Source organism: Panthera pardus, unplaced genomic scaffold, assembly GCF_024362965.1.
Source record: "Panthera pardus isolate Hobbes unplaced genomic scaffold, ASM2436296v1 HiC_scaffold_22, whole genome shotgun sequence".
Classification (NCBI taxonomy): Eukaryota; Metazoa; Chordata; class Mammalia; order Carnivora; family Felidae; genus Panthera; species Panthera pardus.
Genome location: NW_026526788.1, coordinates 6,422,110 through 6,676,114, shown reverse-complemented (window position 1 = coordinate 6,676,114; position 254,005 = coordinate 6,422,110). Strand labels below are relative to the sequence as shown.

The following is a 254,005-nucleotide window of genomic DNA, read 5'->3' as shown; positions in this document are numbered from 1 at the left end:
ATTCCACCCCCCCCCCCCCCCCCCCCCCCCCGCACGTAGCCCTGGGGGGTTCCTCCCAAAGCCTTATCTGCCTCAAACATTTACAGATGACTGTGGTACCCAGTCAGGGCCATGCACTCAGCGTTGTGAAGTAGAATTTATCTACCCATTGCGCAAGTCAGGAAACTGAGGCCCAAAGTGAGGTAACTTGGCAAAGGTCAGTCAGCCACCAAATATCACAGCAGAACCCACGTCCGGATCTAGTTTGCTCTATAGGCCACACTGTACACATCCTTCCCACCAGCCTTTTTACATAATACTTTAAACAAACTTATTTTTACTGTATCTTACTTTTACGTCTTTGTGTTCAACACATTTTACATTTAGAAAATTAGAAAGTCAAGGTAAGGCACAAGAAAAAGAAATCACCAGAAAGCTTACCATTTAGCAATCACCCCATTCTTACATTGATCTCTTATCCCAGAAATGAAAACTCACTCACACACACAAAACCTTGTTGTATGTATTTTGTAAAATGTATGTAACAAAAAATGGGACCCTGCTAAATATACTTTTTGGGATTTTTGTTTTCTATTTAAATAAATGTGCATATGAACATCACTTTTAATGTCCGCATAGTATTATATTCTGTGAAAGGACCATCAACTCTCACAAACCCTCTTATTGAAAAACATTTAGGATGTTTCATTGTTTTTCTCTTTCTTTCTTTCTTTCTTTCTTTCTTTCTTTCTTTCTTTCTTTCTTTCTTTCTTTCTTTCTTTCTTTCCCTTCCATTTTCCCTTCCTTCCTTCCTTCCTTCCTTTGGTAAATAACAATTAACACCCTTGTACTTAAAGTGTCCTTACTCATTTCTCTAGAATAAGACTTGCTATTATTAAAATGTTAAGGTGCACCTGGGAGGCTCAGTCCATTAAGCGTCTAACTTCGGCTCGGGTCATGATCTCATGGTCCATGGGTTCGAGCCCCATGTCAGGCTCTGTGCTGACAGCCCAGAGCCTGGAGCCCGCTTCGGATTCTGTGTCTCCCTCTCTCTCCACCCCTCCCCAACTCACACTCTGAGTCTCTATCAAAAATAAATAAACATTAAAAAAAAAATAAAGCTAACTAGCCTTTTGTCATATATATGACAAATACTGTTAAAAGAAGATTTTAATCTGTATGTAGTCAATTCCTGCCTGTTCTACTGCACCATGTGCTTGTGAACTAGAATGAAAGCACTGGCCTACAAGTCATGAGCCGAATGTGTCCAAACTCCGCCCTGTGGCAGATGGTATTTTTTCAAGACGGCTGTGACACTGTCTCCCATCCCACGTATTCTTACGATTTTGTGTTGATAAGATGTTGGCGTTCCTCCCGAGAAGTAGGGGCCTATGCTCCCTCTATCTGAATCGAAGGAAGCCCGTGGACTACGAGGGCCTGCCGTGTGAAATCTGACGGTAATCTAGCAAAGTAAAAACAGCTTCTCCTGGTCCCTTTGGACTCTGTCCTCTAGGAGCCCAGCATCCGTGATGTGAGGAAGGCCAGGCCATATGGGGAGGTCATGTATACGTGTCTGGCCTGGTAGTCCCTGCTGAGGCCCCAGCCTACAGCAAGCATCAGCCGCCAGATATTCAGGTGAGGAGACCTCCCAGGTGACTCCAGACCGAGCCATTGTCTAACAGCAACCCCATGGCAGAGCCCGGTGGTCCTAGTCAACCCTCCGTTCGCAGTGTCAGCCCCGTTTTAAGTCAGAGCCTCTGAGTCTGGGATGAGGCATCAGTATTCTCTCTCTCTTTTTTTTTTAAACGCTTATTTACTTTTGAGAGACAGAGATAGAGCATGAATAGGGGAGGAGCAGAGAGAGAGGGAGACACAGAATCCGAAGCAGGCTCCAGGCTCCGAGCTGTCAGCACAGAGCCCGATGCGGGGCTCAAACCCACAAACCATGAGATCATGACCTGAGCTGAAGTCAGACGCTTAACCGACTGAGCCACTCAGGCGGCCCATATCCTCTACTGTCTCTAGAATGCTTTACTGTATGGGGCTCCTGGGTGGCGTATTCGGTTAAGCGTCCAGCTCTTGGTTTTCGGCTCAGGTCATGATCTCATGGTTTGTGGGTTTCGAGCCCTGCATTGGGCTCTGTGCCGACAGCAAGAATCCTGCTTGGGATCTCTCTCTCCCTCTCTCTCTGCCCCTCCCCTGTGCCCTCTCTCTTTGTCTCTCTCTGCCCCTTTGTCTCTCTCATAAATAAATAAACATTTTCCAAAAAAGTGCTTTATTGTAAGCAAGCATTGTCTTTACAATGAAAAGAATTTCTAGCTGAGAGAGATGGGGAAAGATTTTTCCCCCGTGTTGCCAATTGCAGAACCTTGAAAATGGGAAGCTCCTTGGTTCTGCTTCACAGCTTTAGTGCCCGTGAGTCCATCCTCCTGGGGTCACTGGTACGTGCTGTGCCCGGCGGGGATGGGGGGTGGGGGTGAGGGTGGGGAAGGTGCACACCCCAGGGAATGGGCCGTACCCCTTTAGTCTGCGGGTGGCCTCTGAGGCACACACGAGCCACGTCCCCCGATCTCCGGAGCCCACTTCACCCGTGGCTGATGCGGGTCTTGCAGTAGTTCCTGTCTATGATCGAAGGTAGCACGTGAAAGTGACAAAGAGGAAGATGCGGCTGTGACAGCGAGAGAAGGGGGTCTGGGGCAGGGCCACCTGCTCTGCCCTCTGGGGAGGAAGTGCTCCTGCAAAGTCTGGCCAGGGACAGGGGATGCACTCTAGTGCTGCCCTCAGGGTCCCTGCAGACCCGGGGTAGGTGAGCCCGGCACTCTGCCTCTCCCTCTCCCTTCTGTCATCGCCCCCAGCCAACAGCCTTCCCCACCGCCGCTGTCCCCAACTTTCCGTCACCGGGGCATTTCTCACCAGGCACTGAAATGACCCACTTCTGGATCCACTTCCAAGACTGGCCTGCGAGTTTTGTGAAGACAAGAACTCTGTCTCTCTCTCTTTTTTTTAAGTTTATTTATTTATTTTGAGACACAGAGAAAGTGAGCAGGGGAGGGGCAGAGACAGAGGGAGAGAGAATCCCAAGCAGGCTCCGTGCTGTCAGTGTAGAGCCCGATGTGGGACTCAAACCCATGACCCGTGAGATCATGACCTGAGCTGAAACCAAGAGTTGGGCGCTTAACCGACAGAGCCACCCGGGCGCCCCTAGGAGGCAGCTTTAATAAGCAAAGGGAACTTGCATACGAGGCTCATCTTGGGTGGCTGCAAGACAAATGGATCCCCACCCTTGCCGCCACATCTTAAGTTTATCTATAGAGAGGCCGTAACTGGGTTAAGTATACCTTGCAGGTGTTCTCAACGACGCATCATTATCTCAAGGCTGTATCCTTGGAGGAGACTGTAGGAGCAGGAAACGCAAGCTAGACCCACATTCCAAGGACAGGAGAGGGCGAGAAGCCTCTGATGGCCTGGGGCCAGCTCTTGGGTCAACTGGCGGTCACAACTTTTTGATGACTTTCGCCAGCAGGCAGGCACCATGGCCCTAAGTATAAGCAGATGGGTGTGCTCGTGGGCAGATGAGACTTCCTGCCCAGAGGTAAGCTGACATGTTATTTTAGGACAAATGACTCTATTTAATGAATATAAATATTTTATACGTCACCTCTTGCCAAAAAGAAATGGAGACAGCTGCCCATTTCTTAAGGGAAATTGGGTTTTGTATGTTAGGGAGCTCTGTGTTCCGGAAGTTTTGTAACCATTTGCTTATTAGGTTCCCTTGACCCTGGCCTGAAAGGGAAAGTGGGAAATGAAACAGAATAGCCTTAGGCGAAGCAGACTGTCTCAGGAAGGCCTGAGGTGCCTGAGGGTTGGGGAAGAAAGGGCTGCTATGGGCTCTCCTCGGACCCCCCACCCCCGTCCTGGGGGAAGGTCAGATCACTGAACTGTCCCCTTCAGAGCCCAGAAGCCGGCCACCCTGTGGAGAGTCCATCTTCTATGGCCACATTTTCACCTGGGTTTTGTGATCATCCCAGCCAGGAGCTTAATGACTCCTTTCCTATTTTTATTTCCTTACCTCTTCCTGCCATTGACCTACCCTGGCGATATAATTGAGGAATAATTCCTCTATTTCAAAAAGTTAGAATTTGTTGGTCACCCATTTGGTTTTTATAGTATTTACTTGCACATCTGGAGTTCAAGCAAAGATAAAACCTCCTTTCCCTGGGGCAATGTGTCATTAGCTCAGTTTTTATTTTTCTTAAATTTTATTTATATATTTTGAGAGAGAGTGTGCAAGCTGGGGAGAGGCAGAGAGAGAGAGAGAGAGAGAGAGAGAGAGAGAGAGAATCCCAAGCAGGCTCCATGCTGTCAGAGCAGAGCCTGATGCAGGGCTGGAACCCATGAAACTATGAGATCATGACCTGAGCCTAAATCAAGAATCAGATGCTGAACTGACTGAGCCACCCAGGCACCTCTCATTAGCTCATTATTCACAAGTTCTTTGAATATATAGAAGAATCAGGAATTTTAGCCTGGGTTTAGTTAGTGATTAGATTCCTTTTGCTGTATTATTTTCACATTATTCGTTTACTAGTCAAAGATCCACTCTGTGCCTAGAGATGGCTGACAAAACTTCACGGCTATTTTTAAGAATTCTTTTTATTGAGGGGCACCTGGGTGGTTCAGTCGGTTAAGCGTTCAACTTTGGCTCAGGTCATGATCTCACGGTTCATGGCTTCAAGCCCTGTGTTGGGCTCTGTGCTGACAGCTTGGAGCCTGGAGTCTACTTCAGATTCTCTGTCTCCCGCTCTCGTGGCCCCTCCCCTCCTTGCACTCTGTCTCTCCCTCAAAAATAAACACTAAAAATTTTTTTCAAATAAAATTTTAAAATTGCCTTATATTGAGATATAATTGACATACAGCATTATATTAGTTTCAGGTGTACAACATAATGATTTGATATCTGTATATATTGCAAAATGATCACCACAATAAAGTCTAGAAAACATCCATCACCACATATAGACCACATACAGTTACACACTTTTTCCCTTGTGATGAGAACTTTTGAGATCTATTCTCTTAGCAACTTTCAAACATGCAATACAGTATTGTTACCTATGTAGTCACATTGCTGTGCATTACAAGGCCCACACTTATTTATTTTATAAGTGGAAGTTTGTGCCTTTGACCCCCTTCATCGCTTCACGGTTATTTTTGCCTGTTTATTGCAGGGGAGCTAGGGGCAGAGAGAGAGGGAGAGAAGGAATCCTAAGCAGGCTTCCCACTGACTGTGGAGCCCTACACGGGGCTCAGTCCCGCAAACTGTGAGATCATGACCTGAGCCGAAATCAAGAGCTGGATGGACACTTAACTGGCTGAGCCACCTAGCTCCCCACCCACCCCACCCCTGCCGCCTTCAGTTATTAATTCCTAATAAAATGACTTTTACAGGAACTTCAGAAGGCATCACACGCCTGGCTGCGCTGAGCAGGAGGAACGTAATGCCTACAACTTTCCTCTCCATAGGTGTCCCCGGTGCACGTAGTGGAGAGCCTCTGTTGACATCGAACACACCCCCTAAGCCGGGAGAACAACTGAATAGAAAGGCTGTTCACGAAGCTGGATCATCCTGGTCACGCGGCTTCGCCAGGACTGAGTAAATCCATCCCTGGGATAACTCCACTCCTCCCTGATTGACTTCTGGTGAGGCAGTTTGTCTAGCAACCATGTGTCTTCACTTACAACCGACGGCCCTTCCCACGGGAAGGCAGCTGGCAGGGCGCGCCCGCAACGAGTGTGAACTTAACCTCACACACCAGGTTATCGCTGCAAAGGAGCGGACAGATCGCTGCTGTTTTCCGCCGCCTCCCTTGCCTGGAGTTTGGTTCACCACACCCCTCGGTTCCGGAGCTGATCTCTGTAACCACTGCCTGCGTCTAGAGGGCAGTAGCGACAGCCCTGTTCCAGACCTGTTCTACACCGCGGGCGGCGTAGGAACCGAAGGTGAGCCGCGCCCTTCTGCTGACGGCTGGGGCCCGGGTCGCGGAATTACCGGGAATGACCAGAGGACCCATTAAAACGGAGGGGCCGGGCCCCGGGGGAAGAGGAGGGGCTTGAGGTGGGAGGACTGAATTTTAACCTGGTCACAGACGGCTTGGAGTCTCCAGCCTGGTCACGCTGCCATGAAATCTGGCGCAGGGCACCCTGTGTACCGCATTATGCGCAGTGCTTCCCCCAAAGGACAAGTGATGCAGGAATTCTCTGCAGACAGAAAACAGAACTAAACCTAGCATCACTTAGGGTGAAAGTCCAGCCCACAAAAACCCCCGTGGTGCACCTCTGCATGTTACCAAATTAGCCCTGCCCACGAGGCATCCCCACGAGCTGATCTGAACTCAGACTGAATTGGAGGTTCACAGGCTGGCGACCATCAGTGACCGTTGTGCACTCGGCACAACAAATAATAATTTGTCTGTGAGCAGACCTCCTCCATAATCTGAAAAACATCCTTATCAGGTCTTGGGACTGATTTCCGGTTTATGATACTTTTCCTTCGCCCTCAGCTGGGCTTCATTTTCAGTCCCAACTGTGCAAAGACCCGTTCCCGGCTCCCCCTCGGCCCCTTGTGCTTTGCTCTTGCCCCATCATCACCCTCCCTCTGTTAGGGCTCCCGTGTCCTACCTCCTTGCCCTAACTTGGCCTCTCCTCCACCGGCCCTGAGGCACGTGCATGCATGTGTGTGAAGCTCTCCCGTGAGGCAGAAACCGGTAGACGGGACAGCAGTCATTCACTCGATCAACAGATATTGATGAGACACTTCTATGTGTGTGGACTAGGGCTACAGCAGGGACAAGACAAAATCCCTGTCTTCCCGGTAGGGGACGCACCGCTAAGCAGGCCCTACTGAGAATAGCAGGATGTTTGTTGCTGGGAGAGAACCAGGTGGGGCGGGGTGAGCCTCTCTGAAATGGGAAAGAAGCGAAGTATGCCTCAGGGTGGTCCAGCCGCCCCCAAATACCTGTACTGGGAGAGGGCTCACCTTCCGCTCAATGCCCACATGCCTCAGGCTTCGTCCATGGGAACGTTACGCAAGCATCGTTTTCCCCCACAGGTGTTGGGGTTTTGTGAGGATCAGATCTTTGATGGTCTCAACAGCCACCCGCAGGAGGAGGTTCTCTTCGTAAGGAGAGACGGTGAGGAGAGAGGGTGCATTTTTCCAGGCCATCACGGTCCGGAACTTAGGACAGTGGCTTTCCTCCAGTAGCCAAGCTGACTCCGAGGGTTGTGGGATCCGGGGAGTGCTGGGGTGCCTCGGCACTCGCCACTCGCCACTGTGAAAACCAAAGGAAGGCAGAACTGGGGGAGGGGATGGAGGGGAGCTGGAAGGCACTTCACATAGGCAGTGGTAGACACTAGAAATGCTGGTCAAGGTGTGAAGGGCAGGTACCTGAGGGTCATAGGACCACCAGAAAATGACATTCCCTGGGTGCTGATAGGGGGTCAGGCCCTCGTCACTGTGGCAGGAGAGAGCGTGGTGGGACAGCCCCAGTTCAAATCCTCCTCCTGCTCATCTCCAGCTGTGTGTCCCCTCGTGAGTTACTTAGCCTCTCTGTGCCTCGTGTCACTCATCCGGAAAACACTTTCAAAAATCGTTTTTTAAAGTTTATTTATTTATTTATTTAGAGAGAGAGAGAAAGAGAGCGAGAATGAGCTGGGAGGGGCAGAGAGAGAGAGAGCGAGCAGGACAGAGCGAGATCAGAAGCAGGCTCTGTGCTGACAGCCGAGCGCCTGATGCAGGGCTCGAACTCACGAACCGTGAGATCATGACCTGAGCCGAAGTTGGATGCCACCAGGCGACTCCGGAAAACACTTTTTCGTGACGCCTACTCTAGGGGATTGTAGAGATGATGTTTGGAAGGGAATGGACGCATTGAAGGCATTTCATAAATAACCCAATACACACAGCAAGTCTGGGAGGTTTATTACCGAACAGAAATTTTAGAGATATTGCAGTTCAGTGATTCTCAAACTTTAGCCTGGGTCAGAACTTCCCAAAGGACATGTTAAAACACAGATTTCTGGGCTCTACCCCCTCAGAGGTTCTGATTCAGTATATGTGGGTGGAGCCTGAGAATGTGCATGTCTTTTTTTTACTTTTTTAGAGAGAGAGAGAGAGAGTGTGTGCATGAGTGGGGGGGAGAGACAGAGAATCTTAAGCAGGTGCCATGCTAAATGCAGAGCCCAACATGGGGTCCGATCCCATGACCCTGGGATCACAACCTGACCTGAAATCAAGAGTCTGACGCTCAACCAACGGAGCGATCCGGGTGCCCTGAGAATGTGCATTTCTAATGAGTCCCAGGTGACCTTGATGCTATTGGTCTGGGGACCACACTTTGAGAACCACTGTGCTAGTTTAGATTACTGATTTTAGGGATAAGAATCTTGAGACTCAGAGTGTGTGTGCCCTGCCTGCGGTCAATAGCATCTCGGCCACTCTGCTCCCGTCCAGGCCAAAGTTGGAGACAGAAAAGCAAAGTGCCAGGCACGCAGGGAGTGCCGGAATGCCAGAAGTCAGACTCCAGGCAGAAGGCCCCGGATGGATCGAAGGTTCTAGCAAGAGGAATGAGGTTGAGAGAGACCAAAGGAAGGGAACTGGCCTCCGTGCAGGCCCGAGCCACAACAGCCCAAGTCTCGGGGCTCAGGAAGTGTGGGTGAGGGTGAAGTGTGGCATGTGTGGGTGTGTGAGAGTATGTATCTGTGTGGGTGAGTGTGCGTTTGAGTGCGAGTCTGTGCAAGAACGGGTACGAGTGTTTGTGTTTGAGATAAGTGCGAGCATGTCTGCGTGGGTGAGTATGTGAGAGTGTGATTTTTGTGTGTGTGTGTGTCTATGTGTGTGGGGGGGAGTGTATAAGGATATATGTGTGAGTGAGCGTGTTTGATGTGTGTCTGTGTAGATGGTGTATGAGTATATGAGTCTGTGTGTGTGTGTGTGCGAGGCTGAGTGTGTGAAAGTGTTTCTACATGAGCGTGAGAGCGTGTGAATGTGTGGGAGTGGGTGCGTTAGTCTGCCTGAGCTTCCGCAAAGTACCACGGACTAGGCAGCTTACACAATACGAGTTAATTTTCTCACGGATCTGGAGGCTACAGGTCAGAGACCAAGGTGTTGGCCATGTAGGGGAGGAAATAATTTCCTTCTACCTTTCTAGGTTCTTTGCTCCGATAATTAAATTGACATAAGATAGATCGACAGGGGGAAAATCTATTTTAATTTTGTACATGCAGGAGCCCCATGAAAACATGGGACCCAAAGGCAGTCGGGCACCTGAGGCTTTCGTGCCATCCTATGGGGCTTCAAAGGGGAGGGGGTGATTCACAGCACAGGACCATGAGAAAGAGCGGATGTTTGGCAGTCAGACGTTTGTCCTGCCACGCAGGTAAGTCTTTCAGATAAGAAAGTTACCTCCGGCCGTTGTTCTTGTTCTAGCTCAGGCCCCTTTTTCACTTCTTCCAGGCAGTTCAGGGAGAGAGAAAATTTTTCCTCTGAATGTGCTACGTCTTCATTGCCTTCAGCTCAACATAATCAAGAAGTAGCACATCTGGGGTGGCATATTCTGGTCCCCTTCGTCAAGTTTGGCGTCTCCCGAGGCCAATCTCCGTGGCTTAATGGTGGCTGTGTTCCCGCTGTGTCTCCACGTGGTCGTCCCACTGTGTGTCTGTGTCCCAACCTCCCTTTATCGTAAGGACGCCAGTCAGAGGGATTAATGCCCACTCTGATGACCTCATTGAACCTTAAGTACCTCTCGAAAGGCCCTGTGTCCAACCACAGTCACATTCTGAGGTCCCGGGAGTTAAGACTTCAACGTATGAATATCAGGGGGATAAAGTTCAGCCCGTGACAACGTGTGAGTGCACACACACACACACACACACACACACACGTGCGCCTTACGGAAAGTTCCAGCTGCCTGTCCGGCAAGAGCGCCGGCGTGCCCGAAATCTGACTTTCTTTCCTGCCTCATCCTCGTGAGTTTACGGGGAGGCTGAAGAGTGCTGAGCTGCCACGGGTGAGCGCGGTTCTTGTCGGGATGTGGGATGAGCTCCTCCCAAGCTCACATGGTGTTTCGCCTGCGTGGAGGTGATGCCCTCGTCCAAGCGCCGTCCTGTGACGGCGTCGCCCTCCAAAAGCCCACCCTTGCTGATGCTCCCTGCACGGAAGAAAAGCAGCGCGGGCAGCAGCGTGGCAGCTCGGCCCACGCCAGCCGCCCCTGGCTCGCCTCTCTTCACAGGAGCTCCCCTCATGCACTGTCATCCTCTGCTTGTCTCTGCGGCCAGATCCCATGATTTTTAGAGCTAGAAAAGACGTTTTCAAGACTCTTTCTAGTTAGTCAGGCTTGTTCTTTCGTAGTGAAAGAACTGTTTGTGGGCCTGGAGGGGGATGTGGCAATCATTAATTTCAGGCCTTACGAAAGGCGTCTTTTCCATTTGGAACGGATTATTACCTAATAGACAGTCCTTTATAGGAACTGAACAAAGACTCGCTGACACAATCCCAACTGTTGGCTGTTCTCAGGACAGCTGGACAATTATTTTGCTTCTGGGTGCAGCACAGACAAAAGAAGGAACTTGAGTACACATGGACTTTTGGTTTAACTGGATAAGCGCTGAGCGGTGAGCCACCAATAAAGGGTCTCGAGGAGGCTCTGGGCAGGATTGTCACGAGGGTGGAGGCACAGGCTTGCAGGTCAGCAAAGCCACAGGGCAGGAAGCATGGGGACTGTAGCCCAGGACCCACTCTACAACCGGCACTCGCTAAATGTTTGTTGACCGAATGGCGTGTTGAGTAATGAAAAATACAACACGAAGGGAGGAAAGTGGTGTTCCAGGCAGGAAAGAGAAGGCTGGAGGTACTGGAGAGATGTTATCACAGGCTTCCTTCTGGAAGGGTTGCTAGGGTGGTGACATCACCTTTCACAAAATCTTTTGGTCAGGATACAGGCCAGTCTGCCTAAAATTACCTATTGAGCGCCCATTGTATGCAGAACACTGGAAGGCATATAAAAGACATGTTCTCAAGAATTTTGATTTCCTGCTTATCTGCTCTACTTAAAAAACCATAATTGCAACTATAGACATGAAGTAGGGTTCTCCAGAGAAAGAGAGCCAGTAGGAGATTTATGGGTACATAGAAAGAGATTGTTTTTTTTTTTTTTTACAGCTTTGCTGATAGACAGTTTGATGTGGAGAACAAAGGCAAAAGAAATATAGAAGAAGATTTCATTTCCTTTGCAGCCATTGACAAGTACTTGAGAGAGGCAGAGTGACCTTCCTCCAGGAGCTCAACTGCCTTGATGTGAATACTTTGCTAGAGGCAAAAGGCAACCATAGCTTGACATTAGCCTGACCTCTCCAGGATCCTGTAGGTCCTCTTTAACATATAAAAATCCCTTTGGAAACTTCCTTTATGTCTACTCCCCCCAAAGATAAATGTTAGCAGTCATCTTCCAAACACGTGGCTCCACTGATATACATCTAAAGGGTCTCATGACTAATGGTTTACTAGACGGTAGTAAATAGCTCCTAAGGTCCTAGAAGCCTTGCTTCCAAATGCCTTGGAGACTCCACTACGGCTAACCCCCTCCCGACTTGAAAGTGTAGAATCAGCCACCCCTCACAGCCCCAAGGCAGCTCGTTCTGCCCACACGTCCTATCCCCATGCTTTAATAAAACCATCTTTTTTTGCACCGAAGGCGTCTCAAGAATCCTTTCTTGAACGTTCACTTCCCGACCCCAACATTTCACATCCCAAAGGACATATAACACTGTAAGTTTAAGGTGTACAGCGTGTTGATTTCAGAAGGAGATTCATTATGAGGGACTGGCTCGGAATTGTGGAGGCTGAGAAGCCCTACAGTCTGCTGTCTGCAAGCTGGAGAGGTCCAGAAAAGCCCATGGTGCCATCCCAGTCCAAACCCAAAGGCCTGAGAAACAGGGGAGCCAATGGTGTAAGTACCGGTCCAAGTGTGAAGACCTAAGAACCAGGAGAACTGATGGCCAAGGTCAGGAGAAGATGAGCACCCCACCTCGAGAGGAGAGAGACCATTCATCCGTCCTCTGCCTTTGTGCCCTACATCAAGACTGAATGATGCCCACATGCCTTGGTGAGGCAATCTTTACTCAGTCTTCTGATTTACATGCTAATCTCTTTTGGAAACATCCTCAGAGACACCCCAAGAACGATGTTTCACCAGCCCTCTGTTCATCCCTTAGCCTATAAGGCTAACACGAAATTAACCATCACAAGACCTAAGGAAAAAGACTGGACTGGACATCAAAAAACAATAGTAATTGATCGTATTGAGGTCATGGGATCGTCGCTAACTTTCTTTTTTCGTCCTGACTTCCTGTGTTATTTTTTGGCTTTTACCATCAAAATAGGTTTTTAAAAATGTGTGAAAGTTCTGCTGTTGTGACCTCTGCAGTCACTCTGCAGCCCTAATCTCAGTCTTGGAGGGTGGAGTGCTCAGTAACAGAGGGGGACGACTGCAGGAGGGGCAAACCCCAACCTTTCTTGGGGCAGAGTTGGCCTCTCCATGGGGCCACATCTGCACAGTGTCCTCTCCTGATTTTGCCCCAGTGACCTGAAAATCTGGCTTCGTTTTTTATTCCTCTCTATCATACTTTTCCACTCCTTCATTCACTCCTTCATTCAGCAGATCTTTATTAAGAACACTGTATGGGTGCACCTGGGTGGCTCAATCGGTTGAGCGTCCAACTTCGGCTCAGGTCATGATCTCACGGTTCATGGGTTAGAGCCCTGCGTCCGGCTCTGTGCTGGCAGCTCAGAGCCAGGAGCCTGCTCCAGATTCTGTGTCTCCCTCTCTTTCTGGCCCTTCTCTGCTCGTGCTCTGTCTCTCAAAAATAAATAAACATTAAAAAAATTAAAAAAAAAAAAAGAACACTCTATGAACAATAAGCTATAGCAAGCCCTGGGCATAACAGAATGAGAATCAGGCCCTGGGTGCCCAGCTTACAGAAGAGGTAGATATTTAAACAAATAGGGAACAGGAACAACAATGTGATATCAGAGCTCAGGGCCAGGAACCTGAGCAGCAAGAAAGGGAGGCTTCATGGAGGAGGTGATGCATTCGAGGTGAGCCTCAATAGAAAAGTCAGGAGGCAAATAGTCATAGAGACTTTCTTGGCTGAAGGAACTATGCCAGAAAGTCATGGAAGATTCAGCTCTCATTACCCTCACGGAGAGTAATGCCTGTTGTTTGTAGGAAGGGGCTATGAGGACATGAGCCTGGGTCCAAGGATGCAGGGGCGGGGGGGGGGGGGGAGGGGAGAAAGTAGGTGTGGTCAGCCCTTGAAGGGCCTGGTCTCCCCTGCAAAGGAGCAGGGACTTATCCTACAGGCAGTGGGTTGGTTGGATCTAAAAGCAGAGCGAGGACATAGCAACATTGGCTCTTTAGCAAGAGAATTCTGGTGGCCGTGAGAAGGGTAGGGAAGCCAGATCAAGGGCTAGAAGAGCCAAGGAGAAGGCCGGTGGGGGAGGGGTAATGAAGGATCCAGAAGGGGGTGTTGGCAAGCAACTGCATCACCGTGATTCGCCCATCAGTCAGGCGGGAGGGGAAGGGGGGCAGCCAGTAGGTCCAGGCGATCGGGAGCGGCCATCTCTCCTAGTGTGACCATACCCCCGTGCCAGGAGACCCCCTCAGGTCCTCACAGACCCCTCAGTTTCTGCTGCTGACACTGTCCCTGCAGGGGCCTGGGCTGCCCTCCTGCCCTTGTGTCTGGAAGGCATCCTCCAGGCTCAGCGCTGGGCTCACCTCTGCAAATCCCACCAGGGAGGTTCCTTGAAGAGGGTTCTCCCTCCTCTCATTGCCGTGACATTGATCTCCACACTCCCCCGCCCTGGTTTTGCACTGTCTTTCACACGTTTTGAATATGTGTCACGTCTCAAAGTACAGATCAAGCTCTTTGTGGGAAAGATGGCATGAGTTGAAGCCTTTCTGCACCTTCCAGGCACCATCTGGCGGCCTGATAAGACATCAATAGCTGATTGATGAGTGATGGATGGTCAATCAGCCATCAGGAGGTTTATCAGCAGCACCTGTCACTCTGCCGTCCGCAGTGTTATATTGGGGGCGGGAAGCGGGTCAGTAGTGAGAACAGGCCCTGGGCAGGAAGCCAGAAGTCTCGGCCACTTACCGTAAACTCACAACCTTGGGCCACTTAACCTCTCTGGATTTATTTCCTCATCAGTGAAAAAGCAAAAACAGATCTGAGATTGTTAACTCCTTTCCCCCTTTTATTGACAAGGGAACCGCCTTTCACATGTGTGCCTGTGATAGATGGGTGATAGATGGAGGTGACTCTGCTTTGCACCAAGCCCTCGTCGCCCCTCCTCCTCTCTCCTCCCCTCACTCCTTCTCTTGGATCCGCAGCAGACTCAGAAAAACAACGGCAAACCCCCAGACTGGGTGGGTCCTTCAAAGGCAAACTCGCAAGACTCCAAGGCGTCCAGGCTCCAGGACGGAACAGACGACTGGTGGGACGGCTCCGAGGTCTGTGCGTGGCTAGTGTCTATCATCCGATGGCTGGGTCTAAGCTGAAGGCCTTGGTCAAGCCCATGCTAACTAATTATAGAGAAGCAGTTACTGCAAAATTTCCCGAGGAAACCAAAGCTAGGGTTTGGTTTCCACTTACATTGAGCAACTTCCTTCCAGGGCACTCAGCCTCCTCAACAAAGCATTCTCTTTCAACAGAGGCGAGTCCGATAACACACAAGGGTTGTGATTGTACGTTTGACATAAATATATACACGCACTTTCAGGAGGAAGCTGGGCCCATGGCTACTCTCTCTCTCTCTGGTGGGGATGTTTACCTAAGTTTGATTGCTCACCTTAAAAATCTTAAGAACGTGGGCTAGGTTGAGGTCATAGTTCATGGGCAATGTGGAGGCAAGGGACGGTGAAAGATACAATGTCGGTTTAAACTAACGGGTGTTACATCGAGCCCCAGAGGACATTTGACATTTCACTGCGGCCACCTACAAATAGTTTAAACCCACACTAAAGCGGTCTGAGGCTTTCATTACCTATAGGCTTTTTCTCAAAGTTGTGTCTCCTTTGCGGGATACCTGAGCCCCTGGTACCCACCCCCCCCAGCCCAGCCCATCCACTAGCCCCCCACCCTGCCCCCAGCACACTGGGCTCGACGCTCAACCAGCCTAGCCTGGCCCTGAGAAGAACAGGAAACACTTAGCTAAAGTGGTTGCCCCCAAAAGGCCCATATTCCTGGGTTCGCTTTCTTCTGACCTGTTCCTAGCTCTGTTTGGACTGGTTTTCGTTGATGGGCTACACGAACGATTTTCAGGTTTTCCAAGTCTTTTCCCTTTCTGTGGATACTTTGGTCTAAATTTCCCAACCACCGCTCCCTGTTGGTTATCATTTTTGCCAAACCTTGACCTCCAGGTTGCTAATTCATTCTCCGTCTCTGTCTCCCTGTCTTTGTCTCTCTCTATATATACAGTCTCCACAAATAACTTCTAACTTTAACTTTTTCTATCCCTAAAGGAACAACTGTAGTCAAAAATAGCCCATTGAACGTAGCCATCTTTACTTAAAAATTTTTTTTGAATGTTTATTTATTTTTGAGAGAGAGAGTGAGACAGAGTGCAAGCGGGGGAGGGGCAGAGACACAGAATCTGACACAGGCTCCAGGCTCTGAGCTTCGAGCACAGAGACCCGATATGGGGCTTGAACTCATGAACCATGAGGTCATGACCTGAACCAAAGTCGAACGCTTAACCGACCGAGCCACCCAGGCGCCCCAAACCTATCTGTCTTTAAACAGCAGAGTTCTCTGGGGTGATTGTCGTGGGGACTCCTGGGACCCGTATCATCCCCAACAGAAATGCTCTGCAGAGTAGTGGCCGTCAGTGTGGCCAGGCTGAGTTTTGGGCTACTAGACACGAATCCATGGGGATTCCGACCAAAACTACCCTGGGTGGTGTGATGGTGTGTGTCAGGGGAGTGGGGGAGGGACAGATAGACACAGCGAGAGACAGAGTCAAGAACTCTTACCGAGGGGCTTCTGTCAGTATAGACAGGACCCAAAAGTGAATGAGCTGTTTGTTTTATCGCGTAGACAAAATATTCTCTCCCTTTGGGAGTCCGTGTAGATGACGGTTCTGGCCATGGATATTTACTTGCACAATCCAGGAAGGACCTAGGAACTGACAGGGTCGAAATTCCAACCTCCACAGTTGTCTGTAGTGGTTTCTAGTCATCCCGTGGAACATTCACCCTGCTAAATGTGAATTTTGCACATAACAACTTCCCTGACTCAAACCTGCCTTCGCCTCTGTGGTCGCTGCTTTCTGTCTAATTACTCCCTGTCACCCATACACTTGGGGGGATTTAGGAGCCACCGCTCTACGGGCCCCAGGTTCCAGAAGGTTACGCGTGATGATACATTTGTTATGCACCGAGCACTTTTTTTGAGCCCTTAACAATGCTCTACCTCAGGTAACGCCAGAACAACCCTATAAGGTAAGTGCTTTTATAGCCCTCATTTTTTAAAGGAAAACTCTACACCCGGTGTGGGGCTTAAACTCATGACTCCAAGATCAGGGGTTGCACACTCTACCAACCGAGCCAGCCAGGCACCCTATATAACCCTCATTAAAAAAAAATATTTTAGGGGCGCCTGGGTGGCGCAGTCGGTTAAGCGTCCGACTTCAGCCAGGTCACGATCTCGCGGTCCGTGAGTTCGAGCCCCGCGTCGGGCTCTGGGCTGACAGCTCGGAGCCTGGAGCCTCTTTCCGATTCTGTGTCTCCTTCTCTCTCTGCCCCTCCCCCGTTCATGCTCTGTCTCTCTCTGTCCCAAAAATAAATAAAAAAAGTTGAAAAAAAAAATATTTTAGGCAACTGAGGCTAGTAGCTTGTTCATGGACCCCCAGTCAGGAACATGATGAATGTGGGATTTGAAGCCAGATGGTCTGATTGGCATCTCAGCTTTTTTTTTTTTTCTTCACGTTAGTTCACATACAGTGTAGTCTTGGCTTCAGGAATAGAACCCAGTGATTGATCACTTACATTTAACACCCAGTGCTCATCCCGAAAGGTGCCCCCCTTAATGCCTGTCACCCATTTAGCCCATCCCCCCACCCAACGCCTCTCCAGCAACCCTCAGCTTGTTCTCTGCATTTAAGAGTCTCTTATGGTTTGTCTCCCATCTTTGTTTTTATCTTATTTTTCCTTGTCTTCCCTTATGTTTGAAACTCTGTTGAATTTCTCAAATTCCACATATGAGTGAAATCGTAAGATATGTTTGTCTCTGATCTCAGGTTTTTTTCATGTTTATTTTTTTTTGAGGAGGGGAGGGGCAGAGAGAGAGAGAGAGGAAGAGAAAGGGAGACAGAGAATCCCAAGCAGGCTCCTCATTGTCAGCTCAGAGCCTGACATGGGGCTTGAACTCACAAAACCACGAGATTGTGAACTGAGTTGAAACCAAGAGTCAGAGGCTTAACTGACCGAGCCACCCAGGTGCCCCCATACCTCGGTTTTAATTCTGACACAGCAGCAGTAAAGAGCACATTCTTGGAGGCAACGTTCCCAGGCTCAGAACCCAGCTCTTCAACATACTATCTGTGAGATCTTGAGTGAGTGTCCCCACCTGTAAAATGGGGCAGTAATAGGGGCGCCTGGGTGGCTCAGTCGGTTAAGCGGCCGACTTCGGCTCAGGTCATGATCTCGCGGTCCGTGAGTTCGAGCCCCTCGTCGGGCTCTGTGCTGACAGCTCGGAGCCTGGAGCCTGTTTCAGATTCTGTGTCTCCCTCTCTCTGCCCCTCCCCCATTCATGCTCTGTCTCTCTCTGTCTCAAAAATAAATAAACATTAAAAAAAATTAAAAAAAAAAATGGGGCAGTAATAATAACACCTCCTGCAGCTGACTGAGACGATTAGATCACTGAGAGGTAAAACGTGCCCGGCACATCGCAAGGATCGTACGGGCTCATCTCTATTTTTCTTACGCTACACCTGCCTCCATGTTTCAACCCCTGCCTTTAACACTAGGACAGCTTTTTAAACGTTTCATTTTTAAAAAATATCAACTGAAAGAAAAAATAAAAAAATAAAAATAAGAATCTCACCTTTACCGAAAATTTGCAAGAAACGTACAATGAAATGTTCAGGTCCACTGATTACTAATATTCTGTCCCATTTGTTTCACCTCTTTTTCCTCTGTACACTTGCTATCATTACTGATGGTTTTGCTAAACCACCTAAGAGTTGGGTGAATGGCAGTATTTGGCCCTAGCCTGTGGGAACTGGGCGTGTGTGTGTGTGTGTGTGTGTGTGCACACATATGTATGTATATAAAACTACCATACAGGGAGCCTGGGTGGCTCAGTCGATCAAATGTCCGACTCCTGATTTGGGCTCAGGTCATGATCCCAGGGTGGTGGGATCGAGTCCTGCGTCAGGCTCTGTGCTGAGTGTGGAGCCTGCTGAAGGTTCTCTCTCCTTCTCTCTCTCTCTGTCTCCTTTTCCCCCTCTCCCCTGCTCGCACTCTCTCTCTCTCTCTATCTAAACTTTAAAAAAAAGAAACACGAAAACCGCTACACAATTGTCATCTTCAGGAAGTTTAGCACTGATACAATATATGACCTAACATGCAGCCCGTATTCAAATTTCACCAATCGACCCAATAACGTCCTTTAGAGAAACTGCTTTTCCCTGTTCCGGGAACCAACCCAGAATCACATGTTGCTTTCAGTTACCATGGCGCACTCGTCTCCTTTAATCTGGGATGGCTCGCTCTTCAGCCTTGTTTTGTCGCTCATGTGGAACCACACAGTTTTTAGAATGCCTCTCGTTTGGGCCTGATTTGTTCCTTGTGATTAGGTTCAGATTATGAGCTTTTGGCAGAAATGCTACAAAAATGTTATCTTCTTACTGTATCGTGCCAAGAGGCACATGATGTTACTTTTAATTTGTGGGGGAGATACCAGGAGACTATAAATATCCTGTTCCTCTCAAACTTGTAGCCCGTGGTTTCTAGAACAGACCAGAAGGCCCCACACTCTATGACACAGGCACTCAGTCTGCACCTGGCCGCCCACGCCCTCCCTCATGCTATGTGTTCCTCCCTGCATGCCCCCCTTCTCCCCTACTTTGGGGATCTGCTCCTCATGCCCCTCCCTGCCTGTCGCAGAGGTTTGCACAGAGGAGGGATTCCATATATACTTGTCAAATCCAAATAAATTTTTAAAAATATGTGATCTGAGGTCCTGTGTATCTGCTCAGGAATAGCAGATACTTTTAGAAAGATTTCATTTATAGCTAATTGAAGTGAGACCTCCAAGAACACAAATATTCTTCTGCCTCCATGGGACTCAGACAAAGAACTTTGAGTGGTGTGTATTGAGTGGCATATATATATATATATATATATATATATGTATATATATATATATATATATATATATACATATATGAAAAAGAAAGGAGAGAAGGAGAGACGGGGCGGGGGGAGAGGGCATGAGGGGGGAAGGGAGGGTTCAACATGAATACACCTCCTAACCCAGTGACTCTCCTCCATTCCGTGTTTGTGGTAAAAAAGAGTAAGAGGCCCGCTAGGTATTCCTCACTGGGGAGAAAAGAAATTGTGGTGGAGTTGCGTTCATTCATTTACTCAACAAATATTAACTGAGAACCTGTTGTGCCTGGCACTGTTCTATTTGCTGAGGATGTAGCTGTGATTAAAACCAAGTCCCTGGGGCACCTGGGTAGCTCAGTCGGTTGAGCGTCCGGCTTCAGCTCAGGTCACGATCTCACAGCTGGTGAGTTCGAGCCCCTCGTCGGGCTCTGTGCTGACAGCTCGGAGCCTGGAGCCTGTTTCGGATTCTGTGTCTCCCTCTCTCTCTCTGCCCTCCTCCGTTCATGCTCTGTCTCTGTCTGTCTCAAAAACAAATAAGCATTGAAAAAAAAAAACAAGTCCCTGCTCTCAATGCTAACAAACAACGGACAGCTGTTACCCGCATGCGCAAACACACACGTGCACACACTCACACGCTCGCACATGCATATCAGGGCTACAGGGAGAAGGGCAGGGAGAGAATACTTTGCATCACCGGAAGTAACGAACTAGGTTTACAAACGCTAATGTAAATAAAACTTAAAAACATGGTCACTGGGAAGAAGACATAGAATAAAATCGATGGCACGGGGCCATCTGTAGGGCTTAAGGACGTATACGCAAAGTGATGCTGTATGTGCATATGCGTGTATACATATATGTGTATATCTGTGTACACATTCGGGTATACGCCTGTATCTAAGGACGTGGACGTCGATGTGTGCGTTCAGGTGTCCATGTATATCTAGAGACATATATTTACACGGGTTAGTGTGTAAACCAGATGTCAGTGAGAATGGATGTTGGCGAGGGAATAAAGGGGAGACAACGTAAAATGAAGCAGATAAGCTTCGCCTGAATGGATAAGAGGAGGCCAGGAGCCAAGGTGTCTCAATTGAATGGACCTGAGGTCCAAAAAGAGAGGGGAAGGGGGACTTTGCTGCCGAGTACAAAGAAATGAATGACTTTCCTTCCTCCCTACATCCTGGGACTAGGGCCGTCTGGACTCTCTCCACTTCTCCCCTCTGTACCTTCCCCCCCCCCGGCCCCCAGAGCCGAGCGGCAGGGGCGAGCCGGTAACAGGAGGAAGGTGGGGGACTACAAGGCAGGGAGCCCTCCCAGGCTGTGACTACTGTCACTTTGTCACACAGGCCCGGTTCATGTTCCAGCTCCATCACTTACTGGACACGCGATCTTTGGGCAGATTGGTTAACTTTTCCCATCTGTGAACTGAGAATGATAATAATCCTTTCAGGGGATGGTGGTGAGGACCCCGTGGGCCAATGCCCTTAAATCCCTCATCGCCAGACCCGGACCACAGCGCATTCTTGGAAATTCTTAGTTTTCAGCATTCTTATCTTTTGCTGCCATAAGAAGATTGCCAAACTAGCTCCAGAACAGCTCTCGGAATGCTTGGAACACGGCTGGTAGGCTCTGCGCAGGGTACTGGTGACTTTTGCCAAATGACGCCTGCGGCTTTCACTTTCTAAACATGGCAGACTTGACCCTCCTCCAGCATCAGGGTCTGAAGATCATTCCAGTACACACACTCGGGCTGGGCGTGTTCCCATGACTGAACCGGAGGAAAGCCCGCACTGCCCTGCTGATATTCTTTCCGGGAAGCTACTGAAGTGCTCGTGTTTAGTTTTCAACACACGGTGCTCAGGACAGATTCTTCTTTCTGGACATTTGGGATGGGGTCACATGAGTGATTGGGTCCAAGCAGCGGGAAGGAGGCACGTGTGGGCACCCGGGACCGTGAGCAGGCGTGTGTCCCCTCCTTCTAGGTGGCGGCTGAGTTCCCACCTCTGATTTTCCTTTTAACGGCAGGGCACTCAACCCTCAGCCCACGCCAGTGTAGATGCCTGACGTCGGCACGATAGCTTTGGCAGGAATTATGAGCCCTGTTTTGAAATCTGTGCTTCTCAGAGGCAGCGTGGCAATAATGACAGGAGGGCCCAGAGTTTCACCGGGACGAAAGTGAAGCAGCTCTTTGTGGGTGGGACTACAGAACCCTCAGATCTGCCTCACCCTCTGTGTGGTGGACAGGAGGACAGGAGGGCCCCCTGGGAGGAGTGGGGACATGCATCTGTGAGCCCCCACCAGATGCGTTTCTGCCCTCAAAAGCACAAGTCAACAATCCCAAGCGCGGCCCTTGGGATTGACTTCTCAGAGGTCTGCAGAAGGTGCTAGACTTTGCACTCCTTGTGGTCGGGGGCTGTGCCTAATTGATCTTGTTGTCCCAGAGGCTGGCACAGGGCCGGGCTCAAAGCAGCTGTTCTGTAAGGGTTTGCAAAATAGAACCAAGCGTTGAGGGAAATTGATTAAAGCTTAAAACCAAAGGTGGCTGTCACATCTTTTTGCCGTGCGGCCAGCTAAAATGAACGCCGACTCTTACAGACAGAAGGGCACACACCCACCACCTATTGGCTTCTGAGATTTTTTTTTTCCCTTTAGAAATGCAAACTGCAGGGTCTCCCAGGATGCTGTTCGCAAGAACATTCTCGCCAGCGTGATAGTACATTCCTGTTTGCATTGGTGCAGTAGAATCCATGCACCTGAAAAATGCCTCTGATTCATCCTTTCCCTCACTCTCCAAAGCAAGGTCACTGGGGCATCTCCAGTCTACACTGCAGGCTCCCGCTGGGAGCAAAGCTGTGGGGAGCAAGCACAGTCGGTGAAGGAGGAGAGAGAGAGGGGTTGGTCTCTTTCCTGCCACCTGGGGTCCAGTCTTTCCTTAAGCCTGCTGAGTCAGAACCCTTACGCTTAAAGAAACAAGAAACAAAGGTTCCTTTTGCTCTTTGGTGTCCTGAATCTGGCCTTCCAAATGGTCTCAAAGTATTTTGTTCTTCCAAGTAGCTGCTGACAAGCTGCAATCCATTTTAGGCAGAGAGGAGTCGCATGAACACGGAGTGTTGAGCTCATGTCCCTGGCACACTCTGAGTCCGTTGCGGACTCCCTTACGCCGTTTACTGTGAACGCCTTTTTTTTAGAACGAGCTACCTGAATCACAGATTATTACGAATATATTATTACACATGGAAAATTTCCCTCAGAGATTCCCCAGCCTCCCTAGCCAGTGTAGAGTCAAAAGAACTTCTCTCTCTCTCTCTCTCTAGATCAACTAAATCTATCAGGAAAGAATTTCGCCTTCTTAGTCATTGCCTTATATACAATGGTAGCTGAGTTGATATTCTCCTTTTTCTCCTCCAGCAAATCCATCTCAGTTCTGAAAAGAGCGAGCCGAAAAGCCACTTTTCCAACTCGGATCCCGAAGGTCAGTTTCATCACAAAGAGGACAGCTTTTCACTTTACCGCCAATCAAATTCTTCTTAGAGAAGGAGACAAAGACAGCTGTCCTCGATGCTGGGTATCAGAAGACATTGAGAGATCTAGTGGTTTCTTGACTAATGGACATTTTCTGGTGGCCCATGTCCCAGAACCAGAGCCTACGAGGAAGATCAGGTAAGGAACAGTGTGGGGAACACACAAGTGGAAGCAGGGTAAGTTTGGTCTGAAATGCCGCTCTGCCGTTACCACCTGTGTTTCCTTGAGTGAGATCCAGAACTTCTCTGCTGCTTGCGGTGGAAGACAGTCTAGCTGAGCACCTGGGTTCAAATCCTGGCTCTGTGTTTTGTTTTTGAGCAACTTACTGAATATACCTCGGCCTCAACGATCTCAGTTGTAAAATGAGAGTGATAATTGTACCTACTTATAGAGTTGTCCTGAGGATTAAATGATTTAACGTGTGTAAAGGTTATGGAAGAAGGCCAGGGACTATGGCAATCACTCAGAAAAAGAAAGGAAATGTAGCTAGTAACATTTATAAAGCGGGGTTAATAATGCCTACCTTATGGGAGAGTCTTAGAGAAGAAGTGAAGAGCCAACATTTAAATATCGGGCATCCGTTAGGTCCTTCAGCAATGCTTCCATCCCTCCCCTTCTGTCTTTTTTTTTAAGTTTATTTACTGAGAGAGAGAGAGAGAGACAGCGTGCGCGCGCGCATGAGCAGGGTAGGGACAGAGAGAGAGTGAGAGAGAGAATCCCAAGCAGGCTCCATGCGGTCAGCTCAGAGCCCGACGCGGAGCTCGATCCCAGGAACAGTGAGATCATGACCTCAGTCGGATGCTTAACCAACTGAGCCACCCAGGCGCCCCACCCCCATCCCTCCCCTACTAACATTGGTATACCTAAAATATTTACATATCATGAGCACACGCAGAAGCTTTGAAAGGAGAAAAAGCAGGAAGCAGATTCTGGGGTGAGGGTGTGTTAAAGCACACAGAAGGTGGGAGTGTTGTTACCCACAGCAGCCTAGGTCCCAGGACATCCCCCGTGCTCTCTGGCATTGCTGTGCCTCCGGCCTTGGAGCTCAGCAGAGCGGGACCCTCTGAGGCTCTGGACTGGACTCTCTCTCTTTGATGAACCTCTGTCTGCACGCTGACTTTATCAAGGCTCCAGGACGGTCTACCCTCATCTGAAAGTCCTGTCCACCCTCCAGAGCAAGGGTTGGCAACCTTCTTCTTAAAGAGCCACATAAGAAATATTTTCTGCCTTGTAGACCATATGATCTACATCACAGCTATTAGATTCTGCCATTATAGTTCTAAAGCACCAGGGACTGTACCTAAATGAATGGACCTCTTCCAGTAAAAGTTTGTTTGGGAAAACTGAAATTTCAATTTCATTTCATTTCCACCAGTCACGAAATGGTTTTCTTCTCTTGGTTTTTTCTCAACTATTTGTAAATATGCAAACCATTCTTAGTTCACAGACCGCACAAAAACAGGCATGGGGCTGAACTTGACAAGAGGGCCCTAGTTTGCCGATCTCTGCGAACCCCTTTTCTGGTTTAGAGTATTTCCTTTGGATAATGTCTAGTCACCGTTATTTATTTTTTTCTTCTAATGTGACACTAGCCTTATGGGCTTGCCACAATGTATGTGGGATATGTTCTTGGGTGGACGTGCCTTTTAAAAAAATTTTTTTTATTTACTTATTTGAGACAGAAAGATAGAGCTTGAGTGGAGGAGGGACAGAGAGAGAGGGAGAGAGAATCCCAAGCAGGCCCTGAGCCATCAGCACAGAGCCCCAGTTCAGGGCTTGAACTCACAAACCATGAGATCATGACCTGAGCAGAAGCCAAGAGTTGGATGCTTAACTGACTGAGCCACCCAGGCACCCCTTGAGTGGACGTGCTTTTGAGTATAACATTTGGGTATCTATGAACTATGTTATGGGGCTCCTATGAAAATGGACTTGGGAAGCCTCGAGCTTTTTATTCTCCATTTCCATTTCTGAATCAATGCCTGGTAGGCACCCATTAATTAATTGTTTTATTATGATAAAATACATGAAAGATAAAAACTACCATTGTAACCATCGTAAAGTACGCACCTCGGTGGCATGACAGATGTTCGCGGTGTCGGGCGATCACCACTCTCCCCGGTCCCCAAGCTTTCTCTTCATGCCGCTGTTAATTCATTCTTCCACCCTCTGAACGTTACGTGTGTCGAATGCAAGCTTGGAGACGTCAGGGTCCATCTTGCAAGCAACAGCCTGCACTTCAGAAACATGGGAACAGCCCTGCCTTTGTTGAGTTCAGAGTCAGAGAGGGAAATTAAAACAGCCAGTCTGATTTTCAGGAAAAAAACAGCAGTTGCGTTTAATGGATCTTAATATTTTGTCTTGCTTTCTCTCTTATTTTATTTTCATGTTAGACATGCAGTGATACCGACCATGATTTTGTAGGTTTTGGTTTTCGAGGCTTCTCCAAAAAATGAGTTCTTTTCTCCTAAAATGGCCAGAACTTCAGTCTCTCTTTCTTGCTGAAGAGCTGGTACCCCTAGACGATTCTCCAAAAAATGAGTTATTTTCTCCTAAAATGGCCAGAACTTCAGTCTCTCTTTCTTGCTGAAGTGTTGGTACCCCTAGACGACACAAGGACCAAACCCAATGATGGCCGGTTGACATGAAGTAAAATAAATGGGCATACGGTTTCCTCATACTTTTTCAGGATGCATCTTTGACATGTTGGTAAAGTAAAATAGTAAACAGCCTGAGATACTACTGACTCTATATCTGTGTGAGGCCTTGGTGTGGCTCTATGTCAGGCAACCCTCTATTTAACACAAGGAAAGACCTACAAGTGTCTTTCACGCTCTTGAGCTATTTGTCTCAATATATGGTTCCTCTGAATCAGGCATCATCAGCCTCATGCAGAAAGTAGACAGAGAACGAGCCGGGAAGGGGCAGAGACAGAAGGAGACACAGAATCCGAAGCAGGCTCCAGGTGCTGAGCTGTCAGCACAGACCCACATGCAGGGCTCGAACTTGCTAACTGTGAGATCATAGCTGAGCTGGGGTCAGATGCTTAACCCACAGGGCCACCCAGACGCCCGTCCCTATTTCTTTGCATGAGGGAGAAATATGCTTTATGAACCTTGTGACTTGGCAAATATGTAGGGGGGGAGGCAGGGGAGGGAAAGGGAGGTTGAGGTCCGTACAGAGGTGATTTAAGTCCCGCATCATAAGCAGACATGGAGGAAACCAGTTTTCCCCATACAAGGTGATAGTTTTCTCCGAACTGAGTTGATAGCCTCTCTAATACATTATTTTCCCCCCAAATAAATATTGACTGACTAAAGTTGCCTTCATAGTCACCATAACTCTTGTTAGTTTTATGGATACAATGTACCTAAATACGTATACACATATGCGTATATATTTATATATACACACATATACATATATTGCACATACACATATACCTACACACGTGCACACACACGTATACAGACATGCACATGCATTCATACACCTTTTCATACATACATACATTCATACATACATGCACATATGCATTCAACATTTATATCATCTTTTTTCCCCCCTCCGGAAGGAGAAGGGATAACAAATTGCTTAGGCTATTTGAGTTCAGTGGAAGAATGTGTTTTCCCCGTGACCTGCTCTCAGGCAGGAGTTGTTACAACATCAGAGTGTGAATCCAATTACCGAGTTGCCATTCTTGTGCTCACCTGTCAGCGTTGCTGCACGCGACAGAAAGGAAATAGACCCTTCGGAATAGTCAGGGGCCCGTGATCTCTGGCACCAAGAGTATGTTGGAAACGTGACAAAAGTAATGAATGTGGTGAGCAGCACCCTGCCCGCTCGGGACTATTTGCACAATTGCTACTGTACTTGTGTGTCTGTCTGAATTATAGCAGGATGGAAACCCGTGGGACTGGCTGCAGAATTTGACATGGGGGAAGGCCCTGTAATTGGATCGTTGGACATGAGCCTTGAGGGTCCTTGGCTTTGTCTTTTAGGCTGACTTGTCTGGACCATGCTACACCATCTCCAAAATCCCAAGGTGCTTTTAGCCAATAAAACGAAAGACTCCGCATCAGACTGGCTTTAGCGGGCATCCTCTGAGCTGTTTTTCCCCCAATGCGGGCATCACCACTGAGGCCTCCAGCAGCTTCTGCTCTAACTCAGCACAGGAACTGCACTCAGAAGAATCTGTGCTGAGTTGAATGCTCTGGTGTTGCTGTCTTACAATCCTCAATTTTTGAGCAAGGAGCCCCTGAATTTTCATTTTTCCCTGGGCCTGACAAAGTATGTGTCTGGTTGTGCCAGCACACGTGAGCTCCCTGAACCCACGACCCACAACAGCACATTTGCCTGGGTGTTCGGCAATTATCTAGAACCTTCTCCCTGGCAGCCCGTGACAGTCCCTTGGAGAGTGTTTTCCCATGCACTCCATGGCAGCACCTCAGGCCACTGAATCAGAGGCTCTGGGAGAGGCAACCTGGAATCTGTAGATTTCAACAACTCGCCGGACTGAACCAAGTTTGGAAACCGCTACCTAAAGGCAAGCCACCCTTTCCCACATATAAACCGTATAAATGGACCATAAATGGACGTCTGGTCCATTACCACGCACTGGGGTTGGTAGGTTTACTATATATTATCCCCATTTTACAGGAGTAACTAAGGACCTGGGAGACTATGTGACTTGTCCTAGAGCTAGAATGGGGCTTGGACTCAGTGTATTTGCCTTTTGGGGGGGGGGGGGGGGGCTTCTCTTTCCGCTGTCCATGGTACTGTTCGTGTGTGTGTGTGTGTGTGTGTGTGTGTGTGTGTGCACATGCGCACGGGTGTGCGTATCTGTGTGTGTCTTGAGATCTATGCTTGCTGTACTGTGTTTAGACCATGACCTTGGAACCAACTTGAGCACACAGGCCACGTCCAGGCACCACCCGCTTGAAACCACCTCTAACCATTCCCAGCCACTCCCTACGCTGTGCTCTCATGATCTTTGCGTAGAGCTGTGTGGAACAGTCAGGTGCTCATCTGCTCACATCTTTCCCCCATTACACTCTGGGCTCTTTGAAGTGGTCGCAGTGCAGTGACGGGTGCACTTTAATTAGGTGTGGACAGGCCCAGGTTTGCCTCTCAGTTTGGCCAGTGTAGGGCTGCCGTGCAAAGTCCCACACTGTGTGGCTTTAAACCACAGAAATGTACTGTGTCACAGCTCTGAGGCTCCGAAGTCTGAAATCGATTCTTGGCAGGGTGGTCCCTTAGGAGGGCTGGCAGGAGAGAGTCTGTTCTATGTCTCTCCCGTAGCTTCTTGCTGTTTGCCAGCCATCTTTGGCAATCCTTGGCTTGTAGAAGCATCTTCCCAATTTCTGCCTCCGTCTTCGCATGGAGGTCTTCCCGTGTGCACGTCTGGATCCAAATTTCTCTTTTTTATAAGGACCACCAGTCATGTTAGATTAGGGTCCACCCTAATGATTTTATTTCAACTCGACTGCTTCTGGAAAAAGCCTGTCTCCAAATAAGGTCACACTGTGTGGTACTGGGGGGTTAGGACACCAGTATAATCTTTTAAGGGGGACACAGTTCAGCCCATAACAGCCAGTGAGTGACTAGATTCATGACTTTGAGCAAGTATCTGAGACTCACAGAATCTCAGTTTCTTTATCTGTGAAATCAGGATTTTAAAAATATCTACTACAGTCTTTAAAATATTTTTTGATGTTTTATTTATTTTTGAGATACAGACTGAGTGCAAGTTGGAGAGGGGCAGAGAGAGAGGGAGGCTCCAGGCTCCGAGTTGTCAGCACAGAGCCCAACGTGGGGCTTGAACTCATTAGCTGTGAGATCATGTCCTGAACCGAAGTTGGGTGCTTACCCGACGGAGCCACCCAGGCACCCCTACGGGCTTTTTTTTTCTTAATTTTCATCAGATTAGACACCACACTTAATTTTTTTTTTCTTTTGGGGCACCTGGGTGGCTCCGTCAGGTAAGCGTCCGACTCTGGCTCAGATCATGATCTCACGGTTCGCGACTTCAAGTCCTGCGTCAGGCTCTGTGCTGACAGCTCAGAGCCTGGAGCCTGCTTCACATTCTGTGTCTTCCTCTCTCTCTGCCCCTCCCCACTTTCACTCTGTCCCTCTCTCAAAAAATAAGAAATCTTTAAAGAAAATATTTTTTTCTTTTCTATTTATCTGTTTAGTATTTATTTATTTTTGAGAGAGGCAGCGTGCACATGGGGGAGGGGCAGAAGTAGTCTCCAGGTTCTGAGCTGTCAGCACAGAGCCCAACACGGGGCTTGAAGTCGTGAACTGTAAGATCATGACCTGAGCCAAAGTCAGACACTTGACCAACTGAGCCACCCAGGCACCCTCTTTTTTTTTCCTTTTTAAAAGCAAGGTGCAGAACAGTGAGGTTAGTTGCTATAATCTGGCTTAAAGGAGATGGGCAACTCGCCATCCATTCTGTGCGTGCGTGTGCGTGCACGCAGGTGTGCGTCCCATAGGCTGGGACTATCTAAATCATGGGACCATCAGAACCTAAGGCAGACTAACAGAAACCACATAGCATACAAACATGATGACTTCACATTTTCACTCCAATGCAAGGGGATATCAGCAATGAAATCAAGAACTAGGCAACTTTGCTGCTGCTAAATCAGCTTTATCATTTTCTTCACAATGAGTGGCATCTTCCCCAAGTTTCCTGATCAGACCCACTAAAAGCACAGCCTCTGTCCCCTGATAGTCAGGTCTGGTTGGCCTGGCCAGGGGATCTGCATTTTACCAGCTCCCCAGGTGAGCCTTATAGGACGAGCCTGGGAACACAGACGTAGCAGGACCCGATTTCTTGCCTTGGCTTCCCCGAACCGGAGTGACCTTCGTTTCTTCAACTTTGACCTCGTGCCTGACTTGGAGTTGAGATCACAAAGTCCTTTCCAGCCCTAAAATGCCACCCCTTTTCGCGCTGCTCCAGGCTTGTCCACATCGCAGCATGCTCCTTGAATTGCACCTGACCTCTTTCCTCTTCCACGCGTCCTCCCACCAGCTGGGGAGGCACGTGGTCCATGCTCAGTGGGGGGCTGGCCAAGCTGACCTGCTGATGGACCCGTTCGAATGGGGGCAAAGAGCAGCTGACCGTGGTGGGGGGTGGGGGTTGCACAGGAGCAGAACAACTTCAGTAGAGTCTCTTCCCCTGAAGCGGCGGACAGACCAGCTTCTTCCGCCTTTGCGGGCAGCTTGTGGACCAGCTGGGTGTGTTCGTTTTAGGCTCACCTTTTACCAGAGCTGCTTTGTGAATCATTGTTAGGAAACGCACTTGGTTCTGGAGAGGCCGTTGGCAGCCACCGTGTTTTAGGATAAGCAGATTGTTTTGCTGGTTTTGTTTTGTTTCACTGGATAAGAGGGCGAGGGACCCTCCCACTGTACTGGTGGACGTGCCCAATGATGCAGCAGCTTTGGAAAACAGTTTTGCAATTGATTAAAATGCTAAACACAGAGTTACCATATGGCCCTAGAGCAGTGCGAGCATACATCTACCCAGAAATGTGTGCATGAATGTTTGTAGCAGCATTAATCATAGTAGCCAAAAGGTGGAAACGACCCAAATGCCCATCAACGGATGACTGCCTGAGTTCTGCTACACCCACAAAGTGGAATACTCTTTGGTCATAAAGAATGAAGTACTGGGGGTGTCTGGATGGCTCAGTGGGCTAAGCGTCCGACTCTTGATTTCAGCTCAGCTCACGACCTCACGGTTGTGGGATCAAGCCCCGCGTCGGGCTCCACGCTGAGCACGGAGCCTGTTTGAGATTCTCTCTCTCCCTCTGTCTCTGCCCCTCCCCCCCTCAAAATAAATAAATATTTTTAAAAAGAATGAAGTACTGTTATTTGCTACAACTTGGATGATCTTCAAAAGCATAACATGAAGTGACAGATACGAGACACAAGAAGTTACATATTGCACGTTTCCATTTATATGAAATGTCCAGAGGAGGCACATCCCTAGAGACAGAAAGCAGATGAGTGGTTCCTGCCATGCCTTGACAGGGAGGGGAAGCCACAGAGGCCACTTCATGCCTTCAGGGATGTTCTGGGGTGATGAAAAAGTTTTGAAACTAGACGGAGGTGATGGTTGCACAACACTGATGCACGAAATGCCACTGAGTCATATGCTTTAAAAACGGTTCATTGTTTGTTCTATAAATTTCACATCAATAAAAATAGAGCAAAGAGTAGGGGAGGGTGCGGTGAAGGGCAGGAAGGAAGAATGGGACAGAACGCGAGGGAAGCAGTATTATTACGCCCCAAGTGCATTTTCTTCGTTTTAAGGATAATGTGACCATTGTGTCACTAAAATAGAACAGAGCATTCCACTGAGTGCCTCTGAGCCATGGAAGCTCCAGCCCTTCCTTTCAGCGGGAGAAATCTTTGATACCGGAAGTCACAAGATGCGCTGGCCAACATCAAGTCTACGGGTTGACTGGCTGAGGCCCCTCTGGCTTTCCTCGCTCTCAATACCTCCAGCTCAGAGGACTCGGCTCTGAGACAGGCACATAAGGTTCTCCCAGTTCTGGGAGCTGATTGAGCACCTCGGGACTCGGGGGGCATGGGGTCTCAGGGGGAGAGCGAGCCCTTCTGGGCTACAGGATCACCAAGCCCCCGTGTAGGGACCCCCTTTTTGTCAGCTCTTGGCTGCATAAGTCCTATGTGTCCTAGTGCTCAGCAAGGTAAAGACTCAGATTAAACACCACCACCAAAAGCCTGGGGGGGATTCGAGCTGAACGACGGAGAAGACGTGCTGGTTGGCCAGTCCAGAGAGAGCACGTGGGAGAGCTTCCGGACAGTCCTTCACCGCTGGCTTTGCCACTCTTCTGTCCCGGTCCCTTCCAGACAGGTCTGGATGAAGGTCACAGGCAGACCTGACCAGTTCAGGATGCAGACAGAGTTCTGCAGAATTCACTCACCAGTCAGGCCCACGCGGGCTGTCTGAATGGTGGATCTTGGCTGCTTACCCGGACTCGCTCCTCCAGGACCACTCTGCTAAGGGTTTGGTGTCTACCGTCAGGCTTCACCGCCACCGCCAACATCACCCTAAACCGGGTCTCTGATTAAATCTCTGTCCCGTCATGCGCGCTCAGCACTAACTATGAACATTCCTGGATTCGGGGTCTAGATTGACAGTCGCTGCAGAATCTTCAACTGAGAAGCTATTTGAAAAGAGGCAGGTGTAACCCCTAAACACAGGTCTTGCCACAGTCAGAGGGAGGGGCTTGGGGCGCGTGCCCAGCTGCTCCCATGTGCACGTTTTTCCCCAGAGCTGAGCGGTTGGCTGCCCCCAGTATACCGGGACCCTGAGATCTCCAGAACAGCCGGGCAGCCCCTTCTAGCAGTTCAAGAAGTGCTTTGGGGTTCAAGGTCAACCCTCCATAAATGACCTTCTTTGCTTTATAGCTACCTGGTGGATCCCTGCTGGAATCCCCTCATCAAAGGGAGAGAAGGGGGTGGTCCTTGAAGGAAGGAGTCTATCAAACCCTCTTTAGAAGTCCTCACTGCACTGAGTCTGTTCTGATGCAAAACTCACCGTTCCCTTAGATTCCTGTTATGGTTGCTATTTTCTCCTTATTTGAGTATTTTGACACATGACTTCGTTGTTCTCCAGCCTAAGACTTTCAGTAACGCACACGGTTTTTTAATCAAATAATTAAAACTAAATGACAAATTTTAATTTCCATTAAAAATTTAGATGTCATTTAAAGTTCACTGAAAACCGAGTTATATTTGCTTTAAAAAAAGATGCAGCATAGCTGTGAGACTGGAGGCCTGAAAGTCCCCATCCCTCCCTCCCACATCACCTCACCGTTCCCCAGCCCCACAAATGTAATCCTGCCTGAATACCATCCTCCTACGCCGAAGGCAGAAATCTGTGCCCGATCTTGTCTCCTGGGCTGGAGCGCACAGATCACATCACAGATCACATGGGGTGGCCACTCATGCTTCTTAATCAGAGCATCAGATGATTTAGTTGATGTGGCTGTGCTTTTGTTTTGATAAAGCTTCTCTCTGGCGAGGCGCTCTCTGAGCTTATGGGCCTTTCCTTGGCTCAACTTCAATAGCTCGATTAACTTCCTGTGCTGAGGGCCCTTGAGCCAAGACTTCTTCTCATGTGAGTCACCGTCAGAGCCTGAACCTCCTTCAGAGTGTAGGTTCAGGCAGGAGGGCCGATCCACAGGTGGCTTGGGTGCTGTGAAAAAAGAGCCCCGGAATGGGAGACTGAAGTCTGGCTTGAATTCTGGCTTTGCCCCTTAGTAGCTGTGTGACTTTGTACAAGTTTGCTAACGTCTCTGGGCTTCCATTTCTGCATCCGTCCAAGAGGGCTTACAAACAGGAAGTGAAGAGAGAAAGGAGGTCAGGTCAGGCTGGGACTTTCTTGTTTGGCTATCTTGACTGTCCTCTGTCCTCCCAGAGCCTCAGGGGTGAGCTCTGGTGAAGGGGAGAGACTCAGCCTGTCTCTGGGAGCTCCTGCAGAAATTAGAAGAGCAAATGTATGTACTGTGCCTGGCACGTGAAGAAATGTTTTCATTGACTATAAAACAAAGATAAAATATACCATCTGTATCTACCTGCACAGACTTCTGAAAGGATCCAATTAACAATATATGTGAAAATACACCGTAGACTATAAAGCCCAGTAGGAGCATCGTCATCATGATTAGAATCTGTATTTTCTCTCAGACCTTTCAAACCTTCAAAAAGTTGAAAAAAAGCATTACAACAAACATCTGACCATCCTTTCCCCGGATTCACCAATTATTAACACTTGCTCACTCTCTGTATCTCTGTCTGCTTGCTCTCTGTCTATTTATGGTCTATCTGTGATTTGTGAAGCCATTTGAAAGTAAGTTACAGACATCAGACCTTACACCCAAGCAATTTAGCATATACCTCCTAAGCATGACACTATTCTCCTACGCAACTGAGTATAGTTATTACTCAAGGACTTTAATGTATATATACTAATATTAAAAACACACAGTCTATACCACATGCAGTCTATAAATTGCCCCGGTTACCCCCACAATCTCCCTTAGAGCTATTTTTGTGGTTGTTCCAAAACAGGTTCCCACATTTCATCTGGTTATTACATCTCTTTAATCCTCTGTAATCTAGAACTGAGCCATCCAATATGGAAGCCCCTGGCCATGTGGCTATTGAGTGCTCGACATGTGGCTTGAAATGTACATTGTACTAAAGACTCAACACACACACAAACTAACGCAAGCTATCTCACTGGTAATCCTGTATACTGATTGCATGTTGAAGTGTTAATACATTGAATATATTGGACTAAAAATATAAAATTAAAATTATTTGTTGAACTTATTAATTAATAATTACCATTTTAAATGACTAAGATTAATTTTACCTGTTTCTTTTATTTTTAATGTGGCAATGTAAATTTTTTAAATTGCATATATGGCTCTCGTATTTCTATTGGACGGTGGTGTTCCAGAATATTCTTTCCTGCCTTATTTTTTTCTTTTGTGACAGAGTTTTTTAAGAGTCAAAGCCCATTGTCTTGTAGAATGGCCTATAATCTGAACTTGTGTAGATCGACTAGATTCTGGTTAAATCTTCCTGATAAGAATATGACCTAAGTGGGGTTGGTACTTTACAGCGCATCACATCGTGGGGTTCGTTTGTCTCTGTTGGGATTACAAAGTCTCATCACTTGGTTAAGTAGCATCTGCCAGATCTCTTCAATATAGTGGTGACTTCCCCCCGTTGTAATCAATAAAGAACCTCAAGGGAGATCCTTGGAGACCAAGTGACAACCTCCTCCTACAACCTTTTACCCAATGGTTTTAGCATCTAGTGATGATCTTTGACTCTATCAATTATGCATCAGTGGTTGCAAAAAACACACACATCTTAACTTTTCATTGAAACTCAATGGCTTGACTAATTTCCTGTTCATGTCTTTTATGCTGAGACAGGATGTGAACAATTCACTGCTTTCTAAATCCCATCATGTTGCTGATTGCATAGTGTTTTGTTGCATAGACTCTGGAATACAACATAGTTTATGTATAATCTTTCTTGCTGATTATTTAGGTCGTTTCTTTCTTTTTTACTCTTAAAAATATTGATTGCATGAACATCCTTTTACCCTGCCCATACAGCCGTTTCCTTCTTTGAGATATATTCCTAGAAGTGATATTACTGAGTAAGTTTAGTTGGATTTTGACACATATAGTCAGATTGCCCTCCAGAAGTATTGCACACTTTTAAAAGTTCACACTTTTAGTGAGTCACCCAGGAGCTTTCAGCTGTGAAGGAACAACAATCCCAACACAGATTAGCTTAAATAATAAAGATATTTCTTTTTCTCGCATAAACCAGTACTCCAGATGAAAAGTATAATAGTATTTTTACTCGATTTCATGTTTTGGAAAGACACGGGCTATGACTGGCCAAACAAAGTTCATGTTATAGTGTGAAAGCAGTGGCCTTACATACTCAGATTCCATTCTAGAGCTGGAGACGGGTGGCTACCTGAACACCTCTGACTCCTGCTTGGAAAGGAAGAATGGATACCCAACACTTTGTCTACACGGGGTAGCCAAGCACACTTTTCCCCAAGCCCTCCTCACCTTGGACATCGTTCAGCCTCCCAGTCTTTGCCAATCTAATAAGTGAATAAACTATCTTTCTAAAATTTCATCCATACAACAGTGATATTTCATGGGCAAGTAATATTTTATAGTGCAAGCTCTTGTCAGAAATTTGCTGGGTTCACTCTGGAACCATCACTTATCTGCTGTGCAACACTGAGCAAGTTACTTAACCTCTCTGTTGAGGGGCCTCTGGCTCCTCATATCTAAAATGGGGATAATCATAGCTATAATATATAAAATCTCAGTGTTATACAAATAACAGGTAACACCAGTTATTGTAGGATAATGGTGACATTGAAATTTCCAGTAACCCTAAAAAAAAATACTTGGGGTTTGAGGGAGCCATTTCTTCAACCTTCCCCGTGGGAAGTAATCAAATCTAAGTCATCTCCACTCTGTGACTAATAACCTTTCCCAGGGCTGTTGCATTATGCTACTGTCACTTCTGTAATGACTAAGCCATCAAGATAGGTTTTTTTTCCTAATGACATATACCGCATAGGGCCAGATTCTATTAAGGCAGCCTTTGAGTCTGGACCTGGAGGGGTGATTGTATCTCTGTCTTTCAAAATTGGGCTAAAGGGGGTGGTATCTATTTACATAATGGGGCCTGGGTTCCCTTCTTTGGGGACGCCTGACCCCTCCCGCTCATTCCCAACTCTTGCCAAGTGAAGCTGCTTTGGGTTCATTGTGGAGAGCTCACCAGAGCCTCATTTCCCTGAGAAGCGGGGTGTCAGGCCGGGCCGGGCCTACAGGCCTCCTCAATGTCCCCCTCTAGGCATTATGCCTCCGCCTCGGGGTTAGCCACAGAGGCCAGGCAGAGCTAAATTAAGGCAGCCACCCAGAAAAAAAAAAGAAGGATCCATCATTCTGTCCACCCGTGCTTTTATTTTCAAGCAGGTCCTTTCTGACCCTGACAGCCCATAATTATGACCCTAATAAACATTTATTTAGACAACAGCACATAAATCGGTTGATGACTACTTTTGTTACTTATGAACCGCAAGGGTCAGAGGTAAAGAACCGAGTCCAATGAAACGTCCTGAAGTTGAAATCGTTGCTGAAACAGAACCACTGAAATTAATCTGACATTCTTTGAGTTCTAATTATTGATGTACGGAGCCTCTTCCCAACTAAACTCCTGGCTCTTTTCTCGGCTTCTGAGAATAAAGAAAGTCTGATGAGACGCTTCCCTGGTCAGAAGCTCCCCTTCACCGCCAGGATAAACTCCAACCCTTTTATGATGGTGAAGACAGTTCCTCCTAGTTCACCCTCCGCTTACCCCTTATCTCTCAACACCCCTCACCTCTGCCCCCAGCGAAGCCTCAGCCCTACAGCAGCAGGGTCTGTCTGTGTCTCGGTGGGCCCAGGGGATCCCCTCACCGTGAAACACCCCCTCCCCACCCTGCCCCTTTACCCTCACCTGGCCGACTGAGTCTTCATGCCTCTGTCTCAACTCAGATGTCATTTCCTCCTAAGACGGTTCCCCCACCCCGCCAACCCCCACATGCACGGGTGGCATCCTTCTGTATTCCCACCAAAGAGCTCAGTGGGGTTCACACTGTGTTCCAATGGCCGTCGACTTACCCGTCTGTCTCTCTGATCTTAAATCCTTGAGAGCAAAGACTGTATCACTTACGTTCACCACATCCCCAACACCCAGCCATAGGATCTGGCACTTTAGAAAATGCTTGATAAATTGTGATTGAATGTTATTCATGCCCGTGTGACTTTTGGTATTTTTTGCTATTTAGCACGGAGTTACCCATTCTCTTTATATACTCTCTGCTGCTTACTGAGAACGAGCAGGTGACTCACATTTTCTCCCACCCTGAGCTGACGCGTTATCATGCCATCCGGAGGGCCGCCCTCTCCCCACCCCCTCACACAGTCTGAGCCAAGCCTCAACCCTACCGTGTAGGAACCTGAATGTTACTTTGAGGAATTGCCTTGTATTGAGCAAGAAGCGTGAGTCAGTGGAAGTTTGTTTGGGACCAGTGAAGTGTGTAATTACAGCTAGGTGCCAAGGTGAACATTTCCACAGGTCTAGGATGGGTTGGCAGTAAGAAAAACATGAGAGTGAGAAAGATTGGTTAGGGAACCAGACAATAATCAATGCAAATCAGGCTATTAGGGATAGATATGGAGAGGAAGGGCCAGATTTGAACTGAGGGGTGGGGCTTGGTGATTCATGAGATATAGGGGCAAAAGAGAAAAGAGGCTCAAAGTTGACCTCAGAGTCTGGAGTCTAGAACATGGGAAGGCAGGTGATACCACTAAGAGACATAGGAATCATTAGAGGGGTTGTGCTGTTGTTGCAAAAACAGGAGAAGTGTGCTAATAGAGTATACAAGCTAAAACGCTCAATCATTCGAATAAAAGTTACAGAGAACACAGATCAAGTGATTACCATGTGCCAATCACTTTGCAAAACTAACTTCTTTAATGCTTTTTGCAACGCCATGAGGTGCATTCAATTCTCCCCATTGTATAGATAAGGAAGCTGAAGCTCAACTCACTAGTCCACATTCACACAGCTGTTCTGCGGGGCAGGGGTGGGATTCATCCTGGTTTGAATCCAGAATTTGCGAACCGAGAATGGACATGGGAGACTGAGAGTGGACAGGCAGAAGGAAGAAGAGGGGCCAGAGGTAGAGACTAAGCAGGAGCCCCTGAGGAGAGGACTGGATAGAAGAAAGCACCACAGAATCGGGTGGAAACACATTCTAGAAGAGAATGACGAGGGTGTTAAGTGCTGGATAGGGAGGTCAAGAAAGGAAAGTACTTGAAGGCCACGCGATGGTTTATTAATTGTTGGTTGGTCGGGTGAATAATCGGTATGTTTTCCTGAGTGTTTCAGGGCATCCACAGTGCAGAAAGCAGAGAAGTGTCAAGGAACAGCATGCACAGAATTGTATGTAGGACCAGCCCAGAAAGGTAGAGGAAATTTGTGCTGTGGCTTCCATGCTTCGAAGATGCAAAGCTGTGGCATGGCAGGTATTATCATTAGGTTGCTTGAAACCCACAGGGTATCTCCCCAGCATAGATAAAGCCTCAGGATCACTCTGTGTCAGCAAATTGGTGTTTAGGTTGAATACATAATCTGAGACGGCCTTGACTCCAGTGTTCCTGGGGCCTCTAAGATCACTTGCCAAAGATCCAGATCTTATTTCAAGCTCTTCTTTCAGGCTCCGGCACTGGATGGCATGGAATACGGCCATTTCCAGAATTAGCTACAACTATTGTTTATCTGGAACTATTCAAGTAATACTTTATACACGTTGACAGAACTTCCACACTAAGATCATTCCCTTCAACTTTGCTAGCTGCTAAGTAATCTTTCAGCTTGCTCTGCAGAGTTTTGAAACTCAGGGAATTTAAGACGATCTCTGCTAACACTGGCCCCTTTGGAAGAGGAGAAGTTTCTTTCCTTTTCCTTGGTTAAATAATAAATGAACTGACATCCAAGTTACTATGACTGAACTCCCATTGGGGGCTTAATGGCTTCAGGGCGTGTGTGCAGGAGACGATGGATAGGGCATATCGGTGGTCTTGAGGCATTGGAGGATGTTAAGACTAAAGGAACGTCAAAAACCATTCTGCTCAAGCCCCTGTTTTGCATATGTGGCCCAGAAATGTGAAAGGTTTGTTCAAGCCTCGGAGCTAGTGATTAAGGGTACCAAGACTGGAGATTTAGTCTCTTAGCTTTAAATCCAGCTCTCTTTCCACCACGCTCCTCAAGAAACAACTCATTGGCCCATGGATGATCTAGCATTCTAGCATGTTAGCATCTGATAACTTTTGCTGTCTCTAGAAGTGTACGTTGTGCCTTAGGCAAGAGAGCAGGGAAGGAGCCTGGTAGACTAGCTCCTCAAAACATGTTGAGCAAATAGCCAAGGAATTTCTTAAAAGGTGACATAAGCTTTCTGGAAGGACTGCCCATGCTTTGGAGTATTCACTCTTGGGTTTTGGGGGGTTCCTAACCCCCCCCCCAGTTTTATTGAGATATAATGGATACCACTCTCGGTTTTAAAAATGGCTTCATCCTATCTAGTTTGTGACATTGGGCAAATTTCCTATTGCTGCTGTAATAAATTGCCACAAACCTAGCGGCTTAAAATAACACAGATTTATTCTATTACAGTTTTAGAAAAGTCCATTTCTTTCTTTTCCTTCCTTCCTTCCTTCCTTCCTTCCTTCCTTCCTTTCTTTTGAAAGAGACAGTACAAGTAGCGGGGAGGGGCAGAAGGGGAGGGAGAAAGAGAATCCTAAGCAAGCTCCATGCCCAGCTTGGAGGCCAACGTGGGACTCCATCTCACAACTGTGAGATCATGACCTGAGCGGGAATCAAGAATCAGAAGCTCAACTCACCAGTCACCCAGGAGCCCCAAGAACAAGTCCAAAATGAGTCTTGCAGATTAAAAACAAGTGTTGGCAGGTGGGTTCCTTCAGGCGACTCTGGAGGGGAACCCATTTTCTTGTTTGTTTGGGTTTTTTCCAGCTTCTAGAAGCTGCCCACATTCCATGGCCCCTTCCTGCCACCGCTCCAACCTCCCGCTTCTACATCTCCCACTATTGGCTTTGACCTTCTTGCTTCCTCTCAGAGGGGATTACATGTGATTTCATTGGGCCCACCCAGATAGCTCAAGATAATCTCCCCATCTCAAGAGTTTTTGCTTAATCACATCAGCAAAGGCTCTTCTGCAATATAAGGTAACCTATTCACAAGTTCTGGGGATTAGGATGTGGGCATCTTTGGGGGCCAGTATTCTGTCTTCCCTAAACTCTATTAGGCTGAAAGATAATTCTGGAAATAATAATTTTTCTTTTTTTATATATAATTTTTTGTTTTCTGTTTTTGTTTTTTTTTTTCTTGAGAGTGAAAGAGAGAGAACAGAAGCCGGGGAAGGGCAGAGAGAGAGGGAGAAAGAATCCCAAGGAGCCCCATGTCATCAGCACAGAGCCCAACACTGGGCTCGGACCCATGAACATTGAGATCATGATTGAGCCAAAACCAAGAATAGGACACTCCACGACTGACTCCAGGCATCCCTGGAGATAATAATTTCCATCAAATAGTGCTTAGAAATCACTTCCTCCAAGAAGACATCCAACACTGGTTTAGGGTCTCCTCCTATGTGTTCCCAGAGCAACCTAGGCTCACCACTTTGCTCTTATAATACTGTATTATAATATTGATCTTGATTATATCTTCCACCCTAGACTATACAATTCTGGAGAGCCGGACTGGGCCCAATTTATTTTTTGTATCTTTTGTCTTCAACGCAGTGTCTGGCACATGGGAGTTGCTCAATAAATATTTGTTGTCATGAGGATTAAATGAGACCGTACAAAAGACCCAGTGGTATCTGCTTCAAATTGATGTTCAGATTATGATGGATGCTTTTGTTAACACCCGTTATACCCAAGAAAGTGGGAGAATTTGTATGGCTGACAAGTAAAATGTCTCCATTCCTAGTAGGAAAATATAAGATTGCATACCTTGTAGCTTAGAGAAAAAGACCCTCGGGGGCAATTAGAGCCAATGTCATGGTTCGCCTTTTCTGTTTTTATTATAATTTTGTTTTGCCCAGAACCCACCACACATTTGCTGTAGAACGAGTGCTGGCTGACTTCCAGAGGCCAACTGGGACATGAGCAGGCAAAAAGGAAGAGCCCCATTAACTGTAGTTCTTCACCCCAAATGGGGAGAACAGAAATGCAACCAGGGCCTATCTCTTCCCCCCTCAATGGGCCACCGTTGTTTTCCTCTGCTAATATTTATGCCTGGTACAGTGTAGGGGCAAGAAGGCGGGCAGCGGGCCCAGTAATTCTGGGCAGTCTCGTGGCACAGGATTCACTGTATTCTTGGAGTTGCTCTTCTGCCTTATGTAAGTCATTCCTCCGTCAATTTCTGTATCTGTAAAAACACATGACTCACCTCACAGAGGCCAAGAAACTCAAAGACTTTGTGTTCTTGTCATTAAAGGGGAAGAGTTAAATCAAAAAGGCTGCCATAGACATACCTATCAGACCATTATTAGACCAAAGCTAAAGTCAAGACCAAAGCAAGCTTTGATTTCATTTCAAAGCATGGAGCGGGGGACCGAGTGCCAGAACTTTAAAGGTGCATGCTTTAAAGTGAGGCTGCCCACCTCTATGACTTGGATTCAGATTCAAACATGTCCTGCCATAGGGACCCTGACTCCCCTACAAGTACATTCGGTAGGACTTGAACCTGCAACCTTGCCTCTCAATCCCCATGATTGAGCCAAGCGGTAGCATATACTGATCGTGCTGACAGCCAGAGCGGGATTGGTATACCCACCATTTTGCTGACAAAATGGGGTCACGTGGTCTGGAGAAGAAACTTTTTGATGATTTGTGAATGTATTTCCATGAAAAGGATAACAAAGTATAACAAAACAAATATATATATTTTTTCAAGTTTATTTACTTATTTTGAGAGAGAGAGAGAGGGAGAGAAAGCGGGGGAGGGGCAGAGAGCGAGCGAGAGAGAGGGAGAGAGAGAATCCCAAGCAGGCTCAACACTGTCAGTGAAGAATCCCACGTGGGGCTGGAACTCATGAACCGTGACATCATGACTTAAGCTAAAATCAAGAGTCGGATGCTTAACCAACTGAGCCACTGAAAACAAATATTAAACAGAACAAATATTAAACCAAACTTAGTTTTGCATTCAACAAGACTCTCTTTAAGAACAAATAATCAGGCTGCCATGAGCTTCTTGAAGACTGCTGTGTTTCATTTATTTTTAAATCTCTGTCTTTAAAGTATCCTTAAAATAGTTTGTACTTGAATACATGTTGACTGATTAATTAAGTATTCAAAATTGAGTATTCAATCAAACACTAGTTCTATTGTCTTTGCAGGGATGAAAGGGGACTAGAAGACATAGTCTTTGCCATCCGTGGAGGCAAGAGAGCAAACAAATTAAAAAAGCAAAGGGACATTGTATGAGTGAAAACAAATTTGCATCCACATAAAACTTATGCACTCTGGTAACATGAATCATTCATTTACTCTCTCATTTTTATCTCCCAACAAACATTTTGTAAGTACCTTCCTTTTTGAGACAACAAGGGAGCAGGCCATGTTAGCCTGAACTATGTTCAGAGTTCTTGAGTCTTCTCGGGCTTATGAAGCAATAAATGGACAATGACGTGAACATTGGGTATGGCAAGTGTTGCTTTAGGGAAGCAAAGGAGACCACAGAGACCAAGGAGGACACTCACCCAGCCTGGGGGTGACAAAGGGTCAATTTCAACCACCAAAGAACACCTGCCTTTAGTCACAATATTTTCAAATATGAAGAGCAGAGGAGGGGGGTGGGGCAGCACAGTATTCTGGAAAAGGAACCTGCCCGCGGCCTCGAGGACCTCGATAGTCACCAGGCGGGAAGTTTGATGGAAGGTTCAGATTCAGAGATTTAGGACAAAATTAATAATCATAACAAAGGCATTTTGTTACTCTGGAGAAAGGCAGTCTTGCTGTCATCAGTATCACCATAGCCTCTGTGCAGAGGAATAGAATTCTTCTTCAGTGCCTCCTTTACTTTTGTGGATTCCTGAAACCATAGCCAACCAGCTCCCTCCCAATTGCCCAAGCGCTCCCGTGTCACCCCTTCTATCACAGGTAGGGTTCCCAAGAAGCAGGGGGCTTCTTGGGCAAGTGATTCATCGCGGAAGTATTCTTAGGAGAAGGGCAGTGGGGGGAGACAGATAGGACAAGCGGAAACCCAACCAGGGATGGGTCTTGTCTGGAGGCTGGCTTCAAGTTCACCCCTCCAGGCAGCTCTGGAAACTGGAACTGCACCATAGAGTGAGTCCCCCTTGGTGCGATGGGGCTGAGCCTTTGCATCTCAGGCCAGACAGCATGGTGAGGGTGACAGAGCCCCGGGGAAGCCTGGGCAAGGCATGGCTAGCATCTACTATGGGGGACACTACTAACCGCTGAGTTGAATCTTCAACAGGAGTATGTGATTCTGGAGTCGTGGTTCTGGAAACCAGCCTGCACCAGATGTTTCTGGAGGGCTTGTTAAAAACAGATTGCTGGGCCCCACCTCCCAGAATTTCTGATTCAACCGGTGAGGTGTGAGGCCTGAAAATATGCATTTTTGACATGTTCCCAGATGATGTTGATGCCCCTGGTTGGGGTCTACACTATGAGAAGAACGTGTTTAGAGTCCCAGGAGTGGGTTGGGGCAGATGTAGAATTGGGGGCATTCTTTGGGTATGTCTTACAACATTTTTAAGAGGGATTTTTGGTATTTTAGTTTACTACTAATGGGTGAAATGTTTTCTCTCTCTCTCTTTTTTTTTTTTTTTTGCCTTATTGTGAGACTTATTTGGAAAGAGTATCTAAGTTTCCATAGCTCTCCATTACTGTCAAAAGAGAGTAAGAAATTTTGTGTTTATTTTTCTTGAGAACATATACTTGACATGTAATATTATATTAGTTTCAGGTGTATAACACAATGGTGCAATATTTGAATATATTACAAAATGATCACCACAATAGGTGTAGTCAGCATCTATTCTCACACAGTTACAAATTCTGTCTTCTTGTGATGAGAACTCCTCAGATCTGTTCTTTTAGCAACTTTCAAATGTACAATATGGTCTTATTAACTATAGCTACCATGTTATACATTATATCCCCATGACTTATTTATTTCATAACTGGACATTTGTACCTTTATTTTTTCAATGTTTTTAATTTTGAGAGAGAGAGAGAGAGAGAGCATGCACGTGAGGGTGCGAGCAGAGGAGGGGCAGAGAGAAGGGGGACAGAGGATCCCAAGCAGGCTCCGTGCTGACAGCACAGAGGTGGGTGTGGGGCTCAAAGTCATGAACTGTGAGATCATGACCTGAGCCAAAGTCCCTCACTTAACCAACTGAGCCACCCAGGCGCCCCTGGGAATTTGAACCTTTAGACCACCTTCACCCACTTTATCTGTTCCTCACCCCTGGCCTTTGGCAACCACCTATCTGTCTCTATATCAAAGAATTTGGTTTTTGTTTTGTCAGGTTTTTTATTTTTCAGATTCTACATGTAAGTAAAGTCATATTGAATTTGCCTTTCTCCATCTGACTTGTTTCACTTAGCATGATGCCCTCAAGGATCATATATGCAGGAAATAGCAGGATTTCCTTCTTTTTAACGGCTGAATAATACTTCGTTGTGTGTAATATATGTAACAATATATATTCCATTATGATATATATGATATATGATATGATAGATAGACATGTAGGTTGTTTACATGTCTTAGTTATTGTAAATAATGCTGCAGTAAACATAAGGGTGCAAATGTTGTTTTTGAGTTGGTGGTTTCATTTTATTGAGATAAGTATCCAGAAGTGGGATTGCTGGATCATGTGGTAATTCTATTTTTAATTTTTGGAGGAGCCTCCATATTGTTTGCCATAGTGGCTGCACCAATTTATCTCCCACCAACAGGGCACAGGGGTTTGCTTTCTCCACGTCCTTGCCAACCCTTGTTATTTCTCGTCTTCTTGATAACAGACATTCTAACAGGTGTGAGGTGATGTCTCATTGTGGTTTTGACTTGCATTTCCCTGAACACTAAACCTATTGGCCATCTGTATGTCTTCTTTGGGAAACTGTCTACTCAGTTCTTCTGCCTATTTTTAATCAGATTTTTTAAATTGAATTGTATGAGTTCTTTATATATTTGAGATATTTAACCCCTTATCAGATATACGATTTGCAGATATCTTCTCCCATTCTGTAGGTTATGTCTTCATTTTGTTGACGGTCCCTTTGCTGTGTGGTTAGTTTGATGTGGTCCCACTTGTTTACATTTGGTTTTTTTGCCTTTGCTTTCAAAGTCATATCCAAAAACTCATCTCCAAACCGATGTCACGGAACTTACTGCCTATGTTTTTTTCCTACAAGCGTTATGATTTCCGATCTTACAGTTAAGTCTTTACTCCATTTTAAGTTAATTTTGTGTGTGGTAGTAAGACAGTGGTTCAGTTTCTTTCTTTTGCATGTGGCTGTGCAGTTTTCCCAGCACAATGTATTGAAGAGACCGTCATTTCCACAGTGTATAATCTTGCCTCCTGTGTCATAAATTAATTGATCATATATGTGTGGGTTTATGTGTTGGGTCTATTCCATTCCATTGATCTGTGTGTCTGTTTGTATGCTAATATTACACTGTTTGGATTACTATAGCTTTGTAATATAGTTTGAAATCATGAATGCAATGGCTCCAGCTTGGTTCTTCTTTCTCAAGATTGCTTTGACTGTTTGGGGTCTTTTGTGGTTTTATGGAAGCTTTTTTGTTCTATTTCTGTGAAAAAAATGCTATTGGAATTGTGATAGGGCTTGCTTTGGGTAGTATGGACATTTTAACGATATAAATTCTTCCAATCCTTGAGCATGATACACCTTTTCATTTATTTGCATCTTCTTCAATTTCTTTTGTCAGTGACTTAGTTTTCAGGGTACAGGTCTTTCGCCTCCTTGGTTAAATTTATTCCTAGGTGTTTTATTCTTTTTGGTGCAATTGTAAATGGGATTGTTTTCTTAATTCCTCTTTCTGATGCTTCATTATTAGTGTAAGAAACACAACTTATTTTTGTATATTGATTTTGTATCCTGCGACTTTACTGAATTTGCTTTTAGTTCTAACAGGTGTTGGGGTTTTTTTTTTTTTGGTGGCATCTTTAGGGTTTTTTAAAAATATATAATATGATGTCATCTGCAAATAGAGACAGTTTCACTTCTTCCTCTCTGCTTCGGATGCCTTTTTTTGTTTTTCTTGCTTAATTGCTCTAGCTGGCTAGGACTTCCAATACTATGTTGAATTAAAGGGTCAAGAGTGGTCATCCTTGTCCCATGCCTGATCTTAGAGTAAAGTTTCAGATAAATTATATTTTCATGCAATATTTTCAAAAACTCGAATCGACAAACTATGGCCAATAGGCAGCCCCCTGTTTGTTTGTTTGTTTTTTTGTACATAAAGTTTTAACTTCCAATTTTAAGTGGAATTCTTGGTTACACTCTTATAACAGCAAGCCTATAAAAGAGTTCTAGAATATTTCCATTACTTCACTGATACACCAATAAGATGTTCATGTTCCTAGGATTATATATTTTTCTTTGAATGCCCCATTCAGGTCATCATTATCCAGCTTTGGAAAGAAATTCAGAAAATGTGACATTATACCAAATTTACAGAAAGAGCCTTCCCTAAGATGACTAACGGATAAAGTGAATCTTGGATCTATTCTCTAAAGTTACATAAGGAAGCGACATAAAATAAAGCTATATAATAATATTCTTTTAGCAGAGAAGTGTTTTCTAATATATTATTCAACCTTAGGAATTGCAAAGGGAAGTGAGTGAGACCCTCACGGCTTTCCTTGTCCCAAAGATGCTGGATTCAATCATGGAGTGTTTACAACACATGTGGGAGCGCCACTGTTATTCGCATGATTTGCACTCTCCTCCCTACGATGCTTAATCTAAAACAAGAGATATTTATAGAAATTGTGTGCACATCAAAATGGTGGCATCCTGCTGTACTCAGCAACATTTATTCGGCTTTGAACGTTATTTAACGTATTTAACAGAAAAAACAAATTTTCTTAAAAAAATCTTTTTAATGTTTATTTTTGAGAGAGAGGGAGAGAGAGCGCGTGCGCAAGCGGGGGAGGGGCAGAGGAGAGAGAGACACACACACAGAATCCGAAACAGGCTCCAGGCTCCGAGCTGTCGGCACAGAGCCCGATGCGGGGCTCGAACCCGTGAACTGTGAGATCATGACCTCAGCTGAAGTCGGACGCGTAACCCCTGAGCCACCCAGGCGCCCCAAAACAGATTTGCTTTATAAAGCTACCTGGAGGGGCGCCTGGGTGGCTCAGTCAGTGCTTTTGTGAGGAGTAAAGCTATCAATACGAGCAGAGCGCTTGGAATATACACAGCACAGAGCAAGGGCTCAGCAAGTCACAGCTATTATTAGCTATTAGAGATTGGCCACCCAAGCCTGGGGGCCGTCAGAACGCAATGGGAATGAGATTAACAAGCATGAAAGAGTAAATAACTAGCGGCGGGGGGGGGGGGGGGGGGGGGCGGTTAACTGCATCTATTTTTCTCTCATTCTAGCTGAGAACCAATGTGGGGGTTTCCCTGGGATCCACACTGGGCCCCGCTGTCCACTGCATTCCACACAGCCTCAAGGGTGGGGGTGATAACTCCCAAACCTAGAGCTCCAACCCTGATCTCTGGGCCCATGCCTCCTGGGTTCCCGCAAGCGCCTCGGATTCAGGATTCAGCGTATCCCAGACCTCACGTGTCACCTCACTCCCTCCCGCTTGCCAAACCTGCTTCCCAGGTGTTCTCTTGGTTGATGGAATTCTGTCATAACCTCATCTGCCAAGCTATCGACTCTCCTCTTTTCTCAGCAACCTCCCGGCCAAACTGTCCCACATTTAATCAGTAACCAAGTCTTACTGGTTCTACGTCTGAAAGGTTCTCGAAACTGTCCCCGACTCTCTTTCTCTCTCACTGTTACCTCTGCCCCTGGTCAGGTCCTTACCGTATTTTATCTGGTCTCCCCGCCTCCAAATGTGTCCTTCTCAAAAAATCTGCCACCTCCCCACACCCCACCCGCCCCCCATTAAAACTCCCAGTGATCTCTTCTGACTTAAAAATCCAAGCTTCCAATGCCCTCCTTGGTCAGCCTCTGCCCATCTCTCGGACATATTTTGTCAGCATCTTCTGACTTGCACTTTATTTTCTAAACTGCTGACTGTTTCCCTGCCCGCAAAATGTTGCTTTTCAGTTCCATATCTGGGCTCAGGCAGTTCCTGTGCTTATAATGTTTTCCTCCGCTTTATGTGGCTCAGATCAGATGACATGTCCTCCAGGAAACCCTCTTGGATCTTCCTTTCTCCCAGACGAGGTTAGACATCCTGTCCCTGTGATACTGTCTTTGTCTTGGAAACAAGTCACTGCATTTGCTACATATTACGATTATGTGCTTCCCTCCCTAGACTATGAGCTCCTTGAAGTTAGGAAATGCTGTATCTTACCCATCTTTGTATCCTGAGTGCTTACTACAATGCCTGGCACTTAATAAATACACGCTGAACGGATGACTGTCTCATTCACGCAGTGTTTATTGAGTACCTACTAGTGAGGCCAGCCCTCAGAACACACAGCAATGGAATAAAAAGGCCTTGTCTCTGTTCTCGCTGAGCTTACCGAGGGGTGGAGAGACAGAAAATACCAATGTGAACAAAGAAATCTATAATTACGTATAGTAATAAGAACTGCGGAGGAAGAAACAGGATGCCGTGAGAGAAAATAGCAAGGAGGGAGGGAAGGGCTCTCTAAGGATGTGGTTTTCGAGCTGAAGTCGGCAAAGACAGGAAGGAGCAGGAGCAAACAGGCCCTAGGGACTGACCTGTACCAGGCGCTGAAAGAGAACAGAACAGCCTCGAAAAGGTGGGCGAGGGAAAGCGAGGCCTGACAACATTTGCTGGGGAGGCAGGCAGACACAGAAGAGGTGGACTCAGCTGGGCTGGATGAAGGAGTTGAGACTGGGTTCCATGTACGGTGGTCAAGGAAGAGTATGAAGAAAGTGGTTAATGCAGTGGTGGAATGGGGTTTACATTCACAGGAGAACATCCAGGCTGCTGGGTGGAGATGAGACCAGACAGGAGTTCGGGGAAAAGAAGGGAGAACAGTCAGAGGTTAAGCCATTTAACTAACGGTTCTCTTTAGGAAATGTTATCATTTACCCCATGTTAGAACTTGGGAAAAGCTTGGAGCTGGAAGACAGACCCAAGTCTGTTCTATCCCAGAGTCAGAGTTTAGACCCCCCTACTGTGGACCCTTGTGCTTGGTTACACCTAACTTCCTGATTGGTGGAGATTAAAAAGGATGATAGCATCCGCTTTTAGCAAAGCGTCGGAGAAAAGGGGAGTTCACACCCACTGCAGATGGGAATGTAAACTGGTGCGTCTTTCTAGAAGAAAATCTGTGCCTTAAAGATGTGTGTGCTCCTAGGGTCCCCCATTTCGGTTTTAGGAATCCTTAAAAGACAAACCAGGGGCGCCTGGGTGGCTCAGTCGGTTGAGCGGCCGACTTCGGCTCAGGTCACCATCTCGCGGTCCGTGAGTTCGAGCCCCGCGTCGGGCTCTGCGCTGACAGCTCAGAGCCTGGAGCCTGTTTCGGATTCTGTGTCTCCCTCTCTCTCTGCTCCTCCCCCGTTCATGCTCTGTCTCTCTCTGTCTCAAAAATAAATAAACGTTAAAAAATTAAAAAAAAAAAAAAGACAAACCAGCTACTGAACAGAGATGTCTGAACAAGTCGTGTTTATCAGTATTCGTGACAGCAAAACAGGGCATTGATAAAACAAACTCCGGTATGATGCAGTTAATAACCGATAATTTACCGACTCAGAAAGACTACAATATATTGCCCGGTGAGAAAACTGGGTCACCAAAGGATGATTCTGTTTTTTTGTAGCATATGTTTGTCTATAGAGAAAAAAATTCCAGAAGGATCTACATCCAAATATTAAAAGTGGCTACTGTCAGGGAGGAAAAGTTTTTCCTTCTACTCTTTTAGGTTCTGTGGCTGGTCTAACTATAAAAATGATACAAAGCAGATAACTAGAGACAAACACGCTTAATTCTGTATTTACGAGAACCCCACCAAGGCAATAAAAATCATGGGCAAGTCAGGCAGTTGAGGCTTAAATAACATCCCGAGCCAAGGAATGGGGTAGCGGCCTGGAACCCTGGAAGTGGGGAGGGTAGCTCAGAGGACAATAAAGACAGATGTTCGAGGGGCACCTGGGAGGCTCAGTCCGTTGAGCGTCCGACTATAGCTCAGGTCATGATCTCATGGTTCATGAGTTCGAGCCCCCACGTCGGGCTCTGTGCCGACAGCTCAGAGCCTGGAGCCTGCTTCCGATTCTGTGTCTCCCTCTCTCTCTGCCCCTCCCGAACTCACACTCTGTCTCTCTCTTGAAAATAAACATTAAAAAAAATTTTTTTTTAAAGATAGACGTTTGGTAATCAGATGTGTGCCCTGCCCTATAGACAGGTCTTTCAGATGAAAAGTTGTCACTGATAACAGCTCTCTTTCTGGGCCAGACCACCTATCTAAATTCCTTTGGGTAGTTTAGAGAGAGGTAAGAGTTTTTCTTGAGTCCACTGGCCCTTCATTGCAATCAGTTCAAAATAATCCACATGCCAACGTGGTACATCTTGAAGCATTTTTTTTCTGAACCCCTTCACTAACTCTGGAAGATAGAGAATCTGAAGATTTTTGTTAGTTGCTTTTTTTTTTTTTAACCTGCAGTATCTAACTTTTCTAAATCAAAACTTTTAACTCTTTATTAATGTAGATCATATGTACAGAACAGGGCACACATCCTATGCTCACAATGTGATGAGTTCACAAACTGAACACACGCATGTAAACAACACACAGAGCAAGAGAAAAACAGTCTCAGCTTCCTGGAAGCTGCTTTGTAAAATCATATACAACCTACCTTATTGTGTCCGGCTTCTTTCACTCAACACGATTTTGTGCAATTCTTCCATGTGGTTGCGCGGGGTTGTAGCAAATGAATGATATTAATTGTTTAAAAAGTTAGAATGTTAACACCTTGTCTGTTATAAATTTGAATCTTTAGAATGATCATCATTCCCGTGTTTGTCAGCTCATAAAGCACTTTCCACGGACACCAGCTCTACACATTATTATCATCCTCACTTGATGGGCAAAAGGCGAGGGGGGCAGAGGGTAATTCAGCCCTGCTCAAGTTCACACACAAAGCTAGTAGGTGGCCAAACCAAGGCAGCTTCAGATCTAAATCCATGCCCTTTTGGCCCCGCCTCATGAGATTGAGAGCCAAGGTCCCAGGGGATTCAACAAAAGGACTATCTTGCTCACCATTAGGCTCTTTAAACATCAGACGGTTACCAGGCAAAGCTGTTTAAACTCCTTTTCTGAAAACCATTTAGAATAGAAGACACAGACCCTTCTCATTCAGAAGACGAACGTCCCATAAATATTCAATCAGTTTCGACATTGGTCATCTTTGGCGAGAACTTTCTTTGGCTAAAAATCTGTGATGGCCACACTTCTCGATATGTAATATGTGCCTCTGTAAACTTGTCCTGTGGGTTTCATATTTGTGTATGTCCACTTTTCTCTCTGACATTATGAATAATATCCATTGCAGCCTCTCAGTGATCATATACAAGAGTTTTGCTTCTCATTCACAGATGAGAAAACTGAGGCCCACTGTCAAATCGCTGGTTTAGCAGGACTGGGGCAGGCCTCAGGACTCTGGCTTGTGGTTCACAGCAATCTTGCCCACACATCACTGCATAAGATGTGAAACATTTTTTTTCCTACCGGGAAACGTAAGCAGTCACGGTCGTGGTTGTTAATAAAACTGTGGGTGTTGTTACTTTTTGCCCCCCAACAGAGTAGAACCACATGACTTAGCTTTATGTATCACAAAATCCTATTTCACTATAAGATCTAGGGTGATTCCCCCATTCAACACTGTGCTTCTAGGTGTCCATATTACATAACACATTTCACAATCCAGTACACTGCCCAGAGAGTTCAAAAGAAATTAGGTGAATTAGCAGAGAAAACAAGAACGCATCACCTCAAATATTGACTTACGCACTCACACAGGTGTCCTTGCTTTATTTATTTTTTTTTTAATTTTTTTTTTAACGTTTATTTATTTTTGAGACAGAGAGAGACAGAGCGTGAACGGGGGAGGGTCACAGAGAGAGGGAGACACAGAATCCGAAACAGGCTCCAGGCTCTGAGTTGTCAGCACAGAGCCCGACGCGGGGCTCGAACCCACGGACCGTGAGATCGTGACCTGAGCCGAAGTTGGACGCTTAACCGACCGAGCCACCCAGGCGCCCCAGGTGTCCTTGCTTTATAGGTTAGCGCTGTCAGCTATTAAGAGCTGAAGTGCAATAAAAGAAAGATTCAGTTCCCATCCCTACTTCCCGTCCCGTGGAAGAATTTAGGACACTATTTGCTTAGGAAGTGAATTCTTCATTCCCCTGGATGCCTTTTGGGAATCTAAAATCTGCAGGGACTGTTTTTCCTGACACAAGACCAGTATCTGCAGGTCAAAGAACAATTGATAAGCCTATTTATCTTCCCAGAGACTTTGGCTGGTGCTTGCCGTCTTAAATTTTCCCAGTCAGCCTTACACAGCCTTGCCAACCCCCGGGGCCTTCCCTCCTGTCCTCCCTGGAGGGTTTTCTCTGCCTCCTCTTTGAGAGCCTCTGTGAATCTCTACCTTCACAGTTACCATTTTGTAAATAGACATGGGGCAGCGGGGGTATCTTTAAATAAACAGATGAATAAGGTCCCGGAACTGTCACCCCTTCTAATGACCTTTAGACGTGAGGGAAATACCTCAGCCTCAGAAGCCAAGAAGCGGGCCCTCAGAGATCTGGGGCGGTCCCCGTCTCAGCGCAGGGACTGGTGGTGGTCTAGGTGCACAGCTCAGGTGCTGAATAAATACAGAGCCTTCCGGGCACGTGGCATGAAGACTGAGTCTACTAGAGAAAATGGTGGAGCCCCAGAACTCTTGCCTGCTGACCTAGACTGTGGTGGAAACTGGCTACTCATTTATCCTCAAGCCCGGGGAAATTCAGTGCACAGTGTTCAAACAAGGGTTGAGTGAAAGGGGCTACAGGGAGGGAGTAGCAGTGGCTTACAGGTGACCTCCTTGACAAGGCCAATAGTAGGACCAATAGTGGGCCGGGTGGCTGGTTAGGGAGAAAGGGGGTTCATTAAGGACAGGGGTTCCTCGAAGGGCTGGTACCTGAAGGAGGGGCAGTCTAGGAAGAACCTCACTCCTGGCATCCCGCTGGAGTCCAAAGGCTTTAGAATTCTTCCTCTTTTTTTTTTTTTTAAGGTGTTGCTCTTTATACAGAGTGCAGAAATAAACCCATGCTTTTATGGTGAATTAATCTATAACAAATGAGGTGAGACTATGCGACTGGGAAAAGACAGTCTCTTCAACAAATACTGTGGGAAAACAAGACAACTACATGCAAAAGAATGAAATTGGACCACTTTCTTACACCATACACAAAAATGAAGTCAAAATGGATTAAAGACCTAAATGTGAGACCTGACACCACAAATACCTTAGAAGAAAACATAGGCTGTAATTTCTTTGACATTGGCCATAGGGACATTTTTTCTAGCTATATCTCTTCTGGAAAGGGAAACAAAAGCAAACTTAACTACTGGGACTACACCAAAATAAAAAGCTTTTGTACAATGAAGGAAACCTTTAACAAAACAAAAAGGCAGCCTCCTGAATGGGAGAAGATATTTGCAAATGATATATCTGATAAGGGGTTAATATCCAAAATATATAAAGAACTTAGATAACTTAACACCAAACCCCCCCAAATAACCCAATTAAAAAACAGGCAAAGGATCTGAACGAACATTTTTTCCAAAGAAGACATACAGACGGCCAACAGACACATGAAAAGATGCTCAACATCGTTAATCATCAGGGAAATGCAAATTAAAACCACAAGGAGATACCACTTTACACCTGTCAGAATTACTAAAATCAAAAGGACAAGAAATAACAAGTGTTGGCAAGGATGAAGAGAGAAAGGAACCCTTATGCACTGTTGGCGGGAATGCAAATTGGTACAGCCACTGTGGAAACCAGTATGGAGGTGCCTCAAAAAACTAAAAATAGAACTACTCTATGATCCAACTATGCCACTACTGGGTATTTACCCAAAGAAAATGAAAACATTAATTTGAAAAGATGCCTGCACTCCTGTGTTTGTCACAGCATCATTTACAATAGACAAGATATGGAAGCAACCCAAATGTCCATTGATAGACGAATAGATAAAGATGTGATGCGTGCGTGTGTGTGTGCGTGCACACACACACACACACACACACACACACTGGAATGTTACTCAACCATAAAAAAAAAAAAACATGAAATCTTGCCATTTGCAACAACATGGATGAACCTAGAGGGTATAATGCTAGGTGAGATCAGTCGGTCATAAAAAGGTAAATACCATATGATTCCATTCATATGTGGAATTTAAGAAACAAAACAAATGAACAAATAAAGAAAAAAGAAGAGACAGACTCTTAGATGCAGGGAACAAACTAGTGGTTACCAAAGGGAGGTGTTTGGGGGATGGGTGAAATAGATGAAGGGAATTATCTTGATGAGCCCTGAGAAATGCACAGAATTGTTGAATCATTGTATTGGCCACCTGAAACCAACATAAACTGTATGGTAATTACACTTAAATAAACTAAAGTTCAAATGTTACATTAAAAAAAAAAAAGGTGTTTCTTCTGGCCAACACATTAGTTATGCCAACAGTTGCGTTAGGCTGTTTGAATGATACACACCATACTCCAGATAATGATTACCTCTGTGGAGGGGCCACAGGAGAAAGGTGTCATTGAGATTTCATGTCCAAAACGTGGTGGTTGTTTTAGCAAATGTTTTGTTTTGGAGTAATTTTGAACTCACAGAAAAATCGCAAAGATAGTCCAGAGAGTTCCCATCCATGCTTCACCCAGTTTCTCTTAACGTCAGCATCATATCTAACCAGGGTACGTTTATCAAAACTGAGAAATTAACATTAGTACAACCAAGCATTATGGTTTATTCATTCAGATTTCATCAGTTTTCCATTAATGTCTTTGTTGTTGGGTCCGATCTGGGATACCACATTGCATTTAGCACAGTCGTACATTTTGTATCTTTTAGACGTCTGCAGAAACTACGGCAAATAATTTTTTTAAATTTTTTGATGTTTATTTATTTTTGAGTGTGAGTGGGGGAGGGGCAGAGAGTGAAGGAGACACAGGATCCAAAGCAGTCTCACCTGGGCTGTCAGCACAGAGGCTGACGCAGGGCTCGCAGTGCCCCAAGGGTTTCGCAGTGATGGGACAATACTGTGACAGTGTGGAGGATCCCAGCACAAGAGGGAGGAGCATGGATGCGTGGATCAAGATGCAGAGAAAGGGCACTCTGTACAATTCATTCTGGGAATACCTATAGTGTAGAGACCTGAAGCACTTTGCTTCCCCAGGGCTGAACTGGAAATTCCAGTACACTAACTAACTGGAACACAGCTTGGGCAACGTCTGAGGTCAGCTTTCATTCTCCGACATTGAGGCTCCCCTTCTTTCTTTTTTTAATTTACTCATTTAAGTGTACTCAGTACATTCACGATGTTGAATGGCCACCACCACCATCCAACTCCAGAACTTCCTCATCTTCCCCAACAGGAACTCTGTACCCATTCAATTATAATGCCCCCATTCTCCCCAACCCCAGCTCCTAGAAACCACCATTTTCCTTTCTATCTGTATGAAATTGTCTTTTCTAGTACCTCATATTAGTGGAATCATACAGTATTTGTCCCTTTGTGCCTGGCTTACAGAAAACTCTTTAGGGATAAATGGCTTATTCCTCCTGGAATCTAATGCCAATTAATTTAATGCCAGTTTAATATCATTTATATCAGATAAAAGATAAAAAGCCATTGTGGGTTTTTTTCTTTCCTCTCTCTCTTTTTTTTTTTTTTGGTCTGACCTATTATATCCGTCCTATTTCCCTTTTTGCATTGGTTACCAGGAATCTGGGCCAAATTCAGAGCCTAAATATCACAATCAGCTTATCTCAAGTAACTGGTTATAGTCACCCACTTACAGAGCCTCTATTGTAGTTTCAATCTTAAATTACCCTATATTTTATTATGTTTATGTTTGAAAACTATCCGGTGCCCTTTCAGAATTAGGCAGGATAGAAATTCTAAATACATGAAATTAATACCACACCTTCAGGAAGTTAACTCTTTCATGCTACTGGAGTCCCACCAAGTGCAATATCATCATAGAACAGAACTGCGCAGACTTTTCAAGGTGGAAGCATCTTGGGGTAAATCTAGCTTCTGTGTGTGTTGACTTAACTGACCTGTTTATCTGGCAAAATCAGGACTTCTAAGAGAGGATCGCTGCTACTGAAAAGGTGAATCAGGCATTTTGGCCTCTGCATCAACTTTCCAAGCGATCGATAGGACTCTGTGCATCAGAAGAACATTTAGCTAAATGGTGGCAGCCCATAAAGGTACTCGGTCTTCCAAAGGAATCATTTCCATCCTTAACAAGGGTCTCTAAGTTCGTAACATGGCCCAGATATGTTTTTCTCCAGAAAGCTTTCAGGAGGAAAACACTAATTTGTCCATCCAGTTGTGGGAGGTGATCACACCGTGGTAGAATTAAATAAGGCTGCGGACATCACGATAAACACAGGTCACAGTTGGAGAGGGATATCTTTAAGGTATCAGAATACTTTGGGACTTTTTTTGTGTTTCACAATGTGAAACAAGCTAACAAACCTTTCAAAGTTAAGAAGAATTTTCCTGGAGCCTTGATTATCTGTAGCATTCAGATGGCTTTCATGTTGGAACGATAAAGAACTTCCTTTCAGGCCCTTTGGCTCTTAGAGCTCCATTGGGTGTGTGTCCCGGAGTTACACTAGACCTGATGCAAGGATGGAAAATACAGGCATCTACACTCATTTCACTGTGAGTGGCTGGGAGAGTCACATGACCCAACAGTAATAGACATTACAGGGTGGAAATGCAATCACTCTTCATTGAAAAGATGTTTATCAAGGGCCTAACACATACATGGCACGTAACATATCACATCTTCTATGATGCACATCTTCTATGATGACTATATAAACATACATATATTGCACACACACACACACACACACACACACCCCATCAGCAGTCTAGGCTGTAGTTAAAAGCATGGAATTGGAAGTAAAACAGGCCTGAATTCAAGTGCTGGTGTCACCATTTAAAAGCAGTGCTAGCCCAGGATCTGGCTTAAATGCTCAATAAAAGGGAGTGATTTATCATCTTTATAGATACATACACATGAGTTTGGTAATAACAGTATTAACTCAGAAATCCATAATACATATGAGATTTAAAAGATGACAGCATTTAACAATATTTGTTCTTCCTGTCCAGGAGCATGGAATCTTTTTCTATTTGTTTGTGTCTTCTTCAATGTCTTTCATAAGCTTTCTATAGTTTTCAGTGTATAGATTTTTCACCTCTTTGGTTAGATTTATTCCTAGGTATTTTATGGTTTTTTGTGTAATTGTAAATGGGATCAATTCCTTGATCTCTCTTTCTGTTGTTTCATTGTTGGTGAATAGGAATGCAACCGATTTCTGTGCATTGATTTTATATCCTGAAACTTAGCAGTCTACATATTCAATGCAATCCCTATCAAAATAACACCAGCATTTTTCACAGAGCTAGAAAAAATAATCCTAAAATTTTTATGGAACCAGAAAAGACCCTGAATAAGCCAAAGCAATCTTGAAAAAGAAAACCAAAGCAGGAGGCATCACAATCCCAGACTTCAAGCTATACTACAAAGCTGTAATCATCAAGACAGTTTGGTACGGGCACAAGAACAGACACTCAGATCAATGGAACAGAACAGAGAACCCAGAAATGGACCCACAAATGTATGGCCAACTAATCTTTGACAAAGCAGGAAAGAATATCCAATGGAATAAAGACAGTCTCTTCACCAAGTGGTGCTGGGAAAACTGGACAGCAACGTGCAGAAAAATGAACCTGGACCACTTTCTTATACCATACACAAAAATAAACTCAAAATGGATGGAAGACCTAAATGTAAGACAGGAAGCCATCAATATCCTAGAAGAGAAAGCAGGCAAAACCCCCTTTGATCTTGGCCACAGTACCTTCTTACTCAACACGTCTCCGGAGGCAAGGGAAACAAAAGCAAAAACGAACTACTGGGACCTCATCAAAATAAAAATCTTCTTCACAGCGAAGGAAACAATCAGCAAAACTAAAAGGCAGCCAACAGAATGGGAGAAGATATTTGCAAACGACATATCAGATAAAGGGTTAGTATCCAAAATCTATCAAGAACTTATCAAACTCAACACCCAAAAAACAAATAATCCAGTGAAGAAAAGGGTAAAAGACATGAATAGACACTTCTCCTAAGAAGACATCCAGATGGCCAACCGACACATGAAAAAATACTCAACATCACTCATCATCGGGGAAATACAAATCAAAACTGCAATGAGATACCACCTGACACCTGTCAGAATGGCCAACATGAACAACTCAGGCAACAACAGATGTTGGCGAGGATGCGGAGAAAGAGGATCTCTTTTGCATTGTTGGTGGGAATGCAAGCTGGTGAAGCCACTCTGGAAAACAGTATGGAGGTTCCTTGAAAAACTAAAAATAGAACTACCCTATGACCCAACAATTGCACTGCTAGGTATTTATCCAAGGGATACAGGTGAGCTGTTTCGAAGGGACACAGGCATCCCCGTGTTTATAGCAGCACTATCAGCAATAGCCAAAGTATGGAAAGAGCCCAAATGTCCTTCGATGGATGAATGGATATAGATGTGGTATACACACACACACACACACACACACACACACACACACACACACAATGGAGTATTACTCGGCAATCAAAAAGAATGAAATCTTGCCATTTGCAACTACGTGGACAGAACTAGAGGGTATTATGCTAAGTGAAATTAGTCAGAGAAAGACAACTATCATATGACTTCACTCATATGAGGACTTTAAGATACTAAACAGATGAATATAAGGGAAGGGAAGCAAAAATCATATAAAAACAGGGAAGGGGACAAAACATAAGAGACCTAAACATGGAGAACAAACAGAAGGTTACTGGAGGGGTTGTGGGAGGGGGGATGGGCTAAATGGATAAGGGGCATTAAGGCCTCTACTCCTGAAATCATTGTTGTACTATATGCTAACTAATTTGGATGTAGATTTAAAAAAAATACAAAAATACGAAAATAAAAGGTGACAGCATTTAAAAAATGTTTATTTATTTATTTTGAGAGAGAGAGAGAGAGTATGGGAGCATGAGTAGGGGAGGGGCAGAGGGAGAGGGAGGGAGAGAATCCCAAGCAAGCTCCAAGATGTCAGCACAGTGCCCCATACAGTTGATCATGAATCATGAGACTGTGACCTGAGCCAAAATCAATGCTTCACTGACTGAGCCATCCAGGCACCCGAAATGACAGCAGTTTTTAATAAAAACTTTAAACAAGAAATGATAGCAGATTTAAAAAGGAGAGAGACAGATGTCAGCACAAAGGAAGGGCAGAAATCGACACCACCAATTTGGTGAAAGTTTGCAACCAGAGGGTTAGTGACAGTGGCTGGACGCAGGACTCTCATTCTCAGGTTGAGCTCCAAAGACTGCAGAATTCTCGAACGAAGAGTAATGACGATCCTCACGGGGACAAACTTAGGCCCTCCTCCTCTGCAGGACCATCAGGGCGCTGTGACTCATTGGAGTCACCACGGAATCACTAACTGGAAATCCTTGCTGCAGCTATACTGCAAAGGAATTGGACTTGATTTGCCAGATTCCCCATGTGATGCAAGGGTGGCCACCTGCCAAAGAGCCAGAGGGAGAGAGGGCCACTCGCTTTCCTGGCAACACAGAGATTGCCTAGCTCCATCACCCAAGGCAAGAGCGGCGTAGGGCAAACGGGCAGCCATTCCCGATGACGATTCGGCTTTGATCAGAGTAGCTATAGTGCCAGAGTGTTCGGTGCATTGCCTGTTTCGGCAGCTCATCCCTTCTTCCGTGGGAAGGTTGTGTTCTGAGGTTCTTGTGGTACGTGAAGTTATTGCCTTCACCATCTGCTCCTGTATCTTCCTCCCGGTGACATCAGACAGTGCGGCAGGGTTTGCCTTCGCCGTCTATCAGGCTGTTTGACTCAACTGCGTGCATTCTTATAATGCCAGGAGAATGATCCTCCCCTAAGTCAGCTGAACGGAAGCCAGAAGTTCACGGCAAACAAGCGACTCAGCTCGCCTAACAGCATGGAGGAGACCAGTTTCACTGCAGCTAACAGAGTAGATGGTTGCTAATTAGCCTGCGGTGTGACTACCAAAGGGACAAGTCCCCTGCTCACCCGAAGAAGGGAATCACTGTGCAGGTAGGTTAACACGTTTCTGAGGCTTCCCAGGGCCAGCTAAGAGTGTGAGCTGCTTTGGTGGGCCGGCTGGGGACAGGCGGAGAACTTTAGAGCCACTGGGGAAGGTGATTAGCAGATGGCTGCTGGCAGTGCTTGTGCTCTCAGGAGCTGGTTCCTACGGGCTGCTTGCTCAGAGAGGCTGGAGACTGTGCGGAAAGGAAGGCCAACGAAGATACTCCTCTGCGGTGGGGTGAGCCAAAGACCCTCACTAGAAAGACTGCAGCTCTGATTCTTGGAGGCCAGCAAACTGAGATTGTTTGGGGCATGGAGTAGTTACAAAGGCTCCTTTAAGAAACGGGTGCTGGTGGATTTTCAGGTGCGTCAAATGCAGCAATCCCCGAGTGCGCTCATTCTCTCCCTCGCTGCTGTCCAACCTTCAGCCTCTATCGTATTCCTAACCTATGCTAGGGAGATTTCAAGTCCCTCCCTGCCCCCCACCCCCACCCCATCTTGGAGGCCAGAGACTGGTCTGTGAGGAAGAAGGAGTGAGCACAGAGCTGAGGATCGGAGTGGGGTATCATGAAGGGACAAGTAAGAAATCCCACGGCTGGAGTCGTGGGGGGAGGGGAAGGCTGGATGGGACTCGCAGGAAAGCCAAGAGGAGCCCCGGTGCCCACCCAACTGGGAGGGGGCTGAGGACAGCGTGGAAGTCCGGATTTTAGAGATTGGGAGGTAAGAACGAGCCCCGGTTACCATCACGATTGGCAGGGTCTTGAGCAACTGTTCTGGGCCAGGGGACCTGGAGTGCGTGTGGGTGGGTCAGCCTGGCTGGGGGTATGGATGAAGCCATGCGTGGAGCCTGGGAGCTACCCTCCGCTCCATAAGCCTCCTCTCTCCCCACCTCTCTGTGGTTCCCATGTCCTCTCCAAATGCCCCTCCCCACCCACCCCCCCCCCCCCCCACACACATCCTCCCAGCTGGGCCCTCCTGATCTCTCCCTTGGGCTCTCGGAAGTTTCCCCACCAGAGTCCCTGCTTCTAATCTCTTCCCCCTCCAATCCACTCCTCACACTACTGCCAAACATTATCTTTCTACAATGTAAGCTCGGTCACGTCTCCAAGCTTAAACAGAGGAGTCCAGTGGTTTCCCACTGCCTGCAGAATAAAGCCCAAACATCTTGCAGGGCACGCGGGAGTGTTTAAGATTCTGCCCCCACACTCTGCCACCGAGGCTTTATCTGCTGTAACTTACCTGCAAGTACCCAGGCACCTGGATTATTTGCTGTTCCTTGAATATGACCTTGTAATGGCTTTATTACTTCCTGGCGTTATTCCCTCAGCCCGGAGTACATTTTTCTTCTGTCCTACCTAGCGCACCTCTCCGCGTCTTTCAAGACAAAGCCATGTGCTCTGAGAAGCCGTTTCCATCCCTCTCCCTCCAGATCAGGGTTAATTGTTCCGTCTCCCGGTATGTGTGCATGTGTGCGAGTGTGAGATAAACTACATATAACACAAAATTTACCATTTTTACCATTTTAAGGGTAGAGTTCTGTGGCATTAAGTACATTCACATGGTTGTGCAGCCGTCATCCCATCCATCTCCCGAAATTTTTGTCATCCCCAACTAAAACTCTGTCCCCATGAAACACTGACTCTCCGTTATCCCCTCAGCCTCTGGCAGGGGGAACTCTGCTTTCCGTCTCTATGAATTTAACTATACTAGGTGTCTCATAGAAGTGGAATCATACAAAACATTTCCCTTTATGACTGGCTTATTTCACTTGGCAAGATGTCCTCAAGGTTCATCCATGTCATAGCCTGGGTCAGAACTTCCTTTTTTAAAAAAATTTTTTTTTAACGTTTATGTATTTTTGAGACAGAGAGAGACAGAGCATGAATGGGGGAGGGTCAGAGAGAGAGGGAGACACAGAATCTGAAACAGGCTCCAGGCTCTGAGTGGTCAGCACAGAGCCTGATGCGGGGCTCGAACTCATGGACCGTGAGATCATGACCTGAGCCAAAGTCAGACGCTCAACCGACTGAGCCACCCAGGCGCCCCAGAACTTCCTTTTTAAGGCTGCATACTATTCCATTGTGTGGATACACTACATTTTGCTTATCCCTTCATTCATCCAGGATACTTGGGTTGCTCTGCTTATTAATTACTGTGACTACTGCCGGTATGAACATCAGTGTTACAAATATATATATTCCAGTCCCTGCTTTCAGTTCTCGGAATATACGCCTAGAGGTGGAATTGCTGGAACATATGATGATTCTAACACGTATTCTTTCTTCCTCAAAGGTAATTGTGCATGGCAGGTGTTCACCTTCAATATGGCCGTGTAGCCACATATACATTCCCTTGGAGTAATGTTAGATGATTAAAGCACAGCAAAGACACCGAAAAGAATATTTGACTCTGCCCTGCAGCAAAATGTTTCCCACGTAGAGAAGTTACAAACCCCTTGAAATGTGAAAGTGCTAATAACATGTGAACTCTAAAATTAGACTCTGGCGAGCTGCTTCTTGAAAGAAAATGCTTTCAAGAAATCCACTTAGTATGTTTTGTCGTTATTACTTGGTTGTGACCTGCTTGGGAATTTAGAGGCCAGAATCCTGTGTTCCAGCCCTGCCCCGCCCCCTTCGGTGAGTGACTAGTTCTTTAGGCTCTAATTTCACCATCAGTAGAATAGCAAATGTCCCTGTCCATTCAGGAGAAAAGAGCAATTCAAATGAAAGCGTGCTGGTAACCTCAAAACCAACCAACAAACCAACAAAGATCATCTGAATTATCATAGCAATTGGCACCCCATGCATCCTGGGGCATTTTTAGCAGGCCTAAATGGTCAGTTGGATTCATATTCATCTCTCAAAGGAAGCTACGTGGAATCCTTTAAAGGGTAGAGCACAGTGAGACGTGATCATTCCTACTCAGATTAAAAAAAGAATCTTTGAGTAGAAAGAATTACAGGGACGTTTGAGGGGTATCTGATAGGAAAGTGGCTGGCAGGATTTTAAAATGTGACAGTTGAAGAGAAAATTTTTTGTGTAATTACAGAATAGGCACCGATAAAGAAAGCCCTGAGCCAAGATTATAAAAAATTCTTTAAAAAATACTCTCGGTAAAATTAGATGGGAAGGCCTATATAGCATGTGTGCGTTCCATCGGGGCAGAATTGGCAGGAGTATTTATGAACACCGGCAGGTAGAATACTTTACCCTACTTTGCATAGCTATTTCTGGCCTGTAATAGCAGTTGCCAAAGACATGTTTAGAGCCACTGTTAAGATGCGGGTGCCAAATTATGACACGTCGACTGCGTCATAAATCAACACAGTTCTTGCCTTCAAAGAACTGGCCACTGAAGTTACTTTCAGATCTTACCAACTATATCCCTCTCTTCCGTGTTTTCAGAAAGACTTCTCCGGAAGGGAAGGGACCATAAGGCAAGACTCCTGATTTTTTTCCCCACATAGACGGGTAAATGAACATTGAGTGGGATGTAGTCTCCTTCCTCCGTTCCTCCTACTTCATTCCCTGAAATTGAAGCCGTGGCCGGTTCAAAGATTACCTGTTTGGAACGATTACAGGATTCGGGTGATGCAATCAATCACTTGTGTATACAAGATAGAAGGCACACTGCTGTGTGATTTAACTAATAGCAGTTAAATCAAAGGGGAAAAACTGAGATGGTAGTTCTTCTGAAGCATTTCTGCTGACAATTAAGATCCATTTTCAGGGCTTTCAGTTTATGGGTCTGTATTTCTCTATTCTAGAGAGCTCAGAAAGGGCCCGGAACATAGAAAGGAATTTAGTATGAAATAAGGGTTGCATTTCTAATTAGAGGGGAAAAGATAAGGGCAATGCCTGGTGTTGAAACAAGAAATCATCAGGGCGCCTGGGTGGCTCAGTCAGTTAAGCGTCTGCCTTTGGCTCTGGTTATGAGCTTGTGGTTTGTGAGTTTGAGCCCTGCATCGGGCCCTCTGCTATCAGGGTAGAGCCCACTTTGGACCCTCTGTCCCCCTCTTCCTTTGCCCCTCCCCCGTGCTCTCTCTCCCTCTCAAAAATAATAAGTAAACTTAAAGAAAATAAAGCAAGAGACTATCCATTCGGAGGCAAATGTTTTGTTCCCGTTCTCGTTCCCTTTAAATGGCGTCTTTTGCACTAATTCTCAGGCACCTGGTTGGGGAGCCAGTAACCAGAGGCCGCGCACATAGGGTGACTTTCCACGGCACTTGAGGTGAAGGTCGCTGGCACACAAGCATTTCCCACCCCCTTGGTGAAACCAGTCCCCGGGGGCCAAGGATTCTTCTTATTGTCAAAGACAGCTCTATTATATGTGACTGGAATTTATCAGATTTCAGGAAATCCCCACATACCCGCAAGGGCATTCTCCCCCGTGGCGAATGTTCTCTTTGTCTTTGTGGAGAGACAGCCGAGGTGGGTGGGATAGCTGCTCACCCGGTGGCTGCATCCGTGTGTGAAGAACTCAGGCCACTAGATTGGCTAAGCTGGGCATGATAGATGGCAGGTGCAGGGCTCAAAACCACGTTTCCAACCATGAGCGGAGGTACACCTGCCAGTAAGGACAGTGTGGTCTGTATCCCATCAGGAAACCCTTGCTCTGCATTAGACCCAATTATCAGTCAGCAGCGGAGTTCCAGAAATGGTATAAGCTGGGCAGGAAACCAGTCAGGAGAGGTTATCCTAAGGGGTGAGCGACCCTAAGATGATGCTTTATGCTACACTTCCTGGTCATCTGTTATTCTGATTTGGTTGACCTTGCATTCTTGGCTGCTGCTTTTAATGTCTGGAGAAGAAACCCGTACTGCATGAACAGCAATAACAGAAGCAGGGCTGTGATCCCGATTTTTATTGTTGGTTCCTGGTGTCTGGTTCTTTGAGAGAGTGTGTCTGATGTTGGGGGAGGGGGGTTAAGATGGAAAGGGGGGAATCTTTCAGAAATCACAGAATCCAGGAGAATCTGAGTCAAGTAGCAGCTTGCACAGTGGCCACATTGGGGCAGAGTCACTTGCCATAAAGTCACTTACCCCTCGCCCGGGGAGGCAATGCGTTTTGGTGAGACCCTCTCCTGACTAGGAATCCTCATCTAGCCGAAGGCTGAGTTTTCCTGCTCCTGGGATGTTGCCTTGGGGGTTTTCCGACTAAACTATTCTACCATGCCAACACATGTGAAGTGATGCGATGATATTTTTTAAATTATGGATAAAAATCCAGAAGATTGGGTCATTCAATGGGCCCAGATATTTTTAAGTACTTGCTTATTTAAGGTCTTTTGCAGTTCACAAAGATGCTTTAATATGTCTTACCTGACAAACGGTTTTCTCAGATTCCTAGACTCTAGACATACCTTGCCTGCATTTTCTATTTCAGTGCTTGATTTTCCAACATAAGGTCTGCAGTTTTCCCCCCAATGTTATTGTGTATTTTGGACCCCTCTTCTGTATCAGATGTTGTACTTCCAAACAGATCATACACTTTCTTTTCTTTTTAAAAAATTTTTTAAAAATGCTTATTTATTTTTGAGAGAGAGAGAGCGCAAATGGGGGGAGGGGAGAGCAGGGAGAGAGGGAGACACAGAATCCGAAAAAGGCTCCAGGCTCTGAGCTGTCAGCATAGAGCCCAACGTGGGGCTCGAACCCACCAACCGTGAGATCATGACCGGAGCCGAAGTCGGACAGCTCAATAGACTGAGCCACCCGGGCGCCCCCCATATGTTTCCTTTTCAATAATATGGCACACGTGGGCTGCATCTATACTGCTGAGTGAAACCGCTTTCGCAGAACTTTGCTCTTGGAATAGTTGCGTTAAAAACACAAGACCTGACCACAAGTTAAGGGTTTCTGAAATGGATTCTACGTTCCCACAGGGCCCTACGGTCCCCGCATGGCTCTGACGTCAGCCCAAGCTGGTCAGGGAGAAGGGTTTTTGCTTCCCTTCAAGACTCCAGGCAAACGTTTGATGAAGTGGTCTCACTATGCCCCCGCTGACACACAAAGATGCTTTAATATGTCTTACCTGACAAACGGTTTGCAGGCCCCGGCAGGCCCCACCGCATGACGCAAATATTCACGGGGCCACTCTGTTTTCTCTGATGCGACCATGTGGTTGCATGGATACGAAAATAGTGCTGCCCGGGACCAGGGATTCTACGCAAACAGGCTCTTCCAGTTTTAATCGCAGGTGCCTTTAAAACATCTTTGAAATTTCAGGACTATAGAAACGTCGAGGATGCCGGTGGGGAACAAATTCGAATATCAGACACTATGCTGTCTGATCCCTACCATCATCCCTTCCCTTCTGCGACCCAGGTTTTGTTATTAGAGGAGCTTGTGTGCCAACTCACCCGGAATACCCTTCCCTCACTCAAGCAAATCTATTCCTGGAGGTCCCACCGGGACCCCCCACATCTGCCACTGTCTGAATCCCATAGGTAAACATAGCTTAGGCTTAAGGTGAGTCCACACTACGTTGATATTCAGTTCTGATTCCAAATATGTGACAGTGCTACTCCTCTCAGGTTGGTTTACATGATGAACGGGGGAAATGAGCATGTGACTTTTACAAATGTGATTTCTCTTTGCGTAAAACAGAGCTCTGCTGGCAAACAAGAGTCCACGTCAGAATGCACACAGATATAGAATACTCTGAGATTCCAGGCACGAAAATCAGGATTTGAATTCAATCTCCTAAAGTATAAAAGACACATAACTGGGGCACCTGGGTGACTCAGTCGCTTAGGAGTCTGACTTCAGCTCAGGCCATGATCTCCCGGTTTGTGGGTTTAAGCCCCTCATCAGGTTCTGTGCTGACATCTCAGAGCCTGGAGCTTGCTTTGGATTCTATGTCTCCCTCTCTCCCTGCCTTTCTCACTCTCAAAAATAAATATTAAAAAAATTAAAAAAAAAAGACATATAACTTCTCACAACTGTTGACCATGTGACTTGACTATAGGTCACAGAAAATTTTCCCAGCTACTTGTATTCTTCTGTATCTTTCCCTTATTTATTCAAAAATTTTATTGAGCAGCTTCTATCTGCTCACAATGAACACAAAAAGATAGAATGCAGTCGTCACAACGTAATAAATTCAAAGTATATTTGAAAACACAAACAGATAACAAAAATAACAATAGTTAAGGGGAGGTAGAGAAGTTGAGGAAAACTATCTGAGATTGGTCTGGCTTGTCTGTCACACTCTCTTGCATTACACTTCCCTTTTCGGCAGATAAAAGAGAAAAAATATATACTTTAATTTATATCTTAATTTATAATTACCAAGTGCCTCTTGTACATTCAGTACAGCCTTATGTTAGCATAGGACGAAGACTCATTTAGATACCAAAGCAGTCGGGTGGGGCATGGCTCCTTCCATCCGCATGATGTAGCAACATCCTGGCGTAGGGTAAGCCTTTCTCCTTTGGTGTCTGGTCCTCATTAAAGCAGACCCTTCACCAGCCACCATGGAGAGTCGGCACGACCTGTTATTATCGTGATGATAACATCCCACTAACTGCCACCCATTAGGCCCAAGATATTTATTTGCCCCACAAGAGTTTAACCTATGTTTTGAGGTTCTGCAAGAAGTGATTGAGCATTGTAGGCAATAGGGAACATGGCTTAGTTTAAAATGACCAGGATGAGGGGCGCCTGGGTGACTCAGTCGGTTAAGTGCCTGACTTCGGCTCAGGTCTCACAGTTCGTGGGTTCGAGCCCCACGTTGGGCTCTGTGCTGACAGCTCAGAGCCTGGAACCTGCTTCAGATTCCGTGTCTCTCTCTTTCTCTCTGCACCCTCCCTCCCCACTCCCCCATTCATGCTCTGTTTCTCTCTGTCTCTGAAAAACAAACATTTTTAAAAAGTAAATTTAAAAAAATAAAATAAAATGACCAGGATGAAATATGGAGCAGTTACCTATCTGGCTATAGTTGGTGCAGAGGGAAAATATTAATCATCACCCACCCTCCTGCCTGCCCTGCTAACATCACCCTCACCCTCTGTGAAATATGGTCTTTACTCTTTCTACTTTGGAAAGCATCTTCCAGCCACCGTGATCTCTCCCACCAGTTTTTATATAATGCTTTTCCCTCTCCTAGAATGGTGCTTCTTAAGCTTTAACGTGTGTATAGATCATCTGAGGATCTTGCTGAAATGCCAAGTATGACTCAGTAAGTCTGGGGTTGTGGCCTGAGATTCCGGATCTCTCACAGGTAACGCTGATGCTGCTGGACTGAGAAGGAACATGGCCTTAGAGCACCCCACCTAGCCTCACCTGGCCTAGCTGTCAGTGGTTTCTGGACACATGGATTCTGTAGACTGCTACAATAATAATAATAATAACAACGGCAACCACATCAATGAAAAGAACAAACAACAAACCCTTTCAGGGACTAGTTTGCCAACTTTTTATTGCCAATCAATTTGTCAAGAAAGGACATTGAACATATGCGTGGCTAATATTGCCATATCCTAAAGGAAGGCTATTTAAATTCTACTCTGTCTTTGTCTCTCTCTCAGATATAAAATAAAACACACACGCAAAAATTTTTTTAAAAGGGGCGCCTGAGTGGTTCAGTTGGTTAAGTGTCCAACTTCAGCTCAGGTTGTGATCTCACTGCTCGTGAGATGGAGCCTCACGGCGGGCTCTGTGCTGACAGCTCAGAGCTGGAGCCTGCTTTCCATTCTGTCTCCGTCTCTCTCGGCCCCTCCCCTGCTTGTGCTCTGTCTCTCTCTGTCTCTCTCTGCCTCTTTCAAATCTAAAATAAAACACACAAAAAAACATTTAAATTCTATAAAAAGGAGGAAGGCCATAGCTTCAGAATAGAAGACAGTCTTCAGAATTGAAGAAGTTTAACTTTATGAAAAACTCGCTACCCTAGTCTCATTTTTAAAATTTGGTCCTAGACTGGGGGCACTAAAGGTGTATATAGGAAAAATTAGCCTGCCTGAAATCCAAAAGGCTTTTCTGATCCCATACATGAGGTTGGATGTCCCTCCACAGTGCCCGAGAAATCCCGGTGCATGACGCTGTCCTAACCCTCATCACCCTCTACTGTTATTGCTTGTCTACCTGCCTGGAGTCCCCAACAGTCTAGGCCTTCCTCTACCTTTGTATCCCAAAACCTTGAACATTGCAAGTACATGGAAAATACCCAGTGACTGAATGAAAGCCTGAAATAATGGATCACTCTAACGATATTACTAGTGGATTCTGTTGTCTGGTTTTAGGTAGAGTAAGAGACATTTTTTGAAGTGGTCCAAAATCGTGGTATACATGAAACTACAGAGAAAGTGTACATATTAAGAATCTTTTTTTGAGGTTTTTTTTTTTTTTTTGAGTAGGTAGTGAAACACATATATGTCTTTACCTGTTCCTTACCTTGAGTCTGACCAGCCCTTTCCAACTCTTTCTTTGAACTGGTCAAGTGATATTCTGCTCTGTGAACCTGTGGATAACTTGAACTATCTCTGTTTTTCTGATCTTCTAAATGAGATGCTGTGAGATTTAGAGGGTTCTTGTGATTTTAAATTTGCTACGATCCCTTGGTTTTATAAACAGGAATGGATAGCAAACACGCATTTCTTATTAACGTTTCTTAATAGCCTATTGTGTAGGACAGACTGGGTTGACTCTTCCAAAAGAGACAGCTCATGCAGGTTACAACTCAATGTTCATCATAAACTTGTTGAGCACAGGTACATATTGGGAAGTAAGACAAACAAATATCAACTATTAAAATAAGAAATGGCAAGTAAATCACTTGGATAAGAATTATGCTCAATAGTGGACTCAAATTCCTCATTTTTCAATGATGGTGACAACTTTATGGCTGTGTGTGTGTGTGTGTGTGTGTGTGTGTGTGTGTATCTGTGTGTATCTGTGTGTATCTGTGGACAAATACATCACTTACTAGTGAGTATTTCTGGGAGGAGATCACAGAAGACTTTCATTTTCTATATTGTATATTTGTCCTAACATTTGAATTTATTACTATACAAATGTTTTCTGTTTTAAGCAGAAAGACAATTCAGAATTTAAAAAGAAAAAAAAATGCTTTTATGAGAATTAATGACACTGCTGCCCACAAATACATACGCATGAAAGTGGGACATTAAGAAACTCAGCGTGAAGTTTCCACAACAGAGAAGAGAGATTTGGGTTGTTTTAACACTTTTAACTGGCTGAAAAGAGCACCTCTTAGGATATTTTTGATGTTTACAAATCTTGTAACGACATAAGTTTTTAAAGTAAAACACACCTACTTTGAGGGTTTTAAAATGCTATCAGTGACTTGGAGAAAATTACATTAAGAATGTTATTAAAACTTAATTTGATAATTTTTGCAAAAAGAAAGAGTGAATATTGTTAAACAACTTAATAGAGACATAAGTTAAGAATTGACTTCTTTGGGGCCCTGGCTGGCTCGGTCAGTAGACTGTGCAACTCTTGATCTCGGGGTTGTGGGTTTGAGCCCCACGTTGGGTGTAGAGATTATTTAAAAATAAAATCTTAAAAAAATTGACTTCTTCAATAATGTTTTAGGGTGCCTACTAAAAAGAGCATTTTTTAAAGATTCAAATACATCCTAATAACATAAAGCACTCCAAAACTAAATTTATATATAATTTTTTAATATAGCCATTGTTCCATCTGTAGTCAAATGTGGAAATCTGCAGAATTTTGACCATGTTACTCTTACAGAAATGAAAGCCCTGCAATTGCTTTACCGCTTCTTCAGAAATCTAGTTCTGCTCCAGTACAGTGCAGTGGGCATTAAAGTTTCAAACTTCCGCCAAAATTATAATGAGCTATTTGGACATTTATTTGAATGTGAACAACCTTGTCTTCATTACATTGTTCATTCAATAATATTTGCTGAATGCTTACTATGTTCCAGGTAGTGTTCTGGGACTCCAGGTACATCATAAACAGAACAAAGGGTGCTGCCTTCATGAAGTCTATATGTGGGAGACAATAAAGATAAGCGTAATAGATGTGTAAGTTATGTAGTATGCTCTTATTGAAATTATTTTGGGGGGTGTAGTATTCTGCTAGGGCTGCCGTAACAAAATATTACAGACCTGGTGGCTTAAACAACAGAAGTATTCTCTCACATTCTGGAGGCTGGAAGTCCAGGATCAAAGTGCCAGCAGGGTTGATCTCTTCCCCTGGTTTGCAGATAGCTGCCTTCTTATCATATCCTCACATGGCCTTTCCTGTGTGTGTGTGTGTGTGTGTGTGTGTGTGTGTGTGTGTGTGTGCATGCGCATGTACACAAAGCTCTGGTGTCTCTTCCCCTTATTATAAGGATACCAGTCCTATTGGATGAGGGCCCCACCCTTGTGACCTTATTTAACCTTAACTACCTCTTTAAAGGCTCTTCCTCTAAACATCTGAACAGAGTCACATTGTGGCTTATGACTTTAACGTATGCATTGGGGAGGGGCGGGGGTGGGCCCGAACAATTTCAAACACTCAAGTGAGGGACCCAGGACAGAGACTCCTCTTGTCAAGGTTTCAGGACAATGTTGAGATAGACTTCACTGAGAAGGTGAAATCTGAGCAAAGATATAGGAGGTAAGAGAGTTATATCTGTGGCTGTCGGGGAAAAAAAAGCATTTCAATTTGAGGGAACAGCCAGTGCACAGACCTTAAGGCAGGAATGTGTCTGGAAGGTTCCATAAACAGTAGGTCTTCAGGGACGGAAGAGCAGGAAGAGAAGAGAATGTGGGGATCTGGGTGGTGTAGAGCTCTGTGGGCCACTGTAAGGGATTTGGGGTTCGCACGGGTGAAATGGGGAGCCACTGCAGGGTTTTTAGCACAGATGTGACATGGTCTGATTTATAGATATCCATGAAGCTGTCAGTTAAGTGTTCAGCTCTTGATTTCGGCTCAGGTCATGATCTCAAGGTTCGTGGGATCAAGTCCCGCATCAGGCTCTGCACTGACAGCGTGGAGCCTGCTCGGATTCTCTATCTCCCTCACTTTCTGCCGCTCCCCTGCTTGTGCACGTGTGCACACATGCACGCTCTCTCTCTCTGTCAAAATAAACATGTTTTAAAAAGAATACAGTATGTAATAAATTTACCAAATATGTGTTCATTAACTGTTTACGTTTTCAGTAAGGCTTTCGGTCAACAGTAAGCTATTAATAGTTAAGTTTTGGGGAAGCCAAAAGTTGTATGTGGATTTTCGTCTACGCAGGGGTCAACACCCCCAACCCCTGCGTTGTTCAAGGGTCAACTGTACGTTAACTGCATCTTTTAAAACCTTGATTTTACAATCTAATTTTAGAGCCAAATTATCTAGACTTCCCACTTACAAAGTTTTTCAACATGTGATACACGTACGTACGTAAGGCTTCCTTCTATATATTTATTAATTTTTCTTTTATCTTTCTTCTATGAATGTACTTGATTACACATTTTTTGTGTTCACTTGAAATCTTTTGAACTAAGTTTATCTAATTATGTATGCTTAATATCTAGATTCTAAGATACTTTTTATTTTTAATTTTTTTAAGTTTATTTATTTTTGAGAGAGACAGAGACAGCGTGAATAGGGGAGGATCAGAGTCAGAGAGAGAGGAGACAGAGAATCCCAATAACCTGGGACTTGAACTCACAAAACCATAATATCATGACCAGAACTGAAACCACGAGTCAGATGCTTAACCCACTGAGCCATCCAGGCATCCTTAGGTTCTTAGATACTTTTGAAAAAGTTAGTACGCAGATACACAGAGAAAAGAGTAGACACAAATGACATTACCTTGTGCCTTTTACAAATAAATAATACTTTGAGGGCCAACTGGGTACCATTGTAACACAAAGTGTTTCATTCTGTTTGGCTTTAATAAAATCATGATCGCCTATTATCTTACATTCAAGAGAAACAGAAACTGGATTGTTACTTATTATTTCCATGACTTCTTTGTCCATTAAAAAAAAAAAAAGAGGTGTTTTTAAGATTAGCGGGTAAAAGTAGATGTGAAAATAAGAGTGGGTTCACTGTTAGGTAAAACTGTGAAACAGGTCAAGTTTGGCTTCCTCTTCCTCTTTTAGTTCAGGGAAACTCACCAAAGTATCTCCAGCACTTAGCACGGTACCTAGCACATAGTAGGTGCTCATTATTTGTTAAATGAGTGGTGATTTCGCTAAGACATATCTTTCACTAATTTGTTAGTGACTTCGTATGTTGTCCATCCTTGGAGTATTTGCAGTCTAAAAGATTGCCAGAGGAAGTGGGCAACCTCTGCCCAAAGGTACGAACTGTTAAAGGTTGAACTTCAGTGGGGAGATCTTTTAAAGTGCAGAATTTTCCCCAAGAGCTACTTCCAACCACATCACTGATCAACTATTTACTTCCCTAAGATATAACATCCTGAATATTTCCAGTTCTTGATTCCTGTGCAAAAATCACAGGAGTTGTTGATTCTAAAGCAATCACTGCCAATTTGTAGACTATTTGCTTGTAATTTGTATTATTAGGTAAGACTTGAATCCGGTTCACCATCTTCCCCAGTACCTCTAACATTCCGCACAAAGGCTGTCACGGTGACTGGGTGGTGAGCAGGGATGTCCTCTAAAACGCCCAACTGCTGGCGGCAGCAGCCTATCAGCCATGTGCTGGCCCAGGCACTCAGTGATACAGCCAAAACATGCTGTGTTAACCCTACAGCTCCCACCTGCTGGAGGCACTGCTATTTTAAGGTATAGAATGTAGACAGTACGCACACACTACACAAATGTGTTTGAAGAGAGCTAAATTGAAAAATACACATTTGTGCTGAATTACTTCAACAGTGGCTTCGTTTTTTGAAAGAAGCGTACCGTTACCTTTGCAAAATGGCTTTTTCCAGGCCCCAAAGGAAGGCTAGGCTTCTTCTCGGGTAACCTTTCCTCCCTCTCTCAACCCCTTCCCATATTTCTTCTTGCAGCCCCCATCCTCTGAACCCACACAAGGAGGACAGAACGAGTGTCTCTGTTAAATGGAGGAAGCGGACGCTGCGCAAGTGCTAGACGCTTTTCAAACGATGGTCGCTCTCCCCTGGGTCTGACAAAGCCAGCCTCGCGACGCACCAGCAGGGTGAGAACAGAGGCAAACCTCCCCGGCACTGGGAGAAACCCCAAGCCCCACCCCTCCGTCCCTCCCGCCCTGAGGCTCGGCCCGCCCTCCTCCCTTCCCTATTGGCTCGGTGGCTCCACGCGTCACGCCTGCGACGCCGACGGTGCCCTACGAGCGAGGGGCGGGGCTCGGGGCGCGCCAGGAGGGGCAAGCGCGCACGCGCAGGAGAGAGGGTCTGGGTCCGGACGGGGGAAGGGAGGGGGTGGTGTTCCCGGTTTCCTGGGTTACCTGAGGGGGCGGGGGTGGAGAGTTCGCGGCGGCGGCAGTGGCAGCGGCGGCGGCGGCAGCGGCAGCGACAGCGACGACGACTCGGGATTCTCCCGGTGAGTGGAAGGGCGCCGCGGCGGCGGCTGCAGCCAGAGAGCAGGTAAAGGCGGCCGCTGCGCGCCGACGACGCCGGCAGAGGGCTTGGGGTCCCGGACACCATCCGTGGCCTGGAGGGAAGGCGGTTTGGGGTGGCGGCGGTCGCGGGGGTCTGGGGGTCGCCGCCACCCGGCTGAGGGCGCGGGGGACCCGGCCCCAAGCCCGTCCTCAGGCGTCCTCTCTGGCTCCGGGTCTCCGAGATGTCTCCCCCCCCGCGCCCGGGCAGCCTCTGACAGCAGCTGAGCGGCGGGCGGGAGCTCCTCCCGGCCCCCCTGGACCCTTGCAAGCGGCCACCCGCCACCAACTTTATTTCCCGGCTCACGGAGGGGCGGAGGTCGAGTAGGCTGGCGGCGATTTGCTGCTAGCTTGATTGTATTTATTGTCCTGTGCGGTGGCACTGCCTCCACCCCGACCGGGCCCAGACTGGCAGGTCGGGGACGGGAGTTGACAGTTTCCGCGCCACCACCCTTCCAGTCGCTCCTTGAGCTCCTGTCCCGCGGTCCTCACCCATCTGTCATCTCCCCCGTGTGCCTTGGTCTGCTGCTTTTCTTATGCCTGTGACACCCTTTGCCGGGGCGAGAGACTCTCCAGAGGATCCTCTGAGACATCTGCTGTCTGTCTCCGGCATCATTGGAGCCTTGGCTGAGATGCCTCTTGGTCTCTGGCAGGATTAAACTGTTCGGGAAATAACCCAGGAAGACACCGGCACCACAGCGTGGAGGTCAACGAGTTGTTTAGTAGTGGCGGAGATAAGGCCAGAGGCTTTAAGAACCGTCCCTCTAGCCTTAATTCTTATCGTGCGAAACGAAACAAAACAAAACATTCCCTAGATGCTCAACGGACCATACACACCCAGTGACAGCACTTGGCAGTTGATGAGGTTTGTTTTAAGCAGATAGAAAATTTTAAGGGAGTTGCATCTTGTGTTGAGTACGTGGGTGTTAATAGGGACCAACGTTTTCTTGAACATTGAATTCAACCCGCATTCTTCCTAGGGTTTGTTTAACAAATTGATAGGACAAACTGAATTGGGCTTTCCTTCCTGATGATTCTTGGGTGATCTGCTGTTACTTTAAACTTCCACACCCAGAAACCTTATGCTAATAAAGATGTTGACAATGAGCTTTCATTTTATAGATGTAGTTATTAATACGGGGTATCTGTTTTAAAGAGCTTTACAAGTAGTCAGCAACTTTTTTTTTTTTTTTAATAACTCTTTGCTGTCCTTCATATTGTTACTGCCTAAAGATTGGAGAATTTGGAGACAAGAATTAGGAGAAAATGAGTTACTATATAATTTAGTTTACATGAAAGCAGTGTGTAAGCCATAAAATGATCCATAAATTTAGTATATATTTATTGAGCATGTACTGTGTGTCAGAGTTGTCTGAACACATAAATATCCCCTCCTTCATGGAGCTTACATTCTAGTGGGGGATCTCAGATAATAAAATATGTGCTATGTCATTCGGTGTCAAGGACTAGAGAGAAAAAGCAGGGAAGAGGGAGAGATCAGGAACTGGAAAAGGGTTTTAACTAGGGGTAGTCAGGGAAGACTTCCTAGAGAACGCGGCGTCTGAGCCCAAGACCAGAAAGGAGACGGTAATCCGTACCCCTCTCTAGGGGAAGCGTGTTCAAGTAGACGGAAAGGCACTTGCAAAAGCTTTGAGGCAGGCATGTACTGGGCATGTTTGTGGACAGCTCAAAGTCAGATTTGGCTGTGGTGGAGTGAGCAAAGTAAGAGTAGTACAGATGAAATCAGGTGAGTGGGAATGGGCAATCAGATTGGGTGAGGTCTTGGAGGCCTTTGCACGGGCTTGGTCTTACACTCTGAGTGAGAAAAGGACTCATCCCTCTGAATAAAGAAGAGACATAATGAGACCTTTGCAAGGGTCACTCTGGTGGCTGGATGAAGAATAGACTTCGGATGAAGGAGAGGGTAGAAGCAGAGATACCAGCTCAGGGACTCCTGCCATAATTCAGGCCATGGATGATTATCATTTGGACCAGAGTAGAATTGGTGGAGAGGTTGATTTCTGGCTGAATTGAGGATAGACTCAACAGGAGACTTAAAGACAACTACAGTTTTTGTCCTAAGCGAGTGCAAAGATGCAGTAGACACGTACTGAGATGAGGTTTATGAGATGGGCAGTGGGTTAGGAGTTGGTTAGAAGACCACAAAATGAGATATCCAAGTAGAGATTATTGGTAGTAGATTCTGGTAACTTTGTATTGAAGACACTTTTCACATTATCTTGACTTTAACAGGGGTTTAGTATTTCACCCATGAACTGCCAACCTTTTTCAGACTCCTTTTCTTTTTAGCTCTTTTGGACCAACTTATTCATTCTTTTCACGAAATGTAGCTTTGCTTTTATTTGCTTGCACTCAGAGCATCTGTTTGTTAGTTTCATTTTGTAGAGAAAGCCGTATAATCCAGAATTTCAGAGTACCTTTTTAGTTTGTTGCTGTGTTTAACTTGAACACCTCAAATGACTAAGCTTTTCCCAAATTATGTTTAGATGCCTGGCTTAAGTTCAAGAATTTTTTTAAGTCTCAGAAATCTTGTTGTCAAATGTGGCTTCACTTGGCCATTTGTGAAATTACAATGGAAATGACCTGTATTTTTAATACTTTATTAATAAGTCAGTAATATACAGGGATTATCCTAATTCTTTTGTTTCATTAAAGATGGCTTGAAATAAATGGGCCATCACATGTTAAACGGAGATCTTTTCATCAAATTATGCAGTATTTGGGGCCATAGAATTTGGCCTGTAAAACTTGTATCAAAAATATATCAGGATTCTAGAGTTTAAGGTCTATGCCTTCCCTTAAGAACCAGGCTACAAGTACATGACTGTTCGGGTTACCTTTCCCTTTTCTCTAAGTTGTACCAAGCCGTCTACTTCTTTTATTTGTATCATTTCTTCGAATAAAGTAATTTGGTACCCCCTCCTCCAAAAAAAGAACCCAGGCTATAAACTAATATTTTTAAATGGATTTTCAGCCTAAATATATTCTGAAAGTACATAAAAAGACGTCATACTAATAACTAATTATAAACAGTCCATGGGAACACCATATGTTCTTTGATACTGCTTTCTTTTGCTATTGTTTCTCACCGGTATTTGTCTTTCTTTCTCTTAATTCTTCTGGCCTTGATTTATAGTAAGTGAGAGAGACCTGATACATTTTGAAACTTTGAATGCTTCTCAGGTCTAATTGTGGGGAAGAAAAAAAAAAAGAAAAATCTTTTTTAACAATATGAAAAAGTAGTGCTTAAAGTATGATCATCTTAATTAATCAAGAAAGGACTCAAACAGTTTTCCTAAAGGCTCGTCATTGTTCCATTCAAATGTGATTCCTTGAAATTGAAACTCAAAATGTGTGAGGAAATAAGAGAACTTCTAGCCACTTTAAATGAGTGGAAGAAATGGATGAATGATAAGACTACTGTGCATACTTAGAAATGTTGATACAATTCATCTTTAAAAGGTAAAGGGGATAGAAGATTTTTGCCAGAAACCTGAAGAATCACATATTTCAAATTGAAAAATGAGGTAGGGGAAAGTGAAGCTTAGAAACTATACATTGAACATTTTGACACTAAATGACTCCTAGAAACATTATAGACCAGATTGCCAAGCAGATGCTTTGTAATCTGTGATTAGAAAACACAGCACTGATTATTAAGACCCAGAGTTAGTTTTTTAAGAACAAGTCATATTAACCTCTTGCTCACTTTGTCAAAGATATGATAGTATTAAATAATCTTTTTAAGCACCTCACATCTTACAAATTGCATTCCCATTTATTATTTTATTTAACTCTCACAACATCCCTGTCAAGTAGTGTCAGATGAGGAGTCCTCAATGGTAGGAGCCCTGGGAAGACACAAAGGGGACAGATGTGGGAGATATTAGAAAGGACTTGCCTAGATACGGAGTAAAAGAAAGGGAGGAATCAAAGTGGGCTTTGGGGATTCTAGACTGTCTGACTGGGTGGATGGTAATGCTGGTAATTGATCTTAATTTTGAAAATATAGGTGGTGGAACAGATTTGGAGATGTGAAATTCATCAGTTCACATCAGTTTGGTGAGACTAGTTGTTTTCTTTGTTGGAACAGAGTCAGGTATAATTAGAATTTTCAAAATATATAGGTCTGGAGCTCAGAAGAAAAGTCTAACCAAAATAAAAAAGGCTTCATTCATTCAGTAGACATATCCTTTCAAATACTTTTGGTAAGGAAGGGAGGACAGTGGGGAAGCTTGAGCTGGGAGATGGCATTGGGGAAGGTTTATTTTTCTTTAAAGATGAAAGAGCCAAGGAACTTTAGTGGGCTGATAGAAAGAGTCTATTGAAGAGGAAAGAAAATTGAAGTCACAAAAATTGAAGTCACAAGAGAAAGAAGATAATCAGACATAACCTCAGCAGAAATGGAAGGGTTGGGAACAAGAGCACAGGTGAAAGGGCTACCCTGTAGAAGAGCAGTGATGTATCTTCCTAGTATTTAAAAAAAAAAAAAAAAAAAAAAAGGAAATAGAGACTAGATACATAATATAATATAGCATCTCTTGTCTCTGTGGGAATCAGGTTATATGCTGAAATTGAGGAGGAAGAGCATGGATTGGGGTATATTTCATGGGAAGAGTTACTGTTGTGATGGGAAAAGGGACTTGGCCAGGGACCACTAACCTAATTACTGAATAGTGATAAACACCCTTGAAATCACAAATGAGTAGAGCAGCCAATCAGAATGGTTAAGCAGTTTTCTCCAGCAGTTCTCCATAACAGTGCAGAAAATGTTTGGTTAGACTAAATCTGGATGGGGAGTGGAAGGGGGGTTGTGATGTAGAACCTGGAAGGGGGTGGAACAGAGTCAAGGAACTGAGGGTGCTAATGAAGTTGCTAATTGAAGAGCTGAACCATAGGTAGGTATCCTGCTTGATTGAAGAAGACAGCCAAGCCAAGATGGAGCTGATAAATGTAGAGAACAAAGAGGGTGAAGAATTTCAATGAGTAAGCTGTAGGATTAATGGAAGTAGAGGAGTACTAGAGATGGAAAAATAGGCATGTGATGTGAGGTCCTAACTTTAAGATTCTAGAGTCAGAACAGTTGCAAGTGATAATAAGGGTCAAAGTATGGCCAGTGATGATGGGTAGCCAAGATTAATAGTGCTTATGCAACAATCATAATATTAATAAAACTACAATTTATCAAGTACTGCTGTATACTAGTCACTATACTAAATGCCTTCCATAGTTTATCATACTTATTTTTCACAACTATCCCTTGAGGCACATATTAGGGACTCTATTTTACAAATGAAGAAATGGGTGCTCGGTGAAGTAAAGTAACTTTCCCAAAGGTACACAACTAGGAAGTACCTGATTCTTTCTAGCCCCAAAGCCCTTATGCCCACTTAATACACTATGCTGTTCTTCTCCAAAGTAGGGGTCATTGAAGAAGAGGAAATCAAAGAGCTCTAAATCCTAGTATGTTGGGATTATTTTTCTTATGGATAATGAAGCCCTCAGAAACAACAGATCTTGTGTGGAGAGGAAGACAGGACTTTTGTAACAAAGTTCTCAGTAAATGGAGATGAGAGACTCAAAGTCAGTAGTTGACAACTATAAATATAGCTCTAATTTAGCCTTAGAAGTAGATAAAATGGGTAATAATGATGCACAAGTCACTTTGAGAACCAGATGATAACCAGAATAATACCGACTTGTCTTCCTGGCCTGGGATCTGGGTGTATATAGTGCTTTATTAAGAGGAGGAGATTAAATGCTCCTCTTGTGTAAAGGTAGAGGATACAGGGACATTTCTTCGCAACAGAACTAGGGTTCCTAAAGCTAGGGAGTGAAGTGTCCAGGGAGGAAGAAGCACTCATCTAGTTGCGTATGAAAAATCAGAAAGGATAGGTGGGCAGGTAGGGTCATCATATAATTTATTGACCAAATACGTGTTATTTTGAAAATGAAAAGAGTGTCATTAATAGTTACCCTGGGACAGCAGGCATAAACTAGGGCTGTCCTAGGCAAATCAAGATGGGTAGTCATATCTGTGATATGTAACAAGAGGAGCTATCATCTTGGAAAAGGGCTGTGGATGTTGAGAATGAACAAATTGAGCCCTAAGTTAGAGGGACATGAATGGGGCTTACTAGCCTGAGATTATTCTCTCCAGCCCTATAATACTGCCCGGACATGTTCTGGGTATGTCTTGTTCTAGAAAAGTCAGGAGATCTGAAGGAAGTTCTGGATTCATCTCTCTATGAAGAGTTGGAATCCATTAGCATATAGGTGGTACTAGAAACCTTAGAAATGGATGAGATCATCAAAAGAGAACACAAAGAATGGGAAGTGAGGAAGAGGACAGGATCCAGAGCCTCCCCAACATGAAGGAGCTGGCAAAGAAGAATCCAGCTAAGGAGACTGAGGAGGAGTGGTCAGAAGGGTAGAAGGAGAACCAGAAGAGATTTGTCATCTCACAAATCCAGAAAGAAGAGAGATTTAAGAATGGATGATTAATAGTCTCATTTGCTTTATGTTCCTCAGAGGTCAGAGAAGATAAGGACTGGAATGTGTCCATTGGGTTGGATTTGGCAATTAGAAGGTTATTGTTGATCTTGGCCTGAGTAGTTTTGGTAGAGAAGTGTGAGCACAAGTCAGACTGCAGTGCACAGAGAGGTGAGCTGAGGCCAGGCAGGAGGACTGCTTCAAGTATAGATTACCCTTGAGGAATCTTGAAAGACAAGGGTATCAACAGGATATATCTGGATACTTATATTTATATTTGTATTTGTACTTATATTTATTTATTTTAGACAGTGAAGAAGTCAGTGGAGATGAGGGGTTGAAAACTAGGAGAGAGCTGGATTTCCAACCAATGCCTCCTAGTGAGGTCAGTAATTTTGTTGTAATGAAAAGAGTGAAAGTAAGAGGAAGCTACATCATAAATCAAGTAAGACAAACTTTGTAGTAACTACAATTTATCAGAACCTGGAATAGGTAGGAAGAAGAGAGAGAATTCCTAATTTGGTGAAATAGTGAAAAGTGACATCTAGGTTGTGGACTAACTCTAGGATTCTGTTTTTTCTCTACAGTTTTTGGGGGGAGCGGGAAGCATGCGCATAAAGTTTATTAGTTCAGGATTCCTGATCCCAGAACACTAATGATTTTTATAATTTTCGTGGATTAATTTTTGTCAAGTTCTTGGACCAAAGTTTCTTTTGCTAGATACAACATTAACACATCTCACAAACACTGTCAACGCAACATTTTAGAGCTTGAAAAGTAACAAGAGATAATCTCATTCCACCTTCTCATTTTGTACACGGGGAATCAAAGCTCTGGGGATGCTGGCACACAGATGGAGGCACCGAGCCTCAGTCTGACTCTTATTCCAGAACTGTATCTCCTACAACCTGCTGGATTTTTATTCGGGCTACTTTCTTGTTGCTAAGGCCTCTTCTCCTTTCATTCTTGGACTTGACAGATTGTAGAAGACTAACTTTTTAAATAAGTAAAATAGAGGTCTTAATATATGGACTTATTGTGATAGATGAACAAAACGCTCTTCACATCTTACTGGAAAATCACAACATGTTGTAATATTATTTTATTATTTTATTATTTTTATTAAATTATCCCAAGCCCTTCTGGGAAAGTTGAACTTTCTTTTAAGATATCTCTTTTGCAAAGTCTCTTTTTAAGAAGTCTCTTCTCTTTAAGAAGCCAAAAAGAATATAGACTTCCAGACCCATAAAAATGTGGTTTCTAGGAATAGCTTATCCAATTTCCTGGCTATCATTCTTGACTATCTCTGGATATTTCAACTGTCTAAAATCATAACAGTAATATTTCTCTTTTATGGTACTTGAGAATATTAAGGTATATAAAATTATATTTAATGTAATATTATATATGTATATATAACATTTACATATATTGTACGTTATATATATTTGGGACAATTTTTGAAGTCATTTGATAAATACTGAGAAAAACAATGTTCTTTCCTCTTCCTTTTTGGTTTTTGTTTGTCTTTCTCTCTTTCCTTATTTTTGAAATATAATTAACATAGTGTTATATTAGTTTCAGGCGTACAATAAAATGATTCAACAATTCTATATGTTACTCTAGTGTTCATCGTGAGAAGTGCATACGTGATCCTCATTACCTATTTCACCCAACCCCCCACCCACCCACCCACGTCTGGTAACCATCAGTTTGTTCTCTATAATTCAGTCTGTTTCTTGAGCCGCCTGAGTGGCTCAGTCAGTTAAGTGTCTGACTCTTGATTTCGGTTCAGGTCATGATTTCACAGTTCATGAGTTTGAGACACACTTTGGGCTCTGCAGTGACAGTGAGGAGACTGGTTGGTAGTCTTTGTCTGTCTGTCTGTCTCTCTCTCCCCCCCTCCCCCACTCACATTCTCATTCTCTCTCTCTCAAAAATAAATAAATAAACATTAAAAAAAAAAGAGTTTCTTGGTTTGTCTCTCTCTTTCTCTTTTCCCCCATTGCTCATTTGTTTTGTTTCTTAAATTCCACATATGAGTGAAATCATATAGTATTTGTTTTTCTCTGAGTTTTTTTCACTTAGCATTATACTCTAGCTCCATCCTGTTGTTGCAAATGGCAAGATTTCATTCTTTTTTATGGTTGAATAATATTCCATTGTATATGCATACCACATCTTGTTTATCCATTCATCTAATGATGAACCCCTGGGTTGTTTCCACATCTTGCCTCTTGTAAATAATACAGCAGTAAACATAGGGGTGCATGTATCTTTTTGATTAGTGTTTTCATTTTCTTTGGGTAAATACCTAGTAAAGGAATTACTGGATAATATGGTAGTTCTATTTTTAATATGTTGAGGAACCTCCTTACTCTTTTCCATAGCAGCCATACAAGTTTACATTCTCACCAGCAGTGCACAAGGATTCCTTTCTCTCTACATCCTCACCAACACTTGTTATTCCTTGCCATTTTGATTCTAGTCATTCTGACAGTTGTAAGATGATATTGTATCGTGGTTTTGATTTGCATCTTTTTTTTTAAGTTTATTTATTTTGAGAGAGAGAGAGAGGAGAGAGAGGTGGGGGTGGGGGGTAGGGAGAGTCAGAGAGAGGGAGACAGAGAATCCCAAGCAGGCTCTGCACTGCCAATGCAGAGCCCCATCGCAGGACTCGAACTCATGAAACCGCAAGATCGTGACCTGGGCAGAAACCAAGAGCTGGACACTTAACTACCTGAGCCACACAGGTGCCCCAGATTTGCATTTTTCTGATGATTAACAATGTTGAGCATCTTTTCATGTGTCTGTTGGCTGTTTGTATGTCTTCTTTGGAAAAATGTGTATTCAGGCCCTCTAGCCATTTTTAATCAGATTATTTAATTTTTGGTGTTGATTCATATAAGTTCTTTATATATTTTAACTGTTAACCCCTTTTCAGATATATCATTGCAAGTATCTCTGCCATTTATTTGGTTGCTTTTTTGTTTTTTGGATGGTTTCCCTCACTGGGCAGAAACTTTTTTTTTGGTGTAGTCCCCAATAGTTTTAATTTTGCCTTTTTTTTTTTTTTTTTTCCCTTAGGAGATATATCTAGAAAAATGTTTCTGTGACTGGTGTCAGAGACATTACTGCCTGAGCTCTTTCCTGGGATTTTTATGGTTTTAGGTATTATGGTTCCATTTAGATCTTTAATCCATTTTGAACTTATTTCCACATATAGTATAAGAAACTCGTCTGGTAAGACTGTCTTTTTCCCATTGTATTTTCTTGCCTCTTTTGTCATAGATTAGTTGACTGTGTAGGCATGGGTTTATTCTGGGCTCTCTATTCTCTTCTACTGATGTGTCTATTTTTGTGCCAGTACCATACTGTTTTGATTACTATAGCTTTGTAGTATATGCTGAAATGTGAGATTGTGATACCTCCAGCTATGTTCTTTCTCAAGATAGCTTTGCCTAACTAATTTAAAGGGATTCGTGTACCCCTTTGTTGTACCCCCTATACTGGAATTAAAATTTTTAAAAACACTAAAAAAATAGATTGCTTTGGCTTTTCAGGGTATTTTGTGGTTCTATATAAATTTTAGTATTATTTGTTTTAGTTTTGTGAAAAATGTTGTCGGTTATTTTTTCTCTACTTTTTTTAAATGTTTATTTTTAAAATTTTTAAGTTTATTTATTTTGAGAGAGAGAGTGCAAACAGGGTAGAGGCAGAGAGAGAGGGGGGAGAGAGGATCCCAAGCAGGTTCTGCACCAGAGCCCGATGGTGGGGCTCAAGCTCACGAACCACGAGAACATGACCCAAGCCAAAGGCGGATGCTTAACCAACTGAGCCACCCAGGTGCCCCTGTTTATTTATTTTTGAGAGAGAGGAAGAGCACAAGCTGGAGAGGGGGCAGAGAGAGAGAGACACACACACAGAATCTGAAGCAGGCTCCAGGCTCTGAGCTGTCAGCCCAGAGCCCGACGCAGGGTTCAAACCCATGAACTGTGAGATCATGACCTAAGCCGAAGTCAGATGCTTAACCAACTAAGCCACCCAGATGCCCCTATTTTTTCTCTACTTAAAACAAATTTTTTTTAATGTTTATTTTTGAGAGAGAGAGACGGAGTGTAAGTGGGAGAGGGGCAGAGAGAGAGAGAGATACAGAATCTGAAGTAGGCTTCAGGCTCTGAGCTGCCAGCACAGAGCACGACACGGGGCTCTAACCCATGAACAGCAAGATCATGACCTGAGCCAAAGTCGGACACTTAACCGACTGAGCCACCCAGGTGCTTCTGTTTTTTCTCTATTTTTACGCCTGCTTTTTTTGGCATGGTTTAACCATGTCCAATCCCCAAGATAGTTGTTGGGATGGATTTGCTATTTTTTTAGGAATTTGTTCTTACGTTTAACTGTTTCAAAGTTAACTGTGTCTTTGCTTAGTGGAAATATATTTTAGTTAAATATATTTAAATTATCTGTGGTAGCATTTGGGTTTTGGCTGAGTGTGTTGTTTTTAGTAATTTACTTAGCATAAGTGAAATCAATTCTATATGTTCATTTGAGTATTATGAACTTTTAAAGAGCAATAATAGTATATTAATTTTTTCCTTTCTTCTTTCTCTTCGATCTTTAAGATTGCTCTGATCAAAATGTGATTTGCTACACTAGAATTTTAATTAGTTCTGTAGGTTCATTTGTCTGAGTTCCTTAGATGGAATAATAATAATTGTAATTGCATACGTATTATTTCAACAGTGTAATTATTATACTGAGTTTGGATGGGTGTGAAATTAAAACAATGGTAAGAACGATTTCCTCTTTTATTATATAAATGTGGCTTATTTGAAAGGGCAACAAAACATTTATCTGTTCATAAAATCACTCATTGTTACTGCTTCTGGGTATTGATTCATTGAAGTATACAGTTCAGTGTATCCTGGTCGATGGTAAAAGGAGGTTTTACTGGTGTAACTTGCAGAACAGCTGTGTCTTTCTATCAGCTTGCGTTTATACTACTTTTTAATATTTACTTGTCTAGACTTTATTGGATCTTAAATGCATTGTAACTTAGAGTTTATTAAAGATTAAAATCCTTTACTGTCTTCTGGATTTCCTCTTTAATAATGCTTCCAAAGATGGTAACTGTTCTTTAAGTTTTTTCTGTTAGCCTTATTTAAATATTTTGGAGAAAATTTCTTTTTTTCTTTTTTAAGTTTATTTATTTATTTTGAGAGAGAGAGAGAACTTGGGGAGGGGCAGAGAGAGAATCTCAAGCAGGTTCCGTGCTGTTAGCACAGAGCCCAATGCAGGGCTCGACCTCATGAACTGCCAGATCATGACCTGAGCTGAAATCAAGAGTCAGGTGCTTAACTGACTGAACCACCCAAGCACCCCCGGAGAATATTTCTGAAGTCATATGTTCCATACGACTGAAACATACTCATTTTCTCTACACTTTATTTTTAAAAATAGAATCCCAGTAAGGTAGTTTTGATAAAACTTGATTATGCACAATTTAAGGAAACATTTAGAATGTGTAATTTTAATTTTAAATTAACTTTGATGCTTACTGTTACTATATTACTATTACTATATTTCTGTTTTCTGCATACTATACTGTCATGGAAGTTCACACCCAAAAAATAATTAGAAATCATCTATTTTGTTTTTGTTTTTATTTTATTTTTATTTATTTTGAGAGAGCATGTATGCTCATGTGTGTGCACATGAGCGTGGGAGGGGCAGAGAGAAAGGGAGAGAGAGAATCCCAAGCAGGCTCTGTGCTGCCAGTGCAGAGCCTGATGTGAGGGCAGATCTCATGAACTGTGAGGTCATGATCTGAGCCGAGATCAAGAGACGGACACTTAACCAACTGAGCCACCCAGGTGCCCCTGTTTTTGTTTTAATATGTATGAGAAAAATGGGGATCAGAAAGGTTAAACATTTGCCTAAGATTCTAAAGAGTGTTTGAGGCAGAAACAGAAAACCTAAAATCTTTTGGTTTTTAGTGTAGTATTCTTTAGACTATACTGCCAACCTCTTGAACATTTTAATGCACTTTATGAAAGTAATCTCCTAACCAAAAGATGTCTGATATACTATAAAAAGTGATAGCATTTGGTTTTCAGTATGTAATTCATTTATAACTTTAACCCCTCTTCTTTACACATGTCTACATGTTTACCACAGTGGTAGAAACTAAATTGTGATGATACTCGATGTAGTAGAAAAAAATATTAAGCATAGTTTGAAGTTGAAATGCATTTGCTTAATATATACTCCTTTTTTATTTCTGTTCTCTATCACTCTCAGTACCTTCTCTCCTACTATCTATCTATCCATCTTCACAGATGGTTAGAGAGTGGCAGAGTAAGCAGCTGGGTCTCAACTTGATCTCACTGCTAATCTTTCTTGATGTGCCACGTTTTATAACAGTGAACACATTTGTCTGTAATTGACTGCCTCAACCAAATTGTTTTTAGAAGGGAAGCTAATTTTCACACTGTCTATAAGAATTATGAAGGAATAAGAGGAAACTATTGCCATGCACACTTACGTGGTGTCTTTACAGCTTCTGTATATCTGTGTTCAGTATTTCTGAAACAATTTGCAGAATCGTTTACCTTATACAAGACAAATATTAAAAACTGATGATTATGGTGCTGCTATATAAAACATTTTTATTATTTTCATTTCACATTTAGGATAAGATCCCAATCTGGGTTTTTATTGTTTCTTTAGGAGATACGGAAAACCGTTATTTCCAAAATTGATTTTAAAGAACTTTTAAACTGTGTCCTCTGCATTATAATCTTTAAAATAGGAAGAATAAACATCCAAGATTTTATTGCTAAAGTTTTTTGTTTTTAATCTAAATACTTTTTGGTAACGTTTTTTACGTGTTTTGTAGCACTTTCCTCATGCTATCGAACAGAAAAAGGCTTTTGTAAATGTGGCTATTTATTTCTCAGAGTTTAAGTTGTGGGAAAATTTCCTAAAGGAATTTGAATGTTAAAATGTTTTCTATCAAAGTTAGTATCAAATGAATTGGTGTTTGTTTGTTGAGCTCTTACTATCTGTGGCACTGTATTAGGCAAAAAGATTTTTTTTCGAAACAAATGAGACCTGATTTTCCTTCTTAAGGGGAGTATAATCTTGTTTGGAAAGAAACAATACAATACCGTTAACACAAGGCGGTGAGTCTTAAGAGGCATGTTGAAAGTAATGAACTGGGAATGAATAGGAATTTCTGCAGCAGCAACAACATGACAAGCAACATTAGTGAAATAGTGTTGAGACAGTGAGCACCCTTAGGAGGAGTTATGGGGTGCTGGAACGTGTTCTGAGATGTGCCGAGAGATTAGAAAGGTTAGATGGAGGGAATGACATAGCACGATAATAAGGAGTTGGGAACTTATTCCCTAGGAATTGGAGTGTCATTTATTATTTTAGGAAACGTGAATGACATTTTTAGCAGTTGTAGAATTTGGATTGGATGGAAAGTAGACCAGGCAGAGTAACCAATTAAGAGGTTGTCAGTATTACAAGTGAGAGAGGGGATGAGGGCCTGTGGATGCTCCGGCATCCAGGCATTCAAGGTAATGATCATAATCACTAATAATTATTGATCTTCCTCCAGTCTGCCCCTCCCCATGCATCGCATGTTATGTGAGTTATCCCATGTAATTTAAATATTCACAACAGGATACTCCTGAAACCAATACTACACTGTGTGTTAGCGACCTTGAATTTAAATTAATAAAAAATATTCACAGCAGGGGTGGCTGGGTGGCTCAGTTAGTTGAACATCTGACTCTTCATTTCAGCTCAGGTCATGATCTCACAGTTGTGAGCTCAAGCCCCACCTTGGGCTCTGCGCTGAGTGTGGAGTCTGCTTGGGATTCTCCCTCTCCTTCTCCTCTACCCCTCTCCCATTTGCATGCACAAGCTTGAATGAATGAATGAATATTCGCAACAATTTTACATGCTCTTAGATAAGACTGAGACTTAGAGAGAGGAAGCCAAGTAAGCCAGGGTCATAGAGTTAGCAAGTAGCAGATGGCAGAGGTAAACCAGCAAAGCTGTCAAACGGAAGAACTGACTGGGCCCCAGATGAAATGGCTATTCTGGTAGCATTTCCCTGAGTAAGTGGGTAGAGCCCATCAACTGAAATAGGAGTGAGGAAGGAAGAGCTGGTTTGTTGGAGGGAGGAGTTGAAGTTTGCTTGGGAGAATAGAAATTTGTATGCAGAATCCAGAGAGTGCCTGAGTCTGTATCCTGCCTCTGACGCGTAGTAGCTGTGTGGCCTGAAGCAGTTGCTTAACCTCACAGTGCTTCAGTTTGTGACATGTGACAAGTGGGGAGAGAATTGTACTTACAACATCCTTATGAGGAATAAACCAGCTACCATCGTAGTGTGCTTACAGTAGTGCCTCATGTCTCGTAGTTGTGTTAGATGTTAGCTGTATCATCACCATCATTCTTGTTATTCTATAAAAATCCAGAGATGTGATTTCAAGGTGTATGAGCCATTTGGTGTAAAACTTCTAGCACATTCCTCCTAGGAGGCTGTGAAGCGGCAGGAGATGATTTCCCCTGATGAGTCTTTGTAGTTCTTCTTGTTGCCACCTCACTATAACTACAGTGTCTCAATCTCCATTCTTTTACGGTGCTCAGGATCAAACCCAGGTTCTTCTGAGATATCTGGTTCCCCATTTGTTTGTTGTAGGGAAAATGAACTGCTTGTGGAAGGGCTTAGCTTCGGTACATTTTGGTGTGGCTTCCTCTCAATTTACTTCAAACTTCTGCCTTGCTATGTTGTACCCAGGCCAGCTTTGTCGAATGAGGGGTCATGATGACTTCTCTCTGGGCCGGGTACAGGTGTCCAGGCAGCCACGATGGAGAGTGTTAACCAAGACTTCATGGGCTTAGAGAGGGGGAGGGGAATAGGTGGGTGTTTGTCGATTCCTGAAATGTGAAAAAAAAAAATAATATGTTCATTTTTCTGGGGCCACTGCTTAGATTTCCACCTGTTGCCCCCACACCACTGCCATTTTCATTTTATTGAGTTTTTTAAATCAGGCTAAGCAATTGTACATAAATTAAAATTATTTCAGCACATTTTTGCGTTCTATAATACAAATACATAAATGCATAATACAGAATAAAAGTAGGAACAGTACAACTGTTCTTCCTCCTCCCCGCCCCCCCCCCCCCCACACACACATTTACTGGTTAAGGATTAGTGTAGTCCTATGTTTTTAATATGGAACATCTACATCAGAGCTGACTTCTGTGACTAATGCGTCTCGTACTTTGTAACTCCAGTTAGAGCTGAAGGTGTTACTTCTTGTTAAAATGTGAATATTTCTTTCTAGGAGGAGCAGAGTTTTGTGGGTTTTTTTTTTTTCTCCAGTTCATTTACTTCTTGATGTAAAAGAGAAATGTGGAAACATATGCAAAAAGATAACATGAAGCTATAGAATACCTTGAGAAGTTTGGGGTGGCAGGATATTTGACTGGTGGAAGGAAACAGCATAGGACACAGAGGCAGGATTACTGTCTAGTTGCATTTGCACTTAGTGCAACAAACAGAAGTTTGTAGAGAGGTTCTTGAAGTGTGTTTCCAGGTGTGTAGATTGAAACCTAGCAGACTTGAGTCAAAGTTCCGGATAACATTCAGAGATAGTATTTAGTGTTAAGGAAACTTCTTTGCCCATTGTCTAATTTTTAATTGACCTGACAGAAGGAGAAAGGTCACGTCTTGGTTAATAAACTTGGTTATTTTCGTTCTACTTAATTAGCTCTAAACATATCATGTAACTCCCAAGACAACTGTCATGGGACCTAACCATGGGACTGTGGACCTGTGAGTCTCAGTTTTTGTTAACTGTGGAATGTGGTTGGATAATATGATGTCTAAACTTTTCTGCCATTGTGAAAATGTATGATTCTAACATATTCATGTTCATACCTTTATTTATGTCACTTATGAAATAGTATAGTGTTATCAAGTTTTTCTCCTAAGGGTTTTTAGATTTAGTGATTTGTTACAAAGAATATGTGAGATCTTTGAGAAAGTCACGAATCAGTCTTTAGTCAATATATATTGAACTCTGGAGAGATGGGATTTAGCATGATTAATAGTCCATAACAAACAGCCTTTATTTTCAAAAGTCTGCTTCAAATAGTGGCAAGTTCTGATTCAAAAGAACTCACTGAATATTTATTATTCTGTATAGTATTGTAGTCAATCCTTACAATAATCCTGTGATTGATAGCAGTCTCCTCCTTCTTGGTACATAATACATTTCTAAAAGTATTCTTTCCGGGGCGCCTGGGTGGCTCAGTTGGTTAAGCATCTGACTTCAGCTCAGGTCATGATCTCGTGGTTTGTGGGTTCGAGCCCCACGTCGGGCTCTGTGCTGACAGTTCAGAACCTGGAGCCTGCTTCAGACTCTGTGTCTCCCTCTCTCTCTGACCTCCTGTGCTCCTACTCTGTCTCTGTCTCTGTCTCTGTCTCTCTCTCTGAAAAATAAACATTTTAAAAGAAATTTTTTAAGATATTCTTTCCAATGGCAATTTCCCTAATACTATTATAATTAGGAAATTTAGGCAAGCACTTAATATTATTTTAAAAATGAATTTACCAGGGGCGCCTGGGTGGCTCAGTCAGCTGAGCGTCTGACTTCGGCTCAGGTCATGATCTCATAGTTCGTGAGTTCGAGCCCCACGTCGGGCTCTGTGCTGACAGCTCAGAGCCTGGAGCCTGCTTCAGATTCTGTGTCCTCCTCTCTCTCCACCCCACCCCTGCTTGTGCTCTATCTCTCTCTTTCAAAAGTGAATAAACATAAAAAAATTTTTTAATAATAAAAAAAATAAAGATGAATTTACCAGGATTTTGGCATTTGGTTAAAGTTAGGAATTGAGTCCTTCCAGTGTTACCATTTCCCGAGGAAAATGTGTGATTTCTAATGAGGCTATAAGGATAAAGTTCATTATTATAAACTTTTTTCTTGTCTTTTTCCTCTTTTCCTTTTCTGTCAAAGTCACAAGACAGGTACTCCCTACTTTTATTTTCAGTGCTTCCTTGGAAACTATATGGTCATAGAGCAGAACATCAACATTTCCATACACAGTTCTGAGGACAGGTGGCGATGATCTTTTTCTTCCTGCAGATGGCACTCTCTGCTGTTCCCCTAGCACTGAGCATTTAAAAAGCTGTAGTGTTTACCAAGAACGTTTCCTGATGTTATATAATCTTTGAAGATCCACACAGTAATTCTGTGGGACAGACATTTTATGGAAAAGGAAGCCCAACTTGACACAGCTCTGTGTTGCGGCTAGTACTGGCTAGATTCCCAATGTCCTGCCTTTATTTGCACCACTGTCACAATGCTGACTGTTGGACTATTCAGAACAGATTTAGAACTAGGGAAATATAATGAGTAAGCAGATTAGTAAGTATTTATTGAATAAGAAATAAATTTTGGTTGAATGAATGAATGAATGAATTAGTGATAGGTTTGATGGTTCTTAGGGAGGCAACTTGGTGACCTAGAGAGCCTTTCTTGTCCTATTGTTGAGCGTGGGATTTTATTTTCAGTGGTAAATGTAATGTTATTGGTAGCACTGACTAAAACAGAAAGGACAAGGTATTAAAAAATGCCTAAAACTGAAGAATATCTGTGGTAATGACGTGGTGTAGGGGGGAGGTGTAGTAGTTTTATACTGTACGTCAAGGAAATGACTATGTCAGAATCCACAAGACTGACGGTGATGGCTTAATTCTGTGATCTTTTGGATAATAGGTTGTGGAAATTAATCACAGAACCAGAACAGAGCTGAGATATCATAGTCGGCTGTCCAAATGTCTGTGGGAAGTCTCACTCAGTAAAAGCAGGGCTGCTGTTGACTTACTTTATTGACCGTTTCATTTCCGGAAGGTTAAGGAAATAGTCAGGGGAGCTGATAACTCCGAGCCTAATTTTGACCCACAATGAGGGCTCCTTAGACAGGTGAAAATAATGGGAATCCTGGGAGAAATCCGTGATGTTCATTTAAGAAATTCAACAGAAGGTTGTGCCACATACTGTGCTAGATGCTGTCGATTTTGCAGTAAACGCAGCAGACAAAATCCCTGTCACCGAGGAACTTTTATTTGAGAGCTAACCATGATCCAGCCTCATGGTTACTTAACTGCAGTGACCTTAACTTGCATTTCAGACACCTACTTGCAGGGTCACACTCTGGGTGATGTTATGGTCTGGAACTGCTTGTTTCAGAAATCTAAAAATTCCAAAATTCCTATATCCTTAATTCCCTCATTTTTTTCCTTTAATCTCATAGACGTGGGTTGCCTGTATTTCAACTTGTATGTCAGCATCTACCTGGCCTCTTTCTCTTTCCTACCCGGTCTACAGCCCAGTTTTGACTGTATGGATTGTTCTCTCACTTGTACCCTTGATTCCCTTTCCCTTTCACTTCTGCTGCCTCACCCACCCAAACTCCCATCTCTGTGTCAGCGACACAATCTGTGTTATCTACTGTTAGATCCAAGCAGCTAAGCCTTGCGGGAGAATCTCAAACATCTGAGAAAAGTGACACTACCCAGCGTTCATGGTTTTCAACTTCTGCTGAGCTCTGAGCCCACCAGGAGGTCCTTTTATTCATCCTTGGTCACTGCTCTCTCCATCCTTGTTTTCCTGCTTCTCATTTTGTATTTTATTACCACACTTAACCATAATTCTCTCAGGGACTTGACTTGAGCTGCTCTTTCTGTCTGTAATGCCTTTCTGCCCCCCTTTTCTTTCTCCCTTTACATGCTCAACTTTTACTGAAAGATTGTGTCCATCATGAAGCTTCCCTGACTACTCAAATTGGGCTCAGTGTCCCCTCATCAGTATACAGTACCTGTGTATTGGTTCGCCTTTGCCACCATAATGGGACCTTCTTAGGCGCAGAGATGGAATTACTTTCACATTTTGCATTCTTAGTGCCTAGCGCAGAGTGGGTGTTTTAGTAAATGGTAGCTAAATGGATCAGTAAAAAAAACAGGAAGAGGAATATGGATCAAAGCTGGAATTTCGAGAATTAGAAATACATATCTTTTTTCAAAGAAAAGATAGATAAGATGCCATGGATATAGTCTCCAGAAGGGAAGGTGGTTGTAAGGTGGCCATAGGCAGAGTTTTTACTGAACCACTGGAGATAATGTGAAGAAAAGAGAGGTAAGTGGCCAGATGAACTCATATTTTAAAATAATATGTGTAGAAGAAGGAAAGAAGGATACGAAACAAAAATATATAGATATAGGTACAGATCTCACGTCTAACAAGAGAATACAGGGATGCCGGGGTGGCTCAGTCAGTTATGTGTCTGACTCTTGATTTCAGCTCAGGTCATGATCTCAGGGTCGTGAGACTGAGCCCTGCATTGGGCTTCTTACTGGGCATGGAGCCTGCTTAGGATTCTCTCTCTCTGCCCCCCTGCACCTCCCACCCCTTTCCCCCCGATCACGGACATGTGCACGCTTTCTCTCTCTCTCAGAAAAAGGGGCGGCGGCGGATGGAGTCCAACACTAAGAGAGAATAATGAGCTGAGGTTTTGAAAGAGGTTAAGGGTGACCTTTTACATTTTATATGTAGAAGATGAAAACAGCAAGCAAATAATAGATTTTTTTTCTTTTAAACAGACTGACCCCCAGAGAGTAGCTACACTTGTGGTGAGCACAGCATAAAGTGTAGAGATGTTGAATCACTATGTTGTATACCTGAAACTAATGTAATATTGTGTCAGCTATACACACAATGTTTTAAAAAGATCTAAAAAAATACACAAAAACCCTGACCCTATAATTGGATACAGAGAGTAAATGAAAATTCTCAGCTTCTGTTGTGTTTCTGACTTCTTTGATGATGAAGAATGATCTATACATAGACTAGTAAGACTGGATGTAAGAATAATAATAGGAGAAAGTTTAAGCCCAGGATTAGAGAGGAGATTGTACCAGAACCATTGGCTGCTCTAAATGAGTTCACATCTCAGGTTCAGATTCTGAGAAAATGTGTTAATGTCATTGACAAACTGGTAATCTTTGAGTCATTGTGGTGAATTTGAAAACTGCTAGAAGACTGTGGAGGACTAAAGTTCCAAAATTATGTATGTATGTATTTGTATATATGTATATGCGTACATATACATATATGTATATACGTGTATATACATGCATATATATGTATATGTACATACGTATATATATGAACATAAATACATGTGTGTATATATATGAACATACATTTCGATGAGCTTGATGCTACTTCCGCAGAAGATTCTAGAGATCATTTTAAAAGATTCTCCAATATTTACAAAAGGTAAAGATGAGCAGTCATGGTTACAGGGATTTTCTAAGAACAATTCATTCCAGGTAGCCCAGTTTCCGCCTTTGGCAGGGATGCCACATGCACAGGTTAGGAGATGCTGAGGCTGTGATATATCTCCCAAACGGTATTTGACATCATCCATTCTATCATTCTGTGCATGGGAACGTGTTGGGGAATTGCACCATAATACAGGGCCGGGGATTGAACACCCGAACTCAGTCTTAGTTACTAATGGCAGCCTAGGGGGAGGTCTCTTAGGGGTTGCTGTGTTGACCCTGTTCCACTCATTGGTTAACACCTCCTCCTACTTCTCACTCTCAGCCGGGAACCTTGCAGTTGGTTTCACCAAGGAAACAAAAGCGCCCAAATCTTGGTCTGTTCGCTGCCAGAGCTGCTAATCTACCTGCGTGTACTCACGTACTGTCATCCTTTTTGTTCCATTACGCGAACCGTCCCTGTTCCTATCACTTGTGGTGCTAGATACTCTTCATATTGCCTACTCACTGCTGCGACAATTACCTCCTCTCGTTCTAGCTTTTCATTTATTTTCCTTCCCCTGTTGGAGAAACATGCTATGCAAACGTGCTATAATAGTATCTCAGCTTACAAACGTGCCATAATGTCATTCATTAAAAAATAAATAAAAAGCACCACCTCCCCACCCCATGTTCCCTTCAAGCTACCACCCATTTCCTTGCCACCCAGTGGCAGAACTTCCCAAAACAGCTGTCTTAACCCCCTTGCCTCCGTTTCCTCACCACCCTCTGCCACTCCGCTGAGACTACTCTTTGACAGGTTTCAGTAACTTCCACGTTGCTAAATCCTGTGGTCATTACCCAGTCTTCATCTTACTCAACCTGTCAGCAATATTTGACACAGTTGATCAATCTTTCCTGTTTTGAGCTTTCTTTACCTGGTTTCTGGGAGGCACCGCTCTCCTTATTTTTCTCCTGCCCTACCTGCTGCTCCTTCTCAGTGTCTTGTGCTGGATCCTGCTCCGCTTCCCGACTTGGGGATGCTAACCCGTGGGCTGAGCCTTAGAATCTCTTCTCTGGTTCATTTATACTCACTTTCTGTTCCCCACTGATCAATAGTGTGGCCACTAGCCACAGTCCTGTCATTGCAGAAAGTTCTGTTGGACAGCACTGCTCTGGGTTATTTCATCCTTCTCGTCCTGTTAAAATCCTTCCGTATGCTGATAACTCCCAAATTGATTCACCAGTTCCAGCCTCCCCACCTGGAGTCCAGTTTGGTGTATCCAAATATCTACTTGGTTTTCAAGCCACCTGTCAGATTTAGCATAGCGAAAATAGAACTTTATGTTCCGTCCCATCCTCCTGTCCTGTTTGTCTTGTCGATCACTAAACACTGCTGCTCTTCACACAGCCTTAAAAAGTCTTGTGGACTTTTTGGGGTGGGGGGCAGGCGGGAAGGCGACTTCTATTCTTAAGGAGAAACAGTTCTAGGGGAACACTTCTTTTTCACCTCTCTACACCTTACTTCAGTCCCTGGCAAGTGGGAATGAGTAGCTTTTCTCCCTCTTTGTAATAATTTTTAACTTCTTCTCTTGCACTCAGTATCCAGTGCATCAAACAGAAACTAATCTCGGAGTCCTGGACTGCTTTCCCCAGATGCTCACATGACCCATTGTCTTCCTTCATTCAGGCTTCAGCTCAGATATTACCTCTTTAGCCTTATCGCTATGGAATCTCTATGACAGTAGCATTCCTGTTGCTCTGTACCCTTACTCCTTTACTTTTTTGTAACACTTAGCACTGCCTGACTTTACGATATGTTTGTTTTCCATCTGTCTGTATCTCACTGGAATCCATGAGGGCAGGGACTTTGTTTTTGCACTGTTCCTAGTGCCAAAAATAGGAGCCAGCAGGTTGTAAATGTTCCATAAATATTTGTTGAAGTAAATGCCATATTAATGAAATTTCTGATGAAATAAAACTAACAGGTATAGCTAATACATTGTCAGGTTTTTGCTTTTTGATTCGGCCATTCATGTTTTACACTTCACCAGTCACTGTATTAGAAAAAGTAAAACTTATGGGCGTCTAGGTGGCTCAGTTGGTTAAGAGTCCGACTTCGGCTCAAGTCATGTTCTCATGGCTCGTGAGTTCAAGCCCCACATCGGGCTGTCTGCTGTCAGCTCAGAGCCCACTTTGGATCCTCTGTCTCCCTCTCTCTATGCCCCTCCCTCTCCCTTCGCCTCAAAAATAAACATTAAAAAAAGAAAAAAAAAAGAAAAGAAGAAGTGAAACATTATTTTCCTGAGGTCATTTGTGTGATTATAGGTATTTTGCTATGCTTTTCATTTATTTTAAGAATATAAAAGTTCTTATAATATTGTTAGGAGAAAGTTTTATTTATTTATGGCATTATAGGAATTGTTGCATTAGAAGTTGAATATGATAGGGTGCCTGGGTGGCTAAGTCAGGTGAGCATCCAACTCTTAATTTCAGCTCAGGTTATGATCTCATGGCTCATGAGTTTAAGCCCCACACCGGGCTCTGTGCTGACAGCATGGAGCCTGCTTGGAATTCTCTCTCTCCTCTCTCTCTGCCCCACCCCTGCTCACTCACTCACTTGCTCTCTGTCTCTCAAAATAAATAAATGAACTTAAAGTTTAAAAAAAGTTGAATATGATACTAATAACGATTTTTAAATTTGATGTTTTAGCTATAAAGTACAAAAAGTAATAAGACTTTTTATTAAGTTCCTGGCCTTTAAGGAACTCATGACCTAGTGGGTAAGACAGTCATAAGTAACTACAGGGTGTTTATGTAGTTTGGAAACAGAGGCAAATACATATAATGCCCTGAGGATATCTTCAATCTAGTTTCCAAGGCTGTATTTGCAGACTTTATGGCCCTCCGGTATAATACAGGATGATAAATGTCGGAGTGCAGCTGTGTGTGTGATCGTGGGGTAGAGGAAGGTGGGGGGCACAACTGACTCTGCCCGCTGATAGAGTGACAATCTTGGATAGAATGAAACTCCATGGATATCCAAGCTGGGCTGCGTAAAATATAGATAAAGAAGCCATCCCAGTTTCAAGTATTAGAGAAGTCCCTCAGCGTGGCCTAGAAGTGTTCCCTGATAACAGGGAAAAACAGACGGATCCAGTTGTCTGTCAGCTTCCGCTGTTTTTTGTTTTTGTTTTTTTAATGCTTATTTGTTTTTGAGAGAGAGGGAGACAGAGCATGAGCAGGGGAGGGGCAGAGAGAGAGAGGGAGACACAGAATCCGAAGCAGGCTCCAGGCTCCGAGCTGTCAGCACAGAGCCCGATGTGGGGCTCGAACCCACGAACTGTGAGATCATGACCTGAGCCGAAGTCGGACACTTAACCGACGAGGCCACCCAGGCGCCCCTGTCAACTTCCACTTCTAATGGCCATGCTGAGTTACCTGGAATCACCATAGCATCACGCATAACATCCCTGATGGCTCCACCTTGTAATAGTCAAAGCAATTAATAAAATACCATATTTAGGCTCACAATTTGATCAGTAACTTCCCCTTCTGTAATTTTAGAGTTCAAAATATCGAGATGATTTTTAGTAGTTCAGGATGCAGCAGGAGCAGGTATGGATGGTGTCGTGAGGCTTCATTCCAGGACTGTTTCAGTTGGTCCGGCAGTTGATGGACTGATGTCTGGTGCTCAGGGTGAAGGATTGGGACCGAAATCTATCCTGTACTTTGCTAGCTGTGGGGCTGCTGCAGTCTGGGAAAGGGTGTCTTTTCCTACATCACATAAAGCCCTGTGTAGTCGAACAGCTAATCCCATTGCCTGCAGACTTTATCCTCAAGTGCCTAGAACAATGTGGTACAAGTACTGTTTGCCAAGCTGAAGGGAATTTAAGAAAGTTCTCTAGCTTTGAGCATCTTGAAAGAATTAAAGATCATTCTGATTTTAAAATTTGTGATTCAAAATAAATGTTCATGGTTGCCTTGTAACTGTGTTAAGGAAATATTTTTTATACCTCTGTCTAGTCAAAACTATAGAGCGAAAACTGGTAACTAAACAGAAGCATTCTTGCGGCTACACCAGGAGTAGAAATTTATCCTTTAGTATTCTAGAAATAGCCTTCATGGTATTGTACACAAAAGATTAATTCATTTTTAAAAATTCAACATGGATATGAGGTTTAGTGGTAGTTTATTGATTATTTGGTTTTAGTATTTTTCTGAGTTTTCATAGATCCTCAAATGCCTTTCACTGTCACAGGAGAGTAGTGACTTGGCTCCCCACGGCATGCAGGTGGTATGCCACTGCCTCCCTCATTCCAATCAAGATCGACCCTGGCCTGATTCTCCTTCCTCTGTAGTTAACTGGTGATTCCTCTGGAGGTTGGAAGGAGCTGGGAGCAGAGGAGGAGTAAGAAGCTGTGGTCAAGTCACCTTGTTCAGATCAGGTTCTAACACTCCCTGTCTCAAGATTCCATTCTTGGAGCTACAGAAACTTTTTAGTGTGTTCTTGAGGTTCAAGAAATTTGTTGGCTTCCTTTACATCAAATATGAAGACTGGCCATTGATTTTTGTGTCAGAGCTTTATTAAAATTATTTGTGTCTTACTATTACCATTAATATGTATGTCTTTTTTTTTAATAGGTGAAACTTTATTCTAAGAATATTTGTTTCATCTAGTTCATGAGCTCAAATTATAAGGACTCTAAATGTTACAGAAGTGTTGAGAGATTGGTAAGTATTTAATGTAATAGATATTAACAGTCAAAATACTTGTTTCAGTCTAACCCTTTGAAACTACATAGTTGTGTGACGTTCATTAAACCCCAAAGTACAAACAACTAAGCTTTCTTTTCCTGTAGTAGAGATGGACATACAAATTGTGGTGTATTCATACAGTGGCATTATTGCACAACGGTTTAAAGGAACAAACGTAATGTTAAGAGGGAAATGCAAAGTTATAAAGGATACATATACTATACTATTTATATACATTTTAAAAATAGCTAAAACAATATTGAATATTTTATGGCTATAAAAACATGTATAGAAATGATGAACACCAACTGAGGAGAGGAAGAAGTTGGGTGGGGTGTGGCTTTCCTGTACTGTAAGGTTTGATTTCTTTGCTCATGAGCGCGCACACACACACACACACACACACACACTGATCTGAACATAGCATAATGTTTAATACTTGCTAAGTCTGAGTATTGGCTATGACCTCATGTTATGTATCCTTTATACTTTGCTGGGTATTCAAAGTATTTAAAAAGATCTTTTTAAAATACCGTGCAGTCATCTTTTCAGTTGGCATTCAGAGTGGCTGAAAGGCATTCAGTGAAATTCAACATTCCTAGTAGATGAGTCGGAAGAAATGAGTATTTCTTAACGTGCAGAGCAAAAGTGTCCCCTGTCACCCCTACCAATGTTGTTGTGTTAGTGCTAACTAAAGCTGTTAGATAGAAGAGTGGAAAGCATGTGAACGTTGGATAGAAAAATTCAGAATTTTTGTTATTTGTAAATGAGAAGGTTTTATATCTGGAAATTTCTAAAAAAAAAAAAAGTAAGAAGTTTGGGTATATGATTACTATATCAAAATAAATCTACTTCCTATTTGCCTCCTATAAACCAGTTTTCTATCCTACTTAGAATGTATAATGGAAACAAAATCCCATTTAGAATAGCAGCGAAAACTGCAAAACATCTAGGAGCAGACCTAACAAGTCATGTTTAAAACCTGTTTAAACCATGTTTAAAATAATACATATTTCCGACAAGTTTCCACCACAAGGACATAGAGAATAAATGTTCAAGTAGTGCAAGGATGTTCATTGCAGCTCTGTTTATGATCATAAAAATGAGAAATAACCTAAATCTTCAACAAGAGATTGCTGCATAGTCAATAGTACATCTGTATAATGAAACACATGTAATGTGCACCTGCAGCAGGATGCCGGGCCGCAAAGAAGAGTGAGAGAGCGCGCAGGTGAACAGACGCCCAGAGTGAACCAAAACAGATAGTAGATCATTTACGTATAAGATCCTGTTTATGTAACTGTGTGTTTATTTTAGGTACGTTTAAAAATCAGGAATAACCTACATTTCCGCATGGATTATAATGCTTTCGGCTGACCTGACATCTTGTGCTTTCAGGAAGTGGGATTGAAATTATTTCTTCACTATTAAATATTCGTGTTACCTTAATTTCTGGAAAATAGACCCTAATTATTACCACAATTTTTAGATCTTTCACATTTTTAATATTGCTCAAGTTGCAGCGTGCCTTGCACTTCGTGGTGTCTAGGGAGCCCTGTCGGCAGGCTGCCCTCGCGAAGGGGTTGTTCGTGCCTGCTCACGAGTGAACTTGGTCACAGCTGTTCATATCAGTACTTCAGCTGAGTTACATGCACCATCGGTACGATATCTGATGAGTTTTAAATGTTTCCGGGTTGTTTTCGGAAACTTTTTGCTGATCCCATCTGGTAAGATCAAGAAAACACCTGCATCGGGGCGCCTGGGTGGCTCAGTCGGTTTAGCGTCTGACTTTGGCTCAGGTCATGATCTCCCAGTGTGTGAGTTCGAGCCCCACGTCGGGCTCTGTGCTGACAGCTCAGAACCTGGAGCCTGCTTCAGATTCTGTGTCTCCCTCTCTCTCTGCCCCTCCCCTGCTCGTGCTCTGTCTTTCTCTGTCTCAAAAATAAATAAAAACATAAAAAATTAAAAAAAAAAAAAGAAAACACCTGCATCAGAACTCACAGAATGATGTCAGCATCTTTGGAAGAAAATCCCAGGAGCAGTGGGAGATGGTGCGTCTCGTAGGAGATAGTGCAGGGTGGATGGTCTTGATGGCCCAGAAGGGGATATTGTATGGAAAATTCTAAGTGATAAGAAGGCAGTGTGTTACGCTTTAACTGGCAGTCTTATTTCTGTTTTAGTGGAACACTAAAATTATTTCTCTTATGTAAGTAATTATGTACCTTAAAATCAGTGACAGATTAGGTGAAATAAGTTAATAAAATTGGATAACTATGGACTGAATATGAACTAGTTTATATTATTATATACATATATATAATTAGTATGTGTTATTATAAATTATTATAAACTATTTGATGTATGGAATAATTTTACCTTATGAAAGCTTATAGAGAACCAGCATTTATGTAAGAGAAATTATTGCTGCAATTTTGGATAAATGAGTAATGTACATTTTTTTTATACTTTTCTTTTTCCTAGTGATCAATAATATTAAAAGCAATGATCTTTGCTACACTAAAGAAAGGATTGCTTTGTAATAATACCTAGGATCCTGATAGGAATCCAGGAATTAAATCGATCAGGCCCAAGACTGAACAGGAACCAAAGTAGTATTAGGAATTTCTTTGGTTTCTCCCTTTTGTGTTTATCTGCTTCTCTTTGCATCCTGGTCGTTCATTTTCACCCAGTTGGCTTCTTCTGAGCCTCAACCACCTCCTGATTTATGTGACTTTTCATATTTATGTGACTTTTCAGCACATCAGCTATGCCCTTTAATTCAAATTCCCATGAGAAAGAAAGAAAGCCCGATTAGCTCAATGCCTCTTTGCAAGCTGCATTGAACAAGTCACATCTTGCAGCCAGATGTTCATCGGCTGCCCCATGAATCAGGTGTGCTTCGGCTGATTAGTGCTCAGATGCCAGCCTTGTCCCTTGGCAGTAGGCATGGTCATATGGTCCACTGCCTTCTCAGCAGGGGCTCTGAGGCAGGTTCCTGCCAACGCCCATGGGTGAAGAAAGACTCCACAATATGCATCTTATTTAATTTAACCTCTTCAGGTTAAAAAGTTTTTAAAGGTTACTGGCTGTTTCAAAAGTACCTTTAGCCCTAAGATGAAACTGTTCTGAAGTTCTTTGGAGATTTTATTGTTCATGATTTTTCCTTTCTAAATAGTTGCACGTTTTGGGGTGCCTGGGTGGCTCAGTTGGTTAAGCGACTGACATCAGCTCAGGTCACGATCTCATGGTTTGTGTGTTTGAGACCCACGTCGGGCTCTGGGCCGACAGCTCAAAGGCTGGAGCCTGCTTCGGAATCTGTGTCTTTTTTCCTCTCTGTCCCTCCCCCACTTCCTCTTTCTCTCTCAAAAATAAATCAAGATTTAAAAAAATATTTTAAATAGTTACACGTTTTTCTTTATATTGGTGTTTCTCCTCTCTTTTGTCTGCTTTACGTTATTTTCCTTCATCTTAAAATGTCACATTGTCCTTTATTTGATTTAAATGTGTAGTAGGAAGCAAAGTGGCATAACTTAAGCTGCTAGAATTGTTCAATTTTTATTTACCTGGTGGTAAATCCTTTTTCTTTCCGTTAACTGAACTCTGGTGTTTGCAGCGGGGGGCATCACTGATTGTCAGCTCCATCACATGAAAAACAGTTTATAGTTTTTAAAAGGTCCATTCATATTTTTAAACCATGTAAAGCAAGACTGTTTTATGAGTGTATTTTTATTCTACGATGCGGCTCTTGAAGAAGGCGGGGATCTGCCTTAACTGCCACCAGTCACTAGTGCATCTTCTGTGGTGCTTTCACTTCCCGTTCTTGGTTGTGCTCAGCCATTTCCATACCTGGGACTAATTGCTGCCATGCAAGAATATTTAAGGAGCCCTGGCTAGATAAGATCTGTGTCTGAAAATATTATAGGGTTAAGTACCAATGCCCGATAATTTAAAGCCAGGCTTTAGTTAAAAACAAACAGCCTTAAAGACACCTGTTTTTAAACGTACATTTTTATTTCTCCAATCTTCTTTTTTGTAATATTTATCTTATAGCTCGGTCATGAGCACCGACAGTAACTCACTGGCACGTGAATTTCTGACGGATGTCAACCGGCTTTGCAATGCAGTGGTCCAGAGGGTGGAGGCCAGGGAGGAAGAGGAAGAGGAGACACATATGGCAACCCTTGGACATTACCTTGTCCACGGCCGAGGATTTCTGTTACTCACCAAGCTAGATTCTATCATCGATCAGGTAACATTTCGTATCAGATCATTTTTTTCCTCAGTATATCGTAGTTAATTACAGATACATGATTTCTGAGTTACATAGTTTGTGAGAGTCTCTTTGAGATAAAGTCCTATCTCTCACATCACTCCCAACAAAGAAAAGCAGCCTCATTTATGAACATACTATTTATTTGGATACTTTCCAAAATGTCAGAAATGTCTTAGGTTATAAATGGCCTTAGGATTCTCAGATGGCCTCATCCATATTATGCTTTTTGTCCTAATATCAGTGTGAGATAACTATGATTATTACTAAGGATATAAGAGTACGATTCAGAAACATTATGAATTCGCACTTTCAATAAATGTCAGATATATTTTTTGAAAAATTTAGTGTAAATTATATTTAGGGAGCTTACTAATTCTGGGGTAAAAGTAGAGAATGCTTTGTGTACGTCTAGGTTTTTGTACCTTATTGTGTTTGCTTAAAGTATGGTCCGAACATATAGCATTTTATTGTTTCCTTATTATAGAATTAACGGAACTTTAAAGCTAGTTGGGAGATGGAGATGTCATCCAATCTTTTTTTTTTTTTTTCCTAAGGCTTATTCATTTTTCAGAGACAGAGACAGAGCGTGAGGGGGAAGGGGCAGGAGAGAGGGAGACACAGAATCGGAAGCAGGCTCCAGGCTCTGAGCTGTCAGCACAGAGCCGGACGTGGGGCTCAAACCCACAAATCATGAGATCATGACCTGAGCTGAAGTCGGACGCTTAACCGACTGAGCCACCCAGGCGCCTCATGACAGACATTTTTAAACACTGATATATGTTACTGGCTTCAGATATAAACTTAACCATTGTTAAAATTTCTTTGCTACGAAGGCATTTTGCTAATACATATATTGGGTAAAGACAGAGACTAAAATTAAACAATGCCTCTGTTCTCACAATAAGCTAAGGAGCCTAACATATATATCAGGAAGTATTTGTTCACTGTGGTGTCCACCTGTCATGAAATTTTCCAGAGTATTTTCAGGTTTATATATTTTGATTCCTTTTCATGAATTTTATTTATTAATTATGTAACTACATATAATTTAATTTTTGTATTTTGTATGATTTTTTTCAAAAATAAAACTTAAAGTTAGAAAAAATTATTTGTTAGATCATGTGTAATGGTTTTTATCTCAAAATTTTGGTGATATAATAAGCATATCATGCTCTGTTCATTTTCTTACCCCACATTAGAACAATTTAGTGCTTTCTCTTTTTTTTTTAAAGATACATAAATAGCATCAGAAATATCAAATACTCAGGAATAAATCTAATAAAATATGCACAGATTTCTACACAGAATTCTATAAAACAGTATTGAAGGAAACTAAAGAAGACCCAAATAAATGTAGGACTATGTAATTTTCACGTATTGGAAAAGTCAATAGTGTAAGGATACTTTTTATTTCCAAATTGATGTATAGATTCCACAATGTAATCCCAATCAAAATTTCAGGAGGTTTTTAATGACAGCTGTATTAAGATATCCATATATCCTAGAATTCACCCATTTCATGTGTACAACTCAGTGGTTTTTAGCATAATCACAGATACACGCAACCATCACCATAGTCAATTTTAGAACATTTCATCACCTCGAACAGGGACCTGGTTCCTTTTAGCTGTCACTCCCCTATCCTTCCCATCCCCCTCAGCCCTAAGCAAACACTAATCTACTTTCTATTTCGATAGTTATATGCTTTCTCTTTTAAGTCATAAAATACCTTTTGATGTATTATTAAATGACCGAAATCATTCAAGTCATAATTTCAACAATATTTTTTCCTAGGGTAATATCTTGTGTTCCCTTTTCCCCAGTCATTCACTTTTGGAATTATTTAGAGCAAGGGAAGTAGGAACCGTAGAAGTAGAAGTAGGGAGCAAATAAATAGCCATTTAAAAAATAGGGCTTTTTAGGGCACCTGAGTGGCCCAGTCGGTTAAGCGTCCGACTTCGGCTCAGGTCATGATCTCACAGTTGGTGGATTCAAACCCCAAGTCAGGCTCCGTGCTGACAGCTCAGAGCCTGGAGCCCGCTTTGGATTCTGTGTCTCCGTCACTCTCTGACCCTCCCCCACTCATGCTCTGTCTCTCTGTCTCGCAAAAACAAATAAACATTAAAAAAAATAATTAAAAAGGGCATCTGGGTGGCTCAGTTGGTTAAGAATCTGACTTCAGCTCAGGTCATGATCTCACGGTCCATGAGTTCAAGCCCCATGTCGGGCTCTGTGCTGACAGCTTAGAGCCTGGAGCCTGTTTCAGATTCTGTGTCTCCCTCTCTCTACCTGTCCCCCGCTTGCACTCTGTCTCTTTCTCTCGAAAATAAACATTGGGGCACCTAGGTGGCTCAGTCGGTTAAGTGTCTGACTTCAGCTCAGGTCATGATCTCACAGTTCATGGGTTCGAGCCCCGCATCGGGCTCTGTGCTGACAGCTTGGAGCCTGGAGCTTGCTTTGAATTCTATGTCTTCCTCTCTCTCTGCTCCTCCCCCGTTCATGGCTCTGTCTCTCTCTCTTCCACAAAAATAAATAAAAACATTTAAAAATAAATAAATAATAAATCAACATTAAAAATTTTTTTTAATTTAAAAATAAAGATAAATAAAAAATAGGGCTTATTAACACTTAATTATTTAAACCAGGAAATGGAGAATGATCATTTGAATCTTTAAGGGGAATTTAATTGTACAAGTTTAATCATTTCACGTGGAATCAAAACACTAGATTCAAAGCTGTGCCTTTCAATAGGAACTTCAGCTTTTCTGTGTGTGCTTCTCACGAAGGAGCACTTCCTGGGTGCTCTGGGGAGAGACAATTTAAGCCCTTACCTTCCACCTTTGTGCCAGGACTTTATTGATAGATATTTAGTATAAAGAATCAAACTCACTTTTTATTACCATATAATTTACATGTCAAGAACATACAGATGTAAAGTGTATACAGTTGGGTGATACCTGTGTAACCACGGCCTAGGTCAAAGTCTAGAACGTTTCCACCACTCTAGAAAAAGCTTTTCATGCCCTTTTCAGGCAGCCCTTCCCCTTCTCCCACTCCAATGTAACCACAGTTGTAGTTTCTAACACCTCAGTGTAGTTTTGCTGTTCTAGAATTTCACGTAAATGGAATCAGGCAGCATGTACTCTCACGTCTCGGATCTTCACCTGTTGTGCGTGAATCAGTAATCCACTGTTTTGTTTCTCATTGGTGTTCTGTTGTGTGGATATACCACCATTCGACCGTCTGCCTGTTGTTTAACCGTTTGGCTTTCGTTTCCATGTGGCTAATACAAATAAAGCCGCTATGAACGTCCTTAAAAAAGCCCTTGTGGGAATATATTTTCGTTTTTCCAGGGTAAATATCTAGGCATACAATTGCTGTGTCGAAGGGTAGGTGTTTAACGTCATAAGAAAGTGTCAGACTGTTTTTTCAAAGTGTTTGTACCACTTTTCATTCTCACCAGCAAGGTATGCAAATTCCAGTTGTTCCGTACCTTCTCTGATATTTGGCATTGCCAATCTGTTTGATACTAGTCATCCTGCGTGAACATGAACTAGTATCTCACTGTGATTTTAATTTGCATTTCTGTGAAAACTAATGATGCTGAGTGCTATTTTATGTGTTCACTGGCTGTAGGACTTCTGTCAAATGTCTGTTTAAGTTTTGTGCCCGTTTTAAAAGTCAGGTTATTCTGACTTTTAAAGTTGCAGGGGGGTATCCAGTTGCAGGGGGCTTTGTTTGTTTGTTTGTTTTTAATGTATTCTGGATACAAGTCTTTGTTGGATTACAAATATGTTCTTTGTGGCTTGCCTTTTCATTTCTTAACAATGCCTTTAGAACAGCAGGGGTTTTTGTGTGAATAGCATGTTTTGTATTCTAAGAAATCCTTATCTTGCATCCCAAAGTCACAAAGGTGTTGTTGTTTTTTTTTCCCTAGAATCTTTTTAATTAGTATTTTTATTTTGAGGTCTGTGATCCACGTTGAGTTAATGTTAGTGTATGGTGTGAGGCAGGAGCTACAGTTCCTTTCTCCCCCTCCTCCCTGTGTAGTTACCCAGTTATTCCAGCAACATTTGTTCTTAAGAGTCTGCTCTTTCCCCCAGTGGCCTTGGTACCTATGTGAAAAATCAGTTAACCATTTATGTGGAGTTTATTTCTAGACTCTTCTGTTCCATTTGTCTGTCATCTGTTCTTTCACTGATACTGTACTGTTTGGGTTACTGTGGCCATTACAGTATGTCTAGAAATTAGGTTGTACAAGTTCTTCAATGTGGTCTTCATTTTCAAGAACGTTTGACTCTTCTAGGTCCTTTGCATTTCTATATACATTTTAGAAGCAGCTTATTCTGCAGAAATGCTTGGTAGGATTTCAGCTGTGATTGCATTGAATTGAGAAACCAGTTTGGAGAGAATCGACGATGTTGAGTTTCTCAGTCTATCAGCATGGTGTAAATATCTGTTTATTTGAGTCTTTCTAATTGCCCTGCAATATTTTTTGGTTTTTGGTATGGAAGTCTTGCATATTTTTTTGGTAAATTTTTCTGCATATTATTTTTTGATGTTATTGTAGTTTGCATTTAATTTTTTTTATTTTCTGTCATTTGTTGCTCATAGAAATGTAATTGATTTTTGTACATTGACCTTGTGCCCTGTGCCTTTGCTAAATTCACTTATTTATGTTTATTTTGAAAGTTTTCTGTAGAGTCCCTAGGGTTTTCTACGTGCACAATCATATCATCTGTAAATGATAGTAATTTCACTTATTTTCCAGTTTGTATACCTTTTATTTCATTTTCTTGTCTCTTGCACTGGCTTCTAGTACAAAGGTAGGTGGCAGTGATGAGAGTGGACATCCTGCCTTATGTCTGACCTTAGAGAGAAAACATTCAGTATTTCCACCAAACGTGATATTAGCTCTAGGTTTTTCTTAGATGCCTTTTATCAGAAAGAGGGAGTTCCCGTCTGTTCCCAGTCTGTTAGAGCTTTATCCTGAATGGATATTGGGTTTTGTCAATGCCTTTTCTGAATCTGTTGAGACCATCATATTATTTTCTTTTAATTCCGTTAATGTGGGTGAATTACACTGATGGTTTCTAAATGTTGAAACCATCATTTGCATTCCTGGGATAAACCCCATTTGGTGGTGATCTGTTATACACAGACACGTTAATCTGTTTATTCTTTGGGGGAAAACACAGTCTGCGTACGTAGCAAAAATATATTCTTTTCAATGGTTAAAGATGGCATAGTTGAAGTTGATATGCAGATATTTATAAGTTTTTTGAAAGAAAATTTGTCCAGCCCAAAAAGGAAGGGTTATCATAGATTTTTAACCTTGGCACCAGTGTTAATGAGATGGGTGGCCTCTTCAGATCTCCATACCCTTATCAGTAACATAAATACTTCAAGTTGGGTGACTTAAAAGATCCCTTCCAACAAAATTGCTACGTGTTTTCATATAACATTGATAATAATGGTTTCTGATTTCTTCTATACCCTGGTTATAAATATAAGTAGCTTAATTCTGATGTAATGAATAGAAAATTACAATGACTTGTTACCAACACAAGTGTATAAATACTACTTTTTAAAACTCCAATATATAAATATATAATTTCCATATATGTTCATACTTTATGAATGTTCTATAAAGTTTTTACTTATTTTGCTGAGTAAAATATGAAGTTTTATTGGAGGAGGTTATACATTTATGAATAAAGCACTATTTAAAAATTACAATAGGTTTGGAGTGCCTGGGTGGCTCAGTCGGTTAAGCATCTGACTTTTGGTTTGGGCTCAGGTCATGAGCTCACAGTTCATGAGATCGAGCCTCATGTGGGGCTCTGCACTGATAGAGCAGAGCCTTCTTGGGATTCTCTCTATCTCCTTCTCTTTCTTTCTCTCCCTCTCTTTCTGCCTCTCTTCACTTGCACGCGTGTACTCTCTTTCTCAAAATAAATAAACCTATAAAAGGGGTGCCTCGGTGGTTTAGTTGGTTAAGTGACTGAGGTCATGATCTCACAGTTCGTGAGTTCGAGGCCCGTGTCGGGCTCTGTGCAGACAGCACATATTTGAGTACATATTTTTAAAAATATTAAAAAAAATAAACCCAAAAAGAATTATAATAGGTTTCTTTAATCTTCAGCTGTTTTCTTTGTAAGAGAGTACTTTTTTCTTCCTAATTTTTTTGTAGTATTATCACTTTAATACATAGTACTAACATACATGGTTTATCATTGGAATATATAAAATAAGTATTATAAAGACACATCAGACCTTTAGAAATATGGCTACATAATTTGTTCACTGGTTTATTCAGCAGACCATTAAGTACCAAGTAAATGCCAGCACCTCTGCTAGATGTAGAGATAAAAGAAGAGAGACGGTCTGTACCAGCACCTCTTAGCTTTTTTTTTTTTTTTAACTGAAGAGGCTGTTTTATTTTAGTTTTTACTTTTTTTTACATTTATTTATTTTTGATAGAGAGACACAGAGCACAAGCGGGGGAGGGGCAGAGAGAGAAGGAGACACAGAATCCAAAGCAGGCTCCAGGCTCCGAGCCATCAGCACAGAGCCCAACGCGGGGCTCAAACTCACTGCGAGATCATGACCTGACCTGACCTGAAGTCAGACATCCAACTGACTGAGCCACCCAGGTGCCCCACCAGGACCTCTCAGCCTTTGAAGAGATGGACAAGTTGAAAAAAAAGCAGTGATGACAAAACAGTGTGGAAATATTTGGGGAGTGCAGAGGAGTGGGTCGCGAGGAAATGCTTCTTAGAAATTGGTACCTCAAAGTAGGGATTGGCCATTTAAAGAGGGAGGAAGCATGAGGCCAGAGAAACTGCACATGTAGACCCTGGTGGCTAGAGGAGAAAGAACATATTCAGTGACCTAGCAGTCGTTTAGAGGAGTTAGAACAAAGGCTGTGTGTGTGGTGTTGGCTACTGAAGACACTGGAAGGCAGGGGCCACGTGATGGCAAGCCTTGTCTACCACATCAAGGAGACTTTAGTTTATTCTGAAAATACTGGGGAGGTTTTTCAACAAGAAAATAGGCAATGAAAATTATTCTTCAAGTTTGACAAGTAAGTCTTTGGTAATATTTATTAGCAAGAGTTATTTCAGTAGGAAAATAAGGCGAACTTTTAAAGTTAGTAAAGGTGATAATAGTAAGTCAACTTGAGTTTGCTGCATCTAGGTCTACGGATTCTGTTTACACACACGTCAAGATTTATCCATGCATATGATTAGTCCAGCATTAATGAGGGAATAGTGGGGTGCTGATAGGCCTGCTTCTTGGAGTAGTGAAAGTATCAGCTTAGCCACCAGACGGTGGTGCTAGCCACAGAGAGTAGGTAATCCATTGAGTTATCTCCCTTTACACCCAGGCTAATAGATAGGAGCAATGACTGTGTCAATTGATTGCTGTGTAACAAACCACATTCCAAAGACTTAGTGGCATAAAACACCAATGCTTTGCTTGTGTTTCTGTGAGTTGGAAGTTCAGGTAGGCTCAAATGGGACCACCACCTTGGCTTCTTGCGGTGTCGTCTGGGCTCATCTCTGAATGTGCGGTCTGTCGGCAGAAGACTAAGGGTTTTTGGATGGGGCTGCTGGCCCGGCTGCCTCAGTTCTCATCCACACGGCTTCTCACGTTTCAGTAGGAGAGACTCAGCTTCTTAACATGGTTGTGCCAGCATTCCAAGAGGGTGAGAAGAGAAGCTGTGGGACGTCACATAACATCACTTCTGCCACGTTCTCTTGGTCAAAGCAAGCCCCAGGGCCAGCCCAGAATTAAGGGATGGGAACATAGACTCCATCATTTCAGAAGATTGTCTGTGGCCACACTTTATCTACCATAGCCCCTTCTCTGGCCACATTTGTTAGCATTCCTCCCACATTCCGTCTCTCGCAGGACTCTCAAAGTTTCGTCCCATCATGGCAGCAGGCTTGAAGTTCATGATCTCATGATACAGGTCAGTTCTGGATGCAGATGAGGCTTCCAGGTGCAGCACTTTAGTTACCTGTGAACATAAGAGCCACGCTCAGCCATCCACAATGATGAGGAGGGACAAGTTAACCACACTAGATGCTTGCGTTCGAAAAGGAGAGTGACCAGAGGCACGTAGCGGTCACTGCCCCCCTGAACTCCTGTCAGGCGTGTGTTGTCAATGCCCCCTATTCTTGGGACAGGGAATGGTTCTGCCCTACTCCATGATTCTCCAGGACCCTTGGCTCCCTCCTCTGGGGTTTCTTCTCTTTCCCGTAAGACATAGCTTATCATGTGCAGCTTTCTTACCCTGCTTCATGCATGGAGAAAAGTGGCTGTTGGTATTTTTCAATAATACAGCTTTCTTGAAAAATGTAACGGGTCTCCTCTGAATTTTAATGGTGTTCACTACATTCCCCAAAAGCCACATCTATAACTGTTTCTGAGACAGACCTCTCTACTTTGGGCACATAAAGCTTATATGGAATAATTCTCGCAAGATTCCGAGTAGGACTTTTGTCTAGCTGATGACATTTACTAGGTGCCACCCAAAGTCTTTCTGGAGTCTTAACAAAGAGTAATACAGCCATTTTGTCACCATTCTTTGCTGTCAGGGAAAGAGGAGCGACACCAGGCACTGGCTGGGCAAACTGTGGCCTGCAGTCCAAAATCCTGCCACCAGTGATCTGTTTTTGGACAGCCCACAAGCTAAGAATAGTTGTGAATTTTTAAAGAGTTATTAAAGGAAACAGAAGAATATGTAATAGAGACCATTTAGGACTCAAAAAGCCTAAGATGTTTACCATCTGGTCCTTTAAAAAAAAAAGTGTGGCACCCATTATAATTCAAGAAAAACTATCACCATAATGTTTGACATCCATGAGAAAAAGCAGCGTGTTTAGCTTCCTGAGACATCAAAAGCATTTGGCAAAGTTAATCCATTTTTCTTAACAAAAACTCAAAAAATAGATTCAGAGGGTGCCATATGCAAAGGGTAGAAAAACCAGTAATATTTTTAGGAAGAAGCTCCACAATAGAATCAGTAGAAGAATAGTTCTTTATGGTTATTTCTGTTTGATATCATGTTTTAAAAGCATGCAATACTGGGGCGCCTGGGTGGCTCAGTCGGCTAAGCGTCCAACTTCGGCTCAGGTCATGATCTCTCGGTTTGTGGGTTTGAGCCCCGCTCTGGGCTCTGTGCTGACAGCTCGGAGCCTGGAGCCTGCTTCGGATTCTGTGTCTCCCTCTCTCTCTGCCCCTCCCCCACTTGTGCTCTGTCTCTCTCTGTCTCTCAAAAATAAATAAATGTAAAAAAAAAAATTAAAAAACATGCAATGGTGAAGTGGAATATGAAAGTAATGACAACTCAATGTGAGAAAGATGGAGTAACAAAAATGCCATTCTTAAAAGCAATACGTACAGAAAACTCCGGAAGATCACTGTTTCCTTTAGCTATAGCTCTACAGCTAGAAGATAAAAGAAAAAAGATGCTGTTTACAGTACTAATAGAGTCATGTTCTTATATATGTATGTGTACACGTATATATTAGAAATAATTATAACACTCTGGCAGAAGGAATAAAGGACTTAACATATATTTCTGCTTATGTCTGGAATATTCAATTTAATTAACATGTCAAAGTGCCGATTTAAAGTAATACCATTAATACCAATTAAAATGACTCCGGTAGTCTTCCGTCACGTTCTGAATGCAATCCAAGCTCTACGCTTAGCCTGTCATCCTGGGGTCCTCGAACCCCATGATCTGGTACCCACCTGCCTTTGCGACTTGCTGGACATCCGTCTGGCTTGCCATCTCAGCCCTTCCCCTGGCTCATTTGCCCTTTCTCTCCCATCCTGCCACCATTACTTCTAGACGACTAGGGTAGGCAATTAATATTCCAGTCTAAACACTTGAATTGTAAAAGGAACAGCCTGACACCTGGTAGGCACTTAAAATATATTTCTTGAATTGAACTAAAAATGTACCACCCGCATGAGAGTGCTTTTCCTGTTTATTATTGGTATAAACTTTAAAAAGACATGTTGCAGTCATTTTCCCTGCAGAAGGAGAAACATAAAAAATGTAAGTATTAATTGAGAAGGGGTGTGATTTCTATAGATCGGACAGTCCAGGAATAGCCAGGCGATGGATCTGTTTATAGCATGTATTGCCTAAATTGCCTAATAGGCCATGTTGAGAACTCTCCACTTGGTTGACGTGAGGCAACACCCCATTCTTCTGGACACTGTGACTAATTAGGACCTTGGGAGAGAAAACCAGAGCTTGGTTTGCCCTAGTTTGCCAGGATGCCTGCAAAATAAGAGAAAACGATTTTATGGCTTGCAAAAGGATGGAATTAGATGTGTGGTTTCTTTGGAATTCGAAAGGATAAGTAAATCTGGAAATATGCAATACCTAGGAAAGTAAGAGGTCCAGAGGATTACCAAGAGCTTCCCCAGTGATGAATTGTGTTAGAAATTATTGTGGTTGAATGAAGTCAAGAATTGTTCAGTCACTGTTCTATTGGGCCACGGAGAGGCGAGGGGTGTTCTCCTCAGAATGCACTTCCAGCAGAGATGGCAAAAACCAAAAACCTGCACTTGCCGCAACCCCATTCTTTTGAAGGGCCCATGGTTTCCAAGAACTAATCCACTTGGTGAAATGGGGATACAGGCATGCAGTCCAGAGGGGGAACAGTAAACTTGGGTTGGTGCGGAACAAAAAGCATCACAAAAGAGGTTTAGCTGGGGCTGGGCCTTGAAGGTAGTGAGGGACCCCTTAGCTAAGTGGGAGGGAGTGACAGAAGTTCCAGACAATGTGTCATACCGAGGTCGGGAGGCAGGAATGCCTGTTCACGTAGCGATGAGGATTTGCCAGTGTCCTGTCCTGTCCTGTCCTGGAGCAAGGGCTGTGGCACTTCACACACTCCTAAGGTTTCTGCAAGCTCTATTAGAATGTGACTAGTTCATCTGCTAAAGAGAAAGACTCCGATTAGGAGGACTCTACAGGAATGATGTGCCCCAAATTGGTTTACATTTTTTTAAAGACCATATTACACATAGATAACTCCAAACTCCTTCACATGGCCCACAGGCCACCTTGGATCTGGCACTGGCCACCTTGCCAACCTGTGCCCTCCAGCCATACTGGCCCGCTTGCTGTGCTGTGAAATAGCCGAGCTCATTCCCTACCCTTCGTATACTTCCAAGAGCCCTTTTCCTCCAAATCTTTGCGTGGATTCCTTCTTCTGTTCATTTAAGTATCTACTCAAGTGGCCCGTCACTCTATAATCCCTGTCCTGTTAATTTTCTTCATAGCACTGTGTTCTGTCTGGAGTTTTCTTATTTGTGCCCATTATTTTCCATCTCCTCTGCCCGAGCATCAGCTTTGTGAGAAAGTGAATATTGTCTTCTTTGTTCACCACTCCATCCAAAGCGTCTGGCCCATGGTAGGGGCTCAGTAAATATTTCCTGATTGAATAATAGAGACATTTAGACAGGAACAGTTCAGCAAGTTGCCTGCTGTATGAGAAGTAAATCAGGAACCTGAAATGTAGCTTTCCTGAGGAGGGGATTAGAGAAGGCTTTCCACAGCGGGACTAAAGACCTGCCTGAAGAATGAGTTAGCGTTTGGCCGATGGGGGGACGGTAGTGGACAACTGCAAAAAAAGCAATGCGTGTGAGGCAGGCGTATTGGGGAGTACAGACCAGTAGTGTTCAGGAAACCCTTCGTAGCTGGACATGTGGGGTTGGGTCAGGTGTGGTGGCAGGAGCTGACACTGGACAAGTCAGTAGGAATCATGTCGCGAAGGGTCTTCTAAGCCTGAAAAGAAATTCGGATTTTCCCTTTGAAGTATTTCTGAGCCTTTCCATAACCAGGGCACTAGAAGGAACAGTCTGAATGCTGCACCTCTGCTCTTCTCATTCCTTTCAACTCTCAGCCTGTGGCATCTAACTTGCACCCTTATCACTGCATTAATGCCCCCTTTGCTGAGGTCCCTGGTGACCCTCTACTTGATAAATGCTTTTCTGCCATCATTTTATACAACTAAAGAACAACAGCTCTTGACCTGGTTTCCTCTCTTCTCTCCTGAACTGCTCTCTTCCCTTGATTTCTCTTGTTCTACATTTCTTTGGGGGCGCTACTTCTCAGTCTCCTTTCCAGACATCTTTCTCTCCAGCACCTTCTTCATTCTTGAAATGGTGAGCGTTCCAAAGCCATCCGTCCACTCTTGTCATTCTTCATGCTCTCCTTAGGAAATCTCCTGTGCCCTTGACTTCTGCTGCAGGGACTCCCAAAAGACTTGGGAGTTGTGTACTTCGCGTCTTTTTCTTAAGCTCCAGATCTATCTATCCAGTCACTTTGTTGCCCAAACCAGAATTCTCCAAGTTCTTTCAGATTTTTCTTTTCTCCCCCCTTCCACCTCATAGATAATCAACTGTAAGTTATTTCAGTTCTTCTTTGCAATTTCTCGATTCTGTCTCCTTTTCAGATTTACTGTTAGCACTTCTGTTTATCAGTATCTCTTATCCAGATTATTGTTTTCCTTGCTTCTAAACACTGATCAATCAATCCCTCTCCCTCCCGCCCCAATTCTGTCCTCTGTACAGTGGCTAGAGTGGTCTTTCTAAGAAGCAAATCCGATTATATTACTGTGACTCCCTGCCCACTGACTAAAGTGAGGAATCTGAACTTCATTTGTCAATTCCTTTACTGCCCATGACGTCAGTGTCCAGACTGGCTCTCTGCTTCCAGTCCCACTTCCATACTTCTGACTGGCAATGACCGCTCCTTTTTCTGATCTCCGACACCGAGTATCTGTACCACACCCAGGTACTTATACCACATGCCTTCTATTGTTCTTTAACTGTTTGTGTGTATGTATTTTATGGACCAAATGAAGGGACCTTCTCCAGGGCTTGGACCATATCCTCCAGAAAGGGTAAGACAGTCAGTGCTGTGGACATAGTGTGCAGTTGATACATATTCATTAGATTACCTTCACTAATAAGTCTTTCTTCATAGATGTTCTTCATTAATCATGTCAGTTTCTCCTTTTAAAATTGTGTTCTCTGAGTTTTACATTTAACCGCATGAAGACTTTTTGTTTAGTAGCTTCATATTATTGGTTTGCTAATTAATAGGGCTGAACTTTTCATTTTCACCTAGCACATTTTTTTTTCATAGATGAGGAATTCTTGCAATGTGCATGGTGGTAATAACAGCTATTTGGGGAAAAATCAGCAAGAGTGTGCTAAATACCGTCCAATACTCCTACATTCTTCTGTCATTGGAAAGGTTTATAAATTGAAAAGTATCACAACTTTAATTGGATTTGAGATCAGTTAATTTGATTCTTAGCTTCTCAAATGCAACCTTTTAAGAAAAAAAGGAACTTTTGGTTCAATTTAAGACAAAGCGCTAGGAATTACATGTCTCGTGACCTCAGAACATGAAGGATTGTTTTGTTTCTAACACAGGCATTGACGTGTAGAGAAGAACTCCTCACTCTACTCCTGTCACTCCTTCCACTGGTATGGAAGATACCTGTTCAAGAAGAGAAGGCAGCAGGTATGTTTCTTTTATCATATCACTTGCGTTACCAAAATTCCACTGGGGAAAAAAAGTTCCGTTGAAAAGCTCCTTCTGCCTTGACAGTTGATACAGTTCAAATTCAGAACAGTGTCTATTAGTGTGAGACTTGACATGAGAAGTTCTTTACGCAAACACATTTTTATTTCTGCTCATACAAAAACCATGGTGCTTCTTAGGGGGTTACTCTAATGACGATTAGAAAACATATGAGGAAGGAGATCACTTAGCAGAAGGAGTAAATGTAGGTATGCCACCCTGTCTGAGAAATGGATAGTGAAATGTTCAAAAAAAGAAATGAAATTTCCTTCGCTTATTTTAAAGACTGCTTTCTATGACCAGTGCTCTACCAGTGACTTTTGCTGTTTAGTTTAGGGTTTTGTTTTGTTTTGTTTTAACATTTCTTTGAGAGGGTTAATTGGAAGGAATACTTTGTTTCAAGGCTGGGTAGAATTCTTTCACTAAGGTCAATATCTGTTGTTAGTTTCTGATTTTGAAAAAACTTACACACACACATATATCATATTAAGTGTATGAAACTTCGTTTAAATGTTTCAGTAGAGGAATTACAGTTTTCCTCTTGACCATTATGTGATACGTGGGATATGTGAATTGTGAAATGTTTAGTGATCTCTCAGGATAAAGATAAATCTTTATATATTGGATTTTAATGCCACGTATGCATTTTAATTTCTGATATCAAGCTCTTTTCAGGGGATTAAGGTCTTGTAAGATTGCCATCCTGCTTATTGGATGATTCACTAACTCTCTGCTCTTACTTCTGATTTTGTAGAATTCACAAACTGTCTGGCACTTAAGATATCTGGTATTCTTTTGGGAAAGCTGTCTTCCTTGCCTGCGTCTTTTGCATCGGTAGAATTTGTCCAACTCCTTTTAATCTCTCCCCTTCCTCTCTTAATTAAGGCCGATATCTTTTATTGAGAGATTGTTATTTATTTGTTCTAAATTGCAACTATATTTTTCACATAGATCTTTCTACATAGCAGTGCAAAGGGAAAGACCGATTTTCTGAACTTTTTAATTAGTAAGGAAGATTTATGCATTTCCCCCAGAGGGAGGTATTGTGCGTGGGCCATGTGCTGGGGCCCTCAGTTCGAGGCACTGACGACAAAACGGGGATGCCTGTTCCTAGCTCACTGTGAGGCACATTCAGTAATATTTTGAAGAACTCTTTTAACCTCAATCTTTGTGAATAATCTATTATATGCTTTTAAAATAATTTCGGGAAATCTTAAAGTTCTTAAGTTATATCAATAATATAGACTAAGTACCGTTTTTGAGAATATAATATGCCTTTGTTTCTTAATTAATGGGACTGTTGAAGGAGATTTGTAATATAGTATGAAGAGTAGTGCCAAATCCTAGATAATCTAGAGTCTCGTCTGTTGATGTCAGAGTGTAAAGTATGGTTTTTAAATTAGATTTTCTTCCCTAATTTTGTTCTCCTTTGTTGTGTTCCAAATCAGTTTGTATCCCCTGAACCAGTGCTACCTGGGACGGAGCATGAGAAAAATAATTATGGGGGGAAAGTGATCTGGAGACATAACACATCACTAGGGGAAATCAGCCCCAGTAAAAATTAACGGAGGAAAAGCTCCTAAAGTGGAAGATAGATAAGAGAATAATCACCTACACAAATTGAGTTTGAAAACATATTAAGGTATTCTAAATTTTCTTTCTTCATTTTATTAGATTTTAATCTGCCGTTCTCAGCTGATATAATCCTGGCCAAAGAAAAGAACTCAAGTTCACAAAGATCTACTCAGGAAAAATTATATTTAGAAGGAAGTGCCCCATCCGGTCAGGTTTCTGCAAAAGTAAATGTTTTTCGAAAAAGCAGACGACAGCGTAAAACCACCCACCGCTATTCTGTAAGAGATGCAAGAAAGACACAGCTCTCCACCTCAGATTCAGAAGCCAATTCAGATGACAAGAGCGTGGCAATGAATAAGCACAGAAGGCCCCGTCTGCTACAGCATTTTGCAACACAGTCTCCTAAAGAAGACCACCTTACAGCTAAACTTGACCACTTAGCAACCAAAGAACGGACTCCTCCCGACACCATGGCTTTGGAAAATTCCAAGGAGATCCTTCCAAGACAGGAGTCAGACACCGACATTTTGAGTGAGCCAGCTGCCTTGTCGATTCTCAGTCACATGAACAATTCCCCATTTGACTTATGTCATGTTTTGTTATCTTTATTAGAGAAAGTTTGTAAGTTTGACATTACCTTGAATCATAATTCTGCTCTAGCGGCCACTGTAGTGCCCACGCTGACTGAATTCCTAGCGGGCTTTGGGGACTGCTGTAATCTAAGGGACAATTTGGAGAGTCAGATGGTTTCTGCAGGCTGGACTGAGGAACCGGTGGCTTTGGTTCAACGGATGCTTTTCCGAACAGTGTTGCATCTTATGTCAGTGGATATTAGTGCTGCAGAGGCGATGCCAGAAAATCTTAGAAAAAACTTAACCGAATTGCTTAGAGCAGCTTTAAAAATTAGAACTTGCCTAGAAAAGCAGCCTGACCCTTTTGCACCAAGACGAAAGAGAACACTACAGGAGGTTCGAGAAGGCTTTGTGTTTTCAAAGTACCGTCACAGGGCCCTCCTCTTACCTGAGCTTCTGGAAGGAGTTCTGCAGATCCTGATCTGTTGTCTTCAAAACGCAGCTTCTAACCCCTTCTTCTTCAGTCAAGCCATGGATTTGGTTCAAGAATTCATCCAGCACCATGGATTCCACTTATTTGAAACCACAGTTCTTCAAATGGAATGGCTGGTTTTAAGAGAGGGAGCTCCTACGGAGGCCGCAGAGCATTTGAAGGCCCTGATAAGCAGCGTGATGAAAATAATGAGCACTGTCAAGAAAGTGAAATCGGACCAACTCCATCACTCAATGTGCACAAGAAAAAGGCACAGACGGTGCGAATACTCGCACTTCATGCACCACCACAGGGATCTCTCAGGTCTCCTGGTGTCGGCTTTTAAAAACCAGGTTTCCAAAAACCCATTCGAGGAGACCGCAGACGGAGACGTTTATTATCCCGAGCGGTGCTGTTGTATCGCGGTGTGCGCCCACCAGTGCCTGCGCTTGCTGCAGCAGGCTTCCCTGAGCAGCACCTGCGTCCAGGTTCTGTCTGGTGTGCACAACGTCGGAATATGCTGCTGCATGGACCCCAAATCCGTAATCGTTCCTTTGCTCCATGCGTTCAAATCACCGGCGCTGAAAAATTTCCAGCCGCACATACTGAATGTCCTTAACAAACTTATTCTGGATCAGTTAGGAGGAGCCGAGGTCCCACAGAAGATGAAGAAAGCAGCTTGCAACATTTGTACCGTTGACCCTGACCAGCTAGCCAAATTAGAGGAAGCACTGCAGGGAAGCCCATGGGAGGCTGAACCTTCCCCAAGCCCGTCCAGTCCCTCTCACAGATCTCAAGGGATCCTGCCCAGCAGTGGGTCCGAAGACCTGCTGTGGAGATGGGGCGCCTTAGAGGCTTATCAGAATTTTGTTTTTGAAGAAGACAGGTTCCGTAGTGTGCAGATTGCAAATCACATTTGCACTTTAATCCAGAAGGGCAATGTAATTGTTCGGTGGAAGCTGTATAATTGCATATTTAATCCCGTGCTCCAAAGAGGCGTCGAGTTAGCGCGTCACTGTCAACACCTTAGCATTACTTCAGCTCAGGCCCACGTGTGCAGCCGTCATAACCAGTGTTTGCCTCCGGAAGTGCTTCAGATTTACTTAAAAACTCTGCCTGCTCTGCTTAAGTCAAGGTTTGTATGTGCGCGTGGGTGCAGATATTTTTTTCTTGTATGCTTTTGAATGTCTTGACCTTTTATTCTTTCCTAGGATTTAAGTTTAGTTTAACAACAAAGAATGAATGTTCCCATCTCAGGTCAGATTTTTTTTTTTTTTTTTTACCTTGATTGATTGATTGATCTATTTATTTCATTTTACTGGAGTGGTTATAGGGCAGAGCGTAGAGCCATTGATTTTAATTTCTCAGTGGGGGAAAAAAAGTGAAGTTTAAATATATCGCTGAGGGGAAAAAAATGGACACAACATAGATATCCAACAGCAGGGGCAAGGTTAAATTAATTAATTTATATTTACTTGATAGAATATTTATTAGTCATTAAAAAGAATGTTTACAAAGAGCTTATAATGTTTTATAAAACATACAAAATTAAAAATATCACCCACTTATTTACAACTTTGTAAAATATGCACATACCTAAAATGCTAATTATTTGTCAAGGCAGTAGATTTAAGGGAATTGTTATTTCTCAAATACCATAGCCACCTTTATTATGTATACAATGCATACAGAAAAATATAGAAAATACAGAAAAGCAAAAAGAAGAAAAATAAAATTACTTAGAATTCTACCAATGAGTGTTTTAGATTTTGTGATTGTCAAGTACTTAAAAAATAATTTTATGGGGGCGCCTGGGTGGCGCAGTCGGTTGAGCGTCCGACTTCAGCCAGGTCACGATCTCGCGGTCCGTGAGTTCGAGCCCCGCGTCGGGCTCTGGGCTGATGGCTCGGAGCCTGGAGCCTGTTTCCGATTCTGTGTCTCCCTCTCTCTCTGCCCCTCCCCCGTTCATGCTCTGTTTCTCTCTGTCCCAAAAATAAATAAAAAACGTTGAAAAAAAAATTAAAAAAAAAAAATAATAATTTTATGACTAAAGCTAGCTTCTGATAGTCTGGCCTTTCAAATTAATGCATATATCATTTTAAAAACATAATAAAATATAGCCTATCGTTATCTTTACAGTCTTTTTTTTTTTTTAATTTCTGACATTCTGACATTGTTTAAAAAGAACTGACTTTATTCAAAAGTTTTGTAACTCTTTGGTATATTTGTGGACACCCTGGATCTTTGCTGAGCTGATTTATATTAGTTATTACTAGGATTCCAGTGATCCAGTCCTGAGAATCTCACCTGAGACAGGGCTGAAAATCTTCAGCTCGGTAGTTTGGTTCCTTCCCTTTGTGAGGGGCAGGTGTAAAACAAAACGTCTTGATAGACCATGGGGCAGACAAACAAATGGACACCCAAATGCCTGCCTGCTTGCAGCATTCGTCCATCTGAAGTGTGGAGGTGGTTGTGGCATTTAGAACTTGTATAGAATCTGCCATTTGGGGAAAAGTATTTTTCCCTGAATTGTTTCATTTAACTTGGGATGCATGTGATCCAGTCTTTCTAAATGATGCTTGAGTCATTGCAGTGTTGAAAGAAGGATGTGAAAGCAAGTAGAAAGTAATTGGAGATCCTCATCTAATGAAGAATGTTGGCAAAATAATTGATGAATTGGATGAGTAGTATATACCACGTGCAACAATGACATACTTAAATGGTATATTTGCCTCTGTATAAATGACGTTTCTGTTTGTAAAATCTCGTGTATTTTTTTTTCCCTCACAGGGTAATAAGAGATTTGTTTTTAAGTCGTAATGGAGTAAGTCAAATAATTGAATTAAATTACTTAGATGATGTTCGAAGTCATTCCCTAAAAGCATTTGAAACTCTGATAATCAGCCTAGGGGATCAACAAAAAGATTCTTCAATTCCAGGTATTGATGGGCTAGACGGCGAACAGAAGGAATTGTCATCTTTAAATGCAGGTACTTCCTTTCGTAACCAGCAAGCTTATTCAGATTCTCCTCAGACTCTTAGCAAATTTTATGCCAGCCTCAAAGACGCTTATCCAAGGAAACGGAAGTTTGTTAATCAGGATGTTCATATCAACATGATAAACCTGTTCCTCTGTGTGGCATTCTTATGTGTAAGTAAAGAAGCAGAATCTGATAGAGAGTCGGCCAATGATTCCGAAGATACTTCGGGCTATGACAGTACAGCGAGCGAGCCTTTCCATCATATGCCGCCATGTTTATCTCCTGAGAGCCTTGTCTTGCCTTCTCCCAAACACATGCACCAAGCGGCAGACATTTGGTCCATGTGTCGTTGGATCTACATGTTGAGTCCAGTTTTCCAGAAACAGTTTTATAGGCTTGGTGGTTTCCAAGCGTGCCATAAATTAATATTTATGATCATACAGAAACTGTTCAGAAGTCATGAAGAAGAGCAAGGAAGAAAGGAAGGAGACCTAAATGTACATGAAAACCAAGATTTAAATAGAACTTCTCAATCTGAGATCACTGTGAAGGAAGATCTATCATCTTTGACTATGAAAAGAGACTCCATGCCATCAGGAATGGGTAGTCCAAAACAGAGTGCTGACAGTTTAGGTAAATTAGAGTCACAGCATATCTCTTCCAAAAATACGGGCCATGTTTCAGCTACTGAAGCTGCTCCTGAGGAAGCAAAGGTATTTATGAGTCAAGAAAGTGAGACCTCACTTCAGAGCATACGACTTCTGGAAGCCCTTTTGGCCATTTGTCTTCATAGTATCAGAGCTAGTCAGCAAAAGATGGAATCAGAGTTACCTAATCAGGTAATAACTTGGTCCTTTGTTCAGCTATTATGTAATATATATGTATGTGTATAGAAATACTTTTTTTCTTTTTTTGTTTTTTCTTGATTTTTTAAATGTTTATTTATTTTTGAGCGAGAGAGACAGAGTGCGAATGGGGGAGGGACAGAGAGAGAGGGAGACACAGAATCCGAAGCAGGCTTCATCCAGGCTCCAAGCTGTTAGCACAGAGCCTGACATGGGGCCCGAACTCACCAACCGTGAGATCATGACCCGAGCCAAAGTCGGACACTTAACCGACTGAGCCACCCAGGTGCCCTGTTTTTGTTTTTTTTTTTTCCTTTTTTTTTTAAAGTTCTTTGTTTTTAAGTTTCTTTGTTTTAAAGGTCATTTTGTTTTTCCAAAGATTGTGTTTTGAGAAGCTCCTGTATGGTTAACACAGTACCAGGTATTGGGGAGGACAGAGGAGTACATGACCCAGTTCTTGCCCTCAGGAAGCTTATAGTTTAGTTTGGAATGCAAAATCCGCGTATGTCAAAGTTACCGACCCTGAAAGGCATTAGATATGCATTAAATGTCATGAGTGATCGTGGACTTTGTGTTTCAAAGTTCAAACTTTGCAATCTCGGTGTCATGCTGTCTGGTGCCCTGCTCAGATCCCCTTTACCCTGCTGATGCACCCGTCTGCCATCTGCTACAAGGGCTCACATCTGCACTCATCTCCCAAGGACTGCCCTTGGCTCATGGAGATGCTCCTTCTATAGATGCCTGGGAAGGGTGCCCATAGCCAGTGATGGATGGATGTAGCTGTGCAGAGTGGGGACAATCTTTGTGGTGTAGTTCAGCCTCCAGAGCTTCCGATGGAATTGGGCTGGGGCTCTGCATTTATTCTGAAATGACCTCTTGGCCTGGATTTTCCCCGCAACATAGCCTGCCTCCCTCATGACCTTACAGATTTCTCCTGGGAGCACCTCTCGACTAAAAAAGGAATCCTCAGTTTCAGGCCCTGCTTCTAAGGAAACTTCAAATATGGCAGATCGCCTGTTCATAACTCATCCCTAACTTGTCAGCCAACAGTCTCTCCCTACTACGGCCCCTGTCTCCCTATTTCCTCCTGTCTAAAAACTTGCGATGCTTCCACATTGTGAGCAAACTCCTTAGGATAGCACACAAAGTCTTTCGGTGTCTTGTTTCCACTTCCTTGCCTGGCTTCATTTCCTGCCATCCTTCACCATGCTGCCATCAGCCATATGGAGCTAGCCAACAGCTTCTCAAGATGCCACTCTTTAGTAGTACTTCTGTACTTCTGTGCCTGTTTTTCTGCCTAGTATACTCTCTCCCTCTGTATGTGTGCTGTCTACCTCTGTTCTTTATGGTCCATCTCACACAACCCCTCCCCTGGGTGTCCCCTGGGACACTTTTGACAGGTCTCTCAGGCAGCTTCTCTCTTTTTGTCTCTCAGAGAACTTTGTTTATAGCTCTAGTATGGTCATGATGATATCTTGTCAATGTGTATCTGTTTCTTTCGCTGGACGGAGGCAATTCCTTAAGGGAGACGTCAGTTTCGTATCCATCTTTATGGCTTCATTGCCTAATATAGGTACATAGATAAGCAGCAAGAGTTTCCTTCAAAGACAGAAGGGAGGGAGTAAGGAAGGGAGAGAGAGGGAGGGATTAGAATATAAGTGCTTCTTTGACTGTTATGGAATCTCTAAGAATAAGGCATTTGTAAAATGTAGAGGTGGTTAATCAAAACTCTGAAGTTTCAACTATTTTTTTTTGTATGTGATATAGTCAATTTATGATACATTGAAATTCAGAATGAAATAAGATGAGTAAAACATTTGATAAATAAGTGTTATTAATTATAACAGGATATTTGTATAAGGGCTGGATATTTATAGTCAGTATACTTTCATATCTGCTGCAAATAAATGTACTAATAACTTTGTACATCTTAAGTAAATATTTAGTCATTGTTTAATTTTGTAAGCACGTTATTAATATTCTCAGTATCCTTTATTTTACCTTAGAATTTGTCTGTGGAAAACATACTGTTTGAAATGAGGGACCATCTCTCCCAGTCAAAGGTGATTGAAACAGAATTAGCAAAGCCTTTATTTGATGCCCTGCTTCGAGTCGCACTGGGGAATCACTCAGTAGATTTTGACCACCATGATGCTATGACTGAGAAGGTATGGATAACATTCAGTTGTGTTTTTTAGGTATGACTAGCAGAGGCAGACGGGCATGGGATGGGACCAGCCACTGATGAATGTGGTTAGAACACGGGCCAGGATCTGGTCATATCTCCTTCTGTGAGTCATATCTCCATCACGTGGGATGGACAGTATTCACTCAGTGCCCCGTTTCATGAAAAGCAGGAGAGCAATGTGACGTGCTTGTTTTCATCTAATCTGGCAGTTTACTGACAAATTGCTCTCAGTGAGACAGAAGTGTATTATTTGATTTGCTAAGTCTCGCGTATAACCGATAGTTTATTAAATGATCATTCAGGCATGGTGATGACTCAGCTCTCTTTTCTGATCCTATATTGGTACAGTTAATATTTCCAGAACTCTCTATTCACTTTCATTTTAAATCACTCAACATAAAAATGACTAGTACTTGCAAAGAAATTAGCACAGTTTTTCAGTCATTCGTGTTGGCATTTTTTTTCTAAAAGAACTATTTTAATATTTTTCCTGAAACCGTGATGCATATTTAGTTTACTTCCCTCTCCTTTCCTGTTTCTTTTACCTTCAATTAATTGGCACCTGTCCTTTATGTAACTGCTTTCTTAATTTCTCAGTCTAGCCATGTATATGACATTTTATAATCTTCTGCCGTAATATTTTACGTTGCTGTTTGTCAGAACTTTAAAAACTTACTGAAGTAGCTACTAATGCCTTCATCATGCTCCTGGATCAGTTGGTTAACTGGAAAATGTTACAATACCTCCTTTAATCTACCTTCTATTAATGTTGCAGTGATAAAGCACTATGAGATTCTGTAAGTGAAGATGTTTTCTAAAGTGAATATCTTAGTAGCATTTTTATGAGAAAAGCAAGATTTCAGGTTGCACTATACTACACAGGAAGTTAATGCTGGATTCTTGATTTCTGAGAATCAAGAATACATGTAGATAGTCTCATTCTGAAATCTTAAAATTAATGCCTTTGAACAATTTTCCTGTCTACTCTGGTTATCTATTTTATGAAACATTTCATTTATAAAAATCCTATGGAAAAATCTTTTTCCATGAATAAATGTGGAAAAATGGTATTTATTTACTAGCATAAAGTTGTAAGAAGTATAATTCCACCTCATTGTGGTTTTTGGTCATTTGCTATTGTACAACTAGTGTGAAATTTCACAGACTTCTTTTTCAGTAAAACTGAAATGACCCATAGCTTACTCTGTTACAGACCCCCATTTTGGAGGTGTTAATAAAGTCCAGAGATTCTGGAAAATCTTGCTGCATGAAATTCATAATTTATAGTGCTTAATATTGATTCCTGAGTTTTTTTTTTCATAAAGAAAACAGTGAAGCTATCCTCAAAATCACTTTTGAGTAATAAATATTCTATTATTAAAAATGAGCAAATATTACTACTTTTGCCTTCTAACTGCACCAATCTTATAGAGTCATCAGTCTGAAGAAGGATTGTCATCCCAACCTGGTGATTTTTCGGAAGAAGCTGAGGATTCTCAGTGTTGTCTTAAACTTTTGGCTGAAGAAGAAGGTTATGAAGCAGACAGTGAAAGCAACCCTGAGGACAGTGAAACCCGAGATGATGGTAAAATATCACTGAAGTACTTGTGGACGGATTTGCAAGTCAGATTATTACTTAGAAAAATGGTTATAATAATACCACCTTGGAATTTTGTATTGCCTTGCAATTTAAAAGAGGCATTGCTACGTTTTATTTGATCTCAACAGTAAATTCTGGCATTTGTATATGCGACTTAAAACAGATACATTTTGGTATTACAAACATTAACTGAATGCCTGAGAATACAGGGTAGAGAAAGTCCCTGCTTTCATATATATTCCAATAGAAAAAACAAGCAATAGGTGTCAGAAGTGAACAGTATCAAGAAATAAAACAGGGTGATATGGTAGTGATCGGGTGGTCAGAGAGGGCCTTGCTGAAGATGTTAGTCTATCCAGACACACATTGACAGGAAGAGCATTTCAAGCAGTTTGTTATGAAGATTAAATAACGTAAGGAATACAGACATCTTTTTGTGAAATCCAAAGATGCTGCAGCATAGACTTTTTTCTTAGTTCACCACATCCCAGCTTGTCCTTAGGATGGAGCTACATTGTACACGATCCTTTGTCCCTGGGGTTAAAACTTGGGTAGAACAACAACACCACAAATGGATGGATTGGAGCCAAGAGATTTCTGGGAAGTCTCTATCTTTCTAAAGTTGGTCTTATGACAGTCCCTTATGTACTGCTAGTCCTCACTAAGTTTATAGCAGCTTGTCCTCCATAGTCTATTTTTTCCTTCCCATTAAGTAAAGGAACAGTCACTGATATCCCACTGAAAGGGCTTGATAGACGCATAGCAAGTATTCGTTCATTCATTTGTGTACCATAAAGAGAGTGAAAACAAGAAAAGCACAGCCACTAATTGAAAGAATATACATGTGTGTATATGTATACACACACACATATTCATATAGCTTACTTGATTTATTAAACTATTCTTGTTTGTTTCCAGTTTTATTAAGAAATAATTGACATACATCACTGTGTAAGTTTAAGTTACACAGCATGATGGTTTCATTTACATCTATTGTGAAATGATTACCACCATAGTATCAGTTAACATCCATCATCTTATATAGGTACAATCAAAAGGAAAGAAGAAAAAATTTCTCCTTGTGATGAGAACTCTTAGGTTCTGTTCTGCTGACAACTTTCTTCTATTATCATACAGCAATGTAGGGGTGCCTGGGTGGCTCAGTCAGTTAAGTGTCTGACTTCAGCTCAGGTCATGATCTCATGGTTTGTGGGTTCGAGCCCCACGTTGTACTCTGTTCTGTTCTGACAGCTCGGAGCCTGGAGCCCGCTTCAGATTCTGTGTCTCCCTCTCGCTCTGCCTCTCCTCCACTCACGCCCTGTCTCTCAAAAATAAATAAACATTAACAAAAAATGTTCATATCGTATAGCAGTGTTAACTATAGCCATCATGTTGTCCATTGCATCCCTAGTACTTATTTATCTTATAACTGCAAATTTATACCTTTTGAATTTTTTTTCCATTTCCCCCTCCCCCCACCTTCTGAGGCAGTGCTTTTGAAAAAATATTGCTTGGGGCGCGTGGGTGGCTCAGTCGGTTAAGCATCCGACTTCGGCTCAGGTCATGATCTCACAGCTGATGGTTTCGAGCCCCGCGTCAGGCTCTGTGCTGACAGCTCAGAGACTGGAGCCTGCTTCGGATTCTGTGTCTCCCTCTCACTCTGACCCTCCCCTATTCGTGCTCTGTCTCTCTCTGTCTCAAAAATAAATAAACATTAAAAAAAACAACTTAAAAAAAAAAAAGAAAAAAATAATGCTTTAATGGGGTTGGCTTTACCAGAGTACTAACGTTTTATGACAGACTTCCCCCTTTTTATAGGTTTGTCAACTAGCTCTTTTAAAATATTTGTTTTAATGTTTATATTTGTTTTTGAGACAGAGCATGAGTGGGGCAGGGGCAGAGAGAGGGGGAGAGATAGAGAATCCAAAGCAGGCTCCAGGCTCCGAGCTGTCAGCACAGAACCCGACGTAGGGCTTGAACTTGTCAACCAGGAGATCATGACCTGAGCCAAAGTCTGATACTCAACCGACTGAGCCACCCAGGAGCCCCTCAACTAGATCTTAATTTAAAGAACTCCAGTCCACATAGACATTTATACATTTCTTGACTACATGAACATTTTTTTTAAAAGACCCCAAGCAGTCACTTTTAAGAGCACATCAGTTAAATTTTCCAAAGTGTAATATTTGGTGACAGTGTCTATCTTTCTTATGAAGAAGTCAAAGTATAGGATTCACCCAACCGCTAGCCAAGCCTATTATTTTCACAGATATATGGGCAGGCAAATGAACCACCCTGTGATTTAGGTATTTTGGCAGCAGAAAGTTTGGGATAGTGGTTTTTTCCACTTGTGCCAGAGGAATGTGTTAAATCTGTATCACATGTCTATAAAATTTACTGTTGATATTTGTAATTCTGTTGAAGACCAGAACTACTTTTAAGCCACTCACTCATCTTCAAATATCCACAAGACTTGATTATTTAGGATACTTACTGTAATCAAAAGGCACCTTGTAGGAAAGGGCATCGTGAGAATCTTCTTATAAATAGCACTTTGCCACAAGATCTCCTAAATGTTAAATGAGATTTGAAATATTTATTCCGTGTTTAGGGAATAAAAACAATCTTTTCTTTTCCCCTGTCAGGTGTAGACGTAAAGCCTGAAGTAGAAATTTTCAGCGCATCAGGCGATCCGAAGGACTTACTTGAAAACCTCACAGATGGGGAAATAATATATCCTGAGATTTTTATGCTGGAATTAAATTTGCTTTCTGCTGGTAAAGCCAAACTTGATGTACTTGTCCATGTATTTGAGAGTTTTTTGAAAATCATCAGACAGAAAGAAAAGAATATATTTCTCCTCATGCAACAGGTAAAAGATGCATTTAGTTAAATGTGATCAGTATTTATCATGTTCATGCCCCAGTTACTCATCTCTCTATTTTGAACCCAACTTGCCTGAAAATTATTTGAGATGACTACTTAATCTTTTATAATGCCTCAGGTATGTTTTTACCTATGAGTGGAAAATCTGAAAATATTTTAACTCCATGGTCCTCTAAAGGAGCATAAAAAAATTAATGTCATTGGCTAACTAGTCCTAGTATATTTCTGAGAATGGGTGATAGTTTTAAAATTACATTGAATTTTAATATGGTCACTGTTTTTGAAAAATCAGAAAACAAAAACAGTATAAAAAAATAAATGTATACACCACCTAAAAAAAAAAAGATAATGAAAAGTATGTAATTATATACATAGCATTCTCTCCAGTTATTTTAAAGTATTTATATATTTATATACAGTAAACTATCAATTTATTATGACATTACAGTTGCTTCATGCTTTCATGAGGTAAGAAATTTAATTTCTTATGTTTTGTTTTTTTAATCTTCAGGGAACTGTGAAAAATCTTTTAGGAGGGTTCTTGAGTATTTTAACACAGGCTGATTCTGATTTTCAAGGTGCGTTGAAACTGTTAGTTTTACACAATAGCTTTAAAATTATTTTGTTGTTATGTGAAATGAAGAGTTGGTAATAATGGCTTTCGCTGGCATAGTGCTCTGTGGTTCCAAAAGTAGCTTTATATGCATCATCTCTCTTGTTCCCCAGAAACACCCAATAGAATAGACGTGGTATAAGTATCTTGATTTTGTAGAGAGCAAGCTCTGGATTCCAAGGGACTGAGTGAGTTGTTCAGGGTCGTGTACGTAGAAGTGGCATCACGGCAACTGTAGTCTAAACACTGTGTTGCTGCTTCATCAGATACTGAGTGCCACTCTCCACTCAGTGCTCTCACAGACGTTTGAGGAATTCATAATGAGTATATAAAATGGTTATATTATATATAATAGATAGAAACCTAGCTTTTAGTTGGAGAAATCTAGATTTTAGTTGGAGAAGTATAACACGCGTGAAACGTTAATTCAGGTTTGTCAGATGTTTCCTCATGATTAAATTCAAGTTACGCGTTTTTGGCAAATAGGCCTCATAAGTTACGTGCCTTTTGCGTGTGTCGTATTGTGGTTTGTGTATCTGTATCTTATTACTGTGATGTTGACTTTGATCGCTTGGTTAAAGTGGTGTCTTGTTGAGTTTCTACATTGTAAAGTTGCTGTTTACTGTGGTATTTGCCAAATAGCTATTTTCTATTCCCATTATTACTTCTATATTTATTAATTGGGATTATACTGTAAAGAAAAGTTTTTCCTCTTCTTCCGTTTACTTGTTTAGTGTATGCATATGTTTATATTTATTGTGGTAGACACTTTATTGTGGATCCTTTTGAGCTGAAGACTTATTTCTAGCTTAGCTCTGAGAAATTCTATTATATTACCTTTTAATAACAGTTTTATTGAGATACAATTCATATACTACGCAGTTCACCCATTTAAAATATGCAGTTTAGTGTTTTTTAGTATATTCACAGTTATGCAACCATCACCACTTTTTTGCTATTCTGAATAACGCCATGAACACTCATGTACTAGTTTTCACGTGGACATATGTTTTCATTTCTTTTGGGTCCAGTGGTAACTCTATGTATAACTAGATGAGGAACAGCCAGACTGTTTTCCAAAGTGGCTGACTTATTTTACATTCCCACCAGCAGAATAGGAGGATTCTTGTCTCTTCACATCCTTGCCAACACTTGTCATTACCTATGTTTTTGGTTATATCCATCCTAGTGGGTGTGACATGATATCTCATTGTGGTTTTGATTTGCATGTTTCTGATGGCTAATGTTGTTAGTCCTATTTTCTTGTGTTTATTGGCCATCTGTGTTTCTTCCTTGGATAGCTTTGGAGAGATTTCTATTCAGTCCTTTACCCATTTTTATTTTGGATAATTTGTGGTTTTAATCATTGAATTGTAAGAGATTTCATGTATTCTAGGTAAAAACCCCTTACCAGAAGTATGATTTGCACATATTTTCTCCCAGTCTTTGGCTTTATCTTTTCATGTTCTTGATGGTATACTTTGAAACACAAATTTTTTATTTTGATGAAGTCCAATTTATCTATTTTTGCATTTGTCACAATGCTTTTGGTGTCATATCTAGAAAGGTCTAACAGTCACAGAAATTTAGTATTTTTTTTAATTTAAAAAATTTTTAAATTTTTATTTGAGAGAGAGAGACTGAGAGTGCACGAGATGGGGAGCAAGGCAGAGGTGGGGGAGAGACAGACAGACAGACAGACGTCTAAGCAGACCCCATGCTCAGCGCAGAGCCCAATGTGGGGCTCGATCCCACAACCCTGGGATCATGACCTGAGCCAAAATCAAGGCACCCTGAGACTTAGTATTTTTAAAAATAATTTTCTCCTCTCTGTGTTTTATGCTCTCTTCTTTTTTACATCCTAATTGTAATCTCAGGCCTTCTTGGATTGACTTTGCATTGTCTTAGCTTTCCTCTCACATTATCTACTTCTCTCTTTTTGTGCTGTGTTTTGGGAGATTTCTTCAATTCTATTCCAACCTTTTGTCCAATTTTTAATTTTGGCAATTATCTTGTAATATTTAAGAGCTTCTTTTTGTTCATTTGATTTTTGGTTATTCCATTTTCACATAAGGATAAAATATCTTCTTAAATATATCTGGATGTAGGGGCACCTGGATGGCTCAGTTGGTTGAACACCCACATATCTGGATATATATCTGGATCTAGTCCTTAACATCTTAGAAAGATATCTTTCCTACCCTAAATTATTTATGTTCTCTCGGGGGTCAGTTTATCAATTTGTCTTTTATATCTTGTTCTTTCTCTTTTATGTTGCTGATTCTCAAATATTTTTTGAACCTTTTATTGCCCATTTCTATTTAAGAAAGCCGTTGGAGCTAATGATGTAAAAGTAAATTTGCTTTCCTATTTGGCACCTTCCCTGAATGGGCAATCTGTTGACAATCCCTGATGACTGAAGTTCCCCAAATACCATAATAAGGAAATCTTTACTTTGGGGGGCCATTAGGGCCACTATTACCCCATAAGACATTCTGTGTACATTAGAAAAGTATTTCCTCCACACATACGGCTTGTGAATAGTGTCTTCGTGCTAAGAAAAAGTCATCCCTTCATCCAGGCAACACAGCCCAATGCCAGGATGCATGGCTTGGTGAATAGCTTTCGGGTTATATTTTAGTCCCTGTTCTCTCCCTTGGTTAAGCTGCTTGGCCTGTCTGCAGACTGTACTTGTATAACTGGTAGCCCTGGTGCTAACGTCCCACTCTCCAGCTCAGCTTTTGCCCGGCAATCCGTTGAGTTTCTTTTCAAGAGTTATCAAGGTGTGGGCATGGAAGTCAAAGCTGAGCTACCTGTGCCCTATATTCAGGATCAAGGAGAGAGGTAGGTGCTTCCAGACAAACCTTGTATTAATCCCTGCATTTGTAGCCTCATTCTTACTTCCTCTCCAGAATGTAGACAGACAGATTGGCTCCTCCTCCTCCTCTGAGCCGCTTTGTAATTCAGAGAGATTCTAGGCTGCAGCTTGTCTTATCTCTCTGCTCTTGCATCTTCAAGAAATGTTTTTAAGTCTGATGTGCCCCCAATGCCCACTGACTCCCCCCTTTTATTGCTGTTATGGATCTCTTTTCTTCTTGTAATTCTGTACTTTTAGTTCAGCAAGTTTTCAGTAGTAGACAAAGAAATATAAATATATATCTCTATCCCCTCATTTTGAACTGGTACCTGTCTGTGTTGAACTTAAAAAAAAGTCTAAGCACCCATATATACTTTATTTTGATCATATTACTTCTCCCCTTCCACCCCCCGTGATTATCTAACACTTTATTTGATAGTGTTTTTTAAAATCAGAATCCTAGTTAGGTTCATACGTTACAGTCAGTAGATATGTCTCAACTCTTCTCTTCTGTGGATGTCTACTCTCAGTCCTTGAATTTTGTTGCTGTCGTCGTTAAAGAAGCCAGGTCTTTTATCATGAGGCGTCTCCTGCATTCTGAGTTTTGGTGATTATGTCCCCGGGAGGTTGTTTAACCTGATCCTTTCTCCCTTATATTTCCTTTCACTGGTAGTAAGACCTAGAAACCTAATCAGATTTAGGTTCCATTTTTTTTTTAACAAAGTGTTTTAATGTTTACTTATTTTTGAAGAGACAGAGACAGAACGTGAGCAGGGGAGGGGCAGAGAGAGAGGGAGGCGCAGATCCAAAGCAGGCTCCCGGCTCTGAGCTGTCGGCACAGAGCCCAACTCGGGGCTCAAACTCACAAACCGTGAGATCATGACCTGAGCTGAAGTCGCTCACTTAACCAAGTGAGTCACCCAGGTGACCCTACTAGGTTCCATTTTTTGACCAGAATATTTTACAGGCAGGAGTCCGTGCCTCCAACCAGAGGCGCATAATGTCTGGTCGTCTCTCTTGGGGAGGTGCCAGGAGCCATGGATGCTCATAGCCTAGGTGCATAGCACAGTGCATAGCACTGCAAAATGGTAACATGCTGTGATTTCATCTTTGATAAACGGGAATACTTAAAGAAAACTTGCTGTCATCAACTATTTGGTTACCCTGAGATAGAGTTCATAAAGGAAAGGCAGGAGAAATACTTAATTATTTTCCTGTAGTGACTAGTTTTCATAGTTCTTACTCTACAACCTTTCATGGGTTTGTGTTACAGGGTAAAGTCGGTGCTATTTTAGTCTCGTTGCGTCAGTTCACTGCTTCTACAAAACATGATGCTTACACGTGGCTTCTGTTCTCAGGTTGCACATCAGGATTATTTCTGGCATGTCTAAAATGGAGATAGTATTTCATTTGTAGGAATTTTTTTGCTGAGGATTAGCTGAGATAATGCATGTAAACGTACTTTGAATACTAAAATGCGTGCTACAAAAATTAATCACTTTATTCTAAAAAGTTCTGTGAATTTATGTACTACCAATTATATTTTATTCTAAACCCCACAATGGAATAAAGAAAGCGTTCAAAATAGTTTGTGATATTTAATTATCTTCATAATCTTTAATATTTACACTTTTATCTATGTCATCTAATTAGAAAGTAATACTTATAATTTAAACAGTTTCAAGATGAGAAGGTAGCAGACCATTTTATGGTATTTAACAGTGTCAACTTACTTAACAAATATTGTATTAATTTATGCTTCTTTAAATAATACCTTTACTGGGAACTAACCAACCTTTAAGAAAAGTGGGGGTGGGGGGGTTGTCACTGGGTGGGTTGGTTTGCATTTAATCATATTGCTATTTTTTCAGCATATTTTTGGATTATTAGATTGTTTATAATCCACTGAAGATGTGAAACTAGTATTTGATCCCTTTCAGTGAAATTGTTTGTTCTGTGTCTTTAATTTTGTATTGGCTTTAATTTTTTCCCCCCTATCTTTCTTTAATTTAGCATGCCAAAGAGTATTGGTGGATCTTTTGGTATCTTTGATGAGCTCCAGAACGTGTTCGGAAGAGCTAACCCTTCTTTTGAGAATATTTCTGGAGAAATCTCCTTGTACAGTAAATATGCTATAATTTAATTTTTTTTCACGGATACCTAATAGGATATTTTAAAAACTATTTGGAAATCACTAAGCTCTCTCTTTTGTTGTGGTAATTATTATACAGTCAACTCCATGTTATCATGTGTGAGATTCTCAATCATTTTATTATTTGCCCACATTTTAACTGTTTCACTTCAGTTTTGGCTAACCAGCCTCTCGTTGGGATCGTAGTCCCATTACCTCATCCCACCCCCAGTTGTTGTGCTCAAGAAATGCCAAGTAATTTTAATTACTAAAGAGGACTTAATTATGAGTAGCTGTTACCATTTTAAGGATTATCCTTTTTTTTTTAGAAAATTAGTATCTACTCTTCAGGTATCTTGTATCACTTCTTTCCACTGGTGTAACTTAGTGACTTTTAGATTGTTCTTTGCTGAGAAACTCATTTTTATAATGAGACCTTGACTGGAAGCATATGCAAATCAAACAGAAAACCTGGGAGCTACTTTCTGTGACGCAAGATTAAATGTCACTGAGCCCTGCTCATTTCCCCACCTTACTCCTGCTTGTGGACCCTGAGAGGACTCTATGGAGCACAAGGTTAAAAGCCACTGATGTAGACGTTTGGTGACTGTAGTTTGGAGTGTTTCTTTTTTAAAACATTTTTAAATATTTATTCATTTTTGAGAGAGAGACAGAGAGGCAGAGCATGTAAGTAGGGGAGTGGCAGAGAGAGAGGGAGACACAGAATCCGAAGCAGGCTCCAGGCTCTGAGCTGTCAGCACAGAGCCTGACGTGGGGCTCAAGCCCACAAACCTTGAGATCATGACCTGAATCAAAATCGGACACAACCCACTGAGCCACCCAGGCACCCCGAAATGTTTCTATTACTTTCCCTGAGTGCATTTCTCATCATCATCATCATCATCATCATCATCAATATTAGCTGTTATTTTATGCATAGGGCATATAATTGGTAGGGCATTGTACTAGGTTACTCTTTTCTACTTTTTTACTTGTCTCCTTAGTCATTACTTTTCTCTTTAATTAGATGCTCGTTTCCTCTCTTGTCTCTTCTACAGTTCTACACTTCAGTTTAACAAAAAATTTGTAATTTATAAAGAAAACCTAAAAACACTTATTTTGTTTTACCAAAAGCAGATGAAAGAAAATTAATTTGATTAGGGAAAACTCATGTAAAGTAAGTTGGAAAGTAATTGAGCCACTCAATTTTATGAAGTCAGTCATGTTAGAAATATCATCCAGAAATCTGGAGAATTTGTCAGGTGTCTGGTTCTGTGCTTCACTTAAAAATAATTGAGAGACGGGCACCCAGGTGGCTCAGTCAGTTGAGTGTCCGACTTTTGATTTTGGCTTGGGTCATGATCCAAGAAATCATGACATCAAGCCCCACATCAGGCTCTACACTGAATGTGGAGCCTGCTTGGGATTCTCTCTTGCTCTTCCTCTGCCCCTCTCCCCTACCCATACTCTCTGTCTCTCTAAAAAAATAAATAAATAAAATAAAGTAAAATAAAAAGTAAAATTGAGAGAAACAACTATAGTCTACTTAGAAATAAACATCTTTCTTTGGTAGAAATGATTCCAGATATAATTACTGTAGTTAATTTATTTTGTTTTTATTAAAAAGTTTTTTTAGTTTATTTTTTGAGAGACAGAGAGAGCAAGGAAGGAGCAGAGGGAGAGGGAGACAGAGAATCTGGCAGCACAGACTGTCATTTATAACCAGAATTTCAAAATTATTATGTACCTTAACATGATCCTGACGTTTTGTTTTGCTTTTTCTCTAGGAAGTTCTTCTTTTGGGTATTCTGAAAATTATTGAAAGCGACATTGCTATGAGCCCTTCACAGTATCTAACCTTCCCTTTACTGCATACGCCGAATTTAAGCAATGGCGTTTCATCACAAAGGAGTCCTGGGATTCTAAACAGTAAGGCCCTGGGATTATTACGGAGGGCACAGAGTTCGCAGAGCAGGAAAGAGGCCGACAGTGAAAGTTTCCCCCAGCGGCTGCTCTCCTCCTGGCACGTAGCCCCAGTCCACTTGCCGTTGCTGGGGCAGAACTGCTGGCCACACCTGTCAGAAGGGTTCAGCGTCTCACTGTGGTTTAGTGTGGAGTGCATCCACGAAGCGGAGAGTGCCATGGAGAAAGGAAAGAAGATAAAGAAAAGAAACAAATCCTTACTGTTGCGGGACAGTAGTTTGGATGGCGCAGGTATGATGTTCCCGCTGTTATCTGTTGTCTGTTTCACTGAGCTTTTTCACGTGGGCATTTGGGTTGAGCTGTAAGGACATGGGGATTTCTCACTGGCGCTGGACATGTTCTTCGTGCTAGGTGCCTTAGTGATGGCAGGCCCTGCCTCCCCAAAGCCTGGCTGGTGAGATAGCTTCAAAAACCCTACTTTCTTTTGTACTTTGGCCTTGGGGCTGGAGGTGGGGGCTGCGGCGGAGGGACCCCCACGTGTACAACTGCCGTGGGGAATCACCAGCCCCATTTCCTGCCTCTTTCCTGGTCCCATGACTGGATTAGGGTGATTCCTGGTGTGAGAGAAGTAAAGGAAGAAGCCCGAGAGCCACTCTTCTGTCCTTCTGTCCCCTTCACCCCAGGCCCCAGGAGCCCCCATCTCATCTCCTTTCTCTCTCTTAACTCAGCTCTCCTCCTTGCGCCACATCGGTCCGCAGTGCCCCTCTCCTAGTTCCTGTCACATTGCGTTTGAGTGAGTCAGCCTTTCTCCACGGTTAGAATCATTTCTATTCCAGTACTTTCTATAACCGATCCAATCTCTGTTCTGCCGCCACGAAACTGGGTCTGGTTCCTCATATGACGAGGGCAGGAAGAACCTGTTCGTTAAAAAGCAGTTTATGGTGGTGAGAAGCCAAGCAGGTCGGCTAATTGTTAGGGTCCATGGGATGGATGAAATGACTGGATGAGACAGCTGGTTAGGGGTCACGTGGAGGTCCTGGCCGCAGGGGCTCTTCACGGGGCAAAGCTGACGCATCCCGCTGGCTCCCTGCTTCGGAACACTAGGCCTTCGGGCAGGGTCCTCCACCACGACACTGATAGAAAAGAAATCCTTAATGATGCTGTCAAGACGGGAGAGTGAGAAGTGTCACCTGATGTCCGCAGCTGGAACTCGGAATCCACTTCTCCAGACACATTTCCGTGTTGTTAGCATAGTGTACTCCTGCACTTTTGCGGGTTAGCCTAGGAAGCCAAAGTTAAAACAAAACAAAACAAAAACAAATAGTTCTAGCATTTTCTTTTGTGAGTTGAACTTTGCCACTAAGGATTGATAGCTCTGAAGCAACATATATGTGATCTTATCGATGCTGCTGCTGCCCCGTGTACATTGAGTGCTTTCTGTATGTGCATTACTTTGCCCCACTCTTTCTACTTACGTTTTCAATCTAATCTTCACGACGGTTCGGTAAGGTGAGTGCTCGCACTGTCCATATCCACAGATGATATGAAACAGCATGACCAGTTTATATAGCTGGTAAGTGATGGGGAGGGATTTAGACTCACCTATATTTAATTCAGAGCTTGGGCGCCACCCCTGTACTGTAAACTGTGCAGATCTCTTTCTCAGATTTAAGTGGGGGCAATCACAATGCAGACAGTCTCTGATAAAATGAAATAAGTATACACAATGACCTGAGAAAAAGTGGAGTAGTGGGCAATTAAAAAAAATTTTTTTTATTGTAGAAATATATTAGAAGACATATATTTTAGAATGACAATTCTGCATAGACATTAAAAAAGAACATTTAAAAATAGTATATATACCAAAATTTTGAAGGGAGAGATGAAGAAGATATTATAGTGATGACACATCCTTTGCCCTAAACCAACTTTGTGACCTTGAGCAAGTTACTTAATCTCTCAACACCTCAATTCTGTCACCCTCTAAATGGGGACAATAAAATTTACCTCAGAGGATTGTTGTATTAACTATTTGTTATATTTCTACTTTACAGTAGCTGGGTACACACTGGTTTCTGTTCTAGTCTTTTATTTATGCAACGTCAGATTTGATATGGAAACATTAGTAGCACATCAGATATGAATTCTCTATACATCTCATATCTAGGGCAATAGTCCTCAAAATAATGAATTTAGGGGGAATATTCTTAAAAATTGGTGGTGTTTATACTTGTTGGAAAATGGCAACAAATATATAAGCAGTCTAATAGCTGGTAGTGTTCATCTTCTCTGAAAGTCTGAGCCCTTGGACGTGCATTTTGTATTTTGGTGCATCTTCATTAACATAGCTCTATGTGAAGTCAGGCAGTGTAGTAACAGTGTAGATGGCTTGAGGATTCAGTGTGGTGAGAAACCACTTGAAGTCAAGATGAATAACCAGATAGCCCAAAGCATATGGCATTACCTTAGCTTGCCTTAGAATAACATTTTAGAGTTTCAGAATCACTTAGCAATTATATGCAAAGATGATTCATCAGGGAGTCTAAACAAAGAATATATTCAAACAGCACAATTGTTCAAAAATCAATTTTTTTTTAAATCATGCTATTGTAATAATTATAGGATGATTTTTGGCCGCGCATGTGACAATGGTGTGTGCTCTGTGGGCCAGGGTCTGTAATGGCAGAGTGACCGAATCCAATCAATAAGAGAAATGTGGCACAGTTTGTAATAGGTCACCACAGTGACATCACAATGATCTGTTCATTCCCACAATTAGCCCTTAATTATCATATATTTTGAAGACTTTAATAACTTCCAGTGTACCCAGTTACTGTTTTCGCTCCTGGTGCTTTTTTGGAACTAACATCTCAAGTTTGGGAATATTGTTTGGAACATCCAGGTAAATAATTTACTGCAAATGAACAACCATGCTTTGTATTCTTTTAGATTCACCTTTCCCCTCATTTTATCAACTGCTTTACTGATTATTCTCACGTCTTTTTATCATAGAGAACAACAGACTGGAAGGTGCCGAGTACATAAATCCTGGTGAAAAGCTCATAGAAGAAGGATGTATTCATATGATTTCCTTGGGATCCAAAGCTCTGATGATGCAAGTGTGGGCTGATGCCCGCAATGGCACTTTTATCTTCCGGTATCGATTATCCTCAACCCCCTGCGAATAGATCGCATATTTAAATAATTTAGATGAGACATTGATGTGAAATCTAATAAAGATAATTACAGCAAATCAGAAAACCGTTTTTAAAAAGATACATTCTAACAAGTATTAATACCACCTCTGTAACAATATATTATTCTATCCAAAAATCTATAACTAAACTCTGAAAGTAGATTATGTTAATTCTCAATTAGATTTTAGACCAATGCTCACTGAAGTCTTATCTATGGAAATAGTCTATCAGATTGCAATCACCTTAAGATGTTATTATCAGACAGCTGGTTTCCATGCAGATTATATGTTTAATAGCCATTACCTGATAAACTTCAATTCTTCTTGCAGTCTTGTCTTTTTTTCCTACCTCTTTTGTTAACTGGTATACAAATCTTTTAGTTGGATTGAATGAGTATCATACAATTTTTATAAAACTTTAAACAAAGATATGGTATTTAGAGGATATATGCTTTTTGTTATAAAGGTTACTTGGTATTTTGTATGCATTATATCCTAATTCTCTCAGCAATCCCTCCAAGTAGGATAGACCCCCTAGTACATCTTGGCATTTAGACATTTATGTACAACATGTATTAATTTTTGTATGAACCAAAAATTACACTGTAATTTCTAAAAGGGCAATGACTGTATAAATAGTAACAATACAGAAGCACCTGGGTGGCTCAGTCAGTTAAGTGTCCCACTCTTGGTTTGATCAGGTCATGATCTCACGGTTTGTGAGTTCGAGCCCCACATCAGGCTCCGTGCTGACAGTGCGGAGCCTGCTTGGGATTCTCTCTCTCTCCCTCTCTCTTTGCCCCTCTCCCGCTTGCTCTGTCTCTCTCAAAAATAAATAAAGTAAAACATTTAATAAATAGTAACAATACATTTTTTTTTCAAATTGAATTTTGAAAATTAATGCCTAAATTATTCACACCAGCAAATGAGCTTCATCTATTTTAGTTCGTGAATTGAGGTAATAATATAATAAAATAACTAAGCAGATTTTATGGTGTAAAACAAAGACCTACTGACTTTTCAAATTAGTTTAAAAATAGAACCGGGGCACCTCGGTGGCCTAGTCGGTTAAGCCTCCAACTTCAACTCAGGTCATGAGCTCATGGTTCGTGGGTTCGAACCTTGGCATTGGGCTCTGTGCTGACAGCCCAGAGTCTGGAGCCTGCTTGGGATTCTGTGCCTCCCTCTCTGTCCCTCCCTGCCTCGTGCTCAGTCTCTCTCTGTCTCTCAAAAATAAACATTAAAAAAAAAATAGAACTGATTTTTGGGGCACCCGGGTGGCTCAGTCAGATGAGCGTCTGACTCTTGATGTCAGCCCGGGTCATGATCTCATGGTTTGTGAGACTGAGCTCACATTGGGCTCTGCAATGACAGTGCAGAGCCTGCTTGGGATTCTCTCTCTCCCTCTCTCTCTGCCTCTCCCCTGCTGTGCTCTCTCTCTCTCTCTCTCAAAATAAATACACTTTAGAAAAAATAGAACTGATTTTTAATCTAATTCAAACAGTTGGAATTATAGCTCTTAGACATTTATTAAATATTGAGATCAGAAATTTCATGTTTTCAGCCTATACTTTTTCTCTTTTTTGTAGTATGTGCATGGATTCAAACGATGACATGAAAGCTATTTTACTGGCACAGGTTGAATCACAGGAGAATATTTTCGTCCCCAGCAAATGGCAACACTTGGTCCTCACCTACCTACAGCAGCCCCAAGGGAAGAAGAATAACCATGGGAAAATCTCCATATGGATCTCTGGGCAGAGGTAGGAAACGTTTTTAGTAAATACTTACTAACTTCCATTAAAATTTTAAGTTTAGTTTGTCATAGCTTCTGAAGCAGATCACAGGAAACTATAGATACGATGTGCTGTATGGTAATGCAGGAGTCTATGTCAGAGTCGGATACTTTTTCCTGTGTATCACTTTAATACAAAATTAATCTCTCATGCAAGTTAATACTTGGGTTTGAGGGAACATGCAGAAAACTGACATTTAGATGTTTATATAGAATATATGATAGATCAAGGAACAGAACCTATAGTTTGGTCTTTCATGCCTATAAATTTATAAAATGAATCCACAAGGAATTATTTCAATTAAGTGGATAATAAGGCTAAGACCTAAATTAAGTCAGGGTTTCAAAAGAAATTAGAATGACCGGAGCAAAATTTAAGCTAGTGTGTATCAGGTAATAGATTAAAATGGGGTCCTAGAACATGCCATGTGATAGATTCAGGAATACTGTGTGATTTTTACCGACCAGGAGAATTGTGGGTCAAGTTAATAAGAGTTGTGTTCTGGAATATCTTAATGTAAAATAAGCCAGAGAGAACTATAAAGTATCTTGGATTTGTAAGAGTTGCGAAGTATTTTATGAATGAAGTAACCATGAAAGGGGATACAGAATTGGATAGTGGCACAGCATGGGACAGGATCAAGCTGGCCGGAAGGAAGAGTCTGAGTTCAGTAATGAGAAAGAAAAGCAATGGGTATGGTAATGCTACCTGGATAGGCAAGTTATGCATGTCAAGATGAGGAGGCTAGATTTAATCGCATGGACTATAAAATACTTCTTACCTGTTATGTTGCACACCTTTTGCTAGGTGCCTTACGTGCATTATCTCCCAATTCTCTTAAAAATCCCTCGAAGTAGATAAGACCACAGAAATAACATATGCCCTTAGCATAAATGAGCCTATTCTTATTCATTCATTTGTTCATCCATTAAATATTTATTGAGGAATTGCCATGTGCCCAGCGTGCTTGTATCAGGCCTGGGGGCAATGGTAAATAAGACTTGGCACTGAGAATAAACTGAGGGTTGATGGGGGGGGGGGGCGAGGAGTGGGAAGGAGGGGAAAGTGGGTGATGGGCATTGAGGAGGGCACCTGCTGGGATGAGCACTGGGTGTTGTATGGAAACCAATTTGACAATACATTTCATATAAAAAAAAAAAGACTTGGGTTCCATGCCTTCTTGGAACTCACAGTCTAATGGGGAAGCAGACAAGGAGCAAACACAATGAAATGATTATATCCAAATCATGACAGATACTGTGGAGGTAACAAACAGGTCCCCAGACAGAAAATATCAGGTTTGCTACTTAAAAGGTAGGTCAGGGAAGGCGTCTTTGGGAAAGGATTATTTAAGCTGAGACCTCGAGGGGAGACGGGACGTGCTCTGAGCAGGGGAGAGGCAGAGCCTTCCAGGCAGAGGGGAAGGCCCGTGGAAGCCAAGGGAAAGCTGTGTGCTGGCTCATTGCTGGAAGGGAGGCTGTCAAGTTGACTGCTTAGAGCTGTCCAGCCTCAATGCCAGAGGAAGGCAGAGGACAGGGGGCTTGTGAGTGGCTTTAGGGGAGTCCCTCCCCAGGGTCCACCACAGGAAAGAACAGGCTTTGGGAACAAAACCAAGGCTTCAGTTTTTGTTTATTCATTTCAAAAAATCCATGAAAATATGTCATTGAAGCTTCCATATTCTAAATAAAATATTTTCTGCGGAGTTCTCAGACTTCAACCAATTAGTAAAATTTTTTTTCAGAACCTTGAGTTAGGTCGGTTGGAGTTGGGGACAGGGCTGTGCATAGCGAGCCTCTTTCTCATGGACCCTCTCCTCATTTCACGAGCTCTCACCATGTGCCAGGAACTGTATGAAACACTTCACACAGGTGACCTCATTTGGTCCTCCTGACAACACTAGGAAGAAAGTATATTGTTTTCTCTATGTTACATATGAGGCAATTGAGAGAGACCCAGAGCGGGTAAAGTCATGCCACAAGTATGGGGTACAGCTGAAACCTGAACCCAGATACAGCCCATGCCTTAGAACCCTGTGTTTTGCCACCCCAACGGCCTTTTTCTGAATCAGACCACCTGACAGGTATAGGAGTCATAAACTAACTAGACATGTTCAGAATGAGGGTTTAGAGGTTCATTGTGGATGGTTGGTGAGCATAGTCAATTCATATATTTCTACATTACTTTGAAGGAATTTTTTTTTTGCCATTGGTACAAAGTGATGATTTCATCTGTTAAGAGAGCAACGAGCAAGTGACCAAGGACGAATATATTATTCTGTTGATTTAAACTTGGCACTTTCTGAATTAATAGAATAATTTCTATAAATAATATATTTCAGGAGAACATTTTTAACAGTATGTAACACTGAAAACAAATTATTAATAGTTTACATTCTTATTTAATGAACAGCACACAAATGTGGTAGGAATATATGGCACATAGTAGGTACTTAACATTTGTTGAATTCATCTTGCAAAGTGTTCTTCACCCTTAAAAACTGTATTAAGTCATACTGCCAATAGGTGGCAATAGTGTTTCGGTCACGGCCATGTATTTGGTTCAAGAAAGATGCATGCAATCTGGAAATGATCTCACTGTATTGCTGTATGTCTGTTATACCTCAATAAAAAAAAGTTATCTCACATTTTTATCAGAAAATATTTCTATTAAAATAGTTAAATTTTTATGTTAAATATAAAACAGAAAGCCTTAGGGAAAAGTTTTTAAATTTAAGTAAATTGACATACCAACATAGAATTTCTTGGTAAACTCTATGAACATTAGCATATTCTAAGTCTTTATCTTATTCACAAACTTTGCCTTTATAAGTTACCTTCATTATCTTCATATGCAGCTTAAAATATTCCCCCAAAAGGGGTAGAACTTGGCACTCCGGACTTCCAACTGGATGATGAAATCCTCTCATCGTGTGTGTCTCTCTTTGAGGAAGTGTCAGTTTCCTTTTTCCTACTCTGTCTTTTGTAAGGATTCCTGTAAATACAACAGACTAACCCAAACTCTATGACTGAGCACTGAAAAAAATAGAAAATGCAGAAAAGCATTGCATTTCAGTGGCTAGTCAGAACCAAACCTTGAGAAATGATACTCCTTTTCTGAGTAGTCTTTGATGGCTTCATAGAAGGTGATGTTTTAGGAATGGTTTACCAAGGTGGGAGACTTCTTGGTAAAATTAGGGGGAGGTGGTTGGTTTGTATTTGTAAACCAGGAAGGCGCATGTGCAGAGGTCAAATGGCAAAGAAAACTTGCCTCAGGTGTCCGGTCCCTCCTCCCATGGCCTGCTGTGGGCCATCAGGCATGTCTGTTCTACTCCCCTCTTTCTGGAATTTGTATACTGCTAGCACTGGGGACCAGGAGACAGCAGAATCCACTCTCTTTCTCCCCATCACCAACTGTTTGATACTGAACCGAGAACACTGTTCAAAAACTTCCCATTATTAAACATTTACACCTTTAAACTATTCAAGTCCTCACTGAAGTAATTGACTTAACTTTGTTTTTAACACAGGAAACCTGATGTTACTTTGGACTTTATGCTTCCGAGAAGAACAAGCTTGTCATCTGATAGCAATAAAACATTTTGCATGATTGGCCACTGTTCATCATCCCAAGAAGAGTTTTTGCAATTGGCTGGAAAATGGGACCTGGGAAATTTACTCCTCTTCAACGGTATACTTTTTTCCTTCAAAGCGTTTCCAGTTTCTTCTTTCAGTTAACAAGTATTAAACTAGTAAATTTTCCTGGATAATAATCCAGGATATTAATCCCTATTCCTTCATTTGTACTTAGTAAGTATTACATTTCCTAGATACCAAGATGCACTTCTAAAATATTTCAACATTTTTATAATATAGATGTTTCTTAGAATTGATATATATGTTTAATGCAGGGGTGTATGTCATACCTCCTACCAGCATCCCCCAAAAGGGAAGCGCATATCAAATCAATTTTGTTTTATAATCTAGGAAAATACAGAATTGACAAGTAAACTTAGAATGATTATCTCTTACTTATAATTTTAGTATATTCTTTTTTTGAATTTTCTTAATGTTTATTTTTGTGAGAGAGAGAGAGACAGAGTACGAGTGGGGGAGGGGCAGAGAGCGAAGGAGACACAGAATCCAAAGCAGGCTCCAGGCTCTGAGTAGTCAGCACAGAGCCCGATACAGGGCTCGAACCCATGGACCATGAGATCAATGACCCGAGCCGAAGGCAGATGCTTAACCAACTGAGCCATCCAGGCAGCCCAATTTTAGTATATTCTGTAAGAATATCAAATTTTAGGGAAAAAAAGAAATATATGATTTAAAAATATATATCACTAAAAAACTTAAAAATAAAAATAAAAAATGTATAATCACTAAACCTGGCACATAATAGCATTCAGGCAGTGTTTATTGAATAGATAGAAGAATGGAGGAATGAGATATCAATTCATATTTATTTTAAAAAGGAATTTACTGAAGTATGGTTTCCATTTATTTAAAAAAGGCAAAACAAAACCAAAGTAACTGTTTTCTATCTTAAGGAAAAAATAGAAATTTTATTATTTTATTTTATCACAAGCTTCACAGTTAACTTTATGTATATTAATTCATTTCCCGTCCATACTTGGCATAGGTTATTTGCTCATGACACCAATTTGGAATGTGAGACTTTATCAATTTTATAGAGATAAAAGAATCTGACAAAAATAACTAACTCTTGATTTCTTTTTATGAAAAATTCTGGTTGGAGTATGATAAATAAATAACTTTATTTTCTTGTTCAGGAGCTAAGATTGATTCACAAGAGGCCTTTTATCTATATGCTTGTGGACCCAACCATACATCTATAATGCCATGTAAATATGGCAAGCCTGCGAATGACTTCTCCAAATATATTAATAAGGACATTTTGCGATGTGAAAAAATCAGAGAACTTTTTATGACCAAGAAGGAAGTGGACATTGGTCTCTTAATTGTAAGTTTTCATTTCATAAGTTTAAACTTTTTAGTAACTGATAATTCATGGTTATAAAATGTGTAATTAGCTATGAATTAGATTTCTAAAGTTTCTCTTCTTTCTTACTCAACATTTTCTTTCCTTAAGAACATGTTTCTTTCTTAAAAAAAAAAAAAAAGCAACCTGAAATACTCAGAATTTGTTTTCGGGTTTCAAATGTTTATTCCCTTTTCCTTAGAACTATATTTCCATACGAAGCATTAGTTTAGTTTATACGTACTAATCATTCAAGAAAAATGTTTATGATATGGTGCAAATATAACATCTGTTAGCGTAAAAAATAGTGCTCATTATATTTCATTTCCATACTTATAGATAAGTAGTAATTTTTATTGATAGTATTATTTTTATTTATAAATATTCTGATTTTAAAATATTTATTCTTTGATATCAGTAACAACCAGGAATTTTGCTTGCAAAATATTGCTAACTCTGGTTATATGAGACTCTCATGTTGTTTTTTTATACACTATTGTAATTTTTTGTTCAAGTGTATAGTTCAGGAGTTTGTGGTAGATATTTTTCATTATAGCAACTAGAAAGCTGAGCCTTCATAGTCTTAGAAGATCTACTAAAAACTGGTAGATCTGGCCAGGAAACTGGGTTCCTTCTCTTGCTTCTTATGAGAGGTACAGTTATAGGTCAGAGATTTTACTTGAAGGAGACTACTAGTTTGGAATGTATTTTGTTGTTGTTGTTGTTGCTGTTGTTAGTGAGATGTGTATTGCACAATCAAAATAAATTCTATTTTAAAGCTGTAACATTTGACTAAAGGAAAGGAGAAGTTCTAGCAGAGATATTTTGTAAAATACATGTTAAGTCTTAAGTGGTGTTAAATATGTAACTGTGGTAAAGCGGATAGAGAGTAGATACGTATGGAATTTGACTTATGATCTGATATTGTGTATACAATAGTTTTCTCCCTAAGGAGTATCCAAAAAGGGGGGTTGGGAGCATTTGGCCGGTCCATTATGATTGAGTGATGACCAGGGATGCTAAATGTTCTGCAATGCAAGGGCAGTATTATATAGAGCACAGAATTATCCTACCCCAAATGTGTCACCATTAAGAAAACATGCTTTAGGGAAATGTTTCTCAAACCTAAGCGTACAGCAGAGTCACCCAGAGGATTTATTAAAACACAAGTTGCTGGGCCAGACTTTTGGATTCAGGGGTCTGAAGTGTGGCCCAAGCAATTTGCATTTTTAACAAATCCCAGATGACGCTGTTGGCTGCTGCTTGCTGGTTCAGGACCACACGTTGAGAATCTATGCTTTAGGCAGACCAAGGAGTTACACAACCAGTGTTTGTTCAAATAATAATTTTAACTCTCTAGTTTTTGGTTAATCCATTTGTTTTCTCACACACACACACACACACACACACACACACACACACACACACTTCCTTAATCCTTTTATTTTGCTTGAAAAGAATATATTGAAGTCATAAGATTTAACATAAATTATCACAAATGAAAATTCTAAGGATTTGATGCGACAACTCTTTTTAGAAAGCAAATTTTTAAGCCTGATTTAGTAATTTGGGGATTATGAGTTCATGAGCGAAAAGTCTGGCAAGCCGCTGGTGCCAGGTGGGAGTTGTTTCACGTAGATGAACGTTTGTCAGCTTTCTGTTGAAAACTACTGCAGGTTTAAGATTTTGTTTTACCCAGAATATCATATACAATAGACCGTGTTGTCACTTTAGTTGGTATACAAATATGCTAGATGATGTCTGGATGAAATTGTGTTTAAGTTTAAATCGCCATGGTTGAAAATGATCACAGCCTAAGGCCCCCACAGCTTCTGGGAGAAAACACTGAACCAGGGTACATGATTTCCCCAAGCCTGTGTGCCCCACCGGAGTCAGAACCTGATCGAAACTGCCCTCTGCGTGGGAGAAATATTGAAAATTCTATTCAGTTTTAGTAGGAATGCTGATAGTCTGGAATTTTATTCTGGTGGAAGGATCTGACTTAGAGTCACTTGTAAATGAGTAGCCAGCCTGTGAACAAACACATTCCCCAAAGCAAAAAATTTGAATACATTGATGCAGAGTTCCCATCTCATAAGGTTGTCAAGATCGGTTAATATTTGTAAGTGCAAAGAACAGTGCCTGGTATGTAATGAGTGTGGTGTATAAGACTCAGCTGTTCTTAGTAGTAACAGTGTAATTTCATGTTTATTCTAAAATGGTTAAACCTGGAATCTTCTCAGCCTTGACAAGGTTTATACAATTGTTCACTGCCATTGAAACTGATCTCCTTTGTGAGGAGCCATCTTGCTTCCCACATTCATCTTTGTTTCGTGTACCATCTATCAAAGAGAACAATTTGTTGGGTAACTTTCCACTTTGAAATGCTTGTTTGCTGGTTGATAACTTACTTTTGTCAATTTTGTTTAGTTGCTAAAGGAATATATTTGTGTTTCAGGAAAGTCTTTCCGTTGTTTACACAACTAACTGTCCTGCTCAGTATACCATCTATGAGCCAGTTATTAGACTTAAAGGCCAGATGAAAACCCAACTCTCTCAGAGGCCCTTCAGCTCAAAAGAAGTTCAGAGCATCTTGTTAGAACCTCATTATCTAAAGAATCTCCGGCCTATGGAATGTAAAACTATTCAAGGCGTCCTGCACGAGATCGGTGGAACTGGTATATTTGTTTTTCTCTTTGCCAGGGTAAGAATCACTGAGTATGGTTTTATCTGAAACCAAACTACTTCTTTAATACTGTTAAATTTCAGTGTTTATTTTTAATTACAGAAACAGTTATACATCAACCATATTAAACTTTTAAGATAAAGAAATCATATTGTTTATGATGTCATCAAGCTTTCTGCCACACGTGGTGAAAATTTCTCTTAACTTATGGAGATTTTAGAAGTTTTCTATTATCCAGAAATGTAATTAAGACAATTAAATGTGAAATATACAAGATTTAATGGGGCATCTGGTTGGCTCCGTCGGTAGAGCAGGCGACCCTTGATCTCTGTCGGGGTCATGAGTTCAAGCCCCACATCAGGCATAGAGATTACATTAATAAAATAAGCAAATAAATAAATAAGATTTAAATTGTCAATGAGAGGAGGAATACATATTATAGTAACAAAAAGAAGAAAGATGTTCTTTGGACAAGATTGGGTGCATTCAAGGTGGCATGGCCATAGACAAGGAATGTATTCTTTAAAATAAGGTTTGTGAAGCCTGTTTTTCCCAAGCTTCCAGCTGCATGGGGGAAAAAAAAACCCAAGGGTCAGCAAGTAACTCCCCCCAAAATAATTTGAGTTTGTTTAGCTTTCTTAAAGAAAAGGAGAAATGTAAAAAGTTTGACTTGTGTCATGAGTACTATATTAGAATAAATTGTTTAAATTATCTGTTCTACTTAGTCGTCTCAGGGTGGGGACAATATCTTTCCTGACATAGAGTAGACAATCAATAAATATATACTGACTGTTTACAGGGATCGCTGAAATCCAAAATCAGGAGTACAAATGGTACTAATCATCTCCTTCCTCAAGGCCCATATCCTTGTTTAAATAAAGCAGGCTTGATCTTCTTTCCTCAGAATTTTATTCCTAAGTGTAACTTCTGCAACATTTGCAAATTTCCACAGCCTCCCCAACTGGATTTTTTTCCTTCAGTGGGACCACCTTTGATTAATTTTGCAATAATAGGCATATCAGTGTGTGTTATTGTCATTACCATTCTTATAAATGTTTTGTCAGGATTGACTCACCATACTCTAACCTGTTTTTTCTTCTTCCTTTTTCAAACTTTTTTTTTTCATCCAGTATCTAGTTGAGTAGATTTTCCCTTCGTGTTTTAAAATGAAAAGCTCTTTAACTCATCAACATTCTGTGATCACCTTTTATAACTTATAGTTTCAAAATGTGTATCCTTGGTTTTTGTTCTTTCATCAAGTTATTACACATAATTTTGTTATGATTACTCTCACACAATGACTAGATCCTAGAGAAAATGGCTCATCTTTTACACACACTCAGGATCTTGCCAATAAGACTTCTAAAGTACATTGTAACACTTAAAACTTAGAAACTTTCTTTAGCATTTTTCCTTCTCTGCTACAAAAAGAAAATTCAGTCTCCTTAAAAACCTTACATGTGTTGGGGCACCTGGGTGGCTCAGCCAGTTAAGTGTCTGACTTCAGCTCAAGTCATGATCTCACACTTTGTGAGTTCTAGGCTCCCTGCTGGCAGCACAGAGCCTGCTTGGGATCCTCTGGCCCCCTCTCTCGCTGCCCCTCCCTCTCTCTTTCTCAAAAATAAATAAACATTAAAAAAAACCCAAAAAACAAAAAAACCTTCCATGCATAGCCTGCCTTTTGAACCAGATCTCTGCCATCCAGCCAAATAAGCAAACTGCACCCTCCGAGCTGTACCGGGAACTTCGAGTTTTAGACCCTCACCTGTCTCTTGTCTCTCGCTCCCACCCACCTGCTGTTCCTACTTTCTAGGATTTTACTGTCTTTCCAGGCCATCTTCTCTCCATTTAGACTTCCCTAACCCAAGCAGAGTAGAGTCAGGAGTAGTTTCTGTGCCCTTGTGACATTCATACTATCTCATTCTTCTTTGCCTTTAATCGTGATAGTAAGATGTGTCTTTCTTATACATAGTAGTTGTCAGAAATCACTGGTTTAATTGAAGTACAAGGCAAATCTCTGGTTTTCATACATACATCTTGTCTTTTGACTAGATAGTAGGCCCCACTGGGGGCACGTATCATGCCTTTGCTTCTTTGTTATCTCCCACAGCATGTAACGCACAGCCTATCTGTTGATTCACTGAAATGACATTTGCTGACATTTCAAATCACTAATAAAACGCTACTGACTTATACAGTTGTGTTATTTTCGTTCATTTATACTATATTCAAGAGACTAAAATTGTAGGATTTATGTCTTTCAGTTTTGTTTATAATTCTTAAATGATGACAAAGTGTGAGCAAAAAAAAATAGCTTTCAAATAAAACTGATGGCTTGATGTTATATAATAATATATAATCCCACATGTTAAATTTTTCTCTCAATAAATTATTTTTTAGGTTGTGGAACTCAGCAACTGTGAAGAAACTCAAGCATTAGCACTGAGAGTTATACTCTCATTAATTAAATACAACCAACAGAGAATACATGAATTAGAAAATTGTAATGGACTTTCCATGATTCATCAGGTGTTGATTAAACAAAAATGCATTGTTGGTTTTCATGTTTTGAAGGTATGTCCTCATAAAATTTATTCTCATAGTTTCATAGGCAATGATACTTCTCTTCATTATAGTCTTCCGACAATAGAGTTTCACGTTTCGGTTATTCCTGAAGAAAATGAAGGAAACTCAACAGTGTATATTTAACCAAACTAAGATGCTCTTCTGGCTTTCTTCATCATTGACATAATTACATTTTTGCCTTCTTTCAAACATTTGAGAAGAGTGAGAGAAAAAAATTAACTCCTAGAATTTGAGATCTGGATGAAGTGTTGCTATCCCTTAGAGGCTGGCCCCTGCTTCTGTAGAACGCTGAAATTAAGACCCACAGAGACACTGTTGTTTGCTTCAGCTCCCAGTTACGGAAGAGAACCTAGTTCTCTGGACGACTAGTGCTGTGCCATTTCCAGTAGGCAGTGCTGATAGAGAGTTAGTTTTCTAAGGTTACATTAGTTTTTATTTTGATCCAGCTATCATCAGATACTTAAATACCTTTCTAGCTAAAAGCACTTGGTAACATTGTGAAAATATTTGTCTGAGGGTACTAGTACTAAGGCAAAAGACTGCTTTCACCCCTGCCCTCAAGATCCATACATTTATGGCATGAATCCTTAGTACTTTTTGGAAAAGGTTTCAAAGCCTAACAGATTCATTGAATTTAAAAAAGAAAAATAGAAAGATAAATAAATAAAATGGAATGTTGGTTTTACCCATGTTTGAAACTGAATAATCATTTATAAATATTTCACAGTTTGTGTTTTTCTAATTATTTGAACTGTTTTGCAAAACAAATTAAAGACACTCTGTGAAAGGTTGAATTCTTCACTAGTCTCCCTGTGAATTTAATGTTATGACTGCAAAGATGGAAAGAATAATGTTTCTGTTGAATTTTTAGATTAATCAGTTATTAATGCATCTTGTATTAACGCTGATTTTCCACAGACTCTTTTTGAAGGTTGCTGTGGTGAGGATATCATTCATGTCAACGAGAGTGGAGAGTTTAAGTTGGATGTAGAGTCTAATGCTATAATCCAAGATGTTAAACTGCTAGAGGAGCTCCTGCTTGACTGGAAGATATGGAATAAAGCCAAGGCATGTGCTTTTATTTTTAATGGTAAAAAACACATGACATGAATTTACCCTCGTCACAATTTGTAAGCACACCATACGGTATTAACTACATACACTGTGTCGAACAGCAGGTATCTAAGACTTTCGTCTTGCTTGGCTGCAACTGCACCCGTTGCACACTCCGCCAGCTCTCCTGCCCTCTGCCCCTCTCCCTGGCAGCCACCGTACCACTTTCTGTTTCTAAGGGCTTGATTACTTTCGATATGTCGTAGAAGCGGAACCATTCAGTATTTGTCTTTTTGCGATTGGCTGTTTCACTTAGGATATGTCTTTAAGGTTCATTTGTGCCATAGTGCATGACCAGATTCCTTTCTTTTGTAAGATGAATAATATCCCACTGTATGTATATGCCACATTTCCTTTATCCATTCTTTCTATTAATAGACATTTAGGTTGCTTCCATATATTGGATTTTGTGAACGATGTTGCAATGGACTTGGGTGTGTGAATGTTTCTTTGAGATCCTATTTTCAATTCTTTTGGATATATACCCAGAAGTGGGATTGCTGAATCATATATTAATTCTATTTTTAATTTTTTTTTTTTTAAAGAGAGAGAGAGGGAGGGAGAGAGCCCCAAACAGGCTCTGTGCTGACGGCACAGAGCCTGATACAGGGCTCGATCCCACAAACTGTGAGATCATGACCTGAACCAAGATCAAGAGTCCATGCTTAACCAACTGAGCCACCCAGGTGCTCCTCTGTTTTTAATTTTTTAAGGATCCCCTGCACTGTTTTCCATAAGACCTGCACCATTTTACAATCCCATCACCAAGGTACAAGGATTGCAATTTCTCCACATCTTTGCCAACAATTGTTATCTTCTGGTTTTTTTGATAGTGCCCATCCTATTGGGTATGAGACGATATTTTATTGTGGTTTTGGTTTGCATTTCCCTGATATTTAGTGACGATGAGCATCTTTTCATATACTTGTTGGCCATTTGTATGTTTTCTTTGGAGAAATGTCTTTTCAAGTTCTTTGCCCATTTTTCAAATAGACTATTTGATTTTTTGTTATTGAGTTTTAAGAGTCCTCTATGTACTCTAGATATTAATCCTTCATCTGATACATGGTTTGCAAATATTTTCGCCCATTCTGTAGGGTTTTCTTTCACTTTATTGTTTCCTTTGTGCACAGAGAGATGTGTACTTTTTAAAAACTGTTTATTTGTTTTGAGGGAGAGAGAGCATGCACACACAAGTGGGAGAGGGGCAGAGAGAGGGAGAGAGAATACCAAGCAGGCTCCGCACTGTCAGCAAAGAGGCCGACACAAAGCTCAATCCCATGACCCTGGGATCATGATCTGAGCTGAAATCAAGACGCAGATACATAACCAACTGAGCCACCCAGGCACCCCTAGATGAATATTTAAAAGTACATGTCTCTTGGGGTACCTGGGTGGCTCAGTTGGTTAAGTGTCCAACTCTTGGTTTTGGCTCAGGTCACGATCCCAGGGTCATGGGATCAAGCCCCACATTGGGTTCCATGCTGAGTGGGGGGCCTGCTTGGTATTCTTTCTCTCTCTCCCTCTGCTCCTCTCCCACTCATGTGTGTACTCTCTCTCTAAAAAAAAAAAAAAAAAATTAAATACTCATCTAAATTAAATATTCATCTAATCATTCTTCTAAAGAACAGAACAAACTTACTACTTCAGTGTAATGTTAATTAATGGAAGTGTGGCGATTATTTCCTGTGCAAGGTTTTGAGCAGCCATGGGTAATGCTGAGCTGGAAGGTCAGCATGAGAACTTGAGCTACCTGGGATTAGCTAAGAGCAGTATGCAGGCTGGAAAACATGGAGCTCATTTGAATCAACTGGGAACTTACATCTATCATAAACTCTGAAAGGGAATCATGCTAAGAGTCTAGAGAGTCAGGTCAAGGTGAGGGAAATGGACACGCTTCTAAGTAGGGGAGCCAAGTTGCCCAGGAGTCATAAAGCTGAATCAGAATATATAGGGAAAGGCTATAAAGCCTTGACTTCATTATAGGCATAAGTTAAGGAACATGGTGTGATCTTAGGTCTAGGCATAGCATCTCAACCACTGGATGGTCTTCACAAGGATCCAGCCAGGGAATGAATATAAGACTATTTCCTTTCTGCCCTAGTTTTTAATGATCTTTTTGGTATAAGCTCTTATAAGCTCCTTAGTTGTAGTGTAGATTATAGATTTTCTAGAGTTATTTAGAGCATAACAACATTACCGTCAAACATAAAGACCAATTTATTATATAGGTATTCAGCATACGCCTTTAGATTTTTTTAAAAAATCAGGTATTCCTGGGGCGCCTGGGTGGCGCAGTCGGTTAAGCGTCCGACTTCAGCCAGGTCACGATCTCGCGGTCCGTGAGTTCGAGCCCCGCGTCAGGCTCTGGGCTGATGGCTCGGAGCCTGGAGCCTGTTTCCGATTCTGTGTCTCCCTCTCTCTCTGCCCCTCCCCCATTCATGCTCTGTCTCTCTCTGTCCCAAAAATAAATATAAAAACGTTGAAAAAAAAATTAAAAAAAAATCAGGTATTCCTAAATTTGGCAGTAGTCTGCCCAAATTTATTCATTATCAGTAATCTGTTGGAAAGCTGAAAGAAACCTTTGTAATCTATTATTAATAAAGATAAATTTTGACCAAGCATCCTAGAGGACAGAATTATTTTTCTAAATATTCCTATAGAAAATTATATTACAAAAGTATTCTCATATGAAGATATAATCTTCCAGTTATAAAATAAATAAGACATGGGGATGTCTATATACAGCATAGGGATATAATATGATATATATATTGTGGCCCAAGCCATATCAATAATATGATAACAACTTTGTATAGTGACAGATGGTAACTGTACTTCTCATGGTAACCATTTCATAACATATATAAATATTGATTCACTGTGTTATATACCAGAAATGAATATGATATTGTATGTCAATTATTCTTCAAAAGAAAAAAAAAAAAAAGAAGACATCAAAGAATATGCAGCCATACATGGGGAAGTCTCATAGTGTTGTGTTAAGCAGCTAATTGAACCATTGCTTTTTCTAGATTTTATGGTACTTACAATTTTTTAAACTTTGTAATTTGTCGTGATTTCTTTTCTCATTCTGAATAAATTCTCACTTTCAGACTAAATAATAACCATATATATATATATGTATATATATATATATGCATGCATAAAAATATGTGTAACGTTGCATGGGGAAAAAGCAAATGTACAGTGATAGCAGATATAAACAAAGGCAGCATAAATACGAACGTATAGGAAAGAATCAGCTCAGTTGTAGACTGGAAGATGCAACCTAACTAAAGGTAGACAGTTGTTGTGGTTAGTATTTCAAAAGAGGATGCTAATTTGAGGTTGTTGATCAAAAAACACAACATTTCTTACTGAATTCAAAAGTGATACAGATACTTCTGTGAATTGGAAATAAGATTTTCTGTCCTAATTAAGAATTGTTAACTGAGTTTGTCTTTTGCTTTTGGTTGGTTGTTTACTTTGCCACCATTCTATTTGGTACTGTTTTTTCAGACCTGAGGCAAGTTTTCATACCTGGCCTGCCTTGTGTTCCAAGTTCTCATATGCCTTTTTCTTTTAGGGCCTCGTGGCCCTATCTTATGAGGAGAGAGGCCTGGGTTATAATAATATGATTAAGTCGTTCAATTCCTTGGCCTTTTCATTGTTTGTTACTATCAAATAACAGCAGCAGAAATAGCAAGACCTGTGGCCCAAGCCAGTTAATTTTGTCTTTTGTTAGCGGCTTTGTTAAAAGGTCATTTGGAATAACAAAATGAGGTGAAGATTATCTCTCAATATTGGTTGTCTGTATAAGATTCCTCTTTCTACATTATTGAGTGTAATTTAAGATTGATTCCACATGGGAGAATGATTTTTAAGGGACTTTACAAGGATGTTTGAAGATATACAGTAATTATGCAGAGAATTCTGTTATTTGGACTTAAAAGTAAATCAGCCTAAAATGCAGAATTTTCACATTATCGGTGAGTTTTCTCAATTTAGTACAATTTGTTCTAAAGTTATTTACTCAAATGCTGTATACACAAAGAAGCATTGAAGTTTATGCATTTGCAATAATGCTCTTTGAAAACGCATTATTAGTAAACAATTATATTGATCATGTGTGTGTTTTCTCCGTATCGAATAAATCCCTCAAGATAATTCATCTTTTGAAAATACTATATATTATATAACATCACAGAAAGGTTAATGTAGTGAAGCACCTAATGCCACATGGAATTCAACGTCTTTAGAAATGACCTCCTGACAGAAAATAGTAACAATAATAATAGTCTGGAGTAAATGTTAAGATGTGCTTTTTCAGACACATTTAATCCTTGACCCTGAGTATGTACGCAACGGGTAGACTGAGCTGTCACGTGTCTTCTTCTAAAACGCGTGTGGCACGGCTTTCAGTAACCACGTGCTGACTGGTGTGTGTTTATTTTCTCAGCGCGGAGCCTGGGAAGCCCTGCTGGCGGCTCTGGAGGTCCTCATCAGAGCAGAGCACCAGCAGCACGTCTTCAATATAAAGCAGTTACTGAAGGCTCGCGTGGTCCATCACTTTCTACTGACTTGTCAGGTTTTGCAGGTACTTTCCACGTAACTCTGCTTCGGGGAGATTCTCTGTAATCCCTTATTTACTCGCTCAAGGTTATGAACTCAAATTTTTGTGGGATTTCAGTGGAATTTCTTTCTCTTCTCCGCCTTCCCTGATCTCCTGGCTCCCTTCTTTCAGCAAACGGCAGAGGACTTTCTCAACCCCCGGCCTCCTACTGCTCAGTCTTCACACTGTCGTCATTCCTAACTCAATCTCAGAAGAACAGCTCTATTTCTGCCTTGTTTCTTTATGCTGGGGCATTTGAGTATCAACCGTAGCAAAATGGGTACTTGTCGCAAGCTTGGCACAGTGGCGGTCCGGTAGCCAGCGAGGCCCGTCTGAGGCTTGATTATTGCTGACTGAAACTCACTCCACACTCCTTAAATAACAAGTGCAAGTATGTTTTGTTTGACTAAGTGTGAGCTTGCCGAAGATCTCTAGAATTCGCATATTGAAAATGTATCCAAAATATTAAGTGAAAAAGTGGCACCGACCTCACCAGTAGTGTCTGTGCTGTGGCCTGGCTTCTGGTTTGATGTTTTGGCTCTGCTTTCACAGCTGTCCTTTTATCAGTTTGGTTGATGTATGAGAATATTTTTCAAGTTCATTTGTTTCTCCAGCGAGGCCTCTAGTAGAACTTGATCAGGTCAGATAAGTACAGATGTTCCCTGGGAGCGGTAATACTGTTTTTAATGCCTTTGTTTCGGTGACACCAGTGGCTTTCCATTGCACTTGGGATGAAATCCGGAACCTGTGGCAATATTTAAAGAAAGCATGTATGCCCCAGTGACCACTCCAGCCTCATCTCATGCCAGGGCAGCCCCCCTGGTTTTTTTTTTTTTTTTTTCTCTTCCTTAAAACCTTCCTTAAAAGGTTCCTGAACCTTTTTCTCTCGCAGGGCACATAGTTTTTCTGGTTGAGAAGTTTTTGATCCCATTCTTTCCATCTGGCCGCCAGGCTAATCCTTCATGCCTCCACTTTAAATTTACTTCCTGAGAGAAGCCCTCCCTTCTCTTTCCATCTAGTGTAACCCTTTCCCCTCCCTCCACTCGCTCTCTCTCTCTCTCTCTCCACACACATGCATTTGTTAGTGTCATATCGTCATTTATGAAACTATGGTTTATTTCCCTCTGTAAACCTGCTGAGGGCAGGGATAATGTTTTTTCTTGATCTCATTGTAACCCCAGTACTTGGCACATAATAGGCATCCAATAAATATTCACTGAATGAATCAATTCTAAAAAACAAAAACATTTTATTGCCTTTCTTGGGCCCTGTGGTAAATTAGACTATTGTCTTCAGGAATATAATACAGTGATCTCTGAGGCCCCTTGCTTGCTGAATATTTTATGTAACATTTACACAGCAGTTTTTCTCTAAATCAGTTTCTTTGTATATCCACTTTGAAACTTGCTGACTAATTTTCAAAGAGCACACAAGACAGTGTGAAGATCTTATTCAGTCTTTCCATGTCAGAAAAGTAACACTTGTAAACTTGGGGATTTCTATATATATATATTCTCATTTTCATATATTTATAAAAATGCTAGAAAAATCTAGGCACCAGTTCCATTTCCTGAAAAATATACTTCTTCACCCTTCTTCATTCAGAGAGCCCATTATCCAATTAACAGTTACTAATTAAGAATAGTTTTATATTAGGTATTGTGGGAAGTATGTAAAGAAATGAACTTAATTGTTGCCTTTAATACATCTCAGAGTATTTAAGGAAGATAGGTAAATTGGTAGTTTATTGGATGTGGGGCAATTTCATTAGTTCATGAGTACAGTGCAAAGCACTTGAACTCAAGTGATGAAAACAGGAGTGTAAAAGTAGGGGGAAAATATGAAAGAGATTGTAAAGAGAACTAATAGGGCTTGATTCTGTCTAAATAGCTGCAGGAGAAGTGAAATATATGATGCACAATTTCAAGCTGGGAATCTGGGAGGATGATAGCATCATCAAAGAAGGAATTGAACACACAAGTTCTGCAGCTTACGCATTCTGCATTTGAGATTATGGTTGGACGTTCGGTGGTCGTGACCACTGGGCACGTAGATGTGCAAGATTGGAACTGGGGAGGGGGATGAGGAGGACAGATGGGGAATTGTGTGCATGGATGTCACAGAGAAGCAATGGAGATGGACGGATGAGCTCTATAAGATAAACAGTGTAGTAAAAGGATCGTAGAAAGGCCTGTGGCGGTCACCTCCAGAAATATCCATTTCCATGTATGAAACAGGAAAAAGGAGCTGTCGACAGATGTAGAAAGAGTAGTCGAAGAGCTCAGAGAAGAACCAGGAAACAACAAAGTGAAAGCCAAGGGTGGGCAGAGGGGGGAAGGAAAAGGTGGTCTCTAGAGCCAAATAATGTGGAAGGTTCAAAGAAAATGTAGACAGATAAAGGGCCACCGATAGAAATTCTTAATGACCAGGTTTCGGAGACTTTCAGCAGCATGTGTGGTAGACTCATTGGAGACAGTGAGAATAAATTATGATTAAAAAGTTCAGCAGGGAAAGAAAAGAGAAACAGAAAATTAACAAAAGTTTCCCAAAGTTCAAGTTACGGGATTTTTTTTTTTTTTAATGATGTAAGATAGCAGTGACTTTTTATAAGGAGTCAGTGGAGAGGACAAGATTGAAGAAACATGGGCCGGGATAGACTTGGGAACGAAGGGCTGAGGTGGTGACCAGGATGGTGGAAGGCACAAGGGGCACTATTTGGCTGTGGCAGAGGTAGCCCTGAGTTGGAAGGCAAGAGACCTGTGTGCTTGGCTTGCCTTGGCTAGGCCACTTGGCACTTGTGAGATCTTGGCAGAGGAGTTTGGGCTTTCTTCTGTAGATTCCGTGTTCTCTTCTCAAATCTGAGGTTTCAGGGTGAACATCTAGGTTTTAAGTTTTCTGATTCAGGAATACGTAAGAGCAAATGAAGAAAAGTGAGTGTGGAGATGTTTCATATATTCGGACGTATCACATGTATAGGGAGAGGGAAGATGGGGAAGTTTAACTCCCTCGGCCTTGATCTAGAGGCCAACTGCTCCCTCCTGGTGGGGTTGGAGGATATAAGTTATTTATTTATACCCGTCTTTATGTTTAGTAATTACTTGGCACCCTACCAGGTCTCCCTCTACCAGGCAATCGATGACGCAGTAGAGACGGCTCAGAGGTCTGGGAGTGAGTTGTAGTGGCATTACTTACATGTTTTCTGTGTGGTCAAAGTTAGTCCTACAGTCACTTTGAGCTTCACATTCGAGAAAGGAAGGATGCAGCCTCTCACAGCTGTTGTGAGAAAGAGCTTTGCGGACCGGCTCGCGGTGCAGGAATGTAACCAGATTTGCCTATTGTGAATTTCCCCTTCCGATCCCATCGTGGGAGTACCGAGGGGTGCCAGTAGTTGTCATAATAGAACGAATAGTAGCTAACATTTATATGTGGGGCTTACTGTATGTGAGGCACTCTTCAGAATTTTGTGTCATTTAGGCCTGATGACAACCCTGTGAAGTAACACAATCCTTCCCGTATTATAGAGAAAGAAACTGGGGCATGGAGATATTAAATATGCCCCAAATCACATAGCTAGTGAGTGGAGAAGCCAGAGTGCAAAGCGAGGCGGTTTGGCTCCTGAGCCATGCTCGTGAGTGCCCTGATGTAACTTCGTCTTGTTGGTTAAGATAAATGAGCTAGAATTAAGTTGCCATCGATTTTTATGAATGTTTAACGACAGGATTGCTTGAATTGGGAAGTAGCAACTCAGCTTAATGGTAAATCTGGTCAGATTAGAGTAGTAGACAACACAATTCTGTCTTAAAAGGAGTGTCTTGCTTAAATGAAAAATGTTAGTTAACGGTTCTCTTTAAATCTAAAGACAGTTTGATTTTTATTTTTTCAGGAACACAAAGAGGGGCAGCTTACATCCATGCCCCGAGAGGTTTGTAGATCATTTGTGAAAATTATAGCAGAAGTCCTTGGATCTCCTCCAGATTTGGAATTATTGACAATTATCTTCAATTTCCTTTTAGCAGTTCACCCTCCTACTAATACTTACGTTTGTCACAACCCCACAAACTTCTACTTTTCTTTACACATAGGTAGGTATAATCATTTTTATTAGATTTTGGCTATCTTCGTTTTTGTTCTTTTAATTCCTACTCAATTCACATTTGTTTGATATTCATTAAATGGCTCCTATGTGCTAGAACTGCCCTAATTACACACTGGGATTGGGACAGGGCATAGGCCATGGAATGAACCAGACATGGTCTCTGCCTTCAGAGAGCTTCAGTGCCAAGAAGAGAGAGGAGACAAATAACTCAAATAACTATAGAAAAAACAATATATGGTAAGTACCTAATAGATACAAAAGAAGGACTAATTCAATTTTAAAGGAGTGAGGGTTTCATCACGCAGCTGTGGAGAGAGAAGATTTAATAGATTCTATATCTGACATGGACACTGACAAATTTAGGTACAGTTTGACAGGTATATTGGAGAATTAGCATTCCAGGTGAAGAGAATGACTTAAAGGGAGAAAAAATAGAGAAAATAAAGAATAATGAATTTTACCTAAATATGCAGGATCTATAAAGGATTAGTGAGAAATAATACCATAAATATAGCTTGGGGGAAAAAAAGGCAGGGGGCGCCTAGGTGCCTCAGTCGGTTAAGTGTCTGACTTCAGCTCATGTTATGATCTCATAGTTCGTGGGTTTGAGCCCCGTATCAGGCTCTGTGCTGACAGCTCAAAGCCTGGAGCTTGCTTCAGATTCTGTGTCTCCTTCTCTCTCCTCCTCCCCCACTCACACTTTCTCTCTCTCTCTCTCTCTCTCTCTCTCTCTCAAAAATAAATAAATGTGTGTGTGTGTATACATACACATATATATATATATATATAGTTTGGGACCACCATTTATTTATTTTGCCCTGTGAGGCCATATTAAAAGGGTCCTTGAATGAAATGCCAAAGAATTTGAACTTATATTCTATTTAGGGGTGACTGAAGGGTTTTGTTTTGTTGTGTCTATTTGTTTTGAGCAAAAAAATATGATGTAAGTAAATTACTACAATAAGATCCAGGAAAGATAAACTACCGACATAGAAGTGAGTTTGAAGCCCTGAGAATAGACGACAGCACTGAATGAAAGTGTAGACACAGAGAAGGAAGAAGGAAGCTAAGGACAGAATGATAAAAAAGAGTAATTAGTAGAAGAGAAGGATGGAATAATCAGAGTTTTAAAAGAACCAGGAAAATGTAATGCAGCAAGAAAGCAAGCGAGAACGTACCTATGAGAAAACTAGATAGGACGTTTAGCATGGAAACTGGTGGTAAAACAGGCATTTAGGAATGTAATAAATGAATAAAATGATTCAACAGCAGTAAAAATCCAAGTGAAATTAAACGACGTGACTTTGTGTTAGGTTCAGCACACAATTTAGTGAGCAAAGCACTGTCAAGATTCTGGAAACAGGGTAGTTGCAAAGATGAGTAAGATATGGTCCAGTCCCATAGGAAGCTTCCAGGCTAGTTGAGGGGAAAGAGCCATAAACAAGTAGTTAGTTACATTGTGTGGAAATTGATATAAATATTTTGTTTTCTCATAGTGTAGGGCATAGTGAGGAGATGTTTCCTGGAGGAGATGATGTCTTCTCTGAGTCTTAAAGGTTGAGTAGGAGTTGAAGGGAAGGGATTTCCAGACGAAGCAAATGGCTTGATTGGGAGCTGTGAGAAATCAGTGCTGCTGAAGTGTAATGGGAGAAACAAGGCTGGCAGGGGGTCTAGAGTAAGGGGTCTGGAGACAGGTTGTGAAGATTCTCATAGACCAGAAGCTTGGACTTTATGTAGAGTGGTAAGGAGGCAACAGAGAGCCACTGGAAGGTTCTAGGCAGGAGTTGACATCTGACGGAATTCTGATTGCTATGAGGATTTGAGGGTGACCAGATGTCCATCATGAATACCATTTAGAAGTCTACAACAGGACTCCAGGTGAGAGGCTTAAGTGCCTGAATTATAGCATTATGATAGGGACGAGGAGAGTTCAAGAACAGAATCAAGTAGAACCTGGGGACTGAATTGCTGTGGATAAAGACAAGGTAGTGGTCAAGGGGGACTCCAGGCTTATACTTGAGAAATGGGTACTTCTGCCAAATGAACCAGAGAACAAAACAGGAGGACTGAATTTAGGACAGAAAGAGGATTCAGATTTAGATTTGTTGCATTTGTGGTGCATTCAATAAATCGAGCAGTTGAATTCATGCGTATGAAGCTCAGAAAGGAAGATTAAGCTGGAGGTATCAATTTTGAGTCATATTGGACATTGAAGGGGATATTTAAAACTGCAGGAGATAGCACTTTCCTCAAGGAGTAAAGTTAGCTATTAAAATATAAAAGTAACTGTAAGTGTAGTTGGAATTCAAAGAAAATAAAAGTTAATGTGGCAAATAATAGTCAAAAAATCTACACGTAATAAGAACTATAGCGTGTACTTACATGTCAAATGTGCGTTAGTATAAGCTATGCCATATTTTTCACTTTGAACGTCTTTTTGTAAAAATGTATATTGAACGATTTGCTTTTAAAGTTGTATTTTTGTTTCATCCTTTAAAAAAATTTTACTGTTTCAAAAATTTGTTTTGATTCCAGATGGCAAGATCTTTCAGGAGAAAGTACAGTCAATCATGTACCTGAGACATTCTAGCAGTGGAGGAAAGTCTGTTACTAGTCCTGGATTTATGGTAATAAGCCCATCTGGTTTTACTGCTTCGCCCCCTGAAGGTAACTATAACAATAATGAAAGTGTAACCCTTCGTGGTTTAGCTCTGAGTATTTGTAGGTAAATAAATTTTGCATGTGTAACAGTATGATATACTGACATTCAGACCAAATAAATGGAAGGTTAGACTTAAAAATTGTAGAATATATGTAAGGAATCCATTTCACTACTCTCTGGGATCAGGGCTCACACTCAATATAACCAGAGATACTGCAGAAAACTTAGGAAACAGATGAGGCTCGTGCTGTCTTGTTCTGGAATTCTCTGTTTCCTTTTATCATAGTCATTCGTCTTTCATTAAGCTTCTGATTTATTTTCCCATTTTCTTCAAAAACTGTTTGGCTTACTCTCTCCCTTCTACCTAAACATCGTTTTAGACAATTTCACTCGCCCCGTGATGGCCATCCGGTGCTCCAACCTCTCGCCCCTTGACCCTGGGTACCTTTCCTTCTCCTTCATCCACCATATGCATGCCTCTGTCTTGGACTTCATCAAGAACACCTCCCACCTCTGAAACTCCAGGATCCCACTCTCTGACAATAACCTCCTCTCTGGTTTCTTTATCACCATCCTGTGTTCCCTTCTGCCTATTTTCCCTATCCAGCCTACATCTCATTAGCCAGTCATTTCCTGGACACAGTCTTCAGCTCCCTCGTCCCCTTGGCCTTTTGGCATTCTTGACCTACAAACCCCAGCCTTGCTTCCATCTAACCATCCCCATACTGCTGAAAGCGGCTAGAGAGAATCCCTGTCTTTACAAGGGTCTCTAACTATAGCTGGCCTTTTAATGCTGCCCTGTAGTTTTTCAGTAAGTTCAAAATCAATTGCCTCTTCTCTTTCCATAGCAAGTCTATTCAAGTCTTTAAGCTTAAATCTTTAAGACTGTACTTTTCTGTCTTCCTAATTCACTCTTAACAGACTACCTCATCTCTAATAGAGAAAACAGTAGGTAGGTACGTGTTTCCTAGTTGCCAACCGGCTGTATATCTTTTCCTTTTCTGACAGCTGGTCTCTTCTAGCCTGAGACATTGCCCTTATTGTCTGCCCAACCTGTCTTATCTTTGGCTTTAGTATAAATTAATCAGTAGTGCAAGTTAGGTAGAGATAAGAATAGATAGGACGGGATATATATATATATAGCTATTAATTTCCAGTTTTGTTTCTCTCCCAAAGTGTTTCAGTTATTTGCTAGCACATTTTATGCCCTTTTATTATAGTATTTTAAGACTGTGTTTTAACTAGTTTTATTTGGAATTTTATAGGAAATGTACATTTTCAAATACAGTCATGCCCCCATTTTTTCCACATCCTTTGAACAGAATCTTTTGGCAGCCTTAGCCCTCCAGCCAAAATGTAGAAATAATTAGGAAAAACTTCTGAGCTATAGAACTATTATTGCCAAAAGGCCTGTGCTCTAAAACAGTTCACCCAGTGCCTGTTTACTCTATATCAGTGCTTCTCAAGTTTTAGCATGGAAAAAAAAAAAAAAATGACCAGAGAAGTTGTTCAGACACAGATCTTTGGGCCCTCCTTCATGCATTCTGATTCAGTAGATCTAGGGTGAGCCTAAAGAGTATGCATTTCTAACAATCGCGCAGGTAGTGCTGATCTCCGTGCTGCTAGCCCACAAACCACACCTTGAACAGCACTCGCTTTACCACCGTGCACTGAGAATGGCAGTGATTTTTCTGGTCTCCCTGGACATGGAGTACTAGAAGCAGCAAACTGGACAGCTATCACAGGAAGACAAAGCGCCATTGCTTCTCATGAAGAAGTGACTACGGAAATGGATGAGAGACAAAACAGTCTAGGGCCATTTGGTCTAGTAGTAATAACAGCAAGCATGGGTATTACTCCCTTTATTGAGCACCTGCTATATGCCACACACTATGCTGGGAGCATCACAAGTATGATCTCACTTAATCCTTAAAGCAGCCTTGCAAAGAAGATATTCTGAACCCTCCTTTTACATTTGTAAAAACAAATACCCAAATAATTAAATGATGTACTTAAAAGACCACCTAACTCACAGAACCATCACTTGAATCCAGTTCTACCTTGTAGCAAAGCCCACACTTTCACACCATATCAAACTGCATCCTAGTGACTGCTAGCCTGAGGCAAATTAAGTTTCACTTAATTTCACGACAGTAGAGCCATTAATCCTAATGACTTTGCATCATTCAGTCAACACTGTATTTTGTTAAGGAGACAGGAAAAGACATACGTTTTTGGGAGATTTTAATAAAAAGTAGTTAAAAGAAAAAATAGTTGGGGCACTTAAGAATTTTAAGTAGTAATGGGGTTCCGTTGGTTAAGCATCTGACTTCAGCTCAGGTCCTGATCTCACAGTTTGTGAGTTCAAGCCCCGCGTCAGACTTTCTGCTCTCTATGCACAGCCCGCTTCGGATCCTCTATCTCCCTCTCTTTCTGCCCCTCCCCTGCTCACATGCACACGCTCTCTCTCTCTCAAAAATAAGTAAACATTTTTTTTTAAAAAGAATGTTAAGCAGTAGTTAACGTTAACCTGTGTGGATTCTTTAGCATCGCTAGATAAATGGGTTACTGCTGTGGTTGTGACTGACAGTGCAGGACACAAGTGGTCCCACTTAGTAGATTTTTAACGAGTGTTTTTCTGTCTACTCTCTCCAGGAAACAATTCCTCCAGGATTATCCCACAACGGACGATCGCCAACATTCTGCGTTCTAGAAGCCTACCAGCATTTCCTACTGCTTCACCTCAAATGCAGCCACAAAAACTGACTGGAAGTTTGGGTTGTAGTATTGACACGTTACAAAATATTGCAGATGATTACATTGCTTCCCAAGCAGAGAAACTGAATTCTCTGGTGAGTTCCGGGACACTGAAGAAAGACAAAGAGGATGCATTCATCAGTAGCTGTGAGTCCGCAAAAACTGTGTGTGAAACGGAACCTGCCCTTTCCGCCCGCGCCTCTGTCAATGGTGTCCCAAAAGGAACCTTGGAATTTCTGGGGGTCAGAGTAGATCACAAAGAGTTGGGAGCAGAACCCAAATCAGAAGATGACGAGTCCTACCCACGCCGCCCTGATCACCTGAGGGGACTGGCCTCATTCCAACAGAGCCACAGCACTGTCGCAAGCCTGGGGCTGGCTTTTCCTTCACACAACGGATCCGCAGCCGTTGGACGCTGGCCGAGTCTCCTTGACAGGAACCCGGATGACTGGGAAAACTTCGCCTTTTCTCTCAGTTACGAGCCGAACTCCAGCCGCACTGCAAGTACTCACAGGTACTCACTGCTTTCGCATGCTCCCCCCGCCCCCACTTTTTCTTTCGCTCTTCTTTGAAGGATGTCTACCCTTCTGGAAATGTCTTACATCACTTCTCATATACAACATGTATATTCATAGCAAACAGAAAGGTACCTTTCTCTTTAGTCTAATACTAAATAATATTGAATTCCATGTTTTACCAAAGGCTAAACCGTAAATGGCTCCTAAAGAAAAAGTGCCTTGTGGTTTACATTTAGAGAAAAACTCCTCAGGGAAACTATAAGATTTATAGTAGCCAGTGGCAACACCCGGTAAGAGTCTCCCCGGTGGTGGGGATGCTTCTCCTGTGCTGTGCAGTACAGGGGCCGCCAGCCACGTGTGCCTGTTGAGCCCTCGAAACGTGGCTAGTGTGACCAAAGAGCCAAATTGTTTATGTCATTCTAGATAGTTTCCCTTGCGCAAGCGGCTGGTGACCACCACCCTCTTGCACGTCATAGCTGTGGAATAGAATGGTGTTTAGTGGGCCCTGTGCCTAAAGTAGATCGATGAGAAATAAAATGGTAACAAGTGATGGCAAGGTTGTTAGTCACAGGTCAACATTTTTTTTTAACTGTGTGACCTTTGGTTTCACATGTTGAAATTACTACTGCTCCTCACAGTTCTTAAGGAAATCACCGTGTGCTTTTCTTCCTGATACTGTGTTCACGAGACTTCTGGGGTCTCTGTTTTAGCGTAACGGAAGACTGTCTGGTACCTATCTGCTGTGGATTATACGAGCTCCTCAGTGGAGTCCTTCTCATCCTGCCTGATGTTATGCTTCCAGATGTGATGGACAAGCTCATCCAGGCAGACACGCTTTTAGTCCTCGTGAACCACCCATCACCTGCTATACAACAAGGAGTTATTAAAGTAAGGGCCAGTTCTAGATGCGTTGTTTTAATTCAGAAAAATAAATGTACGTTTGATTTAAAACTCGAATGTATCTGTTAAAGTAGACCTAAAACTTTAGTCTAAGGAAGAATGAACTGATACACAGCTGACCGTTGAACAACACAGCTTTGAATTGCGTGGGTCCACTTATATGCGGACTTTTTTTTTATAAGTACAATACGGTACTGTAAATATATTTTTTCTTCCTTATGATTTTCTTAATAACACTTTCTTTTCTCTAGCTTAGTTTATTGTAAGAATACAGTATAGAATACATACAACATACAGGATGTGTGTTACTCAACTGTTTCTGTTGTCAGGAAGGCTTCGGGTTACCAGTAAGCTACTCGTAGTTAAGTTTTGGGGGAGTCGAGTAATATGCAGATTTACAACTGTGGGGGGGGGGCTGGCACCTCTAACCCTCATGTTGTTCAAGGGTCAACCGTAGTTGGTTCCTTCTTTCTCGTATTTTTATATGAATTATCATGCAATTTTAAGCTCTCCTCCATATATTGATTCATATCAATATGTTTTTTAAGTCTACCAATTATAAGGAACACATAGTTCATTGGAAACCTTCCCTGCAGTGTAGTATCAAATCTTAAACATCTACTTCAGGTTTTAGCTCAGGTGTCACCTTTACGGAGACCTGATCACCTTTCCGAACAGCTTCCCTCTAGCACCCTACTCCTCATTTATCCTATCATAGCATCCTCGTTTTGTCTTGTAATTATCTTTTTAGTTGACCTGTGTGCTTGATCTTTCAGTCTCCCACACTGGAGTCTCCGCTCCATGAGGGCGGGCAGCTTGTGTCTAGTATATACTAGGGACTAAGCGTAGTGTCGAGTGAATAAGCGTTTCATATGAATGCTTTCCGTTAGAAAACAGGCCAATATTGTAAGGGTCTTGTAACGATTCTCATTTTCTTTAGTTCGTCTGATGTAGGATGTTTTTTAATCACTTGCAATTCAACCCAGTATTTTTTGAGCTTCCATCCCAGGTACAAAACACTGGGCTAGTTGCTAAGTGGATACAAGGTGGAATGATAGAAGCCCCGCATTCAACGAGCTTATAGTCCAGTGAGGGAGAGAGACATAGACCCCACTAAGTAAAACGTAAGGACTTCTGGTGATGAGTGCTTCAACGGAATATTAATACAGAAGAATGGGAGCGTGGGAAAAGCAGTTAATTGTGATGGGGGGAACCAGAGAAGGATCCGTACAAAAAGTGTATCTTGTATTGTGCTATAAACTCAGAAAGCTTTTTAAGTAGGGCAGCAAACAGATGTGTGTTTGGGGAAGAACAGTCAGTCTGTCACCACTGTGAGGGAGCGATCGCAGGGGAGAGAGACGTGGAAGTGTTCTGTTTAGCAGGCTTGCACCGTAGTCCAGGGGAGAATGATGAGTTCCTGATTCGGGCAAGCGGCAAGTCAGAGCACACCCAGATTTGAGAGGCATTCGCCGGAATGAGTGATCACACGTAAGGAATCAGGACCGGAGGAGCCACCGATAAAATTAGCCGTGAAGTCTAGGAGCGTGGCACTGCTGTGTGCTCTCAGACGGGAACCACGAAAGACATGAGTGTGGAAAGAAAATAAGTAATTGAGTTTTACACATGTTGCATTTAAGATGCTAGGGAAGGGTGGAGATAGGGCTCTGTGCTCAGGATGGAATCCATCCGGAAGTCTGGAAGTCGAAGTCTAGGGGAGATACATACGTGCACGCACACACACACGTGTGGAGAGAGAGGATAGTGCAGGGCTCGCCGATTTTTTTCCTTCAGAATAAAGCACAGCTTTTGTACTTCTACTCGACTAAGGTTACCAATCTACCAGGTGTCAATGCTCAACTAAAAAGTTAGTTTCCCCATAACGAAAGTATTAAGGTCTCCAAGATAAAGTCAGCGTGAGCACTCCAAACTTGTCAGAAACAAAGATTATTTTTGGTTTGCTATGGAGGTGGCATTGTTTTTTAGCTTTCTGTGCTCTATACATATGAAATTAAATAACAACTTACAAGTATTGTCTGATCTGTGTACATTATATAAAATTTTAGTGCATTATGTAAATTGTCTTAATTTTTTTTTCTTAGCTCTTAGATGCATATTTTAATAGAGCTTCTAAGGAACAAAAAGATAAATTCCTAAAGAACCGTGGCTTCTCCTTGCTAGCCAACCAGTTGTATCTTCACCGGGGAACTCAGGAATTGTTAGAATGCTTCATTGAAATGTTCTTTGGTCGACGTATTGGCCTTGATGAAGAGTAAGTGGCTTCTTCCCTCCACCGTCATTGGGGATCTTTTGTCTTAAAAATAAAATTTGTTAAGCGGACTCTTAACAAAGTTATTTGGTCATTTTTAGAAAAAATCCTCTAAAAGTACTTCCAGGTGAATCAATTTATTATTTTCCACGTGGTATTGTTTCTAACTTCTGCCTTTGTATTTCATTCACTAGTTACAAACTAGAAGCCAGTGCTTCATCAAAGGAAAGCAGGTGATCGTTTAGGATTTGACATGTAGTGTTAACACGAGGAGGGTAACTGAAAAGAAGGTGGCTCCCATTGTCCCAGCAGTAGATCACACGACTGATTGTCCCAGCAGTAGATCACACGACTGATCCTTAGAGAGGCTTCCCCCGTCCCTCAGCCTCCGGGTCATCTGGGAGAAGAGTCATCCCTCACCTGGAATTCCTGGTTGGGCCACGAAGCGCAACTGTTATCCCCGTCTGTGCTCAAGCAGTGAGAAATGTGTGTCTCCTCGTTATTAGGTGTCTTCTGCTTATTAAGTAGACTGACTCAGACCTTGAGGAGTTTACTGGTTGCAGTAATGACAACAGTACTTTCATCTGCATACAGCTTTTAGCTCTGTCAAAGCAATTCTGCAGTATTTCATTTGATTGTCACAAGAGCTTTGAGAAGAAAGTAGGGCAGATGTCACCACACGTATTTGACAGTTAAGGAAAATAAGGTACAAAATGCTTACATTTCCTTCCATCACAGAGGCAAATAGTCTCGGGACAGGAACTCAGGATTCGTTCCTTTCACCAGAACTCTTTTTACTAGTTCACTGTCTCTCGGATACTATCATCATCATCATCATCATTATTATTGTATGTTAATGGAATAGTATATAATTATTATATAAATTATGTATGTTGTATGTTATCATGATTATGCTAGTAATTGTATGCTAGTTTATTGTTAATAGTTTTACTAATAGTCAATTAACAATAACTTCCTGTGCACTTGTTATATAGACCCCTGAAGTAGGGTTCTTTTGGACACATAAGGGGCCTGTGGACAAATTAAAGCAAGTCAATTAAAAACCATGAAATTGTGAGGCATCTAGCTCTTGATTTCGGCTCAGGTCACGATCTCACGGTTCGTGGGATCAAGCCCCACACTGGGCTCTGCGCTGACGGCTCGGAACCTGCTTGGGATTTTCTCTCTCCCTATTTCTCTGCTCCTCCCCCGCTTACACACGCACTCGCTCGCTCTTGCTCTCTCTCTCTCTCTCAAAATAAATAAGCTTAAAAATTTTAAAAACCATGAAATTGTATCATATTTCATTTGAATGTTGTATATTTACAAACTTGGGACAGACTTCTAGCAATGCTTGTATTTTATTGGAGAGGTCAGTGATCTTACAGGTTGAGATTCCTTTCTCTCCACGTTTATTTTTTATAGCTTCAAAATCAAGTTAACAGAATGACCCACACTGCAATCCTTTTTCCTTGTTTAGTGGTTAATTGCTTCTAACGTGCTCTTAATTGTGTGTTCTTTCTCGCAGATTTGATCTGGAAGATGTGAAAAACATGGGACTGTTTCAGAAGTGGTCTGTCATTCCTGTTCTGGGACTAATAGAGACCTCTCTATATGACAACATGCTCTTGCATAGTGCTCTCCTACTGCTTCTCCAAATATTAAATTCTTGTTCTAAGGTAGCAGATATGTTATTGGATAATGGTCTACTGTACGTGTTATGTAATACAGTAGCAGCCCTGAATGGATTAGAAGAAAAGTAAGTTTTAAATCATTATTTAAAACTTCATCATCTGAGGGGCGCCTGGGTGGCCCTGTCAATTAAGCATCCGATATGGGCTCGGGTCATAATCCCAGGGTCATGGAATCAAACCCTGTGTTGACTCCCCACTGGGCGTGGAGCCTCTTAAGATTCTCTGTCTTCCCGCCACCCTGCCCTTCCCCCATTTGCGCTCAGTCTCTCTCTCAAAAAACTAAAACAAAAATAAAAACAAAACTGTGTCATCTGACAAATACTTTAGAAAGGAAAGACTTTAGTAATAGGTTACATTAAAGCATCCGATTTTTCAAAACACTTTCAAAGAATATCCTTCCATGGGGCGCCTGGGTGGCTCAGTCGGTTAAGCGGCCGACTTCGGCTCAGGTCATGATCTCGCGGTCCGTGAGTTCAAGCCCCGCATCGGGCTCTGTGCTGACAGCTCAGAGCCTGGAGCCTGTTTCAGATTCTGTGTCTCCCTCTCTCTGACCCTCCCCCGTTCATGCTTTGTCTCTCTCTGTCTCAAAAATAAATAAACGTTAAAAAAAATTAAAAAAAAAAAAAGAATATCCTTCCTACCAAACTAATTAGATTGGATTAATTAAATTGTATTTGGAGGGGGCATATTTTCTATCATTTTCAACAAGTTTACTGAAAAGGAAGATGTGTATATGGCCTACTTTTAGGTGTTTAGAACCTGAAGGCAAGTTGAATAAATTTAACTGTATTTAAATAGATTTACCACGCTTCCACAATGGTCTTATAAAAGTTATTATCCCCAGAAGGAATAGGAAATTGAGGACTGGAGAGAGAGAGAAAGAGAGAGAGCCTTGTTGAAGATCACATAGCTAGTGGGTAGCACAGGGTTTAAAACTGAACCTGTCTCCCTTCAAACACTTATGTTTTGAACTGTGATGCTCTCCTACTTTCTACTACCATAAATTAATTTCTCATTTCCAGAAGTACATTGGCAAATGGCTGCCTACCAAATTGATTAACAGCCTTAAAAAATATGTGAGGAGATTATATTTCTACTTGGATTTTGTGCCTTTGGTTTCTGCATTTATGATGTACAGCATACCATTTTTATTAGCGTAATGTTAAAATATAAATCTCCAGAAGCACATTACTGTACATTAAGGCATTAAATATTATCTATAATTTTTAAGAGAAGGCAGACAGTAACCTTTAAGAGAAGGCAGAAGCCAGGGAGGCTCTCTGAGTACAAGAGAGACTCCTTGTACTGAGTTCCGTTCAATTTTTGGGGGGTACCTATTCAGTTCAGGATTTGTGTGCTGGGCATATAAGAAATACAAAGTATTTTATTTCCTCAAAATACGTAGTCTTGATTATAACACAATGCATGTGTTATAACACAACACTTGGGAAGAGTTGCCTACGGGCTTCTGAAAGTAGTGTGTTGTTGTTTGTTGTTTTGTTTTAATAACTTGTACTTACTGAATGTCGTTACATGCTACCCTATTAATTGACCCCAAACAGTTACCATTTCCAACTCTTGGCTTGATTTGGAAAAAATAAATGGTGAGAAGTATTCAGGCTTACTATCATATACTAAGGTTATCAAGGTTAAAAATTGAGGCACAGGGGCGCCTGGGTGGCTCAGTCGGTTAAGCCTCCAACTTCGGCTCAGGTCATGATCTCACAGTTCGTGAGTTCAAGCCCCACATCTGGCTCTGTGCCGACAGCTCAGAGCCTGGAGCCTGCTTCGGATTCTGTGTCTCCCTCTCTCTGTGCCCCTCCCCGACTCACACTCTGTCTCTCCTTCAAAAATAAACATTAAAAAAAATTTTTTTTTAATTGAGGGACAGAAGTAACTAATTCATATTTATTATTTATAACTGATTAACAGATGTTCAAATCTATTATCTCCTTTAATCCTTAAAATAACTATAACTTGGTGTGAGATTCAGAGAGTTTAAGTAATGCATTCAAATTCACCTTCTCTGAGGAGCCATCTCAGAACGTCCCTGTTCACACCTACTAAATCTTCACTTTTCCTGGGGTCTATGTGGGATCTATGTGTTCCCATGGTGTATAGTGTGTCAATCCCTGTTGTTACACTTACCACCATTTACTGTTCATAGTTCTCTCTTTCCTTGTCTGGTCTTCTTCAAGACAGTAGACTTTTTTCAGGGCACCTAGGTGGCTCAGTCGGTTGAGCATCCGACTTCGGCTCAGGCCACGATCTCACGGTTCGTGGGTTCGGGCCCTGCGTCGAGCTCTCTGCTGACGGCTCGGAGCCTGGAGTCTGCTTCGGATTCTGTGTCTCCCTCTCTCTCTCAGTGCCTGCCTGTCACTCACGCTCTCTCTCTCTCTCTGTCACACACAAAAATAAATAAATAAACAAACATTTAAAAAGAAAAGACAATAGACTTTTTGACAGGAGTCAAAGCATGTTTTCTCATTTCTGTTTCTAGCATGCAATTCAAACTCCCCACCATCCAGTAGGCACGAATAAATACTGAATGGGTGAGCAAATGCCGGAAGAACAAGAATTTAAACCAGTTCTCTTTGCCTTAAGTTTTCTGTTCTTTTTCTTTAGCGTTCCTCTGAATGAATACAAATTGCTTGCTTGTGATATACAACAGCTTTTCGTAGCAGTGACCATTCATGCCTGCAGTTCCTCAGGCCCCCAGTATTTTAGAGTCATCGAAGACCTCATCGTACTGCTTGGCTATCTTCAAAATAGCAAAAACAAGAGGACACAAAGTAAGATTTTGTTTTTATGGATTTCCGAGGTTGGGATTATAGAGGAGCCAAAAATGTCATTTGAACCAAATCTCTTTCTTGTGGAAGCTATTTTACTGAAGGTTCATCCTTCATTTTATGATAATATCTATCAGCTTTAAAAAGAAGTCTTTTAGGTGGCAAAAATTAAACAAACGATATGTTCATATGACCAGTAGCTGGCAATACATCATTAAAAAAAGTTTGATTTTTTTTTTTTACCAAGTAGAACTAAAAGGTTTATGTTGAATAAAAATCCTCTTTAGTTTTCTTTAATGGCAAATATTAACTACGAAATGTGACAATTTCTGGTTCAGTTTTGCCTTATATATTTAAAAGCCTGTTCTTTAAGACAACGATGTAAGAGGAAATAAATTTGTGAGCTAGTTTTTTTCCATTGAATTTTTTTTTATAGTGATCATTTGGAAATTTGCTTTAAAATTTCTTTTAAAGGCAGTTTAAAAATGTTTACTACTATCAGGAACCCATATCGATCAAAAATTTAAAATCTATGTCTAATAAAACATTACTGGCAGTTTAGATGTTGCATGAAAATAAAAAGCAACTCAGTGTAAAAAATTAACATCCACATAGCTTGAAAACATTCTAGTGTCTTCTGTTTTCAGGTATGGCTGTTGCACTGCAGTTTAGAGTTCTCCAAGCTGCTATGGAATTTATAAGGACCACAGCAAATCATGACTCTGAAAACCTTGCAGATACATTCCGGTTACCCTCTCCTCCTCATCATGCAATATTTCAACCGCGGAAGAGCATCGCTGGTGAGTACTGAAATAATATTTTAATAATTATAAATTGAGGGTGGCATGACTTTCCTGTACTCTGATGCCATTCACACTTTTAAAATATCTTTTAGTTTAAAAAGTTAAACTACAAAATTTGAGAAAGGTTTCCTCCCTGGAAAAACCATTCTACTGATTTCTTTCAGTGCTGTTCTTGTTCAGTTATCTCTTGAGCAACTACTGTGTGCCAAGCACTGTGTAAATGTTGAAGATACAGTGATGATTAGAAGCAGACACAGATTCTGCACTTGTAGAGATTACAAAATAGTAGAGAAATGTAGAGGATCAGAGTAGAGACTCTAATAGGCAACGTGGTTTACATCAGGAGTTAGGGAAGTATCTGAGGAAGTGAGATTTCAGTGTAGATGTAAAGGGTGAGAGAAAGGAGCTAGCAAGGTAGAGAGTCAGAGAAAGAGTTTTCCAGGCAGAAGGAATGTTGCACAGCAGGAAAAGGCTAAGCTTCAGGGAATTGAAATAAAGTCATTTAGCCAGAGTGGAATACTCTGGAGAGATTTAGGAGAGCGATGCCAGATGGGGCTGTATAGGATGGCACTGGCCAGTGCATAGATAATCTTATAGGCCGCGTTAACGATCTTATCCTAAGGGGGAGTTCTAACATAAGCAGGTTTCCATTTTGTAAAGACCGCTCTGGCTTGTGTGTAGAGAGTGGGTTAGCGGAGAGCAAGAAATGTAGGGGTCCAGGTAGGAGGCTACTGCAGCGGTCCAGACGGGAGAAGACGGTGGCTCGGGTGTGGGTAGAGTGCATGTGACATCAGGACTTGCTGTGATTTAGCACATATCGGCAAGTGTCAATATTGTTAGCCTTCCTTATTTTTCCCGCAAAATCTTCTGTGACATTTATGCACACGATCCGGAAAGACAGTATAAACACCTCCCCACGCACACATAGGATCTATACACACATGCACGTATACACATACATATATATGGATGGATACGGATATACAGCATGTATATACACACACAAACGCACACGCGTATCCCCAGAGTAGTTGGTAATTTGTTTGAAGTTTAATCACCCTTACAATCTTAAGGGCCTTTAAATTAAATCGAAATCAGGGGAGCCTGGGTGGCTCAGTAGGTTGAGTGTCTGACTTTGGTGCAGGTCATAATCTCGCAGTTTGTGGGTTTGAGCCCCACGTCAGGCTCTGTGCTGACAGCTCAGAGCCTGGATACTGCTTCGGATTCTGTGTCTCCCTCTCTCTCTTCCCCTCCCCCACTCACACTCTGTCTCTCTCGCTCTCTCAAAAGTAAACATTAAAAAAATTTTTTTAAATTAAATCCAAATCTTTCTTCTACCTGTATTAAACAACTTTGTTTTGTTCAGTGCTATGCGAAATGTTACAACCATGTGAAAAACTCATTTGTAGAGAAAAGCTATTAAATATACATTTTTTTTGCAGTAGTATGTTTAGATTATGCTAAATATAAGCTATGTAACTAAAACTTCTAAGACAGCCACACAACTTTATTGCCCCTGTACATCCTTCTTTAATGTGACATCTGAACTCAGCCTCTCCTCTTGAACTGACCTCCTCTCTTGTCTAGGTAGCATTCTGCCTTTCACCAAGTCTAGCAGTCATGCTCAGCTGACCACATGCCAGAAGATGGCTTTCGAACCACCTTTCCGTTGCAGGGTTCCTTAGATAGTCAGTGACTGCTGAGATGGAATTCACCCCCCTTTGATACAGGAAAATGCTCTGTTGCCAGTATCGTTGAGTCACAGGAGCCGTTTCTTTCCTGCCGACGTTTCTCATTCCCATGTCCATTTCTTCTGCGCTTTTGTACCTAGATCTGTGGTTTCGTTTTTGATCCGCTCACGCCAGGGCTGCCACAGCAGCGCTCTTGCTGTTCTCTCTTTGTTCTGTGATTTCTCTAACAGTCTGTCATCTCTCTCTTTTGATACCAGAATTTTTATCACCTTGAGCCTCAGAGCCCTGCGGAACTCCAAGCCTGTCCTTTTTTATTTTTTGTCTGTGTGAGTCCTGTTAAAGTGCATGACGGACTTTTAGTCCTTTCTTTAAACCTTACTCTCCTTTTTTTCCTGACTCCTCTGGTCTCTTATCCTGAGCTTAAATTTGTCGCTGTATCTGAGTAAATGCAGTTGCTGTAAGCCGCATGAGGTTTGTAGAGCCCTACAGAGTTCGAGCTTGATTAAAAAAAAAAAAGACCTTAAAAGTGCACCAGACCAGTTCCTGTATTTTATAGAAGCACTGGAATAAGTTCCTGCTGGAACAGGAGCACCCACACTCCTCCCTCCGTGTCCTACAGCACATCCGCTCATTCCAGCCCTGTCGTGTTTCTAGGACCATCCCTTGTGGGTTTCTCCCACCAATTCTTCCTGGTTTGACTACGGCCCTTATTTAAATCCTGTCTCTGAATCCAGTTGAAAAATACCACTTTATATGTGTTATGCTGTTGCTTTGTAATTCCTTCCGCACTGTTCTACACAGATATTTGGGAAAGACTGTGTTTTATTTCTTCATTCTCAGTCAAAAGGGTATTGGCTTTGTACGCCGTAGGTACAAAAGCTGCAAGATACCAGAGCTCCTGTGCCTTGGAGCAGCATGGTTATAACAGCCTATTTAGGGCTATCTGCTCACGATGCTAAGTTACTAAGAAGGATTTATACTGCCGTCATGTCCATCATTGAGATATAATAAGCTGTTCCTTCCAAGATTTGAAGCAAGCTGTTCTCATTAGTGGTCAATGTTTTGGGGAGATGGTTTTTTCCTAAATAGACTCACTTAGCATTTACTGCACACTGCTGAGAATGTGACACCCCAGCCCCACGGCCACCCCCCCACCTCCAGCAGGGCTCGTGGGGACAGCCGGCAGCTGCAGCTTGTTCTGGCCACACACCCCCTGCGCTGGTCATCGACAGGTCTCCTCAGACTGTCAGCGCCAGGATATCCACGGCATGGGACCGAAGCTTCTTCAGCAGCATTTCGTCATATGTAGATTTTAAGTTCTCATACTCTTAGATACTCTTTGATTGCCAGATTAATCTTTCTACAGCCTGGCTCGTGTGCCATTATCTTGCTCAACAGCCTCAATGGTTCCAACTACCCAGTTAACAGATCTCAAATTCCTTAGCCTTTGTATCTTTTTTTGGTATAGATGAGAGAGAGAGATGTCACTAAATGGTATCGGACTCTACCTTCTGTTTCTAATTAATGTGTTTATAGACATCTTCCCATATAATAAAAATACTCTTTATGTTTGATGAACACATAATAATCTATTATATTGATTTGCCATCAATTGTTTCCTAATCTTTATCAATAAACCAAAAGTTTCTCTTTTTTTTTACTTGTCTTACAGTAATCCCTTTGATCCCTTTACTTTTTATTAAACAACTTTGTGTTTAAATAACTTTGTGTTTATTAACAACTTTGTGTTACTTTACTGTTTAATCCCTTGATCCCTTTACTTTACTTTTTACTTGTTTTTGCTATTACAAACAGCATAGCAATGTACGTTCTTTTATATGTTTTTTTCCCACTTGTCTGCTTATCACTATGAGAAACTTTACGCATCACCTTATTTCGTGAAGGTAGAAATAAGCATTAGGGTATTATTTAAAGTGCTATACATACATATAAACTGTCAGAAATAAATATAAATATATACATTGTGTTATTATGATCCACATACAAATGAATTTCCTTTATATTTCAGCCATCAGTAACAATACCAACCATTAACAACTTTTGATGCTTTGTATGAGATCGGCATTGTGTTTTACATCCATTATTTTATTTACTATTTAATCCATAGAACAACCTTCTTTATCCATTCATTCAACCATCACATATTTATTGGGCACCATCCACATGTCAGGTATTATTTTATCTGCTTTCATGGAACTTACATTTTACTGTAGAAAATGGTCAATAAACCTGTAAACAAATACGTTTAATAAAATATCAGATAGTGACAAATATCTACCTTTGAGATGAGCTCTATTTTACTTTCTAATCTACATCTTAACATATGAGGGAACTGAGGCTTTGAAAGAAGTATATTTGAGGCTACCCCAGCTCGGTGCTGAAATGCCCTCCCTCTTTTTCAAGTGTGTAGTTGTGAAGACCTCACATTTTCTTACTCAGTATATTGCTCTGCCTCTGAATTAGGATTATCTGCTGCTTAGACAGCATGAAAGCTGCCAGAGATGTAGACATCAGGAAGAATCTACTTAAACTGAAGACGTAGTCTGACAGTATTACTCTTGAATATATCCTGGATATGAATATTTTTTATTTGCTTTGTTTTTGTCTCAAATGCAACCCCACCCACCAACATGTATTAAGTGATAAATACTGAGTACCTGAGATACTGGACAATCTAAAGTGCTATTAAAATATTTAAATATCTTACAGGAGGAGTCGTTAAAACCTATCATAATTTAGTCATATGTAAGTAATGTGTATGGAAGCTATTTATGGAAATTGATACATGTTTTTGTCATTTAAAACAAAGGTTCAATTCCAATGAAGGGTTCCATTATTCCTCACCGACCAAGACGTCATTTTGGTTCCTATGGTCAACTTCCGATGCCTTTCCCCTTCAGTCCGTTAAATCAAGATTCGTTCTCCCCATATCCTCCTGGATCCACTACCTGTGTGGTACCTTTCAGAGCAGGTGCAGTGATGATGCAGGAATGACATTCCTAACTGCTCAATCTGAGGAGATACTGCTCAGGGAACGCTTTTGTAGGATTGAATTCCAAATGATGCATATGCACCAAATCATTTCAATAGCAAAGCACTGGAATTACACTCACCTTTCCGATCTCTTCACTTTCATTGGACTGCTTTCCACTATCTCACTTATATATGCTTTTCAAAACTACTTTATAAAATTCAACAATGGGAATTATCTGGAAATAGTAATGTTCTTACTGAAACACGATGTGCTTTAAAAACCTATTGATTATTTTGGAATACAAGGAAGTGCAACAGTATTTGAAAATGTTTTGTCGGAACATTCTGAACTACCTACATATACCCTTCTAACTCTTTTGTGTTTTTCAGAAAACTCAAACTTTGCCAAACGATGTCCATCCCACTAAGCTATGTCCCTAGCTTCAATATTCTGATTTGGACTTTGAAATCAGAAGTACTGTTGCATTTCTTTAACGAGGGAGAAACGTCACTTTCTCTGAATCATGCTCTTTCCTTTGTATTAGTGAAGATTTATTTCATGGTCCACTAATCAAAACGTTGCAGCAAAAATAATTTCCTTGATCCCTGTTAACTCTGGCATTTGATGTTTTTAATTTATATACTTGAAGGTGCTCGAAAATTTCCCCTTGCTCAGACTGACTCTCTCCTGATGAAAATGCGCTCAGTGGCAAGCGATGAACTGCATGTGATGATGCAACGGAGAATGAGCCAGGAGAACCCCGTGCAGGCATCTGAGACAGAGCTTGCTCAGAGACTACAGAGGCTCACCATTTTAGCAGTTAACAGGATTATTTATCAAGGTGGGACTAGAGGATGAATATGTGCTTGCTCACATATGCACTTAAAAGGGAAATAATTTAAGAGCAAACTGATGAGGTCTCAAAATTGTCAACAGCATTCATTTTTTCATTCGTAACATTTACACTATTAAAAGAATGCATTTGCAGGGTGCCCGGGTGGCTCAGTTGGTTAAGCATCCGACTTCAGCTCAGGTCATGATCTTGCGGTTCATGGGTTCAAGACCTGCATCAGGCTCTGTGCTGACAGCTCAGAGCCTGGAGCCTGTTTTGGATTCGGTGTCTCCCTCTCTGCCCCTCCCCTACTCGTGCTCAGTGTCTCTCTCTCTCTCTCTCTCTCTCTCTCTCTCTCTCTCTCTCTCTCTCTCTCTCTCTCAAAAATAAATAAACTTTAAACAAAAATTTTTAAAGAATTTATTTGGAACTAATAGTCTTGAATAAAAGTCTACTTCTTAATGTGTTAAATGCAGGCCTAGAGTGACCATTGAGTTTAAAACAGGACAGCACCTCCAATATATTTTTGTAACTTTTCTTTGAGATAATGGTAGATTCACATACCATTATTAAAAATATTGCAGAGAGGGGCGCCTGGGTGGCGCAGTCGGTTAAGCGTCCGACTTCAGCCAGGTCACGATCTTGCGGTCCGTGAGTTCGAGCCCCGCGTCAGGCTCTGGGCTGATGGCTCGGAGCCTGGAGCCTGTTTCCGATTCTGTGTCTCCCTCTCTCTCTGCCCCTCCCCCGTTCATGCTCTGTCTCTCTCTGTCCCAAAAATAAATAAAAAACGTTGAAAAAAATTTTAAAAAATAAAAAAATAAAAAAATTAAAAAAAAAAATAAAAATATTGCAGAGAGATCCCATATCCCGTTTCTCCAGTTCCCCCAGTGGGTTCTGCCAAATTAGAGTTGAGCGTCATGACCAGGATACAGACATTTATACAGTCAAGAAGGTGAACGTTTCTGTCACATGCGAGTGCTTCTGTTGCCTTTTGTTTTGTGGGGGTTTTTTGAAGTTTGTTTATTTATTTTGAGAGGGAGGGAGGGAGGGAGGGAGAGCATGAGCAGGGGAGGGGCAGAGAGAGAGAGAGAGAGAGGAGAGAGAGAGAGAGAGAGAGAGAATCTCAGCCCGATGTGGAGCTGAAACCCATGAGAAGAGCAAGAACCACAAGATCATGACCTGAGCAGAAACCAAGAATTCGATGCTTAACCTACTGAGCCACCCAGCACCCCTGTCGCTTTTTTAATAGCCACACCCGCTTTGCTCCCACCTCTACCCCTTCCTTAGTCCCTGGCAACCTCTAATCTCTAATTCCATTTATTTTTTATCATTTCAAGAATTTTACATAAATAGAATCATCCAGTATGTGGCCTTTTAGGACTGGCTATTTTCACTTAGCGTGATTCTCTGGAGAGTCATCCCGGCTTCTGCACATATCAGCAGTTTGTTGCTTCTTTGTTTTGCTGAGTAGTTTTCCACAGTACAGACGTACTGGAGTTTGCCTAGCCATTCACCTTTTGAAAGACCATCAGGGCTGCTTTCCAGTTTTTAGTTACCACAAATAAAGCCAGCTGCTAGAAACAGTTACATGCAGGTTCTTGTGTGAGTGTAAGTCTCCGTTCTCCTGCAATAAGGGAAGTTGTGTGCTGTGTTTTTGTTAAGAAGCTGCCAAATGTTTCAGAATGACTGTCAAATTTTACATTCCCACCGGCAATGTATGAGTGATGCATTTTTCTTCACACCCTTAACCAGTATTTGGAATTGTCACAATTTTTAATTTTCGCTATTCTGATAGATGTCTAGTGATACCACATTGTGGTTTCGATTTGCATTTTTTTCTAGGGGCTACTGATTTATGTATTTACTTATAAAACAGAATACCTACAGTAACCACTAAAAAGCCATGCAGAGAGATACCCTCAAAAGCACTATCGATAAGTCAAAATGGAATTCAAAAAAAATGTTCAAGTAACCCCAAGAAAACAGGAAGAAGAACATAGTAATTGTTCATCACTAGAAAAGCATAATACATACAAATAAGGCTCTTCTTCTTAACTTTTCCAATTTGTACTTGGGGCAACCGGATCCCAGGCTAAACTCTGAAATTGTACCATTTTTATCACATGCTCAGATTTAATGGTATAGCACATGCACTGAAATGGCTCTGCACATCCAACTAATGTAAATATCACGTGGTCATTATGTTTGGTTTGTACAAGAACCTCGGAGCTTTAATAATTTCACAGTTTAAATCATCTTCATTAGTAAAGTAAATATTTAGTTCAGAATTGTATGACTTACGTAGGTTTAAATTTCTACATTGTTTTTGATGAATTTACTTTCTCTAGAATATTGTATCTTCTATGTCTAATACACTCGCTGCACATTTATATAGTGACAATGGAATTGGTGATTCCATAGAATATTTTTACCGTTTGTAATGGCTAGTTATCTAACTTTTTATTTTTCCTTTAATTCAAAGAGTTTAATCCAGACATTATTGACATTTTGAGTACTCCAGAAAATGTGACTCAAAGCAAGACCTCAGTTTCCCAGACTGAAATTTCTGAAGAAAATGTTCATCAGGAACAGCCTTCCATTTTCAATCCATTTCAGAAGGAGATATTCACATACCTGGTAGAAGGATTCAAAGTGTCTATTGTAAGTAAATTAATTGCATGGGACGTGTTCATTTACACAAAAGGAGTAGCTGTTTTATGTGTCTGCTTACTCTTGAATTATTATTATTATTATTATTATTATTATTATGAATTACTAGGAAGGTTAGGTCTTGGCTTACACATATCTGACACCTTCACAATTGTATAGAGGATGCTAACAAGTATCAGGCTCCATTCATCACTGACACGCTTAGGTTTCTGTGGGCTACATACGCTCGACCCCAGGGGAAAAATCAGTCTGTACACTTTAGAGATACCGAAAGCCAATCTTACTCTAGCGGAACTCATAAATCATGATTCTGCCAGTCTCTAAATCTAAGCTAGATTGGGGTGTCTGCAGGTTTTATTTAGAGCCAAATGATTTACCCGGGGCCCTCAGGACTGGGGGTAATTGGAGAGCCAGCTCCAAAACTCAGAATAAACTCTGAAATGTACTGATTCCAGTTTTAAACCAGATAGAGGAGATTTGATCAGGATCAGGTTAGCCTCCAATGGGCCACAGTTGAAGCAGCTTGTCTCGTTACTTGTCAAGGAACATTGATGGTCATATTGATGCTCAGTTTATATGTAGTTGTCAGTTTGCGACCGTTTTACTCAGTATTTTAATATTCTTTATAATGAATCTTTCTCTTTCATATTGTAAAATCAGTCAATCTATTGTTCTTTTGATGGTTCTTTTTTTTTTTTTTTTTTAACGTCTAAGCCCTAGGTAATTTAAATGACTTTAGCTTCTTAATCCATCTCTCTCTTTTTTAAAAAAATACAAGTGATATAAAATTTCCTATTTTAACCATTCTTAAAGGTATAATTCATTAGTGTTAAGTGCATTCACATTATTGTGCAATTATTACCACTGTCCATCTCCGAAACTTTTTTATTATCCCAAACTGCTCTGTACCCATTAAACAACAGCTCCTCATAACCCCTCCCCCGGCCCCTGATAACGACTGTTAAATTTTCTGTTTCTATGAATTTAACTTTCTAGACACCTCATATAAGTTACAATATTTCAGACAATATTTGTCCTTTTGTGTGTGGCTATTTCATTGAGCGTGGTATTTTCAAGTTCATGTTGACGCATGTGTCAGAATTTCATTCCTTTTTAAGGCTTAATAATATTCATTTTATGTCTATATTACGTTTTGTTTATCCATTCATCCATCGGTGGGCATTTGGATTGTTTCCACCTCTTGGCTGTTTTGAGCACTGCTGTTATAAATGTTAGTATAACCACCCGTTTGTAGGGATGTATGTGTCATCCTAATTTTGACTACTGAAAAAAACATCTACAAAAAAACATGTCCCATGATCTTCTTTAGGGCTCTGAGAGGTTAGTATATTATTGCTTAGGAAGTCTGATCCTAATGCATTCTTGTTTTGCTTGAAGGGTTCAAGTAAAACCAGTGGTTCCAAGCAGCAGTGGACTAAAATCTTATGGTCTTGTAAGGAAACCTTCAGAATGCAACTTGGCCGACTCCTGGTCCATATTGTGTCACCAGCCCACTCTTCTCAAGAGAGAAAGCAAATTTTCGAAATAGTTCGTGAACCAAATCATCAGGAAATACTGCGAGACTGTCTTAGTCCATCCCTGCAAGTAAGTTATCTCAGTACTTCGTAAGTAAAAACTAGCGGTGAAATAGGGGCACCAGGGTGGCTCAGTTGGTTGAGCGTCCGACTTCTGCTCAGGTCATGATCTCGTGGGCTGTGACCCGTGTTGGGCTCTGTGCTGACAGCTCAGAGCCTGGAGCCTGCTTAGGATTCTGTGTCTCCCTCTCTCTTCCCCTCCCCTGCTCATGTTCTGTCTCTCTCTCTCTCTCTCTCTCTCTCTCTCTCTCAAAAAATAAATAAACATTAAAAAAAACCATAGTAGTGAAATATAAAATTGTTCAAAACAAGAACTGACATTAAACTATTTTCATGCCTAAATATGGTTTTCTTACCAAACAAGTATCACCTGAGATCTTTCTTCAGCTACTCTATGCCAAACTTAGACTGACCTCCCCGTTTCCTTCCCATTCCTTATTCCAGTGCTTAAATTAAGAAATTCTGTATCTAAGCTCTTAAAAGGTGCTTTGTGGTTTGTTACTAAATCTTCAAATGTTTTCTTTGTGTTCTCTTTTTAAAAGCATTATATTATCCATGAAACATCTAAATGGAGTAGCTCAAACAATAGTATATGTAGTATATTTCCAAAAATACTTGCAGTAAGTTAAAATTTTTAAAAATGTGTTGATCATTTGGAATGATCAAAATTGACATACTTAAAAGAATTTCAGTCTATAAATTCTAACACTTAAAGAGTGATAGATGGAGAGTTTAAATGGTACAACCATTTTAAAGAGCTGTTCAGCAGTTTCTTATAAAATTAAACATACATTTAACCTGTGACCCTAAAATTTCATTTTTAGATATTTACCTAAGAGAAATTAAAACATATGTCCATAAAAAGACTTGTATAAGAATATTCATGTCAGCCTTTTTACTAAAAGCTGCAAACTTGTCAATCACCAAGAGAATGTATAACCAAATCGTGATATATTTATATAAAAGACTTTATACAGCAATAAGAAGAAACCAACTACGATACACCTACCATTATGAATGAAGCTCAAAGACATTGTATGGACTAAGAGGACAACCAAATGTAAAAAAGCCCACATTTCTGTGATTCTGTTCATATGAAGTCCAAGAACAGGCAAAATGAAGATAATGTGACAGAATTCAGGACAGTAGTAGTGTCTGTCAGGAAGGGGGAGGGAGAATGAGTTGATTGGAAGGAGGCATTAGGAGACTTTCTGGGGCAATAAAAATGTACTATATCTTATTTGGGGTAGTGGTAAATGGATGTATGCAGTTGTCAAAACTCGGAAATGAACACTTAATATCTGTATGCTTTACTGTATTAAATTATACGCCTATAAATACAGTAATCGATGCTACATACAGACAGGTATCCCTTTTACTACCTGGGAAACTCATATATCAAGAACCAAAAGGTTATAGTTTTGAAGTGGTGCTTTTACCTGGTCTTTCTAATGCTAAGATTCTCTCACGTGCCCTCAGGGCATTGTCTTCCCTCTCCCAAGGCAAAAGCACATCCAGCCCACAGTCTCCTTCCGTGGAGAATTCGCAGTGATGTTCCTTCAAGCCTTTATACTCCACAGAGTTACCATCCATCAAAACACAGCCCGGGTGTTGACAGTCCTCCTTCCCCCACCCCCGTTCCCCTTTTCTGTTACATCATCTCTGTCAGTGGTGTCTTTATGAAGTTCAGCTTGGAACCATGGTTGAGTTTTTCCTCTCCCTTGAATCCATTTCATCACCAAGACCAGTCATTTATTTAGTTGTGTCTTTAACTATTTTCTTCCCGCCTCATCCTAATTCAAACTTCCACCTCTTGTGCTCAGATCCTTACAATAACCTCCTGTCCACCTCAAGACCACATTATTTTACCTGGTTTTTAAGTTTATTATGGAAACTTTCAAACATACCTAAAAGTTGGGAGAAATCAGAGACCCGCATGACCATTACCGAGCTTTAATTTTTCATTGTAGTGCTTTGAAATAAATTTCAGGTATCAAATCATTTCACCTGTGAATACCTTTACCTTTACATCTCTGATTGATAAGGACTTTTAAAAAATTTATCACACTCAAGGGGCGCCTGGGTGGGTCAGTTGGTTAAGTGTCCGACTTCTGCTGAGGCCATGATCTTGCGGTTCGTGAGTTCGAGCCCCACTTGGGGCTTGGTGCTGACAGCTCAGAGCCTGGAGCCTGCTTCGGATTCTGTGTCTCCCTCTCTCTCTCTGCCCCTACCCCCCTCCCAAAATAAAAAAAACATTAAAAAAAATTTTTTTTAGTTTATCACATCCGATAATCCATTCTAACAGTAATCTAATCGAATAATCTAATACTCAGTGATTAAATTTTCCCAATTTTCTTAGAATTTTTGTAATAGTTTGCTGGATTATGGATCCAGACAAGGCCAGCCCACATAAAGTATTTGTTTGAAGTATGTTAAATCTTTTTAATCCATGGTGATTACCCTCCCCAACCATTTTTTAAAATGTCATTTATGTGTTAATGAAACTGGGTCATTTTTGTAGAATTTCCCATATTCTGGATTTAGCTGATTGTATCCTTTAGGATACCGGTTTAGAGGCTTGACTAGATTCCTGCTCTTGATTTCATATTTGGTTTTGTGTTTGTTTTTTTAAAAGACTATTAAGAGTACTTTGCATTTTCCATTACAGCATAGCAGGAGACAGAGAATGTCTAGTTGCCCTGGTTTTCCAGACGTTGTCAGCCTGCTCCATTCATTATAAAGTTCACCCTCAATCTTTAACCTAATAGTTTTAGCTGCCACCGATGATCGTTGCCAAGATCCACTTTTCCGTTAGGAGTTGTAAAATCGTGATCTCTCAGGGTTTCTCATTCCACCAGCATCTCTTAGCACTAATTCTTCTGTAAGGAGGGATATTCTCTTATCATCTATTTGGCGACCCCAAAATGTAGTCTGTCGGAAGGGTCAGGTAAAAGCTTGTTTCTTTTCCCTGTTTATTAATTTTTAGAATAATGAGTTGGTGCCCTAACAACCTCCAGTTTTTGTCTTTGTTTTTATTTTTGAGGTGTCATTATGAAATCAGGTATTTTTCATACATGTTATGAGTAGTTTCAAACCTTTCCAGTTATTATTCCATTTGATATTCAAATTAACACCTCTGTAGATTCAAGTTGTTGTGTTCTTTTAACATAGCCTTTTCAATTTTTATCAAGTCAATGCGATTAACTTCTTTGCTTTCTGGAACACAAGAATGTCCTGACTCATCTTGCACATTCCTTCCCAGATCTGGAAGCAGACTTCTCCCCAAGAAGACTCTGTTTCCTTTTCATGAGATAATGGTATTTAGAAATAACAAATCTAGGGGTACCTGGGTGGCTCAGTCAGTTAAGTATCTGGCTTCTGCTCAAGTCATGATCTCACTGTTCATGACTTGGAGCCCCATGTCGTGCTCTGTGCTGACCGCTCAGAGCCTGGAGTCTGCTTCTGATTCTGTGTCTCCCACTCTCTCTACCCCTTCCCCGCTCATGTTCTGTCTCTCTCTGTCTCAGAAATAAATAAACATTAAGGAAAAAAATTAAAAAAAAAAAGAATAGCATTAAAAATGTTTTAGAAATTACAAATCTGGGGACTAAGTACCTTCATTTCTGCTTGGTTGTCATTTCTTCTCAGCTAGGACAAAGCTAGGAAATACATATTATTTTAGAAAGAAAAATGAATCATGAGTTCATACTGATATTTTCACATTTTCTTGAATTTCATATTTGTATTTCCTTTTATTCATGTGGATAATCTTGATTCCTGAGGCCATCAGGACACTTACTTGCTCTATCTTTTTTGCTCTGTATATATAACGTTTTCAAAATAAGATGACCAACATTATCACTAATAACAAGCCCAGTGAATGCAGATTAAGAATTCTTCATGATTCTCTTGTCCTTAGTGTACCATGAAAATATGGTATTGTAAAAGCACTTCAAATAATTTTCTGTATTCGATTATGCCACCAACTTCATCTAACTAGTGATGTTCTTTTTTTTCCCATTGGTTTTCCATTTTTAGGGATTCCATTGGGTTTTATTTGTTCAACTTCGTTTTTAATTATGTGAAATGTCTATCTGGTTTCAAAATCAAAGCTGAAACATGGCACATTCAGAGAGGGTGTACACACAGACACAGTGTATATATTATCCCCCCTTCTCAACACAGAGAAAGATAGCGAACTATGCACACTCTTCTGCCCTTTAAACAGTACCTCACAGAGATCATTTCATAACAGTGTTTAGGGACCTTCTTGTGCCTTTTAGAGCTGCCTACAAGCTCCATTTGGAATTTGCTTGATTTTTAAAGCCCAACGCCTCTCTTCTGTCGTTATTACTTGAGTCTGATTAACTCCTCAGTCTGTAGCTCCTCCTCTTTTAAGATCGGCTCATCTTTGTCTCTTGTCACCTCTGCCCATCCTATGTATCCTTACTGACATGCTGCTCTATTCATGCTGTCTGCTCAGCACGAAGGACCTTCCCTCCTCTCCTTGTCCGTCTGTATACCCGTCTGTCAATTTCTCCATATGCCCGTCGCCCTTGCCCCACCTTCAAAACGTTCCCCCCTTTCTTCAGTCCATTCAGAGCTCTTCCTTCTTAGACACATCCCTGAAAATTTTATTTTCACACATTTTAGTGTTTTATTATTTTCTAAGGATTTGTGTTTAATAGATTCATTTCCTTAAATCAGTATTTTGAGGTCTGAAAAGTCTGAAAACAAGACTTTTCCTTTTTTGCATCCATCCCTAATAACACCTTTTCTAGACCCAGGAACTACAATCAATAAATTATTGATCAGGTGTTAGCATGAGATTCTAGAAACACCTTAAGTGTCTAAGAAAATTATGTGGTTTTTTTGGATATTCAGGATGAATAAAAACATTTTTTATAGTTTTTCAAGGTGATTTGAGAATGTCACTGAATACTGAACTAAACTATTTTTACTTAAAAAAATTTTTTTTAATGTTTATTTATTTTTGAGACAGGGAGAGACAGAGCATGAACAGGGGAGGGGCAGAGAGAGAGGGAAACACAGAATCTGAAACAGGCTCCAGGCTCTGAGCTGTCAGCACAGAGCCCGACGCAGGGCTCGAACTCACAGACCGTGAGATCATGACCTGAACCGAAGTCGGACGCTTAACTGACCGAGCCACCCGGGTGCCCCGAACTAAACTATTTTTAGATTACATCAAGAGCATTACCTTTAAGACACACATATGAAAATAGCCTAGCCATTTACTATTTCTCTTTATTTGCCAACTCTTCTGGCCTTTTACTTGTAGAGTGTCTGTTCTTTTTTCTCTTTTGGTCAGGTAGCAGCTGTCTCCTGACTAAATTAAAATGTTGCATTAAAATGAGCTTTGCTATTTCCATCATCGCATATGTTCATCTTACGTTTTTTGGGAAATGACACAATGCAATTCAGTGTGTTAATTTAAATATCACCCACGATGTAAGAGTTCTCAAGTTCATTTGTTGACATTTAATACTGTTCACAGTTTAAAATGTCATAAAGCCAAATGTAGTGGTAGTTGTATCAGTGTAAATTTGTAAAAAGTAAAATTCTGCATGTTTCACTTGTTGGCATAATTAATGTTCAAATAACACATAGTGTACACGTAACAGTTAGGTGTAAGATCTATAGCACGGAAGGCCACTTAAAATAGGTGTAGGTTTACGAAAGACAGTTGTCATTACCTTGAGTAACATTCTCATTTCGGTTATAGGGCAGTTCATAAAAGACTGGCCTAGATCAACCCTTCTCTGGACATGCACAGACCACTGAGTGCTGAGGTCTCACTGGTTTTAGAGTTTTTCACCTTTGTGTCCCTTAGGGAGTAATGAGTACTTATAAGCTAATCCAAAAACGGGTTTTGTTCTGGAAGTTTCACCAACTTCTATTCCACCAACCAGAAATCAAAGGAGAAAGAATAAATAAGCATAATTCTCTTACCTGAAGGTTCAGAGGAGAGTTTCCCGTCCAGTTCATTTTTTTTTTCTCTGAGAACTAGGAAATAGTTTCCTTTATCCCAAGATTATTTCCTATATTTCTTTAGCAAATCCCCTCCAAAAAATTTTCCGCCAAAGCTCATTTGCTTGTTTTTCTTTTCCTTCTTTTCTTACTTCTTTTCTTTTTCTTTCTTTTTTCCTTTACCCTTTACAATGAAAATTTTCAAATATCATAAGAAAAATAGAGAATAGTATAATGAGTATTAACATATAGCCATCACTTAGATTTAACAATTGGTAGTATTTTTATCATATTGACATCATTTCTGTTTTGAAGTATTTTAAAGTAAATTACAGAAATCTTTTTCAAAAGACATTTTCTTACATAACCATAACATCATCGTACCTAACAAAATTAGTTTACACCGTAAGGTCATCATATTTTCAATGCATAACCAAATTTTTTCGATTGTCCCCAACATGTCTCTTGCAGCTTCTTTATTCAAACCCAATGCCACCAAATAAACCTAGTATATAATTTAACTTAACCACTATGAAACAATTTAAATGTAAGAAATAAAAATACCGTATGACTTAAAAAAGTGTTTCTTTTTCTTAAAGCATGGAGCCAAGTTAGTTTTGTATTTGTCAGAGTTGATACATAATCACCAAGATGAATTGACTGAAGAAGAACTAGGCTCAGCGGAATTGCTTATGAATGCTCTAAAACTGTGTGGTCATAAGTATCTACCTCCCAGTGCAACAACAAAAGCAGACCTTATCAAAATGATCAAAGAGGTGAGTCAGTGAAATCATAAGACACGGTTTTCTAAGGAGATCCCACTGAATGTAGTTAAAGAGTGAAAGATTTTTTTATTGTGGAATATCATTTATGATGAACTTTATTGAAATGATGTTTTTTTATTATGAGAGAATAAATAGGCTATTGCAAGGAGGGTTTTATCCTCTGTTGTCATCCTCATCCCTTTTCGGTAGCTTTCGGTGAAGGAAAGATTTTTATAGTGACGAGCAAGTCGAAGCATCCGCCTTGAAACAAATAAGGAAGCAAGCACCTGGGGCATTAGGTCTGGCAGCCCATTTAATTCTCCCACCCCAATATCTGTGCCCCAGATTGTGTAGAAGCAAAGGGAAATTATAAAATTATTTTTGTGGCTATTGTATTTTAATATTCTGGTCTCCTGGGGACATTATTTTTTTCCTTTATTAACTTGGTTTTAAAATTAGTTTGTTGGGGGGCACCTGGATGGCTCCGTTGGTTAGGCATCCGACTTCGGCTCAGGTCATAATCTCGCAGTTCGTGGGTTCGAGCCCCGCGTCAGGCTCTGTGCTGACAGAGCCTGGAGCCTACTTCGGATTCTGTGTCTCCCTGTCTCTCTCTCTGCCCCGCCCCCCCCCGCCCCTCCCCTGCTCATGCTCTCTCAAGAATAAATAAACATTAAATAAAATGAAATGAAATTAGTTTGTTGGCCTTTGTGCCAGTGTTAAATGATAAACAATTAGTTTTATAGTGCATATTATTATCCAAATCTTTTAGGAACAAAAGAAATATGAAACTGAAGAAGGTACGAATAAAGACACCTGGCAGAAAACAGTTAACAATAACCAACAAAGGTAGGATTTTATGTGTTCTAAAAGTCATGCCTTTCTGAATCCACTAGATTTCACGCATACTTTTAGTTTTCAAGTATCATGCTTCCATAGCTCTTTAACGTCCCACTTAGGCTTCACTTACGAGCAGCCTTGCTTGTTTATTTAGTCTCTTTCAGCGTCTGGATTCAAAATCAAAGGATATATCTAAGATCGCTGCAGATATCACCCAGGCAGTATCTCTCTCCCAGGGAATTGAGAGGAAAAAGGTGATCCAGCATATCAGAAGCATGTACAAGGTAGATCTGAGTGCCAGCAGACACTGGCAGGAGCTTATCCAACAGCTGACGCATGATAGGTAAGCAGAGTGGGCCTTTGTTGTTTTATATGGTGATGTCAGACACTATTTCCATTTCAGAATAAAGATTCACAGCATTATTTCATTAGTTGAAATATTTTCTGTTTAATCACTTGTGATTTATTTCATCATGAAATAATGAAATCTATATATAATCCTGTAAGAATCTTTTTTTTTTTTTTTAATTCTTAGGGACAAGGCGGGGGCGGGTGGGCAGGGATAATGAGAAAGTGAGGCATTAGCTCTTCCAGATAATAAAATCTATATGTTGACTTTAATTTTAAAATATAACCTTTGCAGAAGAATAGAGAAATCACGGAAACGGGATAGTTGGGAAATAGATCTTTTTCTAGGTAAGACTTTAATAAATAAAACTTAGAAGATGCATCACAGATCATGAAAAGAGGAAAATTAACGTGTTCTCTAAATTTGGTTAAGATTACTGGTTAGCATGACTTGGGGTGCTAAAATGGACTAAACATTATACACTAAAGAAAATTCCAGGTGAGCAAAAGAATTAAATTCATTAAGTTTATAAAGTGGAAGAAAATGGGGCATTTATCAACTCTGATAGATGGATAACTTTTTAAGCTCAAACACAATAGAACAAACTACCAAGAAGAAACAAATAGATTTGAGGGGCACCTGGGTGGCTGAGTCAGTTAAATGACCAACTTCAGCTCAGGTCATGATCTCAAGGTCCGTGAGTTTGAGCCCTGCATCGGGCTCTGTGCTGACAGCTCAGAGCCTGGAGCCTGCTTTGGATTCTGTGTCCCCCTTCTCTCTCTCTCCCCCTCCCCTGCTCATGCTCTATTTCACTCTGTCTCTCAAAAATAAATAAATGTTAAAAAAAAAAAAAAAAGAAATAGATTTGAGCTTTAATTTTTTCCAGTGTATTTAATAACTATAACAACAGCAACAAAACGAAAATTTATTTTCAGCAAATCAGAATTAACTTTTTTTTACTTTTTTGTAAGTTTGTTTATTTTAAGAGAGAGAGAGCACAGAAGGGGCAGAGAGAGAGAGAGAGAGAGAGAGAGAGAGAGAATCCCAAGCATGCTCCACACTGTTAGCGCAGAGCCTGATGTGGGGCTCGAAATACACGAGCCATGAGATCGTGACCTGAGCTGAAGTCGGATGTTTAACTTACAGAGCCATCCAGGTACCCCCACAGAGTTAATATTTTTATGGTTTTAAAAACTCATGCCAACTTAAAGGTAAATTGTAAGATCTGAAAAGTTTGAGCAAAAGATGTGATCACACTTTTCTACATAAGACAAATAGAATTAATAAACAGGAAAATATTCCATATGGCCAGAGACTAATTTGATTTTTCAAAACCTTGAAATATTACCATATCACCATAAAATATGGTACAAGCCATATTTTACCTTTTCTGTTATAAAGTTTTTTAGGTGCTAATACCCAGAGCAGGAAGAAATGTATATCGTAGCCCATGGTCAGAGGTCCGGTGGCTTTGCACACTTTGACAGCATGTATCAGGAATCCTGTAACCGTTTTATTTCTAGCTCCAGTTACCCTATTTTGGTGATTCTGTCCTAAGGAAAATATTCAAAATATATAAAGGCAGTAAATGTAAAGGTTTTCATCTCTGTATTGTTTATGCTAGTGAATGAACTGGAAACAAGTATATAATAATGGCAAAATTGCTAAATACATTATGATGCACCCCCTCCATGCATTAGTCAGCCATTTTCCATGGTGACAATGAAGATTAAAGTATGTCCAGTGAAAGAAGAAAGGGTATAGAAATGTATATATGTAATAATTATAACTGCAATTTTTAAAAATGAAAAAAAAATAATTTCTACCAGAAAGTGGTATGTTTAGGGTAGTAGGATTAAGGGCGATTTTTTTTCTCTTATCTATGTCTGAAAATATATTCAATACGGTTCTCTATTTTTTCATTTAAAATATTAACTTATTTTGAGGGCGACTGGGTGGCTCAGTTGGTTAAGTGTCCAACTCATGATTTGGGGTCAGGTCATGATCTCACAGTTTGCAAGCTCACGCCCCACATTGGGTCTGCACTGACAGTGTGAAGCCTGCTTAGGATTCCCTCTCTCTCTCTCTCTCTCTCTCTCTCTCTCTCTCTCTGCCCCTCCCCCACTCGCATATGCACCCAAGTGCACTCTCTCTCTCAAAATAATTAAGCATTTTTTATTAAAAATTAAAATAAAATATTAACTTTTTTTAAACATCTTAAGAAATATGGCTTGTACTACAAAAATGAACCAATTTATTTGTTAGATAGTAGGCAAAATGGGAAATATAGAAACTTAACTTGGAAATGGATTTTTTTCTTTATCTAGCCATATTAAGTCCAATGTACTGCTAAAGCATGCATGTTGCTAAAGCAGAGTAGTCATGATATATCTTTTTAAAAATTTATGAGGAACAAGAAACTAGAGGCAGAGTGTGCCTCCAGGCGGGGACCAGGAGGCCGGGGTTCAGGAGCAGAAGGACATTTACTTTTTATATGATTCTATTTTCTATGCTTTCTATCTTATTCTATGGTCTATGTTTATGCACTTCCTAGTCTAATTACGTGAGCAGCTGAGGGTTTTAACTGAATAGATCACTTTTGATTATTTAATTTCTGTAAGGATTTTATTTACAGCTCCACGTACTATAGATTAAAACACTTAAAACATTCTTTTATTTCCCCTGGCAGAGTGGCCTGGTATGATCCCCTGTACTATCCAACTTCCTGGCAACTGGATCCAACAGAAGGACCAAATCGAGAGAGGAGACGTTTACAGAGATGTTACTTAACTATTCCAAATAAGTACCTCCTTCGGGATAGACAGAAATCAGAAGGTAATAATGACTTCTTGACTCAGCATCCAAATGTAGCAGATAACTGTAGTTATCAGATAAAGATAATACCTACTTTTTTCCTTAGCAGATGTGGTCAAACCACCACTCTCTTTCCTGTTTGAAGATAAAACTCACTCTTCTTTCTCCTCGACCGTAAAAGACAAAGCTGCAAGTGAGTCTATAAGGTAAGTGTGAATCCATAAGATGTTCTCTCTTTGGTTGAAGGAGTCAGAAAGACTTTAATAGTTTATTGTAGGGGCGCCTGGGTGGCTCAGTCAGTTAAGCTCTGATTTCAGCTCAGGTCATGATCTCACGGTTCATGGGTTCGAGCCCCACATTGGGCTCTGTGCTGACAGCTCAGAGCCTGGAGCCTGCTTCGGATTCTGTGTCTCCCTCTCTCTTTGCCCCTCCCCTGCTCACGCTCTGTCTCTCTTTCTCTCTCTCTCTCAAAAATAAATAAAACATTAAAAAAAATTTTTTTAAATAGTTTATTGTAGTGTTTGTGTAATATTTGTTTTAGATAATTGCTGGGGTTTTAGGAAAGGCCCTAAATATGGCTCAAGAGAGGACACAGTCGAATGGCTAAAATCCAAAAGGAAAAGACATTCTCGATGGCGAGGACTCACTGGGCTTCAGTCACCGTGCTCTGGCCCTTGTCTGCACGTGTGTATCTTGGCAGTTGACTGGTCCTAAGGTCTCTGTGAAATGGGTATGGTTTCCGCATGACGCCATCTAACGGTGACTGAAGGTCCAAATTTTAGTTCCTCGTCTTACTAGATGTCTGATCTTGGGCAAGTTACTTAGCCTTCCTGTGTCCATGTCCGTATCTGTTACATGAGGAAGGGAATAACGCCCAAAGTACCAGAGTATTGTTGAGTATTAAATGGGTCCTTGTATGTTAACGACACGTTATCATTATGACACTAATGATAATTGCCCTGCCCGTTTGTTTATTAGATGAAAACCTGAGATTCGAAGGAGGTGAGTTCCTTGTCTAAAGAGGAGAAGAACTTTTCTGAGTCTAAATCCCGTTTTTCCTAGAATACTAGGATGCTTTCATGTGTTTGAAATACCGGAGGCATGACCCAATGTTTGCATAATTACTAGAAAATACAAAATATTAAAGTTTCTCCTAAAAAACTGAATGCCTATATCCTGTATACATGGCACAGGAATTCTGAGCCTTCTCTAAAAATTTCATTTTCTCCTCTACCAGAATGTTAAAATACAAGATAATATTTTCACGTGGGTTTAGGCAAGACGTCTCATGCTTTTGAAACTCTAGTGTGCTGGGCTGAAATCTTTAACTTGATAAATAAAGCTTATACTATATACTTTCTAAAATTGGTCAAAACATTTAATCATAGTAATTTTATATATGTTTTGACAGAGTGAATCGAAGATGTATCAGCGTTGCACCGTCTAGAGAGACAGCTGGTGAGCTGTTACTAGGTAAGTCACATTTTGAAGAGTTTTACACATATTCACCCTGCCTTATTTTATTCTTAGACAATTTGAAGCATTGTTTGGTAGAATGCCATTGGATCAAATAAACTCTCTCTAACATCACATCGGTAATTTTTCCTTAACATTATATGACTTACAAATGTCAGGAAGTGGCAATCTTATTTTCTAAAAAGCACATGAATAGCCTTTTAATTTTTATAAAGTTGACTTTTTTCATAAGTACACATTTTTGTATTTAAACATTCCTTTTATTATATATCAATTTTGATTTTTAAAGTGAGGCATTATCGATATACTCACATGCCTACTGTTTTAAAAGATACACCTGTGCATAAGAAATATATCCACCTTGAGATAGTTCATAATTTATACTCCCTATTGTGCTTCTGAGAGAAAGGCCAACGTTGTCAATCCTTGGATATCTGTATAATTACATTCAGTGAGAAATCTTTTCCTCAAGATATGAAGGAATAAAGTTGTACCACTAGATCTCTGTTCCCTTAAAGAACTAATTTGTATACTAGAGGCCAGTTGTTTTCTTAAAGCCTGGTCTCCAGGTCAAGAACATCAGCATCACATGGGAACTTCTTAGAAATGCTCATTCTTGGGCCCCGGCCCACGCCTATCGAGTCAGAAACTCTCTGGCACCCCCAGAAATCTGCATTTCATGAGCTCTCCAGCAATTCTGACGTACCCTCCAATTTGAGGGTCGTAGACTGAAGCTACAGTCTCCAAGGCTCAACATGCAGAGCTTCAGGCTGGCCAGGACTAAGCACTGTGGTCACAAGGATGAAGGTGATTCCCTTCTCTGAGCCAACAGTGCTCAGTGCTCACGGGTGACCGGCACACAGGGCGGAGCCCCAGAGAAATTCCCACCATTTGGATACGTGGTGTAGGGACATGTGCTAACACAGCCAGCCTATAAAGCAGAGAAAACTGGGGGCTGTCTTCTAAGGTCTATTCTGCCCTATTGAGTGTTTAAATAAAAATTAAGTCTTCCTCTTAGACTAGAAAATTTGTTTACAAGTTGACTTCAGTTAATGTGTGAGAAAATAAAATTAATGTATTAGTCATATAAGAAGAGTACCAATAATAAATGGCCAACATTTTTTTAACACTGAGTGCCAAACACCGTTATAAGCATTTTACATACATTCTAATTTAATTCCCACATTAACCCTGTGAAATAAAGTCCGCTTCCTCCACCCCTCTTTTAAAAAATTATTTTAGGGGTTTTTGTTTTGTTTTGATTTGAGAGAGAGAACATACGTGTGTGCGTGAGTGCGGGCAGGGAAGGTGCAGAGCAAGAGGGAGAGAAAGAATCCCAAGCAGGCTCCACACCGTCAGCACAGAACCTGACATGGGGCTTGATCTCCCCACCATGAGGTCATGTCCTGAGCCGAAATCAAGAGTCAGACGCTTAACTGAGCCACCCAAGCACCCCACACCCCTTTTTTTTTATTAAGTAAAGACACAAAGAAGTTAAACAACTTGCCCAAAATCTCTTGGATACCATTAAAAAATATTTATTGAGGGGCGCCTGGGTGGCTCAGTCAGTTAAGCATCTGACTTCAGCTTAGATCATGATCTCCCAGTTCATGAGTTTGAGCCCCACATCAGGCTCTGTGTGCTGACAGCTCAGAGCCTGGAGCCTGCTTCAGATTCTGTATCTCCCTCTCTCTCTGCCCCTCCCATGCTCATGCTCTGTCTCTCTCTCTCTCTCAAAAATAAACATTAAAAAATATATATTTATTGAGCGACAGGAACTGTTTCTGGGTGTTGGGATTTTAATTCAGGCCAATTGACTCCAGAGGTCATATTTGTAATCAAAAATGATAATAGTGCACATACAGTTTTAAACTCATATCCCATTACTTCTATAGGTAAATGTGGAATGTATTTTGTGGAAGATAATGCTTCTGATACAGTTGAAAGTTCGGTGAGTAGAGGCTTAAGTTTGCACCTATGTAAACCTAGACAAATTTCCAAAATGTATAAATTCGTTATAACTGGCAAACAGGTAGAACTAGGAGAGTTCATATATTGTCACTCTGGTGTGCAGATTGGTCTTAATTCCAAACCTTTTCTTTTAAAGATATTTTTAAAAAGACCATACCATCTCCTCTGGCTTACAGTCTGACCTCATAGCAGTTAGTATTATGATTTAGATTCTAATGTGCTCCTGTTAAAACAGTGAGCAAAGGGGAAAAAGAGAGAGAGAGACAAACCAAGAAACAGACTCTTAACTATGGAGAACAAACTGATGGTACCAGAGGGGAGGTGGGGGGGGGGATGGGGGAAATAGGGGATGGGGATTAAGGAGGGCACTTGAGATGGGCACAGGGGCTGTAGGGAACAGTTGAATTAGTATATTGTACACCTGGAACAAATTATAACATGGTATGGCAATGAACTGGAATTAAAAGAAAAACTTTAAAAACTACTTTAAAAAATAAAATGAAAATGAAAACAATAAAGTGCTCCTGTTATTTTAATTAATTTATTTAATTTATTCCTTCTATCACTGTTCTCAATAGCAACAAAAAACTACTCCCTGCCACTCCCAATTCACTATCAAATATATTTACCTTCACAAAGAAAGGAAAATGTTGTAAAATTGAATAACTTAACTAATCCTGATAGTCACATGTCTTGGTATCATAATTTTTATTCTACTGGAAGTACTGATATAAATCAGAAAATTACAGAAATGACTCTTAGCTCACATATTTTGTGTGTGTGTGTATATATATATATATATATATATATATTCACATATTTTTATCCATCTGAATCAGTTTGTAGACCACTAAAATATTGTTTAGAGATCCCCGTAGTAAGAGAAATAGGCTTTTTGTTTCAGAAAATTTCTAAGACCAGGAATTCCTAAAGATATACTAAATAAGAATACATATGGTTTAATAGTGAATACATATTTTATTTCAAAAAATAATGAGCTAAAACATAACATTTTGCTGTAAAATAAATAATATGAAAAAAGTCATGAAAATATTTAATATAGCCCCCAAAATTGAGTAGGCATTCTTTAGTGTGATTTATGTAGCAATTGCCACAGCATTTATCCCAGCTAGTAAAAGTATGGTCACATTATTTTTCAAGATGTCTCTTTTTAGCAACCAGGGAACTTAATAGTTGATACACGAGCCAACACTTTTCTGGATCCAAAAGATGACATTTCCCCCTTTTAAAACTCTCCTAAAAATACTCTTGTTTTTTAATAGTTTGAAAGATCCTTCTTTTCTCTGCTTTTATAATATTTGTTTCTACTTTCTATGTGACATTTGCTGTCTTGCATTTTATTTTATTTTTTTAATGTATATTTTTAATGTGTATTCATTTTTGAGACAGAGAAAGAGCACAGGCAGGGGAGGGGCAGAGAGAGAGGGAGACACAGAATCCCAAGCAGGCTCCAGGCTCTGAGCTGTCCGCACAGAGCTCGACACGGGGCTCAAACTCAAGAACATTGAGATCATGACCTGAGCCAAAGTCGGACACTTAACCGACTGAGCCACCCAGGCGCCCCTGCTGTCTTGCCTTTTAAATGTTTGTACAAGTATCTTGTGCCCCCTTTTCATCTTACACAGATGTATTTCATGCAGAGCACTTAGCAGAGCACCTTGCTCGTAGACGCTTAATTAACATCTGCTGAACTGAATGAATGAACGGATATGGAAGCACAATAAGAAGGAATTCAGTTTTATATATGAGAATATTACATTTTCATTAAAGAGTTTAATTTCATTTGTAATTATCTACTACCCCTACTTCTAAAAGTCAGTTGGGATCTAGCACAATAGTATAGCACACATACAACAGAGCAATTCAAATTTTAAAAATTTCAAATAAGATTTTAGAAGGATGAAGAGCCTGGGATAAGGTAGTCATTGCAATTGCTTTCTAAATTTCGCTCTGAGCCCCTGTTCCAACACAACAGAGAAAGTCAATGCAGTTTTCCAAAAGGGAAAATTGATGAAAACAAACCAACCTCGGATGCAGGTTAATTTGATGTGATAAATCCTAACTAGTTTTAAACTTTCGTAGGAGCTTTTACCATGATTTTTCTATTAAAAGCATTGAGTAACATAATTCACATATTCAACTGCAATTTGCAAAAGATTTAGACAAATTGTTTTAAAAGTTTTCTTCATTTTGTACTTTGAGAAGGGCCCAGTGATGGTAAAAAAATATGGGACCTATGGAGGTGCCTAGGTGGCTCAGTTGGTTGGGTGGCCGACTTCAGCTCAGGTCATGATCTCACAGTTCGTGAGTTCCATTCCCACGTCGGCTCTGTGCTGACAGCTCAGAGCCTGGAGCCTGCTTTGGATTCTGTTTCTCCCTGTCTCTCTGCCCCTCCCCCACTCACATTCTGTCTTTCTCTCTCAAAAATAAATAAACATTAAAAAAAAAAAAAGTCTGGGACCTATGGCCCCTAACCCCTCATTCTAAAATGTAGAGATCTGTTGAGGGAGGCCAGGATCAATGCTGTCAGGGAGATCCAGCCTTCTGGTGGCCACTTATCTTTTCCTTCCTTCTGCTGACCACACAGGAGAGGAACATAGCTACTTGGTGCGTGCTGATCTGTGAGCTTAGTCAATGGGGCTGAATTTGCAGGAGAGTGCTTTGCCTTTCCGGGAAGGTTCAGAGGCATGGGGACTATGTGTCATCGCTGGGGAGCTCCCAGGCCATGCCCATAGGTTCATTTTAACCCAGACCCATGTGAGGGAGGGCAGACCCACATGTGAATTTTCAGGGAGAGGCTTGTTTTCTATTCTTCACCCAGTCCCCGGGCCAGAAGAGACAGGCTCCTGCTTATTCCTCTTTACTGATGGACACGTGTGTTTGTCTGTCATCAGGAAAATGTCCCTTAATGGTTTTAGATTTCTGACGTACGTACACTTCCATACTCTGATCCAGAGAACTCCAAGGCCTCATCTGCTTTCTTCAAGTGGATGTTAACCTAAGTCACTAAGTTTCTAAAGCTGGGGTGTGTGCATACGTGCGTGTGCATGTGGACGCACAGCCAGCCTACCCCAGTATCCCTTCTACCTCACTGCTGTTTTTCAAATTTCTTGTTATTTTTGGCTCCTGGGGATTTCACTTTCCCTTACGTCCCGCAAGCTCAGCTTTAAAAGAAGTCTGTCTGAAAAGATTACATGTTGTGTGATTCTAACCACGTGACATTCTGCGAAGGGGAAGCTATGAGATGGTAAAAAGATCAGTGACTGCCAGGAGCCTGAGGGGGAGGGGCAGGTGAGTAGGGGGGCACAAGGGAACTCTGTACGATCCTGTAAGGGTGGATGCATCTCAGTAAACATTAGTCAAAACCCATGGGACCATAACACCAAGACTGAACCCTAATGCAGACTGTGGACTTCAGTTAAGAATAACGTATTCACTATTGGCTCTGTAGTTATTACAAAGGCACCAGACTAATCACACTAATGGGAGATGTTAATCACAGGGAAATTCTGAGTTTGGGCCAGGAATACATGGGGGCTGTCTACACTCTCTGCTCAGTTTTCTGCAAACCTAAAACTGCCCTACAAAATAAAGCCCGTATTTCTTTAATTCCTTAACGTTTATCCAGTATTCTGAAGTGTTTCGTGGTTGGGGAGGGAGGGGTCGGGGGTGGCTCAGGGAATCTTATCTGCGGTTTTGCCACAAAAGGAAGACATTTTCATTTTCAGATTTTTAAAAATCTAAAATTGCAGTGATCATTTATATTTCATGTAAAGCAAACAGTTTCATTTCCTTCCTTTGTCTCAGAGCCTTCAGGGAGAGTTGGAACCAGCATCATTTTCCTGGACATATGAAGAAATTAAAGAAGTTCACAAGCGTTGGTGGCAGCTGAGAGACAATGCTGTAGAAATCTTTTTAACAAATGGCAGGACACTCCTGTTAGCATTCGATAACACCAAGGTAAATTCAGCTTTATGAACAGATACATGGTTTTGAAATTATCATGGGGCCGGTGTAACTGGACTCATACTGATTTTACGAAGGTTTGATTTATTTAAACTTTGATTCCCTGTTTCTAACAGCAAATGAAAATTGCCTTATTTCTTAGTCCCAATGACAGCGATCCCTTGGCTATATTAGAATTATTTTAGTCCTTCAAAACTGTATTAAATTCAGATTCTCCAAAGTGACTGTCTGTAAAAAGTAAATGAATGCGTAATGACCTGAGAAGAGTAATTTAAACTTGAGAGTAGGTTCTGTTGTTTCCAAACCCTTTCTGAACCCCCACATCCTTTCAGCTGCCACTTAGAAAAGCTTTTGGAAAAAGTCGTGTGGACTCGTTGCTTCCACTTCTCTTTTGAAATGCTCCAGTCAGATTTTCTTCTCACTACCTCACCTATAACTTCTCTGGTCGGGGTTACTAGTAACCTCCATGTCACTATACCCTACGGTCGTATTTCTTAGTCCGCATTTTACTTGATCTATCAGCAGCATTTTTTAAAAATTTTATTTCAATATTTATTTTTGAGAGAGAGAGAGCGCGCGCGCACAAACGGGGGGGAAGGGCAGAGAGAAGGAGACCCAGAATCCAAGGCAGGCTCCTGACTCCCAGCTGTCAGCACAGACCTTGACCAAGCATTTCACACCGATGATTGTTTTCTCTCTCTTAAAAAAAAAATAACCCTCCCCACTAGGTTTCTGGGCCATAACTTTCCCTCAGCTCTTCTTCTGGCTCAAGGTCATTCTTTCTCAGTCTTCTTTGCTGATGCTTCTCCGAGGGTCTCAGGGCTGGTGTCACAGACCTCTTCCCATCCGCTCTTGTGACTTTAAATCCTATCTGTATTGTAACAACTTTCAAATTTGTATCACTACCCGAACGTCTCCCAGGAATGCTCTGTACTTGGTATCTCCGTCTAGAGGTCAAACTGGCATCTCAAATTTAACATATACAGTCTACGGCCATACCACCCTGAACACACCCAAATTAAACGTATACAAAACCGAACTTCTAATCTCCGTGCCCCAAAACCTCTCTGCAGTTTTCCTCATTTCAATCAATGACAACTCTAATCTTTCTGATTGCCCAGGCCCAAACTTTTTGGATTATCCTAGACTCCTCTCATTCTTGCATGCCCCGTACCTACTCTATCAGTCCTGCTGACTCTTCCCTCAAAATCCATCCAGAATCTGACCACTTAACACAGCTGCCTACCATCCTGGTCTAAGCCGCCATCATCTTTTGCCTAAATCATTACCGTGGCCTCTAACTGTCCTCCCTGCTTCCACACTCCCCCTTCTTTCAAGCTATTCTCAGCACAATGGCTAAGGTATGCGGGCTCATGCCATCCTCCTGTCAAAACCCTCTGATCACTTCCTGTGCCACTTGGTTAATGCCAAGGTCCTTGTAATAGCTGAATGAGGCGCGGAGTAATCTGGTGTCTTGTTATCTAACTCACCTTTTCTATTATTCTATCCACAATAACTTTATTTTCCTTGACCAGGCACACTGATGCCTCAGGGCCTTTGCACTTACTGGTCCCTGGAATGTCTTTCCTTTTTGAAATCCACATGATTCAGTTGCTTGCTTTTTCAGGTTCCATGATCAAATGTCTCCTTATCAAAGAGACCTTCTCTGACTGCTCTCTTAATAAAATAGCAACCCCTCTGTCACTCTTACCCCCAAGTCTCCTTTTCTTTGCTCTGTTTTTCTCTGTTGGACTTAATAACATCCAACATTGTCTCCAAAAAAATGTAAGTGCTTTGTTAAGTGTTGTGACTGCAGCAGCTTGAATACAGTGCTATGTAGGTGCTTGATAAATATTTGCCGTATGAATGAATGCTTCCCTTTTCTTGCAGAGTTTGGTTTGCAATCTGTCCTAAATTCCCTTCTATCAACCTTAGCTTTAGAAGTTGGCAGCCTTCGGATTTAAACCACAGGTTTTGTGGTTTTGTTTGTCTTCCCTTGAGCCTATTCTTTTTTTCTTTTTTTTTAATTGTGATAAAAAAAATATGTAAAATAAAATGACCATGTTAACCATTCGAAGTGTTCAGTACATTCACATTGTTGTGAAAGAGATTCGAGGTGTAGATTCTTCAACACGCTGCAGTCTTGCCTGTCCCAGACTGTAGCTACATTTTCTCGTTCTCCTCGTTAACTTTCGGTCCTGTCTCTGGTTAGCCACATCTGTGGCTCTCATTCCTATGCCTGAAGCATATACACATTTAAGATGGATATTTCAAATTTGTTTTTAGTAAAGGCCTGGATTGTCTATTTTTTTTTCCATTTATTACCAATCATCATTTAATTGCCTTAGAAAAAAGTCACATTACCTTTTTCTGTGACAAGTTTTGTGAATTTCTAAAAAAAAGAAAAAAGTTTATATATTAGTTTTCAGTCAGTAGTCAAAATCAAATATGTTGTTTCACATAGGATGTTTTATTTCGTTCTCATGAAATAAATATTATCATTCCCATATTATAGATGTGGTAACTGTAGCACAAAGGTTTTAGGCTAGGAATCAGGCCACGTCTGTCTAATTAAGAAGACCATGCTCTTTGGGGCACCTGGGTGGCTCAGTTGGTTAAGCGTCTGACTTCAGCCCAGGTCATGATCTCATAGTTTGTGGGTTTGCCCCGCATCAGGCTCTGTGCTCTGAGCCGGCTCAGAACCCGGAGCCTGCTTTGGATTCTGTGTCTCCCTCTCTCTGACCCTCTCTCTCCGCCCCCCCTTTCAAAAATAAATAAACATTAAAAAAAGAAAAAGAAGACCGTTCCCTTTTTATGATATCATGTTGCATTTATTTAGATGAAGGTTCTTCTTCATCGTTTATTGATTTTTTTTTTTTAGGATCTGTATATGAGTGATTTTTCTATACAGACTTTTTCTTACCTTCTTATTAACTAATTTCTTCGGCAGCAAAACATAATGGTTAGGAGCCCAGCCTTTGGGGGAAGATCAAGAGATGAATCTCAGTTCCCCGGCAGTTGGTGTTAATTGGGCAACGAGTACTTTCTTTGTGGACTTGGGATTAGTAACGTGCATAGTCTTTGGAGAAAAGGTTCAGTAGCCTAAAACAAAACCTGGCTTGTTTTCCCCTTCCTTTGCAGGTTCGTGATGACGTGTACCACAGTATACTAACAAATAACCTCCCTAATCTCCTGGAATATGGCAACATCAACGCTCTGACAAATTTATGGTATACTGGACAAATTACAAATTTTGAATATTTGACTCACTTAAACAAACATGCCGGCCGATCCTTCAACGATCTCATGCAGTATCCAGTGTTCCCGTTTATACTTGCTGACTACGTTAGTGAGACCCTTGACCTCAGTGATCCCTCGGTCTACAGGTAACTAAACACATCATCACCTTTACCTTTGTTTCTATGCTATCTTTGTTTCATTGAAGTCCTATTGGAATTTTCAACCATGCACCAGTATAGAATGAATATACAATGAGCTCCATCTGTCCATCACAACTCAACAGTTATGAAGATTTTTGCCAAACTTGTATCATCTTTTTTTTCCCTTTTTAAGACAAATCACAGACATCTTGTCATGTTACTCCTGTGTTCTTCAGTACACATCTCCTTAAGAAAAAAGAGAATGTTCTGTTACTTGCTACGTTGCAGTGCCATTACCATATCTAAGAAAATTTACAATCATTTCATGATGTCATCCAATACCCAGTCCATTTTCCTATGTCCCCCAGTATATTAAACATGTCTTTTTATAGTTGATTTGTTTATATCAGGCTCAAAAACACCTTTCGTTGCTCTGTCTCTAAAGACATATGTCTAGAATAAGCCTTTGTTTTTTTGTATGTATTTTTCTCTTTCTTTTTTCCTAACATTGATTTGTTGAAAAAACCAAAACAAAACAGGTCTTTTATCTTGTAGGATATCCCCCTTTCCCGCGTTAGTATTTAGCTTCTTCCTTTAGCCTCTGTATTTCCTAGAGACTGGAAATTAGCTCTAAAGGCTTGCTTAGATTAAGGTTCAACCTTTTTTGGCAAGAATCCTTTACAGGTGATGGTGTGAACTTCACATCGCCCCGTATCAGGAGACATATGATATCCCACTGGAGTGATGCTCAGATTGATCCAGAGGTTCAGGCTTCCATTGAACTTGTTTCTGTCATTGCTGATTATTTCTGGAGTCATTTATTTCCCTAGGGGTTACAAAATGGTGATTTCCTATTCTCTCATTTCCTCCACATTTTTTAAAAGAAGACATATAAGATGAATGTGGGATATTTGTTGTGTCAGAAAGCAAGGAAACTAATGCAGTCTTGTCAGAAGGATTTGGGGGCCATGTTTGCGTACCCAAGTTCATTGCAACATAATTCACCACAGCCATGTAGGGGAGGCAACCCAAGTGTCTGTCTGTGGATGGATGGCTGGATGGCTGGATGGGGGAAATGCGGTATACACACACAGTGGAATGCTGTTTCGCCTTAAGAAGGAGAGAGTGTCACCTGCTACAACATGGATAAGCCTTGGGGACATTGTGCTAAGTGACAAATACTGTGTGATTCCACTTATGTGAGTTGTCTAAGGTCGACAGACTGAGAAGCAGATAGTGGAGTGGTGGTTGCTGGGGTCAGGGATGAACAGGGGATAGGGAAGGGGGGAGTTGCTCAGTGGGTATAGAGGTTTGCAAGATGAAAAAGTTTTAGACATCTGTTCAACAACCATGTAAATATGATCAACACTATTGAGCTGTATACTTAGGGAATGTTAGGATTGCGTGTTTTTTACCACAATCAAAAGAAGTAAAGGAATCAGGAGCCAACCATAAGTGGATCTCACTGCCAAAGATAGCACAATCTGAGCATCGGAAAGAATAATGACTACAATCGATTAAAACACATTTAAATAAAAAGAACACTTAATAATGATACTTTTTTAAAGGGCCCCCGCCCCCCAGACAAGTTTGCTGGTCACCATTGGACCTAGTTATGGGCACCAATTCCTTACTTTGGAAATTTGTCAAACGAAGCAAAAGAATTAAGGAGCACCTGGCTGGCTTAGTCAGAGGAGCATGTGACTCTTGATCTTGGGGTCGTGGGTTCGAGCCTCACGTTGCAGGTAGAGATTACTAAGGAAATAAACTTCAAAAAAAAAAATTTCAAATAAGTAAAGCAAAAGAATTAAGCATTTATCCTGCCTTTCCTGAATGGTCTACATTTTAGAGTAACCAAATAGTCTTTGTTGATAAGGAAACATTCTGGTGATTTAGTTTAAAAAAAAAAAAAAAATTCTTGTATGTAATTTAAAGAGAAATTGACTCCAAATTATACTTGGTATATTAGAGTATTTTAATCATAACTATTGAAAAGTAGGCCTACTTCAGATAGTTTTCCAGAAATAAGATTCAGTTTTATATCTTTGTCAGTTTAAGCAACTGCAAGTGGCCTGTTCCTTATCTTCCAGACATTTTTGTACATTCCTGACGGACATGTAGACATTTTATACACTGCTGGTATAAATAGATTCAATCTTTCTGGAAGGCAATTTGAGTGTGTAGCCCAAGAACTCTTCAAGTGTGCATACTCTGTTTTATCAATTTAACTTCTGGGGCTTTTTTCTTAGGAATACTTAAGAACGTGTACTTTACCAGAAAGGTTCCCACTGGGAGTAAGTTTCACGAGGGCAAGAACTCTGTGCAGTTTGTTGCTGGTGATGCCTGGCCCTGCATGCATTTATCCTTGTGGAGAGTCCTTACATCATTTTTTTTAAGTAGCCAGAATTTAGAAACAACTTAAATGCCCCACACTAGGTTTGAGAAAACTGTTTCATGTTGCTGCCATTAAAAATGGTATTTTAGAAATATATGATACAGGTGGGGAAAAGTGTTATTTTTATTCTAAATATGAGTATACATGTGCAGATAACCCAGAAAACTCCTGGAAAGGTATATACCAAAATGTTTTACCTGTGAGTAATAGTTTTATAGCCGATTTTGGGGTTACTCTGCTCATCAGTAATTTCTCATTTTTCAACCACAACAATAAGTGTTACATGTGTTCAAAAAAACCTATTTACACTACTTAGAAAAAAACTGCATGCCTGGATCTTAAACATGATTTCTCCTATTTTGCGATGTGAGTCTGCATCAATTCTATAAAACTGTTTTATTTTTTAACAATTTTTTTTAGGATGAGAAAGTTCTCAAAAATAAAGTTAGTGTTTAATATCACAAATTTCAATATCCCTGGGAAATAATTACACCCCCCCCCCCATAGATATATTAAGCTAAGCAGACCTGGTTTGACTTACTGAAACTTGGGCACATCCTGATGTTGATCTCGTTAGGGAGCCAGATGTTGAAACTCCAGGTGGCTGCACCCGCTGCCAGACCAGATGGCTCCTTGGCCAGCGAGGCCGCTCTTCGTTGGGTGTTTTCCTCTTGCTCTTTCAAATGCCGCCCAGGGATGCTACTTGACCGTGTGGCTTGTTAAAGTGAGGATTCATCGTAGAGTTCTCTCGCCTCCCTGATGCTGCGTGAACACCAGCACAGACACACCTACACGCGTGCAGACATGTTCTACGCTGTGAAACTTCATGTCGGTCCCTAGCTATGAATTAGATAGCAAAATACTTACTTCACTACTCACACTCCAAATCTCCACTCGATCATTTTACACATGTGTCATTTTGGGGTGCCTGACTGGCTCAGTAGAGCATGTGACTCTTAATCTTGGGGTCATGAGTTCAAGCCCCACATTGGGCATGGAGCCTACTTAAAATAAAATTAAAAAAAAATTTTAAGTGTCATTTCTTCAATTTTCAGTAACTAGTCTAATAATCGTAAAACGTCTCCTCATGATCATATTTCCCGTCCAAACTGCCCTTTTGTCTTCACTGCCTAATAGGTGTAGGTCTGGAAAACGGGCACAGGAACTTCAGGGCTTGGCAGGAATCCGCTGCTCTGGGCAACATCAGCTGTGATTCGGAAGGAAGTAGAGGAAGTGGGGAGAGGAGGAGGGACAGCTCTTCTTGTCTAGATTATTCATAAGTCAAGAATTCCTGGGGTGCCTGGGTGGCTCAGTCGGTTGAGCGTCCGACTTCGGCTCAGATCATGATCTCACAGCTCCTGAGTTCGAGCCCCGTGTCGGGCTCTGTGCTGACAGCTCAGAGCCTGGAGCCTGCTTCAGATTCTGTGTCTCCCTCTCTCTCTGCCCCTAACCCACTTGCATTCTGTCTCTGTCTCTCTCTCAAAACTAAATAAACATTAAAAGAAAAATTTAAGAATTCCTAATATTGGTATGGATCTGTTTAGAAAAATTCGACCTCTTAAATCATGATTAAATCAATTGACTAAATCATGATTTTCAAAGATGGCTCTTAGTTGCAAAGCAACATGTGTGAGCACTAAATTAAGAGCCCAGTATTTGCTGGTCACTGATTTACTTACGGGATATGGATGTGTAGGCAGCTCAATCTTGCCAGTATCAAAACATTTCATGTTTTTCTATCATCTCTTCATTTGTAGAAATCTCTCTAAGCCTATAGCTGTGCAATATAAAGAAAAAGAAGATCGTTATGTGGACACCTACAAGGTAGGTTTAGTTTTTCCTCATATTTTGGTAAATGAAAACTCAGGTTTTATTCTATAGACTGGTGTTTTACCTAATTTTAAATTTATAGTATTGATTTTTCTGTTTTCCCCTTCTTAAAGTGCTTTGATTGGCAGACAACTGGAAATCATTATATGATTTTAAACGTTAAATACATTCCTTTTAAAAGAAAATCAGAGAGGGGCGCCTGGGTGGCTCAGTAGGTTAAGCGTCCGTCCTCAGCTCAGGTCATGATCTCACAGTTCGTGGGTTCAAGCCCCGCATCGGGCTCTGTGCTGACAGTTTAGAGCCTGGAGCCTGTTTCTGATTCTGTGTCTCCCTTGCTCTCTGCCCCTCCCCCACTCACGCACGTGTGCTCGCTCTCTCTCAAAAATAAACATTTTAAAAAAATTTTAATCAGAGATTTTCAGGTGCCTGCTATTTGTATTCCCTAGTTTTATTTATATAATAATATCAGTCTATTTATAATGTACCATAATTCCTTATTATTCACATTCAGCAAATCATGCATTGGTTTATTAGCAGAAATTTACCAGACTTTAAAGGTTTAAAAGTATACATTATCAGGGCACCTGGGTAGCTCAGTCAGCTAAATGTCTGACTCTTGATTGCAGCTCAGGTCCTGATCTCACTGTTCATGGGATCGAGCCCTGCATCAGGCTCTGTGCTGGCAGCATGGAGCCCACTTGGGATTCTCTCTCTCTCCCTCCTTCTGCCCCTCCCCTGCTCGTGCTGTCTCTCAAAATAAATGTAAAAATTTTTCAAAGAGTATAAATTATCTAGTTCTGTAAAATTAACATTAATGGAATTCTGCTGGAAACCCTTTTAAAAACCTATTAGCCAACAGGCTGCTATCTTAAGCAGCATCAAGGTAGGAGCAGCTGGACCAGTTTTCTAATATTCACATTGTTTTATGTCACATTTCCAGAAAGATCTCTCCAGGCATCTTATAACTGCCACTCCTTGATTCTCCAGCAGTTGAAAAGGGGGCGGTGCTATGGAATCCAGGAGAAGTGACTCCAAATTTCACTATCACCTGACTTGTTATCAGAGCCAGACAGAAGCTATGGGAGATGAGAATAGTGACAGATATTAAATATTTGGTTGAGCTTCCTACTTCATGATGGGAAGATAGGAGTAGTGAAAAATCACTGTATTCTTTATTATCTCAGCGTAACTACATTGCAGGACAGCCATAAAGTGTTAAACATCAGTGCCTGCGAATTTCAATAATGTGATACGGCTTTTCCATTGCCGTTGCTTTTCCACTGCTGGAGAATTTCTCTAAAGAACATAGCATTATGGCTTGAAATTCGTCCACTAAAATGCAGAGTTTCTGGTGACAGTAGTTGCTCTCATTTATTGACAGCTTGGTCAACTGAGACATTAGAAGCCATTAGTTGGGAGGCAGGGTGCAGAACAGGTGAGTTTCCTGTGACGGAATGAGAGTGAAGGTGCAGACTGAGATCTGCTTCTCGAGTGGCCAGGCCTCTCAGCAGGGCACCGAGGGGGACACGGTCCGAACACAGGTGGGAGGGCAGCCATGGAGAAAGGTGTCAGTCAAAGGGGTGCTAGCAGAGGATGGAAAAGAAAACCGGTGAGGCTTTTCCGGCGTTTCCTGGAGCGCTTTCCCACCAACGCTCTCTTGGTTCCCTGTTTCCTTCAGTACCTGGAGGAGGAGTACCGCAAAGGAGCCAGGGAGGACGACCCCATGCCTCCCGTGCAGCCCTACCACTACGGCTCCCACTACTCCAATAGCGGCACGGTGCTCCACTTCCTGGTCAGGATGCCTCCGTTCACGAAAATGTTTTTAGCCTACCAAGGTAAGGATTTTTGTAACGCATTTTTTTACGTTACATTCAAGGTAGTTAACGTACAGTGTGGCATTGGTTTCAGGAGTAGAATTTAGTGATTCATCACTTACATGTAGCACTTGGCGCTCATCCCAACAAGTGCCCTCCTTAGTGCCCGTCACCCATCTAGCCCATGCCCCACCCACCCTCCCCATCCTTTCTGTTTCTGTCTTATTTTTAAGGTAAGGATTATCTTATAACTACCTAAAATATCTTGTTGGGTCATTAGGAAAAAACAAAAAAACCTGACATACTTGCTGAGAATGTATTGAGACTAACAAAACCACACGAAAACGAATTCTACTTATTCCTTCAGTAAAATTCTCTTCCAAAAATTTGTAGTAGGCCAAATTCTCTTGCTAATGTGTCAAATTTTAGCTGCAAATTAGACATGTCCAAGCTTATAAAAATGCCATTCATTTTCTAAAAATTAGGATATGATTCATATACCATAAAATCTACCCTGTCCATGGGTATGAAATTCACTTTTTAAAGATGTTCAATTTAATAGTTATTTCAGGTCACATAAGTTATCGCATTGGGGGAATATGTTACTGTAATTTCTTGCAAGTAACCAGTTAGGAGGAGAGCCACACCGCCACCTTCACCTTAGTAACTTTCTAGTTAATAATCTACCTCAGTGTTTTAAGTGGCAGCCTGCAGGCCGGAAGATCACTTAGAGACGCATTTACTGACTTGTGTGCAAATAGGGACATACTCTACCTCTCGGTTTCTAATGAGAACTATGGTATGAGCTCTGTAGTTCCTCATGGCACCCACAATCCTTTGTGGAATCGTCATCCGCTCACTTACTCAACCCTTCTTGAACTTCTTTAGATATTTTTATTCATATGCAACCTCTTGGAGGAATGCATTTTTGTATTGTCTCTACCTGGCCTATAGAAGGGGCTTTCCTATATTTCTCCCTGTGTAAGGACACAGAACAAATGTTCCACACGACAGCTGTTCAAATATTTGAAGATTATTACCCCGTCCCCTCTCTCCCTTTCAGTCCTGTTTATCCTGAGGCTAATTACCCTTAGTTAATTTGACATCAGGCTGAGAGCCTCCTGTATGCAGGGTTTTATCCCAGCTGCTTGCTGCAAGGAATACAAAAAATAAATAAGACTTGCTTACTTTCTGTACTTACGGAAGAGTTTTAAAAACTAACGTGTAAACCATCTTTTTTGCTCTAGTTTCCAAACCTGTTACTATTCTGATAATCCTTCTGGACATGTTCTGATTTGTGAATCCCATTATTAAAACACGGCAGTCAGAACAAAAAGGAATGTTTCTGATGTAGTTTGGGACCACTGAGGTGTGTAATAGAACTATTACTTCCCTCCATTTTTTTTTCATGTAGCCCAAGAATCTATTAATGTAAACACCCAATCAACTAAAATTTCTTGATTCTTAAAGATACACTGCTATTATGCTAAGTTTTCTTCGTTGTATTTAAGGATGATTGGAAAAAGGACAGGCTACTGCAGTCCCAATAAATTTCATCTCTTTAGCTTCAAATGATTTATGTTGGCATTTGAATTTATTTCTAGACTCTTGGTTTAGTCCAGGGTTTTTCACCGTGGTACTGTAGTCGTTTTGAGCTGCATAATTCTTTGTTGTGAGGGCTGCCCTGTGTTACAGGATATTTTGTACCGTTCCTGGCCTCTACACCCCTGATGCCAGTGGCATTCTCCCAGCCAGTTGTGAGAACCAAAAATGCCTCTAGACATTGCTAAAAGTCCCCTGGGGACAGAAGTGCTAGGTTAAGAACCGCTAGGTTAGTACGTGCACATTCTAGATTATAGGGATTTGTAGTGTCGCTTTAAGTTAAGAAACAGCAGAGAAAGTGAAAATCTGAACAGAACCCTCAGTGTGCTCCTCTGGTCCCACGGTTCCGTCTAGATGCCGTGTCTCGTCTGGATCCTGTGACTCCACCGCAGCCTTACGGGATTGCCTTTAATTTTTCTAGATTCCATTTAGATTGCTTCTTTTTTCTCCAAAGCCAACTGACAACAGAATAGATGAGAAAGTAATAAAAGTAGTAGGAAAGGTTGCAGGGCAGGGCAGCTCAGACTTGGGGGAGAAATTCCACGTATCTTCTTAAAATTGTGCCTGCTTGGTGCTGAGATCAGTCTGTGACCTTCTTTCCATGAAAAGATCTGTTCAGAATTTCAGCAACTTCAAGGACATTTTAGATGGTACAACATGGTTCCTAAGAAGCACTACACAGCCGGTGTTTTCAGGGGCTGGACTTTGGCTGTCATTTAATGTTCTAGGCCTGCCCTGTGGCTACAAAGTCTGACAACTGTTGACAGAAAAGAGGCAAAATCAAACTCAGCTCTTGACTGTTAGTAGTCTGCACCAGGAAAGCTTAACAAAGGAGTGACTGTGCTTAGTTTCATTTGGATTTATAGGAAACTGTACTTCATTCTTTAGCTTAGAGCTGGAACATTACTAAAAAGCAATGCCGCCCTCCAAAAAAAAAAAGAAAAAAAGTAAGACAGTAGTCCAGGGGCCCCCGGGTGGCTCAGTCAGTTGAGTGTCCGACTTCAGCTCATGTCATGATCTCACAGTAGTTGAGTTCGAGCCCCGTGTCAGGTTCTGTGCTGACAGCTCAGGAGCCTGGAGCCTGCCTCAGATTCTGTGTCTCCCCTTCTCTGCCTCTCCCCTACTCCCATCTCCCATTCTGTCTCTCTCTCTCTCTCTCTCTCTCTCTCTCTGTCTCAAAAATAATTAAACATTAAAAAAATAATAATAAATAAATTTTTAAAAATTAAAAAAAAAAGAAGTAGTCCTCATGATTAAAGGTAGAGGAATAATTTTGCTTTCTGATGGGGAAAAAACTATTATACCTACTTGAACTTTAACTTTCCTTGTTTATTCATTCATTCAAGAATTAGATCATTTTCAGGCACCTAGTATGTGCTAGTTGTGGGTGATACCCCAGGCCCCTGCTGTTACGGGACTTTAATTCTGCTTGGGTAGACAGATAATAATCAGCTAAACAAATAAATGATATAAATTCATCCGGTTATATGTACTAAGAAAACATAACACAGATTTAAAATAATACGGTCTCATGTATAGAACTATTTCCTTTCAAGAACATGAATAACCTCTTTGAAACTGTGGAAAAACAAAACGACCATCACTCTCATCTTTTTGAAGTAGCAGAAGTAAATTAATTGTAACCAGCTTCAAATGGAAAAAGGTCTTTGTGTCTTAACTGCATTACTTGTATTTCTTTGCAGATCAAAGTTTTGACATTCCAGACAGAACTTTTCATTCTACAAATACAACTTGGCGCCTCTCATCTTTTGAGTCCATGACTGATGTCAAAGAACTTATCCCAGAGTTTTTTTATCTTCCAGAATTCTTAGTCAACCGTGAAGGTGTGTAAATCATTCCTAATTTATATTTCTGTGCTTATTTTATAATTTTCTAAAAATAAAAATAGCTTTTTAAAGTCCTACAATTTGAATCCCCAAATAAGAGAAATACTTTTATTTGTCAAGTATATGATTTTATTTCCAAGTGAGCTCAAAAATTTTAAGTATTTTAAAGGACTAAATATGTGTGGAAAACGGGTAACTTTTAACCGTTAAGGGTATTTGTAAACATGTATTTTTATTTTGTTATAGAAATTGCTTTATTCTTTTTTCGGACTGCAAAGGTTATAATATGCTCATTATTTTTTAAAGTTATGAATTTATGGGGGCACATGGGTGGTTCAGTTGGTTGAGCATCCAACCTCGGCTCAGGCCATGATTTCACCATCCGAGAGTTGGAGCTCCACGTCAGTCTCTGTGCCGACAGCTCAGAGCCTGGAGCCTGCTTGAGACTCTGTGTCTCCCTCTCTCTCTGCCTCCTCCCTGCTCGTGCTCTGTCTCTCCCTCTCTCTCTCCCAAAAATAAAAACATAAAAAAATGTTTTTTTAAAGTTATGAATTTATTGAAAGCACAGTGTAAGTTGACTAAAATCTCAACAATTTTATGAGGAGTGACCAAGTTAGAAATAAAACACCCTAACCAAAATCCTCTAATACCAAAAAGGGATAGTAGAGGATAAAATCAAATTTTCTGTGATGCCAGGGACCCAACAATCTTGCCCAACCATACCTGTTTTTTAATAGAAGATCAGGTAACCATTTAAGAGATGTTGGTGGGTCATTTTCGTGCATTACTTAATTCCATATTTTTGTGTGACCTTTAGGAATATATGAAATTGATGGTCATAGCTTTAGAGAAGTTCATGTTAGGAAAATTACTTTGGAACTTTATTCTATACTAACTAGCCTCTCTGGAGCTGTTTGGAGAATCATTAATAAACCCACGCTGCTAGTTACCTGGAGCACGTTTCATAGTGTTGCCCAGATGAGAAGCCTCCAAGAATGGTCAGCACCTGCAGTTTGGGACTCACTTAAATCCATGCTTGTTTCCTCTGTCTGTGTATGTTTCAGTTATCTATGGCCTCATAACAAATAACTCCAACACCTAGTGCCTCAAAACAACAATAATTTTATTATCATTACAGGTTTTGGAGGTCAGAAATTCAGGAACAGCTCAGCCCAGTGCTTTTAGTGGTTTTGGCTGGGTGTCTGCATTCAGGTTAACTGGAGCTGGACCAGCCAGGGGATCAGAACAGCTGGGGGCTGGAGGACATCTCTCTTTATGTAATCCCCATGCCTTTCCATGTGGTCTCTCCACGTGGACTGGTTTGGGCTTCCTCACAGCATGGTGGGCTTGGACACTCTACCTGGCAACTCAGGGTTCCAAAGGCGAGTGTCCCAAGAGAGACGAGCGGGAGCTTCACGGCCTCTTCCAACCTCGAATTGGTGGTCACGTAGTGGCACTCCTACTGCAGTCACAAGTGCCCGCCCACATTCGGAGGGAAGGGGCTCAGACTGTGCCACTTGATGGGGGAGTAGCGAGATCCGGGAAAAGCATGCAACACAGCAAGTGCTGGTATAGCTATTTTTGGAAAATATAGTTTTGCTGTCATGTACGTCATGTCATTTCCTATCAGCATTCCCATCAGCCTTTCATCGTACTTTCAGTCATCTGCTCCGTGTGATGTGTCCCCAGAGCATTTGACAGTTGGGAATGATTTGGGTTTATGCAGACCCCCTGCTGCTCAGCCCCTCCCCAGCTCAGCCCTTGGGTGCCTCTTTCACTGCTGTGAAATCCGTAAATCCCTGCTGCTTCTCCCGAAGCTGCTCTGCAGAAACAGATTCTGCAGTTTCTTGGCCAGTTGTCTTCAATCACTGCAGCTGTCTGTAGGATGAGCTGAGCTTTTGGAGAGGGCTCCCACCCGCACTCCATGTCAATTTATATAAGCCCTTGGTTTATATTGCACACCAGATCATTTCAAAATACTTCCAAACTTAGCGACTATCCTTCTATCTGGTTTCACAAGATCTAGAAGGAGGCAGACAGCAACTTAATTTTATATGGAGCGTAATCAGCTTCGAAGAGATCCTTTTTCATTTTTATTCTGTTATGGTGTCCACATTTTCTGTCCATAAAATGTAGCACAAAAACATTTCTTCAACATTTCTTTCAGGACAGTTTTTTAAAATAAACACTTCTAAGATTTTTGTTTACCCTTCCAAACAATTAGAAAACAGCTTATCTACATCATAGAAGAATGCTCTTATTCAGTGTGTAGGCATAATTTTGGTGTCCATAGGAATGCTTAGTAGAAATCATATCTGGACAGACCTCTAGTCTTACCATAAACTTAATAGACAGTTCATTTAGGAATGTGCATACTTTGTATGAGTTGCATTTTTTTTAAATGACAGCATGCTAATATTTACTAAATAAAGTCTTAAATTTACTATGATGTTAACATCAATACTTAAGAAATGCTTATACAAAGCCTCAATTTGATTTTAATCAAGTTTATAATTGAATAGATATTTGAGCACGTAATACATTAGAAGTTTTGATAAGTGGAATGTTGAAATTAGTGGGCAGTGATTTTCTGCTGTTTTTTTCAATATGATATAAAGTGGTAGAAGGATAAAGTTGGAAATCTGAAATTTAATTAGGATAGCATTCACCCACGTGGCTCTATCAGTAGGTAAGTAAGTAAATGAACAATGATGTCACTATTCTCTTTGCCTCTGCTTTTCCTGGTGATAGGACATAATGTCTGTTTCTGGAAACTCTTAAGACCCTGCTCAGGCCAAACAAAGCATGCTTTAGGGAGATAAGCATTAATATTAATCTTCTCTTCTAGGTTTTGATTTTGGTGTGCGTCAGAACGGTGAACGGGTTAATCACGTCAACCTCCCTCCTTGGGCACGTAACGATCCCCGTCTTTTTATCCTCATTCATCGACAGGCTCTAGAGTCTGACTACGTGTCCCAGAACATCTGTCAATGGATTGACTTAGTATTCGGGTATAAGCAAAAAGGGAAGGCTTCCGTTCAAGCCATCAATGTTTTTCATCCTGCTGTAAGTGGCTTTTTAAAAAATATGCATTTATGTAAGGCAGAACCTGAATGAAGGGTTAGCTGTTAGGCTGTTTCTTTAAAATCAAAGAGAATTAGCAATAGTACTAGACTTTTCAGGTTTTATATTTCGCCTCTTTAAAAATAACTAAGGAAAAAAAAAAGATGCTATCTATCTATTGCGGGTTCCTCAGGACCGACCATCCCCAGGTTAAATGAGGACTTAAAGATTCAGCGTATGGTCATACTAACAGTTATTACAGTGATAGATACAAAACAAAATCAGCAAAAGGAGAAGATGAATAGGGCAAATCTGGAGAAGACCAGGCACAGGTTCCCAAGAGTCTTCTCCCAGAAGATCACAAAGAACACACTGACCTCCTCCGACAACACGTGTGCTGTTGTCTGCCGGGGAAGCTCATTAGCGACTCAGAGCCCAGTGTTTATATTGAGGGCTGGTCATGTAAGTATTCTCTCTCACACGTACTGAAATCCCAGACTCCCGGAAGGAAGGCAGGTGTTCAGTATAAGCACATCGTTTGTGCAAACAGTTGAGGCACAGTGAGCCCCTCCTATGAGTTAGGAAACGGCAGGAACTCTCCTGAAACCCGTGTTCCCTTTTAGCAGCCAAGGGCCAGCCTTACAGCGGGTCTTTGCAAGGAGAGCAGCTCAGGCCTGCCACGTTAACTCTTTCCTGCACACTATCCTACATGTGCATTCTCTTTTGAAATGGCATCATTTTTCCTTAATACAGAAACGATATTTGTGCCTCGTTAGAAAAATGTATAAAATACAGACTGCAAAAGGAAGATGTTTAAAAATCAACTTTGATATCGCTATCCAGAGATAAATATCAAAACCACCTTCCAGACTTTTTTTATACATATATATCATTCCATTTATATTATACCACTGTTCCATAGGATGGCCATATAACAATAATTTATTTAACCATCCCCTATTGTTAGATATTTAATTAGTATCTGTTTGCTATTAGAAATAATAATCCTGAGAGGCCCCTGGGTGGCTCAGTCAGTTAAGCGTCCAACTTCCGCTCAGGTCATGATCGTTAAGTGTCCGACTTCCGCTCAGGTCATGATCTCACAGTTAGTGAATTCGAGCCCCACGTCAGGCTCTGTGCTGACAGCTCAGAGCCTGGAACCTGCTTCAGATTCTGTGTCTCCCTCTCTCTCTGCCTCTCTCTCTCTCTCTCTCTCTCTCATAAACATTAAAAATAATAATAATAATAATAAAAAGAATGACCATGCTTAGATAAGCACTTATAACAAGTATTTAATCCCTTGTGATGGCAGTGGTGGTGAGTGTTGAAGATTATTTAGTTTCTGAAGAATCTTTGAAATTTTATTTTGGCATTTATAGAAACGTTATGTCTAGATATGTAATGAAATTGGCTATGCCTGATTAAATGCTAAAAGCTACCCTGTACAAGTGGGTCTGCACAAAACATGACAGGTCTGTACCCAACTACTGACGGCTAAGAAGGACATGCATGTTGCTCCCCATCCGACTCTCGGAGGCAACAGCAGGAAGGAGAAAAGTGTAGCACTCTTTACAGTAAAGAGCCTGGAATTTTCACCACACTTGAACTAGCTGCCAACATCGTACTTAACTTCATTTTTGCCTTTTCCTCGATATCACTTTAATGAATGATTTTTTTTCCATAATTTAACATTATACACAGTCTTTTTTTCCCCAACACTGAGGAAGAAAGAACAGGACTGTGACAAATCCTGAATTTTTACCCCACTTCCAGTCCGATTATTGCCCTAACCCCCCTTTCTCTCCAGCTTCATGTCCTAAAAAGGGTGACAGCATGGAGGACACCGCCCTCTCTACCATGTTTTAGTCAGAATGGGATACTCTGGCGTTGTTTCTCGTCCGGTCTTCTGCCTCCTGCAGAGGAGAGCGAGCAGTGCTCTGGCCTCCACCAACAGCCTCACCAAGACGGCCCAGGGAGGCCGAAGGGACATGGCGGCTCATCACAGCCTTCTCTCTGCCAACTTGTAGTCAGTTTCAGCGTGTGTGAAAACCTCCAAAGCAAACACAGGGACAGGAAATCAGGATTAAATTGATCCTCTCCGAGGATGCATAAGGCATAGGTGTGTTGCTCTTGAGCTTACAGGACGGAAATCAAAAAGACTTTGCTTGGGTTTCAATGATCCTAGTGTTCAAAGTCCTGATTCTTCAGTCCAGGAAAACAGGAGGCATATAGGCCTCAAAAATCCAGGCTCCTTGCTAAGAGAAAATATGCCTCAATAGCTGAGATCCATAGACATCCCCAAGATGGCATATGTGAGTGAAGGGAATGAAAAATTCTTTCTCCACCCTTCAAGGCGCTTCCTGCTGGAGTAGGAACTAAATATACATGAGACAGCTTAACAGAGAAAAAAAAAAAAAATCCAAAGTTTACTTACATGCACAAAGAGGCTCAAAAATGAAATTAAGACCCAGGCAGGCAGTTTTTACACTTTTTAGACGAAGGGACAATAAATCTATGAGGGATTGACAAAACGAAGAAAACCTAACTTTGGGAGCTTCATTTAGTAAGGATTTCTAAACAGAATTTGGGCTGGGGTAGTAGGTTAGTAAAAAGTAACAAGAGTTGTTTATGCAACCTTCTCCACTCTAAATTTCCCATCTCTGGTGATAAGGATGTCTTTTTACTTCCTGCTACTGGAGGAAGCTCTCAGGGGGACAGAGAAGGGTCTGGGTCTCCTTGCACAGCCGGTCTCTTAAGTAACTTTTATTTAAAATAATCAGTATGCCAAAGCAGCCCATTGGGGCAGCCTGCCCTTGGCCCCTACATGAGTTAGCAACAGAAAACCCTCCTGTGAAACCATCCATTGTGTCTTAGGAGAAGAGGAATCAAAACCTTTCTTGGAGCATATTAATGTTGAAGAACAAAAGAGTATTGGATATCACATAATTTCAGGCTGATACAAATGGCTTTGAACTTCTAGTCCTCATTTCTACAAATTGAGAAAATTGGGGCAGGGCGGGGTCCTCCGCTTTTCTTCTGCCCCTGTGTTGCCATAAGCTGAAAGTTACCTTGTCTCGTCATTTTCGTTGACCCCCTGAAATGATTTTGGCTGACCTCTTGACTCTAGTTTTCTGACCAATATCTGACAGGTGGTTACAGAAAAAGTATGTCCACTTGCTAATCTGCCTGTAGAAGCTGTTATTTTAGATTAGCTTAATTGAACATCCTGGTTATATTTTCATGAGTCCTCACTGAAAGACAAGTCCAAAGAAAAACCTCATTTGGTTTTCTTTTTTTTTTAATTGGGGCATAACTGACATGTAACATTATCTTAGTTATCTTAGTTTCTGATGTAACATAATGATTCGATATTTATATACATTGTGGAATGAGCACCACAGTCTCATGAACAACCATCGCCACGCATAGTTACAGAATTTTTTTCTTGTGATGAAGACTTTTAAGATTTACTCTCTTAGCATCTTTCAGATATGCAATACAGCGTTATTGACTATAGTCACTGTGCCGTGCATGACATCCCCAGGACTTATTTATTTCATAATTAGAAGTTTGTGTCTTTTGACCGCCTTAACTCATTTCAGTTCTGTGTACCTATGAGCTCAGTTTTTTCGTTTTTTGCTTGTTCATTTGCTTGTTTAGATGTCACATATAATCGGTATCCTATGTATTTGGCTTTCTCTGGCTTATTTCACTTAGCATAACGCCCTCAAGGTCTATCCATGTTGTCACAAGATTTCATTCTTTTGTATGGCTGAATAATATTCCTGTGTGGTGTGTGTGTGTGTGTATCACATTTTCTTCATCCACTTATCCATCAACGGACACAGCTTGTTTCCATGGCTTGGCTGTTATAAATAATGCCTCAGTGAACATGGGGGTGCAGCTAGCTCTTCAAATTAGTGTTTTTGTTTTCTTCAGATAAATACCTAGAAGTGGAATTTCTAGATCACATGGTACTTCTATTTTTAATTTTTTGAGGAACCTCCATACTGTTTTCCATAATGGCTACACCAATTTACATTCCCATCAGCAATACACAAGGGTCCCTTTTCTGCACATCCTCACCCACACTTGTTTCCTATCTGTTTGATACTAGCGACAGGTGCAAGGTGATATATCATTGTGGTTTTGATTTGCATTTCCCTGACGATGAGTGACGTTGAGCACCTTTTCATGTGTCTGTTGGCCATCTGGACGTCTTCTTTGGAAAAATATCTATTCAGATTTTCTGCCCATTTTTAAATCAGGTTGTTCTTCATTTTGTTTTTTGCTGTTGAGTTGTAGGAGTTCTTTGTATATTTTGGATATCAATCCCTTATTAGAGATATGATTTGCAAATATTTGCTCCTATTCAGTAGGCTGCCTTTTCATTTTGTTGATGATATCCTCTGCTGTGCATATAAATGAAGTCTTACATTCTTTGAGGTTAAAGTAAAAATCAATTTTATAAACATACACAATTAGCACCCATCAATCCAGATACGTAATTTTCATTCACTCATTCAGGAACACTGATTACTTCTCTTCTTATCTCATCAAGACCATTAATAATTACTAACTGATCAAACACAATTAAAAGCCATTTCCATTGAAATAGAGAAGAGTAAACTACTACCTAGAGAATAAAACAAGTTGTTTCCCCATTGGTGTCATTGCCAATCTCACTCTGTATATACCACCTCTCGTTCCCTTTTACTCTTCAGACGTATTTCGGAATGGATGTGTCTGCAGTTGAAGACCCTGTTCAGAGGCGGGCCCTAGAAACCATGATAAAAACCTACGGCCAGACCCCTCGTCAGTTGTTCCAGTCGGCCCACGCGAGCAGACCCGGATCCAAGCTCAACATCGAAGGAGAGCTCCCTGCTGCCGTGGGGTTGTTAGTACAGTTTGCTTTCAGGGACACCCGAGAACAGGTCAAAGAAATTACCTACCCGGTATGTCATTTGAATTTTCATAGTATTTGGCAAAAACTGATCCAACTCCAGAGATATCAGGCCCTCTCCCCAACTCCACGGACACCCCAGTGAACAGGGCCTCGGCCTGCAGGTGTGCGCCGGCCAGTGAGCACAGGTGCACACCATTAACAGCGCTGCTGTGTCAGTGACACGAGAGAGTGCTTTGGGGAGCTCCGCTCAGACAGCCGGCTCCCAGAGGGCTATTCCCAGGGAAAGCCTCACAAGGCAGGGGTATCACAGGCACCCGCACACCAGAGGAGGGGAACCGTCCAGGACTGGAGAATAGTCTGAGCGTGGGCGTGGCAGGGTCTTGGTTACCATCTTCCACCAAAAGTACCGACCAGAAGCGTGAACGTTTGGTTCACAATTAAAGCAGAACCTTACGTGTATCTTTGGCCCCACCAGACTGTGATGACGAAGTGTTGCCTCTTAAAGTGGAAAATAGGCATGATTTTTCCTCTGAAATACAGAAGTAGAGCAAACAAGCCTGAAGAGAAAAATGGATTCTAACCCTCAGCTAAATTCCTCATTATCAAAGCAGCATAAGATGGGAGGCTGTGAACTGTCAAACGTTGTAAAGGTTTGCAGCAGAAAGCAAAGAGGCGAGGGAAGGAGGTTGTGAGGGTCCTGGACGTGACGTAAAGCGGTGTGTCTCCAGCTACAATAAACCATGACGCAGTGTAAGGATGGTTTTCACAGACCTTGTTTTGACAGTCACTTCTTAAAATAAGGTTACTTAAATCACTAAATGTAGAACACAAATAGAACACATGGAAATTCTAGGGGCGCCTGGGCAGCTCAGTCAGTGAAGCGTCCAACTTCGGCTCAGGTCATGATCTCATGGTTCATGAGTTCAGGCCCCGCGTCGGGCTCTATGCTGACAGCTCAGAGCCTGGAACCTGCTTCACATTCTGTGTCTCCCTCTCTCTCTGCCCCTCCCTGGCTTGCACGCACGTGTGCACACGCTCTCTCTCTCTCTCAGATATAAACAAACATTAAAAAAAAAGAACACCTGGAAATTCTTTATACTCATAGCTCACATATATCACATGTGTGTGTTGAACACAAACAAAAGTGATACAACCAGTAAAATTCAAATTGAAAACATCAGATGTTTTGCCAAAACCAGATCACCAAAGTTGTGTTTCATAGTTGAAAGCTGTGTTTTTTGTTTCATGTTTATTTGTCAACGTAACCCTTAAGACTTTGAAGCCTCACAAATCACTGTAATTATCATTACCAGGGTCTGTGTCTTTCAGTGGAATCCATTATTTTACCATGTCAAAATAATTTAATAGTACATCCCTGAAAAGTAATAAATGCGATTTCATCTACTAATACTTAGTGTTAATCAGCTGTTTGCGGTTGGTACATAGATCTGAGCCGTATATCCACTTGGAGCGGGAACGTGGCACCCACCCGCCTCGTTCCCACTGAGGACCCACGTGTCCACCATTCTCTTCAGCTGGGACGGCCTGTCCCCGGACAACAGCCCCACTTTGCTCTCCCAGTTCTTTGAGGTGTTGCTCAGATGTCCCCTCCTCAATTCCCTCATTCCGTATCTATGACAGTAACCCCCTCGTTCCCTGCTCTCTTCCCTTTCTCCGTTGTTCTTCCTAGAGCTTCACCACCTGCCATATTGTCTGTGCGTCTGTCTGTTTCTCATCTGCCCCTCGGCCCAGCTAGAACCCAGCTGCATGCGGACTGGGGCCCCATCTGTACTTTCACCCCTGCATGTAGCAACAAGGAACACAGATTTCCATATGCTAAGCATAGAGCAGTAAAAAGTAGAATATAATTCTTGCCTACAAAGGGCTTCTAATCAGGTTGCTTACTCTTTGTTTAGAATTTCAGTTAGAAGTCATTCTCTATTTACTACCCTTGACTTTTCCTTTCTTCTTAGAGCCCTCTGTCGTGGATAAAAGGCTTGAAGTGGGGGGAGTATGTAGGCTCTCCAAGTGCTCCGGTACCTGTGGTCTGCTTCAGCCAGCCCCACGGAGAAAGATTTGGTTCTCTCCAGGCTCTGCCCACCAGAGCCATCTGTGGATTGTCCCAAAATTTCTGTCTGCTGATGACATACAGCAAAGAACAAGGTAAAAGAAAACATTCTCAGTAGCTCTCTCATGAGATTTGACTGTTTCCAGCTCATCTGTGCTACTATTTTATTTCTCAGTCTTGAGTCCATGGTGAAAATCATTCAAATGTGTGGTTATTTAGTGCAAAGTAGGAATTAAACATACCACCTGGCGGGGGGTGGGGGGGGAGGGATTAAATGCAGTGCCATTTGAAATAAGAGGAGGAGTCAAAGCCAAGAACAAGTATCATGTGGTTATGCTCACAAGATGAAAGCATCCGTTTTATAGAAATATATCTTTTGAGGCCCTTGAATCCCAGAGGAGACTAGCAAATTAGTACCTCAGAAGGTATAGTCATGAGATTCAAACAAACAAAACAAAACAAGGAAGTCATGATAGCCTTGAAAATAGGTCTTAAAAACAGGTATGCCTGGAAAGCAATTCTTGTCTCAGCCTCTGTGCCCTAACTCGCTAACAGCAACACATGGAAAAGGGCTGTAATTACGTCATGGTTAACGTAACTAACCATTTCGTTCACTATAAAAGAACTCTCCCTACTTACTAGGCACGGGCTTTGGGCACTAGAATGAATGCCTGGGGCGCTCATCTGTTCGTATCAGGCGTGTGCAGATTTACCTAAAAGCCAGCGTGTGGCCTAGATAGACGCCTGTTGACAGTCACAATGTTTGTGTTTAACATTATTTTTGATACACCGTGCTCCTGGGGGTCCGTGCAGCTGGCTTCCAGCACGTGCAGCACTGCGTTATGACAGAGGTCACTTAAGGAAATTAAGTCTGCTGGCTGGGCTGCAGTTCTTTTAGACTTACTCTTGTCTGTATCATGGAATCAGTGATTGCCTTTATGCTTGTTTGTAATAAGAGGCTGCATATCATTTTATCTCAGTTTAGTGAATTAGTAGGGTAAGGCAAATCTGTTTAATCATACCTACTGTAATATCAGCAGTTTATTTTCATGAGTATGTTACAATTAGTTGTGAGGTGTGTTACAAGTTAATTTGCTGCTAATAATACTTAAAGTACCAAAGTGTGTGAATAATTTCCCTTGAAAAATTAATTAGAGTGGATTGAAGTTTGTCTCCGTTGAGCAGAAGAGAAAGGGCTAGTGTTACCGCTTAGCACGGTGAACTAAAATATGTCAAATATGGTCGTCAGTCTACCTTATTTGTGCCATTTCAACCAGAGCCCTTAGTGAGTGTGCCCTTAATAGCTGTGTTCGTTCAGATTACGCTTCGTTTCCTTGTGAAACACGTCTGGGATTTGCTGGCATCTAGGTGCGTGCAGGGGACGCCACAGACCTGGCCACAGCCTCAGGAGGCACAGCGCCTTGAGTTTGTGTCCCAGCTCTGCTACTTAGCAGCTGTCTGACCTTGGCAAAATTACCTAAACCTTCTGAATCCTGGCTTTTGAGCCATAAAATGGGAATGACAGAAAGATTTACTTCACAGGTAATTTGCTGTTAAGATTAAATGAGATAATGCGGGGAATGATGAGCACAGTGCCTGACTCCTTCTAAGTGCTTAGTACATGTCCATCAGGCTGTAAGCGCCCTGGGCCCAGGGACCGTGTGCACTCGCCGGTGCACCCGGGACGCAACAGCCCAGTGCTCCACAGCGGCCTTGCGGGAGTGAGGGCTCAGCTTGCAGATGAGAGTTCGGTCGTGTGCTAACAGCTGCGTGGTGTGGCGCACCCTTGCATCAAATAACTGTGTGGTTCTGCTAAGCTCTACATGCATAACACAATGTAACAACTAAGCTGAGATCCTTTTGATGATCTTAAACCCAGGATAGGCCAATTACTTGTAAACTGTGCCTCAGAAGTGCCTGAGATGCTTTTTTTCAAAACATACTTGCCTGGGTCCCATTTGAGCCACTGTATCAGCCTCTGGGGCTTGAGTCCAAGCCTGTGCATGCTGAAAAAGCCATTTTCTTACAAACTGCGATTTAAATTTCACTATTCTAATCGGTAAAGGAGAAGTTTATTTTTCTTTAAAAAAAAAAAAAGGTGGTGCCTCTTGTAAGTGCTGGAATGAGAAACTGGGAACGGTTATATTATGTATTTCATTCACTGAACACTTGGTTGACTGAGTACCCACTGCATGCCAGGCATTATGGTGGAATTCGAGAGGCCCTGAGACTCCCGAAATGTGGTTCCTTTCCCCAGCAGCTTATATTTAGAGCAGCTTATATGAAGTGAGTATATTCCAGTTCCTTTATTGCAAAACTGATGTCAACGTTTGGTATTGTAGTCGACAAAACAAAACCAATCTGTGAATTACATTTTCACTGTGCTGTTGATTTCTTTCAACAAATATTCATTTGTTTTACTCCTCTATATGTGGGCTCATTATATAGGTGCTGCAATAAATAAAGCACGTTGTCTCTCCGAAAGGGGCTTGAGCAATCCAAATTTCAGGCCAGTACGGGGTATGGCATTTATGCTGCATTACCTATATTCAGCCCACCAACAAGAATAGATTTTGAATAGTACTGAAAAGGGATGTCAGAATGTCCAAATCTTTATCCCCCAAAGACATAAAACTATGTTGTAAAAAAGAGAAAACAGAACCTCTTTAAATCAAAGTCTGCTATGCAAAGCCCTTGCACTTGACAGGATGGAATGAACCCTTCCTAGGACAGGTATTGCTTCTAAGGTAGCCATGTTCTCTTTCTAATATTGATAGTTAGTTGTCTATACTGATTCTTCAGCAGGTGGTATCTACAAAGTTATTTAAGTAGTATCTAGTTTATATTTATTTATTTTTTAAGTTTTTTTTTTAATGTTTATTTATTTTTGAGAGAGAGGGAGACACAGAATCCAAAGCAGGCTCCAGGCTCTGAGCTGTCAGCACAGAGCACGAGGCGGGGCTCAAACTCACCAACTGTGAAATCATGACCTGAGCCATGACCTTAACCAACTGAGCCACCCAGGCGTCCCTAGTTTTTTTTGTTGTTTTTTTTCTAAGTCCAAGTGTCATAGAACATGAATAGAGTAAGCCTGACTATCATTGTCTTTTATAAAAATTCCTTAACAGATATTTTAGTACTAAATCAAATCCCAGCCAAAGCATCACAAGTGAAAAAAAAATAGAGTTCCGCTCTTAGAATCCCATTAGCATGAAAGGAATAAAGCTAATTTAAATTGGTCCATCTTATGAATGTAAAGGTGATTTGCACTGGAAAGATACTATGTTCTGCTACGTAAACTTCAGCTTTTAACCCGCCATTCTGGGGGGCTGCCGGTAACAGTGGAGCGATGGCAACCGGACACTTTTCATTTCTCCTTCTCCAGGTGTGAGAAGCATGAACAGTACCGACATTCAGTGGTCAGCCATCCTGAGCTGGGGATATGCTGATAACATTTTAAGGTTGAAGAGCAAACAAAGTGAGCCTCCAATAAACTTCATACAAAGTTCTCAACAGTATCAGGTAAACTTTTTTATGAAGTACTTTATAATACTGATTAAACACAATGCTTTAAAAGGGAGTCAGACCGGTAGCAGCTGGTCTTTAACATTCTGCAGTTAACCCAGCCCAGAAGCTGACGATGCTGGACTTTGCCTTGTTTCCAGCGCTCCGGTTTCCCAGCCATTGCTGTCCTGACTTTGTCCCCAGCTTCTGTCTTCTCCCCAGTACCTCACAGAGACAGTGTTATAATCACCGAGTCAGCGTCAGCTGCGGGAACAAAATCAGCATTGCTTCCTTCTCAGTGTTCGCTTGTCTTTTGTCACTGTGTCATTTTCTGTAGCCAGAGTGCCATCTTCTCTGCCTGGTTTTTGCAAAATAGACTGGGCGTTTAGGCATCGCGATGGGGTAGAAGGAGCACTGGGCCCAGCGAAAGCCCTCTGATCCGAGTTAGTGTCCCAGCTTGGCTATTTCCTGTGTGGCCTTCGGCAAGCACCCTCACCTTTCCAAACTTGAGGTTCTTTCCTCCTCTTTGAAACTGGGGTAATGGGACTCCCCACTACTCTCCCATAAAGCTGTTGTAAAAATGTCTCCAATTGTATATATATATAGTATATATACTGCATATGTACACACACATACACACACACACACAAACAGGCACACGATACTGCCACAACTTTTTCCCATAGTAAATTGTACGTTAAACCCTCTTCCTGTGACTTTCTTTCCGTGGGAAATTCTTTTGCCATTTTCCGACTTCCGTTATCTACATAACACCTGGTGCCTATTCATGTGTCCTAACATTTTCTCATTCCCTGGGCACGTGAGAATGGAGTAAGCTGTTTTGTGGGGATTTTGGGCGGTGAAAGAAAGGAGAGCAGTGACTCCTTTGCTTAACCCTCAGAACACCTGAAGAAAAGGTCATGACCTTTTGTTATCTGGTTACCAGTAAAGTAACAAAAGTAAGCGAAAGGACAATGAAAAACCACCTTATTAGAAATTTTCGTAAGCATTTGAGCATCACAAAATTCATTTCTATCACGGAAAGTTTGGCACACAGGCATATCATTAAAGAACAAAAGTACTGTTGTAAGCCCTTTTAGCAAAACAGGATCATCCAGATTCTTTTAGAAAAATACCGTGTGATGAAGAACTTCCAGTCAAATGGCTACCTGGATGAGAGCGCCATATTTTATCTTCATCCTTAGAGACCTATCGTTCCCTCAGCAGTTCCTTAGCTTGAGAAAATTGTCCCGGATGTTACCGTCTGAGGACTCACACTCCGATCTCACCTCCACGATCAGCGATCAGCATCCTCATCATCAGAGATGGGAGTCCTGCCATCCCCTTGCCTTCACCTTCTGACTGATCTCAGAATCGTGAAACATAGTCCCCTGTCAGTTTTCTTCTCTTTTCTATTATCAGTAGAACATGAAAAATTCTGAATTCCCAACTGTGTTCGATAAAAGCTAAAAGCAGACTACAGAAATGGTGTCTCCAGCCTTCCTTTATGTTTTCTTGAAAGATGACAACACTCTTTGGACAATGCAGTGAGAAAACCAAAGGATGACAGTTCATTTCACATCGTACATTATCCTTCCAGGAGATCCATCATTCTTCATTTTCTTGCTTGTTTTGTGTTAGCATCGTTGGGAATAATTGATGAAATAACTCCCACAGTGATGAAACAGCAAAGTGTTTTGAGCCAGAGGGAAGATGAAATTCCTAAAACCCTGTAATTGTAACTTAGGTTTACAAAAGAGTTCGGCAGACCCGTATGGTAATTGCAAGACAGTGAGTTTTATTCTATATATAAAAAATAAATACGTTTTCTCTTTGTTCTTATGGAAGACCTCTAAGAAAGAAGTCATGAAATATTAACCCTTACAAATAGAACTATTTAAGAAAGAAATTCAAAAAAAATAAAATTGGATCCACTGGATGCTGATGTCTGGAAGGTTAAGGAGAGCCAGGGTGAAGAAAGTAGTGGACATTTGAGCACATGTACAGGTCCAGGGGAAGAAGCCAGCAAAAGACAGCTTGAAATTCAGAGAGAGTACAGACAAAGGTTCTGCGGAACACTGGGTGGGGCTGGGGCTGTTCTTCAAAGCGAGGGGCTTTCTCCTCTAAATCAGGAGAAGCCCCGAGACACTTGAGGCACAAAGGAGGGGAGAGGATGAGATCTGTGGCTGATGACCTCTGTCTTCTCAGCACAGTGCAGTGTCAGGGGACGTGGGCTGTGGGGCAGGTGGGACTACAGAAGGGACGCAGGGGAGCAGAGCCACTGGGGACGGCGGGGGGGGGGGGGGGGGGTCAGCTGGTGCCCGGAGCCAGAGGAAGACTCAGTAGGCAGAGAGTTGAGTGGCCTTGAACAGGGCCTCCCTGGTTAGGACTGAAGGGTTTACAGCCCCAAAGGAATAATCCGAGATTTTCTTCTCCACCTCTATCTTTCCTTCTCCTCCTATTTAAGAGTCTTTAGAACTGTGAGAAGCAATACCTCTATCTGAATGTACCCCATTTCCCCACTAGAAGCAGAAAAAAGAAAAAAAAAAGTAAAAATCAGGTAAATGTGTAAAACCGCACACAGGCACACATCACACACACATTCAGCCTGGATCGTTTTATTTAAACTTCTGAGGAACAGATGACTCTGTGTGTGTGTGTGTGTGTGTGTGTGTGTGTGTGTGTGTGTGTGTGCGTGTGTGCGCAGAAAAATGTAAAATCATAGATGATGATATACTGTAATACTCAGAAATAGCCTTTAGACATCTGGCTTAAAGTTACAGAATACTCTGTTATTATATCTTGCCCTTTTTTAATCACTTCAAGTAAAATGTTCATTAAATGTTGTGGTTATATATATTTTAAATAATTGTCAGAGAAGTAGAAACATTTCTCCTGCCTTTTAAACACGCTGATCCTTGGTTTGTCCCCTTTCAAAGGTGACTAGTTGTGCCTGGGTACCTGACAGCTGCCAGCTGTTTACTGGGAGCAAATGTGGTGTCATCACGGCCTACGCAAACAGGCTCACCAGCAGCACGGTAGGCCTGGGGCTCATGTCGCGGCTAGTTTGGGATTTTCCTGTTCGTGAGGGGAAAAAAATGCTTATGAAGTATAATTCGTTTGTAGAAGATTAACTGGAAATGTTTGCACTCTAATCTTTGGTTCTTTAGTCTTTTCTTCACACAAGCTCTTAAAATATAAAAGGCCACGTATCTGACTCTTTAGGTTTATTAGGATCACGAAAATTTCTGAAAATGATTATAAAGATCTTATTTTTGTTGTCACAGACAGATGGCATTTTGAGTCATGATCTCTTTTGTGATGATACTTCTTCATCACATTGTGATGTTCGTTTGCGTGTATTCTTGGTGTCGACCTGAACGTCTAGGAGTATACCACAGGATTCTGTAAAATTTGGAAGTCTAGAACCTCTAATATTTAACCTTCCTACGCCTCTGGACTGCAGCAAAATCCAAATAGCCCATCTTGATTTCTACCACTTTCTGAAAGAAATTTATTTTAGCCATTTGCTGAATCTCCGGGATTTGAAAATTAAATTATAAAGCAGTCAAGTGAAGAAAAGACATATTATGCAATACTTATTTTTAATTTACTGTTGTTCTTTCTTGAATCAACTCTCTGTGGTGCTGTTGAGGGTACGTAGCAAGTTTAGGGTAATAACTCAGTAATTATTTTATTCTAGAACTTTCTTGTTTCTTGTGCTTTCCGCCCCACCCCCACCCCATTGCAGTTTTCTTTCTTAGATTATTAAATATGTTTTACTGGGTAAACTGGTCTTGCTAGCATGGGGTGATGCTAGGTTCCTCTTACTTCTCTGTCCAAGTTTATTCCCTTTTAAACTCTTATTAAGGTTCTTTGCCATGATTCTTGGGGTATAAATATGACCATAATAGTGTTTCTGTCTTTTAGCCTAAGGGACCATTGAAATGCTTGAAGCAGGTAAATTTGATCTAACCAGCATTGTAGGAAGCCCACTGTGCACCTGCCAGGAGCAACACTGGGGCGTATGAGCCTGAGGCGGGTGTGCCAAGCCCAGAGGCCGCTGTCGTGGTGCAGGTGGGCCATGGGAGTGGCTCTTCACAAGAGATGGGCACGTGTGGGTTCTCACAGGAGAGTGAGGTATGTGCCCCGAGAACAGTTCGCACCCAGGCTGGAAGGACACCAGAGAGGGGCCGGATGTCAGAAAACCTGACAAGTTACACTTGAGCTGGATCGGAAAGGATCAGTTTCCTAAGTAGAGAAAAGAGGAAAGAGTTTTTCAGGCACAGGAAACCAGCAACATGGCAAGAAAAGAATGGTAACTTGGGGGGTGGAAAATACTTGTATGTGTAGTTTAGGGTCTGAAAGTCTGGGAGGAGAGGTCAGAGCTGGGGAGAAGGGGCCTGGGGTAAGTTCTTTTGTACCAGAACAGAAAGAATGATGAGGAAGCAAGCAGAGAAGGATCTGAGCTCTGGGAATGTCTCCTGTTCGCTCCCAAAGGCCTACAGTGGATGTTAATTTATATCATCTCTAATATTGACTGCTGACAGCACGTGTGTCTTCAAAGCTCACCCTTCGGTTTCCTTCTCCTCCAAACATATTCGGAGCCCCACCGCTACAACAGTTGCGTGCTTGCACACTCAGATGACTTCGCACCATGACTCCTGTTTAGAAACTAGCTTCCTCTTCTCTTTTTACTTTTCCTTTTGTTTTTGCCAACCCTTTGAACAGCCTGTGCTTGGTTCTTCCTTCCATTCTTACTATCCTTTAAGGTCTTTTTTTTTTTTTTAATGTTTTTAATGTTTATTCTTGAGAGAGGAAGAGAGAGCACGCACGCATGAGCAGAGGAGGGGCAGAGAGAGAGGGAGACACAGAATCGGAAGCAGGCTCCAGGCTCTGAGCTGCCGGCACAGAGCCCGACTTGGGGCTCGAACCCACAAACCTCGAGATTGTGACCTGAGTTGAAGTTGGATGCTTAACCGACTGAGCCACCCAGGCGCCCCACTATCCTTTAAAATCTTAATTGTATACTAACACAGCATGTAGTGCAGATTAAAAAAAGATGAAATTGTCAGTACAGGAGTAATTGTGCACAGCATAGCTTTGAATGTAGCAGATGGGAGGCCTCGCTGTCACAGTGTGAATACAGAAAGACGTGCTTCTTTTGCTTTTGAAGTTACTAGAAGCTTGGGAAATCTTATGTTGCTTACGCTTCCACAGTTATATATTTACCTGGAAGTAGATTTTTCAGCTTTATTTATAAGGGTTTTCTTTTTCTCCCAAGGATACTAGTATTAAGTAATCAAGTCATGAGATTAACAGTTACTATTTAAACCATGTCCAAAAATGCATGTTAGCTATGTGGTTTTAGCACTGTTTTTTTTGAGGGGAGGTAACATGGGTTTTTGTCGATGTTGTTGCTGCTTTTCCTCGGGGACCCCCTCACCATTTTGGCACCCCCGAAACCTGCATCGTGACCAGGTGCCTGTGTGGTTAGCAGGAGACGCCTTGTGTCTCCAGTTTCTGTTCTCCCAACCCACTGAATGCCGGGGTTCTATAAGTATTTATGTTCTCATGGGAGGTAGCTTTAACACCGACAAAAGACAGGCTCCCGGAGGGCCATGCAGGGTGTGACCAAAGTAGTTGTTAGGAAATATTTTCAAGAGGGTCTTATGAAATACATTCCTTACCTAGTGAAGCATATCTAACCGTAAGCCTTGTAAGTTTCTGTTGATTCTCCCAAGATAGTCTTCTAAAATGTATTCCACATAAGGGTGCATGAGTTGACTTGTTAGAAGGAATTATCTATAAGCTGTTTATAGATTAGAGAAGAATGTCTGCTAAAAGTGATAACTGATTTTAAAATAATTGCTCTTGAGTCCGTTTTTTCACTAATTAACTAGTATGGCCACATGATCATCATGTAAGTGAACACCTGTATTTCTGTTCTCTAAATCAGTGGTGGCAGGAGAATAAATATGAGGTTTATCTGAGATAGTATTATGCCATTCAAGAGAAATTTTTAAATGAAGTAGGCCATGATTCCTGTTCTGCTCATGGAAATTATTTTCTGACCTGTCAGGGAATCATCTAGTAACACTAACTCTTACAGTCATTTTAAAGTGTAAAATCTGTAAAATTATCAAAAACCACTATAGGGGTCCTATGCTGTGTTTACCCCATAAATATTATTCATGATCATGGGGTAAACACACACAAACACACACACACACACGCATGTGTGTGCAATGAAAGCATCCAAGAGCTAACACACTATCATAAAACTCCCAAGTCAGAGATGTAAATAAGCAGGGGGGAGCTCTGGCCTTGAGGGCATTGTCAATTCTGGAGTATTGACCCTGTTGTTGGACGCTTTTGTGAGAGGAATCAATAACAATACCCAGGGACTGAGCAAGCTGGGGAGTCCCACAGAGGCCCTTCTCCAAAGGCTGGTCCCTGAAGGGCTGCCCCCTAAGAGTGAGGATGAGTCCCATGGGACCACCTTTCGTGTGGCATTACAGCCTGGGTCACAATTCCCTGGGGTGTCCAGATCTCAAGACTTGACTTTGGCTAAGGTGTCTGTAGACGGGTAGGATGGTCCTGGTCGTTCGTTCTCTTCCACAGGTAGAGGAGCTCCTCCAAATGATTTTTTAAAATGTAGTCACAGATACATAAAACCAGGAACACAAATTTACAAGTAAGAACATGAATACGTGAAAAAGTTAAAGTTGGTTATAATAAGAGAAATGCAATTCAAAGCAACCTTGATTGTTACAAAGGTTGGGAAATGTTCAGAGACCTGGAATGAGCAGTGAGTCACAGACTTGTGCTGCAGAGCCCAGGCAGAACAAGAAGGGGCCCAGGCCTTTCCGGACAGGGCATCCCTCGGGCCCAACTAGCCTGAAGCATGGTCTGGAAGGGCTCTGGGTACATCCCTTTGGCCTTGCAGACTCCTGGCCCTGTGGGAAGGGTCCCAGTTAGAGAGAGATGGGGGAGCTCAGAGCCAGGACTTTGGCCCTTGTGGAAATCACATCTCGTCTCTGTGACTGTCTGTGATTGTGTTCGGTTGAAGGTCACGTGTCCCAGCTGAGCAGAAGCCCCTGCCACACAGCTGAAGTGGGTCATTCCAAGAAAGAATGTGGGCCTAGTATTGCCTGGGCACTTGATTCTTTAAGAGTAAAATATGTATTTTATGTGCATAAAACACTGGACTGCATAGCACTTACAATAGATGAGCAACAGCTAATATATCAACACAGATATGTTTCAAAAACAATGGTGAGCTAAAAGGCAAGATGCAAAAGATACCTAAAGAATAATAACACATACTTAAAGTTTATCAACACGAAAACCAAACACCATGTTGTTTACAGTTATGGTAACATATGGTAGAACATATGGGAAACGTGGGAAACATAAACACAAAATTCACGATGGTGGTAACTTCTGATGAGAGAGGAAATAAGACAGAACAGTATGCAAACTATGTAATGTTTCATTTTTTTCCCTGTTTAAAAAATAAACTGATCGGATAAAATATTAAGATTAGTTTACCTGAGTGGCCAGTTAAATAGCTTTCTCTTATACTTATCTTTCTACTTTTCTATATCCTTTGAAGTAAAATATTGAAATAATTTATGACAATAAACAGCTTAGTCTAATGAAAGCAAGAGTCAAACCTAGCAGAGACATCTGGCATCTGTGAGCCAACACAGACCTTGGAACATCAGTTTGCAGTCTTTCAAGTAGAAGACCAATCTGTAACTACGGACAAGTAATGGTATGGGAGCACATCACCACTGGTGACCTCATGAATTGGTACAATGCCTTTGGAAAGTACACTGTCAAAAACTACAAATGCTCAAGTAAATTAAGACATTCTAACTGTATAAAATATTATAACACCATTAAAAGTCATTTTGAAGACAATCAAAAATGCAAAATGCTTACAGGAGAATTTAAACTACAAACTTGAAAATGATTTGTACGGCAATAATCGTACCTACAAAAATACATGAGTATTTGGACAAAGACCAGACAAGAAGACAAAAAATGAAAAGCGTATTCATGAAATTATGGGCAATTAAAACTTTGATAATGTTTAATCAGTTTTACTCTTTAGGACAAAGTTGAACTGAAATGGATTGAAAAATGATATGCTTGAGGGGCGCCTGGGTGGCTCAGTCGGTTAAGCATCTGGCTCTTGATTTGAGCTCAGGTCATGATCTCACAGTTCAAGGAATCGAGCCCTGTGTCAGGCTCTGCACTGGCAGCATGGAGCCTACTTGGGATTCTCTCTCTGTCTCTCTGTCTCTCTCTCTCTACCCCTTCCCTGTGCATTTTCTCTCTCTCTCTCTCTCTCTCTCTCTCTCTCTCTCTCCTCCTTCCCTGGGCATTTTCTCTCTCTCAAAATAAATAATCATTAAAAAAAAGAAAAATGATATGCTTGAATGTTTGAGTCACTTCAGTTTTTTATTTTTGAGATACAGTACTAGGAAAACTTTTGTCATGGTTTTTATCTTATACTTTACTGAATTTCTTAAATTTCAGCCTTCAGAGATAGAAATGGAGTCCCAGATACATCTCTATGGGCACACAGAAGAGATAACCAGCTTATTTGTTTGCAAACCCTACAGTATAATGATAAGTGTGAGCAGAGATGGCACCTGCATCATATGGGATTTAAACAGGTACAGAAGGAGGGCTGTAACTCCAACGCAGCTGTTTTTAATGTTTCAGTTCTTACTGTGTGAAACAGATGCACTATAATGATGTCTTTACCAGAGTGCCTGGGTGGCTCAGTCGGTTAAGCCTCCAACTTTGGCTCAGGTCATGATCTCACAGTTTGTGAGCTTGAGCCCTGCATCGGGCTCTGTGCTGACAGCTGGGAGCCTGGAGCCTGCTTCGGATTCTGTCTCCCTCTCTCTCTGCCCCTCCCCCACTTGCTCTCTGTCTCTGTCTCTCAAAAATAAATAAACTTAAAAAAAATTTAATAATATCTTTACATTATAATAATTTTAAACACGAAATACAACCTTTACTTTATAATCTAATTGAAATCAAACAATCAGTTAAGAACAAAGTTAGGAATGCCTTCTGAGTAAAAGGTCCTTATACTGAGGAAAGGAATTATACAAGTAAGAGAATATAATTATATTTAATGATCATATGCAAATTTATATCTTTGTCTTTCAGGTTGTGCTATGTACAAAGCCTGGCAGGACACAAAAGCCCTGTCACAGCCGTCTCTGCCAGTGAAACCACAGGTGACATTGCCACTGTATGTGACTCAGGTGAGTGAGCCCCGAAACCAGAGCCCAGAGGTCGTTGTGCTAACAGCATTCAGCTAGTTCCTTCCATCGTACGTGAAACTGTTGGATTACATCTCTCGGGTCCCTGCCAGATCCAAATACTTTGGTAATAGCATATTTGTGTATTAAAATACAGTGAGTCCAAGAGTGAGCTCATCAGTTTAGGCACCAATTTATGCAAAAGTTAGTATTATCATAGTTTAACTCTGTTTCTGATATATGTAAGATTGCATTTGAGCACGTGTTAAGCAAATTATTACTACGTAAATTAATCTGAATTTTCTTCGCTCTTGTTTTCCTATCCTTTTTTGGCTTCTGCTTTTTAACTACTAATAACTTCACTACCTTCCTCCTAAGTGCAAAGCATCAGCCAGTGATCAGTTTTGAATATATTTCTTCCAGTTCCTGAGAACAATATTATAGAATAACAAAGGGAGGCATAATTTGCCTTAAAATTTGCATGACAAAGTTAGATCTCCTAATCAGAGGTCTTATTTTTAGTTTTGGTTTTTTTCAAGTATACATGTTGTAAAACTTGAGGAAAGAACAGTTGGAAAATTCATAAATTTTCTGTTTGCAGATCTTAACATTGAGAGGATCCTTTGACAAACTGTCTTTTTCTGCCCGCTCAGTGTAGAGGATCTTTGACATATCTGTAGTGGGTGATCCTCTATCCTTTGCTTGCATGTTTTATATTGTTTGTTTCTTTCTCTTTTCTTTATTTTATTTATTTGGAGAGAAAGGGAGTGTGTGAGAGGAGGAGGGGCAGAGAGAGAGGGAGAGAATCCCAAGCAGGCTCTGCACTGTCAGTGTGCAGCCCAGTGTAGGGCTTGATCCCAGGAACCGTGAGATCATAACCTGAGCCAAAATCAAGAGTCAGACACTTAACCGACTGAGCCACCCAGGCGCCCGTTTGTTTTTTTCCCGAAACCAAATGTATGCTCTCTTTGCAGACACCAAACAGCTCTCTAATCCTGTGCCGTCACCTGGGAGCCCCAACAATGCAATTTAGTTCTGACACAAAGTACTTGAAGTTCTTTAGCAAATTTGGGAATTCCCAAGACCCCCCCCACCAGGTTCAATAAATATCTAAAACAACTTACAGAACTTAGTAAAACACTATACCTAACTACTGTAGTTTATTATAAAGGATAGAAATGAACAGCCAGATGAAGGATATAGGGTGAGATCCAGAGGGTCTGTCCTTGTGGAGTCAGACTGCACCCCCCCTGCTGGCACAGGAATGTGCTCCCCAACACGGGGAACTCTCCTAACCCTGCTGTTGAGGGGTTTCTCCGAGGTTTTGTTATGGAGGCACAGTTGATCAAATCATTGGCCATCAGTAGGTAATTGAGCCCAACCTTCAGCCTCTCTCCCCACCCTGGAGGTGGAGAAGTACTGTAAATTCTAACCTCCTAACCCCTCCCCCCACCTTGGTTTTTCTGGCGACCAGCCCCCATCCGGAAGCTGTGTAGGGCCTGCCCCCTAGGAGTCAGCTCATTAGCAGACAAAAGATGGTAAACTACAAGGGTCTCTGGAGCTCTGTGCCAGGAACCTGGAACGATGACCAGATATTTATTTTTTTTATTATGCTACAGATACCTCTTGGAGTTTTATTGTTGATTTTACAAAACATTTGTTAATTCTTGTATTCAAGAAAAGTAATATCTTCAGTCATGCTTTAAAGGTATCAGATGAAAGCATTTGCCAGTGTTAGCATCCAGTTATAAAATAATGTCATGGAAACATTTTTATTTGCTAATCATCATAACTGAGGGGAAAGATTTTAAACAGTTGACGTTGATAATCCAAGTGTGGGCAGATGATTGATGACTTCGATAATTGTTCTTCCTTGATTTGTACATTAGCAGCTTTTAGTATGTCATATCAAGAAGGAATCTGGGGGAATAATATAATGATTATTTATATAGAGTTCTCTACTTTCTTGTTTTGGCAACATTTGGAAGTTAGGAGTGACCTTAGGGAGCTGAATTTTGTAAAGTTAATTACTTTCCGGCTGCCAGTAGTGATTTATATCTGTGATATTATATCAGCTAGTCATATGGGAACAAGAAACAAAATTACTTTTGCTGCAATTACTAACTCACTGGAAGGCTATTCAGGTGTCCCTAGGTAGCACACAGCACAACAGAGTAATGGTTAGAACTTTTTTTTTTCCCCCACTTTGAACAAAAAGTCCTTCCCTACTTTTTTTAAGTCTCTTGGTACATATATAAGAGAAGTCATAATAAGAATTTGGTATAAAGAGAACATGATAAAAATAATGATTTTTAAAAGACAGGCCAAATTTATGTTTAGTAACCCAAACTGGACTTCTATTCTTAATTCCAAGAAGGGAAAAAAGTCATCAGATGTAGCCTACCAAAGATCTTCACCCTTTAGTGAGTACCATCCAAGTAACTTTAAAAATCAAAATTTTAATAAATATATGTGTGTGTATGTACGTTTCTGTGTGTACACGTTACACATATATAAAATTTCTGTATCGGGGCTGAAGTTCCACATGCAAGCTCTTTACCCTTGATCATAATTCCCCAGTCCTTATTATGGGATGTGGTTCTTATAGTGACGAGAAGTGAAATTTATTAAACTATGTAAATGTTCTAACAGATGGTTTCTGCATTTTTTAAAATCATTCTGCCACTGGATCAACATACGTGCCTTTTAACTGGGGTTCATAGCCTGGTCATGTGGTGCCAATGGCGTTAGAGAGTCAATATTATGAAATTCAGGGTATTCAGTGAGTCTCCAATCGATTTTAATCTCAGGGAAGATGTATAGGAGGAATATTTTTTTTTTCAGGAGTGCCCAACTTTCTCTTAGTTGATGTGCTGAATTCAATTCTATGTGAGAGCATCCGGTAGTGAGTAAAGGCCTCCGTTTGGCTGTGTACTGTCTTCGGCAGATGAGCAGTTACTTGGTTTTGTGGTAGCCCAACGTGCTGGGTAATCCTCTAGGGTAATTCTTTGCCTATTAAGTTCTGGACCATATTTCATAGAGTCCAGGACCACGTTTAGATTTTTTGTCCTGAGGGACTAAGCTGTGCAGAAGCTATGGATTACATGCAACGCTCAACGCCTCCATCGGTACCTTCAATAAATCTTCTAACCTGACTAGTAGAAGTCTGGTTGTTTTATTCTTCAAATCTTTTATCAAACACTAAATTCAAAACAAAGAGTGAAATAAATGTCTACTCAAGGAAAAAATGAGTTTATCGTCTACAATTGTATTTCTTTCGTATACTGAATCTGTAATCTCCCCTAATCAATGGGATGTCTTAAGTAAAACCCGGCCATTTGTTCATCGTTTTTCTCTACATAGGTGATAAGTATATTTAACATGATAACTGCTATTGAAGCCATTTAAAAATATATAATTTGGTGGCATTGTCACATCCACAGTGTAGAGCAGCTGTCACCACTGTCCACTTCAAAAACCTTTTCGTCACCCCCAACAGAAACACTGTAACCATAACTGTTCCTCCTTGCCCCACAGCTTCTGGTGACCACCCTCCTTTCTATCGCTAGGAATTTGTCCATTCTAGATACTTTATGTAAGTGGAATCATACACCATTTGTCCTTCTTCGTCTTGTTTATGTCCTTTATTTCACTTAGCCTGATGTTGAGGCTCATCCATGTTGTAACATGTATCAGAACCTCATCACTTTCATGGCCAAGCAATATTGCTGTGTGTGCCCCTACCACATTCGGTGTGTCCGTTCATCTGTGCACGGGAGTTGGGCTGTGTCCACTGCTCGGCGGTCGGGAATGGTGCCGTGGCACGGAAGGCGTTGGGTTTGTGGTATTTGAAGGTCTTCAGCGTATCTTTACATAAAGAAGTATTTGCACAGTTTGTTTCTTTGCTATAAAATATGAAGTCTATGAAATCTTGTCATTGCCTTAATAAAGGAGAAAGTGAAATTCTGTAGTTTTTTTGCTAGTTCTAATGGAGAGATAAAATCAAGTGTAGTAACCCTATGGCATCCAAACTTTATCAAGCCTCTTAACCTCTGTCTTGATCAGCTTGAGAATACTTCTCCCAAGAAGGCTGGGCTTATCATCCCGAGGCCCCAAACCTGCACCCCCATTTTATAGAGGATGGGGAGCACTGATCGCCTCTGGAAAACTACAGAAAGTTTTGTTACTCATGGTCTTTGAACAGGGAGAATTAGTTTAATAAGTCATTGATTTACAAGATTCATTGTGAGAATTAGATTTCTTTTTTTTTCTTTAAGAAGTAGTTTTTGACTCAGCTAAGTTTTATTGTAACATTTTTTTCTCTTCAAATTCACATAAGTCACTTCTTATAGATGGTTCCACAGAATGTTTTCATTTGTTTTTGGAGATTGTTTAACTCTCTAGGTACTTTCAAATTCAGACTTGGCAGTTTGTATACTAAAATATTACAATTACACACAGATACATGAGTAACTTACCTGTTGCTCTCTATTATAAATTAATATTTTTATTTTCCCACCGGTCATTGTCACTAGGTAAATACACAGAGCTCTGTGTGACTTATAATGTAGTAATTTTATTTATACAGACTTCAGTCATGACTTCCCTGTAAATTTTATCACTGAAACAAACAAGCCTGGTGCACAGTGGGGGTGGGGGGTTGGGAGGGGTAGGGGTAGTCAGCCCTCTGGGACCCAGGGCGCGGGGTCCTGGACACACCCACACTCTGGTGACCTGCCGAACGATTTTGGTGTTCTAGCTGGTGGAGGCAGTGACCTCAGACTCTGGACAGTGAATGGGGACCTCGTTGGACATGTCCACTGCAGAGAGATCATTTGTTCTGTTGCTTTCTCTAACCAGCCAGAGGGAGTATCTATCAATGTGATTGCCGGGGGATTAGAAAACGGAATTGTAAGGTAAGAGGAGTTTTCGTTCTCTTTGTTTGCTCTTGTTCATAAGGACACATCAGTTTCAAAAATTAGGTTTTTTTTTTTTTTTAATTTTTAATGTTTATTTTTAAGAGACAGAGACAGAGAGAGAGTGTGTGAGCAGGGGAGGGGCAGAGAGAAGGGGAGACACAGAATCCGAAGCAGGCTCCAGGCTCTGAGCTGTCAGCACAGAGCTCAGTGCGGGGCTCGAACCCACAAACTATGAGATCATATCTAGGCATGTTAATATTTAATAGAGATTTAAAATCACCTTCAGATATAGGTTCTTCGCTTATTCCTATTTTATTTATTTATATATTTTTTTAATGTTTGTTTATTTTTGAGAGACAGAGCATGAGTGGGGGAGGGGCAGAGAGAGAGGGAGACACAGAATCCAAAGCAGGCTCCAGGCTCTAGGCTCTGAACTGTCAGCATAGAGCCGAACGCAGGGCTCGAACTCACAAACCGTGAGATTATGACCTGAGCCAAAACCAAGAGTCGGACACTCAACCGACTGAGCCACCCAGGTGCCCCATATTCCTGTTTTATTTTTAAATAACAAACTTAGCTGTAATGTAGTTTTGAAATTGTGTATTGTCTGTGAAAATTTACCAAGTTTTCTTACTCCCACATACACCCCCTGCAAACTTCCCAGAAGGAACTACAGTTAATTGTTTATTGTGTTTCCTTCCAGATGATTTTTAACAAATAAACAAATATTTAGGACTTTTTAGTGAAGGAAATTTTAGTTTGCATAATTAGATGATGACTTGTTCCCTCTCTAGGTTATGGAGTACATGGGACCTAAAGCCTGTGCGAGAAATCACATTTCCTAAATCAAATAAGCCGATTGTAAGGTAACCGCCCCCCCCCCACCATTCTTCATGATATACTTTGTGACTGTGTTTTTGTTAGAGAGTTGTTAAAGCACACTGATGTGAAATATGTGATGACAGTCATAAACAGCTGACCCTTTATCAAACACCAAGCTGACCAAGACCTTTTGCAAGAGGAGACACAGTCCACATCTTGGTAGGGCTTCAAATGTGAGTTGGGAGCTCCAGTCTAACAGAAGACATGCTGGGAGAGTGCCCAGAGAAGCTTTTGAATTGTAGAAACGATATCCTTTCCCTTTCTTATTGAAAATACCGTAAGGATGACTGATAGCGGCAGGAAGGTACTTGGTAATATTGATAAACAACCAGTTACCCTTTGTTGTACTAACACACTTGACCTTAAAAAATCAACTGGAAATCAGTCATTCAAATTCTACGTTATTACATTAGTTTATTTTCAGTGCACTACATTTGCCTTTTCCTTTTTCAGGGAAATAAAATATCTCCCTAAAATAATCACCACTTGTTTCTATAAAGAGAACATGTGGCACTGTTATTTTTTGTAAACTTTCCTATACTCAAGTATTTGTTGTTTAAGTAATAAAGCATAACCAAGGCAATAAGAGAAAATATGCAGAGAAGGAACAGAATGCACTGCCCTCCTTGATCCTGATTTTCTTCCGTATCACCTCGTCAGGATGAGCTTCACAAAGTTGTCAGCAGGGCAATTAAACTATATTAGGATTACACTGGAAACCGGTGGGTTGTAAGCAGGTATTTCGTTGGGCTCTCTGCTCCGGTAAAGATATCTTAGCTTCTTTACACTGATTCCTGTGTGATCACCAGTCTGCAAATGCAATTTTAAGACATAACGTACAGACGGGATTTCTTTCTGACAGCCTCACGTTTTCCTGTGACGGCCACCATCTGTACACCGCGAACAGTGACGGGACCGTGATCGCCTGGTGCCGGAAGGACCAGCAGCGCCTCAAACAGCCCATGTTCTATTCCTTCCTCAGCAGCTACGCAGCTGGATGAATGAGAGAGAACCTCGCTCCTCCAAAGCACTTTAGCTCCAAACTCGATTTGTAGACCTTCCCGGTTTTGGGAGGTTGAACTTGAAGAAACGGATGACCAAACAAATCATCCAAATAACGATCAGCCCTCTTCACCTGCATAATATTCTGCAGCCTCACAAGGTCCTAAGAGAACAGTTTTGTTCTAATTTAGTGATAATCCAGAGGGCTGTGTCAGTATGTCCCAAGCAACAAGATTCAAGTCTTACACGATAAATTAAAATCGTATCTTTAAAGTTTTTACCCATAAGCATAATCTAAAGAAAGGATTAGGGTCTCTGCTTTTTCTGTTATTCCAAAAGGGCCAGTAGAATGTCAACTGGTTAGCCTAATTGTTTATATAAAATACTCTAAAAATTATATTTAAAAAGTTTTATGCCAAGATAATCCACCCTCCCCCTGAGAAAAGGAAGGAAGGAAGGAAGGAAGAAAGAAAAGAAAAGAAAAGAAAAGAAAAAAGAAAAGAAAAGAAAAGAAAAGAAAAGAAAAGAAAAGAAAAGAAAAAAGAAAGAAAAAGCGAAAATTAATGAAAGGGATAAGAATCGTGAACTTGATAAGTGCTTTATCTGAGAAGTAAATCACTCGGTCGGTGTCTGGGCACCGAACACTCTGTGGAACATGTGAATACTAAAACAAACCACTAATGAATCTCAATGTTAAGCAGTTTTTTTCCAGTTGCCTTCTTAGCTCAAAGTAGAACCAGAATTTTTTGATGGCCACAAACAAGAACACAGGTATCTTTGATTTCAGACACATTCTGTTTCTTCGTAAAACTCCTTAAAATCCAGAACACTAGATACTGGTGAGTCACTAAGATTTAAACACAATGATAATTATCTTAATATCTGCCATTTACCGAGCGCTGAATACCTAACAATTTGCAATAGAAAGCCTCCACTATGCAAAAAGATGGCACAGATATCAATAATATATTCTAGGTAAGACATTTAATGTGCAGGGAGTGTTTTCTTCCACAAAACAATTTCAAAAGAAAAGGAGACTGCTTACTTTGTTTCCAACAGGACGCAGAGTAATTCTTACAGGAAACGGTTTCCACTGTTTCTCCTAACCAATGCTACCTGAGAATTCTAGAAGCAGTAGAAAAATCTAGGTATACACCTCAGAAAACTGGCACACCATAAACCAGAATTCCTACAAATCTCGGGATGGTCTAGCTCTACCAGATATTACGGCTCTATTTTTACTTGGGGTGCTGCTTTATTGGCTTTGAAAACACTGTACAATAAGCTCAGTAATATGTCACCACGGGATAAAAATATGTATTCCTGCCTAAGAATAACTTGCGTGTTTGTTATGGAAATCTAATTCATATGGTGTTTACAGAACTACTTTTGTAACTTCCAGACTTTCTAAAACATTCTGCTTAAAAACTGTGTAGAATACAATTCAAACGTCTCTGCTGTCACCATAGATGCAGGAGACAAGCGGCCACGTATGCTTGTTATTCACCGGACACGCTCACAGACTGCATTTAGATCACGGTTTGCACAGACCAGGTCTGCATTCTGAGGTCCAGAAGGTGCAGAGACGAGATTATTCCTATTCACGTTGAAGTGATCTTGCTTTGTTTAAAAAAAAAAAAAAAAAAAAAAAAAAAAAAATTGCAGCTATTGTCTGGCTTTCATTTTTTCTACCAAGAACTTTAAATTAGTCCCCTATTAGAATAGGGTTGCTACTTGGTCTTCTTTTTTTTTTTTTTTTTTTTTTTTATTAAGGCTGAATTTCATCATTTATTTAAAAAGAAAATATGCAAAATAACTGGTCTTGTTAAGAGTGCAATATTATATTTTTATGTAAAAATAAAAATTAATTTGGGGGGATTATTTATTCAGCATGAAACTTAATATGTGTATGTTTGAAACACTTCATAATGTGCATGTTGTAGTAAACATTTCTGTAAAATATCACAAGCTCTGTCATCTTTGTATACACTGCCACTTCAAACTGGGAATAAATTTCATAAAAATAGATGTAAAGACCTATTCTTTATACCATTTAAATATTACAACCAGATCTCAGATTGGTGGCTTTTATTTTTTTGTAACCCATCTATGTTCTCTCTTTAGCTCTCCTATACACTGATGTCACTAAGAAATAATAACTTTCGTTTCTTAATTCCTTTCTTTATGAGAAATTTTACTTCAGCCTTTACTACCCTTAAATAGAGTTTAGGCACACTTTTTAAAGAAAATATATCTGCCCCTCCCACCCCCAACAGCCGATCTATCACGAGAGCCTACTGCGTGCATCACTGTATCACTCGGCTAAGTGCTGAAGATACAGCTGTTCCCTGCATTCCTGGAGGTTACAGGCCGGGAGAGAAACGCGCTATCAGTAACATACGATGTCCGTAGTTACAAAATACGGGAAGTGCCGTTAAGGTAGAGTGTAGGGTCCTCTGAGAGAATATAACAGGAAGAATTCAATTTAGATCAAGAGGATCTAGAAAAGCCTCTTGACAAAGGGAAAGTTTTGTTGCAAACTGATGGATGATCGGAATTTGACAGGTAAAGATGGGGGCAGACGTGTTCCAGACAGCACGTTTACCAGCGCCGGAGGCAGGAACATCAACGAACAAAGGCCCAGTGAAGGAAAGAGCGTCCTCTACGCTCCTCAGCCTCGCCGGTGGGCGTTGCAAAGTGGTGTGTGAATTCAAGGAACGGCAGCCCAAGAACCCAGAATCATTCTTCTAGTCTGCCTTGCCTCTGAAGTGTTTTCAGGGTTCTCGGGAGTAGAGCACCCTTGTTTCTAGATGTCCGTCTTCAGAAGAACTCAGGAGGAGCATCTGGCAGTGTAAGCCAGCCAGCCTCAGTGTCCCCTCCTTACCTGCAAGTCTCAGATCCCTCTTCCTTTCAACTGTGTTGGCTCAATGCCAGTTATGCACAAGGCCAAGGCCAGGTGATGGGGTCGGGTGGAAGAAGAGGAGGGAGATTCTAGCCCTTCTGAGCTCATACCTGGTGATCTGCTTCTCATGGAGGAATTGTTCCATGTTTTCAAAGAAAGAGCTACAGGGTTTTCCTGTTCTGGGTGCTGACATAGAAGGATCCTGAACTCACTTCCTTGCACAGATACACTGAATCTATAGCTACTTACAGAAAAATTCCCTCTGAAAGAAATGCAAAAACTAGCTGAGCAGCTCTTACATCTTGGTGGGGGGGCAGGGTGGAAAAACGACAACATCAAAACGGGGAGGAGAGGCGAAGACACAATGTCACCATAAACCACACTCTCGGAGAGGCGCCCACAGATAGCAGAGAACTCACAGCCCTAAGCTTCTCCTTGAGAGGCAAAGGGTTTGAACCCCACACCTGGCACCCCTAACTTTCAAGACCTGCACCTGAGAGATGAGTCCCCAAAACATCTAGCTCTGGAAGACAATGGGATTTGCATCCACAGGACCACAAGCTTATAGCAAATTTAAAGGGGTCTCTGGACTCACCATGGCTAAACCTCTAGGGCACAGTGCAGAGGCAGCAACTGAAATGCAACCAGTCTTTCTGTGAAAGAGGCCTGTGGTTTATCTTAAAAGATTCATCCCGAGGGGCAGGCCTTTAACAACACACATCTCGAGGCCACCGGACTGCAGAAGCCGGCAAGGACTGTCTCTAGCTCGCTCGCTCTGCCTCCAGGTTATCTCCCAGAAAGGAGGTTGTGCACATGACTGGGGCCCCAGTTTTTGCAGCCATCACCCATGGGACACCCCCTGATCACCAGGCTGGTGGCCAGTAGGGCTTATGTTCGTTGCTCTCACAGGACTGTAACAAATGGAAAATAGGTTTTTTTTTTAATGTTTTTATTTTTATTTTTGAGACAGAGCATGAGCAGGGGAGGGGCAGAGAGATAAGGAGACACAGAATCTGAAGCAGGCTCCAGGCTCTGAGCTGTCAGCACAGAGCCCAACATGGGGCTTGAATCACAAGCTGTGAGATCATGACCTGAGCCAGAGTAGGACGCTTAACCGACTGAGTCACCCAGGCGCCCCGAAAAATAGTTCTTAACCAAGGTACAGTACAGAGGCCGTGGTCATAAACCCTAGTCTTTCTCTGAGAGAGGAAAGAAGCACTTTGAAGAGTGGGTTGGGGGCGGGGGACTTCTAATTAAACACATCTAGGGGTAGATTGCAATCCTCTCCAGAGGTCAGGGAGAGCAGCGGGCATCATCTTCTTGCTCTCCCTCTGCCCTGCCCCCTGGTGCTGGTGTCTCCCAGAAAGCTGCTTATGTACGTATCCGGCATCCTGGTCCTTATGGCTGCTGCCCAGAATACATATCCTTTAATAGACTGGTTCTGGTAGACAGGCTCATGTTCATAGGTTCAACAGGACAGGAGCAAAGAAACAGTTCTTAACTGCTTAACATCCAGGGCTCGGTGCAGAGGAAGGAGACAGAAATGTCCATCTCTCAGTCTTTGCATTAAAAAGTATATTTGGGAACCTTAAAAGCTGCTGCCTGAAGGTCTGGCCCCCAATGAGCCTGAATCTAGATGCTGTCTGAGATCCTCCCTTGGTACACCGACTGGTCTTGGCACACCCTCAACTGTTGGAGGCCACTAAGAATAAGTAATTTGCTT

The 254,005-nt window shown here is 41.5% G+C and overlaps 1 protein-coding gene and 1 long non-coding RNA gene across 10 annotated transcripts; one reads left to right on the top strand and one right to left on the bottom strand.

The window, feature by feature from the left end:
• Nucleotides 1-59,625: 59,625 nt before the first annotated feature.
• LOC128779100 (uncharacterized) lies at nt 59,626-64,293 on the bottom strand. Its single transcript, XR_008425040.1, has 2 exons — nt 64,133-64,293; nt 59,626-60,952 (listed from the first exon to the last, which is right to left on the bottom strand). It is a non-coding gene; the product is annotated as an uncharacterized LOC128779100 (long non-coding RNA).
• LYST (lysosomal trafficking regulator) lies at nt 60,293-251,408 on the top strand. 9 transcript variants are annotated; one of them, XM_053910211.1, is made up of 55 exons: nt 60,293-60,767; nt 74,708-74,856; nt 100,778-100,867; nt 104,942-105,140; nt 118,641-118,731; nt 120,466-122,545; nt 124,201-125,230; nt 127,243-127,404; nt 128,856-129,009; nt 131,670-131,896; nt 132,422-132,488; nt 137,394-137,503; nt 139,299-139,725; nt 142,447-142,591; nt 144,220-144,393; nt 147,953-148,113; nt 149,216-149,406; nt 151,883-152,128; nt 154,511-154,684; nt 155,615-155,764; nt 160,272-160,409; nt 164,308-164,506; nt 167,056-167,187; nt 169,838-170,453; nt 171,168-171,345; nt 173,457-173,626; nt 175,152-175,382; nt 177,943-178,109; nt 178,754-178,906; nt 183,431-183,592; nt 184,245-184,436; nt 186,910-187,088; nt 188,496-188,702; nt 195,280-195,456; nt 196,214-196,290; nt 196,436-196,624; nt 199,320-199,465; nt 199,551-199,650; nt 200,856-200,917; nt 202,816-202,871; nt 206,720-206,872; nt 210,020-210,264; nt 214,411-214,477; nt 216,162-216,318; nt 219,603-219,743; nt 222,595-222,812; nt 227,534-227,764; nt 229,689-229,878; nt 233,169-233,305; nt 236,227-236,325; nt 241,838-241,977; nt 242,483-242,580; nt 247,337-247,493; nt 248,291-248,362; nt 249,241-251,408. In XM_053910211.1, exons 4-55 carry the CDS (start codon nt 104,949-104,951, stop codon nt 249,377-249,379), a joined length of 11,556 nt encoding a protein of 3,851 aa, XP_053766186.1. In that variant the 5' UTR covers nt 60,293-60,767; nt 74,708-74,856; nt 100,778-100,867; nt 104,942-104,948; the 3' UTR covers nt 249,380-251,408. The 9 variants fall into 9 exon arrangements, with proteins under 9 accessions (XP_053766186.1, XP_053766187.1, XP_019274490.2 ...); XM_053910212.1 differs by lacking the exon at nt 60,293-60,767 and having other exon boundaries at nt 74,655-74,856; XM_019418945.2 differs by lacking the exons at nt 60,293-60,767; nt 74,708-74,856 and adding an exon at nt 75,117-75,218 and having other exon boundaries at nt 199,554-199,650.
• The last annotated feature ends 2,597 nt before the right edge of the window (nt 251,409-254,005 follow it).

What these genes read in the sequence shown, in the direction of transcription:
- LYST (XM_053910211.1), top strand. Translation starts at nt 104,949, where the DNA reads ATGAGCACCGACAGTAACTCACTGGCACGTGAATTTCTGACGGATGTC. An exon ending in TTGGTTTTCATGTTTTGAAG is followed by an intron (nt 154,685 to 155,614) that starts GTATGTCCTCAT and finishes GATTTTCCACAG; the next exon opens with ACTCTTTTTGAAGGTTGCTG. An exon ending in GCTGCAAGTGAGTCTATAAG is followed by an intron (nt 199,651 to 200,855) that starts GTAAGTGTGAAT and finishes ATGTTTTGACAG; the next exon opens with AGTGAATCGAAGATGTATCA.